The sequence below is a fragment of the Pinus tabuliformis genome, chromosome 8 (assembly GCF_031772625.1).
Source record: "Pinus tabuliformis cultivar Carrire ecotype Pingquan chromosome 8, CPIR1, whole genome shotgun sequence".
Classification (NCBI taxonomy): domain Eukaryota; kingdom Viridiplantae; phylum Streptophyta; class Pinopsida; order Pinales; family Pinaceae; genus Pinus; species Pinus tabuliformis.
In genome coordinates this window covers 400,043,066-400,331,423 of record NC_142294.1, presented here as the reverse complement: position 1 = coordinate 400,331,423, position 288,358 = coordinate 400,043,066, and positions in this window count along the sequence as shown.

Below are 288,358 nucleotides of genomic sequence, written 5' to 3'. Positions count from 1 at the left end.
CTACACTCTCTATTAGAATGAGATCCCTAAAGGAAAAGTTGTTTGAATCAACAGAAAGGAAGGATGTTTTTAGGTTTTGCATGGATGTGTGTGAGGCACATAAGCAAGGAAAATTACAAGGTAAAGATGCAGTTTTGGAATTTGTCAAGGATATTTTTCATAACTTGATGCATGAAAAAGCAGGGAGAAGGTATAGTACATCCACAAAATCCCTTTATGAGATGATCAATTTATGGGGAGGCCCTATATTACATAGATTTATTAGCTTGAATCTAGATGTTACTTCAATATCTACGACCTTAAGGAAAGTTAGAAAGTCATTAGCATATATCCCAGGGTAGCACGAGCATATTTTTGAGGTGGTCGGAAAATTTTATGCTTCTTATAAAGTCAAGCATGGTATAGATGGCCCAATTCCTGTGTTTCTTGCTGAAGGTGAAATAGTTGTGAAAAAATATGTTAGGTGGGTAGCAAAAAATGATACACTGGTGGGGTTTTGTGGTACAAAAGAAGAACATCAATCGCAATCACATTTCTTGGTGAGAGTTTTTGACAGAGCTGTAGGCTATGAGATTATAATAGATTCTTTTAAGAACAATGTTATTGGCCATTACGCACGTGCTATTATTGAAAAGCCTTTACATGAAAGGCTTCCTCATTTGGTTGTTGTTGTTCATCCAACATGCAATAGGTTCAATGAAAATTTTGTTTATCAACAATGGGGAAAGGTAGAATCTATGTGGAAGCAACACGTGGAAAATAATTTGGGACCTATTGTTGGTCATTCCTCCAATGGGGATAGCAGAAGAAGACAACTTATGTTGAAGGATTATTCTTCAACATCAGGTCTTCAATATCAAATTCCTTAGGAAGGGTGGAGGCTAATAGGGTTGTACAATGGTTGCAATGTAAGAGGATTGCATGACCAAGATTACATCCACAATGGTAAAAAGCTAGTGAATCCATTGTTTAGTGGTTGACGAGAATTGGTTTTAGGAAATTATTACATAAGTTTTGGTCATGTCATAATGGTTTACCACACTTTTAAAGTGGATGATCATAAGCTCAAGGGTGAAGATATAGAGAGGTTGGATCGATAAAATTGGGGATCTGCACAACGCATTGCTTCAAGGCATGTTCAAAGGTGTTTGAAATAGTTGAGAAGTACACCAAGTGGAAAGTTAGAGAGGACACTAGCTATAGAGACTTATATAATGATTGTTGCTGACTACATTGACATCTTTATGTCTCATAGTTTGAGCCTTTGGGAAAGGGTGCGAAATGCTTCACGAGTTCATCATTTTTTCACATTATGGTTATGTTGGGTACAGAAACAATCTCATGCTAATGTCAACATAAATTTCATCAGCAGAGAAGCATATCAAGATGTGAAAATTTCTTTCCATTTTGCAATTTTGTTGATGAGATTGTTTCGAGATCATTACTCTAACTTTCCATGTGTTTTGCACTTGACTAGGTCAGATGTATGTGAGAACTTCTTTAGTAAAGTTGGTGGGATGGTTGGAGTGGAGAGGGCCTATCATTTCATTGACTTGGTTCATATTTTTGGAACTCTTAATAGAGTTGCTGAAGAAGAATAAAATCCCCAAGGGCTTCATTTTAATAAATCTCATAAGAAGCAAGAAATAATTTGGAATAGATTGCACCAAGAAATAATACAAAACATTGATATATTGTCACAATATGATTCAATATCTACAGATTCTAAAATTGTAGAAGCCCTTAAGATTAGATTGAAGGAGGCACAAGACATTTTATCAACTCTTGGAATGCAACCAGAAAATTACACTCAATCTTCTTGGTGGGTTAAACCATGGACAGAGGAACAAAATTATCCAACATTCCAAATTGTGGATGAAGTAGTTGATGCTTCTCAACCGAGTTTTTCCAACTCTATATTCCAATCTTCATCATCATTGGTATAGAATGAAAGTGAATTGCAAATAATGGAAAGTGAGTGGTGACACGAGTTGGATGAAATTTTATATTCCATTGATGAAAATGGAACGAAAACTATAAAGCCAGTCATGGATATTGATGGTAAGGATATGTTTAAATCATGTTTGGTTAGTAAATTGAATGGAAATTCGACATTATCGAAAGATAGGTTGAAAAAAGTGAGAAAGGGGGTATACTTTAGGCGAGATGGGAAGGCTTGTCACACGGAATTTGTCAAGGGTGCGGACACGACTGACCTTCCTAGAAGTCTAAGACATTCTAATGACAAACAAGACAAAATGGAATGATCTTTCTCTAAATATACCTTTTACAACATGAAAACTACAAGTGTTTAGGCTTACCTTATTCCAAAACGCTGTTGTTGAAGTCCGTTCTTGACGATCCGGATGAGCTCCTCCTTCAAGTCAATTCCTGCAACCACAAACAATCAAACAATTACCAAGCACTTGTATTTCATATAATAAAACATATATTCAACATGCAGACCAAGGAACACATGAAATAACTCATTAACATAAGCTATTGAGAAAAATAAACCAGTTTGTATTAATAACGAAACAAAGAAACTCTTACAACCTGGCCTTGGCGTTGTGCAAGTTCCTCCCAGGGTCCATCAAGGGTTTTCCTCTACTTTGACAAAGCTCACCCTCTCCCAAGTAGAATCAAGTGAAGACAATCTCTCCTCACAAAGGCTCTAATGGAAGACCTAAATCCTGCAGCATTTACCCAAAGAAAATGTATAGCTCCAACCTCTTCTCCTTCTGGCTCAATGCCTTTATTTATAGTGCTGTAAAGAGGTTATTCAGGTCCACTATCAATGGGATCATCCCCCTCTATGGGTGGGATAGCTCCCTTATTGATGGGATAAGTTCCCCCTTAATAGAGATACATGAACCAACTGGAGGCGCATCCATTTCATCAAACCGACCTCTAGAATGTTCTAGAAGTAACCACAAGTAACTTTTTCAAGATAAAACTCGCGCATTTTGCCTTTTACAGAGGGACGCACCTGTCCCTTAACATACAGAGCGTCCATGGACGCAGATTTTGTGAACATGGTCAGCGTCCCCGCAGGTAAGGCTAGAGAGAACCTGCGACCCCAGAGATAAACATAGTTTTTACAAGACTTTCTCTCTTCTTTGAGTTTGAGATGGATAACAGAGGCATGAGACTTGCCTAAGAGGGTAGCATGACTGTTGATTTGAGCCATACTAACTGTAAGTAGTCAAGGTGACATTTTTTAGTGTAACAGATTGCCCCCTAAAGTGCGAAGCCTGGAATAGAATAGGGTTTTGTAATTCTAGGAAGGGTGAAGCGCTTTATCATTTCAAGGATTGCCTTGTGGATGGCCTGGTTGGAACCTGCAATTTTCAACACAAAATACATGGATAAGATTATATCATCACTGAGGTAGGCATTCCCATACTCAGATTCAAAACTTTAACTAATGGACTAACTATTCTGATACAGGAATGATCTTGCAGTACATCATTTTAATAGACTTTTGTAGACACAGTATGGACGCAGCCATCTGTTTATGATTAGTCTACATAGATAATGAATACAAAACTCCTCGCAGCCTGGATGGTAGAAACTAGATCCAGGGTCTTCACTTCTACTTCCCGAATTGGTACGATTCTAGCCATGTGATTAAATGATTTGATGTCGAACATGTTAGAAACCACTTGATTACCAGTCGATGATGTAAACTGTTAACAAGCGTGAGAGAGACCACCAGTAATGTCAATGGTTCTCAAAGTACCAAGCACAACCCGTGAAATGTGAATAGATGTTTTGATGTCGAACACTTCACGGAATCCTTTGATCGAAAGTCGATGATGTAAACTGACGTCAAAGGCGAGAAACCTGCCATTGATGCATGCAGACTTCAAGGTACTGTCGATTCCTAAGTCATCTTTCTAGATAATTTGCTGATGTCGATAGAAAGCGACCCGTTGCAGGCAAGCCCGCAACACGAAATCATTGTTCAAGTTGAAGAAATGTTGTTGTAAGGACTGACTCAGGGATGGTCAAATGGATGACAAGTATTTTGCAGATGAAAGTTTTTGCTTGCAGACCTCTTGAACACATAACGACACAACAGATGGCTTGGTGACGTATAACTCAAAGTTAACCCCTGGAACCCGGTTAAAGACTTTCAAAGTGATTTGGTCAACTGTGAGGTAAAAGATTTCCCAACCCAGGTGAATGAAAAGTGTCGTGTTCAAGAGCGGTAATAAAGTTTCTTCTGAGGCAAAAGGTGACAAATAGGTTCATTCTTCTCTTTTTTCCCCCACCATTTCTGGCAAGTACCTCTTTATTTTTAACAAGCTTGAGGAGGATAACATATGCTTGATTATAAGCTCATCCTTCAGACGAGTCCAACCTAGTTTAAATTCGAACCCTAGGAAGGAGTGGTTCGTTCCTGTTTGTAATTGAACAGGTCCTTTACTGTAAAAGTTTAACGAGCCCAGTATAGGAGAAACTCGGCGTTTTTCATTTTTAGAGAGTCTGAAAAACTTAAGGAAACTCCACGTTGAACTTTTTCGTATATTTGTGTCCCTCAAGCCCGAAAAAGTATAAAATAATACCTGGGGGAACCGCTTGATCTTACGACCAAGGAGTACTTTCATAATAGTGTCGTTAACCTGAAAAGTAAAAAGCGATCAAAGACACGTCGTTTTATTTCCTTATCGAGTTTGAAACGACAAAAACCCGGCAATCTTTTCTTGATTTTGCGGTCAGAAAAGAGCTAAAAGGGGACCGTCTTTTAATTCCGTTTTAACGAGTGAAAAAGAAACACTCGGCGATCTTTTCATGTTTTAGGAGTCAGAAAAGGGCTTAAAAGATGACTCTGAGGTTTCACTTTTTCGTAAGTTTTAACGAGTTCGAAAAAATGATAAAAATGTACTCATATAGCCGACTTTCAATTTAATTTACGAGCAGGAAAAGACGGAAAGAACTCGGCATTTTCATTTGTTTTACGAGAATGAAAAATAGCAAAATAATCTCGGGATTTTCATGAGTTTAACGAGTCCTGAAAATAACTGAAATTGACTCGAGATAGGTTTCATTTTTTCAAAAGCTTGAAACAGGGAAAAACTATGCTTCAAAGTAGTTTCATTTTTACACAAGCTTGAAACAGAGATAAAACTGTGCTTGATGCCCCCTAAGCATAACTGCTAGAGCGCATGCCCCCCAGCTTCATTTCATTCAATTGGTTGGATGAAATGAAGGTTCAAGTACGAGATCGTTTGAAAGACTCGACCTAAAACTGTAAGAAAATCATGCAAAAACTGAAATAACTAACCTAAACGTACAACCTAACATCTATGAGGTCTAGTCAAACTATCGACTCAATTAGAGGAGGATTTGTTTCATTTTTTAACGAGCTTGACACAGGAAAAGAACTATGCTCGGATTCAGTTTCATGTTTATGCAAGCTTGAAACGAAAAACTATGCTTGTTATAAGTTCACATGCCCCCAGCATAATGATGCAAATCAAGGTACATGCCCCCCAAGCTTCATTGCATTCAATGAAGTGGATGGAATGAAGCTTTACTTTCAAGATCTTGGAAAGACTTGTGGGAGTTGTTTCATTTTTTAACGAGCTTGACACAAGACAAGGAACTTTGCTCATAACTACTCTCTACAATCTACCTAACAAAAATTTTACTCTAAAAACCTTGATTCATTTTTTAACGAGCTTGACACAAGACAAGGAACTGTGCTCTAAAATCCTTGATTCATTTTTTAATGAGCTTGACACAAGACAAAGAACTATGCTCATAATTACGCTCTACAATCTACCTATTTAACCTACCCGTGTTTCATTTTTTAAAGAGCTTGACACAAGACAAGGAACTATGCTCAAGAAGTTCACATGCCTCTAGCATAATGATGCAAAGCAAGGTACATGCCCCCCAGGCTTCATTGCATTCAACCGGCTGGATGAAATGAAGGTTTACTTTCAATATTTAACTTGAAAAGGGAGTTGTTTCATTTTTAAGGAGGTTGACACAAGAAAAGAACTATCCTCATACCTGATTCATTTTTTAATGAGGTTGACACAGTAAAAGGAACTTTCCTCGTACACACTGATTCATTTTTTAACGAGGTTGACACAGTAAAAGGAACTTTCCTCATACACACTGATTCATTTTTTAACGAGGTTGACACAGTAAAAGGAACTTTCCTCGTACACACTGATTCATTTTTTAACGAGGTTGACACAGTAAAAGGAACTTTCCTCATACACACTGATTCATTTTTTAACGAGGTTGACACAGTAAAAGGAAGTTTCCTCATTGACACCTGTTTCATTTTTTAACGAGGTTGGCACAGGAAAAGGAACTATCCTCGCAATCCTACTTTCTACCTATCTATATGACCTAAAAACTAGCTGATTCATTTTTTAAAGAGGTTGACTCAGTAAAAGAACTATCCTCATACTAGCCTGTTTCATTTTTTTACGAGGTTGGCACAGGAAAAGGAACTGTCCTCGAACACACTGATTCATTTTTTAACGAGGTCGACACAGTAAAAGGAACTTTCCTCGTACCATCCAGTTTCATTTTTTAACGAGGTTGAGAGAGGAACAAACTATCCTCGTACTCACTGATTCATTTTTTAACGAGGTCGACACAGTAAAAGGAACTTTCCTCGTACCATCCAGTTTCATTTTTTAACGAGGTTGATACAGGAAAAACTATCCTCGTAACATTGATCATGGCTTCCAACTGGAAGAAAGACATGTCAATGGGCACACCTTGATCATGGCTTCCAAAAGGTCTTCATCCGAAGGAAGAATAGTTTTTTGGAAGGAACGCACGTCAAGGGACTCAAAAGGGATAAGAACATCGTGTTCAAATAATCCCATAGAGTTTTCCATGTCAATTACCGGATCTAAATCAATAGTGAGAGGCTCACTTACATCGGTAACTGAAAACATGGGATCAGTTGCCACATAATTAACTCGTGGCAGGGTAGATACCACTTTAGAATCAGGAACATTTAGGGGTGTCATATTATTGGTAGTTGAAATAAGAGTAGGGAATGAAAGCTGGTCTACAGTCACAATACTGCCATTGTGAGGGAAAGACATCACGCGAAAGAGTGTCGATACGACAGCTTTCATTGCATAAACATAATCTCGCCCAAGGAGTAAATTGAAATCCAAGGGACCTCGAACTACCATAAGATCAACACAAACAGTTTTACCTTCCAAGGTAATAGAAAACTTAGGAAGGATCCCTAAAGGTTCACTAATGGTTCTGTTAAAAGCTTTCAGATTCTGCGTAATAGGCGCAAGCTGAGGGGAACCCAAAGCTTTCCAAACAGCTGAGGATAAAATACTAACAGAAGCACCTTCATCTACCTGAGTACGATGTATGTCCCTACCACCAGCCTTGACAATGATTTGGAAAGGGATGGAGGAAGGAAGACGAGATTCTGTCAGTCTATTCCAATCAAAGGAAAAGATCTCAGTACTTGGAGGGGGTTCTGTAGAAACAGGTGAAATGCCCCCTGGCATAGAGGAATCTGATGTAACAAGAAGAACCTGAGCGGTATGAAGTTCACTCTCTAAATGGAAAGTGGGATCGACCGAATGTGAAATTGAATCGACCACTTGATCAACTAATGGATCATCAACCTGAGTGACATGAGTTTCACTCTCCAATGGGAGAGTGTGACCAACTGTATTTGAATTTGAATCAATCACTCCGTCAGTTGACGGTAGGTTGGGAGAAAGTTTACGGTAACCAGTTGGAAATTCTTGCTGTGGAACAGTAAGGTTTTCCAACAATGTTGAGGCTTCATCCATGTGAGGGCAAATGTGAGTTTGATGACTCCCTTTGCATAACTTACAAGGAAACCTAACTTTACCCTTTTTCCCAGGAACCTGACTATCACTGGTTGATGGATCAACGGAAAGTTGATGGGATTTTTCTGACCATACTTCCAAGACCTTTGGAATTCCAGGACAATTGACAAGGAAGTGGTCACCCTTACAAAGCTTGCAAGGGTATTTGGGTTTACGGTGCATGTCGGAATTTTCCTCAACACAACTAACACTTACAGCCATGGTTGGTTGGTTGACTTCTTTCTTATCTTGCTTCTTCTTCCTCTTCTTCTTCTTCCCTTTCTTCTTCTTCTTAGCCTCCTGGTTACTGGCATCAAGGCTTTTACCCGGCGAAGAGGAAGAAGTGGAGGAAGAAAAATTAGGCGAAGAAGGTAAAGGGTCAACAGAAGGTTGGTGATGTTGAGATGGTGAACTCTGTTGAGGTGAAGCATCCGGTTGAGATGGAACAATTGGAGTACTTTGGGCCAATGAAGTTGAAAATAACCATATCGGTAATCCTATTGTAAATCCAGGTAATGACAAAGTAGCTATATAAGGAGGACCAACATTTCCAAAGTAAGGAAAAGTACTAGGATTCTCATTAGGAGGGGTTCCTAGGTTGATAAATTCCGGAACATTTGCCATTATATTCAACTTCAGTGAATTTTATTAACAATTTTAAACTAAAATTAACAATTCACAATTTACACCTAACAATTAAAATTCACAATTCACACCTATGGTCTCTAAAAGTAAAAACAAACAAATTAACACGCGCTATCAAATCTAGGAGTCAAACCACACACAAACAGTATTCTTCCGGACCAAAAACGCTAGTTGGTGATGAAGCCCAACCTCGCTGGATTCAGTACAGAAATGGCGGGTGGAACAGTTACGCCGACAACCTGCTTAATGAATAGACCGGCACAAGTTCCTCCACTTTAACCGTCTCGAAGTGAAGTGAACCCCCCGGAAAATCCAAGTGAGTATAACCGACGTCTGCTCCAGGTACAGTGGGACCTTCCCTCCACCGTCACCTCGGTAGAACCCTAAAGATTATGGTCACTAAGGTCACCAACAGTAACAAATACACCTGGGGGAACAGTCTAAACTCCGACAGCATGCAAGGGCAGAGTATCAAGCTCAATCCCCTTACCAGCTCCTTGACAACAATCCAAGGTTTACCGATAAGTGACCCCTGGCTCCTCGACAATGGTTAATCCGAGGTTTACCGTTTGTAATACGTACTGTCTGGCGTCGTTCCCAACGAGGGGGGAATGATCCCCTCACTGGTTCGGACACGAGCTCGTGCTTCTCCTTTAAGAGGAGCTTTCCCAGAGTGCAATTGAAACAATTGGATTTATTCTACTCAAGATAAACTATCTGTTTGGTTTTGTAGTCTTGGAGAGTTAAGTACTCACCTACTCCAAGACCCTAGCCTAAGCTATGTTGGTGTTTAAGAGCCCTAGAAATGTAAAAATTACTAGATGAATTTTAATTAAGCGCTGTGTTATTAAGGCTGTTATTACTCAAATGGGTAAATGGAGATGAAACCAATGGTGTTATGACCCGACTCAACTGAATGCAATCGAATATGATAATGCAAACCTTTCAATTCGATGAATCCTAACTAGAGTAAGGAGAGAGTTTCCATTCACTTCCAACAATGCAAAAAATTGATCATTAAGAGAAAATTTAACAAATTCTCTAATGCACTAATTTCATCAAGAAAAACTAATGCAAATCAATTCCAAACCAATTTTTATTTTTATTTTTGTGTAAATTCAAATCAAAGAAAGCTGATCTAAATCTACGATTGATTTTTCAGAATGTAAACTATGCAATTGTAATCTATGCACAATTCACTTGAAAAGTATGCAAATGTAATCTATGCACATTTTTCATTCATATTCTGAAAATGAGAATTCTAATTATGCAAATGTGATCTATGCAAGAGAATTCCCAAACACAAGATGATTCTAATGTAATCTAAGAACCAATCAAGTGCAAGTCGAGAAAATTGGGTGAGAGTTCCAAAGATCAAAACATAAAAACACTCAAAGGCGATTAACACTCATACACTATTAAGAGGAAATTTTTTTGCAAAAACAGAAGCAAAAAGATGCAAAATTGTGAAAAGACTGAGACAAACCTCCAAGTAATGATCAAAGGAAATCAAATCAAGAATTTCTCAAGAAAGAGACTCAAAACACCCAATTGATGAAAGCTAAGAGCAGGAACAAGCTTAGGTGAAGATTCTGGACAAGGGACTAATGAATCTGGGCAGAAAAAACTAAGAAAAAACAAAATCTAAGAGCAAAAAAGGCAAAAAATGGAATTTTCTCAAATTTTGGCAAGGGACGCAGGCAACCCGTTAGCACAGGTGCGGGCCCGCTCTGTGCACGCAAAATACGTCCAAGGACGCACTGTGCAGCACTCAGAGGGTGCGTCCGTCTGAAAAACTCAAGAAAAACCAAAATAAAACTAATCCTAAGCTAACCCACCCAGAGACAGAATCACAGAGCCAAAACCAGAAAAATAAAAATGATTTTCTCAGAGCAAAGTTCACATAAAGGAAAAGACTTTTCTCATCAATGGAATCTATCCCCAGCGGAGTCGCCAATTTGTCACACGGAATTTGTCAAGGGTGCGGACACGACTGACCTTCCTAGAAGTCTAAGACATTCTAATGACAAACAAGACAAAATGGAATGATCTTTCTCTAAATATACCTTTTACAACATGAAAACTACAAGTGTTTAGGCTTACCTTATTCCAAAACGCTGTTGTTGAAGTCCGTTCTTGACGATCCGGATGAGCTCCTCCTTCAAGTCAATTCCTGCAACCACAAACAATCAAACAATTACCAAGCACTTGTATTTCATATAATAAAACATATATTCAACATGCAGACCAAGGAACACATGAAATAACTCATTAACATAAGCTATTGAGAAAAATAAACCAGTTTGTATTAATAACGAAACAAAGAAACTCTTACAACCTGGCCTTGGCGTTGTGCAAGTTCCTCCCAGGGTCCATCAAGGGTTTTCCTCTACTTTGACAAAGCTCACCCTCTCCCAAGTAGAATCAAGTGAAGACAATCTCTCCTCACAAAGGCTCTAATGGAAGACCTAAATCCTGCAGCATTTACCCAAAGAAAATGTATAGCTCCAACCTCTTCTCCTTCTGGCTCAATGCCTTTATTTATAGTGCTGTAAAGAGGTTATTCAGGTCCACTATCAATGGGATCATCCCCCTCTATGGGTGGGATAGCTCCCTTATTGATGGGATAAGTTCCCCCTTAATAGAGATACATGAACCAACTGGAGGCGCATCCATTTCATCAAACCGACCTCTAGAATGTTCTAGAAGTAACCACAAGTAACTTTTTCAAGATAAAACTCGCGCATTTTGCCTTTTACAGAGGGACGCACCTGTCCCTTAACATACAGAGCGTCCATGGACGCAGATTTTGTGAACATGGTCAGCGTCCCCGCAGGTAAGGCTAGAGAGAACCTGCGACCCCAGAGATAAACATAGTTTTTACAAGACTTTCTCTCTTCTTTGAGTTTGAGATGGATAACAGAGGCATGAGACTTGCCTAAGAGGGTAGCATGACTGTTGATTTGAGCCATACTAACTGTAAGTAGTCAAGGTGACATTTTTTAGTGTAACAAGGCTCCACAAAAGGGTGTTTCAATTGGTTTTGGAATTGGATCAGATTGTGGGGTGTTGTTTGAAAGCAACTCAATTCCCCCCACTAAGCATAGTAGAATAAAAGGTGTTCTTTGAAGTACAAAACGAGGTGTTTCTTGTGGAACATGGTACATTGGAATGGTTCAAAGAATAAGGAAGAAAGATGGTAATAGGGTGTTTGATTACCATAATGACATTGACCTCTTGGACAGATTAGAAGGCATCAAACTTCAATTATATTGGTATAGTATAATAAAGGGGAAACACATGTATAAGTATGATTTGACAGATCATGCATTTGTACAACTTGAATCTATTATAGCAATCGCAAACTTATCATACAATGCTATGAATGATACATACAAATTAGAATAATGTGACTCCAACGTTTTTTCAGATTTTGTGAAAAATTTGAACAAGGTAGATTTTCAAAACATTCTTCTTTCTCTTTCCTTATGTATTTCCATATGTTGGATCATTTATAAATAATTATTGGTTGTATTTTTGTTGATTTGTTTGTATGAATCTGATGTTAATTTTGTACTTTTTGGTTTTAGGTCTAGTGAATAGTTCAAATGGTGAATGTTCGGGACATGGTTCGGGATAACTCAAACTTTTTTTGCTATCTACTTTTTGGTGTAAGTTTCTTTCACTATTCATTCATCCTTTTGTAATTCTGTTTCATTCAAATGTTAATTTGGTTCCTCTGAAGTTGGTCCGTTTAGTCATGAAAACAAGAAGAGGTGGTTCCTTTTTCATGAATATGTTTTGTGGATAAGTAAGTGGTTCTTCTCACTAATGTTAACATTTTCCTTGAATTTTTAGATTAATGGTTTGCTTTCTAGAAATGATATCAAGGATCTAATGGCACGAGCTTCAGTCATGATGGTTTTTGCTCACTCAAGTCAACAAATTTACACCATAACAATGTCTAGCACATGAAGTGCATTTTATTTTGTATGTTTATGTGGTAGTTGGCTTTCCTATTTTTTAAATTGGACATATAAATCAGATTCTATAGTTCAAATGTGCCATCAGAGTCCTTTTGGAAGTATTTATGTTTTGGCCATCCGCATGGGGTCTACAACAGTTAAATTGCATTTGGTTATTATTTTCAATTGAGTCTGGTGGGCTCTAGTGTTGTAGCAATAATTCTACAACTCCTGGAGCTTCCTTCTTTAATTTTATCAACCCGGTAGTTCGTAACAAACTTGGAAGCGACGGTGTTGTATGCAAAAGTACTAGCTCTTGCCGCAGCTGTCACTTGGTCAGTTGGCACAAGTCCGCTAGGGCCTCAAGCCAACTTCTATGAGCTCTTAGAAGAAGATTTTTAACTGATGGATGAAAGCTAACTCAAAGGAAGCTAATCTATTTGCAGAAAGGAACTGCAAGCCAACAAGAAACGCAAACCCTAGCAAACCCTAATTCTACCAGCTAGTCTTACTGATGCGGAGATGGGAATGCAAACTACTGAAACAGATGCCATTACTTCTATGAACGTAAAATACATGTGTCTAGACTACCTCTATCTAGAGAAAACATTTTTTTTTAATTTTTGTTTCAATTATTAGAATTATCATGCATGTGCTTTTAACTAGCTTTTTACTGTGCAGAGGTGGATCAAGGAGGAGAAAGGCTTGAAAAAGGTTGGTAAAGTCCAGAGAGGGTCTAAGGGGTCCCTAACACCCTTCCAGAGAGATTCACAAAGTTTGGATACCAAGAGACCGCGTTTATGAGCTTCTACAGGAAGTCTGCACGGGTTCTACAGGATGTTTCAGAATTTCTACAGGATGTTCAGTAATTCCTACAGGATGTTCTACAATCGGATTTTGGGTGATGGGTGAGTGGAAGAGGTTGCATGGGTGGATAGGGAGGTAGGAGAGAGGTTTGTAATGCCTTAGTGACCAAGAGATGAGATGATGAGGGGGTGTGCTAAGCTAGTTTCTCTGAAGGAGGGTAGAGGGAATGGAAGGCCGAAAAGGTAGGATAATGTGGGCAGTAGAGTAGTTGAGAGACAAGGGGTCTAATTGGTAGATGAGCAGTTGACTTGGGCAAGGCTTAGAAGGACAAGAGAGTGAGGGAATAGCGCTACACAGTGTAAACTGAATCAAATCATCCACGTACTGCACATAATCAAAACATTCCTAATTTGTCCTAACTGTTTAATGGAACCAATGAACAAAAACATTATTTCTAAAGAAAACCATGTATGGTACTGAAGCAAAGAAACATTCCAAGAGGTCTGAACGCATGGAAAACTTCTACAACTGAAAATATTGCACCAAAGATTGCATGAATACGTAAACCAATGTTTTTGGTGGGTAGCACTGTCTGCAATTCCAGCACCTAGAAAGAGGTGAAAATGAGTGTGCAGGCAACCCTTTTCTGGAACTTTTATCAACTCCAATCTCTTCACTCTATTCGAAACAACTTCTAACAATGACCTACTTAACCACACCAAGAAATCTAACTCAACAAACTGCGTTTCAAATGCATGTAAAGGAAACCATAATGCTGAAAGAAAAGATAACAATACAAAAGAAGGAGGCCTTAGGCTCTCAGGTTGGGCCCAACCCCGAGAGCTATGGCTCCTTTTAAAAACTTAGAACTGAGATCAAATCGGACTGCTTTCCATTAAAAAATAATACTTATAAGTCAAATAGCATTCCAATAATGGCTACAAAAGAGCAAAACCAAGCTAGCAGCTCGTAGTGCAGAATGTGCAACAATGTTTCAAAAGTCCTCCTCGAAGGCTAAAGCCTTATCATTTATACATCACGAGGCCCCAAGGTGGCCTCCTAAATCAGTGGGACTTGGCTGACCAAACTAGGAGTGAACTGCTGCTTCCTCAAAATCCATTTGGCTGCCTTCTAATCCGGTTGTGGTCGCTGTTGGAGCTCGGAGCTGGGGGTGAAGATCCTGAGGAAGGCCATTTAATGTTGTGGACAACCCTACTACGAATCCTCAACCCCATCTTGGCTGTCTCCTGGTCCTTATCTACTCAGTTTTGTTCCAATCATGTGTCAAAAAACCTGAAATGAGCACGTGTTAGCCACCTAGGAATAGTGACTGCCCTTATTCGTACAAATGACATAAACATACTAAAAAAAGATGCATAAGTTATGAAAATTGAAGGATTGAGCAAAGGTAGTTAGGCCAAATGAGCCCAAAATGTTACCAAATTTGGGGCTCATCATCACCCCCCAGCTAAAATGATTGCTCATCCCTGAGCAACTAATCTAGCTCCTCGTCCTTCATTGCTTTCACCGCCACCCTCACATCCCAGGCTTCTAAAGTGGTCTCCTCCTCACTGGCGTGGAACCCAGCCTTCCTTTCCACCTCTTCCCACTACTTATGCTCTTCCTTTTCTGTGCTGCCTTCTATCAATCCTAATAGAAGAGGTGGGCTTAGCTTGAGGCCAATCCAGCTGGCTTGGAGGTTCTGTATGGACTTCTTGTAGAGGGGCACCCGTGCTAGAGCTTCCCTCATTCGAGTTGGAGTATGGTATTCTCTGATTTTAAGGCTGTGGGACAATGTGTTCCATCGGTGGGTGCAAGAATGAACACAGTTGTCCCCTAACAGTCGCTCCATATGCTCGAAATGTGTTATGGATTGTGCCTGCTCATCCATGTATTTCAATAAAGTTTGAGGGTTGGTGGCTAAGTGTTGGTGGGCCGATATCAATGCAGTTGGATCCCCTGGCTCTCCTCTAATCAACAGTGGCTCATGTAATTCTCGGTCCATGACCTCTTTGACCTCTGCTACCCTCTTCTCTTCATGGTTCAACCATGAGGAAAATGCCATCAACTGCATATCCCCTACAACTGTGTTGGGATCCCATGTAGTCACATTAGGAAGGGCCAAATTATGGAGATAGAACTCTGAGAGTTTGGCCTTATCCTCTGATGAACTGCTATTACATAACGCTGTGAACTGCTGGGGGTCTTGGAGTTGGGAGATACCCCTCTGTGCCAATGCATTAATCTGAAATTGCAACCACTGGTCTCGTAGGTACAGGCCATAGGATTTGGCCGGCTGTCTGCATTGTAGAGCATCCATGGCCCGCCATGCAAGCTAGTTGTGCCTCTTTTTGCTGCAACTGATGTTTGAGAGCTTGTATCTCGATTTGTGCTTGCAGTTCCCTTTCCTGTAGATGCGAGTTTGGCGCCCCAAGACCAACTTGCAGTCCTTCTCTGCCTTGATGTTCTGCTGTAGTGTCCCCTGAGGATGTGCCCTTTTCCTTCTTCAGTTCCTGTAGCTGCAGTTTAAGTTTCTCGTTCTCTTCCTGTAGGAATACCCGCTGGCAGTTTTCCACGTGTTTGGCCATAGCTAATTATTTTCTCGCCTCCTTGAGTTATTCCTCCAAGGGGCCTATATCTGCCACTCCTTTTGATTTGGCTATTTTCATCCACTTGTGGGTCCTCACTCTTTCTTCCTCCAATGCAAAGAAAAGCAGCACTGTGAATTTTTGTGGAATAATTTTCCCATCCTCCAAAAAGTTATAATACGAGCTCAAGCTTGGCTGGGGACTAGGTTCTGGAATATGCTCTTTCTCTTCTTCCCTCGGTGGCTCTACTCCGTCTCCCCTAAGTGGTGATGAGGATGCCTCTCCCTCCATCCTCTCTGTCTCCTTAAGCCAGGCTAATGTTTCCTGTAGAGCAGCCTCAGCATCCTGTAGCCGGCTTTTGAAGCCAACCTGTCCATCCTCTCCTTCCAAGTAGTTGTCTTCGGGCTCCCCTGCTCATAAGTGACTGATATTTTTGAGGGGGACCTCTCCCTTAGCGAGGTAGGGGTATCTTCTATAGTAATTGGGCTGCTGGATGGAGGTTGGGGCCTGCCCGTTTTGATTCTCACACTTCTCCTGGCTTTGAAATACAGAGGGGTCTCCCTCTTTCGCTTTTCCTTCGGCTTAGGAGGTGTACTAAGGGTGGCCAACACGGCTGCTGCCTCCCTTGCAATAATTTCGGTTGTCTTCTGTTTTGGTTTTCCTTTCTCAGGGCTTCCTGTAGAAAGCCCTGTATCAGCTGATTTCTGGCTTCCTGTAGAAGCCGTTTTTGGTTTTCCTGTAGAAACAGGTGGCACCGTTTTAGCCTGTTTGGCTGAAGGTGCTTTGCTTTCTATATTCGTTGAGGCTGCCTTCGAGGTGCCTTTACTGACGTGGACTTGTCCTGTCCTTTCCACCCTACTCTATAGCCTTTTCTCTCTGGGTGTCAATGTGGATTTGTCACCCTCCTTTTCGGAAACCTGGGGTTTCTCTTGCCTCCCTTTTTGTTCTTTCTTCGGTGCTTTGGCCGCGGGTTCGTGGCCTTTCCCTTTCTTCTCTGTGTGTACTAACTCCTTCTCCTCGCTGCTGGAGGAGGTGAGCTCCTCGGTCAACATTTTGCTATCGCCATCCTTAGTCAGATTTAGGAAGGCTTCCCACGAGAGAGGGACTGTGTAGGTGTGGAGTGCATCCTCCACAAGGAGCTTAATGAGCCCATGATGGGCTACCTGGTCTGGCGTGCCCTCTCGTAATTTGGTGGCACATTCAGTCATGGACTGCAGGAGGAAGTAAGGAATACTTAGCTTGTTTTCTGAAGATAGGTCCAATTGGTGCCTCAATTCTGTGAGCAGCTGGAAATGGTACCCATATACGATGCTGAATCATCCTTCGCACGTGATATACTTCATGATTTGGAAGCTTACCTCACTCCAAAGCAGTTGTAGGCTAGCTCTGCGAACCCCGTTCTTATCCTCGGAGAATTGCTCCTCCGGTGGAAAGAACTCCTTTTTAGCCTTCTGGCCTAATTTCCTCTCCTCCTTGTCCCACGGTACCCCCATTGGGAGGTCAGTGACCCTGCTGATGAATTGTGGGGTGAGTCTGAGATTCAAACCCCTGAAATTGACAACAGCCAGCGTTTTCGATTTTGGCTTCAAAGCTCGCAGGAACTCCTCTGCCACCTCATCATCATAACCTTGAAGCTTGTCGCAGAACGACATCCATCGCGCACGAGTGAACAGTTCTACCACCTCCGGGTTTTCCTGTAGTTTCTTTGAGTCTGTCAGTTCCTTTCTGATGAATCCACCCGGCATGGTGAAAGCCTGCTATGTTAGCCGGAGGTGGCGGGTGCGTGTCAAAAGATGGCCTTTCGGATTGCTTGAGACAGAGTGCAGAACTATGCCTCTGTCACGCACACAATTCGTGAATTCTTGGCTATCTACAGATGAGCCTTGACAGGGCCTTAATTACGAACCAAATCTTGTAGAAAACCCTGCATATACTACGACGACAATTTTCATGCAAAAGGAAGACGACGCTTGCAATTTTATGCTCAGACTGTAGTTTTACATTTTTGAGGATGTCGACTTCGCCACCCTTCAAACCAATTGCATGGGACGAACAGGTTCAGGCTTACCTTTTCCAATTCGCCACCTTTGACGTGAATAGATCAATTTTCCTCCATAGCGGCGAGCTTCCTGTAGCGCAACTTCCTGTAGAAGTCGCGCACAGGTTCTGCTCGTTAGTGGTTCTGCGCCTTCTGTGCCACCACTAGACGTCTGAACGAGCCGAGGACATGGAGTAACGAGCTTCAGAGAAATTCAGATGCTTACTCGACTGCAAAATGGCTGGTGATAAATGAAAGGAGTGACGATCTAGCCGGTGGATTTGAATCCCGATCGAACTCGTGGCGCGGGGGTGAGCTGTCCCTGTCGGACTGTTGGACGATGTCACCTACTCATTTCACTGCAAGTCTCCCTGACTGCCGCATCATTCCCTGCAGATCTGCCGCCGCCATTTCCGTTATATCGCCGCTTCTCCCCGACTGGATGCTTCTCACGTGTCCATTACCCGTTTTTCTTGCCACGACCAACACTTTCCAAATCTGACGAGACCATCTGACTGGTCATGGTGGCCAGTTGAATGGCTACCCGACTGCTCAACCCATTCATTTCCACACTTGCAAACATTTCAGAGCATAGTTCATGTAATTTTACGAAAAAAGGGTGAGGCACTTACCTGTGCGGCCGCGACGTTATTTTCAGGTTTCAGGACGAGGGTGATTGGATTTGCTTATTGCTGCTTCATGCACGGGCACGGGGGTTCCTCCTCGCAGACTGTTGTTGGTTACGACGCTTATTACCTGGCTGCGGATGGTGCATGTGGCCGCTCTATGTGTTGCCGGCGCCTTGATGGTGTACACTCTAGCTGGATGAACTGCTATGGGATTCCTATAGGATGTCATGTAGCAGTTTCTCCTCCTCGGGTGCATGCTGAAACGGTGGAGACGGTGGCATCATGGTCACGATCGCAGGGCCCTCGGATGGCTTTGATAAGTAGTGCATGGTGTCTCTGCATCCTTTTTCTCCATTTGAGAATCGCTTCCTCTGATAATTCAATGTTCTGATTTGATTGTGCAGGTATTTCCATTGCATGGAAACTGGGTGGTAGAAGGAGACGACAGTAGTGCGTGATGGAGAAAACATTAGCTTGCATGCCTCCGTGTCGGACCTCGGCCGTTAGATATCCCCACACAATCGGTTATGGGCCGTCCAAAGCTTCTACATGAAGTTTCCTGTAGAAATACAGAACTTCCTGTAGAAAGTCGTGTAGCTTCATGTAGGAGGCTAACCTGTGATCAAATCATGCCCAAACCTTGGAAGAGATGAGTGTTTCCAGAGGGAGTGCTGGTGAGGTCACCTGGTAGCATAGTAGGGACCCTTGTCTTTGAGTTGAGGGGCCTCTTTTCCTGCATGGAATACCTGCAACCTGCATGCATTGCCACATCTTGAACTTGTTTTCCCTGTTTTTTTTTTGTTTTTTTTTTTTCTTTTGAAAGACAGCAGTGGCACCTCCATGAGGTTTTAACCCTTACGATCTGCCTTGAGTGCCTCAGAGAGGTTTTCACCCAAGGGTCTTTTTCAAACATTTTCAGAAAGACAGCAGGGACGCCTCAATGAGGTTTTCACCCCTACCATCTGCCTTGGGAGCCTCAGAGAGGTTTTCACCCAAGGATCTTTATTTTATATATCTATATATATATATATATATATATATATATATATATATATATATATATATATATATATTAAGATCTTCAAGGTATGCCCAAAACAGAGGCAGAACCCTTCACTATGACCAACACTGATTTTTCCATAGTTTTGATGAATTCTTGCCTTGAAAGAGGTTTTCTGTAGATCTTTAGTTGATGCCCATTGACAAGCATAGGGATGGCCTCCTCATCAATGGCCCGAATAAGAACTAATCCATTGTCATTACATTTTTCCGCTGCATATGGTCCCAACCATTTGGTTCTTAGCTTCCCCTTGAAATCTTTATGCCTGGAATCGTACAACAGCGCCCAATCTCCCGGCTGAAATTGCTTGTCATTGAGGTGTTGGTCATGCCACACCTTCCTCTGAAGTTGAACCACTTCTGAGTGGAGAAGGGCCTGCATTCAGTGCTCGTCCAATCCATTCAGCTGCAATAACCTTTCTTGTTGGGCATGGCTGAGATCCAGGTCCAGCTGAGCTGCCATCTTCAAGGTGTTGTATTCGAACTCAATTGACAGCAAAGCTCTCTTCCCATAGACCAGCTCATAAGGTGTGAAGCCGGTTGTGGTCTTCCAAGTGGTGTTGTAAGCCCAGTGTCCTCAACCAGGTGATCTACCCAATCTTTCCTGCTGCTGCTCACCACCTTAGTCAAGATCCCTTCCAATGCTCTATTGGTGACCTCCACCTGCCCATTTGCTTGAGGATGATAGGGGGTGGAATTCCTATGCTTGATTTTGTGATGAGCAAGTAGGTCTTCAATTAAGTTGGAGGTGAACTGGCTTCCTTGATCAGTGACTAGCTCTCTTGGGTAGCCAAATTTGTAGAAGATGTTCTCTCTTAAGAACTCGGCCACCTTTTCTTCTATCGCTGCTTTGATTGCCTTGGTTTCTGCCCACTTTGTCAGGTAGTCTGTGCACACAATGATGTAAGACCTTTGCCTCGAAGGAGGATTGATTGGACCCAAAAAATCCATACCCCACTTCTCAAATGGCTCAAGAGTCACTTGAGGTTAAAGAGGCATTTCATCCCTTGGAGTCGGTTTCCCTATTCTTTGGCATCGGTCACATTGGCTGATATACCTTCTGACATCCTGATGAAGCGTGGGCCAATAGTAGCCTGCTTGCAAGATTTTGAAGGCAGTCCTTTTGGTTGCAAAATGTCCTCCACAAGGCCCGTCATGATAGGTTAGGAGGATATCAAAGACTTCCTCCTCCCTTACACAACGCCTTAAGATCTGATCAGGGCCAACCTTGAACAGGTTGCCCCCAATCCAAGTGAATGAGGCACTCTTCCGTATGATCCTGCTCTTCTCTCTGGAGGATAGGTGCGGAGGAAACTGTGCTGAGACAAGGTAGTTTGCTATATCAGAAAACCATGGAGAGAGTATTGAAATAGCAAACAAATGTTCATCTAGCATCTGGTCATCCACTGTTCCATCCTCTCCTGCAGGTAAATCCAATCTAGACAAAAAGTCAGCAACAACATTTTCTTTACCTGGCTTGTCAACAATAGTCAAATCAAACTGCTGCAACAAAAGTAACCATCTAATAATACGAGCATTCACATCTGGTTTATTCATTAAATATCTAATTGCAGCATGATCAGTATGTACAAATGTTTGATATCTAGTGATATAATGTCGAAATTTGTTTAGTGCATGGACCACGGCCAAGAATTCTTTCTCAGTTACAGTGTAATTCAGTTCTTCCTTGGATAAGTTTTTGCTGACAAAGTATATGGCGTATGGAAGTTTTTGTTCAACTTGTCCTAAGGCTGCCCCTATGGCTTTGTTCGAGGCATCAGTGTGGATGTGGAAAGGTAGGGCCCAGTTTGGACCTCTCAAGATTGGGGCAGACACCAACTTGTCCTTTAATTCATTCAGAGCCTTTTGACAATTGTCAGTCCATTTAAAATCAACATCTTTTGCCAAGAGGCTAAAGAATGGTGAGGCTAGCTTGCTGAAGTCTTTAATGAATCTCCTATAATACCCTGCTAAACCTAAGAAACTTCGAACATCTCTTACCTTCTGAGGGGGTGGAACCTTCTTGATGAGAGCAATTTTGTTAGGATCCACTTGTAACCCTTGGCAAGAAATGGTATGGCCTAGCACGGTCCCTTCAGTCATCAAGAATTCACACTTTTCAGGACTAAGGGATAGGTTCATCTCAATGCACTTGGTTAGGACTTTTCCCATATTGGACAATGCTTCCTGGAAGTTGGACCCATAAGGAGTGAAGTCATCCATATAGATTTCCACCGAATCATGGACCAGCTCAGAAAAGATGCTCAAGACGGCTCTCTGGAAGGTGACAGGAGCATTGCATAGTCCAAAGGGAAGAACTCGGTAAGAAAAGGTACCCCAAGGACAAGTGAAGGTGGTCTTATCTTGGTCTTTCGGGCTGATTTGGATCTGGTTATACCCGCTAAACCCATCTAGGAAAGAGAAAAAATTCTTCCCTGCCAGGCCATCCATCACTTGATCTATGAAGGGTAGAGCAAAATGGTCTTCCTTGGTGGCCTTGTTCAGTTCTCGGTAGTCCATGCAGATTCTCCACTTCCCGTTTTTATTGGGAACCAACACCAAAGGGGACACCCATTCGCTATCCGAGATGGGGTAAATGAATCCGGCATCTAACAATTTTTGTAATTCCTCCTTGACGATGTCCTTAAGGGATGGATTCATTCTCCTTTGGGGTTGCCTAACCGGTTTATAGTCTTCTTTGATGTAGATGTGATGGGTACAGACCGAAGGATGGACTCCTTTCATCTCCTTATAGCTCCAAGCAAAAGCATCTAGATGACTGGCCAATAGATGACACAGCTCCTTTTCCTAGGAAGGAGATAAGGAGGAGCTGATCGTTAACGTTCTCTTAGGGCCAAACTCCACATTTTTTACTCTGGGAGTGATAGGGTTGGTCACACAAAGGTCCACTAAGGTGCTGGCTCAGGCATCCTCCACCAATTCTTCTAAGGACAATGCACTGGGAGGTGGATTCTGGATCAAAGTCTCAATCAAATCATCCTCGGTTGGGAGGCCTCCCCTAGTGGTGTCTAGGGTGCACAAAGGTGCTGAGTACACCTCATCCTCTTCTCCTTCCTCCAACCAAAGTGGTAAGTCATGCTCTAATAAGGGTTGGGCAGGAGGGTACAGGACTAGCTGCTTGGACATAGGGCCATTTTTGATGGTCATGTTTCCTGCACGACAGCTTATGTAAGCATCTGCAGTGGCTAACCAAGGCCTTCCAAAAATAAGGGGGTATCCAGTAAGCTTTGCCTTTGGTTGCAGAACCAAGAAGTCTGCAGGGTACTCCCAAGAGTCAACAGAGACCAAGACATCCTCTACAATCCCTTCGGGAGTCACAGTGGAGCGATCTGCTAGTTGCAGGACTGTCGAGGTCTTTCTCAAGGAACCTTGAAGGTTGAGTTTGAGCATGGTATCTCTGGTCATCACATTAATGGCAGCCCCCAGATCAATCAATGTGTGAGGTATGATGGTGCCATTGATGTGGACATCCACTATAGGACTCCCAGGATCCAGATACTTTGAGCAGATGGCCTGCCCCAACATAAGATCAGACAGTTGTCCTATGACATTGATGGTTGAAGCATCTCTTTTTCGCCTGCCTGGGTGTCTGAAACACTTTTCCTTAACCGGTTTGTTGTATATCGGTACATATTTGATGGCTTGGAGAAGTGGTATTCTCACACACAACTATTTGAGTTCTCCCAGAAGCTCATCCTCCTCTGGGTTGGGTTGTGTGGTGGTCGTTAGTCTCTCAGGAAAGGGTGGAATGACCTTTGTTTCACTTTCCTGTTTATCTTCCTCATCCTCTGGGGGAGGAGGTTGGCGATCCGGAAGAGTCTTTCCAGATTGCAGAATGATCTCTTGGATCTCCACAGCATAGGTAGGGCATGATGTTTCCCCAGTATATACCTGTTGGGCCTGTCTGTTGTTGGGGTTCGGGTTCGGTTGAGTAGGCATTTGGGGTTGCCTTGGAGGATCAGGAGATAATGGTTGTGGTTGAGCTGGTGGTGGAGGCAAAATGGCGGGAGGAGTATTGTACTGGGGCCTCCACCCCGATTGAGGTGCATTCCACTAAGGCTGTGGATAGGCATGTGAATGAAACGAAGGAGTAGTGGGCTTAGTATGGTACTGAGGCGGGTAAGACCATGGAGGAGGTATAGACCAGGAAGGATGAATAGGGGGTCCCCAGGAAGGCATAGGAGCAGATTGGCTGGGGCTGTAATAAGCTTGGGGTGTCCCTTGCATCCCCTGTTAGTAAGTTCTGGGTCCATGTGGCCTCCTTTGGTTGAGGAAATAGAGAGGTTTAGTGGTTGCTTCTGTCCCTTGATACATGGCTCTAAGCCCAGGTAAGGTTGGACACTGGTTTGTGGGGTGGCCCTCCTCACAGACAAAACATACCTCAACCGAATGTAATGGGCACTCGTTCTTAGGGTGTTTCTTTGTACACCTAGGGCAGAAGATAGCCAAAGCCCTCTCAGCTTCCTCTTTCTTCTGGTGGATTTAGAATGTATCAAGTTGCATGGCGATGGTCTGTCTTGTTAACACCCAGGTTGTTCCCTATGACTCCCAAGGGAATACGGCCGGGGCAACCACTAACCAATCTTTGGATCACTGCTTCTAGCCAAAGTGTGATCAGAGAGGGCTCTCTCTTTATGATTTGTATCTGTTATGATAGTGTTTTAGGCTAGGTATTATACACAGGTTTTGTTTATGTTTTGGTTGAAGATTTTCTTTCAGGTCTTGTGATATAATGTTCAAAGAGTCAAATATCATTGGGCAATGGAGTCTATGGCTGTAGGTGTCTAGAAACCTTGAGGTGAATTGGTGAAACTTACAGGGCCATTTGGATACTTCATACAACAAAATTTTTGATTTATAACACAAACAGGTGAAAAAACCAGTGAAAGCAATTAAGAATTTTCACTAAAGTGTTTAAGTATTTCCACCAAACTAAGTATGAGAAATGGATAGATGTCTCAGGAGCAAACTTGAATCCCTGGGAATGTCTATCACTGTAAAAGATATACTTTTAAAGTGCAGCAATTAAGAATTACACTTCATTCACTGTATCTAAGGAAAAGATAGATAATAGCTCAGATTGAGTTCAAGGTAATCAGTGATTAAATCCTGGAACTATTCTTCTACTTTGCTATTAAGTGTAAAACATTTAAACAATAAAAGAGAACAAAAGACTCGAAAAACATGTAACACAGAGATTTAAGAAAGACTTATTGTTTTATGAAACACTCTGGAATCCTGCAACATTCACCATTCGTCACAATGCATCAAGGTACGCCAAGTCTTGGAAATTCCATTCACCCTTTGTATTATTTCTCTGAGAATTTTACAGCAAGTGAGATCTCCAAAATGAAAATAACAACAACCCCTTAAGCTTATGTGCGGGGTGAATATATACTTCGATTTTTACAAAAATATCTGAGTTCTTAGTTATCTCAGACTTAATATCCTCACCAACTTTGAGATATTTTTATCAGAAATTTATTACAGCATTGAATACAAAATAAAGGCATCTTGATGTTCTGTCAGAAGATAATTTTGGCCTTTGGGAGCTGCTGAGTCGGTTGGGGACGTGCTGTTCAAAATGTGGCGAGCTGTCATCATTAGTGATGAATCACTTTTTGGATGCTTTTCAAACATTAATCCTTTTACACTTGTCTTCTGGTGAGCTGAGCTGGCAGTGGACGAATGTCTTGAAACTACCGTGGCAAAATTTGGAGCATGGCCTGCCACCAGTCCTCCTTAGGCATTTGGTGCCTCCGAATTTTAATTAGAGTCTCGTCAAGCTCTGTATATCTGAAAAAACTAGGAGGAGTTTCAAATAAATGATTTACCTCATTTTCAACAAAAAATGAGCCTTCAAGCTTAGTGTACAAGCTCTGTCCTGTTGGAGGAACTGTTTCCTCAGAAGTACTGCTGGATGCAGTGATTTGATTTTCAATGTAAGCGGCCACCCTGCTTGTAAATTGATCTCTGCTGATTAATTTTCCTGTGCTGCTCAGCAGGCTAGGCAATCCTCTTGCTTGTAGCATTCCCATTCTGAGTTTATAATCTTCAACTTCAGTCTGTATCTCATAACTTTTTCTTTCTGTCGTCTGTACATAACCTCTGAGAGTTAGCACCTTTTTAGCCATGAGGATGGCCTCTGTTCTGTTGGTGATTCCAACGGCTGCCAGCTCCTCTTTGTCTTGCCTGTTCAAAAATTCTATCAATTGGATAGCTTGCTCAGGTCTGTTTCCTAACACTGTCTTGGCTCTCTGGACATCTGTCTGGGCTTGTACAATTAAATCCATATGCTCATGCATTGTTTTAATGGATTTCCACTGTTTGATAATAGCTTGGGTAATTTTATTCCACAGGATTCTTTTAATTTCTGCCGTAGTATTTTCCAGATTGAGCTCCTTCTCCAGGGCCTTTATTTTATCTTTTTGAGCCTTAATCTGTCTGCCCTGTTCTGCTACCGTTATCTTTGATTGGTCATATTTGGCATCTATCTCTGCCAGTTTTTCTTTTGCTTTCCTTATTTCATCCGCCTGTAGCTCCATTGCTTTGACAGCTTTGGTTAATTCTTCTACACTGGGGTGGGCATCTGTAGCTGCTGTTGTACCTGCTGCTTCTGTTGTGGGGGCCACTGCTGCCCCAGAAGTTGTTGCTGTTGTGGAATCTGTTGGAGGAACTTGGAGTGTAGATCCTCCCTGTTTGTCTTGCAATGCTCCTTCCAGCTCTTTCTCTAGTTCTTGGATTCTTTGATCTTGATGTAATAAGAGGTCAAGTTGTTCATTAACTTGCTTTTCCTTTTGCAATTCAGCTGTCTGAGGGTGTTCTGTAGGTAACAACTTCAACCTCTTCTTCATGGCATTTAGATCATCATCCTTTTTCTTTATGAGGGCTTTTACCCTGGTTGGATCACTAGGGTCATGTCCTAGATCAACAATAATCTCCTCAAGAGATTTTATCCTATTGTCCTTGGCCTTAGAGGACAACCTCTCAAAATCTAGTTGAGTGTTTGTGTTCTTCAAAGATTCTTTCAGCTCATGAGCTAATGTGGCCTTCTCTACCAAGGTGGCATAGACCATCTCCCCAGTCTGCTTGTGGAGCTCAATTTGGTCCATAGGATGTATGTCTTTGGCCAGGACCTCCACCCTTGTTTTGATGAAATCTGCAGTTGTCATTGGGTGCGGCCCCTTGGGTTTGAAATGGCTGAATATCATTTTTTCCTCTTTGAAGTCGTAGACCGACATCAACCTTTCCTGCTGGGCTAGAGTGGCATCTATAAACTGTTTGTAAACCTCAGCCCTCAATAACTCATTTGCTGCCTTGATTTCTTTGAAGGTAGCCTTAGCACTTTTAAGCTTCTGGCTTTGCTGAGAAGAGGATGACACCTCCAAACCAAGCTGTAAATTCTGCTCCTGCTGAAAGGAGCTTGTCCCTGTATGTTGGCTGCCTTCCCTGTCCTTTGCTGTATCGTTCAAGACATCTTCAGTGATGTCTTCCACCTCTGGGGAATCTGCCCTTTGCCTTTTGGCCTCTGGCTGGTGGGAGGATCCACTAAGGGGAGTGGACTCTTCTCTTTGCCTTTTAGTACCCCTCTCTTCATGTGCTGGGGTCTGCAAAACTGAGGTAGTTAATGGCTCAATTTGAGGTGGCGGTGTTTGCATTAGGGGGTTTTCTGGCAGCCCAGTTTGTGGAAGAATGGTTTGTCCTTGTTGCTGCTCTGTTTGTTGTTCTGTTTGATGATCTTTTTGCTGTGACTGTTGCTGTGACTGTTCCTTTTTTGCTTCATCCTCTGCATCCATTTTTCCTTTTCCTTTATCTAAGCCTGGTGCTGCTGTAGAGAGTGTCTGCGGCGCTGTCCTGGTAACTGAGGTCCCTCCTCCCACTGATTGAGGCAATCTGAAAGGTACCTGGAGCACATAGTCCAGGTCAATAGTCTTCTCAAGTTCTTTCATATTTTTAAGCATTCTTTCTTCTTCAGTTAAGCTCTCAACTAGAGTGTCCAGCTGCCATTCTTGTAAGTTGGCATACTTTTCTATGTGTGGGTAGTGGCAGTGTTTAATCCCTAGGAGTCTGTACTTAGTTCTCCTAGCAGTGATGAAACCTTGAGGGTCATAAGGGACCCATCGAAAACTGTATGACAATTTATATTTGTCCTTGAGGATCAGGTCTGCAGATTCCCATCCTTCCTTCTTGTTCATGATGAAAGGACCCAACTCATTTTTGAAGTTAAGGTGTGCCTTTTTCTTGGAGCTGTGGAAATGGGTAAGGTCTGACTGAATCAATTGCCTGTAATACTCCAAGGCAAATAATCTCATAGGAACATACTTGGGTAGCCTGTATGGACAGAGCTCACAGCCATATACTCTGAACACAGTATGGTTTTCATATAGGTACCAATCACCTATTTTGTACTTCTTAGACAGCTGCAAAGCTTTCTTGATCTCATTAGATACTCTGGGTGGAGGGGACTTCATAAGCATGTAGGAGACTGGGTACACAAACTGGTCAACAAATTCACAGTAGGTATAGGGTGAATTTGTGATTTCATGATAGACTGAGGTCCAGAAAATGACAGATCTCCTCTCTCCTTTCTTATCCAGCCTTCTGATGTAGCATGGGAAAGCTTCAGAATGATAAAACATGAACAGGTGGTAGATATAAGCTGAGTATCTGAAGACCCCCTGTCTGTCCATTTTGCTCAATTGATCATGAATCCTATTGGCTATGAACTTAGCAAAGTTATACTTTCGGGCAGGGGGTTGGCGTGGGCTGTAAGCAGACAACAATACGAGCATGGCTTGATCCACATGCTTACTGTTTTGGTAACCTAACACATAGGCTATCATGTCTAGTAGTAGCCTGCCTGAGTCATTGAAATGTTCATGCAGATAAGGGGGTGGCCCTGTAGGCTGGCACTCAGCTCTCATGTAGTTCCTGGTGACCTTTTGCAGCTCCTCACTGGTCATCTTGTCACCAGCTTCCAGCAAGTACCTCATGGAGCATGGGACTAGCAACTCCGTTTGATCAAACTGCAACATCTTGTTGATGGACTCAGCATTTATATAAAAAAGGATCCTCCCTGATGGAGTATTGACAGCTCTGTGCTCCAGATCATAGTTTTGAGCACATAAGTGAATGATTTCAGGGAAAACATTCACAGCTGGGAGACAGTAATAGGGCAGGTTTGACTCCCACATTCCATCTGTACCAAATCCCTCCTTATGGTCTTCCCTCAGTGTAGTGAAGGTCTTCAAAAAGTCCCTGTCCCCCTCAAAGTCATTGATGAGACAATCCTTGTCAATAAATGGCAAGGCCTCCAGTTCCTTATTGGTCTGATTCAGTGGAGTAACACTGAGGGAAGAGGATGCAGAGGCTGCCATGATTTAATCTGTATGTGTGCAGGGAGAGGTAAAAGTTTGATAAGTCTTTGAAGACTTAAGCAGCAGGAAAACTGTACACCGTGTGATGTCCTCTTCTAGTGTCAAATTGTAAGCAGGTTGGTAAAATGCTGTAAAATCTCAGGGATGTGGATTGCCTAAGGGGACGCTGCAGGGACAATGATAATTTATTAGGAAGAGTGCAGGTGGCCTGTACTTGGCAAAAGGGAACAATGCCAAGTACCTCGGGGGCAAATTTTGCAGTTTTAACCCGCGAACTGATTTCTCCAATGTCAAATTGTGGCTTAGGGATGGGGCAAGTTGCTTGGGTTTGGTTTAGGTGCTCAGGTGGAGCTGAATTAAGTGAATTTACCAGTCTTTAATGGTGAATTCTACAGAGAATTGGAATTCATGGGCAAAGTGGAAGGAAATGGCAAAATACCTGGAAAATCGACTTGGAAGCTCGCTGGCCGGGTTGTGGCGACTTGGTGCCGTCGAATTCTGAACTTTGAATGGTCGGATTGTCGAATTTGATGGCTGAGTGAGAGGTTTCGCAGCATCTGTTGGCAACGGCTAGTTTCTCTTTCGCATGAAAATGAGCGAAAACGACTCATTTAGTCGTTTAAATCGTTAAATTTGACAAAAGTGTGCATTTTGGCGCTTTTCCGCCGATGACGTCAGCATGACGTCATGGCGGGGCCCAGGTACGGAGGTGACGTGGCGGCTGAGGTGTTCGCCAGGGTGGCAGGACACGGTGGCGGGCGGGTACAGTGGTGGGTCCGCGTGGAGGGCCACGGGACGCTGGGGCGGGTACCGGCGAGGTGACGTCAGGGTGACGTGCAACTGACGTGGGAGGAAAGTGGTATTAGGGGTGGCGGTAAGCGGGTTCCCCGCACCACCTTTGGGCAAAGGCGGTAATGGGGAGGGGGGCTCCGAACAACCCCGCCGCCTGCCATGCGTCCCCTGTACGGGATGGGCGAAACCACTTTCCCCGGACGCTAAAGGTCGGCAGGTCGGGGAGTGAAAATGACCGCCCACCTTTAGATCTGGGCGACGGAGATCTGACGACTGGCGGGCCTTCCAACTGGTCGAGCATGTTGGGGAGGGGTCCCGCCAGCGTAATAAAATATTCAATTTAATAATTGGGCGGAGGACTATAGGAAAGTGGGTTTTTCCGCAGTTTTTGGTTTTTTTGAGCTTTTTCAAGGGTTTTTATGGGAAAACGGGGTTTTTGTGCGTTTTCAGCAGAGAGATGGTGAGGGTTGAGGGAGAGGATTTCTGCTCATAACCAGAGGTCAGAGCACATCCAAGACAAGGTTGACCACAGTCCCAGGTGGACTGAAGTCCCCTTAGACCATTTACTTGGCTATAATGCCAAAAGGAGAATATGTAGATAATGCTGGGATTTATACACCTTGGTGTTAGTAGTATTAGGGAAAAAGGTGATATAAGGGATTTATATAGTAGGGTAAGTGTTAGTTATGGAGGAGGGGGTAAGTGGATGTGGAAACCATTGAGTTTATGTGAAACAGGCTTGGTTTCAAGAGTAGATCAAGATGAAAAGATTTTTAGACACGAAATGTGGCCTTTAAAGATCAAGAACCACCATGAAAACTTAGTCTTTTCCATGAATCTCAGGCTAGTGAGGGAATGTTAGAAATGAAATTGGAGGGGAGTGAGGGAAATTAGTCATGCTTCCAGCTGTAATATTTTGCCTTGCTGCCCACCATCACCAATCTTGCAATGATAGGGATAACCTTTCTGCAACCCCAGCTACCTACCCAGCTACTTGCCTAGCATTTTATTTCTTTTTGGAGGGTGCATTTGGACTTGCAAACCCTTACTTGCCTTTTCTTTTCTTTGGCTTTTTTCTTTTGCTTTTTCTATCTACTTCTACCCTTATCTCTTCCAAGGTCCCAGATTAAGCTGTTGGGATCCTTTTCTTCTCTACCTAAACTAGTTGTCTGCCAAGATTAAACAGTTTGGACAGACTTCTTTCTCTAGTCTACAACACAAAATTGAACACATGGCATGATCCAGATTAGACTGTTGGATCATCCATCAAAATTTGAAATAAGGTCATCAACATTTGAAACACTTTACACACCTTCTTTATCTTTAGGAAATATGGGATCTTTGTGAACTCAAAGCAGAGCATATTTGGACTTTCTCTTGCCAATCATGAAATATGAAACCTATTGGTATAGGTATCCAACAGTGGCTCCACATGGGGATGGTTTTTCTTTTGAAAGACCAAGAACAGCAGGTCAAATTGCCTTGTTCCTTAGCTGCCCATACCAATCTTTGAACTTTACTGTATTAATGTGTCAAAATTGTGTGCTTCTTTCTTGGAAGACCTCTGATTCTATTTGCCTCTTGCTGTTTGGTGAATTGCTTAGGAAACTGCATTTTTACAATCTAAATAGAAATAATATGTACATCTGCATATATACAAGGGAACCTGATGTTGCAATCATGGGAAATAATCAAAATAATGCTTCAGCATCCTGCCATTGACAGGACCTTCATCCAAGTCAGTTTCAGTCAGACTCTTGAGGAAGTAAGTGTTGTTACCTTGCACTGCTTGGACAGCAAATGGTCCTCTCCATAAAGAATCAAATTTTCCATGTTTTCCTTTCTCTTCTCTTCTTGCATCCCACTTTAAGACTTTGTCCCCCACATTGAAATCTTCTGCTTTGGTTCTTCTATCAAAGGCCTTTTTCAGTTTCTCTTGTAATGTCTGCACTCTGCTGAAAACTTGTTCTCTGGTCTGCTGTAAACAAATTATCTGATTGATCCTCCTTTGCATATCATTTGGCTCTGCTTGACTTTCTTGCAGAAGCTTCATAACCGGTACTCCTAGTGATGAAGGAAATTTGGCTTCTAATCCATAGACTAACTCATATGGGCTGGTCCCAATTGATCTTTTTGTTGTTAGTCTGTCTGCCCATAAAGCATTGACTAGTTTCTTATGCCAGTTCTTTTTGTTCTCTTCTAGCACCTTCTTTATGATATTTATTAAACTTTTGTTTGATGATTCAGCGAGGCCATTTCCTTGAGGATAGTAAGCAGTAGAATGACCCAAAGTAATGTGAAATTTGTGGCAGAAGTTCACCATTTTCTTGGATCTGAAGGCAGCAGCATTGTCTGTTATTATCTTGTCCGGACAGCCAAATCTAGCCAGTATATTGTTTTCCAAAAACTGAATGATTACTGAATCATTTGCTTGTCTGCATGGGGTAGCTTCAATCCACTTGGTGAAGTAGTCTGTGGCTGTTAAAATCCATCTGTGTTGGCCTGAAGATGAAGGATGAATTTCCCCAATGAAATCCAAGCCCCATTGTTGAAAAGGTCTCTCCATTGCAATGGGTCTTAAGGGAAGTGGCAGCAACTGTCTTTTGCCTTCAAACAGTTGGCATTTGTGGCATGAGGCTGTGAATTTCTTCACATCAGAGAACATGATGGGCCAGTAATAACCAGCCCTCAATATCTTGTCCACAGTGGACTTCCAGTACAAATGTCCACCACAGTCTCCAGCATGGAAATCTTGCATGATTTTGTTAGTTTCATTCTCCATTAGACAGTGCAGCAATATTCCTTCATGGTTTTTCCAAAGTAAATTTCCATCCATCACACAAAATCTAGATGTTTTCATTTTTAGGAACCTACACTTAGTTCTGGACAGTCCTGGGGGAGCACACAGGTTTTGTAACACATAGCAGATATCAGAGTACCAAGGAGATTGTTCAAAGGCTACATTGATCTTTGGAGTCGCCAACTCTGTTTCACTATCCAGTTGATTGATATCTAAGGCTTGGAAATTTGCTTCTGTCATTAATTTGGCCAAACCTTGCCCTTTTATCAGCTTGGTAGGTTTTATTTCAATGTCAAATTCTAGTATATTGGCAATCCATTTTCCTCTCCTGCCCTCTAAGTTTTCTTGGGTGAGAATGTCTTTGACAATAGGACTTGGTACGTAAGCCACAACATGGGAGTAAAGGATGTAAATCCTAAAGTCTTTAATAGCTTTGATCAAAGCATAGGCTTGTTTCTCCATAATTTGGTACTTTAGAGGGGCATCTCTAAGAGCTCTGCTGAAGAAGGAAATAGGTTTCTCATTCCCTTGGTCATCTTTCTGTAATAAAACAGCAGCAATAGTATGTTGGGAGGCAAAGGAGAAAATGATAAAGTCTCTGTCAAACTGTGGATTGGTTAACACTGGGGTTTGAGTCAAGGCCAATTTTATGCTTTCAAAGGCTTGTTTTGCTTCAACAGTCCATTTGACCTTTGAATCTTTCTTTAGCATATTGTTTAGTAATCTGATTAATTCTGCTAAATTAGGGATAAACCTTCTTAAAAAGTTGATTTTCCCTAAGAATCCTTGCAACTCCTTGACATTCCTTGGGTGAGGCATTTGTAGGATAGCTTGTATCCTGTCCGGATCAATTCTTATGCCATCTTTTGAAATAATGTGCCCTAAGAGTTTCCCTTCTTCCAAGCCAAATAATGACTTCTTGGGGTTTAAGGAAATACCATATTTCCTGCATGTTATGAAAATCTGTCTCAAATGTTTCAAGTGTTCTTGGTCAGATTTTGAAAAGGGTGTAAGATCATCTAAGTAAATGACCAAGAAGTCATGAATCTCTTTTGCAAAAGCAATGTCCATTGCTCTTTGAAACGTTGCCCCTGCGTTTTTCAATCCAAAGGGCATTTTCACATACTTGAAAGTTCCCCATGGGGTTGTAAATGCAGTTTTGTCTTGATCATCAGGATGCACTAGGATTTGATTGAAGCCTGAGAATCCATCAAGCAATGATATCCTTGAAGCCCCTACTACTCTTTGAAGAATGTGATCCATTTTGGGTAAAGGGTAGTTATCTTTGAGTGATACTTGATTCATATTCCTTAAGTCTACACAAAGTCTAATCTCACCAGTTTTCTTTCTTGTAGGAACCAAATTTGAAATCCACTCAGAGAACCTGATTGGTGCTATGATACCGGCTTTGAACATTTTCTGTAATTCTTTTTCAATGGAAGGAAGGAGCACAGGATTGATCCTTCTCAATTTCTGTTTGAATGGTTTTTGATTAGGCTTGAGGGGAATGGTGTGCTGGATGACAGAGGTATCATAAGACTTTAGATCCTCATATCCCCAAGCAAAAACATCTTGAAATTCTTTAAAGAGATCAATGTATTTGGGCTTTTGATCAGGGGGCAAAGAGGCAGATAGCTTTATTATTTTAGGCTTGTCAGTGGTACCAATGTTGTATTCTTCAATTGCTGCATCTAATGGCTGCATTTTTGGTTTCCTGGGGACATCATTTGAATCAAAAATGTCTTCTAATGGGGTAAGGCCTACTGGAAGGAAATTTTCTTTGAGTTGTATGATTTCAGCTTCGGCGTTGCTCATCTCTTCACAGTCAATTTGGTGAATTTGCTGAATGTTTTCATTGCTGAAAATGGTTGGAGTCAGTAATTGTTTTGCTGTTCTAGGTGACATTGGGTGAGCAGACTATTGAAACTGTATTTGTGATGGACTTGCTCCATCAAGTATTTGTGATTGACTTGCTGACTCAAGTATTTGTGATTGCCTTGCTCCATCAATATCAATATTTAATCCTGTGAACTCTTGTTGCAAGGTTAAAAAATTGTTTATTTGCATGTCATCCTCAAATACTTGCCATTCTTTGACATTGTTTGGAATAGAGGGTCTGTATTTGACCTCGGCTGTGAAACAGTTATTGGGTTCTAGTGGGAATCTGAAGGTGCTGGCAAATGTTGCCAAACTGTGTGCGTGGAGATTGTGGCCCCTTGAAATTTTTGTGATAAAGAACTCAGAGAAAGTCTCCAATATTTCAATTACAGCAGACCTGTAGGACCTCAATCTTTTGTCATTGGTGACAAAATTTCCTTTTACTTGTTGAATTACTAGATCAGAGTCTCCCATGATGGAGAGTTTAGGAGCTTGTAGTGATTTTGCTAGCTTTAGGCCCAGCAACAGAGCTTCATATTCTGCCATATTGTTAGTGCATCTAAAATTCAATCTATAAGCCCTGCCTTCTGCATAGTCTTTCTCTTTGTTATGTATCCACACTCCAGCTCCTGCCCCTAACTTGTTAACTGAGCCATCAAATTCTAGGACCCACAGGATGTCTTGCTGAACAGGAGATTTAAAATTCTGTTCATGGGGTGGCAATGTGAGCATGAGTTGGGGTTTCTTTTCCCATTTGTTTTCTAGGACAATTTCATCACTTTTTTGACAATCTTTGACAACTAGAGGAGGGATACTGTGTATTGTTGGGCTGATTGATGTTTGGCAGGTGATACTTGTTTGATCAATGTTTTGTTCTTGTATGAGTGTTTCGGTCCTAATGTCATTGTTTGAGAGGCTTGTGCTGTCATTAAAGAGGATGAAGGAGTCTATGTCCGAATGGACAGCATATATTGGAAAGTTTTGAGGCTTTTCTTCACTGCTGACCATATACTTCATGAGTGTTTCCCTGTACAGTCTTTTTGGTTGCCCAAAGACAGAGATAGTGGCATATGACATATCTAATTGCAGGGAGCCTTGGAGCTTGGCTCCCCATGATCTTGATAACAGCATCCCATATTTGGGTGGGATATCAGCGACTACAACATCCATTAGAATGGTTTTGTTGGGATATTGAACCAGAGACACACATAAATCTTTTATTAGGCCTAAACATTTGACTTGGCTAGAATCAAAAGAAAACAGGTCTTTGTATGGTCTTGTTATATCCAAGTTCAATCTTTCCATGACTGCTTTTGGCATAAGGTTGTGAGAGGCGCCTGAGTCGAACATTGCATTATGCAGTATTTTATCATGAACATGCAGGCTGACATAAAAAGGTAAGACCCCTGTGACTATTGTTTTTCCATCTACCTCTGGGCCAAACAGTAATTCTGGAGTGTCATCTAGCACATTTACATCATCTTTGCTAGTAGTGAGTTGAAGGGATTTTTTGATCTGTTGTTTGTATATGTCATGCTTGGCTAGCTCTGAGAGAGGAATTGCTATTTTTAGCTTGCCAATCTTTGTGCCTAGGTCGAAAGGTTTGTCAACTTGGGTTTTAGAGTCACGGATACCAGTCTTTTCTTTGTTCATTAAATCTTCTTGTTGGATTTCATCTTGATTTTGAGACCTGCCCCTTTTACTCATGTCTTGAGGGGTAAAATTTGAATCAGGGTGAGAGGACGAAGTTGCCATGGGCTGTTGTAGTGGGGACAGCAGTTCAGTAACCTCCTCAACTACAATTTCTTCTGCAGGAAAGTTTATTTTGTCATTGGGTTCTGTGATCATGGTTTCTTTAGACCTCTGTTTATCCTTTATCTTGTCGGGCTGGTTTACATTCACAGTCCTACTCCTCAGTTTATACTGTTTATGGACTTCATAGACAGCAGTATCATATCCTTGTTTAAAGTCAAAGGATTCTCCTGATTTAGTTTGGAATGTTTTGCTTTCATCCTCCTCATGGTCTTCTTGTGTTAGGAAAACATGGCTTTTGCCATCCAGACCCATTAAGTTGATTTCAGGATCTTCATTGAGCTGATTGGCTGTGGAAGTTTCTGCATAGTTTTCTTGAAAAGGGGGTCTAATGTCTTGGTCAGCACTTGTCTTTCCTATGTTTGGGTTCTGAGGTCTCCTAAAATTCGGGTTTCTAGGAGGGTTGCTTTGTGATGCCTCCCATGATGATTTTCTTTCAACTGATTCCACTCTTTCACCCAATCTTTTCATGCTGTTTAGTATTGCATCCAGCTTTTGATCAAAACCTGAGGGTTCTTCTCTGAAGCCAGTCTTCTTTTCCAACTTTGCTCTGTTTCTTTTGGCAATTAGGTTAGCCTCTACAGTGACTGCAACCCTTTGAGCTTCTGCAAGGGTGGGGGGGTCTCTTTCTTTCAATTGATAGGCCATATCAGAATCAAAACCGTCAGGGAAGTTATACAGGGCCAAATCAGGAGGGGGCCTTAAGTTCTGTGGGATAGCATTATATACATTGTTAAACCTAGCACAATATTCCAAAACTGTTTCTTGGGGACCTCTTTTAATAGTGTTGTATTCACCAAGTATGTGGAGAGGATCTTTCTTCTTCTCCCATCTCTCAGTAAAGGCTTCGTAAAGCTGATCAGGTGTTGCAATGGAGTTTGCATTGAGGGATCTGAACCAAGTTCTAACATCCCCAGTTAAGCTTTGAACAAAAATTCTCATCCTGACACTGTTATCATCTATTTCATAGGTCTCAAAGTGGTCTTGCATCTTCTTAGCATGCTGGACAGCTGTCAAAGGGCCATGGGAGTCAAAAAATGAGATTTTGGTTTGGTAGTCTTGGGGTAGAGCTGGAGCATTAGCTGGTATCTGCAGAGGTGCATACCTGTTGGCCATGTTTATGGGATTTACAGGGTTGACAGGAATAAATGGGACAGCAGGGATTACTGGTGTAACAAGGTTAATGGGATGGGTAACAAATGGGGAACTGGTTGAAAGAGTATGTGCAGTGGGTGAAGATGTAAGAGGAGGACTTTGAGGTGTTGATGATGAACTAGGGGAACTAGGAGTGGACCGGAAAAGAACTTTGCAGGGTGTGGGAATGCAGATAGGCTGATCTGAAATTATATCTGACTCAGTAGGCTTCTCCTGCTTTTGCTGTCTCCTAATGTTCTTTGGAATGATATTTGGATTATCAACAATGATAGGTTGATTAGGGTCAGGGTTTGCCCTAGTGTGCCTTGGGTTTCTTTTGGGAGCCAGCTTCTAATTTCTTTTGAATTTGTACAAGAAGTTTATATATGCAAGGACTGGATGTGAATTTTGGAATGGCTATATATGTTCCAAAGCTGGGATGAAGATTCCCTAATTAGCTCTTCCCTAAAGCTGTCCCTGTATTACAGAAACAGTTCTAAGGCCTCTTGGCTAGTTTCAGGCTTGATGGTAGCTTTGGAAGATAGATAGTAATTGAAAAATCTTAAGAAGTCCCCAGTGGAGTCGCCAATTATGTTAACACCCAGGTTGTTCCCTATGACTCCCAAGGGAATACGGCCGGGGTAACCACTAACCAATCTTTGGATCACTGCTTCTAGCCAAAGTGTGATCAGAGAGGGCTCTCTCTTTATGATTTGTATCTGTTATGATAGTGTTTTAGGCTAGGTATTATACACAGGTTTTGTTTATGTTTTGGTTGAAGATTTTCTTTCAGGTCTTGTGATATAATGTTCAAAGAGTCAAATATCATTGGGCAATGGAGTCTATGGCTGTAGGTGTCTAGAAACCTTGAGGTGAATTGGTGAAACTTACAGGGCCATTTGGATACTTCATACAACAAAATTTTTGATTTATAACACAAACAGGTGAAAAAACCAGTGAAAGCAATTAAGAATTTTCACTAAAGTGTTTAAGTATTTCCACCAAACTAAGTATGAGAAACAGATAGATGTCTCAGGAGCAAACTTGAATCCCTGGGAATGTCTATCACTGTAAAAGATATAGTTTTAAAGTGCAGCAATTAAGAATTACACTTCATTCACTGTATCTGAGGAAAAGATAGATAATAGCTCAGATTGAGTTCAGGGTAATCAGTGATTAAATCCTGGAACTATTCTTCTACTTTGCTATTAAGTGTAAAACATTTAAACAATAAAAGAGAACAAAAGACTCGAAAAACATGTAACACAGAGATTTAAGAAAGACTTATTGTTTTATGAAACACTCTGGAATCCTGCAACATTCACCATTCGTCACAATGCATCAAGGTACGCCAAGTCTTGGAAATTCCATTCACCCTTTGTATTATTTCTCTGAGAATTTTACAGCAAGTGAGATCTCCAAAATGAAAATAACAACAACCCCTTAAGCTTATGTGCGGGGTGAATATATACTTCGATTTTTACAAAAATATCTGAGTTCTTAGTTATCTCAGACTTAATATCCTCACCAACTTTGAGATATTTTTATCAGAAATTTATTACAGCATTGAATACAAAATAAAGGCGTCTTGATGTTCTGTCAGAAGATACTTTTGGCCTTTGGGAGCTGCTGAGTCGGTTGGGGACGTGCTGTTCAAAATGTGGCGAGCTGTCATCATTAGTGATGAATCACTTTTTGGATGCCTTTCAAACATTAATCCTTTTACACTTGTCTTCTGGTGAGCTGAGCTGGCAGTGGACGAATGTCTTGAAACTACCGTGGCAAAATTTGGAGCATGGCCTGCCACCAGTCCTCCTTAGGCATTTGGTGCCTCCGAATTTTAATTAGAGTCTCGTCAAGCTCTGTATATCTGAAAAAACTAGGAGGAGTTTCAAATAAATGATTTACCTCATTTTCAACAAAAAATGAGCCTTCAAGCTTAGTGTACAAGCTCTGTCCTGTTGGAGGAACTGTTTCCTCAGAAGTACTGCTGGATGCAGTGATTTGATTTTCAATGTAAGCGGCCACCCTGTTTGTAAATTGATCTCTGCTGATTAATTTTCCTGTGCTGCTCAGCAGGCTAGGCAGTCCTCTTGCTTGTAGCATTCCCATTCTGAGTTTATAATCTTCAACTTCAGTCTGTATCTCATAACTTTTTCTTTCTGCCGTCTGTACATAACCTCTGAGAGTTAGAACCTTTTTAGCCATGAGGATGGCCTCTGTTCTGTTGGTGATTCCAACGGCTGCCAGCTCCTCTTTGTCTTGCCTGTTCAAAAATTCTATCAATTGGCTAGCTTGCTCAGGTCTGTTTCCTAACACTGTCTTGGCTCTCTGGACATCTGTCTGGGCTTGTACAATTAAATCCATATGCTCATGCATTTTTTTAATGGATTTCCACTGTTTGATAATAGCTTGGGTAATTTTATTCCACAGGATTCTTTTAATTTCTGCCATAGTATTTTCCAGATTGAGCTCCTTCTCCAGGGCCTTTATTTTATCTTTTTGAGCCTTAATCTGTCTGCCCTGTTCTGCTACCGTTATCTTTGATTGGTCATATTTGGCATCTATCTCTGCCAGTTTTTCTTTTGCTTTCCTTATTTCATCCGCCTGTAGCTCCATTGCTTTGACAGCTTTGGTTAATTCTTCTACACTGGGGTGGGCATCTGTAGCTGCTGTTGTACCTGCTGCTTCTGTTGTGGGGGCCACTGCTGCCCCAGAAGTTGTTGCTGTTGTGGAATCTGTTGGAGGAACTTGGAGTGTAGATCCTCCCTGTTTGTCTTGCAATGCTCCTTCCAGCTCTTTCTCTAGTTCTTGGATTCTTTGATCTTGCTGTAATAAGAGGTCAAGTTGTTCATTAACTTGCTTTTCCTTTTGCAATTCAGCTGTCTGAGGGTGTTCTGTAGGTAACAGCTTCAACCTCTTCTTCATGGCATTTAGATCATCATCCTTTTTCTTTATGAGGGCTTTTACCCCGGTTGGATCACTAGGGTCATGTCCTAGATCAACAATAATCTCCTCAAGAGATTTTATCCTATTGTCCTTGGCCTTAGAGGACAACCTCTCAAAATCTAGTTGAGTGTTTGTGTTCTTCAAAGATTCTTTCAGCTCATGAGCTAATGTGGCCTTCTCTACCAAGGTGGCATAGACCATCTCCCCAGTCTGCTTGTGGAGCTCAATTTGGTCCATAGGATGTATGTCTTTGGCCAGGACCTCCACCCTTGTTTTGATGAAATCTGCAGTTGTCATTGGGTGCGGCCCCTTGGGTTTGAAATGGCTGAATATCATTTTTTCCTCTTTGAAGTCGCAGACCGACATCAACCTTTCCTGCTGGGCTGGAGTGGCATCTATAAACTGTTTGTAAACCTCAGCCCTCAATAACTCATTTGCTGCCTTGATTTCTTTGAAGGTAGCCTTAGCACTTTTAAGCTTCTGGCTTTGCTGAGAAGAGGATGACACCTCCAAACCAAGCTGTAAATTCTGCTCCTGCTGAAAGGAGCTTGTCCCTGTATGTTGGCTGCCTTCCCTGTCCTTTGCTGTATCGTTCAAGACATCTTCAGTGATGTCTTCCACCTCTGGGGAATCTGCCCTTTGCCTTTTGGCCTCTGGCTGGTGGGAGGATCCGCTAAGGGGAGTGGACTCTTCTCTTTGCCTTTTAGTACCCCTCTCTTCATGTGCTGGGGTCTGCAAAACTGAGGTAGTTAATGGCTCAATTTGAGGTGGCGGTGTTTGCATTAGGGGGTTTTCTGGCAGCCCAGTTTGTGGCAGAATGGTTTGTCCTTGTTGCTGCTCTGTTTGTTGTTCTGTTTGATGATCTTTTTGTTGTGACTGTTGCTCTGACTGTTCCTTTTTTGCTTCATCCTCTGCATCCATTTTTCCTTTTCCTTTATCTAAGCCTGGTGCTGCTGTAGAGAGTGTCTGCGGCGCTGTCCTGGTAACTGAGGTCCCTCCTCCCACTGATTGAGGCAATCTGAAAGGTACCTGGAGCACATAGTCCAGGTCAATAGTCTTCTCAAGTTCTTTCATATTTTTAAGCATTCTTTCTTCTTCAGTTAAGCTCTCAACTAGAGTGTCCAGCTGCCATTCTTGTAAGTTGGCATACTTTTCTATGTGTGGGTAGTGGCAGTGTTTAATCCCTAGGAGTCTGTACTTAGTTCTCCTAGCAGTGATGAAACCTTGAGGGTCATAAGGGACCCATCGAAAACTGTATGACAATTTATATTTGTCCTTGAGGATCAGGTCTGCAGATTCCCATCCTTCCTTCTTGTTCATGATGAAAGGACCCAACTCATTTTTGAAGTTAAGGTGTGCCTTTTTCTTGGAGCTGTGGAAATGGGTAAGGTCTGACTGAATCAATTGCCTGTAATACTCCAAGGCAAATAATCTCATAGGAACATACTTGGGTAGCCTGTATGGACAGAGCTCACAGCCATATACTCTGAACACAGTATGGTTTTCATATAGGTACCAATCACCTATTTTGTACTTCTTAGACAGCTGCAAAGCTTTCTTGATCTCATTAGATACTCTGGGTGGAGGGGACTTCATAAGCATGCAGGAGACTGGGTACACAAACTGGTCAACAAATTCACAGTAGGTATAGGGTGAATTTGTGATTTCATGATAGACTGAGGTCCAGAAAATGACAGATCTCCTCTCTCCTTTCTTATCCAGCCTTCTGATGTAGCATGGGAAAGCTTCAGAATGATAAAACATGAACAGGTGGTAGATATAAGCTGAGTATCTGAAGACCCCCTGTCTGTCCATTTTGCTCAATTGATCATGAATCCTATTGGCTATGAACTTAGCAAAGTTATACTTTCGGGCAGGGGGTTGGCGTGGGCTGTAAGCAGACAGCAATACGAGCATGGCTTGATCCACATGCTTACTGTTTTGGTAACCTAACACATAGGCTATCATGTCTAGTAGCAGCCTGCCTTAGTCATTGAAATGTTCATGCAGATAAGGGGGTGGCCCTGTAGGCTGGCACTCAGCTCTCATGTAGTTCCTGGTGACCTTTTGCAGCTCCTCACTGGTCATCTTGTCACCAGCTTCCAGCAAGTACCTCATGGAGAATGGGACTAGCAACTCCGTTTGATCAAACTACAACATCTTGTTGATGGACTCAGCATTTATATAAAAAAGGATCCTCCCTGATGGAGTATTGACAGCTCTGTGCTCCAGATCATAGTTTTGAGCACATAAGTGAATGATTTCAGGGAAAACATTCACAGCTGGGAGACAGTAATAGGGCAGGTTTGACTCCCACATTCCATCTGTACCAAATCCCTCCTTATGGTCTTCCCTCAGTGTAGTGAAGGTCTTCAAAAAGTCCCTGTCCCCCTCAAAGTCATTGATGAGACAATCCTTGTCAATAAATGGCAAGGCCTCCAGTTCCTTATTGGTCTGATTCAGTGGAGTAACACTGAGGGAAGAGGATGCAGAGGCTGCCATGATTTAATCTGTATGTGTGCAGGGAGAGGTAAAAGTTTGATAAGTCTTTGAAGACTTAAGCAGCAGGAAAACTGTACACCGTGTGATGTCCTCTTCTAGTGTCAAATTGTAAGCAGGTTGGTAAAATGCTGTAAAATCTCAGGGATGTGGATTGCCTAAGGGGACGCTGCAGGGACAATGATAATTTATTAGGAAGAGTGCAGGTGGCCTGTACTTGGCAAAAGGGAACAATGCCAAGTACCTCGGGGGAAAATTTTGCAGTTTTAACCCGCGAACTGATTTCTCCAATGTCAAATTGTGGCTTAGGGATGGGGCAAGTTGCTTGGGTTTGGTTTAGGTGCTCAGGTGGAGCTGAATTAAGTGAATTTACCAGTCTTTAATGGTGAATTCTACAGAGAATTGGAATTCATGGGCAAAGTGGAAGGAAATGGCAAAATACCTGGAAAATCGACTTGGAAGCTCGCTGGCCGGGTTGTGGCGACTTGGTGCCGTCGAATTCTGAACTTTGAATGGTCGGATTGTCGAATTTGATGGCTGAGTGAGAGGTTTCGCAGCATCTGTTGGCAACGGCTAGTTTCTCTTTCGCATGAAAATGAGCGAAAACGACTCATTTAGTCGTTTAAATCGTTAAATTTGACAAAAGTGTGCATTTTGGCGCTTTTCCGCCGATGACGTCAGCATGACGTCATGGCGGGGCCCAGGTACGGAGGTGACGTGGCGGCTGAGGTGTTCGCCAGGGTGGCAGGACACGGTGGTGGGCGGGTACAGTGGTGGGTCCGCGTGGAGGGCCACGGGACGCTGGGGCGGGTACCGGCGAGGTGACGTCAGGGTGACGTGCAACTGACGTGGGAGGAAAGTGGTATTAGGGGTGGCGGTAAGCGGGTTCCCCGCACCACCTTTGGGCAAAGGCGGTAATGGGGAGGGGGGCTCCGAACAACCCCGCCGCCTGCCACGCGTCCCCTGTACGGGATGGGCGAAACCACTTTCCCCGGACGCTAAAGGTCGGCAGGTCGGGGAGTGAAAATGACCGCCCACCTTTAGATCTGGGCGACAGAGATCTGACGACTGGCGGGCCTTCCGACTGGTCGAGCATGTTGGGGAGGGGTCCCGCCAGCGTAATAAAATATTCAATTTAATAATTGGGCGGAGGACTATAGGAAAGTGGGTTTTTCCGCAGTTTTTGGGTTTTTTGAGCTTTTTCAAGGGTTTTTATGGGAAAACGGGGTTTTTGTGCATTTTCAGCAGAGAGACGGTGAGGGTTGAGGGAGAGGATTTCTGCTCATAACCAGAGGTCAGAGCACATCCAAGACAAGGTTGACCACAGTCCCAGGTGGACTGAAGTCCCCTTAGAGCATTTACTTGGCTATAATGCCAAAAGGAGAATATGTAGATAATGCTGGGATTTATACACCTTGGTGTTAGTAGTATTAGGGAAAAAGGTGATATAAGGGATTTATATAGTAGGGTAAGTGTTAGTTATGGAGGAGGGGGTAAGTGGATGTGGAAACCATTGAGTTTATGTGAAACAGGCTTGGTTTCAAGAGTAGATCAAGATGAAAAGATTTTTAGACAAGAAATGTGGCCTTTAAAGATCAAGAACCACCATGAAAACTTAGTCTTTTCCATGAATCTCAGGCTAGTGAGGGAATGTTAGAAATGAAATTGGAGGGGAGTGAGGGAAATTAGTCATGCTTCCAGCTGTAATCTTTTGCCTTGCTACCCACCATCACCAATCTTGCAATGATAGGGATAACCTTTCTGCAACCCCAGCTACCTACCCAGCTACTTGCCTAGCATTTTATTTCTTTTTGGAGGGTGCATTTGGACTTGCAAACCCTTACTTGCCTTTTCTTTTCTTTGGCTTTTTTCTTTTTCTTTTTCTATCTACTTCTACCCTTATCTCTTCCAAGGTCCCAGATTAAGCTGTTGGGATCCTTTTCTTCTCTACCTAAACTAGTTGTCTGCCAAGATTAAACAGTTTGGACAGACTTCTTTCTCTAGTCTACAACACAAAATTGAACACATGGCATGATCCAGATTAGACTATTGGATCATCCATCAAAATTTGAAATAAGGTCATCAACATTTGAAACACTTTACACACCTTCTTTATCTTTAGGAAATATGGGATCTTTGTGAACTCAAAGCAGAGCATATTTGGACTTTCTCTTGCCAATCATGAAATATGAAACCTATTGGTATAGGTATCCAACATGTCTCACCTCACTCTTGAGGTCCTCTAATTGATTTTCAAACTCACGTTTGGAGAAAGGAATACCAGCTGAGAGGAGGTTTCCTCTACCTCTTTTCCGGGCTACCCTAGAGTGGTTTCTAAACACAGTCTTTATTTCCTCATAAGGCAGTTGGTAAATATCTCCTCCAGCTAGCATGTGAAGGGTATCTAGGAGGTCTTCAGGGACTCCTCGGAGTAGGACCAACTTAAGAGATTCAGGGTCAAGTGTGCACCTGGCTCGTTTATAGCTAAGTTGGAACCTTTCCTCGTAATCTTCTAAAGACTCATCATTCCCCATGGTCATCCGAAAGATTTCTCCCTTGGTTTCCTTGGACCTACAGTAGTCCCGGTATTTGGTATTGAAAGCTTGCTGCATCTAGGCCCAAGTGGTGATACTGTTCCCAGGTAAGCCCATGAACCAGCGTAGTGCTGCATCCTTAAGGGTAGAGGGGAAGAGTTTCAGTTTTTGCTCATCCTCGGTATAGTCATAGGTTCGACAAAGGACGACAAACTGAAACAGGAAGGTATCGGGGTCTTCAGTAGTCAGTCCATGGAAGTGAGGTAAAGTGGAGGGGCTGATGTTCTTCATTTTCATGTCTCCATTGGTCTCTCGGATGGGGAAGGCACCTTCAATTCTCTCATCTTCTCCCCTATTGTCAACCATAGCTTCAAATGGAGTGTTCTCTAACTCTTCTTCTGCTATAGGATCTTTGTATATCTCAGGAGGTTCACCTATAGGTTCTTCTAGATCACTGTCACCAAAGAAGAGAGAAGGGTGACTCAGTGATGTGGTGGGGGTGTTGGGTAAGAATTTGCCTGTTTTATCTCGATTTCTACGAGGCATGAAATGAAAAGACTTCTGATTGCTTTCATTTTTCTGGTACCTGCAAAACTAAAACAGATTGAACTGCAACTAACTATATTGCTGAAATGGAAATGCGGAATTGAAATGAAAGCATGAAAAAACTAATCTATTTTGCTCAAATGAAATTGCAGGAATGAAATGCTAGGCTACGCTTGCGGGATTGAAATGTTAATCTATGAAAGCAGGAAATGTCTATGCTACTTTTGCAGAAAGGAAATTTCAGTATGGAAATGAAATACTACTTAGCAGAAGGTGAGAGTAGGGAAGTAGAAGAAAAGCAACAATCACCAATACTCTGACGCTTCCCCGGTAATGGCGCCAAAACGATGGTGGGCTCCAGTATTGTAGCAATAATGCTACAAATCCTGGAGCTTCCTTCTTTAATTTTATCAACCCGGTAGTTCGTAACAAACTTGGAAGCGACGGTGTTGTATGCACAAGTACTAGCTCTTGCCGCAGTTGTCACTTGGTCAGCTGGCACAAGTCTGCTAGGGCCTCAAGCCAACTTCTATGAGCTCTTAGAAGAAGCTTTTTAACTGATGGATGAAAGCTAACTCAAAGGAAGCTAATCTATTTGCAGAAAGGAACTGAAAGCCAACAAGAAATGCAAACCCTAGCAAACCCTAATTCTACCAGCTAGTCTTACTGATGTGGAGATGGGAATGCAAACTACTGAAACAGATGCCATTACTTCTATGAAGGTAAAATACATGTGTCTAGACTACCTCTATCTGCAGAAAACATTTTTTTGTATTTTTGTTTCAATTATTAGAATTATCATGCATGTGCTTTAAACTAGCTTTTTACTGTGCAGAGGTGGATCAAGGAGGAGAAAGGCTTGAAAAAGGTTGGGAAAGTTCAAAGAGGGTCTAAGGGGTACCTAACACCCTTCCAGATACATTCACAAAGTTTGGCTACCAAGAGACCGTGTTTATGAGCTTCTATAGGAAGTCTGCAGGGGTTCTACATGATGTTTCAGAATTTCTACAGGATGTTCAGTAATTCCTACAGGATGTTCTACAATCGGATTTTGGGTGATGGGTCAGTGGAAGAGGCTGCATGGGTGGATAGGGAGGTAGGAGAGAGGTTTGTAATGCCTTAGTGACCGAGAGATGAGATGATGAGGGGGTGTGCTAAGCTAGTTTTTCTGAAGGAGGGTAGAGGGAATGGAAGGCCAAAAAGGTAGGATAACGTGGGCAGTAGAGTAGTTGAGAGACAAGGGGTCTAATTGGGAGATGAGAAGTTGGCCTGGGCAAGGCTTAGAAGGACAAGAGAGTGAGGGAATAGCACTACACAGTGTAAACTGAATCAAATCATCCACGTCCTGCACATAATCAGAACATTCCTAATTTGTCCTAACTGTTTAATGGAACCAATGAACAACAACATTATTTCTAAAGAAAACCATGTATGGTTCTGAAGCAAAGAAACATTCCAAGACGTCTGAATGCATGGAAAACTTCTACAACCGAAAATATTGCACCAAAGATTGCATGAATACGTAAACCAATGTTTTTGGTGGGTAGCACTGTCTACAATTCCAGCCCCTAGAAAGAGGTGAAAATGAGTGTGCAGGCAACCCTTTTCTGGAACTTTTATCAACTCCAATCTCTTCACTCTATTCTAAACAACTTCTAACAATGACCTACTTAACCACACCAAGAAATCTAACTCAACAAACTGTGTTTCAAATGCATGTAAAGGAAACCATAATGCTGAAAGAAAAGATAACAATACAAAAGAAGGAGGCCTCAGGCTCTCAGGTTGGGCCCAACCCCGAGAGCTATGGCTCCTTTTAAAAAGTCAGAACTGAGATCAAATCGGACTGCTTTCCATTAAAAAATAATACTCATAAGTCAAATAGCATGCCAATAATGGCTACAAAAGAAAAAAACCAAGCTAGCAGCTCGTAGTGCAGAATGTGCAACAATGTTTCAAAAGTCTTCGAAGGCTAAAGCCTTATCATTTATACATCATGAGGCCCCAAGGTGGCCTCCTAAATCAGTGGGACTTGGTTGACCAAACTAGGAGTGAACTGCTGCTTCCTCAAAATCCATTTGGCTGCCTTCTAATCCGGTTGTGGTGGCTGTTGGAGCTCGGAAATGGGGGTGAAGATCCCGAGGAAGGCCATTTAATGCTGTGGAAAACCCTCCTACGAATCCTCAACCCCATATTGGTTGTCTCCTGGTCCTTATCTGCTCAGTTTTGTTCCAATCATGTGTCAGAAAACCTGAAATGAGCACGTGTTAGCCACCTAGGAATAGTGACTGCCCTTGTTCGTACAAATGACATAAACATACTAAAAAATGATGCATAAGTTATGAAAAATGAAGGATTGAGCAGAGGTAGTTAGGCCAAATGAGCCCAAAATGTTACCAAATTTGGGGCTCATTAGAGTCCTCAATCATATTTTGGGAATTTCCTTTCAGTACTTTCACTAAATGACATTAAAATTAATTACTATCTGTAAAGGCTTTTGGACATGTGATGGTAGTTTGTTTTTAAATTATTTGCAATTTTATTGAGATATGTGCTTGTGGTAGATTGTTTGGGTGATGGAACTTTTCTTTCTTATTTTTGTCTACATTGATATACATGTGTTTGATGGGCCTTGCAATGTGTTCATATGATCCAGGGTCTATTTTAAGGTGAATGGTATGAAAATTTTAATTGATTTTATTTTTCCAACGAGAGAATGCATACGTTTCTATTTCATGGTTTGGAAAAGGAAAATACATAGCAGAGTGCTTATAGCATGACATATCACCTCCAAAAAGGAAAATAAGGCCACTTGGTGGGCACTTTTCACAAAATTTCATACATAATATACCTATGATTTCTCCCAGGAACATAACTAGAAGAAAAAAATATGTGTTGTTGAGTGAGGCAGGTTGTCAATGGGAGGTGTTGTAGAGCTAGTTCCCAATTTTCTGTTGCTTATTGGTCCCTCCATTATCCTAGAATATCCAAGATGGCTGGTAAGATTTTAGAATTCTTGAATTTATGTTTAAGGTTAGGATCATGCTTAGTTATGTCTTCCTTATCAGGTTTGGAGGGGTTTGATTGTTCAATAGTTACTGAATGCTTTGTGTTTGTATTTTCAACAAACCAAAATTGGAATCGAAAATAGGGTGGTGAAGCCCAACAGGCCCATGGCTAGCAAAGGTATTTTACAGCATTCTGCTGTCTAAAAGGATTGGAATCTAACCCTTGGACTATAACACATTCTTCTTGTATGTGTTCAACCACTTATCAATTTATCTTATTCATGGGTATGATGTGATTATGTTACAAGAGATACAATTTGCTTATGTTTAATAACAAAATATATTTATATCGGTTTATTTTGCAGGCTTTGTACAAACATTCATGCTTTGAAGCCCAAATTGAAGAGTAAAGTGGCAATTTCAGAGTCTATTGCTTTAAATGAAGGCCAAAGAAATACCCTCATGACCTCTCCTACTCCACTTCTACCATTCCAAACAAATATGAGAATAATATCCAAGATCCAAGCATAAATGTCGCTTCAACAGAAGCTATAGGAGTTGGTGCATCAACATTTCACAAGAAGAAGGATCTAGCTTCTACCAGAGTGCACATTGATAAGAAAAAGCTAGATTCAATTTAGGAGGGCATGGTAGATTTTGAATTGTATGATATGTACTTTTCAACTATAACAGATGAATATTCTAACACCAAGCTTTGTAATGTGTCTTAACAGTGGCATTAGGTTTTTCACAATAGTCATAGGTTTTCTCTAGTGCTTTTACAAAGCTTTTTCTGGTCAGTGCTTAACAAGCTGACTTGGCTCTAGGTCTATGGAGTTGTTTCATAGATTCAATTTATTCTAGCATGATGATATGCAGGTGTTTTTTGTAGCATGGTTTCTTTTGGACTATAGGGGCCATCTACAACCTCTTTGTTGATGCATTTCTAGTTCAAAGATGGATTATAGTCAGTGTTATTTTGGCTATATGCACCTTTACTTGTTATATATATATGAGAAACTTTGCATATCTGTGAATAAAAATTTAGATTCAGATTGATGTACATGAATATTTACATTTTTTTTGAAAAAAATTAATATTTATATAATTTTTCGTTCACTGGTATTTTGGTTTGGTTTTTCTCTGATTATTAGTTTTGGGCTGAACTTGTTTTATGACTCGTCCAATTCCAATAACATTTTAACTTTTGAGTCTTGATTTTTGATACTAATGACCTTAGACCAAGTCTTTGACTCATCACCTTTTACTATTTTTGAGCTTGAGTAATTTCAATTGACTAGTCTATTATTTAGACTTTAGTATCTACTATTAAATCATTTATGATGTGTGAATCAATATATTTCATTATTGAATTTAAATTTCAATCATGTTTATAACACACACACATATCTTGACATCCCCCTATCCCCTTGAATCTTGGAAATTAGGTGGAACATTAGTTTTAATTGCTTGATATTTGTTCATTGAATGAATGCTACCTCTTGGGTATGACTCTATAGTATTGATTTTAGTGTCATGGTTGTGTGTATTGGTTGATGGGAGATGTTGTTGATGATGCCACTTTGAGTATAGAGGCCCAACCTTTATGACAAACTTCATCTGTGGAATCCTGAGTTTTATAAGAAGGCTAAATAATTAGTCTTCATAGAACATCTGAAAATGAAATCTAAAATGTTCACCAATGCACTCATGTTCCGGTAAGTTTGGTATAAGGGTCAACCTTGACTCTTGAGCATTGCAGGAGCGTTACATTACTCGTTAAGCTCACCCAAGAATTCTATCAATCTTCCTCAGACTTCATTCTTGAGTTAAGCATAGATCTGGTCAAAAGAGCTATGGCAATGTATTATGGATTGGCTAGAATAGTGAAATCTTTGATCTCTATCTTATGGAATCCTCATACCCTATCTAATGAGAATCTTGAAGGTTTTTGTTCTACTTTTGAGTCTTGGAGTGCATAATTTAGATATGACCATTTATATGCTTATGGGTCAACTCCTTAATGTTTATACTTGCTTGGATGAGGAATTATTATTATGAATTGTCTTCAATAAAATAGACCTTGGAAATCAGAAATTGACATCCATAGTCCATATTTGGGTTAGCTTGAAAATATGAAATCAGCATGCCTAAATAAGATTGGTAGTATACACATGTGTGTATTTATGTATGTATTCAAATTGGGATGAAAATCCAAGTCCAATCCTTTTTGGGACAACATGTACGTTCACCTCTCACGTATATATATGTATTTTTCTCCGACAAATACAGACACATGCGGCATAGAAAACTGTAGCTGATGGGCTATGGGTTGGAGTGTAGGTTGGTCATGTAAGATTGTATGTGTCCTCATCCAAGGCTTGCAAGCATAATTATGCATGTATCCTTAAGCTAAGGGAGAGCATCCCATTACAACAAGGGAGAGCATCCCATTACAATGATAATGTAATGGGTGTTAACACCAAGAACTTCATCGATGAAATGACAAATTTGTACATAGGCTTGAGGGCTTGTAAGTATTTCTTTGGTCTTACTGTGGTCTTGCTACAGGTTGGCTATGCATGTACTTAGATAGCTAAATAGGCCATCATATCATTGAACTTCTCACTCAAAAAGGAATAAGAGTCACACCAGACCTCTTTCTCCTCATTAGAGTATCTAATAGAGACTATTCTATGATGGTTTTAGAGGTTTTTCATGGGCTTTTCTTTTGGTAAAAATTGGGCATCACCGTGGCATCACCCAGACCTGGAAATGAATTTGCATTGTGGGAGTCTACTTGCAATGCTCTTATGCCTGAAGAAAGTGTTAGCCATCTAAGCTAGCGGATTCAAAAAATAGATACAATTTGTAATGGCGAAGATTGTCTCTTTCCTCAGAAAAGTACTCATGGCGAAGTTATCACTTGCCTAGGTATAGTTTTGCATATGCATAAATTATGTAGTTAGATTCTATTCCTAGAGGTTTTAGTTCATAATTAGCAACATTAAGAGATGCATTGTGACCTGATAAGCAGCTACAATAACATGGGAAGCTAAGCAGCGACTGGCTATTGAAGAAATTCACGACAAGTTATGGAAGTCCATATCAAAATCACCCACACATCCCTCTGTCATACTGACATTACATTCTGGAATGGCGGGGTAATCAGTAACGTGGTTTCAAACTTGTTATGGTATATATTTTCCATCAAGGTTTTCGAGCTTGTTATGTGATGCAGGAGCATGAGGCTTGGAGGAAAAAAGCTTCAAACTTATTCCAAAAATACAAAAAAATCTACAAGAAAAGGAGTGGGATCCTTTAGCCATCAATTTATAGCATTCTAGATAGGATTGTGAACTAGAAAGTAGCGATTGAATGATTTTGTAATTAATTAGAATAGTTTTATTTAGTTGAGAGTCTAGAGGAGAATATTTCTCAGATTTGATTTTAGTTTAAAGTAGACAGATTTGATCTATTGTTTAAGGATGTTGTAGTTAGAGTGGAGTTGTATTTTTGTAATTTTTGAAGGATGTAAAATGGATTTGGACCAATTGGATTTTTGGACTGATTGGAATTGATTTGGCTTGTCTGGCCTTATATGAATAAAAATTGCAGAAACTTAATCTCTATCTATTTCCATTATAAATTGGTCAACCCCGAAGGTGTGCGTTTCTCTATAATCCTCTTTTTTTCATTAATTCTTGGTTTGGCTTGAATTGTTAAAGGTACTTTAAATTCATGTTCGGTTTCATAAATTATTTTCAGTGTGATTGTTTAAGTATTTGTCACTATATTTATAACTGGGGATGGTTGAAAGAATTAAATTCTTAAATCAAGCAATGTACCATAGTCATCCTACACCGTTGATTTCATTGACTAACCTACGTGCTAGTTGAATCTCGCAAGCCGTAGATCTCTTGGCCTTGTCATCTGGTGGATTTCGGGTTGAAAACATGAATGGGTGTTAAGTGAGAGGTCAGACCTGAACTTTATTAGATTAGCGATTTATAAGTACCATTGGGTCCGGAATTTGGTTAAGGGTCGTGTAGTTTGTGTGCCCAAAATCGCTTCCGGTCATCGAATCAATGGGGGTTAGATCTACGACGGGGGACCTCCGAGCAACTTTATTGATTAGGTGAATAGTTGACCGTTGGATCATGATTAACTGCAACCGTTGGATCGCGGAACTATATCGCATCATTGTATATTATCCCATCGGGGGAAATGTCACAGAGGTGTTAAGCTCGGTCTGCTATGACTGCCGGGAAGCGATGTGCTGATAGTGTATTTTATGTGCTTTCATATGTTTTCCATTTAAACAGTGTCGATAGTGGTTTTATGTGTATTGTTCCATTTCTATTGTAAAGACAATGCCAATAGTGTATAGAGCCCCTCTGTTATGAAATTGTGCCCGATAAGGAAGGTTTGGGCTATTAATGTAAAGGATTTGATTATAACGGCTGCAAAGGGGAAAATTTATAAAACAGTCAGTCTAGTAATAGATGATTGATACTCCACCCGAGAAAGAAGAAGGGATTCTTCTAGAATTAGAGGAGATTGTATCAGGTTTTGAGCGTTTGTCTTTAACGCCTACACCTCGACCACCATTATGCTTGTTATTGGACTCATTGTTGGCCATAACTGTTTTTCTTCAAACGGCTTATGTATGTCTGCTGGATGAAAACATGAAAACGTTTCCTCACATACTTGGACACGAGGGTGTTGGGCAAACCTTTGTTAGTTACAGTTAATATGACTCTGATTATATGTTTTTTGAACAAATTATGAAATAAGAGCATAAAATTTATGATTGCAGGATAATAGAGAGCGTGGGAGGAGGCGTGACAGATATTAAGGTTGGAGACCATGTAATTCCCTTTTTCACAGGAGAGTGTGGAGATTGTGTGTTCTGTAAATCTAAGAAGACTAATCAGTGTGATAAATTCAAAATCGATCTCACAAGAAAAGTGATGAGAAATGATGGAAAGACGCATTTCTCAATCAAGGGATTTCTCATTTACCATTTCATGTCCACTTCTAAATTTAGTGAATACACAATTGTTGACTATGCTTGCATTGCCAAAATCAATCCAGAGACTCCACTGGACAATTGTTATGTTGTGGAATACCCACTGGTATATTTACTGTGACTTTTATTATGCATCTAAGCCTCAATATTGGAGCTCCAATATTCAAATTACAATTAGAATGAGCAATTTCTCTTTTGATTCTTCAGGTATTGGAGATGTTTTCAATGCAGCTGACATCCAAAGTGGATCAACTGTGGCAATTTTTGGCCTCGGTACCATTGGCCTTGCTGTCAGTAATATCGTCCTGACACTAGTTTAGTTTTATGTGATATTATCTACAAATGATTTTAGATTTCATGATATTCTCTAAAGTGTACTCATGATGTTTTCATGGGCACTCTGTAAGTTGCAGTGGGTGCAATAATGAGAGGTACCTCCAACATAATTGGTATTGACACAAATTCAAGCAAGTTCATCAAATGTAAAATGGATTCTCCTATGAAGATCAGACAACCATACATTTTCTGAGTCCTAATTATGTAGAACCAACTAAACTGAATATCATCATAACTGAGACCAGGGAATTAAGTAGAAACTCACCAATTAACTTCATTTAAGAAGAAAGGTGAAACTAATATGCATTTACAATGTATATCAAAAGAATAAAGGTGCATTGTAGAATGCATGTGGGGTCATAAGAGAGGCATCATGTCACTATACAAAGGATATAAAAATAAAAGGGTATAAAAAATGTGAACAAAAAAATGGATATATTCAATATTTAGTGAAAATAGGGGTTTTTTAAATTGGGAAGGTGTATTGGATTTATATTGGTAGGGGGTAAAATAATGTGATTTTTAGAGGTATTTTTCAAATATGTAGTCAAATTAAGGGTATTGTTTAGTATGCCATGAATGCACGTGCTATGTCAGAACTTTAGTGAGTGAAGCCCCCGTGGGCTATGTAAGGCTCTCATCATGCTTTTATTTATAAATGAATGAGAATTGTATCTATATCCTAATGGATGAAACTACAGTTCATGTGTTGAGGCATCAATGCTTCTTAGTGATTCTCAGATGAGTATGAGACACATATGCTTAGATATGTTGTTTAAACCTGTAGATTACATAATTCTGACATGTTTGACAAAATTCCTGTCATGGTTAGTAGGGGTCCAGTCAAGTCCTTGTTCAAGTAATTGCATTTATATCATTTTTCTGTTGTTATCTTTCAACTATGAAAGTGTCATGTAGTTTAGGGCAGTGACCTGGGATTTGGGCTTGAAAAATTGGCTCAAATCCCGAAGATGCAGGCACAACACTGGGTTGAAAAGTCACCAGATGCATGCATACCTATGTTGTGGGAACGTTTGGAGACTCATAGATGCATGTTTTTGCAATTCAAGGGGGCATCTAGGGGTTTAGTGGCCTACAACTTCAATTGATCTTAGGGGCTGGTTACTTGATTGGTTGAGATGGCTCTGTTGGGTTGTGTTATATTCTTTCCACGACTAGCCCACATAGTTAATTGGGGGGTTGGGGGGGGGGGAGCGGAGCCCCCCCTCGTTGCGCTGATTTAGTAGCGGGGGGTCATAGGGGGTTTGATGGATGCAGGTAACCCCCCTCTATGGGGTCCAAGGCAACGCCCTGGGAAATTTTGTTTTTTGCACCCTATATTAGGTTGGGCAGACCTACCTATGGTTTTGTGCATGATTTTCGCACATGGTTTTGGACACAATGGTTTTCAGTCCATGGTTTTGGACGCGATGGTTTTTAGTCCATGGTATTGGATGCTTTGGCATGTATAAATATGTATTGTAACATTGAAAGGAATATAATGAAAAATCAAGCTGGTAGTCCCGGTTTTGGGATCCAGGAGAAAATCTCTGTGTATATGTGTTTTATGTTTTATGCTCTCACATTGTTTATTTTATGTTCCTAGAATTCATATGTAGGTAATTTCTCTATGGGGTTAAAACCTACATTTGGTATCAGAGCTATTTTGGCTTCAAGGGGACGCCTTTGTTGCTGAGGGGTTTCGCTCAGGCTTGCAGTAGACCCTGTTTAGTGGGAGATCTGCGGGATTGATTTTCATGGTGAAAGAAGATGGCGAGCAGTGGAAAGATAGAGATCAAGAAATTTAATGGTCAGAGTTTTGAGTTGTGGAAACTCAAGATGGAGGATCTGTTGGTGGATAAAGATTAGTGGATCGCGGTAGATCTAGGTACTGAAACAATGGCAGTGTCTGATGAAGAATGGAAGAAGTTGGGACAGAAGGCAAAGAGCACAATATGATTGTGTGTCTCAAATTCAGTATTGCTGAATGTATCAAGGGAAGCTACGACGAAGGCTTTATGGGACAAGTTAGGGACTTTGTACCAATCTAAGTCTCTAGTGAATAAACTGTTCCTATGAAAAAAGCTATATAACTTGAGGATGAAAGATGGAGACTCAGTGACACAGCATCTGAACGCATTTAATACTGTGGTAAGTCAGTTATTATCTGTTGATATTAAAATTTCAGATGAAGATAAGTGCATCAGTTTGTTGTGTTCTCTACCAGATTCGTGGGATAGTTTGGTTATTGCAATAGGTAGCAATACAACTGCCTTACAGTTTGATGAAATAGTCTCATCGTTGCTAATGGACGAGATGAGATGGAAAATTATGGAGAACCAAAATAGTGATGCCTTGTCTATATGAGGACGGTCTCAGAATAGAAACAAAAATAAGTCATCAAGTGGGAGATCTAAATCTCTAGGAAAACCTATAAAGGTGTTGTGCTAGAAATGCAGAAAGGAAGGGCACTACAAAAGGGACTGTAATTCTAAAGCTCCTGATAAAAGGAAAGGGATCTGATGATGCTCCTTCTGTATAGGCGAAACCACCTTATATGAAGGTGGGGATGTGTACCTAGCTTCTTCAAGTACACATGTAGATCATGAGGCATGGTTGATTGACTCAAGTGCATCCTTTCACTTTACTCCACATAGAGAGTGGTTCTGCGAGTATGAGAAATACCATGGTGGTGATGTCTTCTTAGGGGATGGTAGGAAGGCTAGAATCATTGGTCATGGAAAAGTAAAGTTGAAGTTTCAGGGTGGAAGGGTTAGAACACTTCTGGGTGTTCTGCATATTCCTGCATTGGCTAGAATCTATTTTCCGTAAGCAAACTGGATGATGCAGGTCTGAAAACATTGTTTGAGATGGATACCTGCAAAATGGTTCATGGAGCACTAGTATTGATGCGGGGAGTTCGGATTGAAACTTTGTACAAGCTGCAAGGTAGCATTGTTATTGATGGGTGCAACAGTTCTGTGGTTCTTGAAAGTGGAGCAGAAAATATAGTGGTCTTTGGAGAGAAGACCATGTTGTGGCATCAAAGGTTTGGACATATCCGAGAGAAGGGCCTTCAAATACTTCATGGTAAAGGTATTGTAGAAGGTATGAGTAATAGCTCTCTGGATTTTGATTTCTGTGAAAATTGTGTATATGGGAAGCAGAATCAGGTGAGTTTTCCCTCTGGTGGTAAGAGGGTGAAACATATATTAGAGCTTGTGCACAGTGATGCGTTTGGAGCTGTGAAGGTTCCATCACTAGGTAAGTCTGTGTACTATGTATCATTTATAGATGACTTCTCAAGGAATACATGGATATATTTCCTTAAGAGGAAATATGAAGTCTTTGACAGGCTTAAAGAATTTAAGGCTCTGGTGGAAAACTAGACAGAGAACAAGATAAAGGTGTTGAGGACAGATAATAGTAGAGAGTTTTGCAATAAGGAATTTGAAGAATTCTGTAAGAAGTGTGGTATAGCACAGTAAAAGACTACTCCATACACACCTGAGAAAAATGGAGTTGTAGAAAGAATGCACGATACATTGATGGAAAGGGCAAGAAGCATGCTCAGTAGTGTTGGGTTAGGACATAAATTCTGGGCAGAGGCAGTGGAGACAGCATGTTACCTGGTCAATCACCTTCATCAGCGTTGGAGGATAAGACTCCACAAGAGGTATGGACTGGTAAGAAACCCTCTCTTTCACATCTGATGGTATTTGGATGTGATGCATATGTACATGTTCCAAAGGAGAAACAAAACAAGTTGGATAGTAAATCTGAAAAGTGCATCTTTATTGGGTATAAGGATGGTTTAAAGGGTTACAAGCTTTGGAACCCAGTAACAAGGAAGGTTGTGTACAACCGAGATGTGGTGTTCAGAGAGGTAAAAGATGTTATTAAACATGAAGTCCAACCAAAGGAACCTGAGAAGATAGAGTTTGAACTTAAGGAGGAAGAATCAAACTCTACAACAGAGGAGGAATCAGAAGATGAAGAGCTACAAACTCCGGGTGTGAGAAGATCAGTCGAGAAAGAAGGCAGCCAGAAAGGTATATTCCATCTACTTTCTATTTAAATTTTTCTTTATCTATTATTGACGATGATCCCAAAAATGTGAAGGAAGCAGTAGATTTAGAGGATGGAAAACTCTGGAAAGAGGCCATGGTTGATGAAATGGAATCTTTGCACAAAAATGAGGCTTGGGATCTGGTGGAGTTGCCGACTGGAAGGAAACCCATTGGTAGCAAAAGGGTGTTCAAGGAGAAGACAAATGCAAAAGGAAAGGTGGAGAAATACAAAGCTCAGTTGGTAGAAAAAGGTTATTCCCAGGTGTCAGGAATTGATTTTGGTGATATTATTTCTCCTCTTGCCAAGGTAACTTCTATTAGATTAATTTTATCTGTTGCTGCTGCTTTTGATTTTGAGGTAGAACAGATGGATGTGAAGACAACATTTCCTCACGAGGACTTGGAAGAGGAAATCTGCATGAAGCAACTTGAAGGCTTTGCGATGAAGGGTAAGAAATAACTAGTATGCAAGTTGAAGAAGTCTTTGTATGGGTTAAAAAGTCACGTGGTATCAGAAATTTGATACAGTTATATGAGGACTTGGCTTCACCAGAAGAAAAGCAGATCGCTATGTGTATTTTAAATTAATGGGTGACCATGTTATTTATCTGGTCTTGTATGTGGATGATATGTTGCTGGTTGGAAATGGTGAAGAAATTATCCAGGATTTGAAGACCAAATTTTCCTCCAAATTCGACATGAAATATCTTGGTGCTGCAAACTATATTTTGGGCATGGAAATTAAAAGAGATTGGGAAAAGAGGAAGCTTTGGTTAAACCAGAGGAATTATGTCGAGACAATACTACAGAGGTTTAATATGCAGGATAGTAAATTGGTGAAGGCTCCTATTCCTGTAGGTGTGAAGTTATCTGTTGGCTGGTCTCCCAAGACACAAGAAGAGGAAGAGTTCATGTCCCGTGTTCCATATGCAAGTGCAGTCAGTAGCCTGATATATGCAATGGTCTATACTATACCAGACATTGCACATGTAGTGGGAGTATTGAGCAGGTTTATGTCAAAACCAGGGAAGGAGCACTGGATAACAGTGAAGCAAGTTTTTAGATATTTTTGTGGCACTAATGATTATGGTTTGTGTTACCAAGGAAGACCAGGATTGGACAGAGTGTTGGATATTCGTGGCTATTTTGATGCAGACTGGACTGGAGATCTGGATCAGAGGAGATCTACAATTGGGTATGTGTTTAACCTATTTGGAGGTGCAGTTAGTTGGATGAGTAAGAAACAATCTGTAGTGTCACTATCAACTACACAGGCAAAATACATGGTAGCCATTCATGCAAGCAAGGAAGTAGTTTGGTTGTAGAGATTGTGTTCAAGTATGGGGTTAGTAAAGAGAGATATAAGGATAGATTGTGATAGCCAAAGTGAAATTTTCTTGGCAAGGAACCCTACATATCATTCAAAGACAAAGCACATTGATGTTCAGTATCACTTTGTGAGGGATATGATAGAAGACAAAAAGGTGTTGCTGGTCGAGGTGGACAATTTGAAGAATATTGCAGATGCATTGAAAAAAATTGTGAGCTTTGAGAAGTTATCTTGGTGTAGAGAAACAATGGTTGTTGTAGGGCTGGATATATGACTAAGCTCTCTTGTGGCCCCCTGTGGAAAGAAAACAAAAAGTGGGAGAATGTTGGGTTGTGTTATATTCTTTCCACGACTAGCCCATGTAGTTAACCAGAGGCTTAGAAGAGGGGCTGATCCCCCCCTTCGTTGCACCGATTTCATAGCAGGGGGGTCACAGGAGATTTGAGGGGTGCAGGTAACCCCCCTCTATGGATGCTGCCCTGGAAAATTTTGTTTTTTTCAACCTATATTTGGTTGGGCGGACCTACCTATGGTTTTGTGCATGATTTTTACACATGGTTTTGGACATGATGGTTTTTGGTCCATGGTTTTGGACGCGATGGTTTTCAGTCCATGGTATTGGATGCTTTAGCGTGTATAAATATGTATTGTAACGTTGAAAGGAATATAATGAAAAATCAAGCTGGTAGTCCTGGTTTTGTGATCCAGGGGAAAATCTCTTTGTATATTTTTTTTATGTGTTATGCTCTTGCATTTTTTATTTTCTACTCTTAGAATTTGTATGAAGGTAATTTTTGTACGGGGTTAAAACCTACATTGCTCCTGGGTGTTCCGTTGCAGATGTGGAAGGTCTATATGGTTTGTTTTCATTGATTCCACTTCCTTAACTAACATATAGGGAGTCGAATCATATCATAATAACTTCTCATCACATGTTTACCCTGGTTGGCTGGTTACTTGGGTAGATGTGGGAGGAGGGTAGTATAGAGTGGTATCAAAGCATGGTTCACCCCTCAGACTGGATGGGATGTGTGTTTATCATGCATTAATTTCAGTTACATATGTGTTTCTTATGTTGTAAGACCGTGTGCTTGTTGCATTTGTATGGTATGGGTTATGGTCGCAGAGAGCTCACCATGGGATGTTGATGGTGTCATTTTGGAGTGTGTCATGATGAGTGTATGGTTGATTATGCATTATTTATGAACATTAGTATTCACATGTGGTCAAGTTTACATTGATGAGGTGGTTGTTGTCATGCATCAGTTCATGATATATGTAGTTTATATGGTCATGCATTAATGAACAGACTCTAGCTAGAATGATGGTTATATGCTTATGTGTTATATTTATATACGTTGTCATGATTATGTTATACATGTATTACACTAATTTATTGATCCTAAAGATGAGATATCCTCCCCAAATTATGCTAAGGTACATTGGTTTATTGTGATTTGGTTTAGCTAACATGATATACCTTGCAGGAATAATATCAAATATGAGTAGCAAGATGATAGACTACATTTCTTAAGACTCTCCCTATGGATCAGATGAGAAGCATGGTGTTCAGAACTCTTATGATTTGGCAGACACACTAAGAAGCTTAAAGTGGAAATAAGGAGTTGTGAGGTATTCAATGAAAGAATCATACAGACATAGGAGAAGCAAGCAGAGGTAAATGCAGTGATACTTTAGAGTTTGTCAGAATTGTAGTGACAGGGACCACTTCAGATCATCCATGAGCAGGAGGACAAAACCAATGGTGCATATGGTAGTAGATCTCATGGTGAGTACAAGTGGGATAGAGAAAACATGATTAGAGGTGGTAGGTTTTTGGATACTCTAGATAGGAGAGGTGATGGATGTGAGTACTATTCTAGTCATGGTTCTGATAGACATTATGATCGACATCGTTATCATCCTTACAGGAGGAGTGACAGGGGATATTTTTCGGACGAGTTTAAGAAATAAAAGCCACCTACATTTGATGGGGAGATGAAGAAATCACGAGATGCAGAGGCATGGTTGCTTGGTATGAATAAGTTCTTCAGATTGAATGATTACTCAGAGAAGATAAAAGTCAAGATAGCTACATTCGGTCTTAAAGGTAAACCAGATATTTAGGGAATGTGTGAATAATGTCAAAGGTATTCATGAGGAGGACTTGACTTGGAGTGAATTTGAGAGACCATTCAAGAATAAGTACATTTCAAAGAGGTATTATGATGACATGGCAAAGAATTGTATGAGTTGAAGATGGGATCCATGACTGTTAAGGAGTACACTAGAACATTCTTAGAGATATTGAGGCATGTGCCTTACCTCAAGGAGGAGAAGGTCAAGATTCAAAGATTTATTAGTGGGTTGTCAATTCCATTCAAAAACGTGATTGATTTCGATGAGCCTAGATCATTGGAGGAGGAAATCCAAAAGTTAAAGCATTACTATGAACAATTGAATCACATATCTGACTCTAAGTCGAACTGGATAGGTAATGAAAAGAACAAAGGAAAATGGGACAAGAAGCGAGAAATACCTCAGGGTATAGATAATAAAGAGAACGAAGTGCCATGTAAGAATTTCAATGCATCTAAAAAAGGATAGGGACTTCGATCTGAGGAGCCTATAGAGTGTTGGACTTGAGGCAAAGATCATCACAGGAGACATTGTCCACAGCATCAGGGTGGTAGACCATATATCTACAGTTCTCAGGAGGCACATACAGTGGGATATGTTGGGCAATGTATTCCTAGGATCTATGCAGCGCTGGATAATAGATAGGCAGATCACCAAGCATCTATTATCGGGATGGGCAGTAAGCTTTGTGATCAAGTTGTTTCTATTTTGATTGACCCTTGACATAATTATAGTTATGTTAATCCTAACATGGTGGATAAGTGTGGTTTGAATAAAGAAGTGCATGCATAGTCCTAGTTATTTCAGTTGGCTAAGGTACAAAGACGTAGGTTCATCATTTGGTAAGAGCTTGTACATTTGAGTTGAATGGTATGCCTACCTCAACACATTTGAATGTATTACAGTTGGGATCATACAATATGTTGTTGGGCATTGATTGCTTGTACCTTCATAGAACCACGGTGGATTGCTATGACAAATCCATTGACTGCTTGGATGATAATGGAGAACCGAGATTCTTGCAGGGTAAGAAGAAAGAAACATCAACTAGAATGGTGACAGCTATGCAGGCCAAGCGTAGTCACAAGAAAGGGTGTGTGTTATTTGTAGTGCACATTTCTAGTGAAAAAGGTAAGGAAGTTGAGGATGCATATGTTTTGAGCATGTATCCAGTTCTATAACAATTTCAAGATGTTTTTCCTGCAGATATTTTAGAGTTGCCACCTCAGAGGGAAGTAGACTTTTATATTAAGTTGGTGCCAGGGATAGCTCTGATATCAAAAGAACCTTATAGAATGATCACTCCATAGTTGGTAGAGTTGAATTTGTAGTTGAAAGAGATGCTTGACAAATGATACATTAGGTCAAGTGTATCTCTATGGGGCAAATAGATATTATTTGTGAAGAAGAAGGATGATACTCTCACGTTGTGCATTTATTATAGGAAATTGAACATAGGGACCATCAAGAACAGGGATTTATAGCTAAGGATTGATGACTTGTTTGATCAATTGAAGGCAACAATAGTGTTCTCGAAGATTGATATGAGATCCGGATATCATCAAGTATGCATTAAAGAATAGGACATCTACAAGACAACTTTCCAGACTGGGTATGGGAATTATGAGTTTGTTGTAGTTTCATTTGGTTTAACTAATGCTCCAACTACCTTTATGTTCTGGATGAATAGTGTGTTGTGTCTATATTTGGACAAGTTTGTTATTGTGTCCATTAATGATATATTGGCATATTATAAAATGAATAAGAGCATTTAGCAATAGTGTTGAGATTGTTGAGAGTGAATGAGTTGTATGCTAAGCTCAACAAGTGCAGTTTCTTTCAGACTAAGGTACACTACTTGGGACATGTGGTTTCCAAGGATGGCTGATCCAAATTTAAACAGGAACGCAATAAAATACAGAGATAACCATAAAGACAGATATGCAGCGGAAATAATACCTCAATTCATTACTGTAAAATACTGAAATATGCTTACAAACAGAAATGGAAATAAACCAGCTAGGGCGATGGTACCTTATCTCTGAGAAGAGATGTGGTGGCTACATGCCTCTGAACTGTCTTACAATGAGGCTCGGAGGCCTATTTATTGTTGAGAAACAATGGAAAACCCTTCACATTCAAAAACCTAACCATAGAAGATGAAACGCCAAATTGTGGGCCCCGTTTTTGGGTAAGTTGGTACATCAACTTCCCGGGGTCGCGAATTGGTCGTACTATCTCCGTTTGATGTGCATGATAGCCTGTTGGCTCCCAAAAAATGTCGTTTAGGGCCTCAAAATGGCTCCGAAAGTTTAGGACTCGTAAAACTGCTAAAAATAGTAAATTGTGCTATAATTAAGGAAATTGAAAAAAACTGTAAGAAGCACTAGAGGAGATCCAAGTGGAATTAGCGGGTGGCCACCAATATCCACCTGGATCATTCCTCCCCCCTTAGGAAGCAATGGTCCACATTGCATTGAGTTCTTCCGTGAGATGAGGGAACTTCTGCTGCACTTGGTCCCTGGTGAGCCACTTGCCCTGGTGAAGGAGTTGTCTTGCTTTGACAACTCGATACAGTTGGATATTCTGCTGGCGAGTGTGCTTGATCTGTGTTTCCATGATCCGATCAGTTGTAACTTGTTCCATGCAAGCTGGATTTAACTCTGTGGGTGTGAGTTGTTCTTCAATGTCGGACGTGTCTAGTAATGGTGGAAAGTATGGCCGAAGGCGGTCGACATTGAACACCGGGTGCAGGCCAAGGAATGGGGGAATGTTGAGCTCAAATGCATTGTCTCCCACAGCCTTGGTAATGGTGTATGGGCCATATCAGAGTGGTCTGAGTTTCCGATAGGCTCCGGTAAGGCGTTCCTTTTGCAAATGCAACCAAACTTTGTCGCCCACTTGAAACTTGTGTGGCACCCGATGTTGATCATGTCGCTGCTTGTACTTGGCATTTGATTTCTCCAGAATGTCATGGACCTGCTGACGAATATGTTGGATGTGCTCAATGAAGCTGTTTTCCTTATCTGTTTTGGACTGGACATGAGCAGAATCTGCGTGAGTAGCTGCAAATGGCATGGCCACATCGATGGGACATAGTGGCTGGAATCCCAATCCCACCTGGAAAGGGTTGTGGCCAGTTGAGCTATGGAGAGCCCGGTTGTAGCTGTGCTGAACATAGGGGAGGCTCTTGTCCCATGTGCGTGGATGCTTTGAGATGTACATGTGCAGAATGTGTACGATCATCCTGTTGACTACCTTAATCTAGCCATCAGTTTGAGGATGGAAGGTTGTGGACTTAGTGAGTTTGGTGTCCAGCATCGACCAAAGGCTAGACCAAAATGTACTGAGGAACCTGCTGTCCCGATCTGAAATGATAGACTATGGGATCCCAAAGTGTACCCATACTCATTCAAAGAAGATTTTAGCAGTGGCTTCTGCTATGATATTCTTCTTGCAGGCCGCCATAATGGCCATCTTCGAGAACCTGTTGACGACCACAAAAACACAGTCATTTCCATGCCTAGTGGAAGGGAGGCCTGACATATAACCCATGGAGATGGATTCCCAAGGTCGACTAGGGGTAGGCAGCGGGGTATAGAGGCCTTGCTTCTTAATGGTCGGTTTGGAAATGGCACAAGCAGTGCATGATCTGATGTACTTCCTGACATCCTGTCGAAGATTCGGCCAATAGAAATATTTCTGCAGTACTGCCACAGTTTTTTCGACCCCAAAATGCCCAACGACCTGACTGTAGTGTGCTTCCCAAATCATCTTGGCACGCTCGCTTGAAGGAACACAAAGGTGACCCAGGTGGCATAACAGGTAATCCTGGAGGTGAAAATCTAGAACATGTTGACCCTCCAAGAGTGTCTGGTATGTGTGGCCGAATTCCAGGTCACTTTTGTAGAGCTGTGGCCAATCAGAAGTCTCGTGCCCACAAGAGTTGAGCATGGTGGTGAACGCCATGATCGGTGGTCGACTGAGGCAATCTGCAACATTATTGGTGCTGCCCTTCTTATACTTGGTATTCAAATGGAACTGTTGCAGGTATGTGGACCACTTGTGATGGCGATCATTCTGCAATTTCCCTTGGGTCTGTATGAACTGCAGGGGTCGGTGGTCCGTGTGGATGACCGTTTCCTTCCCCAAAATGTAATGCTTCCATTGTCGGCAGGCCTGCACAATGGAATACATCTCTTTGTCATAAATGGGATACTTCCGGACTGTGTCTGAAAGTGTCTCACTGTGATATGCCACTGGATGCCTGTGTTGAGTAAGGACTGCCCCAATAGCATAGTCAGAGGCATCTATCTCGACCTCAAATGGTTGTTGCAAGTCTGGTAATGCAAGAACTAGTGTTGTGCAGAGTCGATCTTTCAACTCTGTGAATGTCTTCTATTGAGATTCAGACCAATTTTTTTTTTCTTTCGCTCCTCCCTTGGTGACCTAACTCAAGGGCCAAGTGATATGAGAAAATCCCAACATGAACCTGCGGTAGAACTTGGCAAGGCCTAGAAAGCTATGAAGCTCTGTCAGAGTGGTTGGAGATGGCCAATCTCGAATGACTTGGATGGCTGGATCCACATGCAACCCCCGCTCATCAATAATGTATCCTAGATACTGAACCTGGGTCATGCCAAAAGTGCATTTCTCCAAATTGGCACATAACTTGTGTTGTCGCAGTGTTTGGAGAACCTGTTGAATGTGGTGGAGGTGCTCTTCCCAAGTCTTGCTAAGGATCAAGATGTCATCCAAGTATACCACTACAAATGAGTTGGTGAATGGCCGCAAGATGTCGTCCATTAGCCTCATGAAGGTTGCAAGAGCATTTGTCAATCCGAAAGGCATAACCAACCATTCGAAAAGGCCCTCCTTGGCTTTGAAGGAAGTCTTCCACACATCGGAGGGTTCGATTGGGACCTGGTGATATCCTGACTTCAAATTGATCTTGCTGAAATATTTTTCCCCCTTTAGTTGGTCCAGGAGGTCATCAATTCGTGGGATTGGGTACCTATTATGGACAGTGATCTTGTTCAGCGCCCGATAGTCAATACAGAGTCTCCAAGCCCCATCCTTCTTTTGTACCAGCACGATTTGGCTCCCATAGAGCGATGAACTCGGACAGATGTGACCTTTTTGCAGTAGCTCCTGAATCTGCCTCTTGATTTCACCGTTCTCCAGAACAGAGCGCCGATAGATTGGTCCATTTGGTAGTGGCGAACCTCGGGTCAGATCAATGGAGTGCTTCACCTGACAGTGCAGAGGAACCCCTGCGGGGGAGGTGAAGATGTCCTCATACTCCTCCACGACCTTGTCCATCTGTAGTTGTCACGCGGAGGGGCCCTGTCTGGAGGTCGTGGCCACCGTCTTCTTCTTTTCTTGAGGGCGTATCATCAGGAAAACAAACTTCTTGGTTTTGGAAATGAGCTTACTACATTGTTTTGCAGTAACCAAAGAGATGGCGGTAGGCGGTGCTACCTCTGGTATCCTGTACAACTTATTTCCCAAAGTAACAATAACAGCACGGGGCCTTGACTCATACATAACATGTCGCTTCCACAAGTATGGTTGTCCTAATAACACATCACAAGCTTCAAGGGGAGAAATGTCACACAATACCTCATCCATGAAGGGTTTGATGTTGTATGAAAGGTGACACTGTTGGCTCACGCGAAGATCCCGTCCTTGGTGCAGCCACCCAAAGGTGTATGGTTGTGGATGTGTTGTGGTCGGTAAGCCTAGCCATTTCACGACCTCTGCTGAAATGAGGTTCTTTTGGTTCCCGCTGTCGACAATGAACTGTAGCGGGGAGCCCTTTACCCACATCTGGGAGCGGAAGAGGTGCTCCTCCTCCTCTGGATCTTCAGGTTCCTCCTTCTGGATCTTTTTGGTGGCATTAGTGGCATTGGGCTCTGCATCGATAATCTGTTTTCCTTTGTCATTCCCCTTATCGGGTTCTGACTCAGAGTCAGAACATGCATCTGATTCTGAAACCTTTAGCTCGGCCACTAGTGACTGCTTGGCCTGACACTCACTTGTGTTGTGAGTGGAGCTCTTATGGAACTCACACCACTTTCCCGTGTCCTTTTTCAGCTTCGTGGCGCTGTTCTTTGCTTGCAGCTTTGGCGGGTTGTCTTGGGTCACCCCGCCTTGGCTTTGTCCTTTGTTCTGCGGTTTGGGGGCACCTTTCCCTTGTTTCGGATTCGCAGACCCAAAGTCTCGCTTCTTCTGTTTAAACTTTTGCTCGACCTTGATGGCATATCGGTATGCTGTGCCGAGCGAGGAGATGTTCAGGAATTCTATTTCTTCTTGGATGTACTTGTGCAGGCAGCCATGGTATTTGAGTACCAAATGTTGCTCTGTATCCTTGATACCCAACTTTGTGCGAAGGGTATGGAAAATATTGGTAAACTCTGGTACGTCTTGGTCCCTTCCCTGCCGTAGCATGGTCCACTTTATGTATTGATCCTCATAGCTTCGGACAGGGTAGTACTACTCCTTGATGGCATCTCGGAATGAATCCCAAGTCAGTGCGACTGAAAATAGTGAGCCTGTAATTTCATCCTTCTGCTCGCAGTAGGTTTCCCACCAATGCTTGACGTGGGGGGCTGCTTTGAGAAGAGCGAAAATAATCTTTTCCCGACTAGAAAAATCATGAACAGAAAAATAACCCTCTAGCACATTTAACCATTTATTGATGACATCTGCGTCTATCTAACCCTCGAATATGGGGATTTCAAAATTAACTTGTACCTTAAATGGTGTGGCGTTTCCAGAGTTGTTGTTGGAAGCCGATGCGTCGCCCCTGGGTAGCCGCTGAAGGATTTGGGCAAAGTTGTCCATCATTGCGTTCCTTTGTCACTCGAGGGCTTCTTCGAGCAAGATTTTGATAGGATCTCCTGCCCCCTCGTCTTTCTTTTCATCTGCCATGGGAGGCCGTTGGGATTTGCGAGGCTGGTCTTGCAAAGGTTCGACCAATTCAAGCCCTAACTCCTTATATCCCGACCTCGTTTGGGACATGCAAAGAAAAATAGAGAAGAAAAGCAGACTGCTCTGATACCACTGATTCAGATTTAAACAGGAACACAATAAAATACAGAGATAACCATAAAGACAGATATGCAGCGGAAATAATACCTCAATTCATTAATGTAAAATACTGAAATATGCTTACAAACAGAAATGGAAATAAACCAGCTAGGACGACGGTAGCTTATCTCTGAGAAGAGATGTGGTGGCTACATGCCTCTGAACTGTCTTACAATGAGGCTCGGAGGCCTATTTATTGTTGAGAAACAATGGAAAACCCTTCACATTCCAAAACCTAACCCTAGAAGATGAAACGCCAAATTGTGGGCCCCGTTTTTGGGTAAGTTGGTACATCAACTTCCCGGGGTCGCGAATTCGTCGTACTATCTCCGTTGACGTGCATGATAGCCCGTTGGAAAGATCTCTCCGAGGACTACGACTAAAAAGACAATTTTTATCAGAAAAATTGTTGGTGGTAGATTTCCCAAAAAATGTCGTTTAGGGCCTCAAAACGGCTCCGGAAGTTTAGGACCCGAAAAACTGCTAAAAATAGTAAATTGTGCTATAATTAAGGAAATTGAAAAAAACTGTAAGAAGCACTAGAGGGGATCCAAGTGGAATTAGCGGGTGGCCACCAATATCCACCTGGATCAATGGCATAATAGTGGAACCAGAAAAGGTAAGAGTTATCATGGAGTGGGAAACTCCGAGGAATGTGGATGAGGTGAGATATTTCATGGGGTTATGAGGTTATTACAAGAGGTTCATCAAGAACTTCTCGTTTTTTTATTATCCCATCACAACATTGTAGAGGAAAGGTAAGAAGTTTGAATGTACAGAAGAGTGTGCAGCCAGTTTTGAGCAGCTCAAGTAGTTGTTGAAACATGCCCCAATGTTAAATATTACAAATCCGGACAAATATTTTGTAGTATGTACATATGCTTGAAAGAGAGGACTTGATGGAATACTTATGCATGATGGGCATGTGGTATGCTATGAGTCACATAAACTAAATGAGCATGAGTAGAACTATCTGACACATGATCTTGAGTTTGCAGTGATCATACATGCATTGAAGATGTGGAGGCACTATCTTCTCGGCATGAGGTTTGTATTGATGAGTGATCACAGTGGGTTGTGGTATATATTTGACCAACCAAATCTGAATGGCAAGCAGGCTTGGTGGTTGTACACGATTAGTAAGTTTGATTTTGAGCTTAGGTATATCAAAGGTAAAGAGAACATAGTGGCAGATACTCTTAGCAGGTGAATACAGGTAAATCACATAGCAACTATGAGCTCCTATGGGACAGATTTACACGATAGGATCTTGTAGGCAAGTCAGCAGGATGACATGTATATGGAGATTGTGCATAGTCTACAACAAAGTACAGATATACGTACATGTAGTGGTACATGTACAGGTATAGATGCAGGTGCACAGGATGTGGACTATCGTCTCATGACAGATGGATTGGTTTGATTTAGGGACAAGATATATGTGCCAAATAGCAATGAGCTCAATAAGGTGATCTTGAGGGAGTTTTATGTGAAACCATATTTAGGTCACTTGGGTTATCAAAAGATGTTGATAGTAGTAAAGAAATTTTATTATTGGTTGAATTTGAAGAGAGACGTAGCAGATTTTGTGGCTAGGTGCTTGGATTGTCAATAGGTGAAGGTAAAGTGTAAGCATCTAGGTGGACTGCTACAGCCGATTTCAATTCTAGAGTGGAAATGGGAGGTCATTTCCATGGAATTTATCATAATTTTGTTGAGGATAGTGAGATGACATGATTCCATCAAGGTAGTGGTGGACAGGCTGACAAAGGTAGTGCACTTCATTCTAGAGAAGTCTACGTTCTCAACGAGTGATGTAACATGGGTCTTCATTAGGGACATGGTCAAATTGCATGGAGTTTTGAAGAAGATTGTGTTAGATAGGGATGCAAAGTTAACTTACAAGTTTTGGAATGAATTATTTGCAGGTCTGGGAACAAATTTTCCCTTCGATACAACTTATCATCCATAGACAAATGGATAGACATAGAGGGTCAATAGGATATTGGAGGACATGTTGAGGATGTAAGTGATCCATTAACAACGGAAGTGGCAAGAGTACCTTCCACTCGTAGAGTTTGCTTACAATAATGGGTACCAGGAGTCACTGAGGATGAGTCTTTTTGAGGCATTGTATGGGTAGAGTTGTAATACTTCCATCAGTTGGAGTGATCCAGTTAAAAAGGTGTTGATAGGACTTGACATGTTGGCATACATGGAGCGGGAAATGTAGGTAATCACGAATAATTTGAAAGCAAAAAACGATAGGAAAAATAGCTATGCAGGTCTGAAAAAGTGTACTTGCGCATCAAATTAAAGAATATCTTCTTGTGGATTGGATCATGTGCTAAATTGGCACCCTCGTTTTGTGGACCTTTCAGGATTATTGAGAGGATTGGGCCAGTCGCCTATTGACTTGTATTTACTTTGACAGTGAAATTCCATGATGTTATCCATGTGCCATTGCTAAAGAAGTATGTTAAACATGATGATCGTGTGATTGGTTGGTCTGTATTGCACATGGAGCTAGAAGGAGAATTCCAGCCGAAACCGCAGTGCATTTTACAGAGAAATATGCTCATGCTCTGGAATCGAGTAATCGAGCAGGGTAAAGTGCAATGGAAGCATTTTGGGCCCGATAAAGCTACATGGGAGATGGTGGATCAAATGCGGGCTATGTATCCTTCCTTATTTGCTGGTTGAGTAGATGTTTTTGTATATATTTTTGGTACATGATTTGGTGATGTTTGGTATATGTAAATATGTATATGGATGTGAATACCATTGTGACCTATGTTATAAAGCTCCAATAAGTGGTATGGGTTTCATGTCATTATGATGTTATAATTGGTATGTTGTCATGTTGGTTTTCTTTATAGCAGGATGGTCATTGTAAATACTGCAACGAGCTAAGTTATAAAGCTCCATAGGTAGTATATTTTTCTTATCGAAACCTTGTTGCTTGTAGGTGTTTTTGAATACTGAGGACAGTGTTCCCCCAAGGGGGAGGGTTTTGTAGAAACACTGGTAAAAAATACATGTAATAAAACTTAGTAAAGGAAAAATAATAAGCATGGTTGTTATAGACATTTTTGTGCCTTACAGCTCTAAGCATGAAATGTCCATAAACCAAGGGCTCCTAAGTCCCTAAAAGTGTTGTTATAACTCCTAAAGGAACAAGGTCAACAAGTTACAGCTTCTCTCAGAAGTTCTCCACCAGAAACTGCTCAGAATAAGTCAAATCAGGATCATTTCAGCTGCTCCACTAGCCAAGTGCGTTGCAAAGAACCTAAGTCCACTAGCTAGGTGCATTGCAACGCACCTAAATGCACTACCAGGGTGCGTTGAGCGGGAAATGACAAGTGGCAGAGTCATTCCGTGAGGTGGAGAGACAATGGAAGCTTCCAGAATCTTCTCCAATGACACTTGCCTCACTGAATTCGACCAAGGATGAGTAAGAGGCTCTTAGTCTCCAAGTGGAAACAAGAACTGACAGAGAGAAGCCACTAATCAATTCATGAGCTGACTCATCCTCCTTGCATACATCTATATATGGATCCCTCATCCCAGAGATCCGGAGGCTGGAATTTTGCACATTGTAAGGAATTGTTGTTGGTGTTGAGATACATATCAGAGGATTGGATGATCTATGCTTTGTTGGGGTTGAAGAAGGGACTTCTTTGCTAGGAGGTTGTTGTTGGGTCAGGAATCATCGGTTGTAACTCCTCCTGGATCTTCTTGTATATCAATAAAACTATTTGAGTTTCTTCTCCATACTTGTGTTTCGTTGATGCTTGCTACATTTGTATGGTTAACTTAAATCTGATCCTAAGTTATTTATGAATATAAACCCATGTCTTTGTATAGTTTCCCTCTTCTGTGATCTTGCAGATACTTGGTGAAGCTGGACAAGTGAGGAAGCTGGGAGCTATCGAAGAGAAGAGAGATTGGATCAAAGGACTAGCGCAAGACACAGGTTGGTTCATCCTATTCCTCTTTGTTTATAGTTCATAAAGAAGAATACAAAAGCAATTTTCTCTGTTTGTTTCTAAGGTAGCTGTCACACCTTAGTGGGATAGAGCAGATCTAAATGGACACTTTTCCCAAAAACAAAATGGCGACTCCACTGGGGATCGTGTCTAGTTAGTTTGTTTGTGTTTCTCTTGTTGTTTTTTTCATAAGCTTAGAAGCAGCAATTGAACTGCATTTGCCATTAACAAATGCAAAGTAGACATCTACTGCTTCGATCCATTCACTGGATTCGTTTATGATTTGAACAGCTGATTCATAAACTAATTGATTACCCTTTTGATAGCTCTTAGAAACTCCCTTAAATCTACCTCTAACTGTGTATTACTGATTTCTTTTACTCGGCCAAAAACCATAGATTAAACTGTAAACCGTGACCCAGAACCCGAATAGAATTCTCGTTTCTACCCCAACGCATGCTCTGTGAAGAGGTTCTGCATTTCAACGCAGTTCTTGAGAGGGCTACCTGCATTGCAATGCAGTTTCCCTGTGTTACAGGTGCGTTGATCAACCTAGCCTTATGTAGCTGAGGTTCTTTGCTTCATTTTTTCAGTTTTGTCTATGATTTTTGCAGACTCTGATCAGTATTTCACTGTTTCAAACCCCTTTTCCTTACTGATATTCCACCTCAGTTGTACAAAAGAAACTGTAGATGTTTTTATGTGTTTGTTGCGTCGTTTACAGTTTTCCATTGCAAAAGTAGAATAGTCATACTGTCGTCCTTTGATTTAGATCTGTCGCAAGTGTCAATTTTGATCATAGGAGAAATTTTATTTGTTGTTGACGGCCGGTTATGCTTTTACTTTTGCCTTTGGCTTGAATTTGTCACTTTCTAGTGTCAAAACGAGTATTTATTTCAAAATCATAAAGTGTCGTAATCTCTCTACCTTGTTTATGTTTGTCACTTAAAAGAAAATTCAGATTTGTACAACAACTTTCTTTTTAGGCATCAATATTAAGAAAGTGAAAAACAAAAGACATGCATGTGCATTTGTATATTGGCAGTCTGTTTGGCTTGATTTAGGAAAAGTGCATTTACAGTGTGCTCTTTGCTCTTTGCGAAAAGATTGTGTCTTTCTTTTCCCTAGTAGCTAGGATTTTCATTGCTGAAAAAGAGATAAAAGTTTGTTTATCATCTTTAGATTGCATTTTAGGAATTACATCTACATCTCTTGGTGATCCCAAAAGGAAAACTTCATAAGAAAGATCAACTTAAAATAAATCCAATGAACTTAACAACGCTTTGGAACTTAACGCACAACATTTAGAGGTCTAGGCTAGAGACGTATTCCGGCGTCGTAAAACCTGGTAACTGTTGTCCTCACTGATGGTTGGGTGATTCCTCCACTTTGAGATGATAAGTGCCAGTACATACTTGTGCTCCCATGTACCGTCGAGTATATATTGGGAGACCCCTATAGGCTTAAAACCTTTATCCATAGGAAGCCGTGTCGGTCGCCCTACTGATTGCAATGCACCGAACACAACATTCGGGAAGATTGACTACCGTACCATAAAAAGTATTCTGCAGTTTTGCGATTGGTTTGGTACTCCCTCTACCTAGACCTCCAGAGCAGTCCCTTTCGTTCCTTTTCAGACTCCTTAACGGAAAAGGTCCATTTGAGCACTTGTCACTTCAGGCTCATTAAAAATCGAAGGAAACTAGAGTCATCTTTTGTTTTTTCTCGACTCTTAAAAACTGAAAAAACAAGTTGTGTCAAAGCGTGCTAAAATTTATTTTAAACGGAATATTCATACCACTTTCCTATGTTGATCTTGGGTTGAGAAAATGGAGCCTACCAACCAAGGAATTCCCCTTGGTGGAAATCCTAGTCCCTTCTCCTCTTGCGGAGATGTTGGTGCACCCCATATGGCCACATTGTCGCTTCCAGGACTGACAATTGGCTTGCCAGTATGGCTCTTCTTGACCAGTGTCATTCAGAACACCACTATTCCTGAACAATCGAATCAACAATTAGACGAGTCCAGAGTTGCCCACCAGCCTTCTACTTCCTCTAATTCTTCCTCTCCTCCTTCGTCTTCGCTTGATGGAACTGGTAAAGCTAAAAGCCAAGTTCCTAAGGAGAAGAAGGAAAAGGAGAAGAGAGAGAAAAAGAAGAAGGAGCCAAAGGTGAATGGGGGAAAACAAGTGTCGTCTAACGAAAATCCACACACTGCACCGACCAGGCCTAAATCACCATGTGTCATTTGCAAAGGAGACCACTTTCACAGAGATTGTCCTTGCATCCCCCGGATACTAAGGGACTAGTCTCCTCGTTTGCACATCCCGGTGTCGTCAACCTCTGATGATCATGTTGAAAGCACACCGTCAACTCGTGAAAGTGAAGCCCCAGGACAAAAAGGGAAAGCTAGATTTCCCTGTAAACTATGCAAAGGCAATCATGCCGTCCACCGTTGTCCCTTCTTAGACGAAGCTAAAAGAGTTTTGGATGATCGTTTGGTTTCACCGTTACGACTTCCTCCTGGATATAAAAAACTCTTGCCAAGTCCGTCACTAGTTGAGAATCCAGCTGGCCTGCTCAGGTGGTCGGCTGAAGTGCCTATCATTGAAGATAAACCAACTGAATCCATACCAGACGAAAGTCAAAAGGTTGAGGCGGCAGTTGACCCGGTCTTGCCTTCAGAGGTTTTATCTTCGGATGATACAATCACTGAAGAGAACAAGGATGACACCATCCAAATTCTCTTCATCAACATAGACTCTGACGAACATGGGGGCAACCTACCCATTCCTTTACCATAGGAAGGAAGTTCGTCAGAGCCATACCCGGCCGTTTACTCGGTCTCACCTCTAAGCAACCTAGTTGTCTCCTTCGACTGGAATCAACTAGGCAGACCCCGTTTACCAGCAAGCATACTATTCTGAATTATCGTTCAAATATATAGAATGGTCATGGCTGGTACCATCATAGATGAGGGGCCTTCTGTGAGTATCCTTTCCTCTACTGCTTGGAAAGCTCTTGGTTCGCCTTCGCTTTTGCCTGAGATGAGAAATTTGACAGGCTTTGATAAAGGAATCAGTCGACCTTTAGGGATCCTTCCCGATGTGCCCATAACATTGAGAGGGAAGACAGTTCGCATGAACGTAATGGTAGTTCAAGGACCCTTGGATTATAATCTACTCCTTGGACGAGAATATATTTATTGCATAGGAGCCATCGTCTCCTCACTCTTTAGAGTAATGTGTTTTCCGCACGAAGGAAGAGTGGTCAAGCTCGTGGACCAGATTTCATTTCCCGGATAACACATAGCAAATAGTCATATACCATCCCTAAATGGTCTATTCACGTAAGAAAAGTCTCAATCCCCAGTCTGTCCTCCCGATGAGCGTGAGTAATCTGGGGGGATATGACTGAAACCCAGGGGGCATGCATCCTGGCCTGCTTCGGCAGGAAAAATTTGGGTATAGGGTAGGTTTCCGTGGGGGAATATGACTAGTCTGTACCCCGCCCGTCAGCGGAAGAGGGGTTATTCTAGAATAAGATTCTTTTGTCAAATTTATGTGAGCTGGCGCACGTCGTCGCTCACCCTTGTTTATCTCTATAGACATCGCCGAAGAAGTGTTTTGTTGACGTCGTAAATAGAAAAATCTTTGGGTAACCTGTAAGAGGTAGGCCTTTCCTGATAGAACAAATGTTTTGTCTGCAAATTGAGGGGTAACCTTGAAACCATATTTTATACCTGGGGGCATGCAAACCTTTTGGAGTGCAAGCAAAGGGCGACTATTTATTTTTGAAATTTTTAGGTCCTCCCTTTAAACCCGTAGGCTAACCCTTTAAACTCATAGGATTAGTCGTCACCTAACTTGCTTAAAGAAAGGATGTGGGGAAAAAATCTAAGAGTTGCCATTTTTATATGAGACATTCTTATCATATGACTGGATTAATCGAGCAGTGTTTACCGCAAGGTTCAAGCTCATTAAAAAATAAACCCGGACCGACCAAATGTTTCCACACGCGTTCAAGCTCGTTAAAAAATGAACTATTCCCTGGTAAATAACCACCATGAATGAAGCATTTTAGCTGTTAAAGCCTTGGTTGTGTTTGCACCGTCACCTCCACTTTTCACTGGCCAATCATTCACCTCCATTTGATTGTTTACCCATTTTGAGGAACAGTTGCGAAGAGTGATTTCACTAGCCATCCTTCTGACACTGCCGTGATTGGAAAATTCCAAACCTTACCTGGAATCAGTTGCTACCCATTTTATCACTCGTTCCTCAAAAGACGAGTCTTCTTTAAGCTCTTTTCAACTGACTCATAAAATATGAAAAGATTGCCGAGTTTTGGCCTTCCAGCTCGTTAAAGCGACGTGAAGTGCTATCCCTCCTCTAGATTTTAATCTTTTTGGACATGAGGGATTATTGCAGAAAAATATCGAGCGCTTGCTTTGTTCGGCTCGTTAAAACGATCAAAAATTCATCCCTTCTGTATTGTTTTATACTTTTTCAGACTTAAGGGATTAGATGACGAAAAAGGAATTTTGGAGTTACCTTTACGTACATTTTTAGAATCTCTAAAAATGAAAAGGACCGAGTTATCTTTGTTGTTAGACTCGTTTAAAAGATTAATAGTGACAAACTTGTCTTTAGACGAGAACGAGTTTCACTATCGCTAGGCTCGTTAAAACATAGCGATGGGTTTGCCCGAAGGGAAAATTATAGAACAAGCATATGTTATCCTCCTCAATCTTGACAAAAATAAAGAGGTACTGGTCAGCAATGAATGGGGAAAAATTGGGAATAAAACTCAAAGAATCTTTATTGGTAGCAAGTCGCTCTTGAACATGACACTTCCACTCCGTGCCCGAGTCGGGTTGGGTTGTTTCATTCACTGGTCACATCGCCATGGTCTCGCCATACCATCCACATTTGGGGTTAATGCTACCAATCCATCACATAAGTGTCGCCGACATGTTCAAGAGAAGTCATCCAGAAAAGCCACTTGTGTCCTGCTCACTACCATACATTATACTCCATTCTTTCATGACCGCCACCCTGAACCATATATCATCAGATCGTCTTCACCTCCATCAAAATCATTTGCTCCGTTCCGTGTCATTGATGTGGGATTCATTAAGGCCCTCCTGGGACGGATCACTTCTTGTCGACATCAGCTCATTATCCAAGAAGTTGATCTAGGAACACCCCATCCTGTACTTTGAAGCTTGCATGCCTCAATGTCAAGTTTCTCACTTCCGGCGACAGGTATACATCAATGACCTTCGACCGAAAGATTTTGCGTGGTGTTCGACGCCAAGTCCTTTATTCACACCATGTGAATTGTACTGCAGTACCTTGAGGGTCATTATCATTATCGGTGATTCCTCTCGCGCTTGTTAACAGTTTACATCATTGACTGGTAATCAAGCGATGTCTTTCCATGTTCGACTTCAAAACATTTCTCACATGGATCGACTTGTACTTCAAGTGAAGATCGGACGAGATTGAAGACCCTGGATCTAGTTTCATCCATCCGAGCTACGATATATATTCAGGAAAATAAAGACATTGAAGTGTACAACGTTGCAGCACAGATAATCATCCTACCAAAAGGATGATGACTCTAACAGAATCATCAGTCTACCATCAGACGATTGTCTGTCCTATGTACATGAAAATGAATTTATAAAGCTGAGCATGGGAATGCCCGCCTCAGCTAGATCGTGAAAACAATATGAAGATAATGTATTGTATTGTATCTTATTACAGGTCTCCTCCCAACATTGAAAGAACTTCGGATCCTCCTAATAAAGCATCTCACCCGATAAACGACCTCATACTTTAGGGGGCAACTGTTATAGACATTTTTGTGCTTTACAGCTCTAAGCATGAAATGTCCATAAACCAAGGGCTCCTAAGTCCCTAAAAGTGTTGTTCTAACTCCTAAAGGAACAAGGTCAACAAGTTACAACTTCTCTCAGAAGTTCTCCACCAGAAACTGCTCAGAATAAGTCAAATCAGGATCATTTCAGCTGCTCCACTAGCCAAGTGCGTTGCAAAGCACCTAAGTCCACTAGCTAGGTGCATTGCAATGCACCTAAATGCACTACCAGGGTGCGTTGAGTGGGAAATGACAAGTGGTAGAGTCATTCCGCGAGGTGGAGAGACAATGGAAGCTTCCAGAATCTTCTCCAATGACACTTGCCTCACTAAATTCGACCAAGGATGAGTAAGAGGCTCTTAGTCTCCAAGTGGAAACAAGAACTGACAGAGAGAAGCCACTAATCAATTCATGAGCTGACTCATCCTCCTTGCATACATCTATATATGGATCCCTCATCCCAGAGATCCGGAGGCTGGAATTTTTCACATTGTAAGGAATTTCTGTTGGTTTTGAGATACATATCAGAGGATTGGGTGATCTATGCTTTGTTGGGGTTGAAGAAGGGACTTCTTTGCTGGGAGGTTGATGTTGGGTCAGGAATCATCGGTTGTAACTCCTCCTGGATCTTCTTGTATATCAATAAAACTATTTGAGGTTCTTCTCCATACTTGTGTTTCATTGATGCTTGTTACATTTGTATGGTTAACTTAAATCTGATCCTAAGTTATTTATGAATATAAACCCATGTCTTTGTATAGTTTCCCTCTTCTGTGATCTTGTTGGTAATTGGTGAAGCTGGACAAGTGAGGAAGCTGGGAGCTATCGAAGAAAAGAGAGATTGGATCAAAGGACTAGCGCACGACACAGGTTGGTTCATCCTATTCCTCTTTGTTTATAGTTCATAAAGAAGAATACAAAAGTAGTTTTCTCTATTTGTTTCTAAGGTAGCTGTCACACCTTAGTGGGATAGAGCAGATCTAAATGGACACTTTTCGCCATTTTGTTTTGGGGAAAAGTGTCCATTCAGATCTGCTCTATCCCACTAAGGTGTGACAACTACCTTAGAAACAAACAGAGAAACTACTTTTGTATTCTTCTTTATGAACTATAAACAAAGAGGAATAGGATGAACCAACCTGTGTCTTGCGCTAGTCCTTTGATCCAATCTCTCTTCTCTTCGACAGCTCCCAGCTACCTGCTTCCTCACTTGTCCAACTTCTCCAAGTACCTGCAAGATCACAGAAGAGGGAAACTATACAAAGACATGGTTTTATATTCATAAATAACTTAGGATCAGATTTAAGTTAACCATGCAAATGTAACAAGTATCAATGAAACACAAGTATGGAGAAGAACCTCAAATAGTTTTATTGATATACAAGAAGATCCAGGAGGAGTTACAACCGATGATTCCTGACCCAACATCAACCTCCCAGCAAAGAAGTCCCTTCTTCAACCCCAACAAAGCATAGATCACCCAATCCTCTGATATGTATCTCAAAACCAACAACAATACCTTACAATGTGCAAAATTCTAGCCTCTGGATCTCTGGGATGAGGGATCCATATATAGATGTATGCAAGGAGGATGAGTCAGCTCATGAATTGATTAGTGGCTTCTCTCTGTCAGTTCTTGTTTCCACTTGGAGACTGAGAGCCTCTTACTCATCCTTGGTCGAATTCAGTGAGGCAAGTGTCATTGGAGAAGATTCTGGAAGCTTCCATTGTCTCTCCACCTTGTAGAATGACTCTGCCACTTGTCATTTCCCGCTCAACGCACCCTGGTAGTGCATTTAGGTGCATTGAAATGCACCTAGCTAGTGGACTTAGGTGCTTTGCAATGCACTTGGCTAGTGGAGCAGCTGAAATGATCCTGATTTGACTTATTCTGAGCAGTTTCTGGTGGAGAACTTCTGAGAGAAGCTGTAACTTGTTGACCTTGTTCCTTTAGGAGTTAGAACAACGCTTTTAGGGACTTATGAGCCCTTGGTTTATGGACATTTCATGCTTAGAGCTGTAAGGCACAAAAATGTCTATAACAATGGTTGATGGGACATTTATTCCAAGATTAATGTTAGGAAAATGCATAGTGATGGGGATCACTATTGATTGATTAATAGCTAAGGAAATTGGCAAAGGAAATGGAAAAGAATTTAGAAAGAAAAAATGGAATTTTGGCACATTTATTTACAAAAATAATGGAAATTAGGAGAAAAGGGAGGTGAAAGGTCACAGGTTGCATGTGAGGAGGAGAATGGAGGAAAATAATGGACAATCAAGAAAATAGAGGCCTCATTAATAAAAGGGATTCTAAGGATTAGTTCACATACTTTTGTCAGTTCAATTTTGAAGCTCTCTCTCTACTCTCTCTCTCTCTCATACTCATGGACACTTAGAGTTTTCTTGGATCAGTCTTAGAGGAGTGTGGCATATTTGGTGTTTTGGAGCAAGAAAGAAAACGAATAGCAGGAAAGCACAAAAGGACATCGGGATCAGCAACTACAACAAGTTTTACTTGCAGGTACTGAGTTGCATGTATGGTTTCCTTGCTATTTTAGCATGTATGGCATATGAATGTGGTTTATTGTTCATGATATGTCACTAGCATGGAGGATTGCCCAAATTGACAGTGGATTTGCCTAGCCTTTCCATTTCTTGGATATCCATGGTATTATGGTTTCATTTCTTTGTTTTTCTGTTTGGTTCTCATGTTTCCTTTAGCTTGGGTTGAGTTACTAGTTCCTAGAAGCCCTGGTTGGACAAATGCTCTCGAAACCCAATAACAGTTTGGGTTGAGTTATTAGTACTGAAAGCTTTGGTTGGAAAAGCACTCTAGAAGCCCTTAGTGGGTTGAGTTACTAGTCCTGGAAGCCCTGGTTGGAGAAACACTGTGGAAGCTTGACGGCAGTTGTGGGTTGAGTTACTAGTTCTGGAAGCATTGGTTAGAACAAATCCTTTGGAGCCCTAGAAGGATTGGGTAGAGACCAATATGGTGATGGTTTTGTGATGTCTGGCTATGAGGTGGAATCATTGTTGATGGATTGAGGTGATTTGACCTCTAAGGCCTTGGATGGTTTTGATTGATGTGTTTTATGAGATCCCACATTCATTCTTGGAATATGGCATGGGGGTGACTAGATGAAGAGAGATTTGGCTCAGCCATGTCTATGATTAGGTGGTTTGTGGAGGTCCCAAAACTAGTTGGCCTTTGCATCACTAATATGAGGTCATTTCTCCTCTTTAATTTATGAGTTTTATACTTGTTTATATGTGGATTATATGGATGTTATTTCCTTGGTAATTATGTTGCTATTATGTTTGTAATGAACATGCATTATGATAGTGGATATGCATGGCTCTCATCATGTTTTTACTTATAAATGAATGAACATTTTATCAATGGCCTAATGGATGAAAATGTAGCTAATGGGTTGAGGCATCAATGTTTATTAGTGATTCTCAGATGAGTATGAGACCCCTATGTTCAGATTTTTGTTTAAACCTGTGGATTATATAACTGTGACATGTTGGACGAAATTCCTATCATGGCTAGTAGGCATCCAGTCAAGTCCTTGTTCAAGTAATTTCATTTCTATCGTTGTGTAGTTGTTATCTTTTAGTTTTGAAAGTGTCATTTAGTTATGGGTAGTGACTTGGGCTCTAGGTTTGAAAAAGTGGCTAAAATATTAGAGACACGGGCACAACACTGGGTAGAAAAGTCCCCAAAAACATGCATACCCATGTTGTGGGAGCATCTGGAGCCTCTTGGATGGATGATTTTCCATGTCAAGGGAGCATCCAAGGATTTAATGGTCTAAAAATTGAATTGGGCGTAGGGGTTGGTTACCTGAGTTGTTGGGATGGTTCCTGGGAGTTTGTTGCTAATATGGAAGGTCTGTATGGTGTGTTTCCATCAATTACACTTCCTTAACTGACACTTAGAGAGTCCAATCATATCATAGTAAATTCGCGTCACATGTTTACCCCAATTGGCCAATTAGTTGGGTAGATGTGGGAGGAGGGTGTTACTTAATAGCTACAGATATGCTTTCCATATGAATTCCGCATCTTCCTAGGTGGTCTCTTCTGGGCTGAAGTGCTTCCATTACACTTTAACCTGGGTGATGGCTTGCCTCCATATCATTATTTCTCTCTGCTCGAGGATGCATGAAGGCTCTACTAGGAACTCTCCATTCAGTTTGACCTGTTGCAACAACCATACCAAAATTAATTCATGGAAACCATCATATCAATATCAAAGTAAACAGTTTTAAAGTGTTACCTAAACATATTGCCAGTGGATCACATGTCTAGGGTCATACACGTATCACTTTAAAAGTGAGGCATGAAATACATTATGAACCTTTATATGACTGGGTAAGACTAGTCGATAAGGCAATGGCCTAATTATTTCTAAAACCTGAAAAGGACAATAGAAGCAAGGGGCAAGCTTTGCACAACTAGTCCATCTCATTGGGCTTATGCTTAGGTTTTATTTGCACATACACATGATCTCTAACCTATAATTCCCGATAATTTATTTTCTGATCGGCATAATATTTCTACCTTTCTTGGACCGCCTTCAAGTTTGATCAAACTTTCTTTATTGTTTGTTCCATTTCCTCCAACATTTATGGCCCTATCATTAATCTATTTTCAGGACTATTCCAATTCGTAGGTGTTCTACACCTTCTCCCATATAACACCTTGAAGGGGTTCATCTTTAGAGACTCATGATATCCATTGCTATATGCAAATTCCACCAAATGTAGATATTCCTCCCATTTATTGGGATGCTACATAGCATACATCCATATCATATCCTCCAGCACTTGATTCACACGTTTAGTATTCCCATTAGTGTATGGATGATATGTAGTGTTGAACTGAATTTGAGTTCCCAATCCTACAAAAAGGGCTATACAAAACACAGTGGTGAATTTTACATCTCTATCTAATATAACTATCTTAGGAATGTGATTCGAATAAAATCTGCCCATGGTACTTTCCCACCCATGGTATTTACCCATGGTAATGATCCGAATAGAAATATGCCCATGGTACTTTCCCACCCATGGTATTTACCCATGGTAATGTAACTAAAAAATGTTATAAATAACGAGCCTATTTTTGTAAGAGGACAAATTTTCCAACCCAATATAGTTACAACTATCATTTTATGATCTAATAAAAGTGGTTCATGATTTACCTTTTTGGTTTGTTTTTTTTTTTTATTCTTTTCTTGGTGTGATAATTACTCAAATCTTAGGGCCCTCCCCAAGATCCGGATTATTGGTATCAGAGTGGGTTATGATTCCAAGAAAATTGGCGCCAGATCTACTCATAATTCTTCGTTGTAAACATTTGTGGAATCATGGTAGAAATTGATCCATAATGGAAATAGTTTTTCTCATCAGACTTTTTGGCTTCACCACACAACCGTGTTGTAGTATCCTTGTCACCACCATAAATACCATGGTGATGAAGGTGTCAATGGAATGGAATGTCTTATTTATATATTATGTTTTTGCATTGCTACTTCTGAGATAAATTCAGTGCTTGGTGATAAGGGTGTGGTATTAGCAACTGCTCCAACGCCTGCATCCACCAAGTCTATAATGCTTGCTACTAGCCCTAAGCCCTCTAACAAAACATCACCACCGATAGCAACATCCTCTCCTAAGGTGTAGCAACCACCTTCCAATGCTAATAGATCAGGGAGACAATGACAATGGGGAATCAAAGAGGATCAAAGAAAAATCTTTCGAATTCTCCAATCGAGATTCATTGATAATTTGTTTCTCGTATTGATTTGTATTTAGATAGGGATTGTTCTGAATGGCAAATCATCCTTAACTCATTCAGCTCCACCCTTCCCCTGTGATCCTGGCACCAGGAAAAACAAATTTCCAATCTATAACACCTCGCTGCAAGTTCAAAGCAGAGTGAATCTCATTGGATGTCTAACTTTGCAGGATAAATTGCACCAGTTGGAGGATGGCGCCACCACCACTCCAAGCCTAGGGATTCCTAGTTATGAATGGTGGTCTGAGGCTTTGCATGTCGTGTCCAACTTAGGTCCTAGAACAAACTTTCAAGGCCCAATTCTTGGAGCTACCAATTTTCCACAAGTTATTCTCATCGTTGCTTCCTTCAATACTCCTCTATGGAAAGCGATTGGTCTTGTGGTATTAATAGAGGCATGGGCTATCCACAATGAGTAATAGGTAGGGTTGACATTCTAGAGCTGAAACATGAATATTTTCCTATGAACTGAGATGGGGAAGAAGGCAGGAGACCCTTGGTGAGGACCCGCATGTCGCCAACTTGTATGCCACCAACTACGTCCAAGGTATCCAAAAAAGCAATGGTGGTGACCCTAACAGTTGAGGGTGGTGGCCTGCTAAAAATACTACATGGCCTATGACATGGACAACTAGCATGGGGTTGAGTGTTACACATTCAATGCCATCATGACACAACAAGATCTGTAGGACATGTACGACCCACCATTCAAAAGTTGTGTGATGAATGGAAATGTGGCTAGCGTGATGTGCTCCTACAATCAGGTAAACAATGCCCCCACCAACGTGAATAGGAACTCACAAGCACCATCAGAGGTGCTTGGAAATTGAATGGATACATTATCTTAAATTTTGACTCCAAACTATCTAGCACTCTCCAGTTTGGTGGGATGGAGGTGCCCAACGAAGTTGTGGTAGCACTGATGCTGAAGAACAACCACCTATACACCTTTTACTTGTTTTCCTCTCTGGAATCAACGTTAGCAACAAGATGCTCAAGAAATGAAGGAACAAGGTTTCCATCATGGCAGAAAACCAATCCCAACTACAGAAGCGAGGCAGCGACGACCTAGTTCCATTGAGATCTACCTTGCATGTTGGAAACTTGGACTACACCCTGACCAACAACGACATCTACACGATCATCAACACATTCGAGAAGTGAAATGCCATGAATGAAAATCCAAGAATCATGGTGCAACCCTTTTTGAAGGATTATCTTGGGGTTGAAAAGGTTCTTCGAACAAAGCTGTAGGCTTTCAGGAGTGAGAAAGCTACTCATTTTGTGAAGAAAATTGGTGTGCTCATTGGGAATTTGAAGAAAGAAACTGTGGAAGAAAAATTCTATGATAAAATTCCTAAGCTTTGCCTTAGAGAGAAAGAGATATTTTATTCTTTCTTGGACCTCTGCACATGCGTTGCACAAATTATGACAAAGATCATCCATAGAAGATTCAAAGTTTATATCAAGCAACTACTTTGTCCCTTCATTGATAGGTTTTTGACAAACGAAAATATGGTTGCAACTAGGTATATGCCTCATGTTTTATTTTTCTTATCTTAGTTGATCTTTGTGATTGTCAACTAGAGGACATTTCTTATGATTGTGAAGACATATTCCATTACATATGAAGCACGGGGACACTTGAAGACTTGCTTGGTTCGTGCATTTGGCAACATTTTACTTCATGGTCCGTTTAGTTTGTGGACTATATTAGGAATATTAATTGCTATATTTGGCATGGGCTTCTATTCCTATGTAGTTTATAGTCAATCAAAACAAGGTAAGTAGCTTGTGCCACTTCCTCATGTTAAAAATGGTGAAATAAAGCCTATCATCATCTTCGAGAATGGATCCAACAAAGGAAATGATAAGTGGTATGTTAATTGTTGCTTCACCTTTGTTGTCGAGGGAATAAAAATTTCGAGACTTGAGTATTTGGAGGAACCCTTACAACATCTCATTGGATAGTGAGAATATACAAAGATAAGCCATTGCATTTCTACCATATATATCGACAAGTGATATCGGGGTTCATTATAGGGTATCTCTATCCTCAAACCCTCGTTCATTATAGTTATGGGTCAACCACAGAAAACCCTTTACCAACGAAGTCCATTTGCTCGACCACACACTGTCCACCTCACAATTGACCCACCATCATTACAAGGTATCTCTATCCTCAGCTCTTCGTTCATCAATATTATGGGTCAGCCATGAAAAACCCTTGCCAGTGAAATCCATTTGCTTGGAAACACACTGTCCACCTCACAGTTGGCCCACCAGCATTACAAGGTATCTCTGTCCTCAGCTCGTCATTCATTATGGTAATGGGTCAACCATGCAAAACCCTTGCCAGTGAAATCCATTTTCTTTTTCACACACTGTCAATATCACAGTTGGCTCACAAGCATTGCAAGGTGCCTGTTACAAATAAAAAATATATAAATAATATAAATATAAATAATTGTAATAATGATTAGTTAATTAATTATTAGTTAAACAAAGAAGCATGTCTAAGGAGACATGACTGCTCATGAAAGGGTTCTTACCGATCTATATATACAAGACCCTCACTCTCATTTGTATCATTGTCTTATTCATACTTCCTAATATATATTATTGTATCTGAATGGAGATATTTATATTCCAATTTTTCTGGAGTAGTTAAGAGGACGTGCGAAATTTTTTCGCTTCAATATCTCTATCCTTGGATCTTTGTGCATCATGGTTATGGGTCATCCACAAACCCTTGATTATTGGTCAACCACGCAAAACCCTTGTCTTCGACAACACTTGCTCATCCACAACTCATCTTCAACAAAAGCTTCTCTGGAGGGAACTTCATGCAATGGGGGCCATTTCTTCCTAAGGAAGGAGGAATGATCCGAATGGAAATCCACCCATGGTATTTACCCATGGTAATGTAACTAAAAATGTTATAAATAACAAGTCTCTTTTTGTAAGAGGACAAATTGTCCAGCCCAATGTAGTTGTAACTATCATTTTCTGATCTAATAAAAGTTGGTTCATGATTTACTTTTCTAGTTTGGGTTTTTTTTATTTTTTTCTTTATGTGAAAATTATTCGGATCTTGGGGCCCTCCCCAGGATCCGGATTAGAATGTCATGCAAGTGGAATACTTCTTTCATGAAAATATCAACAATTTGAACTATTTTGAAGGTAGATTGTAATGGAATGAAATGAGTTGTTTTACTGAGTTTATCCACAACCACCATGATTGAATCATTGTGCCTTTTAGATATGGGTAATTGGGTGAAAAAGTCAAGTGCAATTATTTCCCACTTCCATTCAGGAATAGGCATTGGTTGAAGAAGACTAGCAAGATGTAGATGTTTAGATTTTACTTGCTGACATTATTAACATCTTATCAAATATTTTGCAATATCCCTACATATCCCTGGCCAAAAATAATCTTATTTAATTGCTAAAAACATTTCCTGATATTTGGGATGGGCAGTGTAAGGACTCCTATGAAATTCGTCTAGAATTAGTTTCCTAACTGAAATCTAGTTGGGGACATATATTCTTTTCCTAAAATTTAATAATTGATCCTCATTAATATTGTAGTCTAATTATTTTCCCTAGCTACTAGCTTGCTGAGATTGTTGCCATAAAAAAATTATATTCAAGTTCTATTTGGGAAGCTTCTTTAATTTGCTCCAGAAATTTAAATTATATTTTATTATAATGCAGTTCGTAAACACAATATATTCTTCTACTTAGTGTTTTCGCAAGATGATTTTCCTTTCCTTTTAAATGTTTGATGTCAAATTCAAATTCGCTAAGAAAGGAATTCCATCTTTCTTGATAGGCGTTTAAATTGGGTTATTTAAAATAACATGTTAGACTATTATGATCAATCATTAACATAAATCTTTTACTTAAAAGATTTTTTATGGGTGGACCACGATGGTTAATTCCAAATCATATGTCGAATATCTCTGCTCATGATCCTTCAACTTTTGTGACTCATATGCTATTACTTTCCCCTCTTGAGTTAGTATTGGCCCCAAACCTTCCTGACACACATCTGTGTAGGCCATGAATTCCTTATTTGGGTTGGCAATATTTAGTATAGGGGCAGTAGTTAATAGGTGTTTTAATTGTTCAAAACTTTACTAACATTATCTAGTACACTTAAAACTTTTCCATTCTTTTGTAAGGAGGTGATGGGATACGCGATATAAGAGAATTCCTTAATAAAATAGCAGTAATACCCCAGCAAACCCGTAAAACATCATATATTAGCTACATTTTTTGGCATAGGCCACTCCATAACGGTTCTGATCTTTTGGGGTCAACATTTATTCCCTCAGCAGAAATGATGTGACCCAAGTACTAAATCTGCTTTTTTATAAAAGTCACATTTATTAAATTTTGCATATAATTCATGGTCTCATAATACTTGCAGCACCGTACACAATTTCTCCTTATGTTCTTCTAATTTTTTCAAATAAATCAGTATATCATCTATAAATATCATAACAAATTTATCCAAAAAAGGATGAAATATGACATGCATCAAACTCATGAATTTCCTCAGTGTATTAGTCAACCCAAAAGGTAAGACTACAAACTCGTAATGGCCATAACAAGTTCTAAAAGTCATCTTACAGATGTCTTCTTCCTTTACTGGAATGTGGTTGTATCATGACCGTAAATCAATCATAGAAAAAAGTGTTTCACCCTTGACTGGATAAAAAAGATCGTCAAGTTGAGGTAGGGGGTACTTATTCTTGATGGTTAATTTATTAAGTTATCTATAATCAATGCACAATCTGAGTGTGTCATCATTCTTTCTTACAAACAATACTGGAGCTCCCTAGGGTAATACAATATGGTGAATATACCCTTTATTGAGCAATTCCTCTAATTGCATCTTAAGCTCTGTTAACTCAGGTACACTCATGTGGTAAGGAGCTTTATATATTATCATGGCTCTAGGATTTAATTTAATGGTAAAATCAACGTCTTGTTTTTGGGGTAGCTCTGGTATATCTTCACGAAACACATCTAAAAAATCCTAAATAACTGGTATGTTTTCCAAGGTAGCAATCTTGTCTTTAGAATTAGAATACCCAACCTGGACAACATAAATCATGCAACATTTTCTAATACGTTTACCTACTTGAGAGGCAGTAATGGGGTGTAACTCCAGGGGGTTTTTAACTCCTTGGATCACTTTTTGGGAACTATTCTCAGTGAGGTAACTAACAGAATTTTCTTTAAAATTTATTAAGGACCAATTCTCTTCCAGTCAGTCCATCCCAATCAATAGGTCATATGATCCTAGATGTGAAACATTAAAATCAGCCTTCATCTGCTAACTTCCTATCACAATGGAACAATTTGCCATCTTATGACTTACAACTCTTGTCTTGGCTCTTATAGCTAGTTGTGCCAACCAGGGGTTTTTAAATTTGGAATTATACAAACAACATGTTTCCACTACTTTGAGGCTAACATAACTTAAACTTGCACTGATATATACCATAATAGATGCAAATTTATTAATTAACTTACCTTCTTGCTCTATCAGACTCGGATGATAATATGCTTGATGTTATTCCAACGCAGCGTTGATCCTTGGCATATTTGTCACCAACTCCCCAACCGTAGATGCTTCTTTCACAATATAATTCTGCTGAGGCCTATTGTAGTGAGGGAAATTCTTTTAATAATGGGGTTCACCATAGCCCCAACATTGTAAGGGGGGCTTCTGCACTTGGTTGGGATCTAACTTTTGGTTGCTTTTGTAAGCTTAGTTTCTTCTTGCCATCTAGTCTTTTGTTTGTTTGGTTGACTTTTCTGCATGTTTCTATAACTTGCAGACTCCATGCTTATGAAATTATGATAGGTCTACTTCCCTTTCTTATAGGGCCAACCTTTAGCTTTGTCCCCTTTCTTCTTCATCTATTGATAGCAAATTCAAGCCTTCCGAATTGCTTCATCCTTGGTCTTGTGATTATCAAATTATATTCTTTCCTTCGTAAATACATGCAAGCTACTCATGAAATGTTGTACTTTAGCTTTTTCCTCTTGGATATATGGAACATATGTTAACAAGTACGTAAACTTGGTCACCAAATCATCCATAGTTATTTTCCCCAATTTTAAGTCATGGAATTATCTATCTTTTTCATCGTAAAATCATTTTGTCATATTTTTTTTTTAAGTGTCTTTGAAATTCATCCGAAGCCACCTCTTTCTCCTCTATCCCTTGCACTGTCTTTACGTCTAGCCACCATAAGGTGGCTTTCCCATGAAGCTAATAGATAGCCAATTTGGCCTTGGGGTTATTATCATATTCATAAACTTGAAAATATTTGTTCATATTGATTATCCAGGCTTTCACAACTTCTTTTGCTTCACCATCAAAGGTTGGGGGTTTGATATTTCTAAATTCACCCTACAATTCTAGTTCTTCTTCATTCTCCTTTTATCAGAGACATTGCCCGATTCTTCTTCATAGTTATCTCTATTTCCATAAATCCTCTGAGTGTGACTTCCTTAAGGAGAAACCTCATTTCTGTGTTGATGTTCTTTGTTATCTCCAGTTATGGGGTCAAGACTAGGTCAGGAGGTTAGATGGTTTTGTCTATCTAAGAGACTCTTCAAGATCCTTTCTTGTTCACAAATTGATATTTCATTATCTATTCTTAGTCGAACCATTTCGGCCTGAAACTGTCGAACAATTTCAAGAAGTATACATGTTTGGTTCTATTGTTCTGCACCCACATTTTTGAAGTTGTAAGCATAACTTTGGTGAAAATCACATGAGGAAAGGCCTTTGTCGACGTGTTTCGAACCAACCAGGGTAGCAGAACTTGTCCTGACGATGAACCACGCTGGTTGGTTCGAAATGCGTCGACAAAGGTCTTTCCTCATGTGATTTTCGCCGAAGTTCTGCTTACAACTATTATGGATCATAGAAGCCTCAATTCAATTTTTGAAGTTATCTTAGGATTCAATCTTATCATTTTTCTTGGTGGTAATTGACCTCTGACTCCTCTACTCATCATGATCTATTTTTACTTTCTCACTATCTTTCTCTATGCACATCAACACACCATCATTACTACAACTTCCCAACCAGGCCACAGCGTTGAAGCCATGCTCTAATACCACTTGTAACATGCATTACTAAATAACTTCAAAGTTGAAATCTGAACATAAAAAAAAAATTACCAACAAATCTTTCATTTATGATAATATGAGTTTTTATGTTCCTATGTTATATGATGGAATTTGTATCACATGTTTAAATTGCAAAGAGCGCCTAGGTTAGACAACGTATTTATATACCTGTATATACCATAGTGCGATGAATAAAGGTTAAACATTATGCTTGTACTCATTTTTTTATTGCGGTGAACAATTCAACATAATCCACTAACCTTATCCAAAGTTTGGATGGGAGAAGGATTTCTGGAACATTCTTGAATTAGGTTACCATTGACAAATGTCGTTCATGAGATGACTGGTAGGTGGATGTTTCTTTTTCGTTGGATGGGAGATTGCTGATCCAACATTCATCATTCACCTGGAGATGGTTAGGGTAACTAACCCTACCTCAAACATTGTTCTGCCTCTCCATTTGCATCATTGATTATGCAGACTCAAGATCTGCAATTTCCTCTGCTGCAATTTCCATTGGCTAACATAGATCTCACTTTCTTTACCCTATCAATTTCTTACGAGTGAATGTTTGCATACACAAGTGTGTGTCCATTGCCGAACTCCACCTCTTTACTCGTGCACACTGCACCTTGGGGTATGGGATTATAGTGGTAACACAAGCTTCTCTCTAGTTTGCAACTAGGGTTTTCTTCATTGTTGTTTCCTATATTTTGGTAAGCTTCTGAGCTGTAGACTTTTCTTAAGTTTTACCACCACAAGGGTTTCATATTTATTAGTATTTAAGATTTTCCTATGCCTTAAAGTAGGTATGTACAATGCATAAGTTATTTACAAGATTCGACCGATTGGGTTTCTAGCACTGCCCTCACACAGATAATTACACCACATCTTAAGGCTAATCTTCTCTATTGGTGTTTTTGGGTAAATATTGCCTTCCTTTTTCCTTATGGGTTTTTACTAATCTCATGTCATTGTTTGACCAGGGTTTTGCTGATATATGCCACCCTTGCATCAAAAAATATACCCATTTGTGGAGGAACAATAACTCCAATACCATGTTTTTATCTTAACACGAATTTTGGGTTCCATCAGTAGGGTTTTTCCCTACAAGAATTTCCTTAACTTGATGAGGCGTACACTATGGTCATATTTTTGCTGAACTAGGCAATTAGGGTTAAAATTTTAATCATAAGGGTTGTAAACAATTTCGTTTGTTTCTTTTTAAAGGGCTAAACCCTAGTATATGCTCTGTAATAATCAGTGGACCATCTCGACATCTATTCAACTGCCATTTTTATTTTTTGGCTTATAATGAAAGTTCTTGCATGCCTTTCACTCTTCTATGTACATAGTTGTGGTAAGCTTTTGTTGTAGTGGCTAAAACCATCCTCCAAAATTTTTCCTTAGCTTGTTTTGGAGCTTCCCTACCAACCTTCATAGTAGCTTTCCTTGCTTCATCAAGTCATCAATCTTCAGTGTTTTTCTTTCTCAAAGGCATCCTGTTGATCACTGTTTGATCTTTTTCCTTCGCAGACTTCTCACCCACACTTGGTCCAGCTGCAGGTTGAGCAGCTTCCCAGTGAAATTTGCGCATTTCTGGAGGGAAACCAGCTTTCCCTCCAAAAATTGTGCAATTCCTTATGACAACCTGTTGGGCTCCAGGATTGCGCAATCCTACCAGCCAACCCTTCCAGCAGGATTTGCACAATTTTTTCCATCAATAGGCTGTTCAGCCCAGGATTTGTGCAAATCTAGACAATAGACAACTTCTCTACACAGAAATTGCACAATCCCCTTGGGAAGTCGGCCCAGCTAATATTCATAAATGCGCATTTCTCTAGCAGTCAAGCAGTGGTTTGCATGTGAACCTGAGTTGATCAGTTCCCTCTGAAACCGAGCAAAACAGACTTGCATGCATAGGCTTCTTCTCCCAAGGAAACATGCAAAGGCATCCCTTGTTTTAGAGATCTGTGTTTAGCAGTTGGAGGTTACATGCAAGAAGTACTTCAGAAACCTCCCTCCAAGTGTCGCTTCCCCTAGATTTTTGGCATGCGCGACACAACCTTGATGTTATCAAAACTCATCAACTAGACGCTGCAAAGCTCATTACTCACATCAACCTTGTAGCTCTGACATCCCACATCATGTTTAGGAGTAGTCAGCACATTCAACACAACTATTTTGGGGTAAGCTCACTTCCCATGCCTTGTGCTGCATTTCTGTCACTTTTTGGGTTTTCACTTGTACTAGTATTGTTTGCTTGATTTCTTTGAATGCCTGCTATCATTTACATGTATTCTAGATTGTCCTAACTCTGTTTCAATTTTCATTTTTGTCACATGTTTGAAATTCTTTTGCATGGATGTTCACCCAACCAGCGAATGACCTCACCCACATGCATGTTAATCTATTTGCTCAATCCTTCATTCATGTTTTGCATGCAATGTTTATTATTTCTGTTATCACTTAGTGTCTCCATGCATTTCATTTACTTAATTGCTTTTAGTTTCCTCTCAGCAAGTTCAAACAACCTTGGCCCAGTCTCTGCCTTCACCAAGACTGCATTGCGTAATATGGAGAAGGAAGGCTCACCTTCCTCTCTAGATTTTCACATTCTGGCCCAACAATGGCCTCCTTGACTGAACTATGCAATTCTCTAGGTCAGTGGCTGCTTGGCCCAAAAACAATGCACAAACCTGTCCCTGGGCCAATAGTCTTTCCCAGCTGGAACCGCGAATTACACAATCCCAGCAACCAACTACCCAACTAGATTACACATTTTGTAGTTCCAACAGTCAGTTATCCTCCCAGTAGCTTGAACTATGCCCTATGCAGTTTTGGTAGTCGGTCTCTCAACTTCCCAACTGAAATTAGGAAATTTTCATGATCATTCACCTAGGTACGTTGAAAGTCAGTTCTCATGTTCATTTTGGTTTTCGATTGACAGATTTCAATTACAACAAATACATAGGTAGAAACACCAGCAAATGTGAGACAAAGCTCACACAACTTTTAATAATTCATTTTCTCAATTACATCACACTTATATAGGAAACTCACTCACCTAATCTTCCTGAATATGTGCAACCAATTCCTAATTACACCCTCTCGTTCAACCACTCACAACTAATTCTATTTCTGCATTATTCTCACATCCTCCCTTAATGGAGAAATGGATTTTCTACAATACCTAACTGACTTCTAAAAACTTCAAATTTGATTTTACCAAGGGGCTTAGTAAATATATCAGCCACATTATCCTTGGTGTTACAAAATATCAATCCAATTTCATTTGACTCAATTTTCTCACGTACAAAGTGGTACTGTAACTCAACGTGTTTTGTTGTAGCATGGTAAACTGGATTATGTGATAATTTGATAGCACTCTGATTATCACAATTGATACATGTTGAACGACTTTGCGCTTCTTCAAGATCTGCAAGAATTCTCCACAACCAAATAGCTTCATAGGTGGCATTGGTCAAAGCTTTGTACTCTGATTCTGTGGATGATAAAGAAACAGTTGGCTGTTTCTTACTACTCCAAGATACGACCCCTGATCCAATATGAAATGCATAGCCAGAGGTAGATCATCTGTCATCGGGATTTCCTGCCCAATCTGAATCAGAAAAACCTGTCAGTGCAACATCAGATTCATCAGTATACATAATACCAAGATTCACTGTTCCCTTTAAGTATCGAAGAACTTTCTTTGCAGCATTCCAGTGATTTCCTGAAGGCCTAGCCATGAATTGACTAAGGATACTGACTGAGTATGCAATGTCTGGTCTGGTAGTGGTGAGATAGTTCAAACTTCCCACTAACTGATGATATAATGTTCCATCTGCCTCTTTCGATCCATCTTCTTTGTACAACTTTGCATTCTGTTCTAAGGGAGTTGACATAGCTTTGAACTTTAAGTGACCTGTCATCTCCTAGGTAAATGTGTGTACCATCAGATTTTTCATAATATTTATCATACCATTCTTTATTACAAGTCATGTGTGCCGATGCACCAGAATCTATGAACCAAGCATTCTCATCATCAGTTTCAGCAGACAAGGCAGCATCAGAAAGAAATAACTTAAGATTTTTAAATTCATCATTCACTGAGGTGTCTCTGTTTATGTAATTTCCATTATGCCTTCTATGTCTTTGATTTGATTCATTATTCTTTCTCCTATAGCAATATTTAGCCAGATGTCCAGGTTTTCCACAATAATCACATTCAATGTTCCTCTTATCATAAGAATCAGGAGGTGCCATACCTTTCTGCTTTGCTTGAAAACGGCCTCTGTTCCTGTCCCATGGTCTCCCTCGGAATGGTCTTTTGCCTCTTGCAGTCAAAGCCAAATCAGAACCATTTGACTCCAGTTCAAAATTTTTCATGCGCTCTTCTTCTTGAAGAAGAATTCCAGCCAATTCTTCAAATGTAGGAGGTGTCGGTCTAGCTGAGAGAGCTGAAATAAAGACTTTCCTGCTATGAGTATTTCCATGTCTCCAGGTATCACAGGTGTTCATCTGCCTCTCAGCAGTATAGGTACAATGGTTTCCAAGAGAGTAGAGATGAAGATATCGTTCATATCATGCTTGGGGATGCAGTAGATAAAGTGTCCATGGGGCTTACCTACTCACGAGGACATCAAGTTGTTCGTGGATAAGGACATTAAGCAGTAGCATCACATCGAGCAACATCATGAATAATAGCTAAAGGAAGCATACCGAATGCAGCAAAAGCAACCAATGAAGTGGGCACAACGAATGCAAGAGGAAGGTTGTTGACAACATAGAGGTAGAGCAAAGCTTCAAGATCAAGCAAATCCATTGATAATGAAAAGAAACTTTGGAGACTCAGGCTATGAAGTGATGACATGACATGAAGATTGTGTGAAGGCAGAAGATGGAACAAAGAAGGAGTTGCATGTGCTGAAGAAGAAACTCAGGAAAAATATGAAGCTGCACAGATATTCCAATGAGTTGCAGCAGGAATAGGAACAGCAGTGTGCGCAACATGCACTCATGTATGAAACTGCGCCAGTACAATTTAAGGATCTAGCCCAGTAGCTGATATAGAGAAAACATGGTGGGCAATGTTGTTAATCACATACAAAGGATCCAACAAAGTTCATGTTGATTTAGCGCATGCATGCAATCCAACCCACAACACACTCACCAAGGTGAAGACAAGAAGCAAGTCCAACTGGGGCAGAACGTGCACTTTGGCAAGTTGATGCGCATGACCACCAGCACACACTTGAAGATTAACACAGACACTATGCATCAGTGTGTTGCCGGTTCAACTGTACCCAAGAATACCATGTGCATGTTAGCGGAAGAGTTGGATGAAGGGGCCGAACCAATACACTAGTGGTAACGGAGGGAAGAGATTGCTTCAACAAGATTTCACCATGAGGTGCATGCACACCATCATGGATGACCAAGCTTAGCATTAGCTCACCAGCTTCACCATCACAAGCATGTCAAAGAGTTTGTTGGGTCCCTATAATATTAGTGATTACCCCATTACTATTGTAGTTGTATCCCTTATTAATATTGTTGTGCCCCTATTGTCCCCATATCGTTATTACTGTGCCCCATAAAATCCCTCTATTCTTATTTTTGTGGCTTTATATTATTATTGTTAGGTCAGTTGGGTTATATTGTGACTCCTTAGACTCCTATATATAGAAAGGATGTTTTGTCATTTGAATCATCCAAGAATTGTTCATTTATGTGATGTAAAGGAGGTTACGCCCTCGAAGAGACTGAATTCTAAGGCGTTGATCTATCTTTTCTATCTTTTTCTTGAGATGGTTTCATAACATTTGGTATGAGAGCTTTGGATTCTAGGGTTTCAGTGCTCCAAATAGGTCATCATGGAATTTTCGCTATAAATTTTTTCTGCGATGTTTCAAAAGATAAAAAAAAATATATTTGAGAAGAAATAGTGTTGAATCTCGGGTCTGAATTTCAGATATTTTTACACTATATTTGCAGAGATATGATCTGAGAAAGTTGGTCTTTTTGTAGACTCCTGAATTACATTCCAAATAGGTGACCCGGGGAAAATTGTCATAATTTTCTCTCTGAGAATTGGATTGAAATTTCATAAGAAGGTATAGAAAGAGGACAGACCGCAATTTCTTGTATATATTTTTGAAATCCAAAGGTCGAAACAGTGACTCGTGGCACGTCGTACAAGTTCGCTCTACTGAACTAGTCTATAATCAAGTCACTGTGGGAGATTTCATATAAATCTTCCTTGGAGAATCCAATTTGGATCACACTGATGGCATTGGAAGGAGGACACAGAGGGCTACTACAGATCGTAATTCAGAACTAGATGATCTGAAAGTACAAAGATACATCAGAGGCAATATCGAGCTCCTACAAAGTGAAAAAAAGTGCGTAGATTTTTTTAAATTTTTTCTTAAGCTTGGTTTGAAAATTTATTTTGAAGGAATTCAAAGGGCATAGTAGAACATTATTATCGATAACTGATGCCCCGAGGAAAGAAATGCAAACACCTAGTAAGCAACCTGAAAGCTCTAGCATGACTCATGAAGAAGAGGGAAAAATGCTACATGATATATCAAAATTACAAGACCAAGTGCAACAAATGTCACTCTCACAAAAGCTAGTAGAAGCTAAGATAAAGGGTGTGGAAGCTAAGATGGACGATTTGAAGATAGATTTCAAGACAGATTTGAAGAGAGACATGGCAGATTTGAAGACAGATTTGACAAATTTTCTACAAGAAATACTTACTAATGGTGAAAAGGTCTTAAAGGAAAATCATGATGCGAACAAAAGAAATATTAATCATGATTTCATAGACTCTAATGTGGGATTGGATACCCACATATTCCAAAAATCGATATGAGGAAGTTTGATGGCAAGGATCCCGCAACATGGATATTACAGATGGAGCAATTTTTCGATCTCAATAATGTGCAAAACACACAAAAGGTACATATTGCAACTTTATATTTGAAACCACATCAGTTTGTATGGTTTCAAAGCCTAGATAAAGAAGAAATGAGTCCGACCATATCTTGTAATGCATTGGCAAGAATTACCACTCCTCAAACCATCAAGATAGAAGGACAAATCAAGAAGAAAAAGGTAATATTGTTGATTGATTAAGGAAGTACCCATAATTTTATTCATTGTAAGGTGGCAAAAGAATTGAATTACTTCTTATATCCAGCACCAAAGTTTCAAGTGATGGTTGCAAATGGAGGAACAATAAATTTCTCTAGAAAGTGCCATAATATCAAGCTATCCATGGGAGAATATGTATTGACTAGCCCAATGCTTTCCATTCCAATGGGAGGTGTTGATGTTGTACTAGGAGTCCAATGGCTACAATCCTTGGGTACAATAGCTTTTAATTTTTAAGAAATTTTCATGAAATTTTCTGTGGAAGGAAAGGAAGTTGAATTAAGGGGTATTGCAGGGAAAATGGGAAAGATAATGAGCTCTAACGGTATGACAAAGCTTCTAAAAGGGGAAAAAAGAGGTGTAATTGCACAATTATGTTCGCTAGATGTTTCCACATTGGAATCATTTATTTCTCTAGATCTCCAAAAAGTCTTGGACAATCATTCCAGGGTATTTGAGACTCCCAAAGGTCTCCCACCTATTCGTGATCATGATCATGCTATTCATATGATTCCAGGAAGTGTTCCTCCAAACATCAAGCCATACAGATATCCCTATGCCCAAAAGAGTGAAATCGAATGTATGGTTGCAGAAATGCTAGAGGCTGGTATAATTCAACCGAGTCAAAGTTCTTTCTTTGCTCTAGTAGTATTGGTGCACAGGAAGGATGGATCATGGTGAATGTGTCCCGATTATAGGGAGCTCAACAAGCTCACTATTAAAGATAAGTTTCCCATTCCCGTCATTGATGAATTATTGGATGAATTGCATGGATCAATTTACTTCACCAAGTTGGATCTTTGTTCAGGATATCATCAAATCAGAATGAAGACTAAAGACATTCTGAATACAACGCTTAGAACTCATGAGGGTCATTATGAACTTTTGGTCATGCCTTTTGGCCTTACCAATGCACCTTCAACATTTCAAGGTTTGATGAATTCCATTTTCAAACCATTCCTTAGAAAATTTGTGTTAGTATTTTTTGATGATATACTAATCTACAACAAGTCTTGGAAGGATCATGTTGAACATGTTGACAGGGTGCTACAACTATTGGAGGAGAAACAATTATATGCAAAAAGATCCAAATATTTCTTTGGAGTACAAGAGGTGGAATATCTGGGTCATATTGTATCTCATGTATGAGTTAAGGTAGACCCTAGCAAAATTAAAGCCATTAAGGAATGGAAAATCCCCACATCCATAAAGCATCTGTGAGGATTTCCTGGGTTGACAGGGTATTATCACAAGTTTGTTAAGAATTATGGGAGAATAGCAGCACCTCTAACAACATTATTGAAGAAAGATGCATTTTCATGGACTCCAGAAGCAACAAAGGCCTTCGAGCATCTTAAAGAGGCAATGTGCCAAGCACTGGTCTTAGCTACACTAGACTTCACAAAAACTTTATTGTGGAATGTGATGCTTCAGGAAATGGAATTGGTGTTGTTTTAATGCAAGATGAAAGACCCATTTCTTTTGAAAGTCATCCAATCAAGGGAAAGTTTTTACAAAAAGCTATTTATGAGAAGGAAATGTTGGCAATACTCCATGCACTTAAGAAATGGTGACCCTACCTAATGGGAAGACACTTCAAGGTAAAAATGGATCATGATAGCCTTAAATACTTTTTACAACAAAGATTATCCTCTGAAGAGCAACAAAAGTGGGTCACAAAGATGTTGGGTTATGACTTTGAAATCATCTACAAAAAAGGGAAGCAAAATGTGGTGACAGATGCACTCTCAAGAAAGGATGAGGATGTGGAAGCATTGTTGTGCGCCATTTCTATTATCCAACCAGATTGGATAAATGAAGCAAGCGAGGAATGGAAGAATGACGAAGAAGTTTGGGCACTTATTCGAAAGTTACAACAAGATTCCAGTGCATCTGATACATTTAGCTAGAAAAATGATTCGTTATGGTACAAAGATCACTTATACCTCTGTAAGAATTCCCAGCTAAAACAAAATATTCTTATGGAATTGCGCACTTCTCCCTTAAGAGGGCACTGAGGATTTTTAAAAACTTACCACAGAGTTAAGAAGGAATTTTTTTGGGAGGGCCTTAAATCAATATTCAAAAGTTTGTGGCAGAATGTTTGGTTTTCCAACAAAATAAAGTTGAAACAATTAAAACACCGGGTCTATTACAACCTTTATCCATTCCAAGCCAACATTGGGAGGAGTTTTCAATGAATTTCATCACAGGTTTACCCAAGTATGAGGGAAAGAGTGTCATCATGGTGGTAGTTGATAGACTTACCAAGTATGCACACTTTTGTGCATTATCACATCCATTTAAAGCTAGTATAGTTTCTACTACATTTATGGAAACAATTCAAAAGCTACATGGAAACCCAAAGATTATTGTAAGTGACAGAGATCCCATTTTCACTGGAAATTTTTGGACAGAATTATTTTCCTGTCGTGGTACTCAGTTAGCTCATAGCTCATCTTATCATCCTCAATCTGATGGGAAAACTGAGATAGTAAACAAATGTTTGGAAGGATATCTTCGTTGCTTTGTATCTGATAAATAGACACAATGGGTCAAATGGTTGCCTCTGGCTGAATGGTGGTATAACACTTCCTTCCATACAGCAACAAAAATGACCCCATTTATGGCACTTTATGGATATCATACACCATCCATCACATCATATTTAAGAGAAAATTCTAAGGTTCAAGCAGTGGAACATCACATCGAACATCAAAAACAAGTCCTCCAACTCATAAAGGATAACCTCGTGTTGGCACAAAATAGAATGAAACAATAGGCATATCAACAGCGCAACGAAAGAAGTTTTGATGTAGGTGATTCGGTATTCCTATGGCTACAACCATATAAGCAAATGTCCCTCAAGCAAGCTAAGAAGGATAATAAATTATCACCAAAGTATTATGGTCCATACAAGGTGTTGCAAAAGATTGGTACTATGGCATACAAATTGGAGCTTCCTGCAGCTTCTTGATTGCACCCATTTTTCCATGTTTCATGTTTAAAGAAGGTTATAGGAAACAAGCTCCCAGTTCAAACAATATTGCCAGAACTTGATGAGGAACGAAAAATTATATTGGAACCAGAAGCAGTCCCAGAAACAAGAACTCGAAAGTTACAAAATTGATCAATTTCGGAGTATCTTGTCAAGTGGAAGAACTTATCCGCTGAAGATTCCACATGGGAGGATGAGAATTTTATACAGAAGCATCTGGAACTACTCAAGCATTGAGGACAAAACTATTTTGAAGGAGAGGGGCATGTTGGGTCCCTATAATACTAGTGATTTCCCCATTAATATTGTTGTTGTATCCCTTATTAATATTGTTGTGCCCCTATTGTCCCCATATTGTTATTACTGTGCCCCATAGAATCCCTCTATTGTTATTTTTGTGGCTTTATATTATTATTGTTAGGTCGGCTGGGTTATATTGTGACTCCTTAGACTCCTACATATATAAAGGAGGTTTTGTCATTTGAATCATCCAAGAATTGTTCATTTATGTAATGTAAAGGAGGTTTCCCCCTCGAAGAGGCTGAATTCTAAGGTGTTGATCTATCTTTCCTATCTTTTTCTTGAGCTGGTTTCATAACAAAGTTGGTCTCACCACAGTGGACCGAGTGTCAGTGATGTCTTGCAAGGCTTGCTCAAGCCATGTTGTCTCACATGAGTACATGTGCATTGTAATGTTGAGTCATGTCATGTGTAAGTCGAGTGTCAATAGTTGAATGTAACAATAATAGGGTAGGTGAAGAGTCATGAGGGTAGTTGAACTATCACAATGGGGAATGTCAAGGGTCACCCCACCCTTTGTTATAAATAGTCCCTCATAACTCATTGTAAGGGCTTTTGGTCAGCGAAGACTCTACTAAGATTATCTTGAAGAAGGCTTGGATAGTATTCTTACGCACCTTTGCTTCTCCACTGCATGCAAATAGTACATCTCTTTGGAGGAGTAGGCAAACGTGGCTGTAACGTTCCACTGATGGGGCTAGTAGGTTTACATGGTTTCTTGTATGATTGTGACTTACACTTCTTTATATAATAAAATCCAACACATTTTCATGCATATGTTGTTATTGCAATTGGACTGCTCCATTTTCCTTAATGATATATGTTTTTTAACTTACGTACTTGTATATGAACTGATTTGTATGCAATTATATGAATCTTATTGTTAATTTGTTGCATATGTTGTTAATGTTGTCACCATTTGTGTCCACTGCTCTACTAGACATCAGACAGGCCTTTATTTGAACCTTTTTATATCAACCATCACACTCATCTCGGACTGATCCGTGAGTGTTGTTCGTGTTATCTTGCCTTGTACGTTGGGACTACCACATCCATGTTGACTGCTCTGCCAAAAGTTGTGCATGTCCTTTGTGTTGTGTGTTCATATTTGAGTTGGGACTGATCCCTTTCAACCTGAAACTCACTTTCACCTTCCTCTCCCTTTGAAGTTTTGGAATCTCTCATACTTATTCCTTGACATATTGCATCAGTCACACCCTTGCTACTCACAGATTTATCTTACCTGCCTCTATGCGACATTGCAGGCAAGGTATTATGTTACAACCCACTAATGGGACTCCTACCTCAAACATTTTGAGGTCTAATTGGGAATTCTTACCAGGGAGATCCCCTTGACATATTGGCAAGCGTAGCACCATCAACATTTCTGGCGCTAGAAGGAGGGTCTGATGGCAAGTAGTGTCTTCTCATCCAGTTTTGAACCTTCACATATCTTTCATGGAATCTTGCATTCTTCTTCCCCCGAGGTTTTTTTTGAACCGTGAAGATGTCTCCATCTTGGGGAAGCTTTTCAATCTCTTGGCCAATCACACGTATGATGGTGAAGGCGAAGTGGCCTGGCATGAGCACCTACATAACTTCCTTTCCATGATTTATGAGGAAGATGAGTTTACTGATGAACAAGTTAGTTTTTTGCTTGCATTCAACTTTGTAAATCCCCATTTCATTGGGTTCTCAGCCTACTCGTTGACACCATGCGCTCATGTGAGCACTTCTGTGATCTTATTGAAGACACGTTCCATCATTTTGATCTAGACCATCTTGATTCTTGACCGTAAACTATTACAACAATGGAGGGCTCTTCATAAATTCGTTATTAATTTTTGGCTGTGCTTTCTTGACTTACAGTTTCAAGCTCCCAGGAGCCATATGAAGTTCGCTTATCTGTGGGACTGGTTTGAGTGGTGTCGTAAGAAATCAACCTATCCCATGCAGAAGCTTGATATCAAGCCTCGCTCAACATTCTTCATTGATGGAACTGCATAATCTCGTGTGGGAGCAAGCACTATCTCAATGGACTATCCACCTCCCTCTCATTTAACAGTTTCACCATCACCTTGTGATGTTGAGGATCATGTTCACAAACCTGTTCAACCTTCACACCCCCCCAACATTACTTCACACAATTTTGCATAGATTTGGTTGTGAGTCCTTCGAGTTCTCATATGAATTCCTTTTTTTGACCTCCGTCTTCGCACCCAGGTGTTCCTCCAGATGATGTTGTTTTGTGTTCATCCATTCTAGACTCTCCACTTATTGTGAATGAGGAACAACCCACTGATGGAGTTGGTGTTGCATAACCAACATGAGCTGTCATTCATGAAGAGTATGAGCGGGAACTTGAGCATCAACACTCGGTGAAGGATGGCTCCCTTCCATCTGAGTCCCCTCTGTTCTTTCCTGACATCATTGGTGAACTTGCCATCTATGACTTTTCATGTGCATCTTCATCTACGGATGCACCCATTGTTGATATTTCACATGACACACTGTATGTGAGCCCATCATCCAACAACGGAGAGGAACAATCATTCATTGAAAATCCACATGATCTTTCATCTTGTCTTACTGGAAAAGCAGAGGGGTGAACATCCTTCCTTCTCATCTACCCCTCTATATGACTCGTCAAATCATGAGGATGCCGACCAACATCCTGAATTTTTTGATCTTGGTTCTCGTGATCTCTTCACCTCATCATCTGATCACAATGTTGATTCACTCGTTGTTAATCTGTCTAATCCACTGGTCTACGAAGATCCATCTGTGAACAAATTCGAAACCCCATAGATTGTCGAGGCACTTTAGCCCAAGCTGATGGTTATGTTAGGCCCTCGCTGTCCTGAGGTTGGTTTCACATCCGATCAGGAAATTGTTCAAACACTCAAGGCTCCTCATCACTCATCAGTATGCACTCAAGATCGATCTAACAATCAGATCACACTTCCTCCACTCGAATTGCATGATCCCATTTCTCATGCATTGGAGGAGTCTTATATTACAAGAACTCATGCATAATGCAAGTTATATTTGTTTCTATCGTTTTCTTGCATGTCACAGTCAAGAGTGTGCTTGTGCTTCAAAGTTGCATGTAGCATCACACAACACCATGATGAGTCCACGGACTATCCGTCATGCACATGCACTCACTTATGTCCCATGGGAACTTTGAAACATGAAGTGTGGCTATCTTCACTGCTATGGCTATATTCACTACTATATATTTCTTGTATGTTGGTCCACACAACGTGGTTACTCGTGGACCAAGCCTTCACCCACATGGGTATGCCAATGATCTGATGGTTGCATTAGAAGTACCACTACATGTGATCAGGCCCTTGCACCATTATTGTAGGAGTAGGAGTAGTGTTTTCTTTCATTTGTTTGCTTGCATGCTTGTTTGATTACATGCTTTGTCTGTTTGTTTGTTTTCTTTCTTGTTTGTTTACTTGTTTCTCTTTCATTTTCCCTTCTACTCTTGCTTTGCTTTGTTGATTGTTAGTTCATTCACTTGTTTCGTTCATAGGATAGTTTGCATGAAACCATGTGTGACTCATGAAATGAGCTGGGTAAAGTACAAGGGAGTTTGTACAACTATCACTACTTGGTTATCTCTCATCTTGCCTCCATATGATGAACTTGTTACTCTTAATCCATGATACGTCGAAAGAAAATACATATTCTTTGAAGTGAACCTTGGTGTAAACACAATGATTGTGCACTAACTAGTGTCACCTTCTCTAGTCGATTTTTTTTAGGTTAACCCTTGTCAGCTCAGTCAAGTAGAGTAAGGTGAGGGGAAAAACCTTAACGGGCACATTAGAGATACATTAAACTACTTCTCTGTTGGAACAACCTCTTCTTCTCTCAATAAGTTGGGATCCCTCTTCCACCTCTGAAATGAATAAGTGCTATGCATAGTGAAAATGAAAAATGAAAAAAATGAAAAGTCAAAAAATTCAAAAAGAAAAATGGATAAGGTGAAAGAAGAGAAAGGCTTCCTACACAGGGAAGTGATGCAAGAAACTCTTTCAGGGTATTGACCAGGCTTACTGGTAGCGGAGCCATGCTTGTGTTCCTATGTGACTCCATCGGGGTACTATCCAGGCCTGCTAGTAGTGGAGCAACACCAGAGATGAAACTTAGACTCTAACAATTGTATTGCTTGTGCACCTATATACCCCTCAACCCCAATCAAAACAATTGTGCTTCCTTGGCATGGAATGTATGTCAATCAACCAAGAGTCTGGAAGATGCTACATCTTACATCAAGCTAGTGTGAAGCCAAAATGAGCTAAGAATTGAACAATACTTCCAAAGGTGTTAGACTCGTTTTCACAAAAAGGTCCATTCAGAGAGTTGGAGTTCTACTAGTGAGTCGCCAAGTGTTGTAGCAGCTACAACCACCCTCTAAAATTTTTCCTTAGCCTGTTTTGGAGCCTCCCTACCAAACTTGATAGCAGCTTACCTTGCTTTATCAAGTCCTCAAGCTTTAGTGTATTTCTTGCTCAAAGGCAGCCTATTGATCACAATTTGATCTTTTCCCTCCACAGGATGCTCACCTGGACTTGGTCTAGCTATAGGTTGAGCAACTTCACAGTGAAATTTGTGCATTTTTGGAGAGAAACAAACATTCCATCTAGGAATTGTATAATTCCTTCTGATACCGTGTTGGGCTCTAGGATTGCGCAATCCTACCAGCCAACCCTCCCAACAGGATTTGTGCAATTTTTTCCATCTACAAGATGTTCAACCCATGATTTGTACAAATCTAGGCAGCAATCAGCTACTATGCCTAGAAATTTTGCAATCACCCTAGGCAGTTAGCCCAATTGATAGTCAGAAATGAGCATTTCTCTCCAGCAGTTAAGCAGTCGCTTGCATGTGAAGTTGAGTTGAATGGTTCCCTCCACGATGGAGAAAAAAATACTTGCATTAATAGGCTTACTTTTCCCAAGGCATCATGCAAATGCATCCATTGTTTCATGGATCTATGTTTAGCAGTTGGAGGATACATGCAAGGAGTAATTCAAAAACCTCCCTCCAAGTGTCGCTTCCCCTAGATTTATGGCATGCCCATCACAACCTAGATGTTATCAAAACTCATCAACCCGATGCTTCAGAGCTCATTCCTCACACCAACCTTGTACCTCAGACATCCCGCATCACATCTAGGAGCAGTTGGCACATTCAACTCAACTGTTTTTGGGTAAGATCACTTCCCATGCCTTGTGCCACATTTCTATCTCTTTTTGGGTTTTCGCTCATATGAGTAATGTTTTCTTGATTTCTTTGAATGCGTGTTGTCATTTACATTTATTCTAGATTGTCTTAACTCTGTTTCATTTTTCGTTCATATCTCACTGTTGTCGCATGCATGAAACTGTTTTGCACAGACGTTCACCCAACTAGCGAACAACCTCAGCCACATGCATGTTGATCTATTTTCTTAATCCTCCATTCATGTTTTCCATGCATTGTTTATCATTTCTGGTATCACTTAGTGTCGCCATGCATTTCATTGACTTACTTGCTTTCAGTTTCCCGTCGGCGAGTCGGGCCAACCTTGCCCTCGTCTCTGCCTTCACCAATGTTGCATTGCATAATCTGGAGAAGGAAGTCTCACCTTCCTCTCCATATTTGCGCATTCTGGCCCAACACTCGCCTACTATACTGAATTACGCATTTCAGGAGGTCAGTGGCTGCTTGGCCCAAAAATTTGCTCAAATCTGTCTCTGGGCTAGCAGTCTTTCCCAGCTGGAATCATGCATTTCGCAATCACAGCAACCAACTACCCAACTGGATTGCACATTTTGTAGTTCGAGTAGTTATTCAATCTCCCAGTAGCTCGAACTATGCCTTGTGCAGTCTTCGCAGTTAGTCTCTCAATCTCCTCGCCAAAATTATGCAACCTTCATGATCATTCACCCAGGTACGTTGCAAGTAAATTCTCATGTTCATTTTGGTTTTTGACTGATAGATTGCTTGCTATGAGTTTTTCCATGTCTCTAGGCATCACAGGTGTTCATTTGCCTCTCAGCAGTATAGGTACAATGGTTTCCAAGAGATCAAAGATGAAGACAACATTGAGAGCATGCCTGGGGATGCAGTCGATCAAGTGTCCATGGGGCTTACCTACTCGTGAGGACATTAAGTTGTTCAGGGACAGGGACATCAAGCAGAAACATCAAAATGAGAAACATCATGAACAATAGCTTAAGGTAGTGTACCAAATGTAGTGAATGCAGAAAATGAAGCAAATACAACAAATGCAAGAGGACTTAGGTTGTTGACAACATAGAGGCAGAGCAAAGTTGCAAGATCCAGCATATCCACTAATAATGTAAAGAAACTTTGGAGACTTGGGCTATGAAGTGATGGAGAAAAATGAATATCGCACGAAGCCAGAAGATGGAACAAAGAAGGAGTTGCATGTGCTAAAGCAGCAACTCGAGAAGAACATGAAGCTGCACAGATAGTCGTACAAGTTGCCACAGGAACAGGAACAACAGTGGGCGCAACATGCACTCACGGATGAAACTACACCAGTACAAGTTAAGGATCCATTCCAGCAGCTAACACAGAGCAAACATGGTGAGCAGTGTTGTTGATAAAATACAGAGGATCCAACAGCTTGCATATCGATTGAGCGCACGCATGCAATCCAACCCATTCAAAGCACTCACCAAGGCGAAGGAAAGAAGCAAGTCCAACTGGGGCTGAACGTGTACTTCGGCAAGTTGATGTGCATGACTACCAAAACACACTTGAAGATCAGCACAAACACAATGAATCAGTGTATTGTGGGTTCAACCGTACACAAGAAGACCATGCGCATGTTAGCAAACGAGTTGGATGAAGGGGCCAAACCAATGCACCGGTTACAATGGAGGCAAGAGTTTACTTCACTAAGATGTCACCATGAGGTGCACGCACACCATCACGGATGACCAAGCTTGGCATTAGCTCACCAGCTTCACCATCACAAGCATTTCAAAGAGTTGGTCACACCATAGCAGACCAAGTATCAGTGATGTGTTGGGTCCCTATAATACTAGTGATTACCCCATTACTATTGTAGTTATACCCCTTATTAATATTTTTGTGCCCATATTTCCCCCATATTGTTATTATTGTGCCCCATAGAATCCCTCTATTGTTATTTTTGTGGCTTTATATTATTATTGGTAGGTCAGATGGATTATATTGTGACTCCTTAGACTCCTATATATAGAAAGGAGGTTTTGTCATTTGTATCATCCAAGAAATGTTCATTTATGTAATGTAAAGGAGGTTGCCCCCTCGAAGAGGTTGAATTCTAAGGCGTTGATCTATCTTTTCTATCTTTTCTTGCGCTGGTTTCATAACATTTGGTATCAGAGTTTTGGATTCTAGGGTTTCGCTGCTCCAAACAGGTCATCATGGAATTTTCGCTATACCTTTTTTTCGGTGACGTTTCAGAAGTCTAAAAAAAAACCCATTTGAGAAGTAATTGCACTGAACCTCGGGTCCAAATTTCAGAGATTTTCAAGTAATATTTGCGTAGATATGATCTGAGGAAGTTAGTCTTTTTGCAGACTCTTGAATTACATTAAAAACAGGTGACCTGGGGAAAATCGTCATAACTTTCTCTCTGGGGATCAGATTGAAATTTCGTCATAAGGTACAAAAAGAGGACGGACTGTATTTTCTTATATTCATTTTTTAGATCCAAATGTTGAAACAGTGACTCGTGGCACATCGTACAAGTTCACTCTACTGAACTAGTATATAAGCAAGTCACTGTGGGAGATTTCACATAACTCTTCCTTGGAGAATCCAATTTGGGTCAGACTTGTGGCATTAGAAAGAGGACACAGAGAGCTACTACAGCTCACAAATTTAGAACTAGATGATTGAAAAGTACATAGATACATCAGAGGAAATATCGAGCTCCTACAAAGTGAAAAAAGGTGTGTAGATTTTCTTAAATTTTTGCTTAAGCTTGGTTTGAAAATTTATTTTGAAGGAATTCAAAGGGCATAGTAGAGCATTATTATTGCTAACTGATGCCCCGAGGAAAGAAAATTCAAACACCTAGTAAGGAACCTGAAAGCTCTAGCATGACTCATGAAGAAGAGGGAGAAATGCAACATGATATATCAAAATTACAAGACGAAGTGCAACAACTGTCCCTTGCACAAAAAGGAACAGAATCTAAGATGGATGGTTTAAAGAAAGATGTAGAAGCTAAGATAAATGGTTTAAATAAATTTGTAGAAGCTAAGATGGACTGTTTAAAGAAAGGCGTAGAAGCTAAGATGATTGACATGGAAGCTAAGATGGATGAGTTGAAGATAGATTTGAAGACAGACATGGACGAATTGAAGATAAATATGAATAAGTTGCTACAAGAAATGGTCCCTAAGGGTGAAAGGGTACTAAAGGAAACTCATGATGAGAACAAAAGAAATGTTAATCATGATTCCATAGATGCTAATGTTGGATTGAAGACTCACCATATTCCAAAAATCGATATGAGGAAGTTTGATGGCAAGGATCCTGCCACATGGATATTATAGATGGAGCAATTCTTCGATCTCAATAATGTGCAAAACACACAAAAGGTACGTATGGCAACTTTATATTTGAAACCAAATCAGTTTGTATGGTATCAATGGCTTTTCTCTCATAAACCATTTATCACTTGGGCAATTTTTACGGAAGAATTGATAGCACATTATGAGGATACAAAAAGAAACACTTTTTTAGCCAATTGATAAGTCTCAAACAAAAGGGTTCAATAATGGAGCACATTGAGGAGTTCCAAAAATTGAACATAAGGGTAAAAGATATTCCAGAGGAGCATAGGATTGATGTGTTCATAGGGTCTTTAAAGGATAATATCCAACATGATGTTCGCCTTTGGGAACCTGATTCATTAGAGAAGGCATTCAGGTTAGCAAGAAAAATGGAAAGCAAAATTATGGCAACCTGGAAGCATACCACTCACAACTATAAAGACAGAAGTGTTGTTTCCCCTAGTCTTCCACAACCTATAAGGTTGACACCACAACAATTGGAAGAAAAAAAAGCAAAAGGGCTTTGTTACAGTTGTGATAGCAAATACACTAAAGGTCATAAGTGTGCTGAGAAGAAATTATTCTACATAGATTGTGAAGAGGAAGAAGAAAAGGAGCAAGAAAGGTCAAAAGAAGAGGATATACTCCAGGAACAAAGCCTAGATGAAGAACAAATAAATCTGACCATATCTTGTAATGCATTGGTGGGAATTACCACTCCTCAAACCATCAAGATAGAAGGACAAATCAAGAAGAAAAAGGTAATAGTGTTGATTGATTCAGGAAGCACCCACAATTTTATTCATTGTAAGGTAGCAAAAGAATTGAATTGCTTCCTATATCCAGCACCAGAGTGTCAAGTGATGATTGCAAATGGAGGAACAATAAATTGCTCTGGAAAGTGCCATAATATCAAGCTATCCATGGGAGAATATGTATTGACTAGCCCAATGCTTTCCATTCCAATGGGAGGTGCTGATGTTGTACTAGGAGTCCAATGGCTACAATCCTTGGGTACAATAGCTTTTAATTTTCAAGAAATTTTCATCAAATTTTCTATGGAAGGAAAGGAAGTTGAATTAAGGGGTATTGCAGGGAAACCAGGAAAGATAATCAGCTCTAATGGTATGACAAAGCTTCTAAAAAAGGAGCAAAGAGGTGTAATTGCACAATTATGTTTGCTAGATGTTTCCACATCAGAATCATCTATTTCTCCAGATCTCCAAAAAGTCCTGGACAATCATTCCAAGGTATTTGAGACTCCCAAAGGTCTCCCACCTATGTGTGATCATGATCATGCTATTCATCTGATTCCAGGAAGTGTTCCTCCAAACATCGGGCCGTACGTATATCCCTATGTCCAAAAGAGTGAAATTGAATGTATGGTTGCAGAAATGCTAGAGGCTGGTATAATTCAACCGAGTCAAAGTTCTTTTTCTACTCCAGTAGTATTGGTGCACAAGAAGGATGGATCATGGCGCATGTGTCTGGATTATAGGGAGCTCAACAAGCTCACTATTAAAGATAAGTTCCCCATTCCTGTCATTGATGAATTACTGGATGAATTGCATGGATCAATTTACTTCACCAAGTTGGATCTTCGTTCAGGATATCATCAAATCAGAATGAAGACTGAAGACATTCCGAAAATAGCATTTAGAACTCATGAGGGTCATTATGAATTTTTGGTCATGCCTTTTGGCCTTACCAATGCACCTTCAACATTTCAAGGTTTGATGAATTCAATTTTCAAACCATTCCTTAGAAAAATTGTGTTAGTTTTTTTTGATGATATACTAATCTACAACAAGTCTTGGAAGGATCATGTTGAACATGTTGACAAGGTGCTACAACTATTGAAGGAGAAACAATTATATGCAAAAAGATCCAAATGTTTCTTTGGAGTCCAGGAGGTGGAATATTTGGGTCATATTGTATCTCATGAAGGAGTTAAGGTAGACCCTAGCAAAATTAAAGCCATTAAGGAATGGAAAATCCCCACATCCATAAAGCATCTGCGAGGATTTTTCGGGTTGACAGGGTATTATCGCAAGTTTGTTAAGAATTATGGGAGAATAGCAGCACCTCTAACAACATTATTGAAGAAAGATGCATTTTCATGGACTCCGGAAGCAACAAAGGCCTTTTAACATCTTAAAGAGGCAATGTGCCAAGCACTGGTCTTAGCTACACCGGACTTCACAAAAACCTTTATTGTAGAATGTGATGCTTTAGGGAATTGAATTGGTGCTGTTCTAATGCAAGAAGAAAGGCCCATTGCTTTTGAAAGTCGTCCAATCAAGGGAAAGTTTTTAAGCAAAGCTATTTATGAGAAGGAAATGTTGGCAATACTCCATGCACTTAAGAAATGGCGACCCTACCTAATGGGAAGACACTTCAAGGTAAAAACGGATCATGATAGCCTTAAATACTTTTTACAACAAAGATTATCCTTTGAAGAGCAACAAAAGTGGGTCACAAAGATGTTGGGTTATGACTTTGAAATCATCTACAAAAAATGGAAGCAAAATGTGGTGGCAGATGCACTCTCAAGAAAGGATGAGGATGTGGAAGCATTGTTGTGTGCCATTTCTATTATCCAACGAGATTGGATAAACAAAGCAAGGGAGGAATGGAAGAATGACGAAGAAGTGTGGACACTTATTCGAAAGTTACAACAAGATTCCAGTACGTCTGGTACATTTAGCTGGAAAAATGATTCGTTATGGTACAAAGATCACTTATACCTCTGTAAGAATTCCCAGCTAAAACAAAATATTCTTATGGAATTGCACGCTTCTCCCTTAGGAGGGCACTTAGGATTTTTAAAAAATTACCATAGGGTTAAGAAGGAATTTTTTTGGGATGGTCTTAAATCAGATATTCAAAAGTTTGTGGCTGAATGTTTGGTTTTCCAACAAAATAAAGTTGAAACAATTAAGACACTTGGTCTATTACAACCTTTATCCATTCCAAGCCAACGTTGGGAGGAGGTTTCAATGGATTTTATCACAGGTTTACCCAATTCTGAGGGAAAGAGTGTCATCATGGTGGTAGTTGGCAGACTTACCAAGTATGCACACTTTTGTGGATTATCACATCCATTTAAAGCTAGTCAGTTTCTACTGCATTTATGGAGACAATTCAAAAGCTACATGGTGTTAACACCCAGGTTGTTCCCTATGACTCCCAAGGGAATACGGCCGGGGTAACCACTAACCAATCTTTGGATCACTGTTTCTAGCCAAACTGTGATCAGAGAGGGCTCTTTCTTTATGATTTGTAACTGTTTATGATAGGGTTTTAGGCTAGCTATTGAGCACAGGTTTTGTTTATGTTTTGGTTGAAGAATTTCTTTCAGATCTCTTGTGATGTAATATTCAGAGAGTCAAGTATCATTGGGCAATGGAGTCTATAGCAGTAGGTGTCTAGAAACCTTGAGATGAATTAGTGCAACTTGCAGGGCCATTTGGATACTTCATAGAACAAATTTTTGATTTATAACACGAACAGGAAAAACAAGCAGTGAGAGCATTCAAGGATTTTCACTAAATGTTTAAGTATTTTCACCAAACTGGTTATGAGAAATGGATGGATGTCTCAGGGGCAAACTTGAATCCCTGGGAATATCTATCACTGTAAAAGATATAGTTTTAAAGTGCAGCAACTAAGAATTACACTTCTTTTACTGTATCTGAAGAAAACATGGATAATAGCTCAGTTTGAGTTCAGGGTAATGGTGATTAAATCCTGAACTATTCTTCTACTTTGCTATTAAGTGTAAAATATTTAGACAACAAAAGAGAACAAAAGACTCGAAAACATGTAATACAGAGATTTAAGAAAACTTATTGTTTTATGAAACACTCTGGAATCCTGCAACGTTCACCATTCATCACAACGCATCAAATACACCAAGCTTTGGAAATTCCATTCTCCCTTTGTATTATTTCTCTGAGAATTTTTACAGCAAGTGAGAGTTCCAAAAGGAAAATAACAACAACCCCCTGAGCTTCTGCCAGGGGTGAATATATACTTGCGATCTTTACAAAAAATATCTGAGTCCTGAGTTATCTCAGACTTAATATTCTCACCAACTTTGAGATATTATTATCAGAAATTTATTACAGCATTGAATACAAAATAAAGGCGCCTTAATGTTCTGTCAGAAGATATTTTGGCCTTTGCGATCTGCTGAGTCGGTTGAGATATTTTGATTAAATGCTGGAGAACCCGACTTTATGGCTTGTACGCTGTATTTTGGGTTGTCACCTGTGATTGTGACTGCTGCAGTAGTGAGTAAATAGCTCTGCCGAGTTAGCTCAGCATCTGCCTCTTCCTTGTAGATTTTATTCATCAAAATGGTGCCTGCGTATGACTGCTCATGTGCTGGAGAAAAAACCAACCTCACGGGTTCGGACCTGACAAAATTATCTGTGTCAAATTCCTCCATACTTCCTGTGTGGGCAATTGATGATTTATGATTGCCCCCATAGTCTCATCTGCCTCAGTGTACTTAAAGAAATTCGGTGGTGTATCAAACAGATGATCAATTTCATTCATAATAAAAAACAGATTATCCACCCTATCATACAGATTCTGCCCCGAAGCTGGCCCTGTGTCTGCTGAGGTACTGGGTTGTTTTGCAATTTGTGCTACTGCATGGGCATCAATCCTTTTGTTGTAATTTTCTAGGGTGAGCAGTCTTCCTACACTGCTTAAAATGCTGGGGAGGCCTCTGTTCTGCAATGCCACAAATCTGTCCAGGAACTTGTTGATCTCGGTCTGCATATCCCGTGTCCTCCTCTCCAGCGTACCAACTAGACTTCTTAGTGTCAGGACTCTTTTAACTACTGAGATTGTTTCAGTCCTATTAGTAATTCCCATGGCCGCTAGTTGAGAGCTAGTTTTGTTATTTAAAACATTGACCATTCTGCTGGCAGCATCTGGCATGTGGCCAAGGCTTGCTCTGGCTCTGTGTATTTCCTTGTTTGCCTTGGTGATGAGTGCTATTTGCTCATCCATAGTCTCAATGTACTGCCACTGATTGGTGATGGATCGACCGATGTTACTCCGGAGGACTGCCTTTAGTTCTGCTGTTACCTTCTCTAGTGCAAGCTCTTTTTCTAGTTCAGCTATTCTCTTTTTTAGAGCTTTTATCTCTCTCTCCTTTGTTGCTTCATTCTGCTTGCTTTTGTCAAATTTTTCATTCACCTTGGCCAAAGTCTTCTTGACTTCATCAAGCTCTTTCATTTGGGACTCAAGAACTTGGATCTCAGCTTGTAGCTTCTGCATATCCAGACTGGGAGTCTGTCCTGGTGTTGGTGTAGTTGTTGCTGTAGATGGTGCTGTAGTTCCCGTTTGCTGAGGAGGAGGAGTAGTTGTCGGAGGGACTTCCTCAAGATTAATTATCACAGGAGGAGGCTGGGAGGGTTGGCCCTCTTCTCTTTGCTTCATTGCTGTTTGTAGTGCTGCCTTTGCAGCTTCTGATTGTCCTAGCTGGTCTTGAGTTCGAACCAGCTCCTTGTACAGGGATATCAGTAGGTCTGTAGCATCCTTTTCCTGCCTTTGCTGGGCAACCTCGTCTGTTTGTGGGTGGATGGTGGCTGGGAGCTTGATTTTCTTTCTTAATGCCGCCATGTCTGCATCCCTTATCTTCAGGAGTTCTTGGATACCCTTAACATTTTTAGGATCATGTCCTATTTCTATAATTACCTCTTCCAAGGACTTGATCCTGTTGTCCTTGGCTTGTGATGATGCTCTCTCCAATTCCAGCTGAGAGGCTGTATTATCAAGGCTGCTCTTCAATTTGTAGTTTTCCAATGTCTCATCTGCCAAGGAGGCATACACCATTTCACCAGTTTGTTTATGTAATTCAATCTTATCCATAGGGTGTATGTCTTTGGCCAGCACCTCCATGTTGGTTCTTAGGTAATCCGAGGTAGAATGAGGATGCAGTGTTGTGGGCATGAAGTGACTCATGATCATCTTGCCTTCACTTACATCAAAGGCAGACATGAGTCTTTGCTGATTGGTAGGAGCCAGGTTCAGCAAATGATCGTACAACTGTATTTTAATAGGATCACTCCTCCTCTTAATGTCAATAAATTGCTGCTTGATGCTTGACTGTCCCTCTCTGTGCGGGCTGGAGGAGCTGACCTCTCCTCTTATAGTTCTATCATGTTCATGCTGAGATGAACTGGCTGAAACTTCTCCACTGGGTGGGCCCATGCCCATTGCTTGCCTCACTGCTATGTCATCCTCTTGGGAGTCATTTAGTCTTTGTCTTTTCTCTCCCCGATTAATGGATGAAGTCAGGGGAGTCTCTCTATCCCTTTTCCTGGTTAAGTCCTCCTTTTGTGGGGTTTGGAGGACCGAGGAATCAACAGTAGTTTCTGCTCTAGGAGGCACCACTGTCTGAGCCTGTTGCTCAGTGAAGCTTGGAACATTAATCACTTTTTCTTGCTGCAAGGGCTGCTGTTCACTAAACTGTTCCTCTTCTTGTTGCTGCCCAAGTTCCTGCTGCTCCATCTCTTCTTGCTGCTGTAGCAATGTGTCCACTTGTTCTTCTGTCAATGGAGGTGGCTGTTCCACCTGCTTCCCTTTATCCTTGCTTGCTGTCTGTGGTGCTTTCTCGGCAGTTTGCTGCTGTGCTGTTGATGATGTAGCAGCTGCTCCAAGTTGCTTTTTGTAGGAGAGGGGCACCTGTGCACAAGTTTCCAAGTCAGCTTCCTTTTGCATATTTCTAGCCTCTCTCTCAAGTAACTCTTCATTAGTAATTTCTTCCTCTAGGGTACCCTCTTCCCAATTTGATGCATTGGCATACTGTTCAATCTCGGGTTGTCTCTTGTGTGCATAGCTACCCAATTTGTATCTAATCCTCCTGAGGGAGATAGCATGATTGGGGTCATAGGGTATCCATTCAAAGCTGGTTTGCAGTCTGAGGCCTTCCAGGATAGTGTTTGCCTCTTTCCATCCCTCTTCTTTCTTGTTATATAGGAAAGGACCCAGCTGGTTCCTTACTTTCAACTGTGACTTCTTGTTGTTGCTCTGAAAATGAAGATAGTCTGAGTTCCCAAACTGTCTGAAATATTCCAAGGCAAAAAGCCTCATGGGGACATACCTTGGCAACCTAAATGGGTTCAACTCACAGCCATATATCCTGATGACTGTGTGGTTTTGGTAGAAGTACCAATTACCAATGCTGTAGGACTTATTCAAATGGAGAATTCTCCTCATGTCATCAGTTAGTCTAGGAGGAGGAGTACCATGCAATACTGTCATGACTGGATAGATGAATAAGTCAATGAACTCAGTGTATGTGTAAGGTGATACAGAGGTATGATGAAAAACAGAAGTCCAGAACACAACTAACCTTGGAATTCCCTGGGCATTGAGTGGCTTCAAAGGAACAGAGAAGGTGGCTGGCTGATAGAACAAGAATAGATGGTATATATATAAAGTATACCTGAATAGTCTTTCCCTCTTCAAGTTCATAAACTGCTCATGGATTTTATCTGCAATGTAGGTTGCATAGTCATAATGTACAGCTGGGGGTTTACCAGGAGAGAATATAGACAGCATTGCCATTAGGCTATCATCCACATCCTCCATCCCCCTGAATCCTAGGACATAACTGATTAAATCCACTAACATCCTACCCAAATCATTCAAGTAGTGATACCCAATAGGAGGGGTTCTGACTGATTCAGAGCCTGGTCTTACAAACAACTGATTGATTTTAATGATTTGGTCATTTGACAGCTTGGTCCCTTTGTTTATCAAATTCTGCATAAAGAGGGGAGTCAATTGCTTGGCAGTTTGGAAGTGCAGCATTCCATTTATACTTTCTGGGGTAATCTGGAACAGGATTGAGCCTGTGGGGCTGATGACAGCTCTTTGGCTTGGGTCATAACATTCCTGGCAGCTGTAGATGAGTTCTGGCATAGGATTTACTTGGGGAAGGTTGTAGATGGGTAAATTTGAGTCCCAAATTCCCAAGATGTCTGCCCCACTCAGGTGCTGGGCTTTTAACTCATTCATCATCTAGATATTGTATTTGGTTCCCATAGGGAACCAGTCCAGCATTTGGTAATCCATGTCTCCCAGGGCTTTCCATGCTAATTCCTGGTGAGGAGCATTGAGGGGCTTGATATTTAGAGCAATAGGAGTCTCCATAGTTCTTCAAAGTGCAACAATTGTAGGTGAATAGTCAAAATGGAAGCAACACAGAATAGAGGTGATTCTCTGTAAAGACAGTTTGTATTTTGGATACTAGAGGGGAATTTACTCAACAACAATTGAAATACTATTTGTTTTTTAGGAGCAGAGCTTCTCTAAGGTCTAACTGTCCCCTTCCAGCGGGTGAATTGAGACCAACAAGGAATTTCCCGAGAATACGCAGTGAGTATTGTTTTTGGGTGAATTTACCGGAATTATGGCTTGGCTGGTGTTTTTCGACTTCACAGTGGCAAATGTGGATTTGCAGAGGGAAATGGGTAGTGTAACTATAGTTTTTGAGGTGCCTTTATCCTTTTGAGCAAATTAAAGTTCAATAACCGTCGTATGGAGGGCAGGACAACTGTAAATACCTGTTAATTGACGAACAGAGGTTGCGCAGGTGTGCACGGTTGCTGCTGAGGAGGTCGCCCGGGTTAAATCAACAGGTTGGCGGAAATTCGAACGTAAACGGTCATGCAGGGAGAACAATAGCGACAGGAGTGAAAGTGGGAAAAACACGGCTTTTTTGGGTAAATATGGGTTTTTTACCATTTTGGCGCTTTTTAGTGATGACGTCAGCATGACGTCATTGGTGGGCCAAGGTGAGGTGACGTCAGCTGACGTCATCGGGTGACGTGGCGGTAGACTATTGGTCCAATGGGGCGATGAGGAGGCAGCCATGTCAGCGGCCAGGTGGACGAATAGCGGGAGCGAGTACAGGTGGATGTGACGTGGCGATTCGTTAGCGGAAAATAGGTGGCAGTTAGGATCATAGCGGTTACGGTTAAGGTTAACCGCTACGGTTTCTCGGGGCGGTTTGGGTACGGCGCCGAAGTTGTCAGGCCCGGCTCCGAGATACCTCAGCGCTTGACGCGTGGAGAGGCCCTGACGTGACGCAACGTCAGCATCTCGGGCGGTAAAGGACAGCAGTGGGAGCCGCTCTGATATTGACGTGGATCATCAGATCTTCGGGCCTTGATCCGACGGTGGGCGGAGTATGGAGGTGCTCGGGTTATATGCGGGCGAGGAACTTTAGGTTTTGTGGGTTTTTTATTGGTTTTTCGAATGTTTTTTCATTTAACCAATAATGCGCTAACCCTTTGGAAATGCGCCAGAGGCGGGTTTTTGACTTTGGTAATTTTTGCAAAGGATTTGAAGGCGGAATAGGGTTTTATAAGGGTTTTCCAATGCAAATGGTGGTTTGAGGAGCAGTTTGACTTGCAGCAAGGGGGAATGGGATGGGACAGGTTCACCAAAGTGACCAGATGTCATTTTGGTCCCTTTTGAAGAACATATGGCTATAATGCCAAGGGGAGGGAGTATATATAAGATTTGGGGCTTTATACACCTTAGTGTTAGTATTATTAGGGGAAGGGGTAAAATGGGGGAGCTATATAGTAAAATTAGAGGTTAATATGAATGAAGGGAGCAAATGAAAGGGATTTTACTGAGTTTATCTGAAATTGACTTGGTTTTGAGAGTAGATCAAAATGAAAAGATCTTAGACAAGAAATGTGGATTCTGAATGAACTAGAACCACCATAAAACCATGATCTCTCTTCATAAATCTCAGCTGAAAGAAAGGGAGTGTTAGTAATGGAATAGAGGGGAAGAGGGAAGTTAGTCATGCTCCTTGCTGTAATATGATGGAATTAACCACTTTGTCTATTGATAGATTTTGCCTTGGCAAAACACCTCTTGACATATGTGTAATGGTGAAAATACCCTTTCTGCAACCACAACTGCCTACCCAGCTATTTTCCTAGCATTTTTTGTTTCTCCATAGAGGGTGCATTTGGACTTGCAAACCCTTACTTGCCTTTTCTTTTCTCTGGCTTTTTCTTTATTCTTTTCTATCTAGTTCTACCCTTATCTCTTCCAAGGTCCCAGATTAGGCTGTTGGGATCCTTTTCTTCTCTACCTAAACTAGCTGTCTGCCAAGATTAAACAGTTTGGACAGACTTCTTTCTCTATTCTATAACTCAAAATTGAAACATGGCATGATCCATCTTAAACTGTTGAATCATCCACAAAATTGAAATAAGGTCCTCAATACTTGAAACACTTTACCCACCTCTTGCTTTCTAGGAAATATGGGATCTTTGTGAACTCAAAGCAGAGCATATTTGGACTTTCTCTTGCCAATCATGAAATATGAAACCTATTGGTATAGGTATCCAACAGTGGCTCCACATGGGGATGGTTTTTCTTTTGAAAGACCAAGAACAGCAGGTCAGATTGCCTTGTTCCTTAGCTGCCCATCTTTGTCTTTGAAATCTGCTGCATAAATGTGTCAAAATAGTGTGTTTCTCTTTTGGAAGACCTCTGATTCTATTTGCCTTTTACTGCTTGGTGAATCACTTGGGAAAACTGCTCTTTACAATCTAAAACATAAGATAATATGTACATCTGTATATATACAATGAATCTTTAGGTTCCACTCATGGGGAATAGTCAAAGTAGTGCTTCAGCATCCTGCCATTGACAGGACCTTCATCCAAGTCAGTTTCAGTCAGACTTTTAAGGAAGTAAGTGTTGTTACCTTGTACTGCTTGGACAGCAAATGGTCCTTTCCATAAAGAATCAAACTTTCCATGTTTCCCTTTCTCTTCTCTTCTTGCATCCCACTTTAAAACTTTGTCCCCTACCTTGAAATCTTCTGCTTTGGTTCTTCTATCAAAGGCCTTTTTCAGTTTCTCTTGTAGTATCTGCACTCTGCTGAAAACTTGTTCTCTGGTCTGCTGTAAACAGATTATCTGATTAATCCTTCTTTGCATGTCATTTGGCTCTGCTTGGCTTTCTTGCAGAAGTTTCATAACCGGCACTCCTAGTGATGAAGGAAATCTGGCCTCTAATCCATAGACTAACTCATATGGGCTGGTCCCAATCGATCTTTTAGTTGTTAGCCTGTCTGCCCATAAAGCATTTACTAGTTTCTTATGCCAGTTCTTTTTGTTCTCTTCCAGCACTTTCTTTATGATATTTATTAAACTTTTGTTTGATGATTCAGCAAGGCCATTTCCTTGAGGATAGTAAGCTGTAGAATGGCCCAAAGTAATGTGAAATTTATGGCAGAAGTTCACCATTTTCTTGGATCTGAAGGCAGCAGCATTGTCTGTTATTATCTTGTCTGGGCAGCCAAATCTAGCCAGTATATTGTTTTCCAAAAATTGAATGATTACTGAATCATTTGCTTGTCTGCATGGGGCAGCTTCAATCCACTTGGTGAAGTAGTCTGTTGCTGTTAGAATCCATCTGTGTTGCCCTGAAGATGAGGGATGAATTTCCCCAATGAAATCCAAGCCCCATTGTTGAAAAGGTCTCTCTGTTGCAATGGGCTTCAAAGGAAGTGGCAGCAACTGTCTTTTGCCTTCAAACAGTTGGCATTTGTGGCATGAGGCTGTAAATTTCTTAACATCAGAGAACATAGTAGGCCAGTAATAACCAGCCCTCAATATCTTGTCCACAGTGGACTTCCAGTACAAATGTCCACCACAGTCTCCGGCATGTAAATCTTGCATGATATTGTTAGTTTCATTCTCTATTAGACAGTGCAGCAAAATACCTTCATGGTTTTTCCAAAGTAAATTTCCATCTATTACACAAAATTTAGATGTTTTCCTTTTTAGGAACCTACTTTTAGTTCTGGACAGTCCTGGGGGAGCACACAGGTTTTGTAACACATAGCAGATGTCAGAGTACCAAGGAGATTGTTCAAAGGCTACATTGATCTTTGGAGTCGCCAGCTCTATTTCACTGTCCAGTTGGTTGATGTCTAAGGCTTGGAAATTTGCTTCTGTCATTAATTTGGCCAAACCTTGTCCTTTTATTAGCTTTGTGGGTTTTATTTCAATGTCAAATTCTAGTATATGGGCAATCCATTTTCCTCTCCTGCCCTCTAAGTTTTCTTGGGTGAGAATGTCTTTGACAATAGGACTTGGTACATAAGCCACAACATGGGAGTAAAGGATGTAAATCCTAAAGTCTTTAATAGCCTTGATCAAAGCATAGGCTTGTTTTTCCATTATTTGATACTTTAGGGGGGCATCTCTAAGAGCTCTGCTGAAGAAGGCAATAGGTTTCTCATTCCCTTGGTCATCTTTCTGTAATAATACAGCAGCAATAGTATGTTGGGAGGCAAAGGAAAAAATGATAAAGTCTCTGTCAAACTGAGGATTAGTTAACACTGGGGTTTGAGTCAAGGCCAACTTTATACTTTCAAAGGCTTGTTTTGCTTCAACAGTCCATTTGACCTTTGAATCTTTCTTTAGCATATTGTTTAGTAATCTGATTAATTCTACCAAATTCGGGATAAACCTTCTTAAAAAGTTGATTTTTCCTAAGAATCCTTGCAGCTCCTTGACATTCCTTGGGTGAGGCATTTGTAGGATAGCTTGTATCCTATCTGGATCAATTCTTATGCCATCTTTTGAAATAATGTGTCCTAAAAGTTTCCCTTCTTCCAAACCAAATAATGACTTCTTGGGGTTTAAGGAAATACCATATTTCCTACATGTTATGAAAATCTGTCTCAAATGTTTCAAGTGTTCTTGGTCAGATTTTGAAAAGGGTGTTAGATCATCTAAGTAAATAACCAAGAAGTCATGAATCTCTTTTGCAAAAGCAATGTCCATTGCTCTTTGAAACGTTGCCCCTGCATTTTTCAATCCAAAGGGCATTTTGACATATTTGAAAGTGCCCCATGGGGTAGTAAATGCAGTTTTGTCTTGATCATCAGGGTGTACCAGGATTTGATTGAAACCTGAGAAACCATCCAGCAATGATATCCTTGAAGCCCCTACTACTCTTTGAAGAATGTGATCCATTTTGGGTAAGGGGTAGTTGTCTTTGAGTGACACTTGGTTCAAATTCCTTAAGTCTACGCAAAGTCTAATCTCACCAGTTTTCTTTCTTGTAGGGACCAAATTTGAAATCCACTCAGAGAACCTGATTGGTGCTATGATACCAGCTTTGAACATTTTCTGTAATTCTTTTTCAATGGAAGGAAGGAGCATATGATTGATCCTTCTCAATTTCTGTTTGAATGGTTTTTGATTAGATTTGAGGGGAATAGTATGCTGGATAACAGAGGTATCATAGGACTTTAGATCCTCATAACCCCAAGCAAAGACATCTTGAAACTCTTTAAAGAGATCAATGTATTTGGGTTTTTGATCAGGGGGCAAAGCAGCAGATAGCTTTATTATTTTAGGCTTGTCAACAGTACCAATGTTGCATTCTTCAATTGTTGCATCTAATGGCTGCATCTTTGGTTTCCTGGGGACATCATTTGAGTCAAAAATATCCTCTAGTGGGGTAAGGCCTGCTGGAAGGAAATTGTCTTTGAGTTGTATGATTTCATCTTCAGCGTTGCTCACCTCTTCACAGTCAATTTGGTGAATTTGCTGAATGTTTTCTTTGTTGAAAATGGTTGGATTGAGTAACTGTTTGGCTGTTCTAGGTGACATTGGGTGAGCAGACTGTTGAAACTGTATTTGTGATGGACTTGCTTCCTCAAGATCAATACTTAATCCTATGAACTCTTGTTGCAAGGTCAAGAAATTGTTTATTTGCATGTCATCCTCAAATACTTGCCATTCTTTAACATTGTTTGGAATAGAGGGTCTGTATTTGACCTCGGCTGTGAAACAATTGTTGGGTTCCAATGGGAATTTGAAGGTGCTGGCAAATGTTGCCAAGCTGTGTGCATGGAGATTGTGGCCCCTTGGAATTTTTGTGATAACAAACTCGGAGAAAGTCTCTAATATTTCAATTATAGCAGACCTGTAGGACCTCAATCTTTTGTCATTGGTGACAAAATTCCCTTTCACTTGTTGGATTACTAGATCAGAGTCCCCCATGATGGAGAGGCTAGGTGCTTGTAATGATTTTGCAATCTTGAGGCCTAGTAACAGAGCTTCATATTCTGCCATGTTGTTAGTGCATCTAAAATTCAATCTGTAGGCCCTGCCTTCTGCATAATCTTTCTCTTTATTATGTATCCATACTCCAGCCCCTGCCCCTAACTTGTTGACTGAGCCATCAAAATCTAGAACCCACAGAATATCTTGCTGAACAGGAGATTTAAGATTCTGTTCATGGGATGGCAAAGTGAGCATGAGTTGGGGTTTCTTTTCCCGTTTGTTTTCTAGGATAATTTCATCACTTAAATGACAATCTTTGACAACTGGAGGAGGGTTAATGTGTATTGTTGAGCTGATTGAAGTTTGGCAGGTGCTACTTGTTTGATCAATGTTTTGTTCTTGTATGAGTGTTTCGGTCTTAATGTCATTGTTTGAGAGGCTTGCGCTGTCATTGAAGAGGATGAAGGAGTCTATGTCCGAATGGATAGCATATATTGGAAAATTTTGAGGCTTTTCTTCACTGCTGACCATATACTTCATGAGTGTTTCCCTATAAAGTCTTTTTGGTTGCCCAAAGACAGAGATGGTTGCATATGACATATCTAATTGCAGGGAGCCTTGGAGCTTGGCTCCCCATGATCTTGATAAGAGCATCCCATATTTGGGTGGGATATCAGCAACTACAACATCCATTAGAATAGTCTTGTTGGGATATTGAACCAGAGACACACATAAATCTTTTATTAGGCCTAAACATTTGACTTGGCTGGAATCAAAAGAAAACAGGTCTTTGTATGGTCTTGTTATATCCAAGTTTAATCTTTCCATGACTGCTTTTGGCATCAGGTTATGAGAGGCACCTGAGTCAAACATTGCATTGTGCAGTATTTTATCATGAACATGCAGGCTGACATAAAAAGGTAAAACCCCTGTGACTACTGTTTTTCCATCTACCTCTGGGCCAAACAGTAATTCTGGAGTGTCATCTAGCACATTTACATCATCTTTACTATTGGTGAGCTGTAGGGATTTCTTTATCTGTTGCTTGTATACGTCATGCTTGGCTAGCTCTGAGAGGGGAATTGCTACCTTTAACTTGCCAATCTCTGTACCTAGGTCAAAAGGTTTGTCAACTTGGATTTTAGAGTCACGGATAGCAGTCCTTTCTCTGTTCATTAAATCTTCTTGTTGGATTTCATCTTGATTTTGGAACCTGCCCCTCATACTCATGTCTTGAGGGGTAATGTCTGGATTAGGGTGAGAGGAAGAGGTTGCCATGGGCTGTTGTAGTGGGGACAGTAGTTCAGTAACCTCCTCAACCACTACTTCTTTTGTAGGCACGTTTGCGTTGTCATTAGGTTCAGTGACCATGGTTTCTTTGGACTGCTGTTTCTCCTTTGTCTTTTCAGGCTGATTTGCATTCACAGTCCTACTCCTTAGTTTGTATTGCTTGTGGACTTCATAGACAGCAGTGTCATATCCTTGTTTAAAGTCAAAGGATTCTCCTGATTTTGTTTGGAATGTTTTGCTTTCATCCTCCTCATGGTCTTCTTGTGTTAAGAAAACATGGCTTTTACCATCCAGATCCATTAAGTTGATTTCAGGATCTTCATTGAGCTGATTGGCTGAGGAAGTTTCTGCATAGTTTTCTTGAAAAGGGGGTCTGATATCTTGGTCAGCACTTGTTTTTCCTATGTTTGGGTTCTGAGTTCTCCTAAAATTTCGGTTTCTAGGAGGGTTACTTTGTGATGCCTCCCATGATGATTTTCTTTCAACTGATTCCACTCTCTCACCCAGTCTCTTCATGCTGTTTAGTATAGCATCCAACTTTTAATCAAAACCTGAGGGCTCTTCTCTGAAGCCAGCCTTCTTTTCCAGCTTTGCCCTGTTTCTCTTGGCAATTAGGTTGGCCTCTACAGTGACTGCAACTCTTTGAGCTTCTGCAAGGGTTGGAGGATCTCTTTCTTTCAGCTGATAGGCCATATCAGAATCAAAACCATCAGGGAAGTTATACAGGGCCAAATCAGGAGGGGGCCTTAAATTCTGGGGGATAGCATTATATACATTGTTAAACCTAGCACAATATTCCAAAACTGTTTCTTGAGGACCTCTTTTGATAGTGTTATATTCACCGAGTATGTGTAGAGGATCTTTCTTCTTCTCCCATCTGTTGGTAAACTCTTGGTACAGGACCTCAGGGGTTGCAATGGAATTTGCATTCAGGGATCTAAACCAAGTTCTGACATCCCCGGTTAAGCTTTGAACAAAAATTCTCATCCTGACACTGTCATCATCTATTTCATAGGTCTCAAAGTGGTCTTGCATCTTCTTAGCATGCTGGACAGCTGTCAAAGGGCCATGGGAGTCAAAAAATGAGATTTTGGTTTGGTAGTCTTGAGGTAGAGCCGGTGCATTGGCTGGTATCTGCAGAGGTGCATATCTGTTAGCCATGTTTATGGGGTTTATAGGGTTAATAGGAACAAATGGGACAGCTGGGATTACAGGTGTAACAGGGTTAATAGGATGGGTAACAAGCGGGAAACTGGTTGAAAGAGTATGTGCAGATGGTGAGAATGGGGGAGGAGGACTTTGAGGGGTTGATGATGAACTAGGGGAATTAGGTGTGGAATGGAAAAGGACTTTGCAAGGAGTTGGAATGAGGATAGGTTGGTCTGAACTTATATCTGAATCAGCGGGCTTCTCCTGCTTTTGCTGTCTCCTTATGTTCTTTGGAATGATATTTGGGTTATCAACAATGATGGGTTGATCAGGGTCAGGGTTTGCCCTAGTGTGCCTTGGGTTTCTTTTGGGAGCCAGCTTCTAAGTATTCTTTTAGAACTTTATACAGGAGGTTATATATGTACAAGGACTAGGTAAGGATTCTGGAATGACTATATATGTTTCAAGGCTAGGATGAAGATTCCCTAGTTAGCTCTTCCCTAAAGCTGTCCCTGTGTTTTGCAGAAACAGTCCTAAGGCCTCTTGGCTAGTTTCAGGCTTGATGGTAGCTTTGGAAGATAGATTGTAATTGAGAAAATCTTGATAGTCCCCAGTGGAGTCGCCAATTATGTTAACACCCAGGTTGTTCCCTATGACTCCCAAGGGAATACGGCCGGGGTAACCACTAACCAATCTTTGGATCACTGTTTCTAGCCAAACTGTGATCAGAGAGGGCTCTCTCTTTATGATTTGTAACTGTTTATGATAGGGTTTTAGGCTAGCTATTGAGCACAGGTTTTGTTTATGTTTTGGTTGAAGAATTTCTTTCAGATCTCTTGTGATGTAATATTCAGAGAGTCAAGTATCATTGGGCAATGGAGTCTATAGCAGTAGGTGTCTAGAAACCTTGAGATGAATTAGTGCAACTTGCAGGGCCATTTGGATACTTCATAGAACAAATTTTTGATTTATAACACGAACAGGAAAAACAAGCAGTGAGAGCATTCAAGGATTTTCACTAAATGTTTAAGTATTTTCACCAAACTGGTTATGAGAAATGGATGGATGTCTCAGGGGCAAACTTGAATCCCTGGGAATATCTATCACTGTAAAAGATATAGTTTTAAAGTGCAGCAACTAAGAATTACACTTCTTTTACTGTATCTGAAGAAAACATGGATAATAGCTCAGTTTGAGTTCAGGGTAATGGTGATTAAATCCTGAACTATTCTTCTACTTTGCTATTAAGTGTAAAATATTTAGACAACAAAAGAGAACAAAAGACTCGAAAACATGTAATACAGAGATTTAAGAAAACTTATTGTTTTATGAAACACTCTGGAATCCTGCAACGTTCACCATTCATCACAACGCATCAAATACACCAAGCTTTGGAAATTCCATTCTCCCTTTGTATTATTTCTCTGAGAATTTTTACAGCAAGTGAGAGTTCCAAAAGGAAAATAACAACAACCCCCTGAGCTTCTGCCAGGGGTGAATATATACTTGCGATCTTTACAAAAAATCTGAGTCCTGAGTTATCTCAGACTTAATATTCTCACCAACTTTGAGATATTATTATCAGAAATTTATTACAGCATTGAATACAAAATAAAGGCGCCTTAATGTTCTGTCAGAAGATATTTTGGCCTTTGGGATCTGCTGAGTCGGTTGAGATATTTTGATTAAATGCTGGAGAACCCGACTTTATGGCTTGTACGCTGTATTTTGGGTTGTCACCTGTGATTGTGACTGCTGCAGTAGTGAGTAAATAGCTCTGCCGAGTTGGCTCAGCATCTGCCTCTTCCTTGTAGATTTTATTCATCAAAATGGTGCCTGCGTATGACTGCTCATGTGCTGGAGAAAAAACCAACCTCACGGGTTCGGACCTGACAAAATTATCTGTGTCAAATTCCTCCATACTTCCTGTGTGGGCAATTGATGATTTATGATTGCCCCCATAGTCTCATCTGCCTCAGTGTACTTAAAGAAATTCGGTGGTGTATCAAACAGATGATCAATTTCATTCATAATAAAAAACAGATTATCCACCCTATCATACAGATTCTGCCCCAAAGCTGGCCCTGTGTCTGCTGAGGTACTGGGTTGTTTTGCAATTTGTGCTACTGCATGGGCATCAATCCTTTTGTTGTAATTTTCTAGGGTGAGCAGTCTTCCTACACTGCTTAAAATGCTGGGGAGGCCTCTGTTCTGCAATGCCACAAATCTGTCCAGGAACTTGTTGATCTCGGTCTGCATATCCTGTGTCCTCCTCTCCAGCGTACCAACTAGACTTCTTAGTGTCAGGACTCTTTTAACTACTGAGATTGTTTCAGTCCTGTTAGTAATTCCCATGGCCGCTAGTTGAGAGCTAGTTTTGTTATTTAAAACATTGACCATTCTGCTGGCAGCATCTGGCATGTGGCCAAGGCTTGCTCTGGCTCTGTGTATTTCCTTGTTTGCCTTGGTGATGAGTGCTATTTGCTCATCCATAGTCTCAATGTACTGCCACTGATTGGTGATGGATCGACCGATGTTACTCCAGAGGACTGCCTTTAGTTCTGCTGTTACCTTCTCTAGTGCAAGCTCTTTTTCTAGTTCAGCTATTCTCTTTTTTAGAGCTTTTATCTCTCTCTCCTTTGTTGCTTCATTCTGCTTGCTTTTGTCAAATTTTTCATTCACCTTGGCCAAAGTCTTCTTGACTTCATCAAGCTCTTTCATTTGGGACTCAAGAACTTGGATCTCAGCTTGTAGCTTCTGCATATCCAGACTGGGAGTCTGTCCTGGTGTTGGTGTAGTTGTTGCTGTAGATGGTGCTGTAGTTCCCGTTTGCTGAGGAGGAGGAGTAGTTGTCGGAGGGACTTCCTCAAGATTAATTATCACAGGAGGAGGCTGGGAGGGTTGGCCCTCTTCTCTTTGCTTCATTGTTGTTTGTAGTGTTGCCTTTGCTGCTTCTGATTGTCCTAGCTGGTCTTGAGTTCGAACCAGCTCCTTGTACAGGGATATCAGTAGGTCTGTAGCATCCTTTTCCTGCCTTTGCTGGGCAACCTCGTCTGTTTGTGGGTGGATGGTGGCTGGGAGCTTGATTTTCTTTCTTAACGCCGCCATGTCTGCATCCCTTATCTTCAGGAGTTCTTGGATACCCTTAACATTTTTAGGATCATGTCCTATTTCTATAATTACCTCTTCCAAGGACTTGATCCTGTTGTCCTTGGCTTGTGATGATGCTCTCTCCAATTCCAGCTGAGAGGCTGTATTATCAAGGCTGCTCTTCAATTTGTAGTTTTCCAATGTCTCATCTGCCAAGGAGGCATACACCATTTCACCAGTTTGTTTATGTAATTCAATCTTATCCATAGGGTGTATGTCTTTGGCCAGCACCTCCATGTTGGTTCTTAGGTAATCCGAGGTAGAATGAGGATGCAGTGTTGTGGGCATGAAGTGACTCATGATCATCTTGCCTTCACTTACATCAAAGGCAGACATGAGTCTTTGCTGATTGGTAGGAGCCAGGTTCAGCAAATGATCGTACAGCTGTATTTTAATAGGATCACTCCTCCTCTTAATGTCAATAAATTGCTGCTTGATGCTTGACTGTCCCTCTCTGTGCTGGCTGGAGGAGCTGACCTCTCCTCTTATAGTTCTATCATGTTCATGCTGAGATGAACTGGCTGAAACTTCTCCACTGGGTGGGCCCATGCCCATTGCTTGCCTCACTGCTATGTCATCCTCTTGGGAGTCATTTAGTCTTTGTCTTTTCTCTCCCCGATTAATGGATGAAGTCAGGGGAGTCTCTCTATCCCTTTTCCTGGTTAAGTCCTCCTTTTGTGGGGTTTGGAGGACCGAGGAATCAACGGTAGTTTCTGCTGTAGGAGGCACCACTGTCTGAGCTTGTTGCTCAGTGAAGCTTGGAACATTAATCACTTTTTCTTGCTGCAAGGGCTGCTGTTCACTAAACTGTTCCTCTTCTTGTTGCTGCCCAAGTTCCTGCTGCTCCATCTCTTCTTGCTGCTGTAGCAATGTGTCCACTTGTTCTTCTGTCAATGGAGGTGGTTGTTCCACCTGCTTCCCTTTATCCTTGCTTGCTGTCTGTGGTGCTTTCTCGGCAGTTTGCTGCTGTGCAGTTGATGATGTAGCAGCTGCTCCAAGTTGCTTTTTGTAGGAGAGGGGCACCTGTGCACAAGTTTCCAAGTCAGCTTCCTTTTGCATATTTCTAGCCTCTCTCTCAAGTAACTCTTCATTAGTAATTTCTTCCTCTAGGGTACCCTCTTCCCAATTTGATGCATTGGCATACTGTTCAATCTCGGGTTGTCTCTTGTGTGCATAGCTACCCAATTTGTATCTAATCCTCCTGAGGGAGATAGCATGATTGGGGTCATAGGGTATCCATTCAAAGCTGGTTTGCAGTCTGAGGCCTTCCAGGATAATGTTTGCCTCTTTCCATCCCTCTTCTTTCTTGTTATATAGGAAAGGACCCAGCTGGTTCCTTACTTTCAACTGTGACTTCTTGTTGTTGCTCTGAAAATGAAGATAGTCTGAGTTCCCAAACTGTCTGAAATATTCCAAGGCAAAAAGCCTCATGGGGACATACCTTGGCAACCTAAATGGGTTCAACTCACAACCATATATCCTGATGACTGTGTGGTTTTGGTAGAAGTACCAATTACCAATGTTGTAGGACTTATTCAAATGGAGAATTCTCCTCATGTCATCAGTTAGTCTAGGAGGAGGAGTACCATGCAATACTGTCATGACTGGATAGATGAATAAGTCAATGAACTCAGTGTATGTGTAAGGTGATACAGAGGTATGATGAAAAACAGAAGTCCAGAACACAACTGACCTTGGAATTCCCTGGGCATTGAGTGGCTTCAAAGGAACAGAGAAGGTGGTTGGCTGATAGAACAAGAATAGATGGTATATATATGAAGTATACCTGAATAGTCTTTCCCTCTTCAAGTTCATAAACTGCTCATGGATTTTATCTGCAATGTAGGTTGCATAGTCATAATGTACAGCTGGGGGTTTACCAGGAGAGAATATAGACAGCATTGCCATTAGGCTATCATCCACATCCTCCATCCCCCTGAATCCTAGGACATAACTGATTAAATCCACTAACATCCTGCCCAAATCATTCAAGTAGTGATACCCAATAGGAGGGGTTCTGACTGATTCAGAGCCTGGTCTTACAAACAACTGATTGATTTTAATGATTTGGTCATTTGACAGCTTGGTCCCTTTGTTTATCAAATTCTGCATAAAGAGGGGAGTCAATTGCTTGGCAGTTTGGAAGTGCAGCATTCCATTTATACTTTCTGGGGTAATCTGGAACAGGATTGAGCCTGTGGGGCTGATGACAGCTCTTTGGCTTGGGTCATAACATTCCTGGCAGCTGTAGATGAGTTCTGGCATAGGATTTACTTGGGGAAGGTTGTAGATGGGTAAATTTGAGTCCCAAATTCCCAAGATGTCTGCCCCACTCAGGTGCTGGGCTTTTAACTCATTCATCATCTGGATATTGTATTTGGTTCCCATAGGGAACCAGTCCAGCATTTGGTAATCCATGTCTCCCAGGGCTTTCCATGCTAATTCCTGGTGAGGAGCATTGAGGGGCTTGATATTTAGAGCAACAGGAGTCTCCATAGTTCTTCAAAGTGCAACAATTGTAGGTGAATAGTCAAAATGGAAGCAACACAGAATAGAGGTGATTCTCTGTAAAGACAGTTTGTATTTTGGATACTAGAGGGGAATTTACTCAACAGCAATTGAAATACTGTTTGTTTTTTAGGAGCAGAGCTTCTCTAAGGTCTAACTGTCCCCTTCCAGCGGGTGAATTGAGACCAACAAGGAATTTCCCGAGAATACGCAGTGAGTATTGTTTTTGGGTGAATTTACCGGAATTATGGCTCGGCTGGTGTTTTTCGACTTCACAGTGGCAAATGTGGATTTGCAGAGGGAAATGGGTAGTGTAACTATAGTTTTTGAGGTGCCTTTATCCTTCTGAGCAAATTAAAGTTCAATAACCGTCGTATGGAGGGCAGGACAACTGTAAATACCTGTTAATTGACGAACAGAGGTTGCGCAGGTGTGCACGGTTGCTGCTGAGGAGGTCGCCCGGGTTAAATCAACAGGTTGGCGGAAATTCGAACGTAAACGGTCATGCAGGGAGAACAATAGCGACAGGAGTGAAAGTGGGAAAAACACGGCTTTTTTGGGTAAATATGGGTTTTTTACCATTTTGGCGCTTTTTAGTGATGACGTCAGCATGACGTCATTGGTGGGCCAAGGTGAGGTGACGTCAGCTGACGTCATCGGGTGACGTGGCGGTAGACTATTGGTCCAATGGGGCGATGAGGAGGCAGCCATGTCAGCGGCCAGGTGGACGAATAGCGGGAGCGAGTACAGGTGGATGTGACGTGGCGATTCGTTAGCGGAAAATAGGTGGCAGTTAGGATCATAGCGGTTACGGTTAAGGTTAACCGCTACGGTTTCTCGGGGCGGTTTGGGTACGGCGCCGAAGTTGTCAGGCCCGGCTCCGAGATACCTCAGCGCTTGACGCGTGGAGAGGCCCTGACGTGACGCAACGTCAGCATCTCGGGCGGTAAAGGACAGCAGTGGGAGCCGCTCCGATATTGACGTGGATCGTCAGATCTTCGGGCCTTGAGCCGACGGTGGGCGGAGTATGGAGGTGCTCGGGTTATATGCGGGCGGGGAACTTTAGGTTTTGTGGGTTTTTTATTGGTTTTTCGAATGTTTTTTCATTTAACCAATAATGCGCTAACCCTTTGGAAATGCGCCAGAGGCGGGTTTTTGACTTTGGTAATTTTTGCAAAGGATTTGAAGGCGGAATAGGGTTTTATAAGGGTTTTCCAATGCAAATGGTGGTTTGAGGAGCAGTTTGACTTGCAGCAAGGGGGAATGGGATGGGACAGGTTCACCAAAGTGACCAGATGTCATTTTGGTCCCTTTTGAAGAACATATGGCTATAATGCCAAGGGGAGGGAGTATATATAAGATTTGGGGCTTTATACACCTTAGTGTTAGTATTATTAGGGGAAGGGGTAAAATGGGGGAGCTATATAGTAAAATTAGAGGTTAATATGAATGAAGGGAGCAAATGAAAGGGATTTTACTGAGTTTATCTGAAATTGACTTGGTTTTGAGAGTAGATCAAAATGAAAAGATCTTAGACAAGAAATGTGGATTCTGAATGAACTAAAACCACCATAAAACCATGATCTCTCTTCATAAATCTCAGCTGAAAGAAAGGGAGTGTTAGTAATGGAATAGAGGGGAAGAGGGAAGTTAGTCATGCTTCTTGCTGTAATATGATGGAATTAACCACTTTGTCTATTGATAGATTTTGCCTTGGCAAAACACCTCTTGACATATGTGTAATGGTGAAAATACCCTTTCTGCAACCACAACTGCCTACCCAGCTATTTTCCTAGCATTTTTTGTTTCTCCATAGAGGGTGCATTTGGACTTGCAAACCCTTACTTGCCTTTTCTTTTCTCTGGCTTTTTCTTTATTCTTTTCTATCTAGTTCTACCCTTATCTCTTCCAAGGTCCCAGATTAGGCTGTTGGGATCCTTTTCTTCTCTACCTAAACTAGCTGTCTGCCAAGATTAAACAGTTTGGACAAACTTCTTTCTCTATTCTATAACTCAAAATTGAAACATGGCATGATCCATCTTAAACTGTTGAATCATCCACAAAATTGAAATAGGGTCCTCAATACTTGAAACACTTTACCCACCTCTTGCTTTCTAGGAAATATGGGATCTTTGTGAACTCAAAGCAGAGCATATTTGGACTTTCTCTTGCCAATCATGAAATATGAAACCTATTGGTATAGGTATCCAACACATGGAAACCCAAAGATTATTGTATGTGACAGAGATCCCATTTTCACTGGAAATTTTTGGACAGAATTATTTTCTTGTCTTGGTACTCAGTTAGCTCATAGCTCATCTTATCATCTTCAATCTGATGGGCAAACTGAGATAGTAAACAAATGTTTGGAAGGATATCTTCGTTGCTTTGTATCTGATAAATAGACACAATGGGTCAAATGGTTTCCTCTGGCTGAATGGTGGTATAACACTTCCTTCCATACAGCAACAAAAATGACCCCATTTATGGCACTTTATGGGTATCAACCACCATTCATCACATCATATTTAAGAGAAAATTCTAAGGTTCAGGCAGTGGAACATCACATTGAACATCAACAACAAGTCCTCCAACTCTTAAAGGATAACCGTGTGTTGGCACATAATAGAATGAAACAACAGGCAGATCAACATCGCAGTGAAAGAAGTTTTGATGTAGGTGATTGGGTATTCCTACGGCTACAACCATATAAGCAAATGTCCCTCAAGCAAGCTAAGAAGGATAATACATTATCACCAAAGTATTATGGTCCGTACAAGGTGTTGCAAAATATTGGTACTATGGCATATAAATTTTAGCTTCCTCCAGCTTCTCGATTGCACCCAGTTTTCCATGTTTCATGTTTAAAGAAGGTTTTAGGCGACAAGCTCCCAGTTCAAAAAATATTGCCATAACTTGACGAGGAAGGAAAAATTATATTGGAACCGGAAGCAGTCACAGAAACAAGAACTCAACAGCTACGAAATTGTTCAATTTCAGAGTATCTTATCAAGTGGAAGAACTTATCTCTTGAAGATTCCACATGGGAGGATGAGAATTTTATGCAGAATTATCCAGAACTACTCAACCATTGAGGACAACACTTTTTTGAAGGAGAGGGGCATGTTGGGTCCCTATAATACTAGTGATTACCCCATTACTATTGTAGTTATACCCCTTATTAATATTGTTGTGCCCCTATTGCCCCCATATTGTTCTTACTGTGCCCCATAGAATCCCTCTATTGCTATTTGGTGGCTTTATATTATTATTGTTAGGTCGGCTGGATTATATTGTGACTCCTTAGACTCCTATATATAGAAAGGAGGTTTTGTCATTTGTATCATCCAAGAGTTGTTCATTTATGTAATGTAAAGGAGGTTGCCCCCTCAAAGAGGCTGAATTCTAAGGCGTTGATCTATCTTTCCTATCTTTTCTTGCGCTGGTTTCATAACATTATGTCTTGCAAGGCTTGCTCAAGCCATGTTGTCTCACATGAGTACATGTGCATTATAATGTTGAGTCATGTCAAGTGTAAGTAGAGTGTCAACAGCTGGATGTAACAGTGATAGAGTAGGTGAAGAGTCATGAGGGTAGTTGAACTGTCACAAAGGGGAATGTCAAGGTTCACCCCACCCTTTTCTATAAATAGTCCCTCATAACTCATTGTAAGGGCTTTTGGTCAGCCAAGCTTCTACTAATATTATATTGAAGAAGGCTTGGATAGTACTATAATGCGCCTTGGCTTCTCCACTACACGGAGCTAGTACATCTCTTTGGAGGAGTAGGCGGATGTGGCTGTAATGTTCCACTGATGGGGCTAGTAGGTTTACATGGTGTATTGTATGATTGTAACTTATACTTCTTTACATAATAAAAACCAACACATTTTCATGCATATGTTGTTATTGTAGTTGTACTGCTCTGGTTTTCTTAATGATATATGTTGTTTAACTTACATACTTGTATATGAACTGATTTGTATGCAATTATACGAATCTTGTTGTTAATGTGTTTCATATGTTGTTAATGATGTCATCATCTATGTCGACTGCTCTACCAGACATCAAATAGACCTTTCTCAAAACCTTGTTATATCAACCGTCACACTCATCTCGGATTGATCTATGAGTGTTGTTCATGTTATCTTGGCTTGTATGTTGGGAGTGCCGCATCCGTGTCGACTGCTTTGCCGAAAGCTTTGCATGTCATTTGTGTTGTGTGTTCCTAGCCGAGTTGGGACTGATCCCTTTCAACCTAGAACTCACCTTCACCTTCCTCTCCCATTGAATTATTGGAACCTCTCATACTCATTCCTTGACTCACTGCATCAGTCACACCCTTGCTACGGACAGAGTTAACTTACTTGCCTCTGTGCGACATCGTGGTGAAGGAATTACCTTACGACCCACTACTCGAACTCCTACCCCAAATGGTCTGAGGTATAATTGGGAATTCTTATTGGGGAGATCCCCTTGACATGTGGGTGGGTCCAGTACCGTCAACAACTTGTTATTTTTATTCCGCTTCTCTTAATGAGTTATGTGAATTATTTTCTTGGTACTTTCTAGGTTGTCGTAAATGCAATACCTAGGGATATGTTTTCTTTATTTTCTCAATGATTATAGTTGTCATTGCATGTCTAGGTTTCCTCGGTGATTAACTTTCATAAGGGTTTCTATATTTTCAAATGTGTCACATAAGTGCGTTTCATTAATTTACTGATTAGTAATTTTTCTACAAAAATATTATAAAAGTTTCTTATCCCATTTTCCTATATTTCTCCTTCCTTCTCACTTGGTAGTGACTAGGTCTAGGATGAACCTAGACCTACTTGCTATCCCTAGGGTGATTAACTAATAATACTTACGATTCTAGACTGCATGTACAAACTTTATGCCTATAATCTTAAGGCTTAACCGGAATACGATCACCTTCTATGTGTCACTGATGTCTTTTAGGTTGGGATAAAATGATACTTCCAGAATTCTACCCATTCAATCAAATTTCTATGTATGAACTACATTTTGAGCAACGCATTTTCTCACACTGTGTTGTTTGACAGAGCTATAGCCCTATAATTATTCAACAAATCTTTCTTAAAAAAAAACTATATACATAGTATTAAGAGAGTCGTCATGACCTTTTTTTTTCATTTCTTATATGATTTCCAAGAATACATAAAAACACAGAATTCATTTTTTTTCAAGACATAAAGACCAAAGACTTGTTGATATACTTATATTATCAAATATGTTGTAAATATTCATCAACAGGAAATTCTCACCACCCAGCCACGAGACTGGAAATTACATTTGGTCTCTCCCTTGAGCCTTTTCTCAACGCAATAGTTTTTGGAAAAATAAATCCAACTGGAGGTAACCTATATCTAGGCCTGAGAACCTCACTGATCTAGTTCAGTATTGTACTCTCCCAAATCATTCTGAGGGATCCATTGACTCTATGTTCAGGTCAGGAACACCCCAATCAAGCAGTATTCTGCTTTTGTCACCAAGAATTGTGACATAATCTAGTTTCTCTTTCTCTCCAAATCCTCCTGCTTCTTTCCATCCCTGGATTTTCCACTGAGATGGGGTTTTTGTCCTTCTCTAGGAAGAGAGAAAAAATTGATAACTGATTTGGGAATTAAAGATACATTTTCTGATTTTTTCTTTTTCTTTTATTTACTATTCTAGTTTCATAAACGTAACCTTCCAAACATCATATCATTTCCATCATTTGATTTTCATACATTTATCCTAATGTAAAGTTTCTTATCATATCTTATCATCAATTATGAATCACTGAGTTATGCAGACTAAAAGTAAGTAACTGGTAAAACAAATATTCATGACATCAGGGTGTTACATCTTTCCCCTCTCATGTGAAACACCATCCTTGATGTTTAATCCAATCTTTTGGAATATGTAACAACCCTGGTCAAAAATCCCTATAATAAAAGTTAATAAATGAAAAATAATAACTACGGTTGATGGGACAATTATTCCAAGATGAATGTTGGGCAAAAACATAGTGATGGGGATCATTGGTGATTGATTAATGGCTAAGGAAATTGGAAAAGGCAATGGAAAAGGCTTTGGAAAGGAAAAGTGGCATTTTGGCACATTTATTTAGGAAAATAATGGAAATTAGGAGAAAAGGGAGCTGAAAGGTCACAAGTTTCATGTGAGGAGGAAAATGAAGGAAAATAATGGAAATTGAAGAAAATAGAGGCCTCATTAAAAAAAAGGCTGATGTGGATCAGTTCACAGACTTTTTTCAGTTCAATTTTGGAGCTCTGTCCCTATTCTCTCTATCTCATACTCTTGGACACTTAGAGTTTTCTTGGAGCACTCTTGCAGGAGTGTGGCATACTTGGAGTTTTGGAGCAAGAAAGAAAAGGAAGAGCAAGAAAGTGCAAGAGGACATTCGGATCAACAACTACAATGGGTTTTTCTTGCAATCAATCTTTTTTTGTTCAGGACAATAAAATGACAAATAAATAATCTCATACAAATCTAAATTATAATTAAAAATAAAATATTTAAAAATATAAATTTATAAACCACTTTAACAATAATAGAAATTATTACAACTATCTTTTTTCTTTAGATTTATGCTGAGCTGTTAAATTAAAACATTGACGAAGACTAATATCTCTCTTGAACTTGGTCTCTCCTCCAACCGGCATAAACTTACTACATATCAATTAAGAAATTAAAAAAAATATATAAAAGAGGCAGATGTAGACTCACATTTTCTCACTTAAAACTTCATTTCTTTACTTGGAATTCATAGAATACAAATCTTGATCCATATAACAACTACATATTGCAATCACATAAAGAAAGAGAGTGGATATACAAAAGTTACCACTAGTAACTCTCAAATCCAAGCCATTTTTCTAAATTAAATACAAAACTAATCATAATAATACCAACACTCCATCTCGAGGATAGTGCTAGGTACAAATAATCCAAGCCTAAATCTGTAAAATTCAAATTTTGTTTTAGGTAGAGATTTGGTGAAAATATCAGCTATATTCTCTTACGTCGAGCAATACTCCACATACATCTACTTCCTGCGGATGAGGTCTCTGATAAAATGGTATATGGTCTCAATGTGTTTAATAATTTTTTATGAAACAATGAATTGTCCATTGTTTCTCAACTTTATGTAGGACAAATTATTACAAAAGGGAAATGTAGTAATGTTCGCCATCACTCCAAGCTCAAGAAGCAATTTCTGGAGCTGTTTCATAGCTTCCAGTAGAAGTAGCAACATACTCTGCCTCGGTAGAAGATAAATCTAATAGATGCTAGTTTCTTATTACAGGAAACTATTCCATAACCCAAGGAGAAGTAATTCCCTGTAGTGGACTTCCTAGAATTTACATCTTTGACCCAATTTACATCAATAAACCCATGAAGATAAGGATCCTTGTCTCTTTCATACATAAGGCTGTAAGAAATGGTCCCACTCAAATAACAAGGGACTTTTTTACTTGCCTTCCAGTGGACCATTTTTTGTTTCATCATAAACTTGACTTAATACAGTCAAAGTGTTTGACAAGAGAATGCGATAACTACATTATATTTTTATCTTAATGTCTTCAGAATATAGTAATACAATAATTTGTAATATTGAAATTATAACATTTTGATATTAAGTGTAAGTAGTAGTTGTGTGATCCAAGTGGATATTGGTGGTCCCCCGTCGATTCCACTTGGAACCCCACCATTGTTACTTTTAGTTTTTTAGTTTCCTTAATTGTAGCACACTTTACTATTCTTAGCAGTTTTTCGGGTCCTAAACTCCCAAAGCCTTTTTTATGCCCTAAACAATGTTTTTTTCGCAATCTATGACTAGAGACTTTCGATAAGTCATTTTTTTTCGTAGTCCTCGGAGAGATCCTTCCAATGGGGTATCATGTGCATCAAACGAAGATAATATGACCAAGTCACGACCCCGGGAAGTTGGCTGCCTAACCAAGCCCAACGAGGCCCATAAACTCTTGGTGTTATATCTCCTAGGGTTAGGGTTTTGGTTGTTTAGGGTGTTATCACAAAACCTAACCCTAACAGGTTGTTGATCAAGTAGACCTTGAGTAACTATTTCAAATCAACTTTTGGCTGAGGCTTAGCCTCCTCAACCTGAGAGGGTTGTCTCACTAGGTTAAATATTTTGATAAATGGATTAGATGGCTAACTCTATGAAAAAAAAAATGAAGGAGTGTAAATGGTTGAAACACAATCAATAAACATACATTGGGCTATGGGGTCAAAAAATGCTTAGTATGACAACAATATTAGTTGAACATGGAAGTCAGGGCATCAAAAGTTCAATATATCAGTTAACACATAGAAACAGGAAGGAAACACAGTCTACAAATGCATGAAGGAAGTTAGAGCATTGACAATGAGTTCTAAGTATCATACATTCATACTACTATAAATAAGGAAATGAGGACAAAAATAAAACAAGCCACCATTGAACTCTTTCTGAATCCTGAGAAGTAAAGCCAAAGTCTGTATTCAGAAAAACATAATCTTCTACAATGACACAATGTGAGTGTTTTCTCTAAAAAATTTCCAACCCTCGGCGCATTACAACTCTTTTCATATATAGAGTTTTTTTACAAGCTTTAATTCCTTCCTCCAGCAAGAGGGGAATTCGAATTTCTCTAGACCTGACACCTATCAAACTTTAAACAAACTATTAATTACAACTGATTGTAAACTAACAGTCTTAGAGACCTAATTTGACTAGGAGTGTAACTCCTTATCTATGTTAGCAACAACCTTAGCTATGAAAACAAACTCATTCTTTGACATCTATCCCTCTTCATCTTTGGCTTGAGTGATGAATTTAAACTTCATGTTGGCCTTTGATTGCTTGTCCTTTATCTGTCCCTGGATACTAGGAAAACTGCCCCTGTTTTTTCTGCTTTGGTCTCCAAAGTGGTTCCTCGAATTCTACTAACCATCTTATCCTTTTAATAACATGTGATGCCTTGAATTAGACCAAAGGTCCTGCTCATATACTCGTGCTAAGACAAAACCCCTTAGATGCTGGTTGAAGCATGACAACTGTCTGAGCTATGAAATGACTGTTGTTTTCGTAGCGCAGAGTTTGGAGTTATTAGATGCTTCTCATTCTTTGAATTTTCCTTTGTTTAGTGTTCAAAACTTCTGAGGTGACCCCTTTGTATCTTTTGTAGCAGCATTCTTTCATAATGGTTCCCCCCTTTCATTTCAAAATTGATTCAAAAAACAAAACTGCTATGCATTATATGTCATTTTTAACAGTTTCGTAGCGCACTACGAAACTGCTGTGTGATTCAAGAACACATTTTTTGTCATTTTTAGGGATTTTTTGATGGCTTATCCACATGCTATGAGCGAAATAATTTGACATTATGTATCCAAAATAACCTTCAATCTAGAAAAGGTAAACTTCACATCAAAATTGTCCCAAAATTGCTTCACTTACTATCTGCTTCATTTATGTTGAGGTTGTTCTTTTGGTTCATTCAGTTGAATCTTCAAATCATCGATCTGTCTTTCATCATTCCAATTCTAGTTTTCAATTTTTCATTGACCCTTTTGATATATCTTGCCTCTTTTATTGCAGGGACCGTCCAAGTGAAATATTGAGCATGACAGCTAACTACTTCAGGTATTGAAATTGTTTTATCTTCCCATAGAGCCTCCATTCTATTGAAATTGGCTTCCTTAAATGCATGTTTCCTTGCTTTTTTTCTAAGTTTGGAAATCTCAAGATTGGCAAGCTTCAATTTCTTTTTTACCTCTTCAAAACCACATTCCTCCTACTGAGTGATAACTGCCTTACCTCTGTCATCTTTGTGCAGTTGTGATGATATTTTTGATGGGACCATAGGATATTCATGTAATTATGCTACCTCCCCTGTCTCACTTGCTTCTGGTTGTGCCTCTTGTATCCTTCTTGAATGCCTTGTCATAGGTCTTCTCGGCTTGAACACAAACTCTGAGACCTGGTCATCAAATTGAAGCTTTTTGGAAGATTTAACTCTTTTGGTTTTGTTCTTGTTGGCTTCAAGTAGCTCTGCTTGGACCAGAGGAGTCTCTTCTATGTCGATGGCCTGGAGGAGATCATTCAAACTTCCCTTTGAAGCTGGGCTTTCATTAGCAATCACAGTCTTCCCCTTCTCCTTGGCTAATTGACTTCTTGTTACTCTTCTTTGGACAATTTTATCAACAAACTGCTCTTGTACCACCTCATTGATCTGAACCTTTTTCCTTTGTGACTGTTGAGGGGTGTCCTGGATTTCTAGTCATGTCATAAGCTCCTTCACTTGCTTTTTGTCTTTCAATTTCACAAATCTTCTTTAGCTTGTTTCATCCCGATGACTTATTGCTCGTGTAGAAATCTCCTTAGCCTTAGGGCTAAGTCCTGTTTCGGTTTTAAAGCTTGTCATAAGCAAGAAACTAGACCATTCTCTTCCAATATTATGAAGCTCTTGTAAAGCAATCAACTTGATCAATCCATGATGGAATAAAGAGGTTTCACAAGCTTCTTTCTTCAATTGAACCTTATCAGACATTTTTCCTATGCTACGAAATAGATAAAAAGGTAAATCAAGAGATATCTTTCCAATGAAATGTAAGAGGAGCTTAAAATGGTAAGAGTACACCTTATGATATCTTCCCTCACAGGTAAAATATCTTTGGATGCATGTCAACAAGTTGGCATATGAATCCTTTACATAGCTTCTAGGCACTGATTTGGTTAAGTCTAAGCCTATGAATTTTGGCTTCAAAAATTCTTGGCAAGGTGCCATTTCAAATTTAAAGTTCTTAAACCATCTTTCCTGGCCTCTTGGTATCTCAGTGACTGCAGATATGACCTCAGGAGAAATTGGAATTTCTAGCACTCCAACTCTTGAATTCAAACCAGTGAAATTGAAAGCAAAATCTTTAGTTACCTGAACATGACCACCTTGAATTTTTTCCCAGAATCTCCAACAGCCCACCTGCTTGAATGCATGTTCAACCTCTCTGCTTCTCATGAACACATCTAAACCTTCAGGCTCAACTCTAAGACACCAGCCTGATCTATGATTTTTCCTTTCTTCAAACATGTTTATGAAATCCCTGCAAGGAAACTTGAAGATAAACATGCATTGTATTGGTTTGAACACTGCCTCGCTTGAATTTGAAACTGAGAATTGCCTCACTTGAGCTTGCGAAAAGTTCTGATGAGTGTTGTCCTCAAGTTTTCCAATTTTCTTCTTATGCATGAAAGGAACACGGGAAAAACCAAGACTAACTCACCTCACCTTACTTTTTGAAATTTGAAAGAATGTGTACAAGACATCTAATGAACCTAATGATGAGAATGAATGGCTGCATGTGATATGCATGGTTCAAGGACTGACACATGGTGATGAAACATTAATAGATTTTGATGGAAAAGACAGCTAGACAAGATCTGGCACAAATACTCGATTTCATAGCACACCCAGTGAAAATTTTGGGTTTTGCACTACGAAATATTCTAGTTACGAATCCATGTTTTCGTAGCGCACATAGTGTATTTTTATGAGTTTGTGTTACGAAAACTCCTGGTTGATTTCATAGCACATACCAACTTTAAAACAATCCTAACACGTGACACCTATGAAAAAATGTGGGGCTAATGATAGTTAAAATGATATTGTTGACCTTATTTAACAATGGGAACAAGACTTTATCCTATGTTTTAGACTCCCTAAACAAAACAATAGAAATGACTTGACCAAGACTGATTTACAACTTTGAAACCATAGAAGTTGTCCATTTTTTTTTTTTTTTAGTGATAACATAGGGTTTTCTCTTATTGTTAAATAATAAAAACGCCCTTGAGCCTCATTGTAACGTAGTTCAAAGGCATCTAGCCACCAAATCTCTTCTTAGAGATAAGCTACCATCGTCAAGCTAGTCTCGTTTCCATACTATTTGTAAGCATATTTCATTATTTGATATTAATCAAAGGAACTGTTATTTCCGCTACATCTCTGTATTATGGTTATATTTGTAATTTTTTGTGTTCCTATTTAAATTCATATCAATGGTATCAGAGGGGTCTGCTCTTTCTATGTTTTTCTTTGCATGTACCCAACTGTTAGGTGTGGAGCCTGATTATCTTCTTTATTCAGAGGTATCACTGCATTGGACCCCAGTTCAAAATGTGGCGGCAACACTACCTATAATATTTGTGTTGCAAGGGGGGTCGACAACGATCTTTAGGAGCCCCCCCCCCTAGCGGGGGATCAAGGGTAGTGCCCCCGAAGCTAAAAATAGATGTAAAATTGCCTTGTAAAATGTTGTAATTTCATAGTCAATTTGGATCATTCATTAGGTGTAGATATAATGGTAGAAGTTATGTTTAATTTAGGTTTTTTTTCCCTAGAAGGAAACCCCTCTCTATATACGAGGGAATTGTGTTGCGTCTATGTATACCTGTATTTTGAGTGAGAAAGGGAGACGATATTGTGTGAGAGCGAAGAGGGAATTACAATGGATATGTTGTAGGCTGTATCTCTTTAGTTTGCTAGATAATATAAAAGGAAGGACTCGTTGTTTCTCCATGGACGTAACCCAAATTAGGTGAACCACATATATTTGTGTCTCTCTTGTTTTACGTGTTTTCTATATTTATATTTCTGCAATATATTTTATGTGTTCCATTGCTTTGTAATATATAATTTTCTAACAATTGGTATCAGAGCCAGGTTTATTTGGTTGATAAACTCGCAGGAGAGAAGGGTTCCTTGTCTAAGTGGGAGCATTGGTGGAAGATGGTAGGTTTAGGGTCAAAAAATATAATGGACAAAACTACCATCTATGGAAGATGCAGATGTAAGATTATCTGTATCAGAAAGATCTGGACCTACCATTGAGTGGAAAGACAAAGAATCCAATGAGTATGATAGACATAGAATGGGATATTGTTGATAGAAAGGCACTTGGAACAATACGGCTATGCCTAATGGCATTGATAGTGTTTAATATTTCAAAGGAAATGACAACAAAGGGTTTAATGAAGGAATTAGCCAAACTATATGAAAAATCATCGGCCTCAAGTAAGGTATTTCTTATGAAGCATTTATTTAATATGAAGATGTTAGAAGGTGGATCTGTTGCTGGTCATTTAAATGAATTTAATACAGTTACCAGTCAGCTAAGTTCTGTAGGGGTAATTTTTGATGATGAAGTTAGGGTTCTGTTATTTTTGTGCTCATTTCCAGAAAGTTGGAATGGTTTAGTCATGGCCATTAGTAACTCTGTCTCTGGATCTAGTACTTTAAAATTTGATGATGTTGTCGGTGCAATCCTTAGCGAGGAAATGCGATGGAAAAGCTCTGGTGACACATCAGGTAATGCTTTGACTGCAAAGACTAGGGGGGAAAAAATTGAAATATGAAAGAGCCCAAAATATCATAATAAGTCAAGAAAAGACAAATCCAAGTTCAGATCGGGGATAGTGTGCTGGAAATGCAAGAAGAAAGGACACTTGAAGAAAGGTTGCAAGTCTTGGAAGGGAAAAGAAGGAGACATGCAACAAGAAAACAATCATGAAGCAAATGTGGCAGGTGATGTGTTTCAAGATGATTTTATTCTTTCATTAGAAAATATTAGTGATGCTTGGGTGGTAGATTCAGGGGACTCATTCCATGACACACCTGATAGGAAACATTTTCATGATTATGTCCAAGGAGATTTTAGACAGGTTCAATTGGGTGATGATAAATGCTGTAAAATCATTGGAATGGGTAGTGTTCTCATAAAACAACAGAATGGAAATCAATGGCTATTGAAGAAGGTAAGGCATGTTCCACATCTAAAGAAAAATATGATTTCAATAGGGTAGTTGGGATGTGAAGGTTGTGTAACTACTTTTACAAATAAAACCTGGAAGGTCACTAAAGGAGCCCTCGTAAAAGCAAAAGGAGAAAAGGTTAGTACATTGTATTTATGCAATGGTATTTCTAATTGTGTTAATGCTTTAACCTCTATAGGAGAAAATACAACATTGTGGCATCATAGGCTTGGGCACATGAGTGAGAAGGGGATGTAGATTCTTTACTCAAGAAATTTGTTGCTAGGTTTGAAGCATGTTGATTAAAATAATGCGAGAATTGTGTTTATGGAAAACAGAAGAGATTCTGATTCCTCAGTGTTGGGAAAGAAAATAAGAGTGAAAAATTAGATCTTGTGCATACAAATGTATGGGTAGATTATCAGGTATCATCTCTCGGTGGATCTCGTTATTATGTTAATTTTATTAATTATGGAACTAGGAAAACTTGGATTCACTGTATTCGAAATAAAAATGGCGTATTTGATACTTTCACGAAATGGAAAGCTTTGGTTGAAAATGAGACAGGAAAAAGGTTGAAGTGTCTCATATCAGACAATGGAGGTGAATATTACAGCAAAGAGTTTGATAGGTATTGTTCAAAGAATGGAATTTGCAAAGATAAGACAGTTCTAGGAACACCACAAGGAAATGGTGTGTCATAAAGGATGAGCAGGATAATCATGGAGCGTGCAAGGTGCATGAGATTGCATGCGCCCTTACAATTTTGGGTAGATGTTGTAGATACTGTTGTTTATCTAATAAACATAGGGCCTTCAATTTCCTTAGATGGTGATATTCTAGAGGAGGCATGGACAGGTAAAAAGGTAAACTACCCATTTTTAAAGAGTTTTGGTTGTGAAGCATTTGACCACATTAATAAAGAAAATATAACAAAGCTTGGGGCAAAATCAAAGGAATGTACATATTTTGTATATGGTGTTAATGATTTTGGTTATCTCTTTTATGATTATGAAAAACACAAAATCATTAGGAGCAGAGATGTCAAATTCAATGAAAAGTTTTTGTATAAGGATTAGTGGTAGGAAAGGAAATAGGAAAAAGAAAACAAAGAATACACAGTGATTGATGAGATCACAGGAAAAGTGAAGGTGATTGAAAATCATAATGATCAACAGCAAGAACAAATACAACAACCACAATAGCAACAAGCACCTAAAACACCTGAAAGTGGTGTTAGAAGATCTACCAAGATAAGTAGACCCCCTGAATGATACTCCCCTTCATTGTATTGTGTATTGTTGACTAGTTTTGGTGAACCAGAATGTATGAAGAAGCAGTGTAGGTAGAAACCAGGAAGAAATGGGAGCAAGCCATGAAAGAAGAGATGGAATCTTTAGCACATAACCAAACTTGGGACTTAGTCGAGTTGCTTGTAGGTAAAACAACATTGTAGAATAAATGGGTTTACAGGTTGAAGGAGGAAGATGGACGTAGAAAAAGCTATAAAGCTAGACTTGTGGTGAAGGGGTTTGCACAGAAAAAAGGTATAGACTTTAATGAGATATTTTCCTCTATTGTGAAAATGACTTCAATCAAAACTATTTTGAGTCTAGTAGTAGCTGAAGATTTGCATCTTGATCAGCTAGATGTAAAGACAACCTTTCTCCATGGGGATTTGGAGGAAGAGATATATATGCAAAAGCCACAAGGATATGAGGTAAAAGGGAAGGAAAAACTAGTGTTCAGGTTGAAGAAGAGCTTGTATGGCTTAAAACAGGCTCCAAGGCGGTGGCATCTAAAATTTGACAGGTTTATTTTTGAACAAGGTTATACTAGATGTCACTCTGATCATTGTATTTATCTCAAAAGGCAAAATGATGGCAGCTATATTATATTGTTATTGTATGTAGATGACATGCTTGTTGCAGGTTCTAACATGCAGGAAATAAATATGTTCAAAATAAAATTGGCATGAAAATAGCTAGAGATAGGAAGAATAAAAAATTAACATTGTCTCAGAGTGAGTACATAGAAAAGGTGTTGAAAAGATTTAATAGGGAAAATGTAAAACCAGTTAGTATACCTTTGGCTAGCCATTTCAAGCTAAGTAAGGAGGTGTGTCCCAAGACTCAAGAAGAAATGACTTATATGTCTAAAGTTCCATATGCATCAACAGTTGGAAGCTTAATGTATGTAATGCTCTACACAAGGCCTGATATTGCACATGCATTGGGAGTTGTAAGCAGTTACTTGAACAATCCAGGAAAAGAACATCGGATGGTGGTGAAGTGGATTCTCAGGTATTTGAGAGGTACCACAAATCAAGCATTATGCTTTGGTGGTTCAAACATTGCTCTACAAGGATATGTTGATGCAAATATGGTAGGTAATAGAGATAACAAGAGGAGCACAACAGGGTATGTGTTTACTGTAGGTGGAACAACTATTAGTTGAGTTTCAAAACTGCAAAGTGTTGTTGCACTCTCAACAACGGAAACAGAGTATGTTGATGCTATAGAGGCTAGTAAACAAATGATTTGGTTACAAATGTTTCTAGATGAATGGCGTAAGAAGCAGGAGTTGGGCAGGTTATATACTGACAACCAGAGTTCCATATTTCTTGCAAAGAACTCTGCATTTCATTCCAAGACAAAACATATACAACTCAAGTATCATTTCATACGGTCATTGTTGGAAGATGGATAGTTGAAGCTAGAAAAGATACATACTAGGTAGAATCATGCAAATATATTAACAAAAGTTGTAACCAGGGAAAAATTGAGATTCTACTCAGTTTCAATTGGTCTTCAATTATGATGAAGAATATGAGAAACAGCCAGGTCCAAAGTGGAGTCATTTTCCAAAAAATGAAGCAGCGGTGTAGTTGCTACAATCAGTTTCCAAGTGGAAGATTCTTGGGTGTGGAGCCTAATTATCTTCTTTATTCAAAGGTATCACCACATTGGACCCCAGTTCAAAATGTGGTGAAAACGCCACCTGTAATATTTGCACTGCAAGGGGGGTCCAGGGGGTGGGGGCAACGATCTTTAGGAGCCCTCTTGAAGCTAAAAATAGATGTAAAATTGCCTTGTAAAATGTTGTAATTTCATATTCAATCTCGGTTGTTCATTAGGTGGAGATCTGGTGGTAGAAGTTATGTTTAATTTAGGGTTTTTTCCCTAGAAGGAAACCCCTCTCTATATATGAGGGAATTGTATTACATCTATGTATACTTGTATTCTGAGTGAGAAAGAGAGAGCAAATTGTGTGAGAGCGAAGAGGGAATTATAGCGGATCTGTTGTAGGTTGTATCTCTTCATTTTGTTGTGTAATATAAAAGGAAGGACTGGTTGTTTCTCCGTGGACATAGCCCAAATTGGGTGAACCACGTATATCTATGTCTCTCTTTTTTTATGTGTTTTCTGTGTTTATATTTCGGCAATATATTTTATGTGTTCCATTGCTTTTTTAAATATAATTTTCTAACACCAGTGAGGTTGGGATATAAGGAGTTAAGGCTTGAATTGGTCGAACCTTTGCAAGACCAGCCTCACAAATCTCGACAGCCTCCCATGGTGGATGCAAAGAAAGATGAGGGGGCACGAGATGATATCAAAATCTTGCTTGAATAAGCCCTCGAGTGACAAAGGAACGCGATGATGGACAAATTTTCCTAGATCCTTCAGCAACTACCCAGGGACGATGCATCTAATAACTACTCTAGAAATGCCACACCCTTTAAGGTACAAGTTAACTTTGATATCCCCATATTCGAGGGTCAGATAGATGCAGATGTCGTAGATAAATGGTTAAATCTACTAGAAGGGTATTTTTATGTTCATGATTTTTTAGTCAGAAAAATATTACTTTCGCTCTTTTGAGAGTAGTCCCCCATGTCAAGGATTGGTGGGAAACCTACTGCGAGCAGAAGGATGAAAATACGGCCTCACTGTTTTCAGTTCCACCCACTTGGAATTTATTCTGGGATTCCATCAAGGAGCAGTAATACCCTGTCGGAAGCTATGAGGATAAATACATAAAGTGGACCATGTTGTGGCAAGGAAGGGACCAAGACATGCTAGAGTTTACCAATATTTTTCATACCCTTCGCACAAAGTTGGGTATCAAGGATTCTGAGTGGCATTTTCTACTCAAATACCGTGATTGCCTACATAGGTACATCCAAGATGAGATGGAGTTCTTGGAAATATCCTCACTGGGAATGCCATACCAATATGATGTTAAGATCAAGCAGAAGTTTAAACAAAAGAAGAGAGATTTTGGATCTGCGAATCCAAAGAACAAAGCACAAAGCTAAGGCTGGGTGACCCAAGACAACCCGTTGAAGCCACAAGAAATGAAAAACACCAAGAATTCAAAGAAGGACACAAGAAAATGGTGTGAGTTCCACAAGAGCCCCACTCAGAACACAAGTGAGTGTCGGTCCAAGCAGTCGTTGGTGGCTGATATGAAGGCTTCAGAATTAGATGCATGTTCCGACACTAAGTCAAAACCCAACAAGAGGAATGACAAAGGGAAGAAAATCATTGATGTAGAGCCCAATGCTATTGTTGTTACCGCTAAGATCCAGAAGAATGATCACGAAGATCCAGAGGAGGGGGAGCATATTTTCCACTCATAGATGTGGGTGAAGGGTTCGTTGCTACAATTGCTTGTTGACAATGGGAGACAAAAGAACCTCATTTCAGTAGAGGTTGTGAAGCGGCTGGGACTATTGACCATACCACACCCACAACCGTACACCATCAAGTGGCTTCACCAAGGAAGAGATCTCCAAGTCCGCGAGTAGTTTCACCTTCCCTACAACATCAAGCCCCTCACGGATGAGGTATTGTGTGATGTTGCACCTCTTGATGTTTGTGATGTATTATTAGGCGAACCATACTTGTGGAAGTGGCATGCTATGTATGAGTCAAGGCCTCACACTATTATTATTTCTTTGTGTAATACATTATACAGGATACTGGAGGTAGCCCCACCTACCACCACTTCTTTGATCTTTGCTAAGAAAGGCAATAAGATCATCTCCCAGACTAGGAAATTTATTTTCTTTCTGGTTCGCTCTCAAAGTAAGGGGAAGATCGTAGCCACATCCATGGCCCTCGGAAAGGGTTCCTCCATGCAACATAAGTAGGTGGATACAATCATGAAAGGATACATGGACATCTTCTCCTCACCGATAGGGGTACCATTACACTATTAGGTCAAGCATTCGTTCGATCTTACTCCTAGAGCACCTCTACCTAACGGGTCGATATATCATTGCACCATTTTGGAAAATGCAAAGTAAAAGCAACAACATGATCAACATTAGGTGTCACACAAGTCTCAGGTGGGTGACAAAGTTTGGTTGCATTTGCAGAAAGAATGCCTTACCAAATCTCATCAGAAGCTCAGACCACTCTAATAGGGTCCTTACACTAGTAACAAAGATGTGGGAAACAATGCTTTGGAGCGATACATTGCCCCATTTCTTGGCTTGCACCGAGTTTTCAATGTGGAATTCCCTTGACCATGCTTCCCACCATTACTGGACACATCAAAGATTGCATAACAACTCAACAAGGACCAAGTTCAACAGAAGTTTCCCCATCTCATGGAGGCATTCAACGCAATGGGGACCATTGATTCCTAAGGAGGGAGGAATGATCTATGTGGATATTGGTGGCCACCTTCCAATTCCACTTGGACCCCCACCAACGTTTGCTTTAGTTTTTCAGTTTCCTTAATTGTAGCACAATTTACTATTTTTAGCAGTTTTTTGGGTCCTAAACTTCCGGAACTGTTTTGAGGCCCTAAATGACGTTTTTTTGGCAATCTACTACCAAGCACTTCTGATAAGTCATTTTTTCCGCTGTATTCCTTGGATATATCTTTCGAATGGAGTATCATGCACATCAAACAGAGATAATATGACCAAGCCACCACCCTGGGAAGTTCGCTATCCAACTAACCCCAACAGGGCCCATAAACTCTTGGTGTTACATGTCCTCGGGTTATGGTTTTGGTTGTTTAGGGTTTTCTCTTATTGTTAAATAATAAAAAGGCCCTTGAGGCTCATTGTAACACAATTTAGAGGCATGTAGCCACCACATCTCTTCTCAAAGATAATCTACCATCGTCGAGCTAGTCTCGTTTCCATACAGTTTGTAAGCATATTTTATTCTTTGATATTAATCAAAGGAAGTTTTATTTCTGTTGCATCTTTGTATTTATGGTTATATTTGTAATTTGTTGTATTCCTATTTAAATTTCGATCACCCTGAGACTTTGAAAAATGTGATCCTGAGAGTGGAGTTTGATGCTATAGGATTAGGTGGACTATACAAAGGACCCCTTTAAGGGGGTTCACATTTGGACTTGTCTTTGTGCAGTTAAGACCCTTAGTCATCCTTGGAGTAGGTTCTTCCATTCAAATTCCATGGTATTTCATGTAAATATTTAAAAATCCTTAGATTTTTCTGGTGAAAGGTGGATTAGGTTGATTTTGAGATTTCTTTGTGAAATCGATGTTCATATACCAATCAATAAAAGCATCTTTGAGAGGATATGAGACATATCTTTCTTGGTCATATTTTTTGTTGATGTCATGGTATATGGATGAAATAATATGGGTGTCTTCAATTTTAGCTATCCTTTCCTGTAGCTCCTTGATCACCTAAGAAATTTTTTTGTATGACCTTAGTGCATCCATGTCCATGACAATTAGAGGGAAAAACTTGCAATGGATATAACTTACTCAATGTGCATCAGAAGTATAAAATATCATATATCAAATCGAATGGGTCAAAATCCTTTTTCCACTGGTGATAGTTTGATGGAAATTTTAGGTCCCTATCAAAAGTAATGAGCCTTACAGTTATGCAATTGTCATGAAAAAACCCTAAAATTGTTGATTTGAAATTAGTGATATCTTGACCTCTTGATATTTGATCGAGACAACAGTTAACTCAACTATTTTTTTTTGGGGAATTTAGACCTGCAACTTGTTTCCATTAATTCATCCTAGAAAGCTACAAAAAAATATTTAAATTTTGTGGCCATCAATTTTCCCCTTGGAAAAGTAAAATAGTAGTCCACAAACTAGAAAAAGAATAACCCACTTTGATTTAGGAAAGTGATTTCATATTGCATGTTAAATACCAAAATATATCTCTAAAAATAAAATTGCACAAAATAGATCCAAGAATATTATGGAAATTCTCTTTTATTAATATCAAACCCTTAAGCTAGGGCATTACCTTACCATTTGATTCCTTTTATGGAAGGAGCCCACTTATGTTCATTTTCCTCTTCGAGGGGGGAACCTTCTAATGAGCTAAAGATCCAATTAGAATAATCTTCTCACAAACCATAAGGAGCTATCCATCCCTATTTATAATTATCAAGAGAATTTTAGAAAACTCTAATCATGAAAAACTTCTAACTACCTAGTGGACATTTTTTAACAAGGTCACAATACATCTATTCACCACTAACTACCATAGTGGGCCTTATTTAATAATATAGTGGATCTAGTCCACCTTACATTGAATGGCCTCCATTATTATTATTCTACTATTATTCCCCTTAGGTACACTACGTTTTCATCCATACTTGCACACTTCCAAGCATACTAATTGATATGAATTTGGTCTATGCCTTCTAAGGGAAATTCTATCGAATGTTAGTGAATCTATCTAGAAATAGAAAAAGAAACAAAACAAAAACAAACCCTTCAAATTCTTATGGTGTTTAGCCACATACCTATTTCTTATCTAATTTGATATTTTTGCGACTCCCTCTATAAACATTAATAAAGAAGGCTCATAAAAAATGTAAAACTTATTGCCAAAAAAAAATGCAAACTTGAGGCACCATATCATTTCTTCAATTGACTCTAATAGTGATTTGATAATGATCTTATTATGGGAACAGACTCCTCACACATTTCAGGAAAAACTTAGCTAGGATATGATATTATAACATTTGGGATCTCAAATGGAATATCTCTCAATCAACTAGTTCATATTAAAAATAATCATTATTTTGAGCTTCTTTATTTAAAAATAATTGTTATTGGTAGCTTCTTTATTTAGTTTTGAGTTTTTGTTAATTCTCTAATTTTGCATGTTCATATGCTAACTTTATTATATGTTATCACTATTTTTTATGCTCTTAACCTGCAAAAGATACCCAAATACAGAATACGCAAAGAAAGATACCTAGAACATAGAATAGTGAGATACAACAACAAATATTTTATTATTCAGAAAGCAATGTTCACTGTCCTCTTCGAGGGGGCAACCTCCAATAGAGTAGAGCTCGATACAAAAATAATACACGATGTTCCTCCCAAGGAGTCTCTATCCTTTATATATGACTCATACATGCAATACCATGGATCAATACCATTGATTTTATTAATACCATCTATCTAATACTACGACCCATTTGCAACTAACTGTGGTCCCGTCATTAATTGTGGCTTAACCACTTATAATTATTAATGTGAGTTTTATTGACTCTTGACTATGACTCGATCCCATTACATAAATAAGGGGGTTAGGGTGGGACCCTAACATGCCCTCCCCCTTAAGAATAGCCTTGTCCTCAAGGCTGAAGTTTCGGAAACTGCTGAAGGATAGTGGCTGGTTCCCAAGTTGCATCTTCCGGAGAGGTGTCTTTCCACTTGACGAGGACTTCCCTAATCATGCGGCCCCGCAGGTGGCTGTCTCGTGTGTCTAGGACCTGTTGAGGTTGGAGCCAGATTGACCCTTCTTCGTCCAATTCAGGTAGACTGGTTTGAATTCTGCAACTGTTCCTAATCAATTTCTTGAGGCATGAGATATGGAAAACTGGATGGATTTTTGCAGTAGGTGGCAAAGCCAACTTGCAAGCCACTTCTCCAACGCGCTGAAGTACTTGGTATGGTCCGTAGAATTTTGGAGATAGTTTCTGAAAACCCTTGTCTTTGAGTGATGTTTTCTTATATGGTTGCAACCTCAAAGAGACCTGATCCCCTTCTTGAAATTGGCACTCTGAGCGATGTTGGTCTACCTATTCCTTCAAGAGTTTTGAGCTTGATGAAGATTCTCTCTAAGATGGGCAAGCATGGTTGCACAATGTTGTAGGAGTTGATCCACTGCTTGTACCTTTGAGCACCCCTTGATATAAGAAGTAGGGGAAGGAGGGAATTGAACATATACTGCTTCATAGGGAGTCATTTTGGGGGTGGCATGATAGTTGGTGTTATACCACCATTCAACCAGAGGTAACCACTATCCCCAATGATGTTCCTTTTCTGAAGTGAGACACCTAAGATAGGTTTCCAGAAATTTGTTGATGGCTTCAGTTTGACCATCCGTTTGAGGATGATATGAAGTACTGAGTTTTAGTTGAGTGCCTTGTAGCCTGAAGAGTTCCTACCAAAAATTACTGGTGAAGATCGGGTCGCGATCGGAGACAATAGAAGTGGGCATGCCATGCAATTTGAAGAACCGATCCATGAAAGATTGAGCGACCAAAGTCGGTGTAAACGAGTGGGGTAGGGTGCAGAAATGAGCATACTTCGAAAGTCTGTCCACAACCACCATGATGAATGACTTGTTTCCTGACTTTGGAAGACCTGTAATGAAATCCATAGAAACCTCCGTCCATATTGATGTTGGGATAGGCAATGGTTGTAATGTGCCTGGTGCGTTGATGGTCTCCCCTTTGTGGCGTTGATAGACATCGCATTCTGCTACGAAAGTAAGGATGTCATTTTTCATGCCTGTCCAAAAAAATGATCTTCTGGTGCGAACATATATCTTCTGAAAGCCTGAATGTCCTGCAATGGGGGATGAGTACAATTCTGCTAAAATGCAACTTTTGAGGGTGGATGTTGGTGATATTACGACTCTGTCCCTGTAGCGAAGAATCTCATCCTACCACGAGTAGCCCTTGGTGGAATTTGGATGTGCCTGTAATTGATAAATGAGTTGGGAGAGCCCTGGATGTCAAAACCATTCCCTGCGAGCCTCTTCAATCCATTCTGGAATGGGGAGGGAAATTGCTAGCAGAGTACTTTCCTCCTCAAATTGGCGAGATAATGCATATGCTAAACTATTGTCTTGCCCTTTCTTGTAAATGATCTCATAATCATATCCCAACATTTTGGCGAGCCATTTATTTTTTTGTGGGGAGGACAGGTGTTGCTCGAAAAAATATTTAAGACTGTGACGGTCTGTTCGGATTTGGAAACGTCGCCCCAATAAGTAAGGTCGCCAGGTCTCTACTGCATGTAATATGGCCATCATTTCCTTCTCGTAGGTATATTGGCCCAGATTCTTCCCACTTAGTTGTTAGCTTGTGAAGGCCAAAGGTCATCCTTCCTGCATTAAGACTGCCCCAATACCCTTACCCGAAGCATCGCATTCAATGACAAAAGATTTGGTGAAATCAGGTAGTGCTAAGACCAGAGTGGAACACATGGCATTTTTGAGAGGTGTAAAGGCCTATTGTGCATCCTCATTCCAGAAGAATGAATTTGTCTTCAGGAGTTTAGTGAGGGGCTTCGCTATGCGACCATAATTGCGGAAAAAATTGCGATAATAGCCTGTGAGACCCAAAAATCCTCTCAGGCTCTTCAAGGTCCTAGGTTGAGGCCAATCCTGCATTTCTTGGACCTTTTTGGGGTCCACCTTGACACCTTCACGCCCCACAATGTGGCCCAGATACTCAACTTCTTCCATGCCAAACGAACACTTGGACATCTCAACAAATAATTTATGCTTTTGGAGGAGTTGCAAGAGTAGATCTACATGCTGAAGATGTGCGGCCCAAGTGCAACTATAGATGAGGATGTCATCGAAGAAGACAAGGACAAATTTCCTGAGATATGGTTTGAGAAGGTGGTTCATAAGGCTCTAAAAAGTAGATGGGGCATTACAAAGACCGAATGGCATGATCAAGAACTCATAATGGCCTTCATGAGTTCGGAAAGCAGTCTTTGGAATGTCGACTTCCTTCATGCGAATTTGGTGGTAGCTTGAGCGCAGATCAAGCTTAGTGAAGAATTGAGCCCCATTGAGTTCATCTAGCAAATCATCAACCACCAGGATGGGAAATTTATCTTTGACTGTCAACTTATTGAGGGCCCTGAAGTCTAGACACATACACCACTCCCCATCTTTCTTGAGCACCATGACCACCGGTGATGAATAAGGACTAATGCTGGGACGAATGACACCTACTTCCCAAAGTTCCTTGATTGTTTTTTCTACTTCATTCTTTTGGGTGAATGGATATCTGTATGGGAACACATTTGGCGGCTGGGCCCTTGGAACCAAGGTGATGCTATGATCATGTTCCCCTCTCGAGGGTGGAAGCTCATGAGGCTTGTCAAAGACCGGCAGATGGTTATTTAAAATCTGTTGCATCTCAGGATGAATCGACAGAGACTTGGTTGCGACTACCTGGATAGCATTAAATTGAGCTATAAATCCATGATGGCCCTTTTTTAGCAATTTTTCCATCCTATGCGAGCTGATGATAGAGGGAGCTCCCGCCTGGAGTCCACGGAGGGTATGTGTGGAGTTGTTCTGCTTAAAACTCATATATAACTCCTGGAAATCCATTGTCATTGGCCCAAGAGTGTGGAGCCATTCAGCGGCAAGGACAATGTCGCACCCTCCCATGTTTATGGAAAACATGTGGGTCTTCAACTGATAATCCCCCATTTGAAGTTTGACATTTTCACAGCGGCCTTCACATTTGATTGTGCCCCCATCCGCAATTTGGACTTGGAAGTTAGAAACTGCTCGTACAAAACAATGCACTTCTTCTGCGACTTTGTGATGCATGAAATTATGTGTACTTCCACTATCAATCAAGACTACTACTGGGCGATTTTTAATGAAACCTCTAATTTTGAGAGTTTGAGGTGAAGAAATCCCTGTTAAAGCATGCAACAAAATAACTAGTTCATCAGGGACATTGTCCTTTTGGTTTTCCTCTTCTACCACATCATGCTCCTCAAGTGGTGGATCTTCCTCCGCTGAGCTATAGTCAGTGGCATCAATTTGAAAAAATTTGGGCTCCTTGCATTTATGACCTGGGGAGTATTTTTCATCACAGTAGTAACATAACCCTTGCTTTCTTCTTTCGGCCATTTCTGTAGGTGACACCTTTTGGACCTTAAGTGTTTGAGTCGTGTTGTGATCCTGTGGGGCGTGACCCTTAGCGGAGAAATTTCGGCGACTGTACTGGGCTTCTAATGCACGTTCCACATTACGAGCTACCTTGCAAGCCTCCATCCATGTGGGAGGGTGGTGCAGTAGGACTTGGGCTTTTATGGCTTCTTTAAGACCGCTCATAAAACATTCCATGTAGAACACATCTAAGAGACCCCTAGTGTGGAAGGCTAAGGCTTCAAAGGCTGTAATATATTCATCCACTGTGCCAGTCTCTCGGAGCTTAGTAAGACGACCCAAAAAAGAAGATTCCTGGTCAAAGCGGTCTGTAAGAGCTTTTTTGAAGTTAGTCCAAGCCAGAAAAGGTCCATTGCAACGTTGATGCCTTTCACACCATTGCCACCATTCATTGTCCAAGTACATGCTCCCCACCATAAGCTGAGTCTCATTATCTAAGATGTTATTCATATTCAAATACTAATCCATTTGTGCTATCCATGCTACTAGGTGAGAACCGTCAAATTTATGCATATCCAACTTGGGAGGTCGCTAACGGGATTGTTGGTGGGTGCCCAGACCTGAGGAGAGTGGCTAGACTCACCCTCACTCTGTCCATTGCCATTATACGCCTCCTCGTGGGCTTCCTCCTTGCCCTTCGAGATTAGGGTAGATAGTCTGTCAAGTTGAATTTGGATGGATTGAAAGGTTAGTTCAAGTTTTTCAATCCTCTCATTGGCCATAGCTTGAGCTCTAGTTTCTACCATGCACCAATCAGATGTTCTTGAGATTTGGGACCACCCAAAAAAAATTTTCAGTAAGAATTGAATGGTACCACCGTGCTCAGCTCATCGTCCTGATTCTAATGGGCTAGATCACCAATAAGTGCCCTGGAAGATCTCAGACTAAGGAGGATCAACCGTACCCTTAGTTGTACAACCCGACTACCCTATCGTACGGGCGAGTAATCTCTCCGAGTGTTGTTCTCGTTGTACTGTAGCAGCAAGACGGCCGACAATTTATCTATGGTGAGGTTGCGGAGGAGCTAAGAGGCTTCCGATATACCCAGAAGGTACTTGGAAGATAATCCGTACGTGTTCTATCTAATGCGCTACTACTCGAAGGGGTACGCACAGGGGTTACAAGGGAGTCCAACAAGTGTGACCACCTCTTGTATTTCCTGCGTGCATGCCTCCCCAAATCCGCAGGTTTATGCGCTCAACGAGAGATGCTTGGTTTAAAGACGCCGGAACAAGTCTCTAGCCAAAAAAAAAATTGCTAAGAAATGGAGATCCCACCGGCCCTCGAAAGTGCTCTCATACCACTTGTTATGCTCTTAACCTGCAAAAGATACCCAAATACAAAATATGCGAAGAAAGATATCGAGAACATAGAATAGTGAGAGACAACAACAAATATTTTATTATTCAGAAAGCAATGTTCACTGGCCTCTTCGAGGGGGCAACCTCGGAGGGAGGCTCTATCCTCGCAGGGAGTCTCTATCCTTTATATATGACTCATACATGCAATACCATGGATCAATACCATGGGTTTTATTAATACCATCTATCTAATACTACGGACCATTTGCAACTAACTGTGGTCCCGTCATTAATTGCGGGTTAACCACTTATAATTATTAATATGGGCTTTATTGACTCTTGACTATGACTCGATCCCATTACATAAATAAGGGGGTTAGGGTGGGACCCTAACACTATTGCTTTTCATATTCTAATTATGCCTTGCATAATATAAATCAATCTCTTGTGTTTCTCAAATTTGTATGTTGGTTAGAATTACTAGCAAACAACATATTCTTTGTGAATGTGTGTTACATTGCATATCATCTTGGATTTTATTTTGGAAATTATTTGTCTTATTCTTAAGATAATGAAACATGTTAAAATTTTCATGAGGCTCCTCAATATGTGAGATTTTGTTTCTCATTATGAATTCATAGAGAACGAGAGTTATTATTGATATTTTATATCTAGTCTACAAGTGAGGAGCATTACCATTTGTGAATATTTCTTTTATGTGTTTCTTTTTAAATAAATTTGAATACGACTTATTATTAATATTTTATATCTATAGTCTACAACAGAGGAGATGAGCATTATCATTTGTGAATATTTCTTTTATGTATTCCCTTTTAAAGAAATTTCTTATGTGAAGGGTATTTGTTTTCCAATGTTGGCTTTGTTGTCATGGAGTGGAGATGTATTTTGATGTATTTAAATAAATTGTGAATAGATATAATGTGTAGTTTGTTGGTGAGAATATTGTTTAGTTATTATGATTAGGTTCTCCAAAAATATTAAGATAATTTAGATTAATCTTAATGGAATCCATGTTTTGCACATAACATAGATTTGTGTACTTGTTTCAAGATTTTAGATTAATTTGTTTCATTAATTGTACACTTGTAATATTCATTTCTCTTTCTAATATTTATTTCTCTTTCTAATATAATGATTGTCATAGTAGTTTGTTTTTAACAATTCTTAATAAAAAATAAAAATTTGTTGCTGTTTTTTTTCCATGTGTATGGGTAATGATGCTTTATAATGGAAAGACAAACTTGGTGTATGCTTGGAGGGTTACTTGAGTTTTTTAGGCCTTGACTTTTTTTCATCACTTCTAATTTCGTTATATTCTTTGTGATCTTTTATGTCATTTTTGTGTGATCATTTTTTGATAGCCTATAATTGTAATCATTGAGCACTTGTGCCAATAAATGCATTTACTAAAAACTTTTGTTTGGTATCCCAGCATTAAAGACAATCATGTAAATATTTTAGGTTTTTTTAGAGGCCACTATTTTTTAGAGTGACTCTTTCTTGCATCAAGGTCAAGTTGTCAACCTTTGTGGTCAATTGGATTTAGATGATGTTATCCTTTCCACTTAGGTTCAATTCTTGTAATGACTTCAAACCTTGTTATCTAAGTAAATTAATTTATTCCCTATCCTATAACAACAAGGTTCAAAGTCATAAACTCAACAAGTCACTTACTAAAATTAAACCTAGATGGAGAGGATAATAAAGTCACTTCAGATTTGACAGATAAATGCAAGTAGACTTCAATATCTATGAAATTTCAAATATAGAATTTAAATTTCAAATATAGAAACCATTGAGTAAAACCAAGATGAATTATTCTCCACAATCAAGTGAAATCTCATAATATCACATTAAATGTTCAATGCAAAAATACTTCTAACATAGCCCAAGGCACCAGATAGATTATGTTTTAAATAGCCATAGAATAATTTGTACCCTGGAGAAAAGAAAATATATATTAGTTAAATCTAAAATGTAACACCCCACAATGAAAAGTAAATATTTTAATTACACGGACTTGGTAATCAAGGGCTAAGTGTAAAGCCTAATGAAACATTAATATTTAAAGTTTAATTTTAAGTTATTTTAAAAAGGTTATGGAAAGTCTTGAAATTCAGGTGAATAGGGAAAAAATACTAGATGAAAAATTTCATTTAGTTACTCCTGTCCCTAGAGATAAATAATCGGTAATCATGAGCTAAGTGTAAAGCCTAGTGGGAAACTTTAATATTTAAACTTTAATTTTAAGTTATTTTAAAAGGATTATGGAAGTCTTGAAATTCAAATGAAAAGTGAAAAAATACTAGCCAAAAAAAACATTTACAAGACAGTTACAGTTACAAGATAGTTACTCCTCTCCCTAGATATAAATAATTGGTAATTTCTTCTACTTCTCACAACTTAGATTTACAAGCTGCTGCAAAAATAAATATTATGAATCAAATATTGTAAGTAGAGGCACATTGTGTAGATATCACACTATGATTTTGAGCGTCTTTGAATTGCAACAACCTTCATTATTTGATTTGTTTAAATATAGCTAAAAATTTATCTACTGCAACTGATCCCACGATGTATGCTACTTGTCCCATTTTGGTATCATCCCCTTCCTGTAGTATGCTATCGTCCATAACTGGTAGCTCTGACAACCATACTGCTTTGCCTTCCAATACTCAAGCTTCCACGACTCGGTTGCTTCCATGATGTCAAATACCATGACAAGGCACTTATGATTTGCTTTTCTACCCTCGTCCTATGTTCAGTTTAACCCTCAGTTGGAATATGTTTGGATTTAACCCTCAGTTGGAATTTGTTCAGTTTGCCACTCAGTTGGAATCTGTTCGGCTTACCCCTCAGTTGGAATCTGTTCGGTTTACCACTCTGTTGGAAGCTGTTAGCAATGCAAGTATACCAACTGCTCTACCTAGTTCATGCCTTCATTCCTCAACTATATCACAGAGTGCAGTTAACGCATATACCATTTTGACTGGTTTTGATGATCTAGGAAGGTTGCCAACAAATTTTCAATCGCTTTTGGATGGCGCAAAAGGAGCTGAGGAGAAGCCTACTGAATCAAGGAAAGGAAAGGAAGCCTCTTTGGATCTCATACTTCATTCTTTATCTGCTTCCTCGGCATTGAAGAATTCCCTTAGAATTGGATGGTATATGGTATAGTCCAGAATCCTAGAGTGCCACGCAGTATTTGGGAGATTCAACTATTTTGCACATTCAGCTAATATGTCAGTGACAATTCTTTAATTTCAGCTAATGATTCTGCATTGTTTACATTGATTTGTTTTCCGGCAAATTCTATATGACCAAATATAAGTAGTCTAGTTTTATGTGATCCAATATGAAGCAAAGTTTCTAGCCATTGAGTTGAAAATTGTTTTCAACTGTAATTTTTTTTTTACCAAATATAGATAGTCTAGTTTTATGTGATCCATGATTCATAATAAAAATTTAATCTATAAAGCTGGAACAAGTGTGAAAAATATTCAAATAAAACAAAATAGAAATAAAAAAATCTCTACATAAATTAAAAAAAAAAACACCTTTTATTAGAACTTTTTGTCCTGATATCCATGTTATATGGAATTGAAAAAAGAACTAAACACATCCTAAAAAAATTTCTGCACAAATCTGAAATTTAAATTACTTTGATGCCACTCACCATAAACACAGATTTAGACTTAACTAATATATCTTTTCTATTGAGCAGCATAAAAATTATTCTAGGCCTATTTAAACCATAATTTATCTAGTGGATTGGGCTATGTCAGAGGTATTTTTTCATTGAACATTTAATGTGATCCTTTGACATTTCACTTGATTGTGGAGAATAATTCATCTTGGTTTTATTCAATAGTTTCAATATTTGAAATTCCATATCTATTTATTCTAGGAGACATTGAAGTCTATGTCTATTTATTTGTCAAATCTAAAGTGACTTTATTATCCTGTCCATCTAGGATCTTCTCCATCTGGGTTCAATTTTAGTAAGCCATTGGTTGAGTTTATGAATTTGAGCCTTGTTGTTATAGGATAGGTAATAAATTAATTTACTTAGATAACAAGGTTTGAAGTCATTACAGGAAATACTCATTATGATCTCAACTATGCGAACCCAAGTGGAAAGGACAACAACATCTACATCCAATTGACCCCAAACATTGACAACTTAACCTTGATACAAGAAAGAGTCATTCTCAAAAGCAATGGCCTCTAAGAAAACCTAAAATATTTACATGATTGTCTTCGAACTGGGATACCAAACAAAAGTTTTCATAAATTATTATAGGCTCAAGTTATTGATTACTTAAGTTCTCATATCACAAAAGATCACAAAGAATATAATGAAATTAATGGCATAGAACATAGAAAGAATGTAATGAAATTAAAACTGATGCAAAAAAAAAAACTGGAACACTTGAAACAAGGACAAGAAAAGTCATTGTGCATTTTTTGATAAAGGGATCAACAAACTCAACTAAACTCCCAAACATACACCAAGTTTGTCTTTCCATTATAAAGCATCATTACTCATGCACATGCAAAAAAAAAAAGCAACACAAAAAACATATTATTAAGAATTGTCAAAAACAAACTACTATGACAATCATTATATTATAAAAAGAAATAAATATTACAATTGTACAGTTAATGAAACAAGTTATTTAAGAAATCCTTAAACAATTGTAGAATTTACCACTATAGATCAATCATTATATTAGAAAAAGAAATAAATATTACAATTGTACAGTTAATGAAACAAGTTATTTAAGAAATCCTTAAACAAGTGTATAATTTACCACTATAGATCAACAAATTATGCAATATACTAAGTCAAAATACAAGATGTACTTCTACAACAAACTTGGGGAAGCTTAATCAAATATGAACAAAATCAAATAGGACGCAATCACCACAGAAGAAGAATACTAAAAACCCCAATCTTTGTATTATCTTACAATTGGAAATATGTTCATATTACACAAAAATTTAGCTCACAAGCCATCTAGCTTTCAGCACAATTGAACAATACAACTAGATCAGAGACTGAATAGACACAACATATGCCTTTCTCTAGCCCTCCAAGCCTCCTATTTCCTTGCACAGTTTCTATTAAGGTCCAATGCTACCACCTGTGTGAATTGGCCTCATCACACAACCATCAAACTCAAAAGTAACTGTGCAATCCATCAAACTCAAAAGTAACTACACAATCTCCAAGTCCAAGGAATTCAACCATCAAACTCAAAAGTAACTGTGCAATCTCCAAAGAATGAATTCTTTCTGTATGCAAGAGATATCCTCCATGGAACATTCTTGCAACTAACAGTACAGTGTTCCACCAGCTAGGTCTCTAAGTGAACTCACATGCATGAGTGCAGTTATCTGAAGTGCAGTAGTTACATGCATGCATGCATTAACTAACTAAACTCCCAATCCCACAAACTAATTACAACTCAAAGTACAACTCATCTTGATCTCATTAATCAAGAGTTAACTTCCTCAATCAATGGAGAAATTGTTGCGTGTCTTCACATAGACTTCATGTTTGATTTCCTTGATTTCCTACAACTAATTAAGTCAAGATGAATTAATTAATTATTTTACAAACAACTACTAAGATCAAATTCGAATTTTAATTTTCAATTTTAGTTCACGGACTAACTAAAATTGGAATGTATCCCGAAATTTTATTTATAACAGTGCTATTTTTAGCACTTCTATTTTTATCATTTCTTGTTTCTATTTTCAAGAGCAAGCGCACAAATCTATGTTTAGTATTCAAACATTCAAAAGATAGATTTGCTATGATTAATATAAATTATTTTGATATTTTTGGAGAAAGTAATCATAATAACTGAACAAATTCTCACAAGGAGACTACACGTTATATCTATTCACAATTTATTTAAATACCTCAAAATACATCTCCACTCCCATCATAGCAAATCCAATATTGGAAAACAAACACCCTTCACATAAGAAACTTCTTTAAACTTCTTTAGAAGGGAATAAATAAATAAAATGTTCACAAATGATAATGCTCCTCACTTGTATTCTATATATAAATATCAATATTAAGTCTTATTATCTATGAATCAAAAATGGGAAACAAAATATCACAACATATTGAATAGCCTCATGACAATATTACCATATGTCATATCTTTATAAAAAAACATGAGAAAAAAATAATTTCCAAAATAAAATGCAAGATGATGTGCAATGCAACACATTCACAAAGAACACATTCACAAACAATATGTTGTTTGTTATGTAGAAATTATGGTGTAGAAAATAATAGGTTGTTTGTTATGTAGAAATTATGGTGTAGAAAATAATAGGTTGTTTGTTATGTAGAAATTATGGTGTAGAATTGCAATTCCTCATGAAATTTTAATCTAAATCACAAGACACAATCTTACTCTACTTCTCTGCAGAATTCAATTCACAATTTAAAACCACAATTAGAAACATGTGATAAGAAATAACACACATGCATACAATATTTTTCCAGTGGAAAGAAACTGTTAAAAACCCTTATATTTTCTTGCATGAATCTAATGAATAAAGAAGTATTACAATCGCTTTCTCGCTCTGAGCACAACCTGCAAGTGAATAACCTATCTCTCTGCTCACTAAGAAGCTCTGACCCAAACTTAGTCAATTTCTACCTCTGCTTGAGCCCCCATTTCCTTGCGTAATTCCATGAGAAATTAGGCCCCTATTATTTAGGAAAATCCTCAAATTGATTGTGCAATTCCCAAGGTTTATCATCTGATTGTGTGCAACACCTGCACACTACTTACTAGTCTCCCTATACACTACTTACTAGTCTACAACTGATGGTACACTACCTTAGAATCTCCACCACAGCTGGAGAACTTGAATTCTCTGCATTCACTAGCTATTTTGGGTTGATTGATCAGTTAACTGGATGAATGCTGAATTTGACTGAAGTCCCATTGAACAACTAACTTTCCACTAGTTCCTCCAACAATTAAAACTAGTTTAAGTGAAGACAACTTGAAATAACTAACCTTGATTGCTACAAATTAGCAATCACACGAGCTTAACTGAACTCTAACTCCTCTAACTCAAATATATTGATCTAACTGAGTGACAAGAACCATGTCAACTCTGTTAACTACATCCAAGTTGTCTGCTAATGTGGAAATTCAAATTTTCTCAATTTAATCAAAGGCAAAATCAAATTGAGAATTTCTTGCTGCAGTTTTCAACACTATCTCTGAGCAAGAAAGGGGTTATCAACCACCTCTATCCTACACCTGTGGAACTCAAACCTCCCTCTTGATAGGGCCTTTGTCAAAATGTCAGCGTCTTGTTCCTCTGTCGGAATGTATTATAGCAAGATTATCTGCCTCTACACACAATCCTATAAATGGTGATACCAAATATCTATATGCTTGGATCAATCACGAAATACATGATTCTTGGAGAGATTGATGCAACTTTGATTATGACATTAGATCATAGTTGGATCCATCATCTAGCCAAATAATCCCACAAGTATATTTCTCATATTGCCTCACATGATGCTTGATTTGCAACCATGTATTCAACTTCTGTCGAGTTGAGCACCACAAATATTTGCTGCTTGTTGTACCATGAAATAGTTGTAGACCCAACACTGAAAATTCCACTTGATGTATTATTTCAGTCTGATGGACTCCTCACCCAATATGCATCTATGAAGCCACACAAATTCACTCCCTTTGTCTCTCTATACCATAGTCCAAACTGGGTAGTGCCTCCAAGGTACCATAAAACATGCTTAACTTCCTTCCAAAATAATTTGGTTGGACTAACCATAGCTTGGCTCAACTGGTTGAATGCACATCACATATCTTGTCATGTGTTCACAAGGTACATTAGTGAACCCACTAGCTACCGATAAATAGTAGCATCCACTTCCTCACATGAAGTGGCATCCTCCTTCCTCTAGTTGGTCACTAGAGGTGTCTCCATGGGTTTTCAACTCTCCATGCGGAACTTATGTAGTATCTCATTACATACTTTCCTTGAGAGACAAACAGTTCCCCATTGCCATGCCGTGCTTCCAACCCAAGGAAGTAGTGCATGATACCCATGTCCTTCATTTCAAATTCTCTTGCAAGGTCCTCCTTGCAAGATCTGATCAGCTGTTCATCACTAGTTAAAATCAAATCATCAACATATAAGACAATAATAAGAAATTTAGATTCTACTAAGATGTGATATAGGTTTTCATCTGCTTCACTTTTGGTGAAGCCCAAACCAGTGAGATAACTATCGATATTGGTGTACTAAGCACGAGGTACATGTTTGAGACTGTGTAATGATCACTTGGGTCTGCACATATGAGACTCCCCATCAAATGTCTCAAACCTTCTGGTTGCTTTATGTACACCTCCTCCTCAATAACCCCATTGAGAAATGTTTTTTTACATCCATCTAGTGGATCTTCCACCCCATCTGCATATCCAGTGCAAGAATTGATCTAATGGAAAAGTACCTTGCTACAGGAGAAAAGGCCTCCTCATAGTCAATTACCTCAACCCTAGAGTATCCCTTGATGAAAAATTTTGCCTTATACTTCTATATGCTTCTGTCTACTGCCTACTTAACCTTGAAGATCCATCTCAAACCCAAAACTAATTTATTTGTTGGTCTTGGGATCACTTCCCAAACACTGTTCTTTACAATGGATTCATATTCCTCCACCATTGTATCAACCCATATAGGTTTCTCTATTGATTCCTCCAAAGAGGATGGCTTAGTCTTAACAAGCTTAATCATTAGAGCCATGTAGCTAGTGTATCGATCAAGTGACCTTCTCTTGCTGTGGAAATTTGAAGGAGCTCCCACATTCTCCTTCACATCTTGCACAAGTCTATCAGCTTCCTTGGTTCTTTTTCTACCTTCTCTAGATGGTTCTTCTTGAGTGGATGTCTCCACTCTTTGCTTCTCAATTTGTGGCTACTCCACAACTTTGTGTGTCTCCTCCTTTGGAGCTAAAATCTCCTCTTCTAGTGGGATTTGGAGCTCCTTCTCAAGAGAGCACCACATCGTTTTCTCCTCATCAAATTTTACATCCCTTCGCACAACTTTCATTCTAAGCGATGATAAGTACACATAATAGTTGTGAGGAGTTTCTGTGTAACCCACAAAAACCCCCAATTCTATTGTCGGGTCAAGCTTCTTCCTTGATTCTTTGGAGGCATGGTAGCAAAAAGAGGCTCCAAAAATCTTGAAGAGTGACACATCCAACTTTCTCCCCGAGAAAACCTCCTTCGGTGTAATTATGGCGAGAATCTAATGAGGAATCTGGTTCTGCACATAGACATTTGTGTCTCATGCCTCTGCCCACAATATAATGGTAGGCCTTAATAATGCAACCCTTGCGGCTCCCATAATGCTATGGTTCCTTCTTTCAGCCACCCCATTTTGTTTTGGGTTGCGGGGTGTTGTCAACTCTTGTTGAATTCCTTCTTTCACACAAAACTTTTTGAATTCATTTGACACATAATCACCTCCATTATCGCTCTTGAGAGCCTTCACCTCGTTGTTTATTTCTTTCTCAATTAGTGCCTTGAATTCTACAAACTTGGAGAATGTCTCATCTTTCATCTGCATGATGAATATCCAACACTTCTGTGAGAAGTCATCAATAAAAATGACAAAATATTTATGTTTGGTAATGGAGGCTGTCGAGAAAGGCCCACTTTCATCAGAGTGGATCCCTTCCAAGACTGCATGTGCTTTTTTGTACCGATCATGGATTTTGTGTACTTCCCCAAGATACATCCTTTACATACATCTTGTTGGTCAAGTGCTTGTTTAGGGAGGCTAGTGTTTATTTGCTACATAATATTCAAGGTGCCATGATGCAAATGGCCAAGTCTTGTGTGCCAAAGTTCACCGATATCATGACTCTGCAGTTTCTCCGCCTTAGTGCTTAATGCAACACAGTGTTCCACATATAGCTTATACAGGTTCTTCACACGAAACCTGATTTGCTTCACCTGTCTCATGTCTATTTGTCTTAAGAATCCTTTTCCTTTTCTAAAGATCACATCATAACCATGGTCTTTCAAATCTGGAAAGGAGATGATATTTTTCTTTAGGCCTAGAATGAACATGACATCCTTGAACCTAAGAGGGGAGACTAAATCCCTTTGAAAAATGACTATATCAATATTAGTCATGTTGTACCTTTAATCGTCCCCCAACTTGATGTGAATTTTAAAATCTTTCTCCTCCAGGTCATTGAAAAACTCTCTACACCCTGTCATGTGGATTGATGCACACAATTCCAAGTACCACACGCTCTCCATCATTGTTCTTATCATGCATTCGATAAGGGTAAAGTTAAGCTTGAACTGTGAAGTGAAAGCTTCACCTTCTCCTCCTCCTAAGGTCTTCTTTCTCTCATTTTTATGTGGACACTTTGTGGCATAGTGTCTGAATTCATGACAATGGAAGCATTTAATTTTGGACAAATATTTCTTCTTGGCCCCTTGACTGGATTTTGGTTTGGATTGAGATTTATTCCCTTTTCCCTTCTTTCCCTTTCCAACCAACGAAATTTTTTCTTCATCCTTTCCCTTGTATGAAGTCCCATCCCTCATATTCTGCCTTATTTCCTCCTGTACCAAATCAAACCATAAGTGTTCCCAATTCGGTAGTTTGTCCCTCCTGTTCACCAAATCTTGGTAGCTATGTTAGTTCTTTGGAAGGCCTCGAAGGGAAAGGCTTACCAAGTCATATTCTGCAAAATTAACACCAACCTCGCCAAGTTGATCAAGAAACTGTGTGAACTTACTTACACACTCGAGAATACTGTCATTCTTCTGCATCTTAATATTTCAAAGTTTCTCCTTGAGCATCAGCCTCCTACGGTCACTACTATTCTCGAACAATTATGTCAGTGCTTTCCATAGTGTGAAAGGAGTTTCTTTCCTGTGGATATTTTTGAGACAATGTCATCCCATAGTCCTTCGAAGATTACTCTCATCGCCTTGGCTACATCTTTCTTCCAATGAGCAAGGCTTTGGGAATCATATGCTTATGGTTTTGCAACATATGTCTTGATGTATTGCAACAATCCATTGTCATCCAATACCGCCTCCATGTGATCCTTCCATGCAATGAAATTAGAGCTGCCTTCCAAGGCATACTCTATCCTCAACCCATTAAAGGTCATATTCCCAACTCTATAGAGATCATGCCGCACTGAACTGCAAATTCGATTCTCCTGAGAAACAACTTCGAAATTCCTTCTCTAATGTGAATCTTGCTCTCATACCATGTAGAAAATATGGTGTAGAATTGCAATTTCTAATGAAATTTTAATCTAAATCACAAGACACAATCCTACTCTACTCCTCTGTGGAATATTTGACAATTTAGAACCACAATAAAAAACATGCAATAAGAAATAACACACATGCACGCACTATTTTTCTAGTGGAAACAACTATTAAAAACCCTTATGACTGCTGCATTAATATGATGAATAGAGATTAATTACAATTACTTGCTCGCTCTGAGTACAATCTGCAAGTGAATAACTTATCTCTCTACTCACTGAGAAGATATCACCCAGACTTAGTCAATAGTTCATTTATGCCTGTGCTTGAGCCCATATTTCCTTGAGAAATTAGAACCATATTATTTAGGAAATTAATCAAATTGATTGCACAATTCCCAAGGTTGATCGTCTAATTTCATGCAACATTGTACTCTCAAATGCAACACGTGTACACTCAAAACTAGTCTACAACTGATGTTACACTGCCTTGGAATCTCCACCACCGTTTGGGAACTCGAAGTCTCTGCATGCACTAGTTATTTTGGGTTGATCGATCAATTAATTGGATGATTATTGAGTTTGATTGAAGCCCCACTGCACAATTGACCTTCCACTAGTTCCTCCAACAGTTGGATTAACTAAAAACAACTTGAAATAACTGACATTGATTGCTACAAATTAGCAATCACACATGCTTAACTGAACTCTAACTCCTCTAATTCGTATTTACATAGCTAGCTGAGTGACAAGAGCCATGTTACCTCAGTTAAATGCATCCAAGTTATTAGATAATGTGGAAATTCTATTTTTCTCAATTTAATCAAGGCAAAAATCAAATTGAGAATTTCTTGTTGCATTTTTCAACATGTTAATAATTCTAACCAACATACAAAGTTGAAAAACACAAGACATCGATTTATATTATGCAAGGAATAATTAAGATATGCAAAATAGTAGTGATAACATATAAAAAAGTTAGCATATGAACATGCACTAAAATTAACATGCAAAATTAGAGAATTAACAAAAACAAAAACTCTAAACTAAATAATGATTTTTTTAACATGAACTAGTTGATTGAGAGATATTCCATATGAGACCCCAAATGTTGTAATGTCATATCCTAATTAATATTTTCCTCAAATGTGTGAGGAGTCTCTTGTCATCATAAGATCACCGTTAAATTCATTTTAAGAAATGCTATGGTGCCTCAAGTTTGCATTTTCTTTGGCAATAAGTTTTACATTTTTTATGAACCTTTTTTATTAATATTTATAGAGGCGGTCCCAAAAAAATCACATAAAATAAGAAATAGGCATGTGATTAGTTCCAAACACCATAATTATTTGAAGGGTTTGTTTGTTTGTTTGTTTTTGTTTGTTTTTGTTTTTTGTTTGTTTTTGTTTTTGTTTGTTTTTGTTTTTGTTTTTGTTTTTGCTTCTTCTTTTTTTTCTTTTTTTTCTAGATAGCTTCACTAATAGTTGATAGGATTTCCCCTATAAGGCATGGACCAAATTCATATCAATTAGTATGCTTGAAAGGGTGCAAGCATAGATCAAAATGTAGTGTTCCTAAAGGGAATGATAGTAGAATGATAACAATGGAGACCATTCGATGTACGGTGGAATAGGTCCACTATATTATTAGATAAGGTCCACTATGGTAGTTAGTGTTGAATAAAGGTATTGTGACTTCATTAAAAAGGTCCACTAGGTAGTTAGGAATTTGTTACAAAGAGGTGAACATAAGTGTACTCCTTCCATAAAAGGAATCAAGTTGTAAGGTATTTCCCTAGCTTAAGGGTTACATATTAATACAAGAGAATTTATATAATATTCTTGGATCTATTGTCTGCAATTTTATTTTTAAATATATTTTTGTATATAACATGCAATATAAAAGCCCTTTCTTCAATCAAAGTGGGGCAAATTTTTTCAAGTTTGTGGATTATTATTTGTTTTTCCAAGGAAAATCTGATGGCCACAAAATTTAAATAAATTTTTGTAGCTTTCTAGGATGAATTCATGGAAACAAGTTGTATGTCTAAATTATTTGCAAAAAACATCTGAGTTAAATGTTGCCTTGATTGAAGATTAAGAGGTCAAGCTATCACTAATTTCAAATAAACAGTTTTAGGGTTTTTTCATGACAATTTCATAATTGTAAGGCTCATTACTTTTGATAGGGACCTAAACTTTCCATCAAAATATCACCACTAGAAAGAGGATTTTGACCCATTTGATTATGATATATTATACTTCCAATGAGTATTGAATAAGTTATATCCATTGTAACTTTTTCACTTTAATTGTCATGGACATGGATGTGCTAAGGTCATGCAAAAAAATTTCCTTAGGTGATCAAGGAGCTACATGAAAGGATAGGTAAAAGTCAAGAGACCCATATTATTTCGTTCGTATACCATGACATCAAGGAAAAATATAATCAGGAAATATGTCTCGTATGATCTCAAAGATACTTGTATTGATTGGCATATGAACACCAATCTCACAAAGAATCCTCAAGATCAACCTAATCCACCTTTCTCCATACACATTTAAGGATTTTTAAATATCTAGACGAAATACCCTATGATTAGAATGGAAGAACCTACTCCAAGGATGACCAAAGATCTTAACTACAGAAGGAGAAGTCCAAATATAAACCCCCCTAAAGGGGTCTTACTTAAAGTTGAACAACAATTCATTGTTTCATGAGAAGTTTATTAAACACATTGAGACCATATACCATTTTATCGGAGACCTCATCGGCATGAATTAGATGTATGTGGAGTATTTCTATACATAAGACAATATAGCTTATATTTTCACCAAGGCTCTACCCAAACCAAGATTTGAATTTTGCAGATCTAAGCTTGGATTGTTTGTACCTAGCACTATCCTTCAAATTTAGTTCTGGTATTATGATGATTAGTCCTAGATTTAATTTATTGGTTTGGATTTGTTTCTCTACATAAGGAGTTAGTTGTGGTAACTTTTTGAAGTTTGTTGGATCTTGGATGTGCAGTCTCTTTCTTTGGTTATTTGATCTGAACTTAAACAGGAATGCAACATATTATAGATCTAACCATAAATACAAAGATGTAGTAGAAATAACACTTTATTTCATTAATATCAGAATACTAAAATATGGTTACAAACAAAATGGAAATAAAATAGCTTGGGCGATGGTAGCTTATCTCTGAGAAGAGATGTGGCAGATACATGCCTCTGAAATATGTTACAATGAGGCTAAAGGGCCTATTTATTATTGAAAAACAAGAGAAAAGCCTAAAAAACCAAAACCCTAACCCTAAGAGATGGAATGCCAAGATTTTTTGGGCCCCGTTGGGGTTAGTTGGGTAGCCAACTTCGTGGGGCCATAACTTGGTCATATTATCTTCGTTTGGTGCATACACTACCTTGTTGGAAAGGTATCTACGATTATTACATGATTTTTAGTAGGCAATGGGACTATTGTAGACCTCACAAAAACGTCATTAGGGGGTCAAAACTACTCCGGAAGTTCAGGACTCGAAAAACAACTAAAAATAGTAAACGTTGAAATAAACAAGGAAACATATCAAATTGACTGGAGGTATAGGTAGAATAGGTGGGTGGACACCAATATCAACATAGATGAGTCCTCCCTCCTTAGGAAGCAATGGTGCCCATTGCGTGCACAACCTCCATGAGGTGAGGACATTTTTGTTGAACCTGGTTCGTGTTGAACATGCCCTGGTGAAGGAGTTGGCTTGCTTTAACAACTTGATATAGATACATCCTCTCATGGTGAGTGTTCTTGATCTGAGTGTCCATGAGACGATCAGTTGTGGCCTATTCCATGTAGTTAGCATTTAGCTTTGTTGTTGTGAGTTGTTTTACAATGTCAGATGTTTCTAACAATTGTGGAAAGTATGGCCGAAGGCAGTCTACATTGAACACTAGGTGCAAAACAAGGAATGGTGGGATGATGAGCTCGGAAGAATTGTCCCCTACAGCCTTGGTGATGGTGTGTGGCCCATATCAAAGCGGGCGAAGCCTGCGGTGGGGTCGAGCGAGGGGCTCCTTCTGCAAATGTAGCCAAATTTTGTTGCCCACCTGGAACTTGTATGACACTCGATGTTCATCATGGCATTACTTGTACTTAGCATTGGCTCTATCCGATATATCATGGACCTACTGGTGGATTTTTTGAGTGCGATCAATGAAGTTGTTAGCCCTGTTGACCTTGAACTGGATGTTAGTTGAATCTGCCTGATCTGCTACAAATGGTATGGTCACATCAGTGGGACATAATGGTTGAAATGTGTATGATAATCATGTTAATGACCTCTATTTGGTCATCAGTTTGGGGGTGGAATGTCGTAGACTTATAGATTTTGGTATCCAGCATCGATCAAAGACTTAACCAAAGTGCACTTAGGAATCTGTTGTCCCGATCTGAAATAATGGACTATGGGATTCCAAAGTGTACCCACACTCACTCAAAGAAGAGATTAGTAGTAGCCTATGTTGTGATACTCTTCTTCACCACACAACTGTGTTATAGTATCCTTGTCACCACCATAAACACCATGGTGATGAAGGTGTTAATGGAATCAAGTCTACAATGCATGTTGCTAGCCCTAAGATCTCTAACACAACATCACCACCGCTAGCGACATCCTCTCCTAAGGTGTAGCAACCACCTTCCAACGCTCATAGATCAGGGAGACAATGACAATGGGGAATCAAAGAGGATAAAAGAAAAGTCCTTCTAATTCTGCAATCAAGATTCATTGATAATTTGTTTCTCGTATTGATTTGTATTTGGATAGGGATTGTTTTGAATGGTGAATCATACTTAGCTCATTCAGCTTCTCCCTTCCCCTGCAATCCCAACACCGGGAAAAACAAATTTCGATTCTATAACACCTCACTGCAAGTTGCAAATAGAGTGAATCTCATTAGATGTCTACTTTGTAGGATAAATTGTAGTAGCTGGAGGATGGTGCCACCACCACTCCTAGACTAGGGATTCCTAGTTATGAATGGTGGTCTGAGGCTTTTCATGCCGTGTCCAACTTAGGTCCTCGAACAAACTTTCAACACCCAATTCTTGGAGCTACCAATTTTCCACAAGTTATTCTCATTGTTGCTTCCTTCGATACTCCTATATGGAAAGTGATTGGTATGGTGGTATTAACAGAGGCGTGGACTATACACCATGAGGAACAGGTAAGGCTAAAATTCTGGAGTTGAAACATGAATATTTTCCTATGACCTGATATGGGGGAGAAGGCAGGAGACACTCAGTGAGGACCCGCATATTGCCAACTTGTATGCCACCAACTACATCCAAGGTCTCCAACAAACTAATGGTGGTGACCCTAACAGTTGAGGGTGGAAGTATACTACAAACAATACACGGCCTATGACATGGACAGTTGGCATGGAGTTGAGTGTCACACATTCAATGCCATCATGACGCAACAAGATCTGTAGGACACATATGACCCACCATTCAAAAGTTGTGTGATGAATGGCAATGTGGCCAGTGTGATGTGCTCCTACAATCAGGTAAACGATGCCCTCACTGACGGCAATAGGAATCTTCTCATAGGCACCATTAGAGGTGCTTGGAAATTGAATGGATACATTATCTTAGATTGTGACTCGAAACTCTCGAGCACGCAAAACCCTTGTCTTCGACAACACTTGGTCATCCACAACTCGACTTCGACAAAAGCTTCTCTGGAGGGAACTTCATGCAATGGGGACCATTTCTTCCCAAGGAAGGAGGAATGATCCGAATGGAAATACACCCATGGTAATTTAACTAAAAAATTCTATAAATAACAAGCCTCTTTTTGTAAGAGGACAAATTGTCCAGCCCAATGTAGTTGCAACTATAATTTTCTGATCTAATAAAAGTTGGTTCATGATTTACTTTTCTGGTTTGGGTTATTTTTTTGTTCTTTTCTTTATGTGACAATTATTTAGATCTTGGGGCCCTCCCTAAGATCCGATCAGAATTTCGTGCAAGTGGAATACTTCTTTCATGAAAATATCAAGAATTTGAACTGTTTTGAAGGTAGATTGTAATGGAATGAAATGAGTTGTTTTACCGAGTTTATCCACAATCACCATGATTGAATCATTTTGCTTTTTAGATATGGGTAATCCATTGATAAAGTCAAGTGTAATTATTTCCCACTTCCATTCAGGTATAGGCATTGGTTGAAGAAGACCATCAAGATGTAGATGTTCAACTTTTACTTGCTGACATTCTAAACATCTTGTCAAATATTTTGCAATATACCTACGTATCCCTGGCCAAAAATAATCTTATTTAATGCTGAAAACATTTTTTGATATTTGGATGGGAAGTGTAAGGACTCCTATGAAATTTGTCTATAATTAGTTTCCTAACTGAAATCTGGTTGGGAACATATATTCTCTTCCTAAAATTTAATAATTGATCCTCATTAATATTGTAGTTTGATTTTTTTCCTCGCTACTAGCTTGCTGAGATTGTTGCCATAAAAAAATTATATTATAAACACAATATATTCTTCTTCTTAGTGCGTCTGAAAGACGATTTTCCTTTCCTTTTAAATGTTTGATGTCAAATTCAAATTCGATAAGAAAGGCATTCCATCTTGCTTGATGGGTGTTTAAATTGGGCTATTTAAAATAACTTGTCAGACTATTATGATCCATCATTAACATAAATCTTTTGCCTAAAAGATTTCTAATGGGTGGACTATCAGAGTGAATTCTGAATCATATGTCGAATATCTCTACTCATGATCCTTCAAATTTTGTGACTCATATGCTATTTCTTTCCCCTCTTACGTTAGTATTGCCCCACCCCTTCGTGACACACATCTGTGTAGACCATGAATTCCTTTTTTGGGTTGGAAATATTTTGTATAGGGGAAATAGTTAATAGGTGTTTTAATTGTTCAAAACTTTACTGACATTAGCTAGTACACTTAAAAACTTTTCCCTTCTTTTGTAAGGAGGTGATGGGATACCCAATCTAAGAGAATTCCTCAATAAAATAGTAGTAATACCCCACCAAACCCATAAAACATCATATATCAGCTACATTTTTGGGCATAGGCCACTCCATAATGGTTCTGATCTTTTCGGGGTCAACATTTATTCCCTCGGCTGAAATTATGTGTCCCAAGTTACTAAATCTGATTTTTATAAAAGTCACATTTATTAAATTTTGCATATAATTGATGGTCTCATAATACTTGTAGCATCGTACACAAGTGTTCCTTATGTTCTTCTAGAGTTTTCAAATAAATCAGTATATCATCTATAAAGATCATAAAAAAATTATCCAAAAAAGGATGAAATATGACATGCATCAAACTCATGAATGTCGTCAGTGCGTTAGTCAGCCAAAAAGGTAAGACTATAAACTCGTAATGGCCATAACAAGTTCTAAAATTCATCTTACAGATGTCTTCTTCCGTTACTGGAATGTGGTTGTATCATGATCGTAAATCAATCATAGAAAAATTTATTGTGCCCTTAAATTGATAAAAGTGATCGTCAAGTCAAGGCAGGGGGTACTTATTCTTGATGGTTAATTTACTAAGTTATCTATAGTCAATGCACAATCTCAGTGTGTCATCATTCTTTCTTACAAACAATACTGGAGCTCCCTAGGGGAATACACTATGATGAATATACCCTTCATCGAGCAATTCCTCTAATTGCATCTTAAGCACTGTTAACTTAGGGACACAAATGTGGTAAGGAGCTTTATATATTACTGTGGCTCCAAGATTTAATTTAATGGTAAAATCAATGTCTCATTTTGGGGGTAGCCCTGGTATATCTTTAGGAAACACATCTACAAAATCCTAAATAATTGGTATGTTTTCCAAGGTAGCGGTCTTGTCTTTAGAATTAGAATACCCAACCTGAACAACATAAGTCATGTAACATTTTCTAATACGTTTACCTACTTGAGAGGCAGTAATGGGGCATAACTCCATGGATTTTTTTAACTCCTTGGATCACTTTCTGGGAACCATTCTCAGTGAGGTAGCTAATGGAATTTTCTTTAAAATATATTAAGGACCAATTCTCTTCCAGTCAGTCCATCTTGATCAACAGGTCATATGACCCTAGATGTGAAACATTAAAATCATCCTTGATCTGTTAACTTCCTATCACAATGGAACAATTTGGCACCTTAGCATTTACTCTCGTCTTGGATCCTATAGCTAGTTGTACCAACCAGGGGTTTTTTAATTTGGAATTATACGAACAACATTTTTCCACTACTTTGAGGCTGAAATAACTTAAACACGCACCCAGATATACCATAATATATGAAAATTGATTAATTAACTTACCTTCCATCTCTATCAGACTAGGATGATAATATGCTTGATGGTCTTCCAACGCAGTGTTGATCCTTGGCATACTTCTCACCAACTCCCCAACTATAAATGCTTCTTTCACATTATAATTCTGCTAAGGCCTATTGCAATCAAGGAAATTCTTTTAATAATGGGGTTCACCATAGCCCCAACATTGTAAAGTGGGCTTCCGCACTTGGCTAGGATCCAACTTGTTGGTTGCTTCTGTAAGCTTAGTTTCTTCTTGCCATCTAGTCTTTTGCTGATTTCTTCCAAGTTGTTTGTTTGGGTGATTTTTTTGCGTGTTTCTATAACTTGGAGACTTAGTGCTTATGAAATTATGATAGGTCTACTTCCCTTTTTTATGGGGCCAACCTTTAGCATTGTCCCCTTTCTTCTTCATCTATTAATAGCGAATTCAAGCCTTCCGAGATGCTTCATCCATGGTCTTGGGATTATTGAATTATATTCTTTCCTTCATAAATACATGCAATATGCTAATAAAACGTTGTACTTTAGCTTTTTCCTCTCGGCTATATGGAACATATCTTAACAAGTACGTAAACTTGGTCACAAACTTGTCCATATTTAGTTTCCCCAATTTTAAGTCGTGGAACTATTTATATTTTTCATTGTAAAATCGTTTTGTCAGATATTTGTTTTTGAAGTGTCTTTGAAATTCATCCCAAGACACCTCTTGCTCCTCTATTCCTTGCAATGTCTTTACGTCTACCCACCATAAGGTGGCTTTCCCCTGAAACTAATAGATATCCAATTGGGCCTTGAGGTTATTACCATATTCATAAACTTGAAAATATTTGTTCATATTGATGATCGAGGCTTTCGCAACTTCTTTCGCTTCACCATTAGAGGTTGGGGGTTTGATCTTTCTAAATTCCCCCTGTGATTCTAGTTCTGCTTCATTCTCCTTTTATCAGAGACATTTCCTGATTCCTCTTCATTGTTATCTCTATTTCCATAAATCCTCTGAGTGTGACTTCCTTAAGGAGAAACCTCATTTTTGTGTTGATGTTCTTCGTTATCTCTAGTTATGGGATCAAGACTAGGTCGAGAGGTTATATGGTTTTGTTTGTCTGGGAGACTCTTCAAGATCCTCTCCTATTCACACATTGATATTTCATTATCTATTCTTAGTCAAACCATTTCGGCCTGCAATTGACGAACAATTTTAAGTAGTATACTTGTCTGGTTCTGTTGTTCTGCTCCCATCTGCACCCACATTTTTGAATTTGTTTTAGGATTCGATCTTATCATTTTTCTTGGTGGTAATTGACCTCCGAATCCTCTCCTCATCATGATCTACTTTTACTTGCTTACTATCTTTCTCTATGCACATCAACACACCATCATTACTACAGCTTCCCAATCAGGCCACAGTATTGAAACCATGCTCTAATACCACTTGTAACATGTGTTACTAAAGAACTTCAAAGTTGAAATCCGAACATAAAAAAAAATTACCAACAAATATTTCATTTATGATAATATGATTTTTTATGTTCCTATGTTATATGATGGAATTCGTATCACATGTTTCATTTGCAAAGAGCACCTAGGTTAGACAACGTATTAATATACATGTATATACCATAGTGCGATGAATAAAGGTTAAACATTATGCTTATATATATATTTTTTTTATTGCGGTGAACAATTCAACATAATCCATTGGCGTTATCCAAATTTTGGATGGGCAAAGGATTTCGGGAACACCTTCAATTAGGCTACCATTGAAAAATTTCATTCGTGAGATGACTAGGAGGTGGATGTTTCTTTGTCGTTGGATGGGATATTGTTGATCCAATGTTCATCATTTGCCTGGAGATGGTTAGGGTAACTAACCCTACCTCAAACATTGTTCTGCCTTTCCATTTGCACCGTTGATTGTGCAGACTCAAGATCTGCAATTTCCTCTACTAGAATTCTCATCATAGGTCAAAGATGTGACCATCACCCCTTGATGAGGTATTTGTTAGCCCCCATTCCATTGGCTAACATAGATCTCGATTTCTTTACCCTATCAATTTCCTACGGGTGAATGTTTGCATACACAAGTGAGTTTCCATTGCCGAACTCCACCTCTTTACTGGTGCACACTGCACCTTGGGGTATGGGTTTATAGTGGTAACATAAGCTTCTCTCTAGTTTGCAACTAGGGTTTTCTTTATTGTTGTTTCCTATATTTTTGGCAAGCTTTTGAGCTGTATACCTTTCTTAAGTTTTACCACCACAAGGGTTTGATATTTATCATTATTTAAGATTTTCCTATGCCTTAATGTAGGTGTGTACAATGCAGAATTTGTTTACAAGATTCGACTGAGTGGGCTTCTAGCACTGCCCACACACAGATAATTACACCACTTCTTAAGGCTAATCTTCTCTATTGGTGTTTTTGGGTAAATATTGTCTTCCTTTTTCCTTATGGGTTTTACTAATCTCATGCCATTGTTTGACAAAGGTTTTGCTGATATATGCCATCCTTGCGTCACAAAATTTACCCATTTGTGGAGGAACAATAACTCCAATACCAAGTTCTTATCTTAACATGAATTTTGGGTACAATTTGTAGGGTTTTTCCCTACAAGAATTTCCTTAACTGGATGAGGCGTACACTATGGTCATATTTTTGTTGCAGTAGGTAGTTATTGTTAAAATTTTAATCATAAGGGTTGTAAACAATATCGTTTGTTTCTATTGAAAGGGTTAAACCTTGATCTATGCTTTGTAATTATCAGTCGACCATCTCGACATGTATTCAACTGCAATTTTTATTTTTTGGCTTATAATGGAAGTTATTGCATGCCTTTCACTCTTTTGTTTACATATTTGTGGTAAGCTTCTATTGTAGCAGCTACAACCACCCTCAAAAATTTTGCCTTAGCCTGTTTTGGAGCTTCCCTACCAACCTTCACAGCAGCTTGCCTTGCTTCATCAAGTCGTCAATATTCAATGTCTTTCTTTCTCAAGGGCATCCTGTCGATCACAGTTTGATCTTTTTCCTTCGAACGCTGCTCACCCCGACTTGGTCCAGCTACAGGTTGAGCAGCTTCCCAGAGAAATTTTCACATTTCTAGAGGGAAACCAGCTTTCCCTCCAGGAATTGTGCAATTCCTTATGACAGCATGTTAGGCTCCAGGATTCCGCAATCCTCCCAACCAACCCTCCCAGCAGGATTTGCGTAATTTTCTCCATCAACAGGCTATTCAGCATAGAATTTTCACAAATTTGGATAATATTCAGCTTCTCTGCCAAGAAATTGCACAATCCCCTTGGGAATTCAGCCGAGCTAATAGTCAGAAATGCACATTTCTCTCTAAATGTTGAGCAGTGGCTTGCATGTGCAACTGAGTTGATTGATTCCCTCCGAGACCAAGAAAAACAGACTTTCATGAATAGGCTACTTCTCCCCAGGAAACATGCAAAGGCATGCCTTGTTTCAGAGATCTCTGTCTAGCAGTTGGAGGTTACATGCAAGGAGTGCTTCAGAAACCTCCCTCCAAGTGTCGCTTCCCCTAGATTTGTGGCATGCATGTCACAACCTCGATGTTATAAAACATCATCAACCGGACACTACAAAGCTCATTCCTCACATCAAACTTGTAGCTCTAACATCCCACATCACATCTAGGAGCAGTCGACACATTTAGCACAACTTTTTTGGGGTAAGCTCGCTTCCCATGTCTTGTTCTACATTTCTATCACTTTTTGGGTTTTCACTTGTGTGAGTATTGTTTTCTTGATTTCTTTGAACGCCTGCTCTCATTTACATGTATTCATGTTTTGCATGCAATGTTTATTATTTCTGTTATCACTTAGTGTCGCCATGCATTTCATTGACTTAATTTCTTTTAGTTTCCTGTTGACAAGTCGGGACAAACTTAGCTCGGTCTCTGACTTCACCAAGGCCGCATTGCGTAATATGGAGAAGGGAGGCTCACCTTCCTCTCCAAATTTTCACATTTTGGCCTAACAATGGCCTCCTGAACTGAATTACGCAATTCTTTAGGTCAATGGCTGCTTGTCCCAATAATTTGCACAAATTTGTCCCTGGGCCAGCAGTCTTTCCCAGCTGGAACCACGCATTGCACAATCCCAGTAGCCAACTGCCCAACTAGATTGTGCATTTTGTAGTTCCAATAGTCAGTCAGCCTCCCAACAGCCTGGACTGTGCCATGTGCAATTTTGGTAGTCAGTCTCTCGACTTCCTAGCCGAAATTAGGCAACTTTCATGATGATTCACCTAGGTACATTGAAATCAGTTCTCATGTTCATTTTGGTTTTCAATTGACAGATTTCTTGCTATGAGTGTTTCCATGTCTTCAGGTATCACAGGTGTTCATTTTCCTCTCAGCAGTATAGGTACAATGGTTTCCAAGAGAGCAGAGATGAAGACACCATTCATATCACGCTTCGGGATGTAGTAGATAAAGTGTCCATGGGGATTACCTACTCACGAGGACATCAAGTTGTTCATGCATAAGGACATTAAGAAGTAGAATCACAATGAGAAACATCATGAACAATAGCTGAAGGAAGCATACCAAATGCAGCGAAAGCAACCGATGAAGTGGGTGCAGCGAACGCAAGTGGAAGGTTTTTGACAACATAGAGGTAGAGAAAAGTTTCAAGATCAAGCAAATCCTTTGATAATAAAAAGAAACTTTGGAGACTCGGGCTATGAAGTGAAAACATGACATGAAGATCATACAAAGTTAGAAGATGGAACAAAGAAGAAGTTGCATGTTCTGAAGAAGAAACTCAAGAAGAACATGAAGCTGCACAGATAGTCCAAGGAATTGTAGCAGGAATAGGAACAACAGTGGGCACAACATGCACTCACGGATGAAACTACGCTAGTACAAGTTAAGGATCCATCCCAACAACTGACATAGAGAAAACATGGTGAGCAATGTTGTTGATCACATATAAAGGATCCAGTAGCATGCATGTCGATTTATCGCACACATGTAATCCAACCCATTCAACACACTTACCAAGGCAAAGAAAAGAAGCAAGTCCAACTGGGGCTAAATGTGCACTTCGGCAAGTTGACGCGCATGACCACCAACACACACTTGAAGATAAACACAGACAGTATGAATCATTGTGTTTTTGGTTCAATCGTACCCAAGAATACCATGTGCATGTTAGCAGATGAGTTGGATAAAGGGGTTGAACCAATGCACTAGTTGCAACAGAGGGAAGAGTTCGCTTCAGCAAGATTTCACCATGAAGTGCATGCACACCATCATGTATGACCAAGCTTAGCATCAACTCACCAGCTTCACCATCACAAGCATGTCAAAGAGTTGGTCTCACCACAGTGGACTGAGTGTTAGTGATGTCTTGCAAGGCTTTCTCAAGCCATGTTGTCTCACATGAGTACATGTGAATTTTAATGTTGAGTCATGTCAAGTGTAAGTCGAGTGTCAACAATTGGATGTAACAGTCATAGAGTAGGTGAAGAGTCATGAGGGTAGTTGAACTGTCACAAAGGAGAATGTCATGGGTCACCCCACCATTTATTATAAATAGTCCCTAATAACTCATTGTAAGGGCTTTTGGTTAGCCAAGACTCTACTAAGATTATCTGATGCCGGGTAACCCCCCCAAACCCAAAATCTACACCTTTGCCATGCATATAAAATTTCATCTTATCTTTTGCCCAAAATAAAACCTCAATACCTAAAAAATTCATAGACTACCACTTGCATCGATACCCAATACTTTATCACCGATTCAATAACCTCCCTTTATATTAGATCAGAACCTACTTCAATGTCATTTACAATCCAAATACCATTTCACACGATCATATTCACACATCGACCATTACAATCACCTTCAGTGGTCGCTCTCTGACTCTGCACAGAAACAAAGTTCTGCAACTTCATCAATTGAATGGGAATGGTCTTCGTTCAATGTAATACCCTGACAAAGAAGCTCCTCATCCAAAGTTGTATTCACAAGATGCATCACCCACTTCTTGTAAGAATTACATTGTTCTACAAGATTGATTATCACTTCCTTCTTTATGCCCTCCTTACTGTGAGGATCCAAAGCATTTAGCATCTACATTAACACATCAATAATGTCACGACCATTCTGAGTATCCGTCAAGCTAAGACTAGGAAGATCAGATGCTAGGGATGCCTCAACTGCTTCATTTTCATAGCCTAGAGATCCATAGGCTTGAGACGCGTAAGTCATTGGTTATAGAGTTCAGGCTTCTGTGATCCATATCAAGTTTATGAGAGATTTTTCGGCAAAAATCACATGGAATACCATTTGTCGACGCGTTTCGAACCAACTAGTGTGGTTCATCGTCAACTTGTCCTAACGATGAACCACACTAGTTGGTTCGAAACGTGTTGAAAAATGGTATTCCATGTGATTTTTGCTGAAAAATATCTCATAAATTCATTGGTTGTGTATGCGGAGGTGTGAATATTGATCAATAAGTGCAAATCGCTATTTGAAACCACACATTGTCGATTTCCACCTGGATCTGATTGACTGATCTGACTCAACTTGCAATTTTAATATGACACAGGAATTTGGGCATTTACATCGTTCCTGATGTGATAACTATCCGAAGACACCTAATCATAATTCTTTTGAATGCTGCAATTATAGACCATTACTACAGCTCCGATCCAATGCAAATATGAAACACATTCTGATCTGATCTAATCGACGATGCATAGTTCCGATATTATGTTATCGGATCTGATATCACATTAACCATTCTTTATGACATTTATGTCCACCGATACGCTACTGATCGGAAATTGCCAAATCTTAATGGTAAACAACCCCTCTTCCTGTATGTGCTCCAATATTACTCCGGATGCAATTTCACTTCAACCAACTTTACAACTTTTCGCATCCATTTCCTAGTGTCATATGTTGTGATATGAATCCTCTCCGGTCCAACACGAAGGCTATACACAGACCCGATAAATCGATTGAAATAAAATTTAATTTCGTTTAAAGGTTCCAACAGATGATTACACCAAATCATATATTAAATGACTTTTGCAACTCGCCAATTCCCACTATGCTGAGTTTGACTTAATAATGAGATTCTTTACAATTTAAAATGATAACACACATAGGCCGCTATCATTTCATTTTTTTTTACAATAAAAATACTCATATTCAAGTTCACGCTCATCAGAAAATGATACACACACGACACAAATTCTATTCATAAAAAATAGCAATACAGGGTCTCTGTCTCAGGTCTCATTCACAAGAATTGACCTCTATCAGCATACAAACCACAATTGCATTCAATGAATGGAATAGAGTATCGGCTCTTGCCCAATTACACAGAGACTGATCACTATTTTTTTTTACACACACACCTCGCTACTAATTTGAGCTTCCGCTCCACACTAAATCCACCTAACTCTATCTCCTTCTCTCTTAAAAAACCCTAAGCTCTCGCCTCATCACCTTCTTATGATGAGCTTATTTTCTAATAATAGCGAACGAGATCTCTTGTTTTTACGAAATATCGTAACAACAAATTCTTATCTTATCACTCTCGATCAAATTTGTTTAACAACCCTATCTATGTTCTAAAATAAGGCAATCTCACACTTATTACAATAAAAAACTAATTGAGAAGTTTATTCTAACTAGTAATCCTGAATTTCGCAAACCCGTCAATGAATTTTACTATGATTAGCCGCAACATGCGGACAATCCTCCACATTTCTGCCTAATTCCGATGCTCCTGCATCAGACTCCTGAAGTTGAAAGTTTCCATGACCTCCTGGTCATGTGTTTCTTCTGTTGTCCATGTAGTATCCCAGACTTTACTTTGTAACTGGTCATCACTTTCATTATGCTGTTGATTTAATTTTTCTACCACTGTCACTTTTGTTCCTCCAAATTTTGAAATTTTCATTTGCTGTTGTCCCCTGTTCTTGCTTATACAAATTCCTGTGGTCAATTTCTCCTTCTTGTTGTCCCTCTTCTCATCTAATTTCATCTTCCACAATTTCTCAAATTCCTTCTTACCATTTGTCTTTAACTGAACTCCACTGACATCTGTCTGCTGTACATTCTCCTTTTCCATACAAATTATAAATTTTTTTTCCAAATCTTCCTTTCCTTTGCCATTTACAATCTGTTGTTTGTACTCTACAACTTCTCTTTCATTATCATCAAAGATAATTCTTCCCTCTATGTCTTCATATTTGTCTAATAACTTTTTCACAAAATGTCAATTTCTTCATATTCAATAAACATGTCATTTGCATATAACTCCTCCTTCATTTATCTATCTTCAACTCCTTTAATCATGACAATTTCCTTGTCAATACCATCATTCTCAAAATTATTAAATACATGTTCAAAATATCTTTCTGTTTCAGCCATTTCTTCCAGTAATCTCAGTTCTTCATCAACACGCATAAGCACATTGTCCAATCGTTGTTCCTCAACTGTCAAACTTGAAAACATACACAACATGTAAGTTTCAAAAATGCAAGGCTCTTCATTCTAGGCCTCAATGATCATCTCTTCATGCTCTCCTGAACTATCTTGATAGTTCACTAAATTATTGAGAAATTCTTCCTCAACATCTTTGATTTCTTCCTCATCAAAGAAAACTTCTGGGATTGCAACTTCTTGACTATGCTTGGCAACTTAATCATAAGTTTGTAGAATACCTTCCTATTCTACACAATTTCTTCCAATACTCAGTTTGTCCAAATAAGACAATAATGCCTCTTCCTCTTCTCTGATAGGACTTTGATCTTTCAAAGATTTCCTTGGCTTACCTTCTTCAGCTAAGTTCTCGGTTTCAGCTTTCCTTCTCTTCACTTCATAAATCTGCAACGCATTTGTTTCTTTTCATGTTTCCATTTGCCATTGGTCTTCTTTCCATGCTAAAATTCCTTCAAATATGATCAAATAAGTTTCCACTAAAAGAAGACATAACCATTTAGCCATACCTTTTAATTTCCTCCACCAATTGAAGTCTTGAAAATCCTTATGCATCTCCTTTCTTGCTTGTCTTGCCTTTGCTCCTTTCAAGTTTTTATACACAGGTTAAAATTCTTTAAGCTGTATACCTGCAATTTTACATTCAAAAAAATATTTAATATGAGATCCTCTTGTCTGTGCAGATGATGTCAACAGATTTCTTTCATTCTAATCTGCATAGATCAATTCTTCTCTATTGTCATCACTGTCTTCGTCCCCAAGGAGAGATCCTTTCTCTGGTTCACAGATGTATTCTATTTCTTCATTCTCAGTTGTTTGAAGTAATAATTTCTCAACAAACAATTCTCTGACAGGCCATTTAACTCTTCTTCCCACATAAAATCCTTGTTTCCATTTCTCTCTAATTCCTTTCAATACCAGCTTCTCCAAATGACTGAGTTCTGCCTTCATCTCAACCAACTCTATGTCCCTTTCCTCTTTACTCATTCCTTTGAGTCCAACTACTTCAACACTCTTTTCCCTATGTCTGTGACTTTCCTTTGTATCCCTGTCATGGCCACCAATAGTCAATTCCTTTCCTTCCTCTAGTGAACTTTCCTTGTTCATTAGTGAGCTGCAACTAACTTTTTCCATTTCGCCTGTAACAAGTCTCCTTCATGCCTCAACAAAATTTCCTGAGTTTAGTCTTTTGGCACCTATTGGTTCTTTCCTCGAACCTTTCACTAACTAACAATTCTACCAGCATTCTTCTTGCTGGAATTGTTATCTCCTATCCACAATCACAATTTTGGAGCTGCCTCATCAACTTCTACCCAACCTCAGTTGGAAGTTGTTCTCATCTCCTCTTGAATACTTCTTGCTCACTACCTTCTTCATTCAGTAAATTTGTTTATTGCCGGGTATTGTCACATTTACACATCTGGGATTTCTCCTTTCTCTATCTTCTTTACATAGCTCATATGCTATGATGTTGGTACATCTCATTCCATCTTTCATCAAATCCACTGCTTCCACTGACCTGCACAATCTTTTCACATCAAAGTATCTTTCAAATACTATCAATTCCTTATGATAACCTGTTTATAAGAAAATGTTGTTTTGCTTATACAATTTCCAAAATTCAAATCCTGTAGTAGTTCTTCTTTCAGTCCTATTAACCCAATCGATCATCAATATCATTGCCTTCAACAATATTTAAACAATCTTTAATCAAATCAGTCATGCAATCAACTTAAACATTCTTACCAGACCTTCCTGGGCATTCTCTGCTTCTCCATTCTGATCTCAACATCGTTTATAGCCTGATCCTCATATTCATCAACGCACTTCAGGAAATTATACATCTGGAAAAATTAAAATTCAGTTTCCAAAGACAACCTTTTCAGAGCGTTAACTTGGCTCTGATACCAAAATGATGGCGGGTAACCCCGCCAAACCCAGAATCTACACCTTTGCCATGCATATAAAATTTCATCTCAGGTTTTGCATCGATACCCAACACTTTATCACCAATTCAATAACTTCCCTTTATATTAGATCGGAACCTACTTCAATGTCATTTACAATCCAAATACCATTTAACATGATCATATTCACACATCGACCATTACAATCACCTTCAGTGGTCGCTCTCTGACTCTGCACAGAAACAGAGTTCTGCAACTTCATCAATTGAATGGGAATGGTCTTCGTTTAATGTAATACCCTGACAAAGAAGCTCCTCATCCAAAGTTGTATTCACAAGATGCATCACCCGCTGCTTGTAAGAACGACATTGTTTTACAAGATCTATTATCACTTCCTTCTTTATGCCCTCCTTACTATGAGGATCCAAAGCATTTAGCATCTACATTAACACATCAATAATATCACGAGCATTCGGAGTATCCATCATGCTAAGACCAGGAAGATCAGATGCTAGGGATGCCTCAACTGCTTCATTTTCATAGCCTAGAGATCCATAGGTTTGAGACAGGTAAGTCATTGGTTGTGTCTGCGGAGGTGTGAATATTGATCAATAAGTGCAAATCGCTATTTTCAACCACACATTCTCGATTTCCACCTGGATCTGATTAACTGATCTGACACAACTTGCAATTTTAATATGACATAGGAATTTGGGCATTTACATCGTTCCTAATGTGATAACTATCCGAAGACACCTAATCACAATTCTTTTGAATTCCGCAATTATAGACCATTACTATAGCTCCGATCCAATGCTAATACGAAACACCTTCTGATCCTATCTAATCGGCGATCCACAGTTCCGATATTATGTTATCAGATCCGATATCACATTAACCATTCTTTATGACACTTTGCATCCACCGATACGCTACTAATCGGAAATTGCTAAATCTTAATGGTAAACAACCCCTCTTCCTGTATGTGCTCTGATATTACTCTGGATCCAATTACACTTCAACCAACTTTACAGCTTTTCACATCCATTTCCTAGTTTCATACGTTGTGATATGAACCCTCTCCGGTCCAACACGAAGGCTATACACAGACCCGATAAATCGATTGACATAAAATTTAATTTCGTTTAAAGGTTCCAACAGATGATTACACCAAATCATATATTAAATGACTTTTGCAACTCGCCAATTCCCACTATGCTGAGTTTGACTTAATAATGAGATTCTTTACAATTTAAAATAAGAACACACACAGGCCGCTATCATTTCATTTTTTTTACAATAAAAAGACTGATATTCAAGTTCATGCTCATCAAAAAATGATACACACACAGCACAAATTCTATTCATAGAAAATAGCAATACAAGGTCTCTATCTCAGGTCTCATTCACAAGAATTGACCTCTGTCAGCATACAAACCATAATTGCATTCAATGAATGGAATAGAGTATCGCCTCTTGCCCAATTACACAGAGACTGATCACTATTTTTTTTACACACACACACCTCGCTACTAATTTGAGCTTCCGCTCCACACCAAATCCACCTAACTATCTCTCCTTCTCTCTTAAAAAAACCCTAAGCTCTCGCCTCATCACCTTCTTATGATGAGATTATTTTCTAATAATACCGAACAAGATCTCTTGTTTTGTCGAAAGATCATAACAACAAATTTCTTATCTTATCACTCTCGATCACATTTGTTTAACAACCTTATCTCTGTCCTAAAATAAGGAAATCTGACACTTATTACAATAACAAACTAATTGAGAAGTTTATTCTTCCTAGTAATCCTGAATTTGGCAAACCCATCAATGAATTTTATTGTGATTAGCCAAAACATGTGGACAATCCTCCACATTGCTGGCTAATTCCAATGCTCCTGCATCAGACTCCCGAAGTTGAAAGTTTCCATGACCTCCTGGTCATGTGTTTCTTTTGTTGTCCATGCAGTATCCCAAACTTTACTTTGTAACTGGTCATCACTTTCATTATGCTGTTGATTTAATTTTTCTACCACTGTCACTTCTGTTCCTCCAGATTTCCAAATCCTCATTTGTTGTTGTCCCCTGTTCTTGCTGATACAAATTCTTGTGGTAAATTTCTCCTTCTTGATGTCCCTCTTCTCATCTAGTTTCATCTTCCACAATTTCTCAAATTCCTTCTTACCATTTGTCTTTAACAGAATTCCACTGACATTTGTTTGTTGTACATTCTCCTTTTCCATACAAATTATAAAATTTTTGTCCAAATCTTCCTTGCCTTTTCCATTTACAATCTGTTGTTTGTACTCTACAACCTCTCTTTCATTATCATCAAAGATAATTCTTTCCTCTGTGTCTTCAGATTTGTCTAATAACTTTTTCAGCAAAATGTCAATTTCTTCATATTCAATAAACATGTCATTTTCATATAACTCCTCCTTCATTTGTTTATCTTCAGCTCCTTTAATCATGACAATTTCCTTGTCAATACCATCATTCTCAAAATTATTAAATACTTGTTCAAAATATCTTTCTGTTTCAGCCATTTCTTCCAGTAATCTCAGTTCTTCGTCAACATGCATAAGCACATTGTCCAATCGTTGTTCCTCACCTGTCAAACCTGAAAACATACACAACATGTCAGTTTCAAAAATGCAAGGCTCTTCATTCGAGGCCTCAATGATCAGCTCTTCATGCTCTCTTGAACTATCCTTATATTTCACTAAAGTATTGAGAAATTCTTCCTCAACATCTCTGATTTCTTCCTCATCAAAGAAAACTTCTGGGATTGCAACCTCTTGACTATTCTTGGCAACTTCATCATAAGTTTGTAGAATACCTTCCTGTTCTACACAATTTCTTCCAATACTCAGTTTGTCAAAATAAGACAATAATGCCTCTTCCTCTTCTCTGATAAGACTTTGATCTTTCAAATATTTCCTTGGCTTACCTTATTAAGCTAAGTTCTCGGTGTTAGCTTTCCTTCTCTTCACTTCATAAATCTGCAATGCATTTGTTTCTTTTCCTGTTTCCATTTGCCATTGGTCATCTTTCCATGCTAAAATTCCTTCAAATATGATCAAATAAGTCTCCACTAAAAGAAGACATAACCATTTATCCATACCTTTTAATTTCCTCCAGCAATTGAAGTCTTGAAAGTCCTTATGCATCTCCTTTCTTGCTTGTCTTGCCTTTGCTCCTTTCACTTTTTCATACAGAGGTTCAAATTCTTTAGGCTGCATACCTGCAATTTTACATTCAAAAAAATAATTAATATGAGATCCACTTGTCTGTGCAGATGATGTCAACACATTCCTTCCATTCTGATCTGCATAGATCATTTCTTCTCTATTGTCATCATTGTCTTCGTCCCCAAGGAGATACCCTTTCTCTGGTTCACAGATGTATTCTATTTCTTCATTCTCAATTGTTTGAAGTAATAATTTCTCAACAAACAATTCTCTGACAGGCCATTTAACTCTTCTTCCCACATAAAATCCTTGTTTCCATTTTTCTCTAATTCCTTTCAATACCAGCTTCTCCAAATGACTGAGTTCTGCCTTCATCTCAGCCAACTCTATGTCCCTTTCCTCTTTACTCATTCCTTTGAGTCCAACTTCCTCAGCGCTCTTTTCCCTATGTCTGTGACTTTCCTTTGTACCCCTGTCATGACCATCAATAGTCAATTCCTTTCCTTCCTCTGGTGAACTTTCCTTGTTCACTAGTGAGCTGCAACTAACTTTTTCCATTTCGCCTGTAACAAGTCTCCTTCATGACTCACCAAACTTTTGTGAGTTTAGTCTTTTGTCACATATTGGTTCTTTCCTCGAACCTTTCACTGAATAACAATTCTACCAACACTCTTCTTGCTGGAATTGTTATCTCCTATCCACAATCACAATTGTGGAGCTGCCTCATCAACTTCTACCCAACCTCAGTTGGAAGTTGTTCTCATCTCCTCTTGAATACTTCTTGCTCACTACCTTCTTCATTCAGTAAATTTGTTTATTTCCGGGTATTGTCACGTTTACACATCTGGGATTTCTTCTTGCTCTATCTTCTTTCCACAACTCATATGCTATGATGCTGGTACATCTCATTCCATATTTCAACAAATCCACTGCTTCCACTGACCTACACAATCTTTTCACATCAAAGTATCTTTCAAATACTATCAATTCCTTCTGATAACCTGTTTGTAAGCAAAATTTGTTTTTCTTATACAATTTCCAAAATTCAATTCCTGTAGTAGTTCTTCTTTCAGTCCTATTAACCCAATCGATCATCAATATCATTGCCTTCAACAATATTTAAACAATCTTTAATCAAATCAGTCATGCAATCAACTTAAACATTCTTACCAGACCTTCCTGGGCATTCTCTGCTTCTCCATTCTGATCTCAACATCGTTTATAGCCTGATCCTCATATTCATCAACGCACTTCAGGCAATTATACATCTGGCAAAATTAAAATTCAGTTTCCAAAGACAACCTTTTCAGAGCATTAACTTGACTCCGATACCAAAATGATGCCGGGTAACCCCGCCAAACCCAGAATCTACACCTTTGCCATGCATGTAAAATTTCAGCTCATCTTTTGCCGAAAATAAAACCTCAATACCTGACAAATTCACAGACTACCACTTGCATCGATACCCAACACTTTATCACCGATTCAATAACCTCCCTTTATATTAGATCAGAACCTACTTCAATTTCATTTACAATCCAAATACCATTTCACGCAATCATATTCAAACATCGACCATTACAATCACCTTCAGTGGTCGCTCTCTTGACTCTGCACAGAAACAGAGTTCTGCAACTTCATCGATTGAATGGGAATGGTCTGCGTTCAATTTAATACCCTCACAAAGAAGCTCCTCATCCAAATATGTATTCACAAGATGCATCACCCACTGCTTGTAAGAACAACATTGTTCTACAAGATCTATTATCACTTCCTTCTTTAGGCCCTCCTTACTATGAGGATCCAAAGCATTTAGCATCTACATTAACATATCAATAATATCACGAGCATTCTAAGTATCCATCAAGCTAAGACTAGGAAGTTCAGATGCCAGAGATGCCTCAACTGCTTCATTTCCATAGCCTGGAGATCCATATGTTTGAGACGGGTAAGTCATTGGTTGTGTCTGCGGAGGTGTGAATATTGATCAATAAGTGAAAATCGCTATTTGCAACCACACATTGTCGATTTCCACCTGGATCTGATTGACTGATCTGACTCAACTTGCAATTTTAATATGACACAGGAATTTGGGAATTTACATCGTTCCTAATGTGATAACTATTCGAAGACACCTAACCACAATTCTTTTGAATGCCGCAATTATAGACCATTACTACAGCTCCGATCCAATTCAAATATGGAACACCTTCTGATCCGATCTAATCGGCAATCCATAGATCTGATATTATGTTATCGGATCCGATATCACGTTAACCATTCTTTATGACACTTTGCATCCATCGATACGCTACTGATCAGAAATTGCCAAATCTTAATGGTAAACAACCCCTCTTCCTCTATGTCCTCTGATATTACTCCGGATCCAATTTCACTTCAACCAACTTTACAGCTTTTCGCATCCATTTCCTAGTGTCATACGTTGTGATATGAACCCTCTCCGGTCCAACACGAAGGCTATACACAGACCCGATAAATCGATTGACATAAAATTTAATTTCGTTTAAAGGTCCCAACAGATGATTACACCAAATCATATATTAAATGACTTTTGCAACTCGCCAATTCCCACTATGCTGAGTTTGAATTAATAATGAGATTCTTTACAATTTAAAATAAGAACACGCACATGCCGCTATCATTTCATTTTTTTTTACAATAAAAAGACTGATATTCAAGTTCACGCTCATCAGAAAATGATACACGCACAACACAAATTCTATCCATAGAAAATAACAATACAGGGTCTCCGTCTCAGGTCTCATTCACAAGAATTGACCTCTGTCAGCATACAAACCAAAATTGCATTCAATGAATGGAACAGAGTATCGGCTCTTGCCCAATTACATAGAGACTGATGACTATTTTTTTTACACACACACCTCGCTACTAATTTGAGCTTCCGCTCCACACCAAATCCACTTAACTATCTCTCCTTCTCTCTTAAAAAAACCCTAAGCTCTCGCCTCATCACCTTTTTATGATGAGCTTATTTTCTAATAATAGTGAACGGGATCTCCTGTTTTGTCGAAAGATCATAACAACAAATTTCTTATCTTATCACTCTCGATCACATTTGTTTAACAACCTTATCTCTATTCTAAAATAAGGCAATCTCACACTTATTACAATAACAAACTAATTGAGAAGTTTATTCTTCCTAGTAATCCTGAATTTGGCAAACCCGTCAATGAATTTTACTGTGATTAGCCACAACATGTGGACAATCCTCCACATTGCTGGCTAATTCCAATGCTCCTGCATCATTATCTTGAGGAAGGCTTGGATAGTATTGTTGCGCACCTTTGCTTCTCCACTACATGCAAATAGTACATCTTTTTAGAGGAGCAGGCCAATGTGGCTATAACGTTCCACTGATGGGGCTAGTAGGTTTACATGGTGTATTGTATGATTGTGACTTACACTTCTTTATATAATAAAAGCCAACACATTTTCATACATATGTTGTTATTGTAGTTGGACTGCTCTATTTTCCTTAATGATATATATTTTTTAACTTACGTACTTGTATATGAACTGATTTGTATGCAATTATATGAATCTTGTTGTTAATGTGTTGCATATGTTGTTAATGTTGTCACTGTCCATGTCCACTACTCTATTGGACATTAGACAGACCTTTCTTTGAACCTTGTTATATCAATCATCATAGTTGTCTCAGACTGATCCATGAGTGTTGTTCATGTTATCGTGCCTTGTATGTTGGGACTACCACATCCATGTTGACTTCTCTACTAGAAGTTGTGCATGTCCTTTGTGTTTTGTGTTCCGATCTGAGTTGGGACTGATCCTTTTCAACCTAGAACTCACTTTTACCTTCCTCTCCCTTTGAAGTGTTGGAACCTCTCATACTCATTCCTTGTCTCACTGCATCATTCACACCCTTTCTACTCACATATTTATCTTACTTGCCTCTATGCGACATCGCATGCATGGTATTACCTTACGACCCACTACTGGGACTCCTACCTCAAATGTTCTGAGGTCTAATTGGGAATTATTACTAGAGAGATCCCCTTGACATGTTGGCAGGTCCAACACCATCAAAATTTGTGGCGCTAGAAGGAGGGCCTGATGACAAGTAGTTTCCTCTCATCCAATTTTGAACCTTCACATATCTTTCATGGAATCCTTCATTCTTCTTCCTCGAGGTTTTTTTTTCGAATTGTGAAGATGTCTCCATCTTGGGGAAGCTTTTCAATCTCTTGACCACTCACACGTATGATGGTTAAGGCGAAGTGGCCTGGCATGAGCACTTAAATAACTTCCTTTCCATGATTTATGAGGAAGATGAGTTTACTAACAAACGGGCCAGTCTGTTGCTTGCATTCACACTTTGCAAATCCCCATTTCATTGGGTGCTCAGCCTACTGGCTGACACCATGCACTCATGTGAGCACTTCTGTGATCTTATTGAAGACATGTTCCATCATTTTTATCCATACTATATTGACTATAAACTGTTACAACAACATAGGGCTCTCCATTAATTCATTATTGATTTTTTGCAGTGCTTCCATGGCTTACAGTTTCAAGCTCCCAGGAACCAAATGAAGTTCACTTATCTCTAGGACTAGTTCGAGTACTGTCTTAAGAAATCAACCAGTCCTAAGAGGAAGCTTGATATCAAGCCTCACTCAACATTCTTCATTGATGGAACTGCACAATCTCATGTGGGAGCAAGCACTGTCTCAATGGACCATCCACCTCCCTCTCATTCAACAGTTCCACCATCACCTTGTGATGTTGAGGATCATGTTCACAAACTTTTTCAACCTTCACACCCTCCCAACATCACTTCACACAATTTTTGTGTAGATTTGGTTGTGAGTCCTTCGAGTTCTCATATGAATTCCTTTTTTTGACCTCCGTCTTCACACCTAGGTGTTTCTCCGGATGATGTTGTCTTGTGTTCATCCATTCAGGACTCTCCACTTGTTGTGAATGAGGAACAACCCACTGATGGAGTTGGTGTTTCACAACCAACATGCGTTGTCATTCATGAAGAGTATGAGTGGGAGCTTGAGCATCAACACTCGGCGAAGGATGACTCTTTTCCATCCAAGCCCACTCCGTTCTTTCCTGACATCATTGGTGAACCTGCCATCCATGATTTTTCATGTGCATATTCATCTATAGATGCACCCATCATTGATCTTTCACATGACACACTGTATGTTAGCCCATCATCCAACAATGGAGAGGACCAATAATTCATTGAAAATCCACTTTATCTTTCATATTCTCTTTCTGGAAAAGCAAAGGGTGAACATCCTTCCTTCTCATCTACCCCTCTGTGTTATTCGTCAAATCATGAGGATGCCGAGCAACATCCCAAATTTTCTGATCTTGGTTGTCGTGATCTCTTCACCTCATCATCCAATGATGATGTTGATTCACTTGTTGTTAATTTGTCCAAGCCATTGGTCTATGAAGATCCATCTGTTAACAAAGGTGAAACCCCACAGATCTTCGAGGCACTTTAGCCCGAGCTAATGGTTAAGGTAGTTCCTTGTTGTCCTAAGGTTTGTTTCGCTTCCGATCAGGAAATTGTTCAAACACCCAAGGCTCCTCATCACTCATCAGTATGCACTCAAGATCAATCTAAGTTTCTAACAATCAAATCACACTTCCTCCACTCGAATTGCATGATCTTATTGCTCATGCACTGGAGGAGTCTTATATTACAGGCACTCATGCATAACACAAGTTATATTTGTTTCTTTCGTTTTATTGCATGTCACAGTCAAGAGTGTGCTTGTGCTTTAAAGTTCCATGTAGCATCACACAACACCATGATGAGTCCATGAACTGTCTGTCATGCACGTGCACTCACTTATGTCCCATAGAAACTTTGAAACATGAAGTGTGGCTGTGTTCATTGTTATATATTTCTTGTATGTTGGTCCACACAATGAGGTTACTAACAAACCAAGCCTTCACCCACATGGGTCTACCAATGCTCCAGTGGCTGCATTGGAAGTACCACAACACATGATCAGGCCCTTACACCATTATTGTAGAAGTAGGAGTAATGTTTTCTTTCAGTTGTTTTCTTGCATGCTTGTTTGCTTACATGCTTTGTTTGTTTGTTTGTTTTCTTGCTTGTTTGTTTAACTGTTTCACTTTCATTTTCACTTCTACTCTTGTTTTACTTTGTTGATTGTTAGCTCATTCACTTGTTTCGTTCATAGGATAGTTTGCATGAAACCATGTGTGACTCATGAAACGAGCTGGGTAAAGTACAAGAGAGTTTGTACAACTATCACTACTTGGTTATCTCTCGTCTTGCCTCCATGTGATGAACTTGTTACTCTTAGTCCATGATACGTCAAAGGAAAATGTGTTCTCTTTGAAGTGAACCTTGGTGTAAACACAACGTTTGCGCGCTAACTAGTGTCACCTTCTCTATTCGATTTCTTTTGGGTTAACCCTTGTCAACTCAGTTAAGTAGAGTAATGTGAGGGGAAAAACCTTAATGGGCACATTAGAGATACATTAAACTACTTCTATGTTGGAACAACCTCCTCTTCTCTCAATAAGTCGGGATACCTCTTCCACCTCTAAAATGAATAAGTGCTATGCATAGTGAAAATGAAAAGTCAAAAAAATGAAAAGTCAAAAAATTCAAAAAGAAAAATGAATAAGGTGAAGGAAGAGAAAGGCTTCCTACGTAGGGAGGTGATGCAAGCAACTCTTCCAGGGTATTGACCAGGCTCAATGGCAGCGGACCCACGCTTGTGTTCCTATGTGACTCCACCGGGGTACTGTCCAGGCCTAATAGTAGTGGAGCAACACCAAAGATGAAACTTAGACTTTGACAATTGTATTACTTGTCCACCTATATACCCCTCAACTCCAATCGAAACAACTGTGTTTTCTTGGCTTGGAATGTCTGTCAATCGACCAAGAGTCTGGCAGATGCTACATCTTACATCAAGCTATCATGAAGCCAAGATGAGCTAAGAATTGAACAATTCTTCTAGAGGTGTTAAACTCATTTTCATGAAAAGGTCCATTCAGAGAGCTGAAGTTCTATCAATGAGTCGTCAAGTGCTGTAGTAGCTACCACCACCCTCCAAAATTTTTCCTTAGCTTGTTTTGGAGCCTCCCTACCAGCCTTCATAGTATCTTTCCTTGCTTCATCAAGTCCTTAAGATTTAGTGTCTTTCTTGCTCAAAGGTAGCCTATCGATCACAATTTGATATTTTCCCTTCACAGGATGCTCACCTGGATTTTTTCCAACTACAGGCTGAGCAACTTCACAATCAAATTTGCACATTTTTGGATGGAAACCAGCCTTCCCTCCAGGAATTGCGCAATTCCTTCTGATAGATTGTTGGGCTCTATGATTGTGCAATCCTACCCGCCAACCCTCCCAGCAAGATTTCTGCAATTTTTTCCATCAACAGGATGTTTAGCCCAGGATTTGTACAAATCTAGGCAGCAATCAGCTACTATGCCTAGAAATTTCACAATCCCCTTGGGTAGTTAGCCCAGTTGGTAGTCAGAAATGAGCATTTCTCTCTAGTAGTTGAGTAGTCGCTTGCATGTGCATCTGAGTTGACCGGTTCTCTCTAGGATGGAGCAAAATAGACTTGCATGAATAGACTGCCTCTCCCAAGGCATCATGCAAAGGCATCCCTTGTTTCATGGATCTATGTTTAGCAGTTGGAGGTTACATGCAAGGAGTAATTCAGAAACCTCCCTCCAAGTGTCGCTTCCCCTAGATCTGTGGCATGCACTTCACAACCTAGATGTTAAAAACTCATCAACTAGATGTTGCATAGCTCATTCCTCAGATCAACCTTGTAGCTCTGACATCCCACATCAAATCTAGGAGCAGTTGGCACATTCAGCTCAGCTGTTTTGGGGTAAGCTCGCTTCCCATGCCTTTTGCTGCATTTCTGTTGCTTTTTGGGTTTTCACTCTTATGAGTATTGTTTGCTTGATTTATTTGAACACGTGTTGTCGTTTACATGTATTCTAACTTTTCTTAACTCTGTTTCAATTTTCGTTCATATCTCACTATTGTCTCATGCATGAAACTATTTTGCATAGACGTTCACCCAACCGACGAATAGTCTCACCCACATGCATGTTGATCTGTTTTCTCAATCCTCCATTCATGTTTTGCATGCACTATTTATCATTTCTGCTATCACTTAGTGTCACCATGCATTTCATCGACTTACTTGCTTTTGGTTTCCCGTTGGCGAGTTCGGCCAACCTTGGCCTGGTCTCTACCTTCACCAACATTGCATTCCATAATCTAGAGAAGGAAGTCTCACCTTCCTCTCCATATTTTCGCATTGTGGCCCAACACTAGCCTCCTATACTGAATTGTGCATTTCTAGAGGTCAGTGGCTGCTTGGCCCAAAAATTTGCGCGAATTTGTCCCTGTTCTAGCAATCTTTCCCTGTTGGAATCATGCATTACGCAATCGCAGCAACCCACTGTCCAACTGGATTGCACATTTTGTAGTTCTAGCAATCAGTCAGTCTCCCAGTGGCCCGGATTGTGCCCTGTGTAGTATTTGCAGTTGGTCTCCCGATCTCCTAGATGAAATTATGCAACCTTCATGATCATTCACCCAGGTAAGTTGCAAATTGAATCTCATGTTCATTTTGGTTTTTGATTAACAGATTGCTTGTTATGAGTGTTGCCATGTCTCTAGGCATCACAGGTGTTCATCTGCCTCTCAGCAGTATAGGTACAATGGTTTCTAAGAGATAAAAGATGAAGACAACGTTCAGAGAATGCTTGGGGATGTAGTCGATCATGTGTCCATGGGGCTTACCTACTCGCGAGGACATTAAGTTGTTTGTGGACAAGGACATAAAGCAACAACATCCCAACGAGCAACATCATGAACAATAGCTGAAGGTAGCGTAGTGAATGTACCGAACGCAGCCAATGAAGCAAACACAAAAAATGCAAGAGGACTTAGGTTGTTGACAACATAGAGGTGGAGCAAAGTTGCAAGATCAAGCAGATCCACTAATAATGAAAAGAAACTTTGGAGACTTGGGCTATGAATTGATGGAGCTAAATGAATATCGCACAAAGGGAGAAGATGGAACAAAGAAGGAGTTGCATGTGTTGAAGCAGCAACTCAGGAAGAACATGAAGCTGCACAGATAGTCCAATGAGCTGCCACAAGAACAATAACAGCAGTGGGCGCAACATGCACTCACGGATGAAACTGTGCCATTACAAGTTAAGGATCCATCCCAGCAGCTGACACAAAAAAAACATGGTAAGAAGTGTTGTTGATTGCATACAAAGGATCTAGCAGCATGCATGTCAATTGAGCACACGCATGCAATCCAACCCATTCAACACACTCACCAAGGCGAAGGCAAGAAGAAAGTCCAAATGGGGCTGAACGTGCACTTCGAAAAGTTGATGTGCATGACCACCAACACACACTTGAAGATTAGCACAAGCACTATGCGTCAGTGTGTTGCGGGTTCAACCATACCCAAGAAGACCATGCACATGTTAGCAGATGAGTTGGATGAAGGGGCCAAACCAATGCACTGGTTGCAACGGAGGAAAGAGTTTGCTTGACCAACATGTCACCATGAGGTGCATGCACACCATCACGGACGACCAAGCTTGGCATCAACTCACCATCACAAGCATGTCAAAGAGTTGGTCTCACCATAGCAGACCAAGTGTTAGTGATGTATTGCAAGGATTTCTCAAGCCATGTTGTCTCACATGAGTACACGTGCATTGTAATGTTGATTCATGTCAAGTGTAAGTCAAGTGTCAAAAGTTGGATGTAATAGTCATAAAGTAGGTGAAGAGTCATGAGGGTAGTTGAACTGTCACAAAGGGGAATGTCAAGGGTCACCCCACCCTTTTCTATAAATAGTCCCTCATAACTCATTGTAAGGTCTTTTGGTCAACTAAGCTTCTACTAATATTATCTTGAAGAACACTTGGATAGTATTATAATGCACCTTGGCTTCTCCACTACATGGAGCTAGTACATCTCTTTGGAGGAGCAAGCAGATGTGGCTATAATGTTCCATTGATGGGGCTAGCAGGTTTACATGGTGTATTGTATGATTCTAACTTATACTTCTTTATATAATAAAAGCCAACACATTTTCATGCATTTGTTGTTATTGTAGTTGTACTGCTATGGTTTTCTTAATGATATATGTTGTTTAACTTACATACATGTATATGAACTGATTTGTATGCAATTATATGAATCTTGTTGTTAATGTGTTGCATATGTTGTTAATGATGTCATCATTCGTGTCGACTTTTCTTTGGGACATCAGATAGACCTTTCTCTAAACCTTGTTATATAAACCGCCACACTCATCTCGGATTGATCCATGAGTGTTGTTCATTTTATCTTGCCTTGTATGTTGAGAGTGTTGCATCCGTGTTGTGTTTTCCTAGCCGAGTTGGGACAGATCCATTTCAACCTAGAACTCACCTTCACCTTCCTATCCCTTTGAATTGTTGGAACCTATCATACTCATTCCTTGACTCCATGCATCAGTCACACCCTTGCTATTGGCAGAGTTATCTTACTTGCCTCTGTGCGACATCTTGGTCAAGGCATTGCCTTACGACCCACTACTGGGACTTCTACACCAAACGGTCTTAGGTCTAATTGGGAATTCTTGCTGGGGAGATCCCCTTGACATGTGGATAGGTCCAACACCGTCAAAAACTTGTTGTTTTAATTCCATTGCTCTTAATGAGTTATGTGAATGATTTTCTTGGTACTTTCTAGGTTGTCGTGAATGCAATACCTAGGGATATGTTTTGTCTATTTTCTCAATGCTTATAGTTGTTATTTCAAGTCTAGGTTTCCTCGGTGATTAACTCTTATATGGGTTTCGATGTTTATAGGTGTGTCACATAAGTGCATTTCCTTAATTTAGTATTTAGTAATTTTTCTACAAAAAGATTATAACAATTTCTTATCCCATTTTCCTATATTTCTCCTTCTCACTTGGCAGTGACTAGGTCTAGGATGAACCAAGACCTACTTGCTATCCCTAGGGTGATTAACTAATAATACTTACGATTCTGGACTGCATGTACAAACTTATGCTTGTAATATTAAGGCTTAGCCAAAATATGGTCACCTTCTATGTGTCCCTGATGTCTATTAGGTTGGGATGAAATGATACTTCTAGAATTCTACCCATTCAATCAAATTTCTATGTATGAACTACATTTTCAGAAGTACATTTTCTCACACTGTGTCATTGGACAAATTTATAGCCCTATAATTATTTGACAAATCTTTCTTTAAAAAAAAACTATACACATAGTATTAAGAGAGTCATCATGACCTTTTGTTTTTCATTTCTTATATGATTTCCAAGAATACATAAAAACATTTTTTTTTAAGACATAAAGACGAAAGACTTGTTGATATACTTATCTTATCAAATGTGTTGTAAATATTCATCAATAGGAAAGTCTAACCACCCAATCTCAAGACTGGAAATTACATTTGGTCTCTCACGTGAGCCTTTTCCTGACAAAATAGTTTTTGGAAAAATAAATCCAACTGGAGGTAACCCATATCTCGGCCTCAAAACCTCACCAATCTAGTTCAGTATTGTACTCTCCCAAATCATTCTGAGGGCTCCATTGACTCTAGGTTCAGGTCAGGAACACCCCACTCAAGCACTATTCTACTTTTGTCACCAAGAACTGTGACAAAATCTAGTTTCTATTTCTCTCCAAATCATCTTCCTTCTTTCCATCCCTGGATTTTCGACTGAGATGGGGTTTTTTTCCATATCTAGGAAGAGAGAAAAAATTGATAATTGATTCCAAACTATTTGGGAATTAAAGATACATTTTTAAAATTTTTCCTTTTTCTTGTATTTACTATTCTAGTTTCATAAAGGTAACCTTATCATCATTTATGAATCACTGAATTATGAAGACTAAAAGTAATTAACTGGTAAAACAAATATTCACGACATCAAGGTGTTACATCTTCCCCCTCCCGTGTGAAACACCATCCTTGATGTTTAATCCAATCTTTGGGAATATGTAACAACCCTGGTCAAAAATCCATGTAATAAAAGTTAAAAAAGGAAAAATAATAACTACGGTTGATGGGACACATATTCCAATATGAATGTTGGGAGAAAGCATAGTGATGGGGATCATTGGTGATTGATTAATGGCTAAGGAAATTGGCAAAGACAATAGAAAAGTATTTGGAAAGGAAAAGTGTCATTTTGGCACATTTATTTATGAAAATAATGGAAATTAGGAGAAAAGGGAGGTGAAAGGTCACAAGTTTCATGTGAGGAGGAAAATGAAGGAAAATAATGGAAATTGAAGAAGGTAGAGGCCTCGTTAATAAAAAGGCTTATGTGGATCAGTTCACAGACTTTTTTCAATTCAATTTTGGAGCTCTATCTCTATTCTCTCTCTCTCTCTCTCATACTCCTGCACACTTAGAGTTTTCTTGGAGCACTCTTCTAGGAGTGTGGCATACTTGGAGTTTTTGTTCAAGAAAGCAAAGGAAGAGTAGGAAAGTGCAAGAGGACATCAAGATCAACAACTACAATGAGTTTTGATTGCAATCAATCTTTTTTGTTTAAGATAATAAAAATGACAAATAAATAATCTCATACAAATCTAAATTATAATTAAAAATAAAATCTTTAAAAATATAAATTTATAAACCACTTTAACAATAATAAAAAATATTAGTCCACATGGGGTAGCTCAAGTGGCAAGGGCCGTGGAAATGAAGTCTCACCGAACCGGAGATCTTGGGTTCAAATCTTGAGCTACCCTTCCCCCGTAGAGGGGTACATAATGGACATGTAAATCAGAGAGTCCCACCCCAGCCTACAAAAAAAAACAATAATAAAAAATATTACAACTATTTTTTTTTCTTTAGATTTATGTTGTGTTGTTAAATTAAAACATTGACGAAGACTGATATCTCTCTTGAACTTGGTCTCTCCTCCAAACTGCATAAACTTACTGCATATCAATTAAGAAATTAAAGACAAAATAAAAAAGAGGCAGATGTGGACTCACACTTTCTCACCTAAAACTCCATTCCTTCAGTTGGAATTCATAGAATACAAATCTTGATCCATATAACAACTACATATTGCAATCACCTAAAGAAAGAGAGTGGATCTACAAAAGTTACCACAACTAACTCTAAAATCCAAACCAATTTTCTAAGTTAAATGAAAAACTAATCATAATAATACTAACACTCCATCTCGAGGATAGTGCTAGGTACAAATAATCCAAGCCTAAATCTGTAAAATTCAAATTTTGGTTTAGGTAGAGATTTGGTGGAAATATTAGTTATATTGTCTTACGTCGAGCAATAATCCACATACATCTACTTCCTACAGATGAGGTCTCTGATAAAATGGTATATGGTCTCAATGTGTTTAATTTTTTTATGAAATAATGAATTTCTCATTGTTTCTCAAGTTTATGTAGGACAAATTATCACAAAAGGGAAATGTAGTAATGTTCTCCATCACTCCAAGCTCAAGAAGCAATTTCTGGAGCTGCTTCATAGCTCCTAGTAGAAGTAGCAACATACTCTGCCTCTATAGAAGATAAATCTAATAGATGCTAGTTTCTTACTACAGGAAACTATTCCATAACCCAAGGAGAAGAAATTCCCTGTAGTGGACTTCCTACAATTTACATCTTTGACCCAATTTACATCAATAAACCCATGAAGATAATGATCCTTGTCTCTTCCATACATAAGGCCGTAAGAAATGGTGCCACTCAAATAACAAAGGTCTTTTTTATTTTCCTGCCAATGGACCATTTTTTGTTTCAATATAAACTTGACTTAATACAGTTAAAGTTTTTGACAAGAGAATGTGATAACCACATTATTTTTTTATCTTGATGTCTTTAGAATATAGTAATACAATAATTTGTAATATTGAAATTATAACATTTTGATAAAAAGTGTAAGTGGTAGTCATGTGATCCAGGTGGATATTGGTGGCAACCCGCCGATTCCACTTGGACCCCCACCATTGTTACTTTCAGTTTTTCAATCTCCTTAATTGTTGCACAATTTACTATTTTTAGCAGTTTTTTCAGGTCCTAAACTCCTAGAGCCATTTTGAGGCCCTAAAAGATATTTTTTTTGGCAATCTACGGCTAGAGACTTTTGATAAGTCATTTTTTCCGTAGTCCTTGGAGAGATATTTCCAATGGGGTATCATGTGTGTCAAACGAAGATAATATGACCAAGTCACGACCCTGGGAAGTTTGCTGCCTAACTAAGCCCAACGAGGCCCATAAACTCTTGGTGTTACATCTCCTCGGGTTATGGTTTTGGTTGTTTAGGGTTTACTCTTATTGTTCGATAATAAAAAGGCCCTTGAGCCTCATTGTAACATAGTTCAAAGGCATGTAGCTACCACATCTCTTCTCAAAGATAAGCTACCATCGTCGAGCTAGTCTCGTTTCCATACTATTTGCAAGCATATTTCATTATTTGATATTAATCAAAGGAAGTGTTATTTCTGATGCATCTCTGTATTATGGTTATATATGTAATTTGTTGTGTTCTTGTTTAAATTTAGATCAATGGTATCAGAGGGGTCTGCTCTTTCTCTGCTTTTCTTTGCATGTCCCTAACTATTGGGTGTGGAGCCAGATTATCTTCTTTAGTTAGAGGTATCACTGCATTGGACCCCAGTTCGAAATGTGGCAGAAAAATTACTTGTAATATTTGTGTTGCAAGGGGGGTCCAAGGGGGGGCGAAAATGATCTTTAGGACACCCCCCTGGAAAGGGATCAGGGGCAACACCCCTGAAGCTAAAAATAGATGTAAATTTGCCTTGTAAAATGTTGTAATTTCATAGTCATTTTGGGTCATTCATTAGGCGTAGATCTAACAGTAGAAGTTATGTTTAATTTAGGGTTTTGTTTCCCTAGAAGGTAACCCCTCTCTATATATGAGTGAATTGTATTGTGTCTATGTATACCTATATTCTGAGTGAGAAAGAGAGAGGATATTATGTGAGAGAGAAGAGAGAATTATAGTGGATCTGTTGTAGGTTGTATCTCTTCAGTTTGCTGGATAATATAAAATGAAGGACTGGCTGTTTCTACATGAATGTAGCCTAAATTGGGTGAACCAAATATATCTGTGTCTCTCTTGTTTTATGTGTTTTCTATATTTATATTTCTGCAATATATTTAATGTGTTCCATTGCTTTGTAATATTAAATTTTCTAACAATTGGTATCATAGCAAGTTTTATTTGGTTGATAAGCTCGCAGGAGAGAACGGTTCTTGTTCTAAGTGGAAGTAATGGTCGAAGATGGTATGTTTAGGGTAAAAAAAATTAACGGACAAAACTACCAGCGATGGAAGATGCAGATGGAAGATTATCTGTATCAGAAATATCTGCACCTACCATTGAGAGGAAAGACAAAGAAGCCAACAAGTATGAAAGACACAGAATGGGATATTGTTGATAGAAAGGCACTTGGAACAATACGATAGTGCCTAGCGGTGTCGATAGTGTTTAATATTTCAAAGGAAATGACAAGAGAGGGTTTAATGAAGGAATTAGCCAAACTATATGAAAAATCGTCAGCCTCAAGTAAGGTATTTCTTATGAAGCATCTATTTAATATGAAGATTTTAGAAGGTGGATTTGTTGCTGATCATTTAAATGAATTTAATATAGTTACTAGTCAGCTAAGTTCTGTAGGGGTAACTTTTGATAATGAAGTTATGGCTCTGTTATTTCTATGTTCATCGCTAGAAAGTTGGAATGGTTTAGTTATGGCCATTAGTAACTTTGTCTCTGGATCTAGTACTTTAAAATTTGATTATGTTGTTGGTGCAATCCTTAGTGAGGAAATGCGACGAAAAAGCTTTGGTGAGACATTAGGTAATGCTTTCACTGCAAAGACTAGGGGAAGAAAAATGGAAAGAGGAAACAACCCAAGATATCATAGTAAGTCAAGGAAAGACAAATCCAAGTCTAGATCAGGGATAGTGTGCTAGAAATGCGAGAAGAAAAGACACCTGAAGAAAGATTGCAAGTCTTGGAAGGGAAAAGAAGGAGATGCGCAACAAGAAAACAAACATGAAGAAAATGTGACAAGTGATGTGTTTCAAGATGCTTTTATTCTTTCATTATAAAATATTAGTGATTCTTGGGTGGTAGATTCAGGGGACTCATTCCATGCCACACCTGATAGGAAACATTTTCATGATTATGTTCAAGGAGATTTTGGACAAGTTCGATTGGGTGATGATAAATGTTGTAAAATAATTAGAATGGGTAGTTTTTTCATAAAACAACAAAATGGAAATCAATGGATATTGAAGGAGGTAAGGCATGTTCTAGATTTGAAGAAAAATATGATTTCAACAGGGTAGTTGGGAGGTGAAGGTTGTGTAACTACTTTTACAAATAAAACGTGGAAGGTCACTAAGGGAACCCTCGTAATAGAAAAAGGAGAAAAGGTTCGTACATTGTATTTATGCAATGGTATTTCTAATTATGTTAATGATTTAACCTCTACAAGAGAAGATACAACATTCTGGCATCATAGGCTTGGGCACATGAGAGAGAAGGGGATGTAGATTCTTCACTCAAGAAATTTGTTGCCAGGTTTGAAGCATGTTGATTTAAAAACATAAGAGAGTAAGATTACTCAGACTTGGGAAAGAAAAGAAGAGTGAAAATTTAGAGCTTGTGCATGCAGATGGATTGGGAGCTTCTCAAGTATTATCTCTCGGTGGATCTTGTTATTATGTTACTTTTATTAATTATGCAACCAAAAAAACTTGGATTTACTGTATTCGAAATAAATATGATGTATTTGATACTTTCACGAAATGGAAAGCTTTGGTTGAAAATGAGACAGGAAAAAGGTTGAAGTGTCTCATATCAGATAATGGAGGTGAATATTGCAGAAAAGAGTTTGATAGGTACTATTCAGAGAATGGAATTTGCAGAGAAAAGACAGTTCTAGGAACACCACAAGAAAATGGTGTGTGAGAGAGGATGAACAGGATAATCATGGAGCGTGAAAGGGTCATGAGATTGCATGTGCCTTTACAATTTTGGGCAGATGTTGTAACAAAGGGCCTTCAAGTTCCTTGGATGGTGGTATTCCAGAGGAGGCATGGACAAGTAAAAAGGTAAACTACCCATTTTTAAAGATTTTTGGTTGTGAAGCATTTGACCACATTAACAAAGAAAATATAACAAAGCTTGAGGAAAAATCAAAGAAATTTACATTTATTGGATATGGTGTTAATGATTTTGGTTATCGCTTTTATGATTATGAAAAACACAAAATCATTAGGAGCAGAGATGTCATATTCAATGAAAAGGTTTTTTATAAGGATCAGTGGCAGGAAAAGAAATAGGAAAAAGAAAACAAAGAATACACAGTGATTGATGAGATTATAGAAAAAGTGAAGGTGACTGAAAATCATAATGATCAACAACAAGAACAAATACAATAACCGTAATAGCAACAAGCACCTAAAACACCTGAAAGTGGTGTTAGAAGATCTACCAAGATAAGTAGACCCCCTGAATGATACTCTCCTTCATTATATTATGTATTTTTGACTGGCTTTGGTGGACCAGAATGTTATGAAGAAGCAGTGTAGGTAGAAACCAGGAAGAAGTGGGAGTAAGCCATGAAAGAAGAGATGGACTCCTTAGCACATAACCAGACTTGGGACCTAGTCAGGTTGCCTGCAGGTAAAACAACATTGTAGAATAAATGGGTTTACAAATTGAAGGAAGAAGATGGAGGTAGAAAAAGGTATAAAGCTAGACTTATGGTGAAGGGGTTTGCACAGAAAAATGGTATAGACTTTGATGAGATATTTTCTCCTGTTGTGAAAATGACTTCAATAAGAACTATTTTGAGTCTAGTAGCAACTAAAGATTTGCATCTTGAGCAACTAGATGTAAATACAACCTTTCTCCATGGGGATTTGGAGGAAGAGATATATATGCAACAACCACAAGGATATGAGGTAAAAGGGAAGGAGAAGCTAGTGTTCAGGTTGAAGAAGATCTTGTATGGCTTAAAACAGGCTCCAAGGTAGTGGTATCTAAAATTTGACAGGTTTTTGTTTGAACAAGGTTATATTAGATGTCACTCTGATCATTATATTTATCTCAAAAGGAAAAATTATGGCAGCTATATTCTATTGTTATTGTATGTAGATAACATGCTTGTTGCAGGTTCTAACATGCAGGAAATAAATGTGTTCAAAATAACATTGGAAAACTCATTTACAATGAAGGATTTGGGTGCTTCAAAACAAATCCTTGGCATGAGAATGGCTAGGGATAGGGAGAATAAAAAATTAACATTGTCTCAAAGTGATTACATAGAAAAAGTGTTGAAAATATTTAAAATGTAGAACGCACAACTAGTTAGTATACCTTTGGCTAGCCATTTCAAACTAAGTAAGGAGTTGTGTCCCAAGACTCAGGAAAAAGAATTATATGTCTAAAGTTCCATATGCATTATAAGTTGGAAGATTAATGTATGTAATGTTCTACACAAGGCCTGATATTGCACTTGCATTGGGAGTTGTAAGAAAGTACATGAACAATCCAGGAAAAGAACATTGGATGGAGGTGAAGTGGATTCTCAGGTATTTGAGAGGTATCACAAATAAAGCATTATGCTTTGGTGGTTGAAACATTTCTCTACAAGGATATGTTGATGCAAATATGGCAGGTGATAGAGATAACAAAAGGAGCACAACGGGGTATGTGTTTACTGTAGGTGGAACAACTATTAGTTGGTTTTCAAAACTACAAAGTGTTGTTGCACTCTCAAACAACGGAAGCAAAGTATGGTGATGCTATAGAGGCTAGTCAACAAATTATTTGGTTACAAATGTTTCTAGATGAGTTGAGTAAGAAGTAGGAGGTTGGCAGGTTATACAGTGACAGCCAGAGTGCCATACATCTTGCAAAGAACTCTGCATTTCATTCTAAGACAAAACATATACAACTCAAGTATCATTTTATATGGTCATTGTTGGAAGATGGACAATTGACGCTGGAAAAGATACACACTAGGAAGAATCATGCAAATATATTAACAAAAGTTGTAACCATGGAGAAACTAAGATTCTACTCAGTTTCAATTTGTCTTCAATTATGATGAAGAAGATGAGAAACAACCGGGTCCAAAGTGGAATCATTGTCCAAAAATGAAGCAGCGGTGGAGTTGCTATAATCAATTTCCAAGTGGGATATTGTTGGGTGTGGAGCCTGATTATCTTCTTTATTCAGAGGTATCACCACATTGGACCCCAATTCGAAATGTGCTGGAAATGCCACCTGTAATATTTGTGCTGCAAGGGGGGTCGAGGGGGTGGGGACAACGATCTTTAGGAGCCCCGCTGAAGCTAAAAATAGATGCAAAATTGCCTTGTAAAATGATGTAATTTCTTAGTCAATCTGGGTCATTCTTTAGGCAGAGATCTGACGATAGAAGTTATGTTTAATTTAGGGTTTTTTTTCCCCTAGAAGGAAACCCCTTGCGATATATGAGGGAATTGTATTGTGTCTATGTATACCTGTATTCTGAGTGAGAAAGAAAGAGGAGATTGTGTGAGACAGAAGAGGGAATTACAACGGATCTGCTGTAGGTTGTATCTCTTCAGTTTGCTGGATAATAGAAAAGGAAGGACTGGTTGTTTCTCCATGGACGTAGCCAAAATTGGGTGAACCACATATATCTATATCTCTCTTATTTTATGTGTTTTCTGTGTTTATATTTCGGCAATATATTTTGTCTTCCATTTCTTTGTAATTTATAATTTTCTAACACCAACGAGGTTTGGATATATGGAGTTAGGGCTTGAATTGGTCAAACCTTTGCAAGACCAGCCTCACAAATCTCAATGGCCTCCCATGGCAATTGAAAAGAAAGATTAGGGGGTAGGATATCATATCAAAATCTTGCTCAAAGAAGCCCTCAAGTGACAAAGGAATGCGATGATGGACAACTTTTTCCAGATCCTTCAGTGACTACCAAGGGGCAACGCATCTAATAACTACTCTTGAAATGCCACACCCTTTAAGGTACAAGTTAACTTTGATATCCCCATATTCGAGGGTTAGATAGATGCAGATGTTGTAGATAAATGGTTAAATCTGCTAGAAGGTTATTTTTATGTCCATGATTTTTCCAGTCAGGAAAATATTACTTTCACTCTTCTCAAAGCAGTCCCCCATGTAAAGGATTGGTGCGAAACCTACCGTGAGAAAAAGGATGAAAGTACGGCCTCAATGTTTTCAGTTGCACCCACTTGGAATTCATTCTGGGATTCCATCAAGGAGCAGTAATACCCTGGTGGAAGCTATGAGGATACATACATAAAGTGGACCATGCTGCGGCAAGGAAGGGAACAAGACGTGCCAGAGTTTACCAATATTTTTCATACCCTTCGCACAAAGTTGGGTATCAAGGATTTCGAGCGACATTTTCTACTCAAATACCACGAATTCCTACATAGGTACATCTAAGATGACATGGAGTACCTGGACATATCCTCACTTGGCAAGAAATACCGATACGATGTCAAGATCGAATAGAAGTTTAAACAAAAGAAGCGAGATTTTGGATTTGGGAATCTCAATAAAAAAGGACAAATCCAAGACGGGGTGACCCAAGACAACCCGTTGAAGCCACAAGAAATGAACAGCACCACGAATTGAAAGAAGGACACAAGAAAGTGGTGTGAGTTCCACAAGAGCCCAACTCACAACACAAGTGAGTGTCAAGCCAAGCAGTCACTCGTGACTAAGTTGAACCCTTAAGAATCAGATGCATGTTCTGACACTGAGTCAGAACCTGACAAGAGGAATGACAAAGGGAAGAAAATCATTGATGTGGAGCCCAACACCACCATTGCCACTGCTAAGATCCAAAAGAATTATCTCGAAGATCCAGAGGAGGAGGAGCATCTTTTCCACTCATAGATTCGGGTGAAGGGTTCGTCGCTACAATTCATTGTTGACAATGGGAGCCAAAAGAACCTCATTTCAGTAGAGGTCATGAAGTGGCTGGGACTACTGACCATACCACACCCACAACCATACACCATTGAGTGGCTTCACCAAGGACGAGATCTCTAAGTCCGCTAGTAGTTCTGCCTTCCTTACAACATCAAGCCCTTCACATATGACATATTGTGTGATGTTGCACCTCTTGATGTTTGTGATGTATTATTAGGCCAACCATACTTGTGGAAGCGAACTGCTATGTATGAGTCAAGGCATCGCACTATTATTATTTCTTTCTGGAATACATTATACAGGATACTAGAGGTAGCCCGACCTACCACCACTTCTTTGAACTCTTCTAAGAAAGGCTGTAAGAACGTCTCCCAGACTAGGAAATTTATTTTCTTTCTGGTTCGCTCTCAAAGTAAAGGGAAGATCATAGCCACATCCATGGCCCCCAGGAAGGGTTCCTCCATGCAACGGAAGTAGGTGGATATGATCATGAAAGGATGCATGGACATCTTCTCCTCACTGATAGGGGTACTATTACACTATTAGGTCAAGCATTCGTTTGATCTAACTCCTAGAGCACCTCTACCCAACGGGTTGATATATCGCTGCTTCATTCAGGAAAATGCAAAGTACAAGCAACGACATGATCAAAATCAGGTGTCACACAAGTTTCAGGTGGGTGACAAAGTTTGGTTGAATTTACAGAAGGAATGCCTTACCAAATCCCATCGGAAGCTAAAACCACTCTGATAGAGTCCCTACACTAGTAACAAAGATGTGGGAAATAATGCTTTGGAGTAATACATTCCCCCATTTCTTGGCTTGCATCGAGTGTTCAATGTGCACCGCCCTCAACCATGCTTCCCACCATTACTGGAACCATCAAAGATTGCATAACAACTCAACAGGGACCAAGTTCAACAAAAGTTTCCCCATCTCATGGAGGCACTCAACGCAATGAGGACCATTTCTTCTTAAGGGGGGGAGGAATGATCTAGGTGGATATTAGTGGCCACCTTCCAATTCCACTTGGACCCCCACCATTGTTTCTTTTAGTTTTTTAGTTTCCTTAATTGTAACACAATTTACTATTTTTAGCAGTTTTTTGGGTACTAAACTTCCGGAGACGTTTTGAGGCCCTAAACGATGTTTTTTTGGCAATCTACTACCAAGGACATTTGATAAGACATTTTTTTTGTCGTATTCCTCGGAGAGATCTTTCGAATGGGGTATCATGCATGTCAAACATAGATAATAGGACCAAGCCATAACCGCAAGAAGTTCGTTGTACAACTAACCCCAACAGGTCCCATAAAATCTTAGTGTTACATCTCCTCAGGTTATGGTTTTGGTTGTTTAGCGTTTTCTCTTATTTTTAAATAATAAAAAGGCCCTTGAGCCTCATTGTAACGCAATTTAGAGGCATGTAGCCACCTGTTGTAGCCAGCAACGCCCCCCCTTATTCAATTAAGTATTAACCATGATACTGAATGAATGGGGACCCTTAGTTAATTTTTAGAGAAAGCAAGAGTTTCTTTTTGAAGTCACAATCATACGCTTGGAAAAAGCCTCTTGGATATTTTAAGGCCTAAGTCTATGTTAAAAGAGAAAACCTTTAAGGTCGCGTTGCAAAAGGATAGGAAACACCTTCATTTCCCTTTTTATGCGCAAGATCCTCGTGTTAATAATGACATCGCATCGCAAATTGGTAACGCTCATAAAGAAAAACTTAAAGATTCACCGATCTGCGATAACGCCGATCGCTAGATCGCATATCGCAGAAATGAGCCAGGCAAGATATGGTGAACATCAAATTCCTGCGATCTGCGATATTGCGATCATGCGATTTGCGACGGTGCGATTTGCGATTGCACGACATGCGAGGGTACGTCAGCAAATCATAAATCACCTTAGTACGAATCCTTCGGGCGCGCCATTCAAAGAAAAGCCACTTGCTATAATCTGACCCGAAATCATGCGCTTTTAATGATAGTAAATGAATTAGTTGTCAATTATTAAATGGATTAAAGACGCGTGCCTTGGTAGAGATTTACTTCACGTAAGGTGGCATATTTGTTTTATCTCTTGCATGTAAAACTCTCCCATCACCTTTCTGGATCAGTCATTTCCATTTCACTCGTAATATACAGGAACAAAACGCTAAGATGTCGCAGACAGAAACGTAAAGAGAAATGGGAAAGAAAAATAGAGCTCAAAGCTCTGAAGTGAGGGAGAAGACCAAGGAGATGGCGCCCCTATACACAGACACAACCTGCAACAAAGATGCAGGGATATCAACATGGGAAGGCATGTACAGGCTGCTAGAGGAAGAAAAACCTAGAATAATGAAGGTGACTGTTGTCGCAGGTGCACCACGCTCTTCTGAGGCATCCTTGGAGGACCTAGCATGTTCATTCCTTCACAAAATAGCGGCAAGACCCAAAATTCTACCATACACAGATATGATCAAGTGGATATTGGATGATGCAGAATTAAAGGGCAGACAATTCAAAGTTCATGGACATGGGCTCGTGGGATCGTTTGCTGCCCAAGATCTGAAGCTTATGTATCATCTTCTTGAACCGCAAGCGACATATAATGCAGAATTTGTTAGGAAATTCGTGGTAGAGAATCCAGATCTATCAGACACCACTAAAGAATGGTCTAGAAGAGACGAGCCGCTAAAAAAGGATAAAAACGGTATGTACAGCACTGGTTCCCTTACCTCTCCATATTGTTTTGCTACAGCCATGCTCTGTAGGTTATTTGGTATGCCTGATATCAACAAGTTCTCATCTGAATGGCTGCCATTAATTGATGCTGCCACTAACGTCGAAATCCTAGATTGGGCCAAAATCCTTTCTGATACTCTATACACGGCCGTTGTCAATTACCGGTCTAAGAGATCCTTTTCTCAAAGGGTCTATCCTCCTTTTTATCTGTCTGCCTATATTATGGATTCTGTTTGTCTTGTATCTAATTTTCCTACTATGGGATGGAAATGGACTACCCAAGACCCATTGCCCATCCATGTTTATCACAAGATCTTACGGGATTCCCAGTTTGCCCCTCATTTTTACCAGATTTTCCATGGGGTTATTTTACCCCTATATAGAATGATATATGATAAGGACCCCCCAAGGTGCTCCCCCGAGGCCCAAATTGACATCATCCACGTCGCAAGATGGTTTGGGGAAGAATGGTTTACTTACATTAGAGTTTTTGGAAGCACTGTACCTCCGCATGTCCTACCCCTATATATCCCTGATAAACTTTTGGCCCGAGAAATCGCTTATCAAACCTGTTCTGAAGGCGGCTTGACCAAGGACCTAAAGGACAAGAAGAAGGCCATTTGGTCTCAATTTCCCGTCACTTGTGGGGCCTTCTCTTTGTTCGATGTAGGACATGCTTTTGGCGAGGTGGAGAATGTGACGTGTCTTCAATTATTTAAGTTCCCAGCGAGGCCATTCGACCCAAATAATGTGGCCCAAGAATTCACAACGAACGTCAAGATAAGAGTGTTCTCTGGAAAGAAATATCTATTTGATGATCTCTTTCAGAATAAGAGCTCGCTCAAAGAAATTTTGCACGAAGCTCAGTCGAGGTTGTCTTCAGGTGACCTACAGAAATTCACGTTATACAGAGAAAGAAGGTTGGCTAGTATTCCACTAGAGAAGCTGCGAATACCTACTAGAGAACCGACTTCGAGCATCAGCCTCAGTGAAAACTCCAGCACTTCCAGATCTAAGTCCAACGCCACCCAAGAAGTGTCTGAGCATCCTAAAGAGTCTGGTCACGAACAAAGAAAAAACGAAGAAACAACCAAAGACACAGCTCAGTCGAGTGCGATGTCTCAGCAGCAAGTTATCGCCTCACCACCAAGAGATGTCCCCCCTCCTGTCATCGAAGCACCGCTTGTCACGACAGAGCTATATAAAGAGTGGGAAACCTTCAATGAATTGATCAATCTTGAAGGGAAAGTCCTGAAAACACCTGTGAACAATACACAGGTGGTGCAAGAAGTCGTTTCGGCCATGGTCAGTAGTGCCACAGAAGCTGAACACCTTCCTATCGCTCCAACCTCAGAACTTCTACTTAACGTAGAAGAAATTCCCCCAATGGATGTATTCTATAGTCCCCAACACAAAGCAGTTGTAAGGAGACAAAGAAAGAAGAGAAAGCTCGAGGATACAATGTCTCAAAATGTTGAACATTTGGATGTATTGTGGAAAGACCCAAATAGTAATCTGACCGAAAATATCATGAAGCTGTCTCAGATTGCAGGAGCATATGCCTCTGCAACTATTGACAAGGCCTCTGAAGTTCAACAACTTTTAAAGGAACAAGAAAATCATATACAACTGCTACAACAACAGTTGCAACAAGCCAACACGAACACTGAAGCTTCCAGACATCTAGAATAGCTACAGGAAGACTTTCAAGAGATGCAGATAGGCTATCAGAAAAGTCTTGAAGAAAAAGAAAAACAACTGCAGACGGTGCAAGAAATGCATAAAGATGACCCTAAGCTGGCAGAGTTTATTTCAGATTCCATCGGCTTGAACGAGCAACTACTGCAGCAACAGGAAGAGTTGGGACGTAAAATATCACAGTGGAGGCACTTTTGTGAGCTGAGCGACAAAATCACCAGTCAGGTGGTGGAATTGCGGAGCGACTATGATCAGAACGACAAGAGAGTGACAGAATATCTGACTTGGCAAGATGACGAGGAAGGAAAAAGAGCAGGGGCACCCAAGATTAATGAAAATCATAAGGAGCTGCTCTTTAATAAATGGGACGAACAAATCACGCAGGCAGAGCAAGCAGCAGAGACAGCGGCGACACAGGCAAGCATTCTTATCGACTGTGTAAATGAGAATTTACACAGGGCCAATTTAATTACAGAAACCACCCTGGGGTACCTACCAAACAAGTTGCAACTGGAAACAGAATGGAGGCAGAAAGTGCAGGCAAAAGGAAAAGCAATCCAAGCGTTGGCTAGGCTGAATTGGGAAAGCTACTGGACGTACTTGGTTAAACCGCACAGCCAATAGATGACGGTGAAGTGCATTACGAACGCAGCCGAGAAGGTAGCGCCAACTCTCATAGATGCCGTTTTCGCAGCCCATCTCAGCGCAGAAATCATCGAGCCGAATCTTCTCAAGCCTATGCTGGACACTTGCAACTTCAAAGACCAAGTTCACAAATGATTTCATTTAGAATGTTGTTTTTTCCTTTTAGCTAGATTAGAAAAAGGGCGGTCATTTGAAAATCGTATCCTGAAATTTTGTAATGATACTATTATTAGAATTAGGAAGTAGTATTTTAACCCTTCTCATGCATTTAGAGAAGGGTCCAGAAATTTGTCAAAAACTTGTCCTCGGAACATGCACTTCTGCACCCTCAGAGGAGGTTTTGATGAATGGATGGATCGAGATTTATTTATGTTTGCATTTTAATGTCTGCTACTGATGTTGCACTTTTGTACTCTTAGTAGATGTTAGAAGCAAGTAGAGATAAATCGTTATTGCTTGAAGTTTGTGAGTGAAAATCAGTCATAAATGGTACTTTTATCTCTTGATTAATTTCTTCTCATATTCTTAGAGTGATATGCAGTTTTAGTTGTTTATATGTTAATATATCGATGTTTGGGTTACCATTTGGCACTTCTGTACGGTGGAATCATTTGTTTGTGCTTGACATATGAATGACTTATTATGCAATATGCTGTTCACAACTATTTTGCCTAACTTCTTATGCAGAATGGTTTATCTTAAATGGTTCATATTCTTATGATAGCTGAATGATCTTTATTACCAGTTATTGTTCGAAATCTTTTTAGATCGCATAATATAAGAGATATATCCCAGGTTAGCGTAGATTAGACGTGTTGTTTTCATTAGATTACAATAGAATAGAATCTGTTTACTAGTTAGATTTGAGTTAGCTCTAAAATACTTTCAGAATCAACATAATCAAAATCTACACACACACACATAACCTTTAGATTGGGAAGTTGGTCCCATTATCCCCAGTCGGACCCGCTACACCAAACGGGCAAGGAGCCGCCAACCAGGTTCTGGACCGGGTTGGTATCCCCCTTGTTGTTGACCGGATTTCGGGGCCCTTCAACATATTTGGCGCTAAAAGGAGGGCCTGAGCATAGTGTCTGTTTGAATGTTTTCCAAATTATAAATCTTGAAATAGGATGGCTCCTCATAGAATTCCTATTTTGAGTTGCATCCATGTTCCTACCTCTTCCAACACTCCACCAGATGTGGTAAGGCTCTTGTTTCAGGTAAAATTCAATGGTAAGAATATTTCTTCTGCATTTAATCATGCCCTTCAGTTCATTCAAAAAGTTTCGAGTTCTGATATTCAGAGAATTGATGAAGGCATTTTGTGCAGGATTTTTACTCTTACATTCACAGCGGAAGCTAGAAAATGGTGCAGAACCCTCCCAGTTGCATCAATCCACAGCTGGGATCAATTCGTTAGGAGTTTCATCTTAGAATTTGATTGTTATGACTACGACCAGGTATATGATGAAATTGATTATCTACAGAAACAAGATGAACCCGTAAGGGATTTCAATATGCGATTTCATCTTAAATGTCTACAGTGTGATCTCGAGGATGAGCTCATAGATGAAGAATCTTCAGATTATGATGAGTATTTCCTACCTCCTATATCTGACCAAGCAGAAAGTAGCTCGACCTTTGTTTCGTTTTCTTCTAATATAGATGAGCATTTCAAGTCAAATACACGAATCATCCATAATGAATAAAATCTGCAAAGCCTAGGAGTCATGCATGCCGTAATACCAGAAAATAAAGACGAAAATGCTGAAAGGGAAACTACCTTGGAACCAGAAGATGACTTTGACATAAAGTCAGACAATATCATTTCAAATCAACGAATGCTGATGCCAAGGTTAGATCAACCAACCGTTTCTCTTTCAGAAAGTATCAGCGCACAAAAGTATGATCTAAAGCCCGATGTTTACGATGAATCTGATGAACAAAATTTTCTTCATGATGTTTTTAAATCCATTATTCCAGATTCACATTTTTCTCTTTATCCCGATGTTTTTAGTGATGACAATTTTTCGCCTCTCAATATCAAGCATATCTCGAAAAACACAGAGGGTTATTCAAACGACTCATCGTTAGGTTTTCAAAATAAAGAGACCGCTTTAGCACAACCTTTGATCAATGTCAAACAAGAGCTTCCTGACCTCCCTTGTCTGAAAATATATAATGAAAAATAAGAAGCTAGGGGAATCTGTAGAGTCTTTTGCGATAGTTACTTTGACAACGATGATATTGTTGAGTTATCTCAAGTAACTCAACTAGGGTCAGATAATAAGGAACATCTCAAATCAGAAATCATATCAGTCGACCCTCATCTCAAAGTAAAAGCTCATTTGAATAATTTTACTATCCAAGACAATACCCCGATCTATGATTCATATCATGAGGAAAGCTTCATCCTTGTTCGCAATCATAACTCAGTTCCTGATTCACAAAACCTGGCCAGTTCTTGTGACGAGCAAGATGTTACAAGTAAATCCCAGTTGTGTTGTAACATTATTTCTGTAAATACCTAATCATTTCTTTCTCACTTGCACTCATTTTGTACAAAATCAGATTTCTTTTTAAATTTTCAAACTTTTGATAGATTATGTTTTAGCGATTTATATATGAGAACTTTCATTTCAAACGAAATCGCTAAAAACTCAGCGTTGACAAGCAACAGGTTACAAGCTATTGAAACTAAAAAAACATTTTCAAAATTTGACTTGTTATCCTTCCTATTGCGAGATCATCAATTCATAACAGAAATTCATCCTAATTTTTATGATCCAATAGGTGTCCAGTTGGAAAAAGGTTCTCATGAGAAAGGAAAATCAGACGGAATTCCAATTGAGGTTGTATGTTCTTATTCCACAGCCAATATTTATGATCCAAGGAAAGTTTGGTTCTTGTTACTCATACTTGGAAGATTCATACGGCTAAGAATAATAATGAATAGATGGTTCCATTGGAAATATCATTTCACATAGTTATTTCCTGTATATAGCTAGAATAGGAGTAGGAGTAGTTTAGCTAGGTTATTAGGTTTGCTTTTAATAAATCGATAGGCAGAGTTATTCATATTCTCTACATAACCCTAGGGAATGTTTGCCTCTCATAATAATGTTTTCTTTGGTTAACGACATTTGGCATTTACTAAAGGCACCTTTTTCTCTATTGAAATTTTTTTGAAACTTCTGCTTCTATGAACAGCAAGTCTTTTAGGAATTTGATCTTTATTATCAATAGAACTTTAACCCAGATATGATGATAGTTTCAACTGCAAAAAACTTTAAAGAAAGCTATCTCGGTGGAAATTTTTTTTTTAGGTCAGCACAATGAAAGGTATCAATATTAAAATAAAAATTCTCTGTGAAAGCAGCCATTACCAAAAACAACCCTATCATTGTCGTCCAGAACTTTCTTAAGGAAAGAAAATTTGACTTCCTCCCTGCTAAAGGAAAATGCAGCATTCAGAGGAATAATCTAAAAAGACATTGTATCTCAAAGAATGAGAGGTCTCATCACGAGCCGGCTTATCATGATCACAGATATTATAACTTGCTGACTTTGCCAAAACTGTCTACCAAAACAGGGCAATGACTCAAGATTGTTGCAATCAAAAGGCAAGGGGTCTCATCACGAGCCAGCTTGTTCAGCAAAAGTGTAAATCAAGTGAATGACTGTGTCATAATTTGGCCACCAAACCAAGACATTGTTCTTTAGAGAATAAAAAGGAAAAAGTGTCAAAAAAGGATTTTCTCTGAAAAAGTTGTAAATAACCTTAAGCAGGATAAAGGATCATTGTTGGGTAATAGGTAACCTTGTTGAGGCTATGGACGCCTGCTGGCAGCAGAGGCTCTACCTGCGACAAAGGAGCATGTTTAAAAAGAGCTGATACATAGAGAAGACTTTATTTTATGTTTTTACAAGACCAAGTAATGACTGATTTAAATGCAAAGACAAGCTGAAGACACAAGTAATTGAAATAGAAATAGGTTGAAACGAAACATCATTGACAGTTTAAAGTATTATTTGCTTTATCTTTTTATAATAAATTTCAAGTTTTTCTTTAAAGACATTTTTCTCAGGAAGTTTGAAAGCATAAATGTACAAGCAGAGATAACTGGTTCTCCCGAGTGAATCGCCAATTGCTGTAGCCAGCAACACCCCCCCTTATTCAATTAAGTATTAACCATGATACTGAATGAATGGGGACCCTTAGTTAATTTTTAGAGAAAGCAAGAGTTTCTTTTTGAAGTCACAATCATATGCTTGGAAAAAGCCTCTTGGATATTTTAAGGCCTAAGTCTATGTTAAAAGAGAAAACCTTTAAGGTCGCGTTGCAAAAGGATAGGAAACACCTTCATTTCCCTTTTTATTCGCAAGATCCTCGTGTTAATAATGACATCGCATGGCAATTTGGTAACGCTCATAAAGAAAAACTTAAAGATTCGCTGATCTGCGATAACGTCAATCGCTAGATCGCATATCACAGAAATAAGCCAGGCAAGATATGGTGAACATCAAATTCCTACGATCTGTGATATTGCGATCATGCGATTTGCGACGGTGCGATTTGCGATTGCACGACATGCGAGGGTACGTCAGCAAATCATAAATCGCCTTAGTATGAATCCTTCGGGCATGCCATTCAAAGAAAAGCCACTTGCTATAATCTGACCCGAAATCATGCACTTTTAATGATAGTAAATGAATTAGTTGTCAATTATTAAATGGATTAAAGACACGTGCATTGGTAGAGATTTACTTCACGTAAGGTGGCATATTTGTTTTATCTCTTGCATTTAAAACTCTCCCATCACCTTTCTGGATCAGTCACTTCCATTTCACTCATAATCTGTAGGAACAAAACGCTAAGACGTCACAGACAGAAACACAAAGAGAAATGGGAAAGAAAAATACATCTCAAAGCTCCGAAGTGAGGGAGAAGACCAAGGAGATGGCGCCCCTATACACAGACACAGCCTGCAACAAAGACGCGGGGATATCAACATGGGAAGGCATGTACAGGCTGCTAGAGGAAGAAAAACCTAGAATAATGAAGGTGACTGTTGTTGCAGGCGCACCACGCTCTTCTGAGGCATCCTTGGAGGACCTAGCATGTTCATTCCTTCACAGAATAGCGGCAAGACCCAAAATTCTACCATACACAGATATGATCAAGTGGATATTGGATGATGCAGAATTAAAGGCAGACAATTCAAAGTTCATGGACATGGGCTCGTGGGATCGTTTGTTGCCCAAGATCTGAAGCTTATGTATCATCTTCCTGAGCCGCAAGCGACATATAATGCAGAATTTGTTAGGAAATTCGCGGTAGAGAATCCAGATCTATCAGACACCACTAAAGAATGGTCTAGAAGTGATGAGCCGCTAAAAAAGGATAAAAACGGTATGTATAGCACTGGTTCCCTTACCTCTCCATATTGTTTTGCTGCAGCCATGCTCTATAGGTTATTTGGTATGCCCGATATCAACAAGTTTTCATCTGAATGGCTGCCATTAATTGATGTTGCCACTAACACCGAAATGCTAGATTGGGCCAAAATCCTTTCTGATACTCTATACACGGTCGTTGACAATTACCGGTCTAAGAGATCCTTTTCTCAAAGGGTCTATCCTCCTTTTTATATGTCTGCCTATATTATGGATTCTGTTTGTCTTGTATCTAATTTTCCTACTATGGGATGGAAATGGACTACCCAAGACCCATTGCCAATCCATGTTTATCACAAGATCTTATCGGATTCCCAGTTTGCCCCTCATTTTTACCAGATTTTCCATGGGGTTATTTTACCCCTATATAGAATGATATATGATAAGGAACCCCCCAAGGTGCTCCCCCGAGGCCCAAATTGACATCATCCACGTCGCAAGATGGTTTGGGGAAGAATGGTTTACTTGCATTAGAGTTTTTGGAAGAACTGTACCTCCCAATGTCCTACCCCTATATATCCCTGATAAACTTTTGGCCCGGGAAATCGCTTATCAAACCTGTTCTGAAGGCGGCTTGACCAAGGACCTAAAGGACAAGAAGAAGGCCATTTGGCCTCAATTTCCCATCACTTGTGGGGCCTTCTCTTTGTTCGATGTAGGACACACTTTTGGCGAGGTGGATAATGTGACATGTCTTCAATTATTTAAGTTCCCAGCGAGGCCATTCGACCCAAATAATGTGGCCCAAGAATTCACAACGAATGTTAAGATAAGAGTGTTCTCTGGAAAGAAAGATCTATTTGATGATCTCTTTCAGAATAAGAGCTCGGTCAAAGAAATTTTGCACGAAGCTCAGTCAAGCTTGTCTTCAGGTGACCTCCAGAAATTCACGTTATACAGAGAAAGAAGGCTGGCTAGTACTCCATTAGAGAAGCTGCGAATACCTACTAGAGAATCGACTCCGAGCATCAGCCTCAGTGAAAACTCCAGCACTTCCAGATCTAAGTCCAACGCCGCCCAAGAAGTGTCTGAGCATCCTAAAGAGTCTAGTCACGAACAAAGAAAAATGAAGAAACAACCAAAGACACAGCTCAGTCGAGTGCGATGTCTCATCAGCAAGTTATCACCTCACCACCAAGAGATGTCGCCCCTCCTATCATCGAAGCACCGCTTGTCACGACAGAGCTAGATAAAGAGTGGGAAACCTTCAATGAATTGATCAATCTTGAAGGGCAAGTCCCGAAAACACTTGTGAACAATACACAGGTGGTGCAAGAAGTCGTTTCGGCCATGGTCAGTAGTGCCACAGAAGCTGAACACCTTCCTATCGCTCCAACCTCGGAACTTCTACTTAACGTAGAAGAAATTCCCCCACTGGATGTATTCTATAGTCCCCAACACAAAGCAGTTGTAAGGAGACAGAGAAAGAAGAGAAATCTTGAGGATACACTGTCTCAAAATGCTGAACATTTGGACGTCTTGTGGAAAGACCCAAATAGTAATCCGACCGAAAATCTCACGAAGCTGTCTCAGATTGCAGGAGCATATGCCTCTGCAACTATTGACAAGGCCTCTGAAGTTCAGCAACTTTTAAAGGAACAAGAAAATCATATACAACTGCTACAACAACAGTTGCAACAAGCCAACGCGAACACTGAAGCTTCCAGATAGCTAGAAAAGCTACAGGAAGACTTTCAACAGATGCAGATAGGCTATCAGAAAAGTCTTGAAGAAAAAGAAAAACAACTGCAGACGGTGCAAGAAATGCATAAAGATGAGCCTAAGCTGGCAGAGTTTATTTCAGAGTCCATCGGCTTGAACGAGCAACTACTGCAGCAACAGGAAGAGTTGGGACGTAAAATATCACAGTGGAGGCACTTTTGTGAGCTGAGCGACAAAATCACCAGTCAGGTGGTGGAATTGCGGAGCGACTATGATCAGAACGACAAGAGAGTGACAGAATATCTGACTTGGCAAGATGACGAGGAAGGAAAAAGAGCAGGGGCACCCAAGATTAATGAAAATCATAAGGAGTTGCTCTTTAATAAATGGGACAAACAAATCACGCAAGCAGAGCAAACAACAGAGACAGCGGCGACACAGGCAAGCATTCTTATCGACCATGTAAATGAGAATTTACACAGGGCCAATTTAATTACAGAAACCACCCCAGGGTACCTACCAAACAAGTTGCAACTTGAAACTAAATGGACGCAGAAAGTGCAGGCAAAAGGAAAAGCAATCCAAGCATTGGCTAGGCTGAATTGGGAAAGCTACTAGACGTACTTGGTTAAACCGCACAGCCAATGGATGATGGTGAAGTGCATTACGAACGCAGCTAAGAAGGTAGCGCCAGCTGTCATAGATGCCGTTTTCGCAGCCCAGCTCAGTGCAGAAATCAGCCAGCCGACTCTTCTCAAGCCTATGCTGGACACTTGCAACTTCAAAGACCAAGTTCACAAATGATTTCATTTAGAATGTTGTTTTTTCCTTTTAACTAGATTAGAAAAAGGGCGGTCATTTGAAAACCGTATCCTGAAATTTTGTAATGATACTATTATTAGAATTAGGAAGTAGTATTTTAATCCTTCTCATGCATTTAGAGAAGGGTCCAAAAATTTGTCAAAAACTTGTCCTCGGAACATGCACTTCTGCACCCTCAGAGGAGGTTTTGATGAATGGAAGGATCGAGATTTATTTATGTTTGCATTTTAATGTCTGCTACTGATGTTGCACTTCTGTACTCTTAGTAGATGTTAGAAGCAATTAGAGATAAATCGTTATTGCTTGAAGTTTGTGAGTGAAAATCAGTCATAAATGGTACTTTTATCTCTTGATTAATTTCTGCTCATATTCTTAGAGTGATATGCAGTTTTAGTTGTTTATATGTTAATGTATGGATGTTTGGGTTACCATTTGGCACTTCTGTATGGTGGAATCATTTGTTTGTGCTTGACATATGAATGACTTATTATGCGATATGCTGTTCACAACTGTTTTGCCTAACTTCTTATGCAGAATGGTTTATCTTAAATGGTTCATATTCTTATGATAGCTGAATGATCTTTATTACCAGTTATTGTTCGAAATCCTTTTAGATCGCATAATATTAGAGATATATCCCGGGTTAGCGTAGATTAGACGTGTTGTTTTCATTAGATTACAATAGAATATAATCTGTTTACTAGTTAGATTTGAGTTAGCTCTGAAATACTTTCAGAATCAGCATAATCAAAATCTACACACACACTTAACCTTTAGATTGGGAAGCTGGTCCCATTATCCCCAGTCAGACCCGCTACACCAAACGAGCAAGGAGCCGCCAACCAGGTTCTGGACCGGGTGGGTATCCCCCTTGTTGACCCGATTTCGGGGCCCTCAACACCACCACATCTCTTCTAAGAGATAATCTACCATCGTCGAGCTAGAATTGTTTCCATACAGTTTGTAAGCATATTTCATTCTTTGATATTAATCAAAGGAAGTGTTATTTCTGCTGCATCTCTATATTTATGGTTACATTTGTAATTTGTTGCATTCTTGTTTAAATTTGGATCACCTTGAGACTTTGAAAAGTGTGATCCTGAGAGTTGAGTTTGATGCTAGAGGATTAGGTGGACTATACAAAGGACCCCTTTAAGGGGTTTCACATCTGGACTTTTCCTTGTGCAATTAAGACCCTTAGTCATCCCTGGAGTAGGTTCTTCCATTCAAATTCCATGGTATTTCATATAAATATTTAAAAATCGTTAGATTTTTATGGTGAAAGGTGGATTAGGTTGATTTTGAGAGTTCTTTGTGAGATCGATGTTCATATACCAATCAATACAAGCATCTTTGAGATCATACGAGACATATCTTTCCTGGTCGTGTTTTTCGTTGATGTCATGGTATGTGTACGGAATAATATGGGTCTCTTGACTTTTACCTATCCTTTCATTTAGCTCCTTCATCACCTAATAATTTTTTTTGTATGCCCTTAGTGCATCCATGTCTATAATGATTAGAGGGCAAAACTTAAAATGGATATAAATTACTCAATACTCATTGAAAGTATAAAATATCATATATCAAATTGAGTGGGTCAAAATCCTCTTTCCAATGGTGATAGTTTAATGGAAATTTTAGGTCCCTATCAAAAGTTATGAGCCTTACAGTTATGCAATTGTCATGAAAAAACCCTAAAATTGTTGATTTGAAATTATTGATATCTTGACCTCTTGATATTTGCTCGAGACAACAGTTAACTCAACTATTTTTTGCAGTGAATTTAGACCTGCAACTTGTTTCCATTAATTCATCCCAGAAAGCTACAAAAAAATATTTAATTTTGAGGCCACTAATTTCCCCTTGGAAAAAAAATAATAATCAACAAACTAGAAAATGAATAACCCACTTTGATTTAGGAAAGGGCTTTCATATTGCATGTTAGATACCAAAATATATCTCTAAAAATAAAATTGCACATAATAGATCCAAGAATATTATGGAAATTCTCTTTTATTAATATCAAACCCTTAAGCTAGGGCAATACTGTTATAGACATTTTTGTGCCTTACAACATGAAGCATGAAATGTCAATAATCTGAGGGATCCAAAGTCCCTAAACATGTTGTTCCTACCCCTAGAGGAACAAGGTCAGCAAACCACAGCACTGAAAATCAGTTCTCCACCTGAAAGCACTCAAAAACAAGCTAATTCTGGATCATGTCAACTGCTCCACTGAGCATCTGCGCTGAATGTCAACTGCTCCACTCTGTACCTGCGCTGAATGTCAAATCTAATGAAGGCTGCCTGCGCTGGGCGAGATTGGCCAAGTGGCACAGTCATTCTGCAAGGTGTCAAATGCCCAGGAAGCTTCGAAAATGACACTTGGATCAAGGAATTCGCCTTGTGATGAGTAAAAGGATCTAGATCTCCAAGTGGAAGCAAGAAACTCCAAGTGGACTCAAGAACTGAAGTATAAGTGAAGTGGGAGAGGACACTAGTTAGCTTCATGCCAAGCTCAAGCTGACTCATCCTTTCTCCAAAACTCCTATATATAGAGCTCTCTCATGAGGTCTAGGAGGCTGGAATCTTGTGAATGTAAGGAAGTGCTGTTGGTTTGAGTATAGAACTATTGGGTGATTGCTTTGAAGGAGGTGAAGAGGAAATTTCTTTCTACTGGGAGGTGTTGCTTGATTGGGCCTCTTATGGTTGTAACACTCTCAGAACTTTACTTCTTACATTAATAAAGCATTTGAGGTTCTTCTATATGCATGTGTCTCTGTGGCGTATTGACTCTTGTATATTTGATTTATTCTAATCCTTGAATCAGTTATGGATGTATGCTTCTTGTAGTTTCCCTTTCTTGTGATTTTGCAGGATCTTTGTGTAGCTGGGCCAGTGAAAGAGCAAGGATTTGGGAGCAAGCAGCAAAGAGGGAAGATTGGATCGACCATTAGCGGAAGACAACGGTTAGTGGATCCCTTTCCCCTCTCTTACATCTCATAAAGACGTAATCTTGAATAGCTTTGCATTCAGTTGTTGCTGAGGTACTATCACCCTTAGAGTGGGATAGGGTCATTCCGTATTGGATACTTTTCCCAACAACAAATTGGCGACTCCACTGGGGATCGTATCTTGTTGGTTGTTTGTGTTTTTTGCTATTCATTTCATAAACAAAGGGAGTACCGAATCAAACTGCATTTGGATCTTTCAAATGCAAAGTAGAGGGCAGCTACTCTAGCTCAGTTTCTGGGCAAGTTTATGATTTGAAGAGCTGATCCACAAGGAATATAATAAGCTCTTAGTGATAGCTTTTCATCCTCCTTGTCATCCCTTAGTGTGTCCTTGACTGATAGCTTCTGATTTGGCCAAAAACTGTGAATTTTTGAGCAATCTGTGACCCGGAAACCAAGAGAAACGAAAGTTTCGTTCTTCAGTGCAGCTGCTGTGAAGGTTGTCTGCATTTCAGCGCAGTTCCCGAAGGGGCTACCTGCGCTGGACCAGTCTTGCCTTGTGCTACTGGGGTTTCCTGCTGTTTCTTGTCCTGTTTTCACTCTTGTTTTTGCTGCCTTTTACCAGTCAATGTGCCTATCTGAAACCAACTTTCCTTGTCACTATTCCACCTCGGTTGTATAAAGAAACTGTGTTTGTTCTTTGTGTATTTCTTGTATCATTTACAGTTTCCCATAACGAAAGTGAACTAGTCTTGCTGTGGCCTCTTAGATCTAGACCTGTGATAAAGTGTCGTTTTGATCTTAAGAGTTAGTTTGTTTGCTGTTCATAGCTGATTGAGCTTTTGCTTTTGTCATATGGTTTGAATTTATATATTTCTAGTGTCGAAACAAGTAAATCTTAAGGTGTCTTTTGATTTTGGACAAGCTTGTTTGCTTTCACTTGAAATTGAATTCAAAATTATACAACAGCTTTCTTTTTGCATTACGCCAACATTAAGAAAGAGAAAAGAAATTCTTGCATTGTGCATGTGCATTATGACAGCTTGCATGTTGATTTAGGAAAAAGTGCATTAGTGTGTGCTCTATGATTTGTGTGAAAAGATGTTGTCTTTCTTTTCCCTCAGTAGTTAATATTTTCAAAGTTGAAAGATTGAAAAGCTTGCTTATCATCTTAGACTTCATTTAGGAGTGTTATCATACATCTCGTGGTGATCCATAAAGGCAAATTGCTAAACAAAATCAACCTTAAAATAAATTGAATTTACATAACAACGCATTGAAACATAACGCAAACATATAGAGGTCTAAGCTAGAGACGTGTTCTGGCGTCGTTAAATGTGATATCTTAGCGTTGAGTGGTTGGGTGATTCCTCCACGGTGAAGCGATAAGTATCAATACGGACTTGTGCTCCCACGTACCGTCGCGTATATATTGGGATACCCCTATAGGAACAAAGCCTTTATCCAATAGGAAACCGTGTCGGTCGCCCTACTGATCGCAATGCAGTGAACACAACATTCACAAAGATCGACCACTCCTACCGTAAAACGTATTCTGTGGTTTTGCGAAAAGTTTGGCACACCCTCTGCCTAGAACTCTAGAGCAGTTTCTTTTGGCCTTTTTCAAACTCTATAACTGAAAAAGTCCATCCGATCATTTGTCACTTCGGGCTCGTTAAAACATCGAAGGAGACTAGAGTCATCTTTAGCTTTTTCTCGACTCTTAAAAACTGAAAAAGCAAGTTGTGTCTAAGCATCGTTATAAAATTTATTTTAAACGGAACATAATCACCTCCTATTCCCGCGTTGATCTTAGGTTGAGAACATGGAACGCCCCAACCAAGGAATTCCACATGATGGAAATCCTAGTCCTTTCTCCTCTTGGGGAGAAGTTGGTGCGCCCCACATGGCTACATTGTCGCTTCCAGGACTGACAATTGGCCTGCCTATTTGGCTATTCTCAACCAATGTAGTTCAGAACACCATGGTTCCTGAACAGTCAAGTCAACAGTTAGATGAGACTAGAGCTGCCCACCAGCCTTCAACTTCCTATAACTCTTCCTCGAATCCTTCATCTTCGCAAGGTAGAGCCGGCAAAAGCCAAGCTCCCATGGAGAAGAAGGAGAAGAAGAAGAGAGAGAAGAAGAAGAAGGAGCCTAAGGCGACTGGGGGCAAGCAAAAGATATCTGACAAAAATCCACACACAGCACAGACCGGGCCTAAATCGCCATGTGTCATATGTAGAGGAGACCACTTCCATAGAGATTTTCCCTGTATTCCCCGGATACTAAGGGACTGGTCCCCTCGGTTTCACAATTCGGGAGCATCAACCTCAGATAGCCATGTTGAATGCTTACCGTCAACCAGCGAAAGTGAAGGTTCAAGACAAAGAGGGGGAGTAAGATCCCCCTGCAAACTATGTGAAGGCGATCACGCCATCCACCGTTGTCCCTTCTTAGACGAAGCGAAGAGAGTTTTGGAAGATCGCCCGGTTTCACCGTTGGGACTTCCTCCTGGATACAAAAAACTCGTGCCAAGTCCTTCGTTGGTTGAAAATACAGCTCGCCCGCTCAAGTGGTCAACTGAAGCGTCAGTCATTGAAAATGAACCTACTGAATCCAGACCAGATGAAAGTCTAAAGGTCGATACGACAGTTGACCCGGTTCTTCCTTCAGAGGTTTCATCCTCAAATGACACCGTCACTGAAGATTCATCTTCAAATGACACCCTCATTGAAGAGAATAAGGATGACACCATCCAGATTCTTTTCATCAACACCGACTCTGATGAGCATCAGGGCAATGCGCCCATTCCTTTATCGCAGGAAGGAACATCGTCAAGGTCATATCCGGCCGTGTATTTGGTCCCACCACAAAGCAACCTAGTTGTATCCTTTGATTGGAACCAACTGGGCAGACCCCGGTTACTAGCCAGTATACCATTCAGAATCATAGTCCAAATTTACAGGATGGTAATGGCTGGAACTATCATTGATGAAGGGGCATCTGTGAGTATCCTTTCCTCTATTGCTTGGAAAGCACTGGGTTCCCCAGAGCTTTTGCCTGAGATAAAAAATCTCTCGGGTTTTGATAAAGGAACCAGTCGACCATTAGGGATCCTCCCCAATGTACCTGTTACATTGAAAGGGAAGACCGTCCAAATGAACGTGATGGTCGTCCAAGGACCCTTGGATTATAACCTACTCCTTGGACGAGACTATATATATTGCATGGGAGCTATAGTCTCCTCACTCTTTAGAGTAATGTGTTTTCCACACGAAGGAAGAATGGTCAAGCTCGTAGACCAACTTTCATTTCCGGGATCACGCATCGCAAATAGTCAAATAACAACCCTCAATGGTCTATTCACCCAAGAAATGTCTCCACCCCCAGTCCTCCTTCCCGATGAGTGCGAGTGATTCGGAAAGATGGGACTGGAACCCAGGGGGCATGCATCCTGGTCTGCTTCGGGCAGAGGAAACCTTGGGTATAAGGTAGAATTTCCGCGAAAGAATATGACTAGTCCGTACCCCGTCCATGGATGGAAGAGGGGTTGTTCTAGAACAGGATTCTTCTATTAAGGTTACCTGTTTGACAACAGTCATTCACCATTGACTACTTCGGTAGACAGTGCCGAGGAAATGTTTTTGTTTGATGGTGTTAACAAAACAATCTTTGGGTAACCAGAAAGAGGCAAGCCTCACCCTTTAGAACAAATGTTTTATCGGATAAGTAGGGGCAGCCTTGAAATTGTACTTTATACCTGGGGGCATGCAAACCTTTTGGAGTGCAAGCTAAGAGCGGTTATTTATCTGTTTTTGGGATTAGCCATTTCCGAACTTGCATAAAGAAAGGATGAGAGGGAGCAAAGCTTAGTGAAGATGAAGCTCTATAAAAAATAGAGATCTCACAGGAGACATTCTTATCTTATGACTGGTATTATCGAGCAGTTTTACCGCGGAATTTATGCTCGTTAAAAAATAGAAAAGCGATATCCGAGCAGTTTTAGCACATAGTTCATGCTCGTTAAAAAATAAACATAAGATCGAGCAGTTTTACCGTGGAATTTATGCTCGTTAAAAAATAGAAAAGCATGAGCAGTAGTTTCTTCCAGAGTTTAAGCTCATTAAAAAATGAACCTATTCCGGTAAATAACCATTGTGATCGTAAATTTATTAGCCATAAAAGCCTTGGTCGTGTTTTCACTTACCACCTCCATTCCATTTGGCTGATCGTTCACCCCCATATGATTGTTTACCCATTTTGAGGAACAGCTGCGAAGAGTGATTTCATTTAGCCATCCTTGTGACACTGTCGTGATTGGAAAATTCCAACCTGTACCTGGAATCTGCTGCTATCCCTGTTTATCACTCGTTCCTCAAAAGACAAGTCTTCTTTGAGCTCTTTTCATCTGACTCGTAAAATATGAAAAGTTTGCCGAGTTTTGGCCTTCCAGCTCGTTAAAGTGACCGGAAGAGCTATCCCTCCTCTAGATTTTAATCTTTTTGGACCTAAGGGATTATTGCACAAAAAGGTTGAGCGCTTGTTTTATTTGGCTCGTTAAAGTTATCAAAAACTCATCCCTTCTGTATTGTTTTATACTTTTTCGGACTTAAGGGATTAGATGACGAAAAAGGAATTTTGGAGTTAACTTTCTGTACCTTTTCAGACTCTCTAAAAATGAAAAGGAACGAGTTTTCCTTGTCGTTAGACTCCTTAAAATGATTAAATAGTGACAAACTTGTCTTTAGATGAGAACGAGTTTCCCTATCGCTAGGCTCGTTAAAACATAGCGATGGGCTTGCCCAAAGGGCAGGTTATAGAACAAGCATATGTTATCCTCCTCAAGCTTGACAAAAATAAAGAGGTACTGGTCAGAAATGACTGGGGAAAAATTGGGAGAACCTCAAAGCTTTAATGGTAGCAAGTCACTCTTGAACATGACACTTTGTCCTCTGTATCACATCAGGTTGGGTTGTTTTCATTCACCGGGCTCATCACCATGGTCCTCGCCAAACCATCCGCATTTGGGGTAATGCTACCAATCCATCACATCAGTGTCGTTATATGTTGAAGAGATGTTGTTCAGAAAGACTGAACCGTGTCCCATCCACTGCCATACATTATCCTTCATCCACCCATGATCGCCACCCTGAATCATATTTCACAGATTGTTTTCACCTCCACTAAAATCATTAGCTCTGTTCCGTGTCACTGATGTGGGATTCATTAAGGCCCTCCTTTGACAGATCGCTTCTTTTCGACTTCAGCTCATTATCCAAGAAGTTGATCTAGGAACAACCCCCCCAGTACTTTGAAACTTGCATGCCTCAATGGCAAGTTTCTCACTTCCGGCGACAGGTATACATTAATGACCTTCGGCTGGAAGATTTTGCGTGGTGTTTGACGCCAAGTCCTTTATTCACACCACGTGAATTGTACTGCAGTACCTTGAGGGTCATTGTCATTACTGGTGATTCCTCTCGCGCTTGTTAACGGTTTACATTATTGACCGGTAATCAAGTGATGTCTTTCCATGTTCGACTTCAGCGCAATTCTCACATGGATCGACTTGTACTTAGAGTGAAGATCGAACGAGTTTGAAGACCTCGGATCTAGTTTCATCCATCCGGGCTGCGATATATATTCAGGATATAAAAACATTTGATATGTACATCATTGCAGCAGATGATCATCCTACTCAAAGGATGATAATTTCAGCAGAGAATTATCAGTCTACCATCAGACGGTCGTCTGTTCTATGTACCAAAATGAATTTATAAAGCTGAGCATGGGAATGCCCGCCTCAGCTAGATCATGAAAGCAGAATGAAAAATAATGTATTGTATTGTATTTTATTACAGGGCACCTCTCAGCGATTGAATGAACTTCGGATCCTCCTGATAAAGCATTTCACCCGATAAACGACCTCATACTTTAGGGGGCAACTGTTATAGACATTTTTGTGCCTTACAGCATGAAGCATGAAATGTCAATAATCTGAGGGATCCAAAGTCCCTAAACATGTTGTTCCTACCCCTAGAGGAACAAGGTTAGCAAACCACAGCACTGAAAATCAGTTCTCCACCTGAAAGCACTCAAAAACAAGCTAATTCTGGATCATGTCAACTGCTCCACTGAGCATCTGCACTGAATGTCAACTGCTCCACTCTGTACCTGCGCTGAATGTCAAATCTAATGAAGGCTACCTGCGCTGGGCGAGATTGGCCAAGTGGCACAGTCATTCTGCAAGGTGTCGAATGCCCAGGAAGCTTCCAAAATGACACTGGATCAAGGAATTCGCCTTGTGATGAGTAAGAGGATCTAGATCTCCAAGTGGAAGCAAGAAACTCCAAGTGGACTCAAGAACTGAAGTATAACTGAAGTGGGAGAGGACACTAGTCAGCTTCATGCCAAGCTCAAGCTGACTCATCCTTTCTCCAAAACTCCTATATATAGAGCTCTCTCATGAGGTCTAGGAGGCTGGAATCTTGTGAATGTAAGGAAGTGTTGTTGGTTTGAGTATAGAACTATTGGGTGATTGCTTTGAAGGAGGTGAAGAGGAGATTTCTTTTTGCTGGGAGGTGTTGCTGGATTGGGCCTCTTATGGTTGTAACGCTCTCAGAACTTTACTTCTTACATTAATAAAGCATTTGAGGTTCTTCTATATGCATGTGTCTCTGTCGCGTATTGATGCTTGTATATTTGATTTATTCTAATCCTTGAATCAGTTATGGATGTATGCTTCTTGTAGTTTCCCTTTCTTGTACTTTTGCAGGATCTTTGTGTAGCTGGGCCAGTGAAAGAGCAAGGAGTTGGGAGCAAGCAGCAAAGAGGGAAGATTGGATCGACCATTAGCGGAAGACAACGGTTAGTGGATCCCTTTCCCCTCTCTCTTACATCTCATAAAGAAGTAATCTTGAATAGCTTTGCATTCGGTTGTTGCTGAGGTACTATCACCCTTAGAGTGGGATAGGGTCATTCCGTATTGGATACTTTTCCCAACAACAAATACCTTACCATTTCATTCCTTTTATGGAAGGATTCCACTTATATTCGTTTGCCTCTTTGAGGAGGGAACCTTATAATGAGCTAAAGCTCCAATTAGAATAATCTTCTCACAAACCATAACGAGCTATCCATCCCTATTTATAATTATCAAGAGAATTTTAGAAAACTCTAATCATGACAAACTTCTAAATACCTAATGGACATTTTTTAACAAGGTCAAAATACATATATTCAACACTAACTACCATAGTGGGGCTTATTTAATAATATATTGGATCTAGTCCACCCTACATTGAATGGCCTCCATTTTTATTCTTCTACTATTATTCCCCTTAGGTACACTATGTTTTCATCGATACTTGCACCCTTGCAAGCATACTAATTGATATGAATTTGGTCTATGCCTTCTAAGGGAAATTATATCGAATGTTAGTGAACCTATCTATAAATAGAAAAAGAAACAAAACAAAAACAAACCATTCAAATGCTTATGGTGTTTAACCACATACCTATTTCTTATCTAATGTGATTTTTTTGGGATGACTTCTATAAACATTAATAAAAAAGGTTCATAAAAAAATGTAAAACTTATTGCCAAAAAAAATGCAAACTTGAGGCACCAAATGAGACAGAAAAGCTGAATGAGTGAAGGGTTAAAATGAACTTTGATGGAAAATTTCAAAATTTAACAAAAGGTTTTTCCAAAACAACATTTGAGATCAATTCATGTGCAATAAATAATGGCGGTATTTCACCATACAGTGCTACTTCTCCTTCTTTGGTATCATCCACTCATGGTAGTTCTGAATTGTTTCTTCACAATAACCATTCGGCTTTGACTTCCAACCCTCTCCACATTTCTCCAATTGTTCCTCAGATTATACCAACTGCTACTCCTGTGTGAAGCTTTCTTAACTCAGTTGCATCACAATGTGCAACTGAGCCCAGGATGTATGCTACTTGTCCCATTTTGGTATCATCCCCTTCCTGTAGTATGTTATCCTCCACAACTGGTAGTTTTGACTTGCTTGTTCACAACAACCATACTGCTTTGCCTTCCAACCCTTTCCCCATAGTTCCTTTGCACTTATGATTTTCTTTTCTACCCTCGTCCTATGTTCGGTTTAACCCTCAGTTGGAATATGTTTAGGTTTAACCCTCAGTTGGAATTTGTTCGGTTTTCCACTCAGTTAGAATCTATTCGGCTTACGCCTCAGTTGGAATCTGTTCGGTTTACCACTTTGTTGGAAGTTGTTAGCAATGCATGTCTACCAACTGCTCTACCGAGTTCACGCCTTCATTCCTCAACTATATTACAAAGTGCAGTTAACGCAGATACCATTTCACATGGTTTTGATGATCTAGGAAGGTTGCAACGAATTTTCAATCGCTTTTGGATCTGGTTCAAGCAAGAAGGAAAGGAAGCCTCTTTGGATCTCAAACTTCATTCTTTTTTTGTTTCCTTGGCATTGGAGTATAAATTTGCAGTCGCCATTTCAAAGTAATAATGGTGATACTATGCTAAATTATAATTTTTCCACTTTATTGGTCAATGACAAAAATTGCAAGAATTCCCTTAGCATTGGATGGTATAGTCGAGAATCCTAAAGTGCCACGCAATATTTGGGAGATTCAACTATTTTTCACATTCAGCTAATATGTCAGTGACAATTCTTTAATTTCACATTTACTCATTACTACATGTAAGGCACAATCTGCATGATTCTGCATTGCTTACATTGATTTTTTTTACCGCAAATTCTTTATGACCAAATATAAAGTCTAGTTTTATGTGATCCAGTATGAGGCAAAGTTTCGATTCATTGATTTGTTTTCTACTGCAATTTTTTTCTGACCAAATATAGCTAGTCTAGTTTTATGTGATTCAGTGTGAGGCAAAGTTTTGATTCATAATAAAAATTTAATCTATAAAGTTGGAACAAGTGTGAAAAATATTCAAATAAAATAAAAAAGAAATGAAAAAATCTCTACATAAAAAGTAAAAAATAAAAAATCTTTTATTAGAAATTATCACTTCTGTCCTGATATCCATGTTATATGGAATTGAAAAAAGAATGAAACACATCCTAAAAAAATCACTGCACAAGTATGAAATTTAAATTACTTTGTGCCACTCACCATAAACATAGATTTAGATTTAACTAATACATCTTTTATTTTGGGCAGCATAAAACCTATTCTAGGCCTATTTAAAACATAATTTATTTGGTGGATTGGGCTATGTCAGGTATTTTTGCATTGAATATTTAATGTGATCCTCTGACATTTCACTTGATTGTGGAGAATAATTCATATTGGTTTTATTCAATAGTTTCTATATTTGAAATTCCATATCTATTTATTCTAGGAGACATTGAAGTCTATGTCTATTTATTTGTCAAATCTAAAGTGACTTTATTATCCTCTCCATCTAGGTTCAATTTCAGTAAGCCATTGGTTGAGTTTATGACTTTGAGCCTTGTTGTTATAGGATAGGTAATAAATTAATTTACTTAGCTAACACGGCTTGAAGTCATTACAAGAAATACTCATTATGAGCTCAACGTGCCATATGCGAACCCAAGTGGAAAGGACAACAACATCTACATCCAATTGACCTCTAAGAAAGAGTCATTCTCAAAAGCAAGAAAGAGTCATTCTCAAAAGCAATGGCCTCTAAGAAAACCTAAGATATTTACATGATTGTCTTTGAAACTGGGATACCAAACAAAAGTTTTCAAAAATTATTATAGGCACAAGTTATTGATTGCAATTAAATTCTCATATCACATTCAAGCAATGATCTCAGAAAAGATCACAAAGGATATAATGAAATTAATGGCATAGAAGATCAGAAAGAATATAATGAAATTAAAAGTGATGCAAAAAAAAATGGAACACTTCAAACAAGGACAAGAAAAGTGGTTTGCATTTTTTGAAAAAGGGATCAACAAACTCAACTAACCCCCCAAACATACACCAAGTTTGTCTTTCCAATATAAAACATCATTACCCATACACATGCAAAAGAAAAGCAACACAAAAAATATATCATTAAGAAATGTCAAAAACAAACTACTATGACAATCATTATATTAGAAAAAGAAATAAATATTACAATTGTACAGTTAATGAAACAAGTTATTTAAGAAATCCTTAAACAAGTGTAGTATTTAACACTATAGATCAACAGATTATGCAATATACTAAAGCAAAATACAAGATCTACTTTTACTACAAACTTGTGGAAGCTTAATTGAATATGAGCAAGATCAAATAGAACACATATAACTGAGAATGAGAAAGCAATCACACATGAACATAGAAGCATACTCTGGGGAAAGCCTCAGCTAAAGACCCTGATCTTTGTATTATCATACAAGTGGAAATATGTTCAGATTACACAAAGCTTTAGATCACAAGCCATCCAACTCTCAACACAATTGAACAATACAGCTCACAGACTGAATAGACACAACAGATGTCTTCCTCCAGCCCTCCAAGCCTCCTATTTCCTTGCACAATTTATTTTGGGGTCCAATGTTGCCACCTGTGTGAATTGGCCTCATCACACAACCATCAAACTCAAAAGTAACTGTGCAATCCATCAAACTCAAAAGTAACTGTGCAATCCATCAAACTCAAAAATAACTGCGTAATCTCCAAGGAATTCAACCATCAAACTCAAAAGTAACTGCGCAATCTCCAAGGAATGAATTCCTTGTGCATGTAAGAGATATCCTCCATGGAATATTCTTGCAACTAATAGTACACTGTCCCACCACCTAATCTCAACTGGGTCTCTAACTGAACTGACATGCATGAGTTATTTATGAGTGAATATTCAGTTATCTGAAGTGCAGCAGTTACATGCATGCATGCATTAACTAACTGAACTCACAATTAGCTCCACAAACTGTTGGAACTAATCTAACTGGACTTAACTAAGATAACTAAGCTAACTAATTACAACTCAAAGTACAACTCATCTTGATCTCCTTAATCAAGGGATAACTTCCTCATTCAATGGAGAAATTGTTGCATGTCTTCACATAGACTTCATGTTTGATTTCCTACAACTAATTAACTCAAGATGAATTAATTAATTATTTTACAAACAACTTCTAAGATCAAATTCGAATTTTAATTCTCAATTTTTGTTTAGGGACTAACTAAAATTGGAATGTATCCCGAAATTATATTTATAACAGTGCTATTTTTAGCACTTCTCTTTTTAGCATTTCTTGTTGTTGTTTTCAATAGCAAGCACACAAATCTATGTTTAGTATTCAAACATTCAAAACATAGATTTGTGATGATTAATATAAATTATTTTGATATTTTTGCAGAAAATAATCATAATAACTAAACAAATTCTCACTAGCAAACTACGTGTTATATCTATTCACAATTTATTTAAATACCTCAAAATACATCTCCACTCCCATCACAACAAATCCAATATTGGAAAACAAACACCTTTCACATAAGAAACTTCTTTAAACTTCTTTAAAAGGGAATAAATAAATAAAATATTCACAAATGATAATGCTCCTCACTTGTATTCTATATATAAATATCAATAGTAAGTCTTATTATCTATGAATTCAAAATGGGAAACAAAATATCACAACATATTGAATAGCCTCATGACAATATTACCATACGTCATATCTTTATAGAAAAACATAAGAAAAAAATAATTTCCAAAATAAAATCCAAGATGATGTGCAATGCAACACATTAACAAAGAATATGTTGTTTGTTATGCACAAATTATGGTGTAGAAAATAATATGTTGGTTGTTATGTAGAAATTATGGTGTAGAATTGCAATTGCTCATGAAATTTTAATCCAAATCACAAGACACAATCTTACTCTACTTCTCTGCAGAATTCAACTCATAATTTAGAACCACAATCAGAAACATGTGATAAGAAATAACACACATGCATAGAGTATTTTTCCAGTGGAAAGAAACTATTAAAGCCCCTTATATTTTCTTGCATGAATCTAATGAATAAAGAAGTATTACAATTGCTTTCTCACTCCGAGCACAACCTGCAAGTGAATAACCTATCTCTCTGCTCACTAAGAAGCTCTGACCCAAACTTAGTCACTTTCTGCCTCTACATCAGCCCCCATTTCCTTGCGCAATTCCCTGAGAAAATAGGCCCCTATTATTTAGGAAAATCCTCAAATTGATTGTGCAATTCCCAAGGTCGATCATCTGATTGCATGCAACACCTGTACACTACTTACAAGTCTACCTGTACACTACTTACTAGTCTACAACTAATGGTACACTGCCTTAGAATCTCCACCACAGCTAGAGAATTTGAATTCTCTGCATTCGCTAGATATTTTGGGTTGATTGATCAGTTAACTGGATGAACACTGAATTTGACTGAAGTCCCATTGAACAACTAACCTTCCACTAGTTCCTCCAATAATTAGAATTAGTTTAAGTGAAAACAACTTGAAATAACTAACCTTGATTGCTACAAATTAGTAATCACACGTGCTTAACTGAACTCTAACTCCTCTAACTCAAATATATTTATGTAACTGAGTGAAAAGAACCATGTCAACTCTGTTAACTACATCCAAGTTGTCTGCTAATGTGGAAATTCAAATTTCTCAATTTAATCAAAGGCAAAATCAAATTAAGAATTTCTTGTTGTAGAAATTCAAATTTTCTCAATTTAATCAAAGGCAAAATCAAATTGAGAATTTCTTGATGCATTTTTCAGCACTCTCCTTCAACAAGAAAGGGATTATCAACCACCTCTATCCTACACTTGTGGAACTCAAACTTCCCTCTTGACAGGGCCTTTGTCAAAATGTCAGCGTCTTATTCCTCTATCGGAATGTATTGTAGCAAGATTATCCGCCTCTGCACACAATCCTGTAAACGGTGATACCAAATATCTATATGCTTGGATTGATCACGAAATACATGATTCTTGGAGATATTGCTGCAACTTTTTTTATCACATTAGATCATAGTTGGATCCATCATCTAGTGAAATAGTCCCACAAGTATATTTCTCATATTGCCTCAGATGATGCTTGATTTGCAACCATGTATTAAGCGTCTGTGAGCTAAGTGTGGAGCGATAAAAAGGTGTCTTTTGAACTCCTAATTACCTTCACATTAATTATCAACCTAGGGACGACTTTTTATTTCAAGAGTGTACTCAGTCTGAGGCGGCTATTTACTCAAGAGTAATGTTTTGTAGTATAGTGCTTAAAATACGAAAGTAAATGAAAGATGAAAACAAAATCTAATTGGAACAGCAAGAAACTGAAATGTTCTAAACTAAATCATTCACTCAAACAACAATCAATCGAGGATACAGTAGCAATAACTCATTCCTCTAGAAATTGATGCAATTAAAATCAAACTGGAACAAGACAATCAATCTGGGAACGAGGAAGCAATAACCAATGTTCGCTACAGTTGACAGTCCTGCTTTAAAGCAATCAAAAGGAAATTGAACTTGAACTAAAGTTGCCATTGAAAGTAAACTAGGAAAACGCTTTAAAAGCAAACTAATTCAATTAATCAATAGAAATGAACAACAAAGTAAATGGGTGCATGTCTACAACTTAGCTACTTCAAAAGGCTAAATCACACCAAGCATTGTATCAGTGAAGGGTGCGGAAGTGATAACCCATCCCTCTAGAAACTGATGGAAAGGAAATTAGAGCATGGACCATAGGTCTGGGAGCTAGGCAGCGATTGCTGAGGCTCACTACAGCCTTAGACCTTCTCTCACACCAAAGCAGCAAATGCAAGTAAATGGAACGACAGAAAGTAAAATGGAACAACAACCAAATATGAATGTACAACAATCCAAATCAAGCACGCAACACACTTATCATTAAAAGGGACAGTAATCTGAGCTTCGATACAATATGCATGAATCACAGTTATAAAGCAACAGCAATTGTAACGGGACAACAATCCCAAATCAACAACAGTCACAATTTAAGAATACATCATACAATTATACCGAATTAGGAACATACAGCGCGGTTAATTTGTAATCGAATGTCAATCTGTAAGGAACATCAATGTTATATCAATTATCAAACGGAATAGAAATGCGATACAAGGTTAAAATGATGACATAGCATTCTTGTTGAAAATAACAACAGTATCCAATCAAATATATATAACAGCGTTGATATGTAAAACAATAAAGTGCATCAGATTACTGAATAGAGTAAAAGAAAGAAATCAAACCACACATGAAGCATAAAGATATAATACAGCAGCAGCGTACTCCACCGAAGGCTGGGCCCTTAGCCGCCAGCGAATGCTGTTGGGTTACTTCAGCATCAAAGATGAAATGGCAACTAGATTTATATTAATATATCAAAGCAGAGTTACAGTGGATTACAACAAGAAATCTCTCAATCTCTCATCCTTTATCCATTCTCTCTGCCATCCTCAATTCTGAATCTTTAATTCATCCTCAATTCTATCATTCGAATCCCTCTGAAATCACCCTGAAGTCATCCTAAAGTCATCCCGAAGTCCCCCCCATCTCTGATCTCTGTTTTCATTTAAATAGAGAGATCAGAGAGAAGTTACAACAAAGATAAGTACAACATGATTTCTTTTACAAAATTGGATTGATTCTAACCATTTGATCAACAAGAAAATATATTTCCTTTCATCTCTCAACAAAAAGCAAGACGAATTTGGCTTTGCAGCTGAGATTTGGAGGACGGCCGCAACATCAAATCTGGGAAAATCGTGCTCAAAGAACCCTTCGTTTCTCTCAATACAAGCCAAATTTAGGCAAACCGTTCTTATCCAAGTTAATTGGGTCCGTCCTAGACAAAACCCATGTTCCGGATTTTCCAGATTCTTCTCCATTTGCTCAGAATCTCAACCGCAAAACTGTCACTCCTTATTCCAGCGCATTTCTGAGTTCGCGCTTTTTTTAAAAATCAAATCTTCAATCTGAAAGTTATCTTGGAGGCTAAAAATGGTAAATAATGTTATAACCAACTTATTAAAACTATCATTGATAAAATAATTCATAATCATGAATTTATTAGAAATAAAAGAGAATAGATAATATTCATTCATAAGAGCATAAATCATTTATAAAATGGATTTAAATGATAAATTATAGCAAATGATATGATGAAGAATGGTGGAAATGGGTGGGATAAGTGTTTAAAAGTGATAATAATAGTGGCATATTAACGACCCAACACTGAGCACCACAAATATTTGTTGCTTGTTGTACCATGAAATAGTTACAGAACCAACACTGAAAATTCCGCCTGATGTATTATTTTAGTCTGATGGACTCCTCACCCAATATGCATCTATGAAGCCACACAACTTCACTCCCTTTATCTCTCTATACCATAGTCCAAACTAGGTAGTGCCTCCGAGGTACCATAAAAAATGCTTAGCTTCCTTTCAAAATAATTTGGTTGGACTAACCATAGCTTGGCTCAACTAGTTGAATGAACATCACATATCTCGTCATGTGTTCACAAGGTACATTTTTGAACCCACTAGCTACCGATAAATAGTAGCATCTACATCCTCACATGAAGTGGCATCCTCCTTCCTCCAGTTGGTTAGTAAAGGTGTTTCCATGGGTTTGCAAATCTCCATGCAGAACTTATGTAGTATCTCATTTACATACTTTCCTTGAGAGACAAATAGTTCCCCATCGCCATGCCATACTTCCAACCCAAGGAAGTAGTGCCTGACACCCATGTCCTTCATTTCAAATTCTCTTGCAAGGTCCTCCTTGCAAGATCTGATCAGCTGCTTATCACTAGTTAAAATCAAATCATCAACATATAATACAATAATAAGAAATTTAGTTTCTACTAAGATGTGATATAGGTTTTCATCTGCTTCACTTTTGGTGAAGCCCAAACCAGTGAGATAACTATCGATCCTAGGGTACTAAGCACGAGGTACATGTTTGAGACAATGCAATGATCACTTGGGTCTGCACATATGAGATTCCTGATCAAATGTCTCAAAACCTTCTGGTTGCTTTATGTACACCTCCTCCTCAATAACCCCATTGAGAAATGTTTTTTTACATCCATCTAGTGGATCTTCCACCCCATCTACATATCTAGTGCAAGAATTGATCTAATTGACAAGTATGTTGCTACAGGAGCAAAGGTCTCCTCATAGTCAATTACCTCAACCCTAGAGTATCCATTGATGAAAAATTTGGCCTTATACTTCTATATACTTCTATCCGCTACCTACTTAACCTTGAACATCCATCTCGAACCCACAACTAATTTATTTGTTGGTCTTGGGACCACTTCCCAAACACTGTTCTTTACAATGTATTCATATTTCTGCACCATTGTATCAACCCATACAGGTTTCTCTACTGATTCCTCCAAGGAGGATGGCCTAGTCTTAAGCTTAGTCATTATAGCCATGTAACTAGTGTATTGATCAAGTGACCTTCTCTGCCTGCGAAAAATTGAAGGGGCTCCCACATTCTCCTTCGCATCTTGCACAAGTCTATCAGCTTCCTTGGTTCTTTTTCTACCTTCTCTATATGGTTCTTCTCAAGTGGATGTCTCCACTCTCTACTCCTCAATTTGTGGCTACTCCACAACTTTGTGAGTCTCCTCCGTTGGAGCTAAAATCTCCTCTTCTAGTGGGATTTGGAGCTCCTTCTTAAGAGAGCACCACATTGTTTTCTCCTCATTAAATTTTACATCCCTTCACACAACTTTCATTCTAAGGGATGATAAGTACACATAATAGTTGTGAGGAGTTTCTGTGTAACCCACAAAAACCCCCAATTCTATTGTCGGCTCAAGCTTCTTCCTTGATTTTTTGGAGGCATGGTAGTAGAAAGAGGCTATAAAAATCTTGAAGAGTGACACATCCAACTTTCTCCCCGAGAAAACCTCCTTCAGTGTAATTATGACGAGAATATAATGAGGAATCTGGTTCTACACATAGGCAGTTGTGTCTCATGCCTTTGCCCACAATATAGTGGTAGGCCTTTATAATGCAAAATAGCCCTTGCGGCTCACATAATGCTATGGTTCCTTCTTTCAGCCACCCCATTTTTTTTTGGGTTGTGGGGTGTTGTCAACTCTCGTTGAATTCCTTCTTTCACACAGAATTTTTTGAATTCATTTGACATATAATCACCTCCATTATCGCTCCTGAGAGCCTTCCCCTTGTTGCTAATTTCTTTCTCAATCAGTGCCTTAAATTCTACGAACTTGGAGAATGTCTCATCTTTCTTCTTCATGATGAATATCCAACACTTATGTGAGAAGTCATTAGTAAAAATGACAAAATATTTATGTTTGGTAATGGAGGCTATCGATAAAGGTCCACTTTCATCAGAGTGGATCCCTTCCAAGACTGCATGTGCTCTTTTGTCCCGAACATGGATTTTTTGTACTTCTCCAAGTTACATCCTTTACATACATATTGTTGGTCAAGTGCTTATTTAGGGAGGCCAGTGCTTATTTACTACATAATATTCAAGGCACCATGATGCAAATGGCCAAGCCTTGTGTGCCAAAGTTCACTGATATCATGACTCTGCGCTTTCTCCACCTTAGTGCTTAATGCAACATAGTCTTCCACATATAGCTTATACATGTTCTTCACATGAAATCTGATCTGCTTCACTTGTCCCATCTCTATGTGTCTTAAGAATCCTTTTCCTTTTCCAAAGATCACATCATAACCACAGTCTTTCAAATCTGTAAAGGAGATGATATTTTTCTTTAGGCTTGGAATGAACATGACATCCTTGAACCTAAGAGGGGTGTCACATGGAATAAGTCGATCTTGCGGACAAGATAGACCTTCTTAGAATCTAAAGAAGACCTAATGACAAGCAAACCAACCAAACACTATCTTTCTCTAAATATGCTTTTATAAACAATGGAAAACAAGTGTTTTTAGGGCCTACCTTAGGTCCAACGCAAGTTTCTGGATGCCCTCGCTCCGTCGATCCAAATGAGCTCCTTTGTCGCGAATCTGCAAACACAAACAAGGCAAACAAATTAAATAGCACCTGAAAAGCCAATATCATAAAACATATTAACATGAAATTCAAGGAGTTCATAAAACAAATAACATGAGATACTTGTTGAGAAAAATGATTTTGATTGTATTAATTCAAAAGAAGAAGAACTTTACAACCTGTGCCTTGACGCTGTACAAGCTCCTCCCAGGGTCCAGCAAGAAGTCTCCTCTACTTTGACAAGTTTCACTCACTCCCCAATGAAGCCAAAAAGGTAGGTGATCTCTCCTCTTAAGCTCAACTAGGAAGTCTTGATTTCACCAGCATTTACCCTAAAAAATGTTCAGCTTCTAACCTCCCGAGCAACCAGCCCAATGCTTGAATTTATAGTGCAATGGAGGGAGGTTACTAGGTCCTCCTTCAAAGGGATAAAGCCCTCATTCAAAGGATAGCTCCTCTCATCAAGGGATTAGCTCCTTCTCTTTTGGGACGCATGAACCACCTCACAGCGAACAATACATGTCAAAATTCCTTCTAGAATCCTCTAGAATTAACCCAAAGTGAGTTTTTTAAGATAAAACTTGCACCTTTTGACTTTCACAAGGGTCTGCACCCACACCTTTAGGGACAGAGTGGGCAGGTCCGCAGTTTTTGTAAACAGAAGGTGCGTGACCGCAGGTAATAGTGAGAGAAAGTGCGGAACCATAGTTTCATTATTTTCAATGTCTTTCTCCCATTTCCAAAGCTTGACTTGAAGAGCTGAGGTCTGATACTTGCTTAGGAGGATAGTACAAGTGATGATAGACACATATTGACTGCAAATAATCATGGTGACGATATTTTCTATAACAGATTTCCCCCTAAAGTGCGAAGTCTGTAGTAGATGAGGATTTAATTTATCATTTAGGAAGAGTGAAGTACTTTATCATTTCAAGGATCATCTTGTGGAGAGCCCGGTTGGAACCTGTAAAAACATTCAATGCAAGATATATATATGAGATCATATCATCGCTGAGGTAGGCATTCCCATACTCAGATCAAAACTGACTAGAAAACTAACTACTGCTCTGATACAGGAATGATCTTGTAAAACATCACAAGTATAGACTCATGTGGAGACAGTATGGATGCAACCATCTGTTTATGAATAGTCCATTATATAATGAATAAAAAATTCCTTGCAGCCTGGATTGTGGAAACTAGATCCAGGGTCTTCATTTCTACTTTCTGAAACAGTACGATTCTATCCATGCGAATGAAGGTGTTGATGTCGAACATGGTAGAAACCACTTGATTACCAGTTAATGATGTAAACTGTTAACAAGTGTGAGAGAAACCACCAGTGATGTCAATGGCTCTCAAAGTACTCAGTGCAATCCATGAAATGTGAATAAATGTGTTGATGTCAAACATGTCATGGAATCCTTTGATTGAAAGTCAATGATGCAACCTATCGTCAAAGGCGAGAAACCTGCCATTGAGGCATGTAGATCTCAAGGTATTGACGATTTCTAGATCATCTTTCTAGATAATGAGCTGAAGTAGATAGAAAGCGATCCGTTGCAGGCAAGCCCACAACACGAAATCATAGATCAAGTCGAAGAAATTTAGTTGCAATGACTGACTCAGGGATGGTCAAGATGGATGACATATATTTTGCAGATGAATGGCTTATTGGCAGTGACCTCTTGAACACATAATGACATGACAGATGGTTTGGTGACAATTGACCCAAAGTTAACACCCAGAAACCGGCTGAAGACTTTCAATGTGGTTTGATCAACTGTTAGGCAAAGGATTTCCCAACCCAGGTGAATAAAAGTGTCGTGTTCAAGAGCGTTTACAAAGTATGACAAACTGACTCATTTTTTTCTCTTTTCCCCCACCATTTCTGGCAAGTACCCCTTTATTTTTGACAAGCTTGAGGAGGATAACATTTGCTTGATTATAAGCTCATCCTTCGGATGAGTCCAACTTAGTTTAAATTCGAACCCTAAGAAGGAGTGGTTCGTTCCTATTTGTAATTGAACAGGTCCTTTACTGTGGAAATTTTAACGAGTCCAGTATAGGAGAAACTCTGCGTTTTTCAATTTTAGAGAGTCTGAAAAAACTTAAGAAGACTCCAGGGTTGATCTTTTTCGTAAATTTATGTCTCCCAAGCCCGAAAAAGTATAAAATAATGCTTGAGAGAACCGCTTGATCTTTTATGACCAAGGAGTACTTTTCGTCATTAGTGCCCTTGATCCAAAAAAGTAAAAAAGCGATCAACGACACGTCATTTTATAACCAATATCGAATTTGAAATGACAAAAAACCGGCAATCCTTTCATGTTTTTACGGTCAGAAAAGAGCTGTAAGTGGACCATCTTTTAATTTCGTTTTAACGAGTTTAAAAGAAAAACTCAGCTATCTTTTCATGTTTCAGGAGTCAGAAAAGAGCTTAAAGGTGACTCTAAATGTTTTTTCGTCGAAAACGATAGATTTTGCCTGAATAATCCATTATCCTGCACAAAAACACAATCATTACTAATACCTGTTTGAAATGGATAAAAATGTCGCAAAAATACCTTTCCAAAGTGAAACATAAACGAATTTGCAATTTATTTACTCAAAAAACTTATAAAAAGGGCCTTCGTCAATTCATTTTTACCGTTTGAGTTTTGGGTGAGAAAATAGTGCTTTTGTTCAGAAAACTTCCTGTGAAGATTGCGGAAAATCCAACCGTCGGAATCGAACGCCATCTTCTCCAGGTAATCGACATCATCTTACTCTTCATTTTTTACTGTTTCAATTTTTGTTTTAGTCATTCATTTCATTTTTTGGGAGGGTTTTTAGGTTTAAAACCCACACGCGGGGACCCGCAGGTTTACCACTGCTGGCCTGCAGACCTCGACTTTTTCTCCATTGGGAAAAAGCCAGGGGTCTGCACGTTCCATGTAGACAAGGTGTGGTCCCATGCACTGTGTCTAACCCGGAGAGTGCAGTCCCCGTCGCAAGGGTTTTTAACCCAAAAATTCTCAAAATTGGACCAAACAAAATAATTTCTAGCATTTTAATTTATCTTTTTAGTTGATGGAGAGAGTACATCATGCTAGATTGGCGGGAACAAGAGCATGAGGACGTGGATGCTGCCGCATGGAATAATCAGCCTTCACTTGATGCTTTGAGGGCATGCAGCTTGTGCAAATTTTGGGCCATTCCTGGCATGAGGGCTCAGGTGGATTTCTTACAGTGGCTGGTTGACAGTTGGAGCATTCAGGACCAGTGCTTCTTCATTGGTGGCCACCAGCTCGAAATCGAGCCAGCGGACATATATTTCTTGACTGGTTTGCCTAAGAGAGGCGAAGACTTGACTCTGTTTGGGGCTAGGCCAGGTGGCCAGTCAATCTATAGCCTTCGGCTAGAGTACTGCAATAGCCAGGCTAGAGACAAAGGGATAGACATAAAGACCATATCCCGTCCTCAACTCATGGTGATTGCGTTCATTGTCACCAGACTTTGCGGGGCTGCCGCATTACATATTACCACCAGATCCTAGATGCATATGGCAGTTGATTGCTTTCGAGGCACCATCTTCAACTGGTGCGATGCCGTGATGGCCAATTTGAAAGGCCAACTGACCAGGGCAAAAAAAAGACAACTAAAGACCTTTGGTTATGGGGATTTGGTTGTGAGTTTTGGCCTAGAGAGGGTTCCCATGTTGATCCCGCAACACCTTACTATTGGAGTTGGGTTTCCTCAAGAGCCCAAACGGATGCAATGGGTCGCAGTTATGGCCCGTCACCCAGACGAGAGGACAGAGGTTGCTTGATTCAAACCTGAGTATTTCCAATGGCTGGAAAACCATGTCTTTTCTATTCAGGACTTCCCTTACGGTGGGGTAGATTTTCGTGGTGACCCAGACATGGCTCTTCCACCAGGAGAGCAGTGGGATGACTCAGGTAAAATCATTTTCAACTTTTTTCCTATTTTTATTATTTTTCCATTGTCTCAAAACTGATAAAAAAAGTTTGAAATGCAGATGTGGGTCCACAGCGATGAGCTGCTCTCTGGCCTTACGAGAGGAAACAACCAGTTGCATTCGTGCCAACCCCACAAGACGAATCAGCAGAGGTTTCGGCCAAGTTGGAGGGTCATCTCAAGCACTTGACAGGAGATATTCTGGATACCACTATAGATGACATTCCTCGTCGACTTCAGTGCTATGTGATTGGGGTCCCGGGACCATTTAGGAGGTTCCTTTGCAAGGTGGCCCGTGCAGTGGTTTCTTATCGAGATAATCACCAATGATGGGATGATCACCTATTGTGGGCACATATGACATTTTTGTTTTTTGTACTTATCATTTTTGCCGATCATAAGGTGTTTTTCAGCCTATGATCAAGGAAGATGTATTTTTTGAAACACTCCTATATATATATCACTATTACCGGCTTATCTTGTAAATCATATTATGGAATGGTTTGAAATTTACATGTATGATTATTGCAAATGTCTATTTATCATTCGAGAAGCAATTGCATCTGCTAATGTATTTAAAGATCTTGGAATATGCTGATATTCAATATAATCAAATTCACGTTCCAAGAGACGCACTCTCAAAAATAATCTTAATAACACTGGATTTCTAATGGCATACACTCTATTAAGCTGTAATAGAACAAGTTCAGAATCTAACCTCACTATCAAACTACGAATCCCAAATGAAATAGATTCAGATAATAACTCAATCACTGCACTATACTCGGCAATGTTGTTCATTGTTTGACCGAGGCTTACCCCATGCATAGATACTAACTCGTCAGAGGGCGAATAGATAACCCAAGCTGCGGAAGAAATGTTCCGTGTATTACGACAAGCACCATCAGTGAAACCAATGTATGTTTGGAGAGGCATAGACATCTGCAATATCAAGAGTAAAACCAAGATAAGCAGGAATAATGACGAAAAAACACTCTCTAAGCTAAGCACACTGTTTAAACTAAAACACACTAGCTAGAAAGAAAAACTATCCTAACTAAAAATCTCCATACCCATTCTTTAAGCATAATACCTCTTCAAGTAAAGACCATTTCTGGGTTTACCCAAAGAGTCCCCATCAAAGTCTACCAGTTCATAGGCCCCTTTTGCTAGCTTTCGCTTGACAACATAGGGACCATGCCACATAGGAACGAATTTTCCAGCGCCTAATTTATCATTAGCTTGATCGTAAACTAAGACTAGATCTCCTTCCAAAAAATTTCGAGGGGTCACATTTCGATCATACTGAGCTTTCATGCATTTTGCGTGAGTCTCGATTACCAATGCAGCATCACATCGATTCTCATCTAATTGAGCCAAGTATAAAAAACGCTTTTCCTCTTCAGAAGTGGCTAGAAGTAACTCGATGGCCATTTGCAGTGACGGGATTTTGCATTCAATGGGTAACATAGCTTCCAAACCATAGACTAGTTGGAAAGGAGTGAACCCTGTTGATGTTCTTACTGAAGTTCGGTATGTCCAAAGTGCTGAAAATAGCATGTTATGCCAATTCGACCGATGAATCCTAATGATTCCTCGGATCATGATAACTAAAACTTTGTTGATGGATTCAACCAGACCATTAGCTTGTGGATAATAAGGGGTTGAACTATCGTGACGTAAACCAAGCTGGCCTGTAAGTTCGGTCATCATAACATTTCGAAAATGACACCCATGATCAGTGATTATCGCTTGCGGGACACCAAACCTAGCAATTATATGATTGAACACAAAAATTGCAGTTGTCTTGTCATCTGCCTCAAATGTAGGCATCGCCTCGGCCCACTTGGTAAAATAATCTACCGCAAGGATGATATACGCATGCCCCCCGGCTGGGTGAGGGTTACATGTAAGAAAATCGATACCCCATTTGGCAAAAGGACCAATGGAAATTATAGGGTGGAGAGGAGCATGTGGAGCGCACATATTTCGATCAAAAATTTGGCAGTTGTGGCATTTTCGGACTGCCATAATACAATCTTTAAATAAAGACGGCCAGAAGTAGCCAGCGCGCAATATCTTTTGGGTTGTGGCATACCCAGACATATGACCGCCACACGCTCTAGAGTGACAGTCATTTAGAACCCTTTCAGCTTCCTCGTGAGTTAAGCAACATCGAAACACAGAGTCCGCCCCACAGCGATAAAGAGTATCTCCAATAATCCTGAATTGTTGGGACAAGAATTGAATTTTTTGACGTTCTGACCGTGAAATTTCTGGCCGAAAGGATTGGGTCTGGAGATAAATGATGATATCCCCATACCACGGATCTAAAATGCTGATTAGAAGCAAGGATTCATCCGCAATGGGCTTCTCCGCCACAGTTTCTGTGTCAGCACGTGGGAAGTCACACATTAACTCCGCAAAAACTAAAGATTTCTTAGACTTGGATTTCTCAAATTCCAAGTTGAACTCCTGCAGGATAAAAATCCATTTAGAGTACTTGCCCCCTAGCAATTGCTTGGTCAAAATGTAGATCATAGGGTTGCAATCCGAAATTACTGTAGTTTTACGTAGTAAAATGTAGTGACGAAAACGTTGGACAGCTTGAACAGCTGCCAATGCCAATTTATCCACATGTGAGTATTTTAGCTCAGTTGGATTTAAAGTTCGACTAAGGTAATATATCACATGTTCAGTTCCGAATTCATCTTCCTGAACTAAGACCATTCCAATGGTGGAATTAGAGGCAGCGAGATACAAGAAGTAATCCTGGTTGTAGTTGGGAGGATGCAATAACGGTGCATGGGTCAACGCATGTTTGAGTGCATCAAAAGATTTCTGAGCTATCTCATCCCAATAGAATGGAGTATTCTATTTCAACAACTGGGTAAAACCCTTTGTAACTTCAGCGTAGTTAGGAATGAATCATCATAAAAAAATTGCTTTCCCTTGCAAACTTTGGAGTTGGCGAAGACTCGAAGGAGGAGGCAAGTTGACGATAGCTTCGACCTTTGAGGGATCGATGCGAATGTCGGCTTTCGAAACTACAAACCCTAGTAATCGACCTGTTTCTATACAGAAGACACATTTATGTGGGTTCAACCGAATCCGATAATGCCTACACCTCATAAAGATTGCTCGTAAATGGACGAGGTGATCAGCTCGATGTAATGAATGAGCAGGCAAGTCATCAAGATATGGTTGCACAATGTGCTTGATGTCATGAAACGCATAAGACATGGCCCTTTGAAAATTTGCTCCAGCATTCTTGAGCCCAAAAGGTAACTTGCAATAAGAAAATGTTCCCCATGGACAAATGAAAGTCGTTTTTGGTGTATCAGCAAGTAGAATATTGATTTGATTGTGTCGGGAAAAACCATCCATGAAGGAGAATATTTCGCTGCCGGCACAATCATCAATAATTTGATCGATATAGGGAGTTGGGTAATTGTCCTTTGGACAGGCTCGATTAATGTCCCTATAATCAATACATATTCTTATTGTTCCCTGCTTTTTGTTAACCGGAACAATATTCGATACCAAATCTGTTAACGGGATCGGATAAATGAAACCTACTTTGAGTAATTTTTCAACTTCTGCTTTAATTGAAACAACTTTTCTTGGGTGAATCTGACGCAAACGTTGCCGGACGGGTTTAGCGTCTGGGTAAGTCTTGATCTCATGAACAACAATCACAGGATCAATTCCTGGCATTTCCTCATAGGACCAGGCAAAGAGGTCGCGGAATTCTTGAAATAGGGCCTATATTTGAATTTCATCATCTGTACATGAGGCACCTATATGAATGTTCTCAACAATTCCAGGCTTAACCGAAATGTCAATAGGAATAGTTCGAGAGATGTTTCCCAAATTTAGCTCTGAATCAGGATGTTTCATGGGATTCTGAGGTTGCTTGACATATTCAGTCGTAAAAATTGATGAGAAATCATTTTCAAAATGATCATTCTCGGGTAAAAACAAAAATATGTGATGGAGATCTTCCCATGGTAAATCATCTACACATAGGATTTCACGAATTTGATCGTTAGAGTGAACAAGTTCAGAAAATGTGATTAAATCCGAGGTTGATGTGAAAAGTGATTCCTCACGGACCACACTCATGAAGTCAATTTCGGTTGAAGATGGGTCGGTAAACGATTTCACGGCCTCATACGCAATTTCATATGGACTCAAAGGCATGACATCACCAAATTATTCTATCTCAGATCCAGAAGGAATGATCCAAGGATCATCATAAATAATGGTGCCTGATGTAATCATATGAATGGTTGCAAATGAAGATGATGCATTGATTGGAGGAAAAGGAAAAGTTCCCAGTAAACCGGCATCTTTAACTAGTCCTATTCCAACATCCTTATATGGGATAGTTGTTTTACCGACATGCGGAATACTCTCAAAAGAGGCTGGGTCGGATGAAAAGTAATCCAGCTGGTCTATTGTTACAATCTTTCCATTATGAGGAAACTTTATAACCCGAAAGACTGATGAAATTACCACTGTCATAGCATAAGATCAACTTCGACCCAATAGAAGGCTGTAATCTAGAGGGGCATCAACCACCTCCACATCTAGACTAACAGTTTTTCCTTCAACCCCTATAGGCAAATCCTGTAGAATGCCAAAAGGATGAAACCCACGACCATCAAAGGCCTTTAGAATCGTCGGTGATTGGTTTAGCGAAGGAGAACCAAGCAATCTCCAACACTATATCGACATAATACACATTGAGGCTCCGTCATCAATCACAGTCCGATGAATAGGCCTGTTTTTGACTATCACTCGAATCTGGAAAGCCATTTGATGAGGAAAACGCAGTGTACTATTTTCTAGATCGAAAATTATTAGGTTCGAGTCCTGAACATCAACAGCTCCTATAGCCGACAAAAGTAATTTACGTTGTGTTGGACATGATTGCAGCACTTCCAAAGCTGACATTGCTAAGGGTGAAACAGCTAAATCCTCAACAATGTTATAATTCTGAGCCGCTCTCGCATGTGGATTGAAAGCTTACTTTCGAAGTATACGCTTGGCAGGCGGTCTGATTACCAAGTCTAGATTAGGTTTCTCGATCTGTAGTGGATCGGAACCGGGAGCTGAGGTTGATGGATTAGAATGAGAATATTCTACTTCTTTACCATCAACAGGACCTTTACGACCATAATCTTGCGATCGAGTCGCAATCCTAACATGGGACATCATCAGTATGGGTTCTTCACTAGCACTCGAGGAAAAACCTATCATCTTACTGTCTTGAGCTGGAAAAGGATCCTTCAAAACAGCAGGAGTTTGGGAACCTTTGACAATCTTCGCAACCTCTGCACGATGAGGGCAGTCTCTTGTAAAATGTTCATCATCACAAATGAGACAAGGATAACGAGTTTTGCGCTTTTCATCATTGGATTCTGATTTTTCAGGTTTCTCCTTTAAATTTTTGTCTGTTTTATTCTTCTTCTTTCATTTCTTCTTCCCACCAGATTTTGATTTGGTTGTAGATGACTCTACAACGTGAATATTGGTAGAAATATCTACAGAAGAATCTCCTGTTGGGGAATCAGGCAAGGTTATGATAGGAGAAGAATTCTTGGAAGATTTCTTCTTACTTTTAGTGTTAACTGTACCAATCATGCCATTGGTGGCATGAGATCCCGAAGGAGCTACAACAATTTGATTTTGCTTTGGAAGATCAGGGATTTCTCATGTAATGTACGTGACTGAGTATAGACCAAGTCAAGGTACTATGCTTGAGCAATTACTTGCTCCTTAGTAACAACTCCGGCTTTAGCTACATCTTCAGTGATATTTGGCAACAAAGATTTTACAAACCACTCGGCCAAGATCTGATCCGGAATAAACACCTTCACTAAACGCCGTCGACATCTCCACTCATGAATATGATCTGAAATGTAAGTGGATGTCGATTGTTTTAACGAAGTTAACAATTCTGTGCCATTGTCATATCGGACTGGCAACTGAAAATGAGTTAAAAACGAGGTAGGTAACTGACTAAAATTATAAAAAGTGCCTCGCAGTAACTCAATGTACCACTTGGCCGCGAGACCAATTAGAGTGCGCTAGAAAAGTCTAAGACGGATTGAATCATCTGAAATGGAGTTAGACGCACATCAAAGGTGGTAAGTCATCACATGGTTCGACGGGTCCTCTCCTGATTTACCTTCGAACTTAGGAATGTCACTCGGCAACTTATTCAGCATTGGCGGCCAAAACAGAAGATAATTAATGGGATTGTTCGTTAGGCGTGACAAGTCAAGTAAGTCCAAAGTTGCGATAAATGGTAACTGACGATTAGGGTCCCTAAAACTCTGGGTCATGAGACCAGCCCCAAGATGAGGATATCCAGGATAACTAGGAATAGGAATTGCGTTTGGGATATTGTATCCTCCCGGAAAACCAATATTAACCGGACCGTACTCGGGTTGTTGAGGTTGTTGATAAGTGTACCCAGGGTATGGTTGATACTGATAGACTGGCTGCTGAACAACAGGACTGAATTGGTACTATCCCTGGTACGGTTGATAAGTAAATTGTGGTTGACTTGTGACAACCGTACTTGAACCAGGTTGTCCTACAAGTATCTAAACTGAAGTTTGAATCGTAGATCCAGACAGTGGTAAAGATGTCTGAGGAGTAGATACAGGAACAGTAGAAACCAAAGTTGTCGATACTTCATAAGTAGTTGGGGTAGATTGAACAGATGTTGCTGCAGTTGTAGCAGTCGTTTGAGGCAGAGTACGAGGCGTACGAGGCCCAGGCTGAGAAACTACCGAAGGTATAGAAGTTTGAATGTTAGACTGGATTAGTTGCTGGGGTGTACCAGAAACTAAGGATTGTCTAGTTTGAGATGACAACTGTACATTTGGCTGCAACACCTGTTGAGTTTGCGATAGATCCCACACTATCTTCATTCCGGGGTACTGACCCATAACAGGTTGAGAATATTGAAGACCATAACCAGGTTGAGGGTAGGATTGATAATTGAAAGGTACATTTCCCGTTCCTTGAACATATGTTTGACCGGAGGGTGGTTGGAAACCTTGGTTCGAGTACTGACCTTGGGGTTGATACCCTTGAGGCACGTACTGATACTGGGGTTGAACTTGAGGTATAAATTGATACTGGGGTTGAACTTGGGGTACATATTGAGTCTGGGGTTGACCTTGAGGAACGTACTGTCTCGTAGGTATGTACTGTCCTTGAGGTTGCCCCCCAGATACAAATTGGGTACCTTGAGGTTGCCCCCCAGGCGATAATTGAGGCTGCCCCCAAGGCAGTAACTGGCCACCTTGAGGTTGAGGATTGGGAATAGAACCTGACATCATAAGAATGTCTTCTACGCTCAACAGCTTAGTACCATTGCTTCCAGTTAATAACCCCTGCTCAATGGGTTGAGGAGATGCTCCCGAAAAAGTACCAGAAAGGGACTGATACCTAGAGGGAACAAAGGGACCACTGTACAAAGAGGATTCAGGCGATTGAGTAAACACAGACGACTGCCTTGACATATTTAATGGAGGATAATAACCTCTAGGTGTTGGGTGATAAGGAACACGAGGTGGTGAAAAACTTAACCTTGGGTTTTCTAAGAAATTAGTCAAAGAAAGATACCAAGTACTGCTCCTAGGTGGACTGTAAAAAATTGATTCACGCTCCCTTAGCTCAATAACAGGTTAATTTTCAGGGATAGGGATGCCTACTTCTGCTTCTGGAGTAGCAAGTTCTTCAATAGCTATAAGTCCAGAAGGAAGATCTTGGGTGATTACTCTTTCTACCCTAGGTGAACCAAGACCATTAGAAGCTGGAGAAACAAACCCCGATGTCAGAGTAGCAGCAAATTCACTTTCAGGCTCGGATATTTCAGGTTCCTCACCTATATCACTAGTAGATGAAAAGCTACCAGTCACTTCGGAAACATACACTAACTGTGGATTATAATCTGCCACTGACGTTTGAAAATCAGGATGTACTATCAAAGAAGATTCTCCTTCTTCAAGTGACCCAACTCCACTGTCTCTAGGAGTTACGAGGACTTTCAAGCCTTCAAGCTGGCTCGGGACTTCCTCAGGAGGTTGGCCCCGAAGTCTACGTGACTTCCTTAGTAATTCAGCCACAGTTAAAAACTCAGGAGGCTCGCCCCAAAGTCTACGGGACTTCCTTGGTAATTCAGCCACGGTTAAAAACCTTTAACTACTTCACATGCAAACAAAGTAAAATCTCAATGAAAATCACATAAAGCCTCTAAAGAACCAAACAAATTTGAATCAAACACTTAAAGAATCTAGGAGATCAAACACACACAAATAGTAACTTTCCCTACTGAAAATGCTAGTTGGTGATGAAATCCAATGTCGCAAAGTTCAATACAGAAATGGCGGTTGGAACAGTTACCCCGACAGCCTTCTTAATGAATAAACTGGCACAAGTTCCTCCACTTAACTGTCTTGAGTGAAGAGAACCCCCCAGAAAATCCAAGTGAGTCTAGCCGACGTCTGCTCCAGGTACAGTGGGATCTTCCCACCACTGTCACCTCAGGAAGAATCCTAAAGAATATGGCCACTAAGGTTACCAACTGAAACAAATATACCTGGGGGAACAGTCTACGATCCGATACGCACGCAAGGGCAGAGTAGCAAGCTCAATCCCCTTGAAGGCTCCTTGAAATAATCCAAGGTTTACTAACAAGTGACCCCAGGCTCCTCAAAAATGGTTAATCCGAGGTTTACCGTTTTTAGTACGTGAATATTTGGCGTCGTTCCCAATGAGGAAGGATTGATTCCCACACTGGTTCGGACACGATCTCGTGCTTCTCCTTTAAGAGGAGCTTTCCCATAGCATAAATGCAACAATTGGATTTTTTCCCTACCACAAGATGTAGCTACTTGTTTTTTTTTACTATCTTGGAGAGTTAATTACTCTCCTACTCTAAGACACTAGCCTAAGCTAAGTTGGTGTATCAGAGTCCTAGAAATAAAAATGTTACTAGATGAATTTTACTTTAAGCGTTATTTTTATTGGTTTTTGTTTAAGTCAAAAAGTGCGGAGATGAAACTCATGGTATGAAGACTCGACTCAAAATCACTAAAAATGCACCTAAGATGATTTAAACAATCTTTTTTTCTTCGATGAACTTCTAAAGTAAGAAAGAGTTGGAGAATGCAAACACTTTGTAAACACAAATCCTTCTTAAGAAACAAATTAAAAGAAGAGTTTTTGTCCTTTCCAATGCACTCAAAACGAGACAACTAGCAATCTCACAAAAATTTCCCTTTTTCATTTCAAAGCACTCAACCACTACAAAAACAAACTATTTTTCAAAAGAGATTTTTTATATTTTTTATAAAACACTCAAAACTATGGAAATGACTAACTTTGAGATCTATAAATTATAAAAACCTATTTGAAGTCAAAGCCTACAAGATGTCTTCTTTAAGGATGTTTTACTTAGCTAGATGTGAGCTAAGGACCAATTCATGTAGAATCACAAATCAGTCAAGAACAACCAATTTTGTTTTCTTTTTGAAAATGAAAATCCAAACTTTTAAACACGAGCTTTTCGAAGTTTTGTAAAGGGAAAACTCAAAGCGGATTCCTCAACAAAGGGAGATTTCATAAATGGTCATACTCATAAGAAGGCTGGTAGACACCAAAGTGATCTGAAGTCCCTACAGCTTCTAAGCTCAGAGCCACTACACAACCAAAATGAAAAACAAGCCCAACAAGAAAAACTCCTAGGAATTTCAACTAAAACCCTAACACTAATGAAATAAACCTAAGGAAAGCTTTTGACAAGTTATATGCAGGTTTGGGCAATGGATAAAAATTTCTAAACAAACACTAAGATGACTAACAGAGGAAATCTTAGGTTTTTCAAAATTTTGACATGGTCTGCAGGCCCACAGTTAACACAGGTGTGGTCCCGCACTGTGCTAAAAGCAAAGGTGCGGATAGGTACGCACTGTGTCAAAAGGCTAGGGTGCGGTCCTCTCCCAAAGCTATGAAAAATAAAAAATAGCCTTGGATCTACAAACTCTACCCAATTTTACACACAACAAGCCAAAAACATAAACAAAAACACAGTTTCTCAGGTCAAAGTAAAAACAAGGAAAACAGTCAATTCCCCAGCGGAGTCGCCATTTTGTCACACTGAATAAGTCAATCTTGCAAACAAGATAGACCTTCCTAGAATCTAAAGAAGACGTAATGACAAGAAAACCAACCAGACACTATCTTTCTCTAAATATGCTTTTATAAACAACGAAAAACAAGTGTTTTTAGGGCCTACCTTAGGTCCAACGCAAGTTTGTGGATGCCCTCGCTCCTTTGATCCAAATGAGCTCCTTTGTCACGAATCTGCAAACATAAACAAGGCAAACAAATTAAATAACACCTGAAAAGCCAATATCATAAAACATATTTAACATGAAAGTCAAGGAGTTCATGAAACAAATAACATGAGATACTTGTTGAGAAAAATGAGTTTGATTGTATTAATTCAAAAGAAGAAGAACTTTACAACCTGTGCCTTGACGCTGTACAAGATCCTCCCAGGGTCTAGCAAGAAGTATCCTCTACTTTGACAAGTTTCACTCACTCCCCAATGAAGCCAAAAAGGTATGTGATCTCTCCTCTTAAGCTCAACTAGGAAGTCTTGATTTCACCAACATTTACCCTCAAAAATGTTCAGCTTGTAACCTCCCCAGCAACCAGCCCAATGCCTGAATTTATAGTGCAACGGAGGGAGGTTACTAGGTCCTCCTTCAAAGGGATAAATCCCTCCTTCAAAGGGATAGCTCCTCTCATCAAGGGATTATATCCTTCTCTTTTGGGATGCATGAACGACCTCAGAGCGAACAATCCACGTCAAAATTCCTTCTAGAATCCTCTAGAATTAACCCAAAGTGAGTTTTTTAAGATAAAAATTGCGCCTTTTGACTTTCACAGTGGTCCACACCCACATGTTTAGGGACAGAGCGGGCAGGTCCACAGTTTTTGTAAACAGAAGGTGCGGGACCATAGGTAATAGTGAGAGAAAGTGTGGAACCAGAGTTTCATTGATTTTCAATATCTTTCTCCCATTTCCAAAGCTTGACTTGAAGAGCTGAGGTCTGAGACTTGCTTAGGAGGACAGTACAAGTGATGATAGACCCATACTGACTGCAAATAATCATGGTGATGATATTTTTGTGTAACAAGGGGAGACTGAATCCCTTTCAAAAATGAATATACCAATCTTAGCCGTGTTGTACTTTTCATCGTCCCCCAACTTGATGTGTGTTTTAAAATCTTTCTCCTCCAGGTCACTGAAAGACTCTCTACACCATGTCATGTGGATTGATGCACATAAGTCCAAGTACCACATGCTCCCCATCTTTGTGCTTAGCATGCATTTGATAAGGGTAAAGTCAAGCTTGAACTATGAAGCGAAAGCTTCACCTTCTCCTCCTCCTAAGGTCTTCTTTCTCTCCTTTTTATGTGGACACTTCATGGCATAGTGTCTGAATTCATGACAATGGAAGCATTTAATTTTGGACAAATATTTCTTCTTGGCCCATGACTGGATTCTGGTTTAGATTGAGATTTATTCCCTTTTTCCTTCTTTCCCTTTCCAACCAATGAAATTTTTTCTTCATCCTTTCCCTTGTATGAAGTCCCATCTCTCGTATTCCGCCTATTTCCTCCTGTACCAAATCAAACCATAAGTGTTCCCAATTTGGTAGATTCTCCTTCCCGTTCACCAAATATTGGTAGCTATGTTAGTTCTTGGGAAGGCCTAGAAGGGAGAGGCTTACCAAGTCATCTTCTGCAACATTAACACCAACCTCGCCAAGTTGATCAAGAAATTGTGTGAACTTACTTACATACTGGAGAATAGTGTCATTCTTCTGCATCTTAATATTTCAAAGTTTCTCCTTGAGCGTTAGCCTCCTATGGTCACTACTATTCTCGAACATTTATGTCAGTGCTTTCCATAGTGTGAAAGGAGTTTCTTTCCTATGGAGATTTTTGAGACAATGTGATCCCATAGTCCTTCCAAGATTACTCTCATCGCCTCGGCTACATCTTTCTTCCACTGAGCAAGGCCTTGGGCATCATATGCTTATTCTTTTGCAACATATGTCTTGATGTATTCCAACAATCCATTATCATCCAATACCTCCTCCATGTGATCCTTCCATGCAATGAAATTAGAGCTGCCTTCGAAGGCATACTCTATCCTTAGCCCGTTGAAGGTCATATTCCCATCTCTGTAGAGATCATTCCGCATTAAACTGCAAATTCGATTCTCTTGAGAAACAACCTAGAAATTCCTTGTCTAATGTGAATCCTACTCTGATACCATGTAGAAATTATGGTGTAGGATTGCAATTGCTCATGAAATTTTAATCTAAATCACAAGACACAATCCTACTCTACTACTCTATGGAATAATTCACAAGTTAGAACCACAATAAAAAAGATGTGATAAGAAATAACTCACATGCGCACACTATTTTTCTAGGGGAAAGCAACTATTAAGAAAACCTCATGACTGCTACATTAATCTGATGAATAAAGATTAATTACAATTACTTGCTCACTTTGAGTACAACCTGCAAGTGATTAACTTATCTCTCTACTCACTGAGAACATATGACCCAGACTTAGTCAATATTTAATTTCTACCTGTGATTGAGCTCGTATTTCCTTGAGAAATTAGGACCCTATTATTTATAAATTTAATCAAATTTATTGTGTAATTCCGAAGGTTGATCATTTGATTTCATGCAACATTTGTACTCTCAAATGCAACGCCTGTACACTCAAAACTAGTCTACAACTAATGTTACACTTTCTTGGAATCTCCACCATGGTTGGGGAACTCGAAGTCTCTGCATGCACTAGCTATTTTGGGTTGATCGATCAATTAATTGGATGATTACTAAGTTTGATTGAAGTCCCACCGAACAATTGACCTTCCACTAGTTCCTCCAAGAGTTGGATTAACTGAAAACAACTTGAAATAATTGACCTTGATTGCTACAAATTTGCAATCAGACATGCTTAACTGAACTCTAACTCCTATAATTCGAATTTACTTAGCTAGATGAGTGGCAAGAGCCATGTCACCTCTATGGAGTAATGAAGAAGGTATGTTTTATTGATTATTTTGTCATCTTTTCTTTAAAAACTCATAATCCCTTTGCATCATGAACTAGGTAAATAAGAAGAAATTATGACAAAATCGATGAGATTTGTATGTAACACAGAATAACTAATATCGCCATTTTCTTATGAAGAAAAAGGGGAAAATGAAAGATTGTTGTCCCAAGGAAAAAGACAGGGCATAATTAACTACTGCCCCTGCGGCAGGAAACCATATGCAGACAAGGTGATCCAAACTGAAGTGTATTAGCCAAGGAAAGGAAAACGAGTTATCGAATCGGTGCAAGAGAACAAAGGGATAACTGCAATTAACAGTTTGGCGAATCCCTCAGGGTCCTTTGATCCTGAGGGATCGAAATCTTAACTATTTTTGCATCATTGATATCTTCGCTCGGCTGTTATAAAATGGGGCAGCACTACTAGCCCAAGGGACGGGTTATCGTTACTTTTATGTAATCTCTTTGTACTTAAAACTTTGATCATCGACTCTCGTTGAGAAGTGATCCACTCTAACTTTTTTTGAATGCTTTAATATAAATCTGGTTGTTGTTCCATCTTCGATCCTGGAATAATCTTAAGTGGTGTATCCCTGGAGGCTAAAGGCCTGGCCCTCGTGGAACACTTGCTCATGTACCATTATCTTTAATTCGTGCGTGGTTTTCGTTATCATCTTTGATCGGTAATCTGGTGTGTTTTGTTATTTTATATTACAGCTCTGTTATATTTGCAATATCGTTTCTGTAACAGGAATGTCGTATTGTTTATTCTGACTTTATAACGCATTGTTGTTCCTTTAAATTATTGATGTAACATTACTGTTCTTTACATAATGCTATTGTTGTTCAATTACAGAGCAACCAGGCTGTAATATTCTTAAGTTGGTATTACTGTATTCATCTATGGTTTATACTTAATTACGATTGTTGTTCAATTGACATTGTTGTTCCATTATGAATTGTGATCATTATCCTTTATAACTGAGATTAATATTTGTTGTATCAGAATCAAATTACTGTTTCTCTCAATATCAAGGTGTGTTGTGGGTGTTATTTATTTCAGTTTACTATACATTCACAATTGGCTTTAAGCATTTTTCTATATTTCATTGCTAATTGGTTGCCATTCTATTTCCACTTGTTGTTTGATTTGTTCTTAGAGTAAGGATTGCTCTCTGATTTTTGTAGGATACGATTGCTGCACTTATTCATGTAGATTAAAGTGTTGTTGTTTATAAGAATTAGTTGCTGTTACATTTCTAGTTGTTGTTCCATTTCCTAGTTGCTATTTCAATTATAGTTGTTGTTCTATTTCTTTTTGTTTACATTCCCCTTGTGTTGAATGATCTGAAACTGTAGTGAGCATTGACATTCGTTATCTAGTTCCTAGGTACCCTTGACTGATAATTTACTTCGTCTTCTGAATGCATGATTGAAGTCTTAAAGTGCTTTGCTGAAAGTAGATTTTCTTTTAAGCATCCATTTACTCTTGTATTTTCTTGAGCACTATACTACTAGAATTACTCTGACAAATGACTGCTTCAAACTGATTACACTCTTTGAGATAACAAATCATTCCTAGATTGACAAGTTAATGTGAGGTAACTAGAGGTGAAAAATACCCTTTTTACGGCTCGACATTTTGGCACCGTTACCAGGGAAGAGTGTAGCCATTTGTCTCTTTTTAGAGTAGTTTAAGAACCTGTTAGGAAAGAACTGGGTTTTAAAAATGAAAGGTAAGAACCTGCGTGTGGAGTATGTAATAGCCCTGCTCCCCTGCCGAATTTCCTATAGATTTGTTGCTATTTTGTTTGCGTAGAACTTAGTAGTTGATTTGAGTGCATGAAAAAGAAGAAAAAGCCTAAAAAGAATCCCAAACCTCTAACCAAGCCCGATAAAGCTAATCAGCCGGTGACCCTTGGCCAATCGACCTTTATAGATGAAATCCTTAAAAAAACAAAATCTCAGCCTTCAGCAGGACCTAGAAAAGTTGCTTCTAGACAACCTACTAGTTCCCTTTAGGCCATAGGATCACCATCTGTAACCTTTGTTGAGGTGCACAGTCAAACCGAAGAGCAAGATTTTCAAGAGATTGAAAATTCTAGCCCAAAATCATTGCAAGAAGGGAACCTTAGCAACCTTTATGAAGGAAGAGGAGAAACAGGAGAAACTGAAGAACCAAAATCTCCTCTTGGGGTAATACAGCCATTAAGCAGCCCAGATAAGGGAAGCGTTGTAAAAATCATTTATAATGAAGTTGAAGAAATTCAAGAACCTGAACCCTCCCAGACATTAGACACTCTCATCATCCCAAATAAAGGAAGTGATGTTAAGGCCATTCCCGTTAGATCCATTCCCCCTCGAAAACCTAATAAAACCCTCCTAGACATCCCAAAAGGTTATTGGCATATATTTGACCAAATGGCCCAAAACCAGCGAAACACCCAAACCTCTACACTACAATACCCCATTGTGGATACTGCAGCGAATGCACCTAAGAATGCAATTCCTCTCTAGCATATCCCTACATTCCATGGCCTTACATCAGAAGATCTGGATGCATTTTTATTCGATTTTGACGTGCTATGTAGAGGATATGACTATACCACTGACCCCCATAAACTGAAATTATTTCCCTCTACATTAAAAGGGGCTGCTCTGAGATGGTTTATGGGATTGGGTGGTGGTGTTATAAATAACTGGGACCAAATGAAAGAGTCTTTTCTAAAAACATATCAGGACTATTGTAGGTCTAGAGAGTTAAAATATGAAATATTTCATATGGTAGCTAGACCAAATGAAACATTAGAAGAATCTGTAGAGCGTTTCTAGTATAATCTTCAAAGATCTCCTTATGCATCATTACCCTTACCTAATAATGTACTAAAAACAACATTAATTAGGGGAATGAAGGAACAATGGATTGAAACACTGAATATTATGGGAAAATGAGATATTCATCAGGAAAATTTTGCTGACATTATTAATCTATGTATCAGGAGCTCAAGAGGCAGCACAAGACTAAAACCAGCAGAACATGATTGGTTTGTAAGAGATAATAGAATTTCGGCAGAAGGAGTAACTCGTGCAGAAATTGGAAATTTATTAGAAAATTTTAAAACTGACATATTGGGGACACTGACAACACAACTTGATATTATGCAGGCCAAACAAAAGTAAGGATAATTAGAATAGAATTTGGAAATCTTCTGTCCCAGATGCAGAAAGAAACACAGCCATAAGGAGTGTCCATTAGATGCAATCCAAGTTTGTGCCATCTGTACAAAAGACCATTCTACAAAGAGCTGCCCCTCACTTCTTCGATTGAAAGCAATATACAAGGAAGCAGAAGAAGAGCCAGAATCAGTGTATCTACTTAATCAATGCCGTCAATGGCAGCCACAACAATTAGGCATGTTTTCAGACCCAGCTTCTTCTTTTCAGCCTCCACAATATCATGCTCAACAATATAATATAATGTGGCAAAATCAACCTCCCTTCCTGAATTGGTTACAACTTTCATTTCCTTCATCATCTCCATGGCCAAATCAAGCAAGCCAACCTAGTTGGCCAAATTTTCCCTATACCCCACCATATTGGCAAAATAATGCATATCCAGCACAATGGGCTCCTCCTACTTCATAAAGTCAAGACTGGTAGACAAACTGACAAAGATCAATGAATCAACCAGTAGGAACCATCCCACTCCCTTAACCTACATTGCTAGCATTACAACAAAACCCCCAGTCTAATTTAAGACTGCAACTCCTAGCCCAACCCAACCCTAATCCGAATAACAGACCAGTCCAATCTATTCAAATAGTGGAAACACCAGAGATAGGAAACAATCTAAGGGAGTGTAATGATCTTCAATTAAGATCTAGGCATATCATTAAAACAAAGGGAGATAAAAAAGCTCAAGTTGAAAATCAACTACCTATGGAACAACCACCACAAAAAGAGGAAGTGACTAGAAAACAAATTCATAATCCAGCAACCACATCCTCTCCTCCATTCCCAGAACGCCTAATTATACCTCGACCTATACAATACTCTGATTTTGACATTTTGGGAGAACTACAAAACTTGTACATAAAAATCCCAATCCTCCAAGCCATTCAAGACATTCCAATATATGCAAAGACTATCAAGGAATTATGTATAAAGAAACTAAGGAGGAAAATAACAAGCAACCCAAAAGTCTAGTTAGTTGGCACTCTATCAGAATTATTATCAAGAAAAGAAACACCCATTAAATATGAAGACCCAGGAAATCCAATAGTAACCGTACAAATCAATGGACAAACCTTCTCAAATGACTTAGTTGATATAGGAGCTGCAATTAATATCTTAACAACCACCACTTGCCAAAAACTAGGCATTACATCAGTAGAATCGACCTCCACTTTATTAGAACTGGATGACCGATCTGTGGTTTGGCTAGAAGGCACACTACATGATGTTATGGTATCCGTTGACTCCTAGGAGTATCCGGCTGATTTTCTGATAATAAACCCCAAAAACCGACTTGATGGACATCCGTTGATTTTAGGCAGACCTTGGCTTGCAACTGTCGATGCTTATATTGGCTGCCAACAAGGCAGTATGACCATAGCTAGGGGGGAAATTTCAAGAATCTAGCTTTATATCCCCCAGCGTAGCCAAGTGTCACAATAATAAAAACTAACAAGCATCTTGTATCATACCTTACCGAAAAATTAGATCTCCGTTAACCATAGAAGAGACCCTCGATTTCAAAGACCAAATAGAAGATGATGCCATTAACAATTTTATTAGCCAAACTGAAACCAAATCCCGCATACAATGTCACATGATAGAAGCAGCATTTGATAATGAATTAGAAGAAGATCCTCTTAAAGATATGCACGATCAAACAATACCTACTACCTTTGTCTCAAATAGTAAAATTGTAGAAATTGACCCAGGAAAGACTTTAAACATCAATGCCAACCTGACTCCCGAACAAGAAGAAAAGCTCATCCAGTTACTAAGGAAATACAAAGAAGCATTTGCATGGGACTATCCTGATATGAAAGGAATTGATCCCCAGTTATGTACACACCACATTTACATAGAAAAATATGTGAGACCTATTCTCCAACCACAAAGGAGACTTAATCCTCACCTAAAAGACATTGTAAAAGTTGAACTTCAAAAACTTTTAGATGTGAACTTCATCTACCTTATCTCCAATAGTAAATGGGTCTCTCCACTTGTCGTGGTACCAAAGAAGAATGGGAAGTGGAGAATTTGTGTAGATTATAGAGAACTAAATACAACAACACAAAATACCACTTTCCCCTTCCATTCATTCACCAAGTATTAGACACTCTGGCAGGAAAGAAATTCTTATCTTTCCTAGATGGCTTCAGTGGATACAATCAGATTCGGATTGCCCCTGAAGACTAAGACAAAACCAATTTTACTTGTCCTTCGGGAACATTTGCCTACAAAGTCTTAACTTTTGGCTTATGCAATGCTCCTGCCACATTTCAAAGGGCTATCCCCAGCATCTTTTCAGATTTAATAAATGAAGGACTTGAAGTATACATGGATGATTTTACACCATACAGAGACAAATTTGATCCAGCATTAGACACACTGGAAAATGTTCTCTAGTGCTACATTGCCACTAGGCTCTGTCTGAGCCATGAAAAATGTTATATGATGATGACTGAAGGACTTATTATAGGCCATTATATCTCAGCAGTTGGCATACAGGTAGACCCAGCCAACATTCAAATAATTTTACTAATTCCCACTTCCACCACTCAAATAGAGGGATGCAGTTTTCTTGGATTTTCTAGTTACTCTAGAAGATTTATAGAACATTTTTCGCATATTGTTGCACCTCTATATTCATTGACAGGTAATGTTGAATTTATTTGGACAGAAAAATGTGACCATGCTTTCCAGGATCTGAAGAGTCTTGTGTCAATAGCCCCAGTCCTTAGAGGACCAAATTGGGACCTGCCATTTCAAATTTCATCAGATGCCTCAGATACAACTATTGGAGCAGTCCTTGGGCAGGAAGAAGATAAAAAACCATATGCAATTTATTACATTAGCAAGAATTTATCCCCTGCTAAATTGAATTGTACCATTACTGGAAAGGAATTTCTAGCTGTAATACATGCTGTCAATAAGTTTAGGCATTACATTACTGGATATCCTGTTATTTTATATACATATCAATATGCCATAAAGTATTTAGTAAATAAACCGATCAAAAATGGTAAAATAACCAGATGGCTGATTTTATTGTAGGAATTTGATATCACAATCAAAGACTGCCCTGGAAAAGAAAACCCTGTAGCTAACTTTCTCTTAGGGATTCCCAAATCGGTGGATGCAGCAGCAGTGGAAGAACAATTTCCAGATGTGCATCTGTTCACTGTCACTGTTAAAACACCCTGGTATGATGATGTTGCGAATTACTTAGCAGTATGCAAATTACCGAAACATCTGACCCCCAATGAATGAAAACATATTGTCTAGTGAAGTGCTCGATTTTCATAGATTGGGGGCTACTTGTTCCATATAGGAGCAAATATGCACATCAGGAGTGTTGTTGGGAAAAGTATCCAATTCGGAATGCCCCTATCCCACTCTAAGAGGTGATAGTGCCTTAGCAACAAACAAGGAAAGCTATCTGAGTATTCTTCTTTATGAGATGCAAATAGAGAAAGAGGGATGTAACTAACCGGTGTCTTCCGCTAGTTTGTCGATCCAATCTCTCTCTCTCTCTTTCGTTCGCTTCCCGCTACCTGCTCTTTCACTAGTCTAGCTTCACACGGTTCCTGCAAGATCACAAGAGCAGAAGACTACACGAAAGATATAGATTCACATTCATAACTAGTTTAGGATCAGATATAAACTAAATATGCAAATATAATAAAACATCATTGAAATACAAGCATATAGGAGAAACTCAAGTAGCTTTATTGATATGATAAACGAGGATCAAGAGGAGATACAACCAAGTGAGTCCCGATCCAGCATCTACCTCCCAGCAAAAGAATCCCTTCCTCTCCTCCAACAAAGCATAAATCACCCAATGTACTAATCTCAATCTCAAACCAACAACAATTCTCTGCAAAGTACAAAATTCCAGCCTCCTGAACCTCTGGGTGAGAGATCCATATATAGATGTGAGCAGAGAGGATGAGTCAGCTCATGTTTTGACTTGTGGCTTCTTTTTGTCAGTCCTTGCTTCCACTTGGAGGTTGAGAACCTCTTACTCATCACTAGTCGAATTCATTGAGGCAAGTGTCATTGAGGAAGATTCTGGAAGCTTCCAGGGTCTTTACACCTCGTTGAATGAACTTGGCATTTGTCAATTCCCGCTCAGCGCACCCTGGTAGTGCTTCTACCTACGTTGCAGTGCACCTAGCCAATGCAGACTTTGCATTTCAGCGCAAACAGCTAGTGGAGCTATTGAATTGATCCTGATTTGACCATTTCTGAGTGGTTTTTGGTGGAGAACTTCTGGGAGAAGCTGTCATTGGTTGAACTTGTTCCTTTAGGGGTGGGAACAACTCATTTAGGGACTTTGGATCCCTTTGATTATGGAAATTTCATGCTCAATGCTGTAAGGCACAAAAATGTCTATAAAAGTTGCCCCCTAAAGTATGAGGCCGTTTATCGGGTGAAATGCTTTATTAGGAGGATCCGAAGTTCTTCTAATGCTGGGAGGAGACCTGTAATAAGATACAATACAATACATTATTTTTTATACTGCTTTCATGATCTAGTTGAGGCGGGCATTCCCATGCTCAGCTTTATAAATTCATTTTTCTGTACATAGAACAGACAATCATCTGATGGTAGACTGATGATTTTGATGAAATCATCATCCTTTTGGTAGGATGATTATCTGCTGGAATGTTGTACATGTCAATGTCTTTATTTTTCCTGAATATATATCGCAGCCCGGATGGATGAAACTAGATCCGGGGTCTTCAATCTCGTTCGATCTTCACTCTAAGTACAAGTCGATCCATGTGAGAAATGTTCTGAAGTCGAACATGGAAAGACATCGCTTGATTACTAGTCAATGATGTAAACTGTTAACAAGCGCGAGAGGAATCACCGATAATGATAATGACCCTCAAGGTACTGCAGCACAATTCACGTGGTGTGAATAAAGTACTTGGTGTCGAACACCACGCAAAATCTTTCGGTCGAAGGTCATTGATGTATACCTGTCGCCGGAAGTGAGAAACTTGCCATTGAGGCATGCAAGCTTCAAAGTACTGAAGGGGGTGTTCCTAGATCAACTTCTTGGATAATGAGCTGATGTCAACAAGAAGTGATCCGTCAAAGGAGGGCCTTAATGTATCCCACATCAGTGACATGGAACGGAGCAAATGATTTTAATGGAGGTGAAAACGATCTGATGATATATGGTTCAGGGTGGCGGTCATGAAAGGATGAAGGATAATGTATGGTAGTGGATGGGACACGGTTGACTTCTCTGAATGACTTCTCTTGAACATATCGGCGACACTTGTGTGATGGATCGGTAGCATTTACCACAAAGGTGGATGGTATGGCGAGACCATGGCGATGTGACCGGTGAATGAAACAACCCAACCCGACTCAGGCACGGAGTGGAAGTGTCATGTTCATGAGCGACTTGCTACCAATAAAAGTTTCTTGAGTTTCTTCCCAATTTTTCCCCTGTCATTTCTGACCGGTACCTCTTTATTTTTTTCAAGCTTGAGGAGGATAACATATGCTTGTTCTATAAGTTTCCCTTCGGGCAAACCCATCGCTATGTTTTAACGAGCCTAGCGATAGTGAAACTCGTTCTCGTCTAAAGACAAGTTTTTCGCTATTAATGCTTTTTAACGAGTCTAACGACAAAGATAACTCGGTCCTTTTAAATTTTAGAGAGTCTGAAAAGGTACGCAAAGGTAACTCCAAAGTTCCTTTTTCGTCATCTAATCCCTTAAGTCCGAAAAAAGTATAAAACAATATAGAAGGGATGAGTTTTCGATAGTTTTAACAAGCCGAACAAAACAAGCGCTCGATCTTTTTGTGCAATAATCCCTCAGGTATGAAAAGATTAAAATCTAGAGGAGGGATAGCACTTCCAGTCGCTTTAATGAGCTGGAAGGCCAAAACTCAGCAATCTTTTCATATTTTACGAGTCAGATGAAAAGAGTTTAAAGAGGACTCGTCCTTTGAGGAACGAGTGATGAACGGGTAGCAGCTGATTCCAGGTAAGGTTTGGAATTTTCCAATCACGGCAGTGTCACAAGGATGGCTAGTGAAATCATTCTTCATAGCTGTTCCTCAAAATAGGTAAACAATTAAATGGAGGTGAATGATCGGCCAATAGAAAAGTGGAGGTGATGGTGCAAACACGACCAAGGCTTTAATGGCTGATAATTTACATTGGCAGTGGTTATTTACCAGGTAGTTCATTTTTTAACGAGCTTAAACGCGGATTGAAACACTTGCTCGATCTTATGTTTATTTTTTAACGAGCATGAACTATGTGCTAAAACTGCTCGATGATAAGTTTGCATGCCCCCAGCATAATAATGCAAATCGAGGTGCATGCATATTGGTCACTATTTAAGCATAGTAACGCTTGAGGTACAACCCATTATGAGGTTGCGCCAGTGGAATTTCGTCATAATCCATTAACTCGTAGGTTCCTTTTGCTAACACTCGTTTAACAATATAGGGGCCCATCCATAAAGAATTAAATTTACCTGCTCCGAATTTACCGGATTCTTGGTCGTAAAGCAAGACCAAGTCACCTTCTGAGAAGACACGCGGTTTGACATTTTTGTCGAATTGTGCCTTGACTCGTTTCTTATGGGCTTCGTTAGCCAGAGCGGCATCACGACGGGTTTCATCCAATTGGATTAATTCCAAGAAACAAGCCTCTTCTTCTGAAGTTCCGGGGAGGAGATCGATTGCGAGTTTAAGAGACGAAATTTCGCACTGGACTAGTAAGACTGCTTCCAGGCCATATACCAGTTGGAAAGGTGTGAACCCGGTCGCATTCCTTACTGATGTTCGGTAAGCCCACAAGGCTAAGTATAGGATTAGGTGCCACCTTCTTTTGTGAACCCCGATCGTCCTTTGCAACATACGCTTCAGGACTTTGTTGATCGCTTCAACTTGTCCGTTGGCTTGCGGATAATACGGAGTAGAGCTGTCGTGAGATAGCCCTAGCTTGGCAGCTAATTCAACCATCATGTGATTGCGAAAATGCAATCTATGATCTGTAACTATGGCCTGTGGTACGCTGAACCTGGCGACTACATGATTGAAAAAGAAAAGGGCAGCTGTTTCACCAGTGTTATCTAATGTAGGCATCGCCTCGGCCCATTTGGTAAAATAGTCAACGGCGACTATAATATACCCATGCCCCCCGGTCGAGGTGGGGTTACATGTCATGAAATCGATGCCCTATTTGGTGAAAGGCCCAACAACAACTATTGGCTGTAAAGGTGCGGGTGGTCTTCTGGTTTTGCTATCAAAAATTTGACAAGCATGGTAACTTCTGACTCCGGTTATGCAATCTTTGAACATGGTTGGCTAGAAGTATCCTGCTCGTAAGATTTTTTGTGCTGTTGCATATCCAGATTGATGCCCCCCACACGCGCCTGAATGACACTCATTCAGGGATTTTTCGGCCTCCTCATGGGTGAGGCACCTTCTCAGAATTGTATCGATACCACGACGGTAAAGCGTATCACCGACGATCATGTAGTCTTTTGCTTGGTATCGTATACGTTTTTGTTTAGAGTGAGAGGTGTTAGGCCTGAACTTTTGGGTTTGGAGATAAATTATTATATCTCCATACCACTCATTGCTCGTAGATATCATAAACAAATTCTCGTCCACGATTGATTCTTCGGATGTTTCATCGTTGGACGACGATGGGAGATCGCACAATAATTCTGTGAAAACTAGAGCTTTCTTTGATTTGGATTTTACAAATTCCAGATCAAACTCTTGAAGGATTGCTATCCATTTTGAATATTTGCCCCCCAGCAATTGTCGCGACAATATATAAGTCATGGGGTTGCAATCTGACAGAATGGTAGTTTTCCGAAAGAGGACATAATGTCGAAACCTTTGTATCGCTTGAAGAGCTGCAAGCGCTAGTTTTTTAACATAAGAATATTTGCTTTCTGTATCATTTAAGTTTCTACTTAAATAATATATAGGGTTTTCAATTCCGTCGACTTCTTGAACTAAAACCATTGCGATGGTTGTATCTGCTGCAGCCAGATACAGGTTAAAATCTCTTTGATAATCGAGGGCGTACATTAATGATGCTTTTATTAAGGAAGCTTCCGCAACCTGATCCCAAACGAAGGGTACCTCCTTTTTCAAAAGATGTGTATAACCTTTAGCAAGTTCTGCGTAATTTGGAATGAACCTCCTCAGAAAGTTTGCTTTCCCTTGGAGTTTCTGAATCTGAAGCAAATTCGAAGGTGGAGGAAAATTGATGATTGCCTGGACCTTGCAAGGGTCGAGACGAATCCCATCCTTGGAGACTAAAAAGCCAAGTAAATGACCAGAACTGACCCAAAAAACACATTTGTGCGGATTGAATCTTATCTTGTAGTGTCGGCAACGTAGAAATATCGCTCTTAAATGCTGCGGATGATCAGTCTGCTTTCGCGAATGAGCCGGAAGGTCGTCGAGGTATGGTTGAACGATGTTCTTGATGTCATGGAAGGCATAATTCATTGCCCTCTGAAACATCGCTCCTGCGTTCTTTAAACCAAAGGGTAATTTTTGATATGCGAATGTGCCCCACGGACAAATGAATGCAGTCTTTGACTGGTCCTGTGGGCGGATATTTATTTGATTATACCTGGAAAATCCATCCATGAATGAAAAGATTTCACATCCGGTGCATTCATCAATTATCTGGTCGATGAAGGGTGTAGGGTAGTTGTCTTTTGGACAAGCTTGGTTTACATCCCTATAATAGACACACACTCTAATTGTCCCTTGTTCCTTCATAACAGGGACAATATTCGATACCCAATCGGTTAGAGGAACTGGGTAGATGAAACCAGCATGGAGAAGTTTTTCAACTTCTACCTTAATGGCAGCGGCTTTCTTGGGGTGCACCTGCCTAAGCCGTTGTCGTACCAGTTTGACATCTGGATACATATTAATTTCGTGTTCAACGATACTCGAGTCAATGCATGGCATTTCATCATATGACCAAGCAAAGACATCTCTGAACTCGCGAAAAAGAGCGTTATATATTTCTAGTTCTGAAGGAAAACAACCTTTGCCGACATAAATATTCTCCACAACATTTGTTTTCGAGATATTTATGGCTATATTCTCTTCAATATTGGATAAGTTTCGCTCGGAATCCACCGTATTTATAGTATTTGATAGGAATTCATCTTGAGTATCTTCTTCATAGTCTGGAAGAAGGGAACGATGGTGGAAATCACTCCATGGTGCCCCCTCAATCAACATTGATTGTAGAATTCCTTCGTCGGTTCTATGCACTCTCGACCAAGGATCTAAAGGTGTACCATATTCTCTAGACCTATCTACCCAAACGCTTGATTTGGGTTCGCCTCCCATGCCCGAAACATTAATTGCTACAATATTTGTATTGGGCTTGGGGGCAAAACCATTTCATGATCCATGTTGATATCGTCTTCTGATATCTTCGTGGAAGATATCATATTGCAGGTATCTACCGATGCTACTTCCGCCAAATTAATTGGAGGTGGAAGAGCGAAAGTTACCATTAGTATAGGATCTTTCAGTAGGCCTACTCCGATATTCTGAAGCGAATGGGGGCTTCCATGGATCATGGGAATGCTTCCTGTAACTTGTGAACCATTGGGGAGGAGGTTTTGTTGGTCGACGATCATAATCCCCCCTTGAAAGGGGAATGCGATCTTTCTAAAATAGGTCGACACAACAGTTGCCATGGCATATATCCACGGCCTTCCTAGTAGGATGTTGTAATCAAGATTCCCATCGATGACTTCAACATCTATTTCTACTGTTTCTCCCCCCAGTTCAACTCTCAAGTTATTTAGGATACCGTATGGGGTATATGTCCTTCCGTCGAATGCTTTTAATGTCATCGAAAATCGCGACAAGGTTGGAGATCCTAAAGTTTTCCAGCAACTCATCGACATAATACATATAGATGCCCCCTCATCAATGATTGTTCGGTGAACAGTTTTGTTGAGGGCTTTCACTTGAATAAGGAAAGCTAGTTGAGCTGGTAACTGAGGATCGTATCCCTTGTGGTCAAAGGATACAAGATTGGAATCCTTAGGATCAACCCCACCAATGGCTGATAACAAAGCTTGCCTTTGGGATGGACAATTTTGCAGCACTTCAAGAGTCGACATAGCGGATGGCGATTGGGCCAAATCTTCTACTATGTTATAATGCTACGCTGCTCTAGCGCGAGGATTAAATGTCGACTTGTGTACTACTCCCTTTGGTGGTTTTATTGTTAATTCAGGGATGATGGGTGGTACAACTTCTGTCGAAGTTGTTGTCGAACTACTTGGTTGATCTTTACCTTTGTCGTTCGATAGCTGCGGATTCCCGTAATCTTTGTTCCTTGTCGAAATCAAAGCATCATTTTGTTGCTTGGAAATCGACAAAATTAGCACTTGCGACAGGGAAGCATTTCCACTCTCAACCAGATTCGTACCTGGATTCGGAAATGGATCAGTCAACACAGCTGAGGTTTTCGAACTTTTAAAGAACTTCTTAAGCTCAGCTCTATATGGACAATCGGCTGTCCAATGATCCTCATCGCATATAAAACATGGACTTTTTTGTTTCCTATTTCCAGGAGGGTTTGAAGAAGTTTTTTCAGTAGATGATTCATCCTGTTTCTTCTTCTTCCTTTTACTTTGTTTCTTCTTGCTTCCTGGTTGTTTGTTTTCTTTGCCTTTATCTGCTGATACGGCATTTACTTCCGAAGCAAGAATTTCGTCTTTTGCATTTTGATCTGAAATCTTACGGGCTTTCTTTGACGAATCCTTTGTCGATTTCGTGTTTGTCGTGCCAATCACGCCATCGCCAGCATGAGAGTCATTATTTGATTTAGGAGGAGGACTAAGATCTATCACAAAGGGTTGTTAGAGCACTTGTGGATCAGCTTCTCAAATCATAAACAGGCCCGGTGAGAGGGCTAGAGTAGCTGATCTCTACTTTGCATTTGTAAATAGCAAATGCAGTTCGATTCGGCACTCTTGAGTTTATGAAATTAATAGCAATAGAAATACAAATAAACTAACAAGATACTATCCCCAGCGGAGTCGCCATTTTGTTGTTGGGAAAAGTATCCAATTCGGAATGCCCCTATCCCACTCTAAGAGGTGATAGTGCCTTAGCAACAAACAAGGAAAGCTATCTGAGTATTCTTCTTTATGAGATGCAAATAGAGAAAGAGGGATGTAACTAACCGGTGTCTTCCTCTAGTTTGTCGATCCCATCTCTCTCTCTCTTTCGTTCGCTTCCCGCTGCCTGCTCTTTCACTAGTCTAGCTTCACACGGTTCCTGCAAGATCACAAGAGCAGAAGACTACACGAAAGATATAGATTCACATTCATAACTAGTTTAGGATTAGATATAAACTAAATATGCAAATATAATAAAATATCATTGAAATACAAGCATATAGGAGAAACTCAAGTAGCTTTATTGACATGATAAACAAGGTTCAAGAGGAGATACAACCAAGTGAGTCCCGATCCAGCATCTACCTCCCAGCAAAAGAATTCCTTCCTCTCCTCCAACAAAGCATAAATCACCCAATGTACTAATCTCAATCTCAAACCAATAGCAATTCTATGCAAAGTACAAAATTCCAGCCTCCTGAACCTCTGGGTCAGAGAACCATATATAGATGTGAGCAGAGAGGATGAGTCAGCTCATGTTTTGACTTGTGGCTTCTTTCTGTCAGTTCTTGCTTCCACTTGGAGGTTGAGAACCTCTTACTCATCACTAGTCGAATTCATTGAGGCAAGTGTCATTGAGGAAGATTCTGGAAGCTTCCGGGGTCTTTACACCTCGTTGAATGAACTTGCCATTTATCAATTCCCGCTCAGCGCACCCTAGTAGTGCTTCTACCTGCGTTGCAGTGCACCTAGCCAGTGCAGACTTTGCATTTCAGCGCAGACAGCTGGTGGAGCTATTGAATTGATCCTGATTTGACCATTTCTGAGTGGCTTTTGGTGGAGAACTTCTGGGAGAAGCTGTCATTGGTTGACCTTGTTCCTTTAGGGGTGGGAACAACTCATTTAGGGACTTTGGATCCCTTTGATTATGGACATTTCATGCTCAATGCTGTAAGGCACAAAAATATATATAACAAGGAGATGTGTCCGGGAGGATGAAATTTTTGATACTTTGAAAGCTTGTCACTACGGACCATGTGGCGGACACTTTTCTGATCGGAGAACTAGACATAAGGTGCTCCAAACAGGGTATTATTGGCCTACGATCTTCAAAAATGCAAAGAAGTTCATTCAAGCTTGTGACAGTTGCCAAAGAATAGGATGCCCTAGTCAGTCTGAAGAAATGCCCTTGAATCCACAGCTGGTTATTAAACCATTCAAGCAAAGGGCACTCGATTTTGTTGGTCCAATTAACCCATCCTTAAACCAAAAAACATATATTCTAGTGGCAATAGAATGTATCACCAAATGGGTTGAAGCAAAGGCATTGTCGAGAGCTACAGAGGATTCTGTCATACAGTTCCTATTCCATATATTTGTGCAATATGGGCTTCCAAGAGATATAATTACAGATGGTGGACCATAGTTTGTTGGTATCAAGATTGCTGCAACACTCAAAAACTATCATATCTAGCACAAAAGCACCACTCCATACCACCCATAGGCAAATGGTCAAGTAGAAAGCAACAACAAAATAATAGAAGCAATCTTAACAAAAACCATTGCGTCACATAGACGCGATTGGGCTCCAAGACCACCAAAAGCCTTGTGGGCTTATAGAACAAGATGGAGAAGCACTACCGGATATTCACCATACCAATTGGTATTTGGAAAGCAACATTTTTCCCATAGAATTCGAAATCCAAACACTATGAACAACACAAGAAATCAGCCTAGATCTAAACGAGGCGCATATTAATATATTATAGCAGATCAATAAGCTAGATGAAATTAGGCTCTCTGCCCTCCAACACACTGCATTGATCCAACAACAACGAGCTAAATGGCATGATGCTCTCATTAAAAATAAAGTCTTCCTCGAGGGGGATTGGGTGCTCTTATACGATTCCAGGTTTCAAGATTTTCCCTGGAAGCTTCAAACTCGCTGGCTGGGGCCATATGAAATCCAGAAGCTATATGATAATGGCACCCTTACTCTAGTCACTATTGACGGATCAGACATACCTTCAAGGCAAATGGCCACCGAGTTGTAGAAATTTCTCATTTCCCACCCCAGTTTTCAGTTTCTCCTTATTTCTCCCATATAGTTAAATGCCCTTTCCCATAACCATACATTTAACAAGCTGGAAAAAATCAATTTGCTGAAAACACAAATTCTGGAAATTTTACAGAATGCTGGAAATTGCAGAAATAAAAATCAGTAGTAATAAAAAACCATTAAAACACATTTAAACACTGAGATTTTTGGTCAACTTGACCCTGGAAAAACCTCCTACAACTCTTGGGGAAAACCAGTTCGAGAGCTCTTCTTTATTTCTGAAAATTGCCTTTTTCAAAGTGAGAAATATTCAGCAAAATAATCAGCAAGCAAATTTATAACTTATCTCTTTTCCCATGCCTCACAGCAAACTGGAAATTACAGAAAATAGGGCAACAATAAATGCTATACGGCCTCCTCGATTTTCGTGCCCACTTTCAGCATTAAATGCTGTTGTACAACCAACATTAAATGCGCTGTATGGACTACAATAAATGCGCTGTACGACCCTCGTTTTGCGTTCAGAAAAATCAGCAAACTGCTCCTTGATTTTTGTGCAAACCACTCCACAAAAATCATGCCAAAATCTGCCTTTCATTGTGTGCTGAACCAGTTGTACAAATCTACTCAACTACTGCCTTGGAATGTGTGCCAAGTTGCTGTCTCCTTCTCCTCCCTGCTCAGAAATCTCTCTTGCTCTCCTTCTCCCAATCTGCGCATGAAAGAATGAAATGACCTTTTCCTCCTTTAATATAACCCCAAGTGACTTTTGGATGATCCAAGTGACTTTTGGGTGATCCCAAAATCCAATGGCTGAAATAGATTGAGATCTAAGGTTGAGATTAAATGCTCATTTAAATCTCACTTTTTATTTTTTAATTCACCCCACTTTAATAAAGACCCACTTAGTCATTTATTTCCAAAGTCACTTTTCCTTTCTAATCTTTCATTGACTTTATAAAAGTCACTTTAAAATTAGACTTAGTAACTTTATCACTTAAAATCACTTTTAAATTAGATTTAACTTTATAAAAAAAATTACAAAGTCACTTTAGGAGAAAAATTAAATTCTTTTGGACACTTTTCTCTAGGCCAAAGATCAAAGCCTAAGGGAACCACCAGTACTCTGGTACCAAATTTCAACACTCCCTCTTACCGAGGAAGGTGTTCCTCACCACACCCATCTTGTCTCTGAAGTAGACATGCTTGCCCCGTGGTAAGGCTTTGGTAAGAATATCTGCAACCTGTTCATCAGTGGAAATATACTCAAGCTTCACAGCTCCCTTCTGAACATAGTCTCTGATGAAATGATATCTGATCCCAATATCCTTTGACCTATCATGAAATACTGGATTCTCCATGAGTTTAATGCAACTCTGATTATCATAGTAAATCACTGAAGGTCTCAACGACTGACCAAATAAGCCAATCAACATCTTTCGAAGCCAGATAGACTCACAACTAGCTAGACTGGCTGCCATATACTCTGCTTCCGCTGAACTCAGTGCTACTGACTACTTCTTCCGACTGAACCATGACACTACTACTGAACCCAGCCCCAAACAACACCCTGAAGTGATCTTCCTATCAGAAGCACAATCTGTCCAGTCAGAATCAGTGTATCCTGCCAATCTCACTCCATCTCCCTACCTGTAATCTAGACCATAATCCACTGTCCCCTGCAAGTACCGCAAAATGTGTTTTGCAGCCAACCAGTGAACCTTCCTAGGATCACACATAAACTGGCTCATCGTGTTGACTGAAAAACAGATATCTGGTCTAGTGTTGACCAAATACATCAAGGAACCAATCAACTGCCTGTACAATGTGGGATCCACCAACTCGAAATTTGAAGCATGAAGCTTCTTCCAGTTGGTGATCATCGGTGTCGACATGGGTCTATAATCCTCCATGTGGAATCTGCTAAGGATGTACACAATATACTTCCCCTGCCCCAGGAAGAAATGCCCCTCCTCCTGCCACACCTCCAAGCCCAAAAAGTGATGCATCAAGCCGATGTCCTTCATCTCAAACTCCGTCGCAAGATCTCTCTTACAGTGCTTTATGAGTCTCTCTGCACCCGTAATTACCAAGTCATCCATATACAGCACCAGAATGAGAGGCTCCTCACCAATCACAATAAAGTAAAGGTTCAGATCTGCCCCACTCTTTGTGAAACCCATCCCCTGCAAATATGTATCTATCCTGGAGTACCAAGCTCTGGGAGCTTGCTTCAGGCCAGAAAGGGCCTTCTTCAGTCTGCACACATGGGACTCCTTTCCATGCACCTCAAGGCCCTGTGGCTACTCAATGTACACCTCCTCTTGTATGAAGCCATTGAGAAATGAAGTCTTCACATCCATCTGGTGGATCTTCCAACCCATCTCTACTGCTATCGATATAATGGAGCGGATTGAAGTATATTGAGCCACGGGAGCGAAGGTCTCCTCATAATCAACTCCCTCTACCTGGGAGAACCCTCTAGCCACAAACCTTGCTTTGAATTTCTCAATGCTGCCATCTGCAGCATGCTTTACCTTGTAAAGCCATCTAGAAGTAACCACGGATTTTCCCTCAGGCCTTGGCACCACCTCCCAAACATCATTCTTCATGATAGAAGAATACTCCTCTTGCATGGCCTCTCTCAAGACCTGCTGGCTAGCTGCCTCCTCACATCTAGAAGGCTCAGAGTCAAGGATGCTGGTAACCATCGCCATATAGCTACAAAACCTCTCAGGCGGTCTACTCTCTCTGACCGGCCTCTTCGGCTCAGCAACAGATGTGGCATCTCTCAAGGTGTCTTGAAGCCACTTGGGCTTCCTCTTCCCTGAGCGCACTTCTCCCACCGGAGAATGAAACTCCTCCTCCTCATCATCATCATCAGGAGCCTGAACTCCTGACTGTCTGTCTGTTGTCCTCTTGCCTGCACCTGAAGCTGTAGAAGTTGAGGTACTGTGTGAACTGTCCATCAGTGGACTCCCTAGTGAACTGCTCTGTGAACTGCTCTGCATTCTGCCCGAAGCACCACCCCTCTGGCTCGGTGAGCCACTGCTCACTAACGGACCTGACATCCTCATAGATGTACCTCCTGATCCTCCTGATCCCTACCCACTAGATCCCTGTAACTGACTCAACTGCTACTGAGGGTTTGGCTGATCCAGATACTCTAACTCCCGTGACCTCCTAAAGGCCTTGTCTTCTTCGAACTTCACATCCCGTCTGACAACAACTCTCCTCTGTGTAGGAATGTAAATCCGAAAGGCCTTTGAGGTCTCACTGTAGCCCATAAAGATACCATTCTCTGCGGTGGGCTCTAGTTTGGTCCTCTTCTGCTTCGGTATATAGGAGTATGTAATGCATCCAAAGATATGAAGATGACCAATATCAGGCTTCTTCCTAGAGAAAGCCTCTTCCGAAGTCATGTGCCCCAAGGCACGATGCGGACTCCTGTTCTGCAAGAAAACAGTTGTGTTGCAGGCCTCTGCCCACAAGAACAATGGCAACCCTTGATCATGTAACATGGCTTTGGCAGCCCCTATGATGGATCTGTTCTTCCTCTCTGCAACCCCGTCCTGCTGGGGGTTGTAAGGAACAGTGAACTCCCTCTTAATTCCTGCCTCCGCAAAATAATCAACAAACTCTCAAAGGGTGTACTCTCCTCCATTGTCCGACCTCAGGGACTTGATCTTCCGACCTGTCTGTGTCTCCACAAGAGCTCTGAACTCCTGAAACCACTTGGAGACCTCACTCTTGGTCTTCAAGAAATAAATCGAGGTCCTCCTGGAGTGATCATCAATGAATAAAACATAGTACTCATATCCACTCAAGGAAACATGAGACATCCGACTGCCCACATCAGAATGAATCAAATCAAGTATTCCAGTCACTCTGCTGTCACTGCTGGGAAAAGGGAATTTGGCAAACTTTCCCATCGCACAACCTCTGCAAGTATCAAAGTGATCAGTACTGAAATCTGGCACACCTGTAGTGATCTCCCGCAATTTCCTCAAGGCTCCATGATACATATGTCCCATCCTGCCAAGGATAATTTTAGGGGCGAATGTTCACCCTTCGGCGAAATTAAGGGGTTTTAAATTTTTCGTGGTTGAATATTTTGTATCATAGTACATTTTTACAAATCACCTCAAATAGACCACCTTATTTTAAGGGAGAGGATAAAAAAGGTAAATTTAGCCCTTGAAATTAGGACTTACAACCTTTCATTCGCCCATTTTCAAGAATAGGTTTTATTTAAGTGAATCCATTCGCCCATTTTCAAGAATAGGTTTTATTTAAGTCAATCCTATGGGCCAAATACCATATTTATAAAAGAGGTATGGTAAATTAATAAAAATATAAATAAATGAGAGGTGTGGTAAATAAATAAAACATTTTTTATATTTACTCCATAAGTCACCTTATATACATGTAAGGGTGTAAACAAATAAAAATATAAGTAAAGTGGAGGTATGGTAAATAAATAAAATGTCTTTTTATACTTACTCAAAAGGTATGGTAAATAAATAAAAATATAAATAAACTAGGAATATCGTAAATAAATAAAACCTCTTTTTATATTTAGTCCATAACCCTCATTCTATTTATGAAGGCTCAAGAAAGAGGTTTTATTTAAGTGAATCCTATGGGCCAAATACCATATTTGTAAAAGAGGTATGGTAAATTAATAAAAATATAAATAAACTAGAGGTATGGTAAACAAATAAAACATTTTTTTATATTTACTCCATAAGTCACCTTATATTTACGAACACTCAAAAAATGGGTTATAGTTAGGTGAAAGTTATGGCCAAAATACTATGGGACAAATACCATGGACTAGATTGTTATTAATACCATGCAAAAAACCATTATTAACCCTAATATTAGAATCAATAAAAATAAAAATGGCACATGGTATTGACCCATGGTATTCACCAAAATGGCACATGGTATTGACCCATCGTATTCACCAAAATGGCACATGGTATTGACCCATGGTATTCACCTGGAATGTAGCCTATTTAAATGGGGGAATTAAACCAGCATGTAGCATATGCTAAGATTCACTAGGACTTTACAAAGTTTTATTATTTAGTGAAAGACTCTCGAAGATCTTACAAGATTTTATGATTGAGTAAAATATTCGCCATGCCTGGTGAGAGATTCGCCAAAAAATTATATATACATATTATATTATTGATAAAATCGACTTCATTTTTTCCTATATACCATGGAGATTCGCCCATTTATTATATTTATAAATTTAGGGGGGGTTCTTAAAATTTTCCCTACATCCTGCAGTGCCAAATCTCACATAGCTCAGAACTACTAGCTCTACTGTTGGTACTACTGCTCAATTCCAAAAGGGGCTGGAATGCAAACTTGTACACCTTTGCATGGCCTATACCTATCACTCTAGCTGAATCAGCTGGAGTGCCCCTGGGATACGTCAACACCTGTCCTCCCCTGAACAGTACCTCATATCCTCTGTCCTCCAATGTTGAGATGGATATGAGGTTCTTCGTCATCCCTGGCAGATAAAGAACATCTGACACTTTCAAGGGAGGTTTGGACTCCCTCTGAAATGTCAGTGTCCCCACCTCGACTGCTCTAACAACTCTGTCATCACCGAGTACTACCTCTATATCAGTGCCACTCTCTGAAAGCTCTGAGAAGTACTCACGGTCTCCTGTCATGTGACGTGAAGCCCCACTGTCCACATACCAGATACCTGAAGATGCTCCGCTAATCGAGGGAAAAGCATGTTCCCTTTGAACCTGTCTGGCAGGTGATCCTGCACTAGATGACTCACACATAGTGAATGCAAACTCCCGATCAAAACGACGTACAAAGTCCTCAATCTCTGCTGAAGCTGCCACGTCCTGGTTCTTCCCCTTCTTCTTCTTCTTCTCCAGACACACAACTACATAGTGTCCTATCTTTTGACAATTCTAACACTTCACCTTGGAATAGTCGTTATGTGTGTTCTCCTGTTTACCTTTACCTTTGCCTTTTCCCCCACCACTGCTTGTGGAAGCCTGCT